Source organism: Drosophila sechellia, chromosome 3L, assembly GCF_004382195.2.
Source record: "Drosophila sechellia strain sech25 chromosome 3L, ASM438219v1, whole genome shotgun sequence".
In the NCBI taxonomy this organism is placed as follows: Eukaryota; Metazoa; Arthropoda; class Insecta; order Diptera; family Drosophilidae; genus Drosophila; species Drosophila sechellia.
In genome coordinates this window covers 17,467,573-17,753,740 of record NC_045951.1, presented here as the reverse complement: position 1 = coordinate 17,753,740, position 286,168 = coordinate 17,467,573, and the positions used below count along the sequence as shown (strand labels likewise).

Here is a 286,168-nt window from a genome sequence, read left to right as displayed (position 1 = left end):
GGCCACTTTAAAGTTGTTCCCGTTGGTGATTAGAGACGGTTCTCCGGCTCACCCCTCCGCCGTGGTCCACGGCACTCCACGGTACGAGTGCTTTCCATTATGGCCAAGTGTCAAATTAAGTGCTCACATGATTAATATTTGTGGCCAGCGGCATTGTTCCACAATGCATTCGAATTCGGCCAATTCCATTTGGCTTCTGTCGTGGCCCAGTGCAATTTTCTCGCTGATTAACCGTGTCGTTTGGCTATTAACTTTTAATTGTGAGTTTCATACCGAAACGCATAAGCGTCTATTCCTAGAGGTATTTCTAGCCATAAAGTCAATTGATGTATTTGGCATCTCCAATTTTTACGATGTCCTGGAACGGATCGGCAATGTCCAGCGGAAATTGACTGACATAGCTACGTGGTGAGTCAGTTTCTTAGAACCCATTACATTTGTGGCCACAGGACTTTGTGTATTATATATTATTGTAAAGTAATCTATTTAGATTAAGTCCTTAAATTGAATCTTTGTATATCATATTTGTAATTGACCTCTTAAATATAGTACAATTTTTAAAAAATACTATTTTTATGTGCAAACGAAATTCCCAAAAACAAAACATGTTTTCTACGTGCTTACTATAATTAACCAACGAATATCATATTTAAGAACGCAATCCTTTTAGCTTTTCTTTCAAATCCACATCCCACAAAATTACAAATATATAACTAAATTCCAATTTATAAATAAATGTAATAAAATTTATATTTTTTTATTTATTATTAACCAATACAAATGTTTTTAAATCAAAAAAAGGGATGTCATTTTTAAATCTCGTAGGATTGCAATTATCGTATTGTCAGCACTTTCGTTCGAATTCAAATTCCTGTTGCTGCTTATGAGTAATTTTTGTTGCAAAACTTTCGCTTTTCGGGTCAGTTAATTAATGTGATAATTAATCTTGCTGACTGTCCGACTGGGAATGACGTTCGACAGACTTTTATTGGTTGTTGGGCAGCTGACTTTAAATCAGCTAACTGAACTGTCAGAATTTTACAGTTGCTGCGTTTTTCGGGATTTCGCAAAAATTGGGTCAAAGCAAAAAACAAAACTGAAGTGGTGACAAAAGTGGGTCAGCTTTAATTTTATAAGGGACAAAACTGACAAGTCGTTTTAAAAATTAAAAAATATATGCTTAGTCAAAGGTTTAAACTTTCTTAAAAATTAAACAACGACTTTGTACAGATTTATTTATCTCGTGAAGCTTAACATATTTAAATAATAATAATAGCGGAATTGATAATTTATAGTTAACCCTCTCCATATACAGTACAATATAATTAGGTTTTTAATACTTTGCTTAAATACACATTGTGTATACTTAAAATCTAACTGACATCTTCCGTTCTTACACCTTTTTCTTAGTAATAACCAACTTCCCTTCATGGAGTCAATTAAAGTCTAGTTACACTTGTATAACAAAAATTTATCAATTAAATAAATAAAAATGGCTTCTAATGCATTTTTAGCGGATGTATAGAACGAGGGATTCAAACTACAGTGGGGCCGATGGAAAAACCTTTCTGTAACTTTGGGCGAGAACTGGTTTTTCGGTTTAAAACAATTCGAAACGTAAATTTATGATCCAGTGCGAGCTGTATCTGTATCGGAGTATCAGAGTATCTGAGTATCCGAGAGATGTCAAGATACACGGACCGAGTTCGCTACTGCGACTTGGACTTGATGCACACCTGCACCTCGCCGCCGTTGTTGTTTCTCTTTTTATTGTTGGTGTTAAAATTATGGGTTACGCCAGCCTGTTGGGGTGATGGCGATGGTGATCTGGGGTTGGCTGAGGTGTGGTTGACAGTCGGGCCGGGTGTGCGTGTGTATCTGTGTAAGACGGTAGCACTTCCCTAGGCCGGCAACCAGTACCCAAACTGAGCAGCCAACATCCAGTATCCAGGAACCAGTTCCTGTCCATCGGGTTGCGCGATTCGGACTCGGATTCTGGACCTCTGGCCTGTCGTCGTGTCTGAAAAACAGTTCTAAGGGCCATAAATTGTGCCTGCCGTGTTTGCTGTTCGGAGTTGAGTCAACCATGACCACAATGGATTCAACACTGGTAGTCAAATAATCTCGTTTAATACTTGGCTTTTGTCGATCTTATTAGGAAAGAGCTCACTCGAGGTGGAGCGCATTTATGTTAAGTAGGAAACGATTGTATGGTATCTTAAGCTATGATCTCTTAAGATCGCGGTCAAAAAGAGCATTGAAGTGTTCTCAAAATTTACTACTATAAAATTAGCCTACTAGTATACATTTATACAATTAAGAAATCTTTAAATATAGGGTATTTTATTAATGTTAGTAAAAAAAACCTTACTAAGTTGCATGCACTTTTAATATTGTTTCATTTCTTAACAAAATATCTTTTCAAACTCGTAGCTGATTGTGAACCTTTGTTGCCGACCGGATTCACCAGGCGCAACATCCTCTGACCAATCAATTACGGAAACCCCATTCCGACTCATTAGATGCAGTCGAGATCATGTCTCGTTTCTTCATAAGCAATTGCAGTTCATTACCGAGGATTGGAGCCTCATTAGGGGCACGGTTCCTTGCAATTTGCAGGCATGCCAAAAGGGTTTAATGTTTTGATTAAGACAATTCTAACCAGGTCCATTTTGAGAGCAGGTGTCGAGAGTAGTTGGCGTGCGGCTGGTAAATTTTAAATTTGCCATGACCAGAAGCATTACAAGAGTGAAAAGAAGTCTGGCTGGGGGAGCTCTAAGATTGTTAATCTCGCCATCTGCTAACTGTAATCTTGGATACAGCCAAATGCAGACGCAGTTGGGATTTGATGGCCTGTGGTTTCGTTGGTTCTGTTTTGAAATCGACAATAGAAGCCTTGACCGATTAGCGACAAGTTAAACCCTTTGTACACAGTCGTCTGACCTTAGGTCGTAAATTAATCAAGCTCCGAAGTGGGACCGAGTCGAAACAGAGTCATCAAACGGTGGCAGTGGCTCCATCCACTCCACTCCACTCCAATACAATCCAAACCATCGGCCAACACCTGAGCTCCAAAACACAGCCGTACACAAACAAGTTGATTTTCCAGCCCAAATGCCCCCAAAACCCAGCCCACTCCACCAAAACTCAGCATCGCTCCAATCCAAGCTCAACCCAAGCCCATTGTATGTCATTTTTCAAAACCAGAAATGAAAAGAAACCAAACCAAACGAAACGAATTAAAGCAAGTGGGCGCATTACATTATTCGACAACCTATTACCTATTACAAGCCATTAGTAGTGCTAAAATGGACCTTCGACTATTATTAAACTTAATCACTTAGTTAAGAAATACACATTTTTAAGAATAGCACATATTGAAGAATTATTTATTTTAATAGTGTATCAAGAAGCTATTATAATTGGATTATCAGATCATAGGTATACGTGTTACAACTTTGCAATGTTACTGTTTACAGAATGGGCTTACCCTTGTATTCTGCGAGTACTGGGTATCCCAAATTAGGCCTGCAGTGCGCTTTGGTCTCGGGGTTTTGCTGCTGCGCACGTGCCAAGGCGGCGCAGCTTTTGCGCAGGAGCAGACTCCTATTCCGAGTTGGACAAAAAGTCGGACTCGCAAGACAACGACGATGACGATGCCCAAAACAGTTGTGGAACAGTTGTACTTCGTTGTAACCGCTGGCCAGGCCTCTTGTTCGGAAAACGCCCAGACTCGAGCTTCTGAGCCAGGTTGGTTAGTCCATTTTCTAGTTGCCCTTTCAATAAAGTTAATAAACTTGATGTGGAAATTAATTAATAAGGAAACTGTGCAACCAAAAAATGAACCCTAATGTATTTATTGTACTTATATTGCTTAGTTTAAGTACATTACATAAGTCAAATCATACAAATATTATAAATCTGATTTTACTATACTAATGCATGCTTAATATCAAAAAAGATTCTAAATTGAAAAGCTTTTAAAAACCAAAAATTTATAGAGCATCTAGATTTCCCTAAACCATCACATATCATCTAACCCAAAGAATCAGGGTACAACTCGGGGCATGACTCGTCGATTGTGCGTTGAAGAAGCTTTTGGATCTCTAGGGTAAAAGTCATTTATTTTATTTAGGGTCTTCAGACAGATTTTGTGCGCAGCGTTTTTAATTAAAAAACAGCTAGAAACAAAATATAACAGCTACTTCGGCTCGTGCCCACGATTCCGAAGGTGCATAAAGTGGGCGTAGTCTTGTGAAGACGGTGAAAATGGGAGTTACAGCTTCTTCTCGGGCAGACATTGTAATTGTGGATCATGATTGTGTTGAAGATGATGATTCAGCTGATTTGGCTGTCTGGAATATTTATGGCTCGTGCCAACTGTCTACTGCTAGAGAAGCTTTAACCTGAACTTCAGTCTCGATTCTGTAGTATCTCGACAGCATCTGAAAACTGGGATTTATCACTGATGGCTGCTACTGGAAATTAGTAGCGTTGAATTCGATTTCCCTGGAAATTGGATACTTGGGAGCACAGCCAGCACGTGTTGCATGTTGTGGCTCACAGGTGTTCTTCCACACAATTTTCTTGGCCACGTTCTGATCTTTGACTTTCAGCAGCACCCACGCCAATAGATCCCCATGTCTTTGTCTTTGGCTTGTCTCGCTAACTGTGTCAGCAATTAGTTGCGGGCCTTATTTATGGTCCCCATTTGCCATTCGCCTGTTAAATTAATTAAACAAAGCAATAAGCGAACATTGTATCCATAAAGCAATTCGGTGTTTTGGAAACAAACACAAGGTCTATGCTTGTGTTGAATTTCGGATGTGGGTGAATGTTGTGGAAGGGATGCAGAAGGTTCACGAATATGGGTCTAAAGTCCTTATTCCCAGTATATAGTATAAAAAACACTGATTTGAATTAGTTTGGCTTATTTCCTTGAAAAATAAAGTCTCTTAAGTATATATACACTTATTTGCTAATTTGCTTCCCTTTTAAATTCCTAGTTAATTGTTCTGATTGCTTTCAAAATCGGAATCTGAAATAAAATCATCAGCTTAACCCCTTCCAAGACACACTGAGATGCCAATCCAAGTGTCAACGACCAGTTCAAAGTGTTTATAACTATCTTTTCAACAGCAACTCCACCATTTTGCGCAACAAAGAGATCGCCAGAGTGGAGCGAAAATTCATTACCAAAGGCCTGAGCCCCAACGATCGAACATTAGTCATCTGTGAGAGGCAGACAGACATAGCCAATCGACTACAATGAACTTATCGCGCCTATAAAATCAATCAACTTTTAATAAAAAATAAAAACATAAACGGGTAACAATAAAGTGCTGCTGCAAAAGGAGTTCAGTTTCCGCACATGTGGATCAGGTCGGCGGCTGTGACTCATCGAGTGGTCAAGTCAAGAACGCGCCGAACCCGAAACCCAAACCCATAAATAAGCTTAAATATAAATAATTTTTAGTTACTCCCTTCGCTTGCCGCCTCGTCGATTTCGACCGTCTTCCCGGCTGTTCGCTTATTTGCCCATTTGGCTTTGTTTATACAGTAAATCTACCTGAACAGGCCCTCTTCTCTGCAACATCTAATACAAAAAGAAAAGCTCTAACCGATTGGTCGCCAACTAAAGTACCCTAAATATTATAGAAAATTAATTGAGTCTCAAATAGCTGAGATAGATTTATATCTTATAACTATAGACTAGATATGATTTACTGGATACATATTTAAATTTATATTAATCCATAAATGAATAGATATTTAAACGTATTCAATTGTATTGTTTCTTCTCTTACAAAGCTGAACGACTCTTCTTAGTCAGGGTATTCGCAAAAAGATGGGCTACAACTGGGTCTAGTCTGGAGCAAAAGGCCAACTACCTGCAGTGGATGGGATGACTCATCCAAGCGAATCTTGCAGTTTGGCCCACAGTTAAATGATCAACAATTCGTGGCTGGATATGATTAGCAAGTCCCTCAAAGATCGCTGGCCACGTTCAGGTAGTTAGATCGCAAGTCTGTGTAGTCTGTCCCCGAAAGCTCCCAAGATGCTCAATCCATACAAAACCCAACTTTTTAGCGGATCGTGCCGAAAGTCTGGAGAGTCTATACTATACAGAGTATGATTCATCGCAGATCGCACCAGTTGAAAACACACATCCCATCCCTCAATCTCCTCTGGGCTTTTCTTACACGACCATGGATCTGGGATCTGGGATACTTCTTTCAGTTTAATGCGAAACTTGTGTTTCTGCTGGCTTCTTTTGTTGCGTTTGCGACTCAGCAGTGGCGATTTAGTCAGAAAAAACACAAATTATGAGAGCAATCAGGGTTGAAATGGGCTCAGAAGTTGCTAAATTTCTTAATTAAACTGGTGTGAAGCGAGAATTATAAGTCTATAAAGCCGTTTATATTATTAGCACGGAACCCTTGACACTTTTATGAGACTAAAATTGCTTCAGACAAACAGTTCGTATGTTAACTAGTCTCACTCTTAAAGTATCCTGCATTATAGTTTCATGAGGCTATGCATTTACACACCTTGTATAAAAGTTAAATAAAGCAAAATAGGGATGTAGTAAATAAATAAATCAGTTTTACCCACAGATACTAAGGGCATTGTTTGCAACGATATTTATCCCACTCAATTGATTTTTTTGGTTAATTTAAAGAATTATTTTTACAAAAGTGAATTCTTCAGTGTTATTAAACACTTATAACTTCCTAAATTAAAAAGCAGCTGATAAAATTGAAGGCACCTTCATGTGCTATTTCTGGCTATTTATTGCATTGATGCTGATAGATTCATGGGGCTATTGCGTTTTCTAAACACATCTGCTGGCTGTCAAATTAAATTTGCGCATTCGATGGATACTTTATTTTTAGCAATATTTTTCCAGTTCGTTTGTGCTGCAGCACATTTTATGCAAAACTCTCGTGTGGAATATTCCCTTTCAATGAATTGGAGGTGTGAAATGTTTGCCATGATGCAAATCACAACATTCAAAGAGGAGGCGTTTCCGTGCAGGCTGGGAAATATTGCAAAACCGCTTCCAAAAGGCAATTTGCTGCTATTTCGTATGTTTGTAGACTTTTATTAATTTTATACTAGTATAAAATTTTTTATGTTACGTCTGGACATGTATAAATATTCAATATAAAACGGTCCTTGTGATGGTTGAAATCATGAATTTAATTGAGTTTCACAACAATATTATTCACAAAATAAATTATGTAACATCATTAATTTCGTCTTGTTTTCTTTCTCGAAAAATAACAACAACAAATCTAAATACATCTGTACACTTTTTAATTTATACACCGCACTTAACTTAAGAAACCAAAATGAATTGATTTACTATTTGAGACCCAGAATATGATTATGTGATAGATTTTCCTCAGCAATTAGTGAAGCTGTCAATAAATTGTCAACCTTCAGTCTCACGAGAGTATCATGTACAATTCAAGGCGATAAACCCAAGAACCGTTCGATAAGCAGCCAACAAGTATTGGCCAATATGTTTTTAATTTGCAGCAGTTCAAGTTGGTCAAGCCTCCAAGCTGTAAATAAAATCGAATCCAAGGATGTCAACTTCTTGTAAAATCGCAGCTGAGGGTAAGTTGTTTATGTTGTGTGCATATTTATTTCTTTATGTTGTTTATATGTTGACAACAAAATTTTCAATTTACTTAAAAAAAAAAAAAACCACTATAATGTCTTCGCCAATGTAAACAAATTTGTTATGTTTTTATACTCATTTTCTACTCTTTTTATAGTTAGCTCACAAAATATCATATTATAAAACCAATGATGATCAATTACAACAATTATCACAGATCGGTTTGCACATAAAATCGGTACCAATTGCTTTTGGCGCAGAGCCTTCAATTGCTTTTTATTAGCATTTCGATTTGCCTTGATCTGTTATAATTTTTACAGCGGCCTGTGCTCTTCGGATTCTACAATTTATAGGTTTTGTGAACTTTCATTTTACTGCTAGATATTGTTTTTTTGTTATTAACTTCCCCCACAGAGAATGGCACCAGTGGGGAAAATTATTTTTATCATCTTTCATTGAGAGAGCTTCCATGCGCTATGATATTTGGCGTTTTGCCAACTGGCCACACCATAGATGAGCTAGTGCTCCTCTTGACTTTTTTGATAATTATTTGCCAGATGAACGGATGAACGCCTGTGCAAACACTTTTCAAGCAAATTGTGTTCAATTCGAATTTTAAATGGATTTTAATTAAAATACCTCAATATAGATACGTAGATATAGTGGGTTTTTAATGACATCAGTGCGTAAAGTGCGTACACTTTTTGTTTCCATATTTATGTGTCTGTTTCGTTATTGCACACTGAAAAGAAAGCGAATCTGTATCTTTGTCCCTTGTCCCCTGCCAACTTTTTACTGGCGATCTTTTAAGCGCTCTCCACTTTAAGCGATAGCGCTCAATGAATCGCTTTTTACTCAGAACAACTAAATTAATGTATATATATGTACATATGTGTATTATGACTAGATTACTTCATTATGGTTCAAGGTAGTTTGTTTATTGCAAAGATTTGTGTGTACAATCATAAATTCTAACACTTCGAAATTTCAATTCGATTATTCAGCATCTGCCCAGTTAAGAGTTAATTTCAAAACAAAAACATCCACAATCACCTACCCCAACAAGGTCATTAAAATGTGCCAACAGTGACCCACTTTCACTGCCCAGAGAATGTGAACAGCTGTCAGACATCGTGAAATATTGGACAACCCTTGAGACTGAGACTTGCCCACAAACGATAAACCACTGGGCAGAAGACAGAAGGCAGAGGCCTCCAACGCCTCCCATCGCTCATCCATCCGAGTGGGGCGAAACAAAAGACGGCAACCGGCAAACATGGGGAATACTTCCGATCCATTATCCCGATCTCGATGGGGACTGAAAGTCGGATCGCCCACACCTGAGGAATAAAACAAAAGATCGGCTTGCGAGGCGCTGATGAACTCGATTCGAATGAGACTATGTTCAGCACAAAAGTGCGTTTCATTTTGTTTATATTTCACAATAATAAGAAAACTGAACTTAAAACTTACATGATTTTGAAACATATACTAAATAAGAGTAATATGTATAAGTATCAGTGAAATGATTTGAACGTACATCCAATTTACATCTATCATATCTATATAAATTTAAAAGTACGTCATTGTTTCTGAAGCTTATGTTGATTAAATTACAATTTTTTAAAATATTAGCTCTACATTTTCTGTCGGTAAATCCACATATGTATAAGTCTCGCAAATAATCTCAGAAATAAACAACAACAAACAAGCTGCTTTGAACAACATGAGCCATTTCTTAGCAGACTTAAAATTTCTCTGAGCTTGAGCTTATCAAAAACCTAAATATTAGTAGTCACTGAAAAATTCATGAGCTTTTAGAAATGTTCCGAATGCAACATTACAAATATAAATTACTAAAATGTAAAGAGTATTAGTTGTTTTAATTCATGAGTTTCAAACATAACAAACGATCTTCATGTCCGCATGGTATAATAACTTTATGCTAAGTATATAGAATAATAATATTAAGTATGAGCAGTTGTGTCCAATGAATGAATATCCTAAAGGGTATGAACGACTTCGAGATGCGAGATAATAAGGTCTTGTCATATTGAAAGTGGATGGGCAACTTTTATCGTTGCAATCGTTGAACGGCTTCGTTTGCGTACAGGGCAATTTATTAATTATGCATAAATGGCAAAGACCCTGTTGAAGTTGAGCGAGGGATGCGGGGGAGTTGAAGGTTGGGAGCTGTGAGCTCGGCGGAAAGTTCAAAAAGCAATCAAGTTCTGAGTGCCGACAGTTCTCAGCCGATTGTATACAGTTATGCAAACAGAAGGACCGACTGGATCGGCAGACTTTATAGCCTGGCCAACTGAAGTTAAGCTGACAAAATGCACTTTAGCTGGAACCACCTTATATGGCAGACAACACACGTCTTTTGTCGTTGGTCCGGTCATTTTATGGTTTTATCCCTTAGTTGGCAAAAGTTTTCATCGGAAACCATTTGACTGGGCAAAGTTCTTTATTTGCTCCCCGGTTTAATTTGGGCGTAATAAATTATTATAGGGAAAAATAAGAGAATAAAAATTAGAAGCCATTACTAGGTCTTCTACCTGCTGCGGTTCGAGATCCTTCAACGCCGATTCCCCGCCATGTGTTCTCAAGTGTTTCGGTCCAATCTTATTCTGAACACCCCGACCCCATTTTTCTTTTCCACTTCTCGGATTCTTCGCTCCTTCGCAAAGTTTTAAATTTCTTGGAAATAAAAGCCTGGACATTAGTTTTCGTCCTTCCCCTTTCTATCGATCTACGCTCGGCTGCCCCTTTTTATTATTTCTATCTTTTTTTCTTTGGGTTTTCGGGACAGCCATAATTTTGCAGCTACCTAAGCCGAGAGCCTAGAATTAGGTTGGCTGGAGGAAGTGGGACAGACAATTGAGGGAGCGAGAGGGAAGCTCAAGAAAATCTAGGGCGCGTTACGGTTGCCTAGTCCTATAAATATGTATACTCTAGTGTTAAAGGTTCATCTATACGAATTTCAGTGCTGTTCATGAAACTGATTACTATTTAATAAAATCTAACTAAGAAAGTACAGGACAGCACTGAAATTCGTAGAGATGAACCCTTAACACTATAGTGTTAAGATCCTTCATTAAGATACAATATAAAAAATAGACCTGTGATTTGGTTACACTTTCTGTTTATTCGTAATACAACTAAGATATTTAAGAGAAAAAATAGTATAAGAGCTACAAATTTATTTTATTTTTTTTATTATTTATTATTCATTTGAATTTTTATTTGAACATTTTATACCCTTACTTTACTTCAATGTTAATATTGTTCTTCTGTTATAAATTAACCTATTTAATTGCTTTTATTCATAATGAAATAATTAAAGCATTTTCTAAAAAAACAATAGTGAAATTGCTATTAAATAATAATAATTAATGACTCTACGCACTCTGCTAGCATTTTTACCAGGCTACTTAACGGCCAAAAACAAGTGCATTATTTGTAGAGGGTATGTAAAACTCTATCAATTTCAAATCTTTCCACAGTTTGATCCACGTGTTATCTGTTCAGTCGCTTAGCCATCGACGCTCTGTTTCTTGGCCTCTGTCCGTGCGTTTATTTAATTTTTTATTCGAACTTCACTTGTCCCTCATACGCCGTGTGGTTGTTGTAGCTGCTGACTGGCTGCTATACGAAACCGTGCAGGTGTCCAATATTTTCTTTTATACCGCGTCATCGGTCCAAAGAAAGAGAAAAAATCGAAAAAAAATAAAATAAAAACTAGTTCTAGACACACAGCCATCCCCCTTCGACGCCCCTGCCTCATCAAACCTTATTTCGCCCATATTTTCGATTCGATTGCGTATAACAAGTTTAGCGGTCTCGCTGTCCCCGCCCCCTTCTTCAAACCGTTCTTCGACTTGATATAAAGTGCTTTGCATCCATGCAACGTCGCCTCCAAGCCCCAGGCCCCCAATGCCCCCGTTGGGTCCACCCCCCTCGCCCACACAAACCCTTTCCTCTTCACACAGACACACACATATTATGGTTCGCTTTTAATTTTTGTTTTGATTCTACGCTTTTGAAACTTCTGCACTGAGAAAAATGCAGGCCATATTCCTAAAATAGTTACTTAATTATTTTTAATCAGGAATGATATGAAAACCGTATTTATTAGGAAAATATTGAGATATAATTGTCCTGAGACTAAAAGCCTATTGGCATTTCATCCAAATGATATATTGTATAATTTTTACTTACTAATAAATATTACTTGAACGAATTCTCAGTGTAGTTTTGATTAATATTGTGTACATGTTGAATTTGAGGTTTTAAGACCCCATGTGGAGTGGCCCGTCTTCTTAATATTTCCTCCGTGCCTTGTAATTACCCAAATTTGGCGTCACTATCCGTTAAAGGGTTTATTTGTTAGACGTGGGATGGGGATAGACAGGAAAGCGGTAAAGTGGTATTGAGGTATATCTATATGGAGTTGCACTAACGACATCTTAAACGCTACTATGTGTGGCAGGAACTCCGTGAGAGTTTTTAAAGTAAAAAAAAACCGTAAAATAACTATTTGATATGCCTGTCATATTCATAAATTCAGAAAGTCTGTTTTTGGGCAGTACCTAATTCATAATATCTAATAGAATTAAATGTAATCTAAGCAAATGTTATGTTTTATTATTTGTTAACACTCTTTAAACTCGTTAATTAGATTTAGCATTTAAGAAACACATCTTAAGATTTGCCTAGTGATTCTCATGCAAGATATCCACATCCTTCCAGTACACATGATCTCCGAAGATTTCAGCAGCTAGGGCGTCGTCTTCCAGAAATCTTTCGAAGGGGTAACCCAAGGGCAGTTCATCCCATCGACTGACACCCTTGCTGAAGTCACAATTAAGTTCGTTTTCCTGCCGAGCCCTAAAATCATAGACAGTGGCCACGATCAGAATACGCAATTTAAGCGGGTTTCCCGAACCCCCGCGCGGTAAAATCAGACGTCTAGGGAATCCACAATTTGGAGTTGATATATTAAGGGGAAAGTCGAATTCCTCCCTTTCGGCCAGCTTAACAAAGTGATAGAGCTCAGTGTATGAGATGTGATCTCCAGCCAGGCCTTTAAACTCCTTAGATTCCCTGGTTATTCGGTTCAATCCAGGATATATCACAGTCAGAAACGAATCGAGTTGATAGAATGGCTCTCTTTGAATGTTTCCTCGCTCGGAAGTGGTTAGAAAAACCCGGAAAATGGTTGATTGTGTTTTGTTACTTGATATAAGCAGGTTGTATGAAAAATCCTTATGTTGCAGTCGAGATTGTCGATGTTGCAAGGTAAAAGGCCACACAAACTGGCCTACCAAGTAAAAATGTTTGGCGGACAGAATATTACTGATATCCACATCAACAGGTTGATCGTAGGTGATCAAAGGAGATATCTGCACATCATCTATGCGAAGATCACTGGGAATAAATGTTTTCTGGTTATTGGGTTGGAACACCTGACGATACCAGCGATAGGAATCCAATAATCGCTCAGCGTAGTAATAAAAGTCTTCGGATCTCACTATAGTTCGAATATCCAGTAAAATATTAGGTTGGACAGCTTTTTCCACAGCTAATTGTGTCCAATCATAGGGAAATAGTTCTTCAAGTCCGATAAGCCAATTGTTGTTCTCTTTCAGATTAATACGACTTCCATTAGTTAGCTGAATACTTCGGAAGGAAATGGCATCCCCAACTTTAGCCTCCAGTTCTGATATCTTTTTAATTATAAATTGGGCTTTCTGGTTTTGTGTCAGCCTCTTGTAAGCCAACTTTTGGCCATAACGTTCTAGTTTATAGCGAGCTAGTATTTGACTCAGCTGATAGTAACACCATTCGCGCAACTGATCCGAACTTTTGGCTGTTAAAACGACTCCCATGTTCACATTATACCAATAGGATTGCCAATCAATATCTTCTAACAAGTGTTCTAACTTATTTCTGCTTTTCTGTTGATTTATTCTTAGAATATTCACCTCAGCCATGGCCTGAAACCATTCAATGGTACCTCGCAGATCACCTTCCACATCGAAAGGTTCCAATTTTTGCGGATGAATTTCTTCTACATCGGTTACATTCACGTATCTTATCCAGTTGGCAAAATTGAAATTTCTCGCATTTCTCACTGTTACATCATCGTGATACGACTCTGGCCACAACTCATAGATCTTGGGCATAATCAAGGCCTGATAGTCCTCTCTTTTGAGGATCAATTGCGTCAGAGCTTGAACGAAAATAACCGGATGCACATGAACTCGGGCCCAGCTTATATTTTGCCATAAGGTATACCAATCCCTGGCGTTGTAGAAAAAATGATATAGTCCCAGCATCTGCCGATAATGATCGGCATAAATCGTATTGTATCGTACATTTCGATGTAAAAGTTTTCCCAAATTGAAGTCTTCATAAAAACGTGTCATGTGCTCGTTGTAGACCTGGGATTTGTTATATTTTTGAATTAATAATACAATTTAAATACATTAAAATAATACCGACCACATACTGTTCCTTATCTGTCACCAATTGTTTTCCTAGTAATCGCCACTGTTCGTTCATCAAAGGTTCGTGCACATGGTGTAGAATTTCCAACAAAAAGCGCTGCTTTTCCAAAAAGTAACGATTTGCTAAATGTTTATGTACTTTAAAGATTGAAATAAATTCAAAATATTCCACATAATTTACCGATGCCATTAGCAAGCACTTCCAAGTGAAGATTAAGTGCCAACAATGATAAGAAGACACACAGTCTCATCGCACTTGTTTACCACACACCACACCAAATCAAACTGATGGCATCGTGCAAATTGCATTGTGATTACACGCTATTAATAGCTTAGCTTACTTCCAAAAAAATGTAAGGTGGCTATTTTAAAATGAGATAATCAATTATGAATATAATAGAATATAGAATATAATTTCTTTAATATTTAATACATACAAAACAAATGAAATTCATTGACAAACTCAAATCATTCTCTTTAAATGAGATCAGTCGGTTTTTGTAAATACAGGTTTCTTTTCTCCCCTTAATTGGCTATTGTTGGTTAATGCATACTGGAATACTGTTAATAAGGTGGAAAATTGCCCCAGAAGTGAGTCTCATTTGCCCATTAGTCACCAAGAGTGGCACAATAATGCAAAACGCTTTTCGCCAACGATCACTTCCCGCTCCTGTTGCGAAAATGTGCGGACATTAAATTGCCAACTCAGTGGCTTCCTGGGGGTCTCGGATGTCTGATGTCTGATTTCTGATGGCTGCTGATGACTGGATGGCGGAAAAAAGGGCAAATTATAATGCGAGCAATTTTAATTACAGTCGGCGCGACTCGGATGTCTCGGTGTATCTGTATCTGGCCCATTGTTCGCCCAGAAATTGGCGCATTAATGTAAATCGGCAGCCAGGCATGACGGATTATAGGAACCCAGACCTAGACCAGATGCAGTCCGACCAGTAAATTATCGTCCAGTTACGCCAGCACCAGCATTATACACAAAGCTCTTTGTTTCCACTCGCGCGGTGACAAAACGTTGCGCCTGAAGAACCTAATGAGTTGGAACCGTCTCGAAAGGGAGCCACCAGTTACCACCACCCGGTAGCCACTGATTGATTCTTATTGATGGTGGTAAGAAGTTTTTGGGCCGATAAGCCTGTTAGGACCGTTACCGATCGCCCGTAGCTACACTGCTGCCTCATGAAAACTGATTACCACACTCTCTATGGCAAAAGAAACGTGACAATCTGCTGCTGAATATTGCATAATCATTGTCAATGTTACATTTCTCGTCAATGCACTGGAAAAACGAAAGTTTAGAAGTTAAGAATAAGCAATTCGATAATTTATGACTAATTTAAATATTTAATATATTTTCTATCTTGTATTTTTTGTTGGTACTAATATCTTTGAGGTACATTTTACTACCAATAGATTTAATCTATTTCTTTTAAGAGTATCTTTTATTATTGGTTGGTTGACTCATGAGGTAATGGAATACCTAAGTTTTTTTACTCCATTGAACTATATTTTACTACCAATAGTTTGTAATATAGATGTGCCGAATGGTGCATGCCAATTTCTCTCACTGTAACGAATAGATGCAACTATCCCTTCGCACGTGCACATTGGCACCCCGTGTTTTCCCAGCGTTTTCATTCTGCCTTCGATCCTGAGTGCTTTGCATAATATTAGCACATTAACTGAGATCGCGGATCGCATCGTTGCATCTTGGCGCAAGTTTTCAATGGGCTTGCCATCATCATCAAATTGCCATAAATCGTCACATCTGAGAACCCTTAGGGGCCGTGCTCCGCTCCTTTCCAATGTCATCATAGTCTTTCTGTATTTTTTTTTTTGTGGCGTTTCCGCGATCCTTGCCCCGGGAGGCTTATGAAATGCAAATTACATTTCAATAGCGCGATTTAATGGTACCCGGCTACTTTGTTCTTTGTCATCGGTCTGATGATTGCCCCTTTTTAGCGCATTGGAATCGTATTTAAAAAGTCATTATCGAGCGGATCCAGCCCCCCACCAATTTCAGCGCATCAATCACTGCGCCTTTTGTCAACCTTCTTTTTTTGTTGGCTCATAAAACGGTTGGAAGGTGGACATCTTAGGCACTATGTTGATGTGCCTAAGATGTCCACCTTCCAACCGTTTTATGAGCCAACAAAAAACTCGTTGGTAGGATAGATCGCATAATAAGCTAGAGAACAGATTTTCAAGTCACCGCTGGAGGTGACTTTCTTGAGCTCTAAGGGGTGTTATGGGCTCTATAGGAAATAAGGTTTTATGACATTCTACTATTATCTAGATGATCCTCTTAAAACAGAAGCCAAATAGGAAATTTATACATTAGGATGTTTTGACACTTAAAAAGGGTGGAAGATCCATGTGCTGTGTATCTACAAAATATGAAAGCTTACAACAATAAACATAAAAATAAATATTTATAGTATCGCTTAAGGATCTCAAGACAATAAATAACATGGCCAGAGCTTAGTGCTCGCAATGACTTCAATTACCATATTTCCGCCACCTTGAGGAGTTACCCAATCGCTTTTAGCTGCCACCTAACTATTTTCACTCACACTTAGGCTATCTGCGCCAAGCTCCGTAAGCTTCTTATTTATGACTTTTTTTGGTGTAAATACTCAGGGTCTGACGCATACGACGGGCTCTTTTGGAATGGCATGTGGACCTCGGGCAGAATGTGTAACCAAGCGCAAATGAATCATCGAAGTCGGGCCAAAAAGACCAGCCCAGACCGCAGGGCCACGATCGGTAGTCCGATGTTTTTAATAAGGCAAGGAGACAAACAACCAGGAATTGGGTCAGCCGAGATAAATGCGAGTAAGTGTTGCTTAAACATACACTCGGGGAATTATTTAAATAGGGTTTTAACTTTCTTTTTGCTAAAAATGCGACATTAACTACGGTCTATCCCATATATTAATAGAGTTTAATGGCATATTAATTTCAATCTACAAAAGAATACTTCATCTTTTTTATAATATTTTTAAATGTTTCTTTGATAAAGAGCTTAAATATTTGTCTTTTTCTGGAACTCTTTGATTATTTCCCTGTTTTTGCAGTGCACTTAAATGGAGCTGATTTCGGGAGTTATTCTTGTTCGAAATTTAATACACTGATGGACGCCAATGGGGACTGGGAAGGAGTTTCGAACAATGGCTGGGCTTTCATGCGAACTGTCAACTTGTCACGACAATTAAGCAAGTCGATGGCTATCTGGCTATCTATCGGCGGAACACCAGGAAACGCCCACGCATGCCAGTCGTCTTAAGCGTTAAACAAATTAAATATATCGAATATGTGGAGGGGGTGAAATTATTGAAATACGACACCGATCGCAGTGGATGCATCAGGCAGAGGCGATGACCCAATTCGCTCTGCACTTGCGCGACAATTTTGGTAAACACAGAACCCACGGGAGACCCCATGCCACCTTTAGAGACAGACCCCCGTATCCCCATTCTTTTTGTCAGCAGCTCCAATATTTGTTTACCATTTAGTTTATTATGCTGTGTGCGCATTGGTTCTGCCTTGTTTGATTGCCCTTATTGGACTTCGGTTCGTTCTCTTGGGCGGTGGTGATTTCCAATTCAAGTTATGATTATTATATGTTGGGAAAGTCAAATAACGGTCGCTATAAGTCGGGCCATATGCATTCAAAGTGCCACAATTGCCGGCGATAATTTCAATTTGATGAGTTTTCAATTGGGTTTTCCATTGCTTTTCCCAATGGCTTTTTTGATCTTTCCCCGAGGTGTTGGGAAGATTGTTAATATTCCAAATGCTTAACAAATATCGTACATTAGTTCACCTTTCTTGACATCGATGAGAAAGAAGTTTCAACAATAACTTAATTGATGCGATATGTGCATGGGAATGGAGCTTGCCTGCTCAGTAAAATGTTTTGGTTAGTAAGTAGGAAGGTAAAATTTGAATTTAATAATGCTTCTAATATTATTACATACTTTAAAAGATACAACTTTTCAGTTGCATTTAAAGGTATCTGTGCCAGAATGAGCTTCTGTTCTGTTAATTAAAAATGCATTTCCTGTCCTCAATTTGAAAACCCCGTGGCTTTATCAGCTGCAAAGTTAACCCAAAAGAGTTGAAAGCGCCAAATCATCGCGAGGATTAACACCAATCGACCGGAGTCACCGTTGATCTCTGCCCACCTGAAAAGTTCCCATCGTTTTACGTGATTTGTTCTGTGTCAGTTTCCTTTTCTGCCTGTGACAAATTTACGGGGAGTGACTTTTGTAAATTTCATTTTAATAATTTTCTGGAAATGCTTAATCACTTTTCAACTCAAAACGTACGTGGTATAAAAACGATCGCAAGGAGAAAATTGTAGAGGTTCGCCATTGCGTAGTATCTTTCAATTTCGGTTCGATTGTAGAGGGGCTTGTATCATGGAATTTTTCCCCCATTGCTTTCAGTGCGAAAAATCAGAAACAAGTCTCCCTGTTGTCTGCCACAGCAGATATCTAAAAATAACAAACAAGAAAAAAAAGATAAAATATTGTAAACAAAATTTTCATTCCCCCTTTGCGCAGAAAATTCTTTTCGTTTATAAATACAACTGCCGCGAGATTGTCAAAGTTGACAATTTATTTTTAATCAACAATACGCGCAGCAAAAACTCAACCACAGTCCGCATATCTCACAGATACTTATTTTTGCCACTTTAAACGCAAATGAAATTGAAGGGGGATAGAGATACCACATTAAAATAGCAGGGTAGATCACCTTCAAATGGAAATTTAGTATACGCATTTTTGATATTTTTAAATAAAGTACTTAGGTTTAATGTTTTTTTTTTCGCTCTTTTAGCTCTTATGATTTTTGAACTAAAGCTTAGTTAAAGTAAAAACATAAATTTACAGGGAAATATGTTTACTATAATTATTTTTAATAATTTTCTTATTTAACTACGAAAATGGAAACAAATTTTAAAATATCTTTGTATTTAAATTCATCTTTAAAAATTTAAATTTTATTTACTAATGCAGTACAACATTTTGTAATCTTAAAGGGTCTCCTATGAGCAGATTCTGCTAACCCACTTTGGAGGTGATCCCAGCGACCCAGAAGAGCCACCCAGCCAAGCGGATCGCTTGCTCCAGAGAACCACTGACCATCCAGACCAGATCGCATCCCTTGGGCGGCTCTTTGATCCCATTTACGGAGCGCGATGGGAAGTTTCGGACTTACTGGAGCATGGATGAGATTCGCTTTCGTTTGCGGATCGATTTCAGCGGAGGAAGGAGAATGATTACACAGCCTCGATCCAACCGAGGATCACAACACGTTTTTGGACTTTTGGGGCCCAGTGCTGGTGAGCAATTACAGTAATTCCAATTAATACGCGGCAGTTGATCAATTTCCTTCGGATCGTTTCGATGTGAGATCGCACAGATGTGGCGCGTGCTGCATGCCAGCCCAGCACCAAAATTGTACCCGTATTTGTATCTGTATCTGTATCTGAAGCTGTATCTTTTTCTGTGTATGGCCTACACTCGCCCATCGAGCCACACTTATTGTTGTCCATCTACTTGTCTTTGATCAATCTCTGCAGTTTCAGTTGCAGTGGCCAGTAGCTGAAAACTGAAAGCCTCGGACCAGCAATTATAAATGGCAGCCAGCCCGCAGAGTTGGCCACAATAATTGCCCCAAAGGGGAAATCGGCAGCAGTAACTACTCCAACTTTGTATCTGGCTGCAAACACGCTAACTACTCCGGTGTTTTCCTAGGCGGTCGAATGATATACGAGGAGTTCTATGACTTTTATCGCACAGTTCTAACTAACTGCAGGCGAGATGCTCGGATGAGGGTAATCCACGCAGATGTATCTGGACTGCTTTTCAGGGGACTCAAACTTATCAAACGATCTAACTGTTTCTCGTCCATAATTCAGGATCAAGGCAATTTAATTCAGCTAGAAGTCATCAAATAATTTACAGGAAAAGCCAATAAAGACGCTCATTGTGTTTTTTAAATCGAAATAAAAGTGCAATTACTAATAATGACAAATAAAGGATAGTTGCTGAGGTACAATTTTTTGGTACTAAAATAATGATAAAAACAAGCAAATACGTAGTTCTTGCTTGTGCATTTTATTTATTATAGCTAAAATACAAGGGCCCTTTAATATATCCCGAAAATCCTTAGTTAAACCCCAACCAAAATCAATGCACTTGGTCAAATCGATCGAGCCCATTTAAATGAGGGCTGTGCTCTTGGCCTCGAATTGCGATCGAATGGGCTCGAAGTCCCCATACGAAGTCCGGCCTTTCCCCACCTTTTCCTTCCACCAACTTGGCCAAGCTCAGGCATATAATTTCGTTGACGCGCAGAATAAATGATAAATGCAATCATTATAAGAAACACAGCCACAGCAGAGCAACGAAAACTTGGCGAACACATGATTAAAACTTTGGCAAAGATGGGATGAGAGGAGGGCTGGTGGATCCACGATGGGTTCGCATTCTGAAGCGTTGATGCGCAGCTCAAGATACTTTGTGCACTGTCAGAAATATTAACGTTTAGCTGTACTTTTAAGTGTGACCAAAGCCAAATGATTATCAACTTTTCAACTGGCTTAAAATATATAAATATATTTAGAATTGTGTTCTTATAATAAACAGCTAATAAGATAACTTAGAAGCGAGCTAAGTTTTCATTTTGGTACTTCATTTTGTGGCCAGTATTATTCTGATTTTTCGCCGAGTGTAGGTTCTGCGGTCCATCCGATGCGTGCGGCCGGTTTCACCCCATTCCCTTGGAGTTCGATCGTGATACGCTGACCGAGTGCAGCGCGAATGTTTTATGACCAGTCCCGACCGAGTCCGGCATAATTTGTTAGCCCGGCTGAGTGGTCCGTGGTCCGAGGATGCTGGATCTGGATCTCAATCTGAATCTGGGGGCCATGCCTCTGCGGTCCTTTCCTGTCCGCCCCCTTTGCACAGAAGCTGCTCCACTCCGGTCGATTGCGTATATTTTTGTTCGTTTCTGTTTCTTTTTTTTAATTGTATTTTTTTTTTATTTTGGGTTCGCTTCTTCATTGGCATCATTTGCCTGCGGGGCATAATTTTTGATGGGCTTTTGTCTGCTTCTTTGGAACCCAAAAGCCAGAAGAGATATTGTAGCGGATCGTGCGGTACCTGGTTAAAGTAAGGTAGTTGAGTTTAAGTTAAACAGTAATGTGTATATTTTCAATATAAGCTGAATATCACAAATATTGCAAATTATTCAAAATAAATGAATATCTTAATAGATATATACTTATTATAATCTTTTTTTTTTAATTTTGGTTAGCTTCTGAGCAATTACAGGGTATTCTCAGCCAGCGTAGTCGAATTGCTCCACCATCTGTGCGAATGCTAACAGCTCCTCCATGCGCATCAGTCTGAAACTCCTCCTCTCAATCGTTTTTGGTGGACAGTGCGCATTTGCTTATTGGCTTGCATATGATCAGGGAATATGCAACACATTTTCACTTTATGAAGCTCTCTCCCCGGAACCCTAAGCCCCCCCTCTTTCCTAGCCTGGGGCACCACAGGAGCAGCAGCGGTTGAAGCGACAGCGAACGGCCCTCGGGCCAAAAAAAAGTCGAACTCAGCATGAATATTTTATTTGCCGAAAAAAAGTGTGTGTGGATCCAGTGGGCTACACTGAAAGAAATATCATAATTTTTAGCATACAAATTATATTCTTTAATTTGAAAAACTTTATTTCTAATCAGTTTTATTTTCTTTTAAGTTTATGTATTAATGTATTTCAAGAATATCGAAACTGGATGAGCAGGGTGAATATTGTATTGGGGATGGCGAATGAGATTGGGGAATGGTATTGGGGCTGGTATTGGTGGTACTGGTCTTGTCTGTCATGGACACGGGGCGCTGATGAACGTCGATTCGTGTCTGGCATCTTAAGGTGCCTTTTTTTGTACCCTGCACTGCTCAAAAGGGTTAAGGTTTCTTAAAATTTCAAGATAAATTTTCTTTTAAGCTGGAAAATTGCAATTGGAGTAGTTTAATTCTAATCTCGACTTCATAAATTTGCTATTAGATCTCAGTGCCCAATTCCTACAACTTCTTCTCTTAAGTTAAAACGTTTTGAGGCACCTGTTGTTCGTCTATCAACTTTGTAATTCTGCATTTTCCTGGAAAATAAAACTATTAGAAAATTTCTCAATAAAATTCGCAATATTTGTAACTTCACTTGATCAGATTTAAGATACGAGATTGTGTGGTTTTTGAGATCTTCCCCTTTTTTTAACTTCTTTTTGTTTTTTTTTTGGCTTGCTGTGATTTGGTTTTTTTCCTGGCGATTCTTGGCTGCGCTGTATTTTATGCTCATTTAATCTCGCTGCGCGTTTTTAACACATTTAAGGAGTTCCTCGTGTTGAGAAGGGGGGATGGTGGGTGGGGGAAGGCACCAGCCACCACATCATCGATTATGTTGCTCTTTTTTTTCGAAGCGTTTCATTTCGCTGTCCATCTCCGACTCCCTTACTCTGCCCCGTCTCGCTCTTTCAACCGATTTTTTCTTTAACTGCGCACTTTTTGTGGACCCTTGGAGGTTGTGGGGCGGGGAGACGCGGGGGTAGGGGGACAGACAATGGCCGAGACGAGCAGTGACTCGCTACCTGTCTTACACAAAATAAACGCACCAGCTCTCTGCCCATACCCCTTCTCTACACCGAGAGAAATAAAGCCAAAATGCGTTTTCAATTATATATTTATAACCAATACACAATGGTTACAAACCAAAAATGTCTGATTTTCTATGTCAACAATAAACTTATTAGTTGAAATGTAAATTGTGTCGATCTCTCAAATATTTTATATTAGATTCTTATAAAAGCTGGGTATTGAAAAACCTTTTTCATTAAATTATATTATACTTGCTAATGATACAAAACAATATGTTTTTATACAAAGTTAAGCCGTCGAATAAAAAGAGAAATATAACATATTTTTTCTCAGTGCACCTTCCTCCTTAATGTTTAATGTTTTCTCTGTCTTTGTAACATAATTTTTTTCCGTCTCTCTCTGTTTGTTTCCAGTTTGGAAACCCTTTAGGCGCTCATTGTCAGCTCAGGTTCTTCGATTCGGTTTTTGTGTTTTTTTATTTTTTTAACGAAACCAGATAAAAAGCGAAAAAAGTGAAAAAACGAGAAGTGAACAAACTGCCAGAGATATATGATTTCTTATTGTAAATCATGACATTTTGTTTTTTTTTTTTTGCTTTTTGGCCCGGTAACTTGTCTTTTAGCTGGCTACCGTTTTGACGGTTACGCCGTGTTTGATTTGCGCCGGGTTAACGAACAGATGGTCGGGATGGGAGGATCGGGTGGATTGGTAACGAGATATTAGGATTAATCTGTTGGAACAAATACAAATATTCGTTTAACAGTTCAAATATTTAAATTAAATATTTAAATGTAAGTTGCAGTGGTAAAATAATTGTCTTTAATTAACAGTAATTGTTTGGCTATATCGGAGAAGGCCAATTGCACCTCGGCAGGTATCAAATTATCTTCGGACATCCGATAACACTTGCACGGCATGTAATCTCCAACGGATCGTAGTTTACCCTCATTATAGGGGATTACACATACTCAATCGGAGCCAAGGAAGAAGCCCCTTTTAAAATGGCCTCTTCTCAGTTTGATTCAGGCTATTTAAACTCTTTGAACCACTCAGCGGACCCTAATCCTTTCGCTGCACAAATTACCCCAATTCAGGTGCCACGGCTAACCCCTTTTTCTTTTCAGGGGGGAAACTGCAACAAAATGTAAATAAAATGGCCACAAAAGGGGTATACCGACGAAAAAAAAAAGATATTTTGCCCACGGCCAAGTTTCACTTTGACACCTAAAGTGTGCGCGCATACCACCGATATGAGGAAAACCCCCAATTCCACACCCTCAGCCCCCATTTAACAACAACAACAACCCCCCCCCCCCCCCTCATCAGCTGCCCTTGATGGGGCGCCCCTGTTCGTTTATTTTAATTTTTTGTTCGCCTGCGCTTTCGTTTTTCAGAGAGCGAAAAAAGAGGGATTTTCTGTTTTGGTTTTTCCTCCCGACAACAGGCAACATTTGCTTGGCACCCCCGACTTTTCCGCTTTTCCGCCGACTTTTTCCTCCGCCGGCCGCGCAGTTGGCTCAATGCTCAATAGGTCTTGCGCTTGATAGGTCAGTGACCCACTTGGATGCGTTGTTGTTATCCACCATCATCGTTATCATCGTGTTGCTAATAATAATGACGTTGGGAATACGGCTGCGGATGATGTTTCTGCAGAAGGGTTAACACTGACTATGTTGCGCTTTAAATCATTATATTTAGATGATTAATTTGTTTTAAGGTTTTTTTTTTAAGAATTTTAAAGAAATAGCAATGTAAGCCCTTGAAATATTCCTATATGTTTGTATATACATATATTTATTATTATATTCCTAATAATAATATTCTTATTATATAAATTGGATTTCTTAGAACTTCCTTAAAATACAAGCAAAATAGCTTTCATTTCATTATTATCAATCTGCATTTTTTACTTTAATTTAATTTAAATTTAATTTAAAAGAAGTAGAATAATTGGAATAAGAAAATATACATTTAGGCAACCTTTCCAATGCTTAAGTGGCACACTGTGTGCCCAGCCCCCTTTTGGGGCTGCGGTTGAGCCCCTTTGCTCCCTCCACCGCCCTCCCCCCCCCTCCTTTCAGCACTGCATCAAGTTCCCCACATCGTCATCATCGTGTTCTTTTCCCCCGATTTCTTCTCTCTTTTTTTTTTTTAATTTTTGCCTTTTCCACAAAGTCAACGTTCTTGGCGTTTTCGCAGCTGCTTCGCTTTTTGCCATTGCCCCTGAAAGGGGAAAGGAGATGGGCTGATGCGAGAGTGTGGGGTGGAAGAGGGACGGCCTATGCTGGGGACGTCTGTATGGGTGTGTTGTATCTGTGTGTGCTTGGAGCTGGCCAAGATTGCGGCACATGTGACGCTTTGGTCGCGTGCTGCCTTTCGCTCCTCATCGGCTCCTACTGGTTCTTCTTCTTTTTCACTTCCATCATCTGCAGGGACTACATTACACTGAACAAAAAGGGATAAAATAGATAAAAAGAATATATACCGATTACATATTGTGTACAATGTACACATCTATTCATCCATGTCATACATGCATTTCATTTATAGCAACAAAAGGGTAGCAAATTCCTGTCAGATACTAACTAAGATAACCGTGCAATAATTTTTTTGGTGCACGCAACTGCTGCTGCCGCTCGCTTCATTTGCAGCCACTGCAGTTGCGATTGCAATTGGCATGGGCGGTGTGAAAGGGGCACTGGGGGCTGGGAAGGGGGCGTGCTGCCTCCGCTCTTATCAAGAGCAGGTCATCGGGAGATGGCAGATGCTGATTGCAGGCGGGGAAGGCTGAGCAAAAGAAATGAGAAATGGGTGGCCATAGAAAGTGTAACTTCTTCAAGGGAATAATATTTATGCTGCTGGAAAAGCGAGTTCGAGGGGAAAACTGGAGCTCTAAATCAATAAATTGATAGGGGAGTGACATCCACATCCTGGAGACACGCCATCGCACATCTACGATGGGCCTGGGGCCAGATCCCAAGGGCCATGTGTACATACATACATATATTCCTCCAATTAAAATCACTATTAATAATTTATAAAGCCATAAGGCATATTAAAGAGAGTTTAAAGACATGTTGCAATTATTATATTATAGTACCAATTCAAAAAGAAAGAAATCTAAAGAAATCTGCACTATAAAACTATTTAAAATAATATAATAATGAATGAATAAAGTATTTACATAAGTATTTCTCAAGCAAATACGTAGATCTTACTCTTTCACTCCTTGACTCTCCCCGTCCCTGTCTGCGCGTTAACCGCTTAAGTGACGAACGCAAGCTCTTAATTTAACGGTAATTTGTGTAGAACAGTCTGCTGCTGCTCCATCGTCCGTCTCGCTTCCACTTCCTTCTGTCCCGCTCTTCTGGGGCCGCTGCGCAGGCGCACAATTTACTGTTGTTTAGCCTCCTAATTGATTGCCATTGTTGTTGTTGCTGCCGGCTGCTACTTATGGCAAATATGAATTATTATTTATATTTATTGAAGCGAACGGCGGCGTTTTCGTCACAATTTTTTGCGTAGCCAGCCAGAAATAATAGTAAACGCAAGCTGAGTGCGGAAATTTATTTGTTTTCATTGTTGTTGGGCTGCAGGAATTGTGTAATAAATAATTTACGCTCGCTTTTGCAGCGTGCCACATAATCATATTCAATAATAATAAAAGCAACAGCAAAATGGGCTGGGCCCCAGTTAAGGGGGTTGCCCACGAGAGCAAGCGAGACGGGCAGCGGGAGCGAGCGGGATGGCAGCGTGGAGCTTGTTTGGGTCGCTGACCCAGAAATGTCAAACAGGGAAGTCTTTTAATTTGTATTTCTCCATACTCCATTTGATTTGCCTCTATCGCGTGGAGAGCTGATTTGTGGGACTTCAGTTCTGATAGGACTGGATATTTTTAAGTGTTCTCGAACTGTTAATATTGCAATGGCAGTGGTAAAAATCGGACCCTATCATACATACGTCTCATCTTAATTTCTTTTTGTAGGTTAAAAATTCAATAAATTTAAGTTTTAATAAGTTGTTTAGATAAAAAAGTTTTTTACTCATTGTTTTTGGCATTTTTACTCTTAGTGGTTAAAATATATCAATTTCTTTTATTTAAAATTCATATATTTATGTTCGTATTTCAATTGAATATAAGTTGAATTTTGAACACAATCTAGGCTTTAAAATATGAAACTTCTTTGAAAAAGTATGGAAAATATTGCTACTGTCTTTGTGTATCCAGAAACTGCGTGTTATTAAACTAATAATACGCCAACGGGGTCTCAAGTTGATTTCATCACCCTCATTCAAAACACTGTTATCTGAAAACCCCTGCCCTTCCTAAAATAGCCTGTTCAATCGTGCATTTTTCAAAACAACACATTACTGTTTATTTAGCTTTTTCTGGACACTGACAGCCAATTCGACGACACAGTGCACTCATATTACGCTTAATCAGTTCCAAATATTTTGTATTTATTTTGCACTGCCTCGAGTAATTGGAGTTGAGAACGGGAAAGATATACAAATAATATAATAAAGGCGATCTAAAAACATAAGCAAAGCTGAGGGAAAACAAAAAATAAATCACAATAATCGAGCCCCTTTTTCTGATTAATCCCTGTTTGCTACTCCTCCTCCAACTTTTGTTCTTTTTGCTTTGGACTTCTTCGCTTGTTGCATGCTCGCACATGTTCATGTTTTTTATGCCGTTTTGTGCAAGAGTGTGCTTGAATTTCGTCATCTTGGGAAATCCTTGCATAATGTACATAAATATGTATGTACATCCATACATACAGTTGTCGTCGAGTCGTTAGCCTACGTTATCGCACTTTATCGGCATATTTTTGACCTCAATCTTAGTTTATTAAATAAAGAAAGTTTTTAATATGGATGAAAGCAAAAATTTTGTCGGTAGGGCTAAAAACATAATTTAAGGCCTCTTTTTTTTTAATATGAGCTATTAAACTAGTTCTAAGTCTAACCTGTTTTTAATTATATTGCGTACATTTTGAAACACAAAATTATTAAGAGAGCCACTACACACTACATATGTACATACATATTTATGTATGTATGTACATACATACATAGATACAAAGCTAATAAATGGATCTAAAGTAATGCCAGCTACGACAATTATTTGCCGTAAAATTTAAATTAAAAGCCAAGAATTGTTTTACGCGTATTTCGTAATTTTTTTCAAGCGTTTTCGCGCGCAAAGTTGGAAATGACAGAGAAGCCAATAGAGAGAGAAAAGGAGAGGAAAAAGCCTGTTTGTATAATGTGTGGGAGGGAGAGGGGAAGATGCAGAGGAAGACAAGAGTAAGAGCGAAAACAGGTTTTTCATGTTGCACAGTCAATTTTTGATATATGGTGAAATTGATTAAATATAGCCAACATCCAAATCGGAAATGTAATTAGCTAAACTCCTTATCATATATTCAAAATCACGTTTGAAATGTTTAGTGCGAATGAACTCCAAATTAATAATCTTTATTACATTGCTTGAATACACAAATAATAAATCAATTTAATTTATTTTGTTAAATACAATTTAGTAAATAATCATTGTTTGCATAAATGTACATATATATGTATGTAAATTCAGCCAATAAAAAGTGATCTAGGCAAATTGGATCATTTGTTTATTATTATGGTATTCTTTAAATTTATATTTAAAAAAAGTATTAAATAAGATAACATTGTGAACTTCCCTTCTCAAAATATTTTAAAATGTGAAAAAGTAATCAAACTTTGTCTAAAAACTCCTTTTTTCTACTACCTTTTTTACTCATTTAATCCGCTCATAGAATATACTCCCATTTATCATACTCTTTCTACTACGGTTTTATGGCCTCTTAAGAACGCTTGCTCTCCCTTCGCTCTCTTGTTTAAACAAATACAAATCAAAACCGAAAGCAAGAGCAAAGTGCAGTAACAAAAACCACAAGCAAAGAGTGTTGTACAATTTCAGTTTTTGTCTTGTCTTGGCGTTCGCTGGGCAGCGCAGTCGGATTCACTGCCTCTTCGCTCCTTCTGATGACTTCTTCTTCTTCTGAATTTACCTGCTCGACAAGATCTTTGTGTACCCACACATACACGCGCACACAGCCTGCCCACTCACTCTTAGTTGAAACGAGAAAGAACGTTTTGTAAGAGTACCAACTAAGACATACCCTTCACATTGTTTGTTCATCTATGAGTCATAATTGTTACTTTAGCTATTAGTGCGCTGGCACAACAATTCATTTTTTTCCAGTATGCGCAATCCAATCAATTAAATTTTTACAATATTAAAACCATAGATATGCTAACTGAGCTTCGGGATGGATATATGTAGTTGCATTTCATGATAGATCGAGTATACTCTTCCTCACTCAGCTATTATAGGGTAGGCAAAGAGCGGGATTTTTTAAAATATTTTTTTCTCTGGAGTGTTCCCGGCCCCCCTCCCCATCTAACAACTACCTGCATGCATGTGCATGTGCAGGAGCGGGAGCGAGAGAGATTGCGATTGCACTGGCTGCGCGCCTACGCTGCCGCTCTGTCGACGTCGCGGTAGAGGCTCTGTTGCCGTAGTTTGAGGCCCCAGTGCGAACAGTTCATTTTTAGCCGCGGAGCCAGTAAGACGTGTTTCCTGCCCTCTTTCTTTGAGTCTGCGACACGTTTTAAGTGCTCTTCCCCAATTGACAACAGCAAAAGCAAAGAATAAAAAAAAACCAAAAAGTAAAAAACGAAAACCATCGTGAACAGTTTTGTGTTTTTAAATCAGTTCTAAACACGAAAAGGGTTGATGAAAAACGCAGAAGAATCCGAAAAACTAACTAATCGAGCAAAAACTTGACTTGAGTGTTGTTTGACAAATCAAGAAAGATAAAAACAAATCATAACAAAAAACTGCACGAAAAATGAAAAAGTTTCTAATATTCAAAATCTTGCACAAGAAATACAAAATCAATTAAAGTGAACTCTAACCAAAAGTTTTACACAAAATAAAAAGCAAAACAAACCAGCGAAGAACAATCACAAGAAGAGCAAAGTGCCAACAAAGTACAGGAAGGAAGGAAGCGGATAAGGACAAAAAGGAAGCCAGCACACACACACACACACCCACACAATGGCCGTGCCCTTTTATTTGCCCGAGGGCGGCGCCGATGACGTAGCGTCGAGTTCATCGGGAGCCTCGGGCAACTCCTCCCCCCACAACCACCCACTTCCCTCGAGCGCATCCTCGTCCGTCTCCTCCTCTGGCGTGTCCTCGGCCTCCGCCTCCTCGGCCTCGTCTTCGTCCTCCGCATCGTCGGACGGCGCCAGCAGCGCCGCCTCGCAATCGCCGAACACCACCACCTCGTCGGCCACGCAGACGCCGATGCAGTCTCCATTGCCCACCGACCAAGTGCTATACGCCCTCTACGAGTGGGTCAGGATGTACCAGAGCCAGCAGAGCGGTAAGTCTACAAAGATCTCAATTCTCCATTCTTAAGAACTTTGAAATTGTGTTTTTAGTCAGGATATCCATGCAGTTTACCTCAAATACATTTGTAGATACTCATAAAAAGAAGTTTCGTTTCATATACGGTTAATAATTTCAAAATGTTTAAGAAGTTCGCACACATCTTCTTAATGTTTTAAAGTCCAAAATATCAAATTTGTAAAGAACAAAATGTGTAATTCTTCGCCACTATTCAAGACTGTCTCGAAATAGTTACCTTAAATTGCTATATTCCTTTCAAAAATAACTTAGCATTTTGTATTTTCAAACTAATAAATTTGATCTATAAAGAAAACATTTTTTTTTATAAAATCGATGTTAAATGTTTAAGATTTTGGATTACCGCTTTTAATATCGAATATGGCAGTGCTAAGTTTTTAAAAAAGTTTCTGGACAGCCGGAGGGTTTCCCTCATTTTTAAATGGGTCAGCAATTAGCCCAGTTGTGACGTTATTTGTTAACTGCTTCAGTTCCCCTTGTGCAAGTTTCACTTTTCAAGGTTGTTGACTCATCCAGTTTCGAGTAACTGCGTCAACTGCATCCAGGTTGTTTTTGTTTTCTTTTACACAGTTTTTTTTTTTTTATATTTTGTGTATCAGCACTTTGTCCAGCTTATCAGCGAAAAAAATGTAAAAGGCAGAGCGCAAGGCAAATTTCTCGGCCACATTCGAAAGGAAGCCGAAAAAAAAGCGGTAATTCAATAAAAATTAATCGAACAAGTTTAAAGAGGGGATAATTGAGAAGTAATTGAGAAGTTTCGATTGGGGGAGGGAGCTAACCCAATAAACGAAGTCACAAAACTGCAAAAAACACAAATATGGGGGAATTACTGTATCAAGTTCCAAAAGTGGGAATCTTACAAATTAAAAAATGTTTTACTGGAACAAAAATCGACTTTAATCGTAGTAACTAGCTCGAAAAATCCCATTAAGACCATAATCACCTAAACTAGGCTGTTAAATCTCCCGCCAACAACGACTTAAATCTTTTAGTGTGCAAAGCTCTAAGAAAGAAACACCGAGACAGATGCAAGACAACTGCCGAGTTGGCTGTCATGCGATATTGTTCGTATATCTGGGCAAAAAATTGGGCGTGTGCTGGACCAGCATGGAAATAAAGACCTGGCTAAAACCAGGGAAACATAACCAACCAACGGCAATAAAACAGAGCTGGGAGCACAGAGCTAAGCACGTTTAATTGGCACGCGCCAAACTCGAGTCGAATGTCTTACTTTTGAGACTTTTGAGTGAGTGTGTGTGCCTGTGTATCTGGGTATCTGCAAGATATCTATCTCGAGCGTACTGCTCGTATATCTTACCACTCGACAAACCCAAATTATTAAACGCCATTTGACCTTAGGCAACTAGTTTTCCGATTTTCCAAAGGGGGCCAAACGGGTTGAGGGTGTGGGCCATTTGCAAAGTGTTTGACTTAACGGTTGTTTAAGTAGCTTTTGTGCTCGGCCACGTTGAGTGCGGTCAGTTTTTATTGTTTTTCTTTTTTTTTTTTTTTTTCGCGCGCGCTTTTCATGTTTGCTTTGCGGTTTTTCATTCGCGTTCCTTAATTTTGTGTTGCCTTTGCATAATAGATTTTGTCGCTGTCGATGATTGCCAGCTGCGCTCTTTGGTTCCACCGAACAACCGAATTGTTACTTATATTATTTTGCTGTTTTATTTGGTTTGTTGTTACCTTTTTTTGCTGTCAGACGAAAAAAAGCGTTCCCTTCTCGGATTTACAGTGAGTCACTTTTGGGCGTTTCAATCTGTTTTCGTCTATAATATCATAATTTATTCAGAGACACCATTTATTTCGCCCAGTGAAAATTCGAATGCGCCGCATTTATTTTGAAAAACTTGCTAAAAAGACTCTAATCCACCTTATCTCATTTTCCCGAACCACATCTAAGCCCCTACTCAACGCATGCCGATCATGTACTTCAGTTAGCCACTCAAGAGGATAATTTATCTAATCGTGACACATCCCGTAACTAGTGAACAATGCTTGAAGCCCTTGAAACAAGAAAGGGATAAACTGTAGTTAACCAAGAAGCGAGAACCCTTTTTCCTGGTTCCCCCACATCTGCCTTGCATACATGCAAGGCAGAATCACGGAATACTTTTAGCCAGAAACGCGCTTAGTCATCAGCCAGCAGCTATCAACCCTAAAAGCCTAAAAATGCGAGGCGCAAACAACCCCGACAAAAATTCCTAAATACCAACACAGCTTTTCCCTACCAAAAGCAAAAAATGCGGCAGGGAGCCTTTTGTTTTGGGAGAGGATTATGCATACAGCATCCAGAGCCCACCCCGTAACCCATTCCCAATGGCGCCCAACAAAAGGTGCAATGACAGCAGCGGTTCCTTAATCAGTGATGGGAACAGGTACATTTTATTTGCTGGTTAATTGGATGGAGATTGGAAGATGTGTAAACCTAGCGTAACCTTCTAGCTTAATATGCAGGTTGGCGGACTATTACATTTTTGGTTCATCATTTAGTTTTTAACCTAGATTTTTGTTATCATAGATAATATTATGTACCTATGTAGGTACAGCACAGAGTACAAAAATGCTCCCCACCTTACTCAACTCCAATTTTTGGTCGCTCTGCTTTCGCTTGCAAATTCGCATCATTCGCTTGGCTGTTGCCAACAGCTGTTCTGCTGCTAGGCGTTGTTTTTCGCTGCCGGCGTCTCTGCCGCACTTGACATTTTCAACCATTTTGTTTTGCTCGGCAACTTCGTGTATGTGGACTTTAGTGGAAAAGAGGAGCCATAATGGCGGCAAAAATGGCGACTCCTGCCGCATCCTGCCTGGCAACAAAGCACAGCTGACTGCTGCGCAGATAGAGCGAGATGAAGCCTACGCCTGTAGAAAGAGAGGGAGCGCAGGGTCTCCGATTAACCGCAAGTTTTGAACTCCTCTTTTTTCTGTAAAGCATTCCGAAGGGGGTGGGAAAATAGGAGGAGGGTTGGATAGGAGGATTGCCGCCGCTTTTCATCGTCGTCATTTCCATCTCGATTTGCTTGGCCTGTTGCCAAGCTGATTTATACGTACAGGCGAGGTTTTATTTTTTACATATTTTGCATTGCTTTTTTCTGTTTCTCTCGTTATCAGCTTTATTTTTTCGCTTTTCGTTGGTATTCCGGCTTCGCCTTCACATTGACCGTGATTTTTGGTTTCCTTTTGGATTTGTTTTCGATTTTTTTATTTTTTTCTTGAAAATACATATGCAGATTTTTTATTGAGTTGCGTCGTCTGTAATTGTTACATTTCATTTAATTTGTATATTGTCTTACAACTCAGTTTTTTATGACTTTACTGCTTTCATAAATTTGGCATAAATGACGATCAGCCCGAAACAGCTGCGACAAATCGAATCGGAAGTCTTTACTCGAAAATGATTTGATCGTAAAAGTTGAGAGTGGGTTATGGTTATGAACAAAAAACTTGAAAACCAGCTGTCAAACACAATTTCCATCTGAGCCCAGAACTTTAGAAGGGACTGTTTCACAAAATATACACTTCTAAAAGGGTATAAAACTTATTTAATTAGTATTTTTCCACCCATTTATATATGTATGTTCAGCGTATTGAAACTTAGATAATCTGTCAGCTAGTAGTAAAAATAACATATCCAGTTTGTTTACATTTCACACCACTCAGCGCAATGAACTTTATACATTTTTCAAGTTTAAATGTCCGCCAGGCACTTTGCCTAATAAGCAAAAATATTACCTGAATGCGAATATAAACTTGACACTTTTGAGCCACTATAAGCGACGGGACACGGCTGAATCGGGCTCAGACGGTGGTAGTCAGCCAGGATGGCTAAGTTGGCTTTTGATTAAGTCTCCGCTGAGGCCGTGCTAAATTGTTTGCACTGAGGCGTTCGGGTTAAGTTCGTGGGACAGTGGGGGGTGTTGGGGATAGAACGTGCTCAAGTTTTTGTTATGAAATTGAGCCTAGACAAGCTAGGCAAACCCCCATCTGCGCTGACAACTCGACTCCTTTTCAGGAACTAAGGACAATGCAACTTGTGCGACACGCTCAAGGCAGAAGTGGAAAAGGATATGTATCAAAAGGCGGAAAACTAAGAACAGGATATACTCCTCGGCACAAAACAGACGGCAGGGCAGAGACATCATACCTGGCTACTTGTTATAATTGGCAAGCTGGCAAACGCTCCAGACACCAGTTAACTTTCAAATTTTCCTCGCGATGAGCTCTCAAAGGAACATTCGTTGAAGGTGTTCTCCGATTCCCAAAGGGAAAATGTTCCTTCGCGTTTTCCTTTCCTGCTTTTAAAGAGCGCTGGGCGAGATCCAGTTTAAAGGGGCTTAAATGAGGAAGGATAGTGGAATGGTAGCTGATTTATTTCACTGAGTTGAAAAACAAAAACACCATTTTGTATATTATTTTTACCATTTAATGTTCAACATTCAGTAAACTAGTGAAATATGAACTGGGCTTAGAACCCCCCTCCTATTTATCTACTGCTCGGGTGGAGTATCAATATCAACTTATTTGGTAAACAAATCAAATGCGCTTACGAAATGTGCAAACAAAGTGCCAAACGACAATTAAATCAACAAATAAGCTCGTGTAATTGTGTACGCCAAAGGCAGTCGGTGGGTGGGTGTTTTCTGTGGCTCGGTGGGTTGGTGGGTTGGTGGGGCACATTCGATCCACTGGATCGAGTATAGATAACCCTACGGGCACGCAAACTCCGAGTGGTGGTTAATTGGATGACGCAGCGAAGACAGCCAGTCTGGCCCAGTCGCAAATGCAATTCCCATTCATTTATTAATAACTTTTTGCCGCGGCTGTTGAGACGTGCAGTTTGCCGTTTTGCGGCTGCAGTTTTGCTTTTTTTCTCTCTTTTTAATTATTTTAATTGCGTTGCATCTGATCGAATGCTGGCGTACAGTTTTATTTATTATTTAATTGTAATTTTCGCATTTACGTTGTTAATTGCAGCGTGGTACTGGGCGGAGATTCGGTTTAATCAACTACTAAATGCTTTTGGCTCGTTGCAAAGATTTAAAATTTGGTTAAGTGGCTATGGCATTTATGGCCATATATTAGTGCGGAAGTTTGGAAAATGTATGTACATGCTTAGAAGTCAATTATTTAAAATTTTTGATTCTCAAAAATAAGAACTAATAAGCTTCAGTAATTATAATAATATATATATATATAACAAATAATTAATAGAAAAGTTTAGTTCATCTGTAATATTTTACTATACAATTTTTAAATTACAGTGTAGAACATTTTCTTTAAGACTTTTTTATATTTGTTTGAACCTTTTTACACGCTGATTCAGCCAGTTATATTTTACTGTCTTCCCAAACCATTTTCAAATGCTCCGCTTGCTCACAAAACACATGCTCGCCATTTTCCACTCTTCCGGAAAATCCTTTGGATCCCCGGAAAATATGCAAACAACTGCAAAGACCAAAGACTTGTGTTTCGCTCAGTTTCCTGTCAATCGATGTGCATCGTATAAGTTCCTTGGGAACGTCGTCTTATGCCTGATTTTCCTTTGGCTTTTTATAGCCTTTTAAGCTGTTTTCCTTTTGTTGTGTGTGGAGTGAAGAGAGGAAATTGAAAAATTGCATTTGTCTGTCGCTGATAAAATATTGAGCAGCTTGCTGCACATTCTCCCCGGTTTTAGCTGGGCTGTCGTGATAAGCGTTTGAGCTATTTCCAGAAAAAGCTCTCATGGAGATTGGCAAAGAATGAAAATGCGATGTGGGTGGGAGAATTTCGGAATTCCATTCAGCTGTCCCTCAAAAGGGTTTCCTCATTCTTTAAAGCCGTTTTCCAACGGCTCTTAATTCCTGAAATATTTAATTAAATTCTTTCATATTAGCTTTATGTGGGCTTTAATGGCTCGCGTGTTTGCTGGCCCCGTTTCGTTTATATTACGTATAACCTTGCTGCGAGAAGATTAAAATATTTTAAACGCATCACGATGCGAAAATAACTGAACTGGGTTAGATCATCAAAGCTTAAATTTAGAATTGCCGACGATATGGGCTTTAATATCTTCATACAATTGACCTTTGTCGAGAATTTCTGCTGACTGAGTGTATTGTTTGTATTCTTGGATTCCCACACGATTGATGCGTGAATTTGATTCAATCGGGATTTGCCAAATCATCAAACAAAGAAACTTTCTCCTTGCCATCGTGACATTACGCAAGTTAATTAAATTGCCATGGTAAGAATCATCTTTGTAACATCTGACGAGAACTTTCTCCTTCTGTTTACATGAATCATTTGACATTACCAAATTTGTCATTAGCTTCCGCATATTTTTCACCTCTCTCTTTTGGATATTTCCTTGATTCACAAACTTCTCGCATTCCACAAATGGCTAATTAGCGGCTTACCGAAATTGGCCACTAACAGCGGGATCTGATCTGTAGATTGCGACTCGTACATAGATCGACACCTGATTGACATGCAGTTCGAGACAAAAACTGATCGAATTGTGAAAAACCCCAAAAAAGGCATTTGTAAAACAGTCGTCTTTTGTCATATATAGAAACAGCCAGAACACAGAGATTCTTAATCAGGAGTCGGCGCATTGTTTTCGGAATTCTCTACCAATTTCCTGAAGATCAATTAATTAGTCACGTGCCTTGGCCATGAGCAATTTTACCGTTCGACTGTGCGGCGAAAACATCGGCAGCTGTTGTTGCCTAATTAAATCGAGGTGACAGACCGACCAGACGATCAAGTGAAACTCGAGTTGACCAACCAAATTAGTAATCTCGCATCGTGACAGACGACAAATCGCCTTAAATGAACGACTTCAAATGTAATTTTTGTGGGATTTTTATTTACTGTTTTTGGTTGTGGTTACAGCTCATACTGCTTCCTCTTCGTGTGTGGGCGTTATGTGGTAACTGTTAAATCAGTTTAAACACATTTCTTGTTGGCCAAGTTATTCGGCATTCCGACGAGGAGGGGCATATCATGTTGTAATCTTGGACTTTGCTTAACCCCAGTTTTGAGTTCTCGGTATGGAGTGTTTCTTTGTTCTGTCATCTTGAGCTTGTTTCGGTTCTGTTTTTTCATGTTTTCATTTTTAAATTAAATATTCATCAATAAATGTCAATGTCAAGTGAAGTTGCCGCTTGCTTTCGAGAGGTTTCGAGACTTTGGGCGAAGAGATTGCAATTTGCTGGAAGACTTGGATTTGTGATGGCATGAGATTATTCTGTGAATATATGAAGGATTTATACTTTACGTATGCTATAGATTGATTTTTGATTACAAAGAATTAGCTGATTTATTTTCTTAAAGTTTGTGAGTAATCTATGAGGTTATTATTAACAAAAACTCCGCTCCGCCGGTCAGGTTGTTAGCCACAACTACCTTCCCAGCTGGTCAATAGCTTCCTCACCCGATATCTGGCCGATTCATACGGCATTTCCCATTCCGTTCCACTGACCAAGTTATAGAACTCGCACTTTGCAAACTCGTTTAGCCCGCGATACCGATTGCGATCCCAAGTGCGACGCAATTGTTCGAGTTGGGCTGTTTGGAGATACGAGCACTCGAGCCCGTACTCGTATTTATTCATACTTACCCGTGCAGTGCGCGGTGGTGACTCTAGTATATTTTTATGTGTAGTTTTCTTGTGCATTTTTTCTTTTTTTTTTGCATTTAGTCAGCACTTCAAGGTTATAATGAGCAGCATATGCTGCGGGTACGCCAGCCAGCAAACTGCAACTGCAAATGCAATCAACTGCAAAGGCACAACTAAAAATGCATTTCAACGTTGCCGACGACAATTTGTTCTTTTGTGTGGCAACTAAAGCGAGGCATTTTTCACGTTTTTCCGCTGCCTCCGAGCTGTTCTTGAGCTTTTTCTAAGGCGTTCTGCTTAGTTAAACTTTTGCCTGATTGATGTTTGTCAGCTGCTGCCCAGCGGCCTTAGAAGCGGTTGCAACATCGCATAGAACCGATGGAGAATTAAAGTGAATTATACACATAATTGCATTTTTTTTTTCAGTCCCCGTTGTTTTGTCCAGATGCGACTGGCACTCGTAATTCAATTAAACATTTTGCCCATATTGTCGCCCGTGGAAATATAAGCGAATGCAGCAGTTCGAATAAAACAATACTGCTAACAATTGGTCACGTTTCGTCACCAGCAAATACAGTGCAACTACTGCATCGCCCGCATTGAGCTGTGATCATAAAAATCTTCCACCTTCCACCTTATAGAGATGGCCAGGAAAAGCCTCCTAAACTCGAAAATATATCATAAGAATCACAAAACAATATTAAAATGGAAGACTACTGACAAGAAAATAAATTTAAAGAAATTAACTCTTTTCTTTAAGGGTACACCCCTTGTACATGTACGAATTGATGTCAATATCTCATTATCACCTATTTATAGTGTAAATTATATAACGCATATAAGCCTAAGGTGCTATAATTAAGCGTTTAATAAATCAAGATAAATCAAACAAAAATTATTTTCTGCGATAAAAAGAAACGTACACTATTGTTAAGCCAATTGTTTTAATAGAGAAATTCAAGCACGCTCACCTAAACAAAGATTAAATACCTATAAAGATAGTTTGCTAATCTTATCGTAGATTAAATCGTAATCTATGGAAAAATGCGCTATCTATCTCAGCTAATTCAAAAATCAAATATATATATTTAATAACCATTACTCACTACAGTTACAGCTTGTAATGCTTTTGTTATGTCCATAGATTTAGAATTTCATCATAGATATTGTGTACGATGAGGAAAGCCTCTACAAATGTTCTTTATTAAGATAAACTCGGAAAGTTTATAATATATTTTAACAAATAGAAGCAAAGGAAGATGAGCACCATATGTACATACATATGTATGTAGATTAAATTAATATGAATATATAAGAAAACAATTATTCTTTCTCCACTCATGACTCGAAAAATTGTATCACCCAAGTGGGGTTGGTATTTTTCTGTGTGTACCAGCATCGACATTGCATGGCTAGTTATATAAGTTGGCCAGGCAGTAATGATCCCTGCCGTTGGCTTCGCTTCGTTTCTGAAGCTGATGCTGAAGCCGAGGCAAAAGCAGGCAGATTTTCAAGGTTAACAGCGACTTTGCGATGGCGCGCGGTGAGCGCACGTGAGTTGCCTCAGCTGCTGCTGGCCAGCAGCAAACTAGTTTCAAATGCCTGGCAGTTGTATCTTTCAGATACAGATGGTAAGGCTGCGGCAAGGAGTGGCTCTTAACTCGCTTCGTTTGCTTTGGTTCGGATCTTGGCCCGCAAATAAATACAGATTTTTTGCGCTCTTGCAACTGCAACTGCGAATGCAACAGCTGTGGGCTCGTTTCGACTCGATTCGAGTTCAAGGCTATTGGGTCAAATTGCAAATTAGTCGCCTGCAGGTTGACAGTGAGTGACATTATTGTGTATCTGCACACTGACCACCGACAAAGCGGCAGAAACACAGACCGACGGATGGATGGATGGATGTATCGGGTAGATTGTCGGGCATTCCCTGCGGTCAATTATCGTTCTTGCTTGCTGGCTGCTAATCGGTAAGATACACGTACTTCTGCCGCCGGCTGCTGTCGATTTGTATAAATTTTGCATTACAATCAATCATTTGTCGCTGGGCAATGGCTTTTTAAGTAAATAAACATTAAGAAATCATACAGATGAAAATGTACACCCAACTAATGGGGAGCTCACAATTTATGCGCATACCAAGTGGCCAGCTCGGCAGCGCATTTACCTATCAACGCTTTTGTTGTCGATTTGCATGAAATTGCAAGTAAAAAAAACAGGGAGGAGAATACAAAAATTGAAATACAACTGGAAGTAAAATCGCAGATACAGATACGCTTCTCGTTACATGCATAAATGATGCTAAGCTGGAAGATTTCGAAGACAGATACAGATACTTTTCAAGTTGGGCCACTCAAGTAGACCCTCTTGGCAATGTTTGCTAAAGATACAAAACAAAAAAAATGAAATACTTTGGAACAAGTGAGCACGAGAATTGCCAATGACGTGTAAACAACTTGGATACAAATGTATCTGCAGGCGGCTCATAAGATACTTAAGGCTGCGAATAAGTTGAATATTAGGGGCCATTGTTCATGGATATGTATCAGAAGTGCAATATGTCGATAAAGTGGTGTATTTGGGAAGTTTAATAGTATTTGTTGGATGCAATTTTAAGTGTTCCATATCCATTTATGATGAAAGCCTTAAATGGATAGTTGTTATATTGTTAAATAAGCCATATTACTTAATTAAGCAAAGGGAGCCGAAAGCCATTACAAATTGCAGCGTTCCACTTTTAGTGGTTTATTTACTTTTATCTTAAAAACAGCATTATGTGGCTTCCTGCTGCTCCGACCGAAGATATTATATTTTATTGTGCACTGAAGCCTGTAACTGGTAGGGGCTACCTGATCGTTTTATGGGTGGTTTTATGATCAGAGAGGACTTGCCATAATTGCGGCGGGTTTTACAGTCAGTCGGCTAAGTGGCAGTTGGCAAGACAATGGGATCGCCAGCGCCCCGACCTTAGACACTTCCCTACATTGTCACTGACTCAAGTTGACTTGATTTCAGACCCGGCCAATGCCGCCTTTGTTTACCTCATCCATTGTTGGGTGATCTTTATTACGGGCATAATAAGTAAGCGAACTGTACATCATCAAAATATTAAATATTTTAGACTTTTGCATAATAGTAAGTTCGTTTCGATTTCGATTTCCTTATTATGTGCCTACTGTATTTAAATTGTTATTCGCTTAACTTTCGTTCCAGCCCCGCAAATCTTCCAGTATCCGCCGCCAAGCCCCTCTTGCAATTTCACGGGCGGCGATGTGTTCTTTCCGCACGGCCACCCGAATCCGAACTCGAATCCCCATCCGCGCACCCCCCGAACCAGCGTGAGCTTCTCCTCCGGCGAGGAATACAACTTCTTCCGGCAGCAGCAGCCGCAGCCACATCCGTCGTATCCGGCGCCATCAACACCGCAGCCAATGCCACCGCAGTCAGCGCCGCCGATGCACTGCAGCCACAGCTACCCGCAGCAGTCGGCGCACATGATGCCACACCACTCCGCTCCCTACGGTATGGGCGGTAACTACTACGCCGGCTACACGCCGCCACCCACTCCGAACACGGCCAGTGCGGGCACCTCCAGCTCATCGGCGGCCTTCGGCTGGCACGGCCACCTCTACAGCCCCCTCACGTCGACCTCCACGCCGTTATCGGCGCCAGTGGCGCCCAAGATGCGCCTGCAGCGCAGTCAGTCGGATGCGGCCAGACGGTGAGTAGCCAGCGATGCAGGGTGCCAAAAGATACACTGCGTGGGTGGTGCAAATCCAATCAAACTGGAATTTAGATTCAGATCGATGAGCATACAGAATAAGAGGGAAAGTTTCAAACTATGACATGTATTAGACGAACGATAGGATGCCGTTCAGACCAACTAAAATATACAAAGCTATACAGTGTTATGCTTATATTCGAATCAGAGATAAATATAAACTAAGCTAGTCGCTGAATTTAGTTAAAGAATATTCCATAACGAACTTTTTATTTTATCTAAATTCATTTCCATTCATTTCATTCAATTAATTATCCCAATGAGGTATATATAGAGACATCTTCAAAAGAACAGAGACTGGAAATCATTACACACATGCTGTGAAATTGATTCGTACTGAAGTACCAAGCAAAATAGCTAGATTATTCATCGCAATCTCGACACCTTTCGCCCACCCGACCCCTTTTCCAATTCCCACGACACAACGCCAAGTTTTTAATTAATGAAATCGCAAAGTTGTCGCTGGATTATGTGCACACACAAGTGGCATATAGTGCTATACAAACCCGAACCCGAATCCGAACCGACTGATAATTGCTCATGACGTTCCCAAGTCAACCGTCTATATGTGCAGCGATATTCATAGTGCCCATTATGCGTCTCTTCCCACAGCAAGCGATTGACCTCGACGGGCGAGGATGAGCGCGAGTACCAGAGCGATCATGAGGCCACTTGGGACGAGTTTGGCGATCGCTACGACAACTTTACGGCCGGCCGGGAGCGTCTGCAGGAGTTCAATGGACGTATCCCGCCCCGGAAGAAGAAGAGCTCCAATAGCCACTCGACCAGCAGCAATAATCCAGTCTGCCATACCGACAGCCAGCCCGGTGGTACATCCCAAGCGGAGAGCGGTGCCATCCATGGCCACATCAGTCAGCAGCGACAGGTGGAGCGAGAGCGACAAAAGGCGAAGGCCGAGAAGAAGGTAAGAATTGGCCACCTATCCTAGAAAGCACTTCGCATGCTGAGGAAGGGTATTTTCATTTCGGATAATCAGCATAAGAGTTAGCCACGTCCGTTCTTCAGTACATTCCTTGCCAACTTAATCTTATGTTCAATATACTTGAGGTTTTAAAAAATGCCCAAGAAACTCAAAGGAAATATACAATCTTGCTGCAAATACATAGAAGTATATTTCTTTGCTTAAGTCGCCCAAAACTATCCAGCAATTAGAATAACAAGAGGATATGAGTTGGGGAGTTCATTAACTCGGGACTTCACACATCTGCTAGCAGTTCGTGCCACTAAGTCCGTGGCACGTGGCAAACATTTTTCAAAGGCTCAACTAGAGAGAAGTGCTAAAAATACGCGGCAAGGAATGACAAATTGCCGTACGCGTAAGGAGTCGCAGATTCGGATGCAGATACGAATGCGATACGCTCGCAAATGTATCTGCATCTGTATTTAGTGGAGTGCGGCCCGGGCATGTATAACACTTTTGCACATGCTAAATGTGCGATAAAAATTAATTGCGCAGTGCGGAGTGAAAGAGTCGCTCTTGTCACTTGTCTCCGCTTTATGTTAATCAAGGCAGGCGCCTCTATATAGCCACATGTGCACCCTCCCCCTCCCCCTGCCCCTGCCCCCCTAAGTCGGGCCTTTGTGTATCGGCCCTCATTGAGCTCACTTTTTTACGCGTCGCGTTTTTTAGTTTTAGTTTCTTGCGCGTTTGCCTGCGCAGTTGAAAGAAATGCAAACTTGAAGAAATTCAATCGCAATCGCATGACACACACATTGACTCAGACCTGATACCATTTGCAGTCCAGTTCAGTTCTACATTATGTTATTCCTATTCACTGCGATTTGTTTTTATTGTAATTCATATGGGCTCTGCCCTGGCCGTTCTTATCGCCCATCGTCGCATTGTGGGGGCTCATCCTTGGGGAAGCTGCCGACTGATCGGGAAGCTATATAGCGACTCCCTCGGCTCCCTCGGCTCGCTGGGATCTGACCTTATCCGAGACTCAGTCAGCTGCTAAATGAGAGCGTGAGAAATTCCGTAATCTGAAAAGCACGGGCATGCAAACTAGTGGTTCTGCAGATGTAAATGCATTTAAATTATTCTAATTAACTATAATACAGTCAAGGATTTGAGAGTGGAAAAATAGTAAGTAAGGAAAGGGAATGGAAGCTATACACATTAAGCTTAATTCCCAAACACAAATTTTAGCAAGTGACAAACTGTACCTACACATCTAAAATGTGTCACTTAATTCATAGATACTTATAGATACTAAAGCACATTTTATTCGCATAATGGTGTTTATTTCACCATAATTTATTCTCCTGCTCATGCCAAAAATCAAATCAAAATTTGGCCACATGTTCGATGGCCTTTCATACCATTAACCGCAAAGAAGAAGCCACAATAGTCCTATCAAAATATAGACTAAAATTCGAGCGAAAACAGCAGAAAAGCAAATTTGCATAATAAATGTGGGGTCAGTTGGATTTTTGGTGGTTGTAGTTCCACCACCACCTCATCATTCACACGTGCCGCACTGCAACCGTTGAAGCGTGGACTATTGGACAAATAAATGGTGTAAATTATAAAACCATTGATGCGGGTTGGGTGGAGTCAAGTGCGCTGTATAGAAAAATAATTACACCAGTGACCGGACAAAAGTTGACCGCCCATTTGGGTCAGGCCACATGAAGTTCATCCGCCGGACAGTCAATAGTTTCGCTTGATTTACGGTTCGAGAGAGGGGTGGTTCGGTCACGTGTGTGGTTTTAGATATTTTTTGCCGCACAGGGGAGCTATTGGTTGAAATGAGAGGTTCATTGCGTTGTATTAAAGCAACTTGTACTTTATGTTTAAGATTTGCCTTCACGTGCGCACCTGAACATAACTAAATGCTATTGTTTTATTCTCCTTTCAGAAACCACACAGCTTCACTTGGCCAACTGTTGTGACCGTTTTCGTTTTGGCCATGGGCTGTGGCTTCTTTGCGGCGCGATGAAAGCGCAGGAGACGTGTAATCGAATGATCTATAGTGAAATCAGCTAGCCCTTAAGATACATGCCGATCTAAACATAGTTGTAGTTAAACCGTACATAAGTGCAACGAATTTATTGAACTGCAGGAGCGAAAGCAGAAAGTCATTAATTCGTAAACGGATTGTTAGATACACAAACAGCCAACATACACGAAGAGTGTGGCTATGTGTATGCCTAAGATTAAGAAGGTTGACGGGACACAAGAACAATATATTCTATTTGTCTATGGTAACTGCATTTGTATTTCTAAACCGAAACGAAATATAACAATCTAAACTGCTCAAAGTAATGAAAACTCTTAGACTGGCAAGAGACTCAAATCACACTTATTTTTTTGCTGATGCATATTTTTGTACAACCTTTTGAGAGATATTTACAAATTATACTAGTACAAAAAAAGAGAGAGAGATAGCAAAAGAAAACTGCCACATTTGAGATACTTTTGATAATCTTTGATTTGCATTTAATCATTTCCACACTTGCATTTTCATAAGCAACAAACAAAATTACTTCTATTGTAGAACAAAGTAAACTGCAATTTCAATGTCTTCGCATTTGTAATTCCGAATTGCAAGAAAAACAAAAATATTTTAAATATGTTTAACTAGTAGAATTTTTTTAAACATAAGTCCACAAAAACATGCACACACCTAGCTTTAATTGTTGAAAGAAAAGCAGAAAAAACGCAACAAAAAAATGAATGAAAATCATTAAATTAATTTTGTATATAGTTTTTATGCCATTTTTGTGATGTTTTGTGTCTACGGTTTATGTCATGTTATTTTAGTTAAATTTCTTATGATTTATGTTTATTTGTAATATTTTTTGTCATTGTTTGTTCATCATCATATTCAAATTGGTCTCACAATATAATAGTTTTAAGCTCCACGCCCAGGAGGTTGATGGCAAAACGATTGAAACTTGGCCAGAAGAGAGATAGTTTTCCCATTCGTACACAGTCTTTTTTGGAATGCACATTAATGATCTCTCACCATGGAAATTAATGAAAATTGATCTCCGCAGCTAGCCAAAGTTAAAAAAGAAATGAAGAGGAAAACATATTTTATAGGCAATTTTCACTATGTGCTAGAATTTCCCGGGCGTTTCAATGCTAATCGAATACAGTGACATGAAAGCAAACATAGCGAAAATATTAAGAAAATCAATCAAAAAGAAAGAAAAACCAATTCCCAAAAATCGCATTGATCTCATGGATTTATACAATACAATTACATCAACCGTTTTTTACAATGAGAAATGTTATAAAAAGCAGAAAGTGAAACACAGAAACATAAACAAAAATTAACGAAAAGCTTAGAATTAAGTTCGCCAAGCGTTTTAGTTCTACTTTCTAGAATGTCTAAGTCGGTTTAGTGAGTTTATTACGCTGTCTTCGGACACAAGTTTACTTGTATATAAAGCAATATTATTTGTGTAGCCTAAGTGACAGTCCCAATCAAATCCAATCCAATCCAATATCACCCAGTCCCGGACATTTCCCAGCAAAACAATAGACTATTTTCGCGTTCACATGTATCAATCTTAATTTGAATTACCACAAAACAAAGAAATACTACAACCATACCCAAATGAAAAATTATTTTTGTAAATTGTTTGCATCAAGTGAGCAGGGGATTAAATTAGGGAACCATCCTTGCTTTATCCCCTGCTTATTGCTAATTAGTTTTCACGATGATCTCGGTAAAGTTTTGTGGCCTAGCGCCCAAAAGTCGTACAGATTTTTGGTTTGCCATAAAGACTCGAACAAAAAGTTAAAGAAAAACGAAGCAAATGGAAAAAAATCAGAATGAAACACAAGAAATTTATATTTTTGACCCAATGCTACTTAATCCGTTTTTTAATTTAAGTATCTTTACTCGACCTTGTATATAGCGCAGTTCGAATCACAGAATCAAATGCCATTTTGTATAGAATTTTGTTTGGTGCCAAAACAGTGACAGATAATTGTCTATGAACCCGTGTATTTCGCATATTATACATTTATACATATATCGTAACTTCAATGATAAATTTGATTCTGAAATTTTGTCAACTCAGTTTAAGAAACATTTCTGTTGTAGTTTAGTGATTGCTAGCAGAAAGCACTTTGTTTAATTGTACATTTTATATTATGCTGTAATATTTTAATATACATAAATATTATTACTGATCTCATGAATATGTTCATAAGACAACAAAAATTATATATATGAATACATCTATGTGTATGTGTAAATTAAATAAAAGCGCATAAATATTATGTAAGATTTACGGAACAAATGAAATAAAAGTGAAAAAAATATTTGAAAAAATTAAAAGTTTGTTTTTGATTTGAATGATGTATACGGTTAAAACTCTTCGAACGAAATTAAAACAAAATTATTATTTACTTAAGTTGAATAACCAAATAATAATAAAATAACCAATAAGTAAGTAAAAGTATTTGAAATATTTTACATCGCAACACATTTTACAAATTAATAAAGTTATAACATTTCATATACTTAATCCAAATTTTAGGAGACTTGAACATTATAATGTTTTAATTTAGCTGGACGGAAATAAGCGTAAGGAAATATATATATATTTGTATATTTAAAATATTATACATCGCAAGATATTTTACATGGATTATGGCAAGTTGATCACATGTAAAATATATTTTACAAGGTCTACTTTCAGGCAGGTATGAGAAAAGATCGCTGAAGCATTGCGTGTGAGAGAGTTTTCCTCATCCCCTTAATAACGAACCTTTTGTTAATTTTCAGGGTTGAAGTGTGCGTGAGGAAGTATTTTTGTTCGATATAAATGGCCACTTGGACGGCAAATAACCAGGCGAAAGGCTAAACCAATTTGTAGTTTCAATTCCTTTCGTGGCTGCGGATTAAGTGGCCATAATTGCTGCTCCTGCAGCCGCGCCACGCGACTTGGTAACGGGATACTAGGCCACGTTGCTCGTGTCACAAAAATGATGTGTTATTAGCGGCTTAAGCAGGCGATGGCGATTATAATGAAGCGCGGCACCAGGCTGGGCAATTATGTTAACCTGGCCACCGAAAAACCTCAGGCTCAGCGGTCATGACACCCGTTTCCGCCTTAAATCACGGACACATGCAAGTGTCAATCAAAACGGCATAATTAATTAGAAACTGATATTTTCATTGAATTCCGGCGCGTGTGCGAATCACTTGAACGGACATCAAATAGCGATTGCTAATCGGACAATGGAAATCTTACAAGTTTTCAATTAAATGTTAAACAAAACTAATCAATAGACGCACACTCAGCCCTTTATTTATGATAATTACTTTTCGGTTCGACACCTGCCAACATCATTAAACAAAAGGTTGCCAATGAATTGACAAAGTGTATGGAAAGGGACGAAACCTATCGAAAAATGTACCACAAACCAAATTGATTATTGAAATAACTTAAAGCCAAATTTGTGCTATACAATGTCAATTTGCCGCGAATTAAACATAATTGACTGGCTGCGGTTTTGAGGAAGAAATGCTGCAAAGTTCTGAATATTTACTTATTCGCTGTATTATAAATTAAGTACGGTGGTTAACTGATTTAAGTTACTTTTTTTATGTATGTGTATGATTTTTTTTTACCATCCGATAGCATTAACCCCTTCAAATTAGGTTTCTTTACCCTAGCATAATGTTTTCATACGTTTTAATTAAATTGTATCCTGCTTAACTATTTGCCACTTGAAAGCCACTTAAAAGTAATTCAATTATAAATAAAACTCATTGAGAGTGTAAGGCATCTGCTTATTTCACATTTTAGTGGAAGGAAGAAAAAGTTAATTTCATTAAGGGAGAAACTCTCCCAGACATCGAGTAGCTTAACCCACGTTGTGCGAAACATACGGCCAGCAAAAATGCATTAAAAATTCATACGTGGCGCACACGAAGGACAAATCCTTCCCCTTTTTTGCAAGGAGCTACAGGTTTGAATGTGGATAAGTGGCTCATGGAACATGCACACAAATGTAAGAAACTTGTCTCGTTTGTCTGCAATGTAATTCCCATGCCACTTTAACTTGCTGGAAACATGTGAATTCTACCACACATATTTTCACTTGATTCAAAGTTTAGCTTGGTATGGGTTTCGAGTATAAGTAAATGGGAAATAAATAATCAATATTTCATATTTTATCAATAATATGTTAAAATTAGGCCTAGGGCATATTTTCCAATTTGCCATATATTTTAGTTACACTTGTATGTTTTCCCTTTTCCATTAGCATTGATAATAAATATCTTATTAAAGTTTATCAAAAATCTCTGTTTAAGCCAGTAATGTACAAGTTTGCTTCAATTAAATAACATGAGACAGTTACTAGTTTCATATCTTACAAAATATCTTGTCATTTTAAGATGCCACAATTTGATTTGCATTCTAAAAAGGTCTGTTTACTTTGGTTGTTTTAGGCACTGTGATATTTGCTAAGTCGGAGCTAGACATGGAAAAGCAGAAAACGGAAGGAATAGTATCTCAAAGATGTGGAGGAAACATTTAAGAAGTATGGCGAATGGAAGCACATCATCATATGTATCTGGAAATTGGTATGAGCACAACCGGCCTTCAGGCCATCAGCTGGATAACTCATAAGAGCGGCAATATATGACGATCATAATCAACGTCTTTTGGCACTTTATTGACAAACTAATAAAAACCCAGGGAGCCAGGATATCCAAGCTAAAAGGATGTCAAACGAGAGACGAGTAGGTAGATGCTAGATGGTAGCAAACGATTTATTAAAATCCCTGTACATGGCATACATAATAAAAAGCAACCAGAACAGCAGACCCTTCCTTGCTGACCGTTGATGTGATGAGTAATTTGCTTTTGGCTTTTAATACTGACCCGTTACACTGTGGAAAAATATGCGTATTTCATTTGAGAATATAATTTTTAATGCCATATAAAATGGTGGAATAATTAAACTTTAAAATAGAGATTCCAATTTTTTTTTTGAAAGTTTAACATATTTGTTTTGAGTGCATGAACCCGACCAGACAACGAATAGTTGCAGGACACGGAAATTAGTGCGGAAACGCTTACTACGCTTAGCAATCTGTCAAAAAGCCAAAATGTAATAAATGAGAGACCCGCACGATGCTGGGCAGGGATGTGTGGGGCCATCAACATAATTCATACGACATGCCAGCGCAGGACAAAAGGCTGACCAGCCAAGGACAAAGGCGCCAACTGGGGCCGGCCCGTCTTTTATGGCAGCAGATGCACCATATTTCATTACACGTTGATAAGTGGTCATTTGTCTAGGACCCAGCACGGTGGGTATATGGCTCGAACTGCGCGCAAAGTTGGTTTCCTGCATGCCAACAGGCATTTCATAATAATTTCAACAACCTCTGTACACAAACCTGCAGCCAGGAGCCCTTTGATTAAATACAGAGGACCGACTTTCCATTTAAGTCGCTTTACCAAGCCGGGAAATATGCATGTATATAAGTTAGCTCACGTGAGATGATGGGTCAGTAAAACCTTTTTTCATACTATCACGATTATACGCACCCGTGCACTTCACAATTTGGCAAAAGTAAAATATTTGAAATTTGTAATATATTATTATTCATAGCGTGCTTGTGTTTTTGGTTTCTTTGACACATATTCAACATATTAATACACTTATTACATTTAGATTTATTTTTATTAGCCACTCATATCTTTTTAGGAACCTTTAATGAGACAAAAATGCATTAAACTAAAATGGTAATTTAATAATTATATTAAATATTTTTTGTACTTTATATAAAAACTTTTTAAATATTTAAACATTGTTCACGGAAAATTTCTGTTAGGCGGTCCCTAAAAAATGTTATTTCACAGAACTTTGTTGTTTGGTATTACTTAAACTTAAACAATATGAACTTACGAATAAAAATACGTACAAAAAATGTTTGCCTTAAAAAAGGTATGGTAACTCGATTGGACTTTTTACCGCTTTAATAAGCTTGTTATGAATAATTATAATTAATTATAATTCCTTATAATTTTTAAAAAACTTTTGATATCATCAATTACAAAGCTAACAACCTTTTTTCGGCATTTTTATTTTGACCAAGCTCGCACCTATGATTGACGTCTTGGGCTTTACCACAGTAACGTGAGTTGGAAACCAAATCGACGACTCATCGACGACCTTTCATGGTCGGGCAGCACACCCAGATACTCCCACAGGCGGATATAAAAATCCGCCGACTCCATTCATCAATCATGACCCGAAGAAGGCAGTTCGAGCTTTTTGCATAACTCGGCCGAAATGTAAACAAATTGCGAGACTGGCGAAAAACAAAAAAGCGAACCGGGTTGAATGACAGACATTGGCACAGATTGTGAGCCATTTGGGATTCAGTTCGGGGAACAGCCCACGATCTTTGGATGATATTTGGTTTTGCTTTCGTTTGACCGCCAAATCTGTCCCAATGAGAGCCCGTGGATGCTGGGTTACCTCAGCAGCGAAAAAAAACGTGTAAATTATTATTACCAACAGCTGGGATGGGAAAAGAAAGCCACTTTTGGGGGGACTAGAGCAGAAAATTACTCAACTCGAGTCAGTTTCGGTTTCAGTTGGGTTCAGTTTGGCTGTTGGGGCTTGCTAGCTGGTTTGCTGCCCCAACTTTCACTCAGACTGGCCGACAATTTGCTGGTCGCCTCCCGTCTTTTGGCCCATTATAATTAAGCCATTTGGCTGGCCAACTGCCTCGTTGGTCAATTATTTCTCACTCGAAAAGTGTAACAAATGCGCCAATTAAGCAGCGCACTGCAGATGTAATTGTAATTGATAACGCCGTGTGTAAGCGAGTTGAATGATCTGCTCAGAGTTTAGTACTGAGCAATCGGTTTGGTTAGTGTAATAGTTTAAGTAGTTCGTTAGCCATGTTGCAAGAATGTATTTACATATGGTTATAAAGGGTAAAAAGTTCTTATTCGATCCTCAAATATACTTTTAGATTACTTGTTATAAACTCAATAAGAGTAATAACAAAATTAAAAAACTTATATGTCGTAAAAACTCCTAATCTGATAATTGGAATTTCTTTACTGAGAAACACACCTGAAGCTTATATTTTAAATGTATATTTTGTTGGAAAAGCCCAAAACTTCGTTTAGCATTTTAACTTTAAACCATTGACCTTCAAAGAGACCCAACTGGTCGAGCTTCTCTGTACCCCCGTTAACGCTTATCCACCTGGCCAAGTCGAGTGGTAGTGGAGCTCTCTCTCCGCCAGGCCATAAGACTTCGGATATACATATCTGTAGAGAAATGGCTTAGTGGCTTTTCTGCGCCGGCGTCGCGTGTCAAACGATCGCCGAACTTAAAGCCGGAAAGACGTCGTCGTCGAATCGTCTGCGCGCTTGGCTTTTAGCTTTAGTTTTACAACGCTTACGTCCTCTGTTGCGTAGCTTTAGCTCAAAACTTAACCAGTTTCGAATCTCATTTCGCTTTCAGTTTCGTTTGAGACACGCGGAGAAAAAGAAGCGGCGCCGAACACAAAAGTGCAGTGAGTAAGTTTGGGAAAAAACCCACGGCGAAAATCGAAACCGAAAGTGTGCAAATCGAAATCAAAAGCCGGGCCCCTAAATAAACTACTCCTCAAATGAAGCAATTCAAAAACCAAACAAAGCATAGCATTTGTGTCTAGAAACGCACCTGGGCAATTTTCGAGTTCAGCCAGCCAGGAAGAGCGAAAAGAAAGTTGTGGATTGAGGTGGAAGCAGCGAAGAATTGCGCAAAAATGGCATTAAAAAAATCGGTGTCTCATTGGGTGCACAATAAAGTGGTTTAAATCAAAACAAAATTTCATAGCTAAAAATAAAAGTATTATTTAAAATAGTTGCATTTATTTGTAAAGTGAACCAAATGAAAATAAAATCAAATTAAACAGTAAATAATAATAAGATATTTTAAAACTTCAACTGTGTGTCGCTCTAAAAACTTCAATCTGTCCGAAGCTTCCAAAAATATTAACTTCCCCATTATGATTTAATTTTTTGTCTGTGCGAGTCCTTCAATAAGACTCAATTCGAACCTCAGCACGCCTTGGACATTAAAGCTAATTGGTGGGCGTTGGAGCAGGGAGGCGTGTTGAGTGGATTATGTAATTTGACAAGCAGGGGATACTTCCCCAAAGAATTCACAACACGTACGCCATATCCGCATCCGCATCCGTGTTCGTCTTTGCCCGCACAATTTGGAACGCATCTCGAGCGTAAAGTGTCCTTTCGTGTCGCCGCCTTCTCGTTTGGGTGTCGTTGTCGGTGTCCTTCCCCCACTTGGCCACTCCCCCCTCCCCCCCATCGATGTGCATTTTGTGATCCTTGCACCTGCTGCAGTCAGCCGCCCCTTCTAATATTAGCTGCCATTTCTTGTTGTAAACTTCCATTGCCGTCTGCTGTCTTTTGGTTTAGTGCAGCGCCCTCTGGCGCCAGCCAGCGGCAAATGCAGTTTTCTGGTACTTCCCCGAATATCCCCGCCGTATCTTTCCCCTCCGGATGGCATCATAAAATTTTTGGCTGCAATTACTGCTGGAAAAGTCTGTTGCCCGTCTCCGTTTGCAATTGCAAGGAATTTAAATTTTATATTCAACAAGACATTTGGCATAGGAGTTGTTTTTATATCGCACAAGCACAAACATAAATAATATATTTTTAACTCGGCACAGATGCTGCGAACACAGTAAGACTTTAACCACATATTTTCGAAATTTTCTGTGCGTCATCTTTAAAAAGTGCTTTACATTTCCGTTCACACACACAGAGTGTCTGGTAAAACAACCTTGACTCCCTTTAAATGCAAATGGAAATCGAAGAGCGCTAAATGACGCACTGAACAACGCGACAAACTGTGCATATTTTATGGTGAAATTTATGGTTTGCAGAAGACAAAAAGAGTTAAGAAACCCAAATCAATAAGTGTGTGCCAAAAACCAAAGAAATCAATAAGAAAGAGAAGATATTGAGAGAAGGTTTGCTCAAGAACATAAGGCACACTTTCACTGATTATTAAAATCTGATTTGTAAAAACGATATAACAATAAGAATGAAAGTCTATTAGGATAGTGATTAGTTTTTTTAAACTCGACTAGTAATAAGTAATTTATAAACATTTAGGCCCAGCTTTAACTAAATCATTTACATATATGGCTAATTTATTTACATGAATACAGTTGAATCCGAACTTTCCAAGTCTATAACTTATATTTTTATATGAACAAATATAAACGAACAAAGACCAATCATGGCAATGAGTATATTCCCAACCAGACTATTTAGAACTTGGCTATATGCACTCTAGAAACTTGTCCTAATAGAAGCCGAGTATAAAAAGAAACCAAATCGCCGTGGGCATTAAACTTTTAAAGCCTGTCAGCGTCCCGCCAAATAAAACTTGACAATAATCCGAATAATTTTGCATGGTTCGCCGGGACTGAAGATGATGGTATCCGATTATTTCTGGCGGTCGTGCGGTTGCATAAACACGGCGCAATCATAAAAAACCGAATTAAACAAATGTCGTCGGCAGGGAGAACTCCTTTCGGCGGATAGCACGTGAGAATTGCATTAATATGAATGCAAATGTGCATTCCCGTGGGGTAACAGTGGGTGGTAAATCTATAAATTTATGTGCAAATGTAGCAAGAAAATGTCGAGCACAAGTCGTCGGAAATAGTGCGAATTCTTTTGTAGTTTGAGTTTGACAGCAAGTTTTTATGATGTTTTTCACCATTCCATTTTCCCGGTTTAGGCGACGTGCAAAGACAGTTTGGCTTGAGCTTATGAATCGCTGACGTGAGCAGCGGGATTTTCCACATTTTCCTCAAACTCCACCCGCAAAATGCAATTGCTATGGGAGCCGCGAAGTGTGCAATGCAAAATTGCAATTCTAATTATCGCATTAGTCCTCGACGTGTCGTGCATAAGAAATGGCAACGGGTAAGTTGATTGAGCTCTCTTGATTATGCAAATATCCCTAAGCCTCTGTTGTAGAGATTTTTTGTGTCCTTACTTTGTATAACTAATTATTATAACAAGTAATCCTTATTCCAAAAACTATATAATTATAGAAAGCTTATGGTTTTAGATCATTAAGATAAATAAATAAATAATAAAAAATATTTATAGATTTATTTATATATCTTGGCTATATTTTTTTAGTTACACTACTATGATATATCAATTTAAATACTCATAACTTTTTTTCCCCAGTGAGGACGAACAGATATCCGTGAAACTGAAAAACTTCTTTCCCTCTGAAGAAGCTTCAGTTGGTCACAGTTTTCCCGAAACTTCAGCCAGAGTGACAACGGGCGGAGGATTTAGACCCTCTCAAATGCTGGACTTCACGCCCTCCGATGTGATGCCCCAGTCTGGTTACACCCGTTATCCTCCGAGCTATTTGGAACCGAACTACAAGCACGAACTTCCCAGTTCTCTGGGACAGCAGGTGGCATTGGACAAGCAGTTCTCCTTTCCCCAGGAGTCGCACTCGGTGTTTCAGAGCACACCGCTGCCCACAACGCCGGTAGTTAGCTACCTGGATCCGTACACCCAACAGAACTACCGCTACACACCCACTCCGCCTTCTATAATTCAATATCAACGTGAGCAGCCAGCCCAAGACGATCAGGCCTATACCGTGCAATCTTCCCTGCTGGTGGGAAGCCACCAGCAAAACCACCAGCAGCCGCATCCTGGCCACGTGGAGGATGTTTATCTAAAGCGACCTGGCTACGTCTTCGATGAAAGCCCCGCCCCCTCGTATCGACGCCCCACAAGGCCACCGCCCTCGCTTCCACCACCGCCCACCACAGCCGCGCACAAAATCTCCTATGATAGCCATGATTACCCACCGCCCAGCTATGCGGCCGAGCAAACTTCCAATTTCGTGCCCCAGCAGCCAAAGCAGCGACCGCTGTACCAACGCCAAGACATCAAGCCAAATCGTGGGGGAGCAGGGGGATCAGGAGGAGCAGGTGGAGCGCCACCTCCAGGCTCGTCTAATTATGCAAACAACTTCGATAATTATTCGAAGCGGCCAAACCCACAGCAGACACAAATACAGAACCCAAACCAGGTACACCAAGGAAAAATCATATATAAGAAAGATATTAAATGGAAAATAAGTATTTTTTACGTATTAATTCCGAATCAATACGATATTTATTTCCAAATGAATAACAATATATATTGGTTTAGTATTAGGGAAGTACATATGCAAAAATATTTTACAATATTAAATTTCCAAACCCACACCATTATTTTTCATTGTGCAGATTCAGACGCAGTTTGGAAACTATCAGTACAACCCCCAGAATGGAGGAGCAGGAGTTCCTGGGGCCGGACTACCCCAGCGGCCCAGGCCGGGACACAATTACTACGAGTACCAAATTGGAGAGATACCACCACCGCAGTCCCAGCACTTCCAGCAGCCGCAGCAGCAGTTCAACTATCGTCCTGCCACTCAGTCACCGGGTGTCGGTGGCTCCGGCGGCGGAGTGGGCGGCGGATTGGCCACCCTGGCCTCGCTGTACGCACCACAATTTACGAATCTCCTCCTGGGCGGCGGTGGCGCCCCCTCCGCGTCCACGCAGTCGTCCAGCCCATTAGGCAGTCTCCTCGGCGCTTTCGCCGGCGCACAAGGAGGAGCAGGACAGCAATCCGGGGGGCTGGGAGGAAGTCGACCGCCCAACACACAGCTCATTAGGGCACTGGAGAACATCGCTCGCAACGACGATTTGCAGTGCGTGCCCAAGGTGCTCTGCCAGATGATTGCCGGTCAAACGTTACGTGGCCAATTGCCCGGATTCGTTACATCCCCGGCCATAACCAAGTGAGTATATCAGGAGGGTGGGAGAATAGTCTGATTGCACTGAGAAAAATAAGCAATAATATAATATTAGTACTTAATATTTCAGTAATTCTAATTTACTTTTCATAAGAGACAAGTGTAATGTCCAAAATTAGTCCGTGAGCTTAAAGATTTTTATTTAAAAATAAATTTATAATTTTATATTAAAATGCTTAATATATATTTGGAACTTTTTTACTTGAATAGTTTGCTCTCTTATTAAAAGAAAATTTTTGCCTATAATATCAAATATAGTATAATTTTGTTATACCATTTTTTATCATTTAATGTTACACCTTTTTACCTTTTAATAATGGTAGAATTTGTTTTCAGTGGAATGGAATGGGCTGGTCCCCATTTTGCAGGGGCTTTAGTTGTGAGTAAATATTATTAAATTTGCATTTTGAGGCAGATGGGGGCATCTTGGTTCTGTGGTGCAGCGTTAAATGGGATTAGACTTCATTACTGCCTTGCAGACCATATTGATTGTTCCATTAAATGAGCTACGTCTGGTGGGGATTTTCTGCGGAGAATGGGAAATGGGATGGGGGTTGCGATAGTACCCATTGTAAATTGAAATTGTTTTGGCTTTGGCAAATTCTTGGCTTCGAGTCAATTAAGTTTTATAAGCGGCCTAGAGAGAGTCCAAAGGGCAGATGGAGTTGCATTACTTGTGTAACTTATAGGAGAAGCTTAAGGGGTGAAATTTTCATGCACATCGAACGATTCTAGGGTAGCCATCATTGTTAAATGGACACAGCTACTGAACATCTAACTAAGCTTTAAGATAATAATGGGAACATACATTTTCTGTCAGATTGTATTTAGTTACTTTTATACCCTTCCTACTGTTTGTAGAGTATGAATACATTGAAAATGTAAAGATATAATAACTAATTTCATTTACTTCTTAATGCAGTTTCCTTGCTGGATTTCCAGTGGCATCACCTGCTCTTATTTATGGAAGAGCTGCCCTTCTTGGATTGAGCGGTGGAGAGAAAAGTTGCATTCAGACCTACGTAAAGTGTCCCAAAAATGATGTGAGTAATTTTATATTGTATATTTTTACTTTGGATAACATTGTCGTTATTTTAATTCATGAAAATCTTCTTCATCAACAGATGGAAATCATTCATTATTTAAACAATCATCGCGGCGGATTTTTCAAGTTCTTCAGTGAGCCAGAGGAAAAGCCAGTGGCCTCCCAGCAAGCAGAAGGCGATTCCGGCTCCTTGCTTAGCATTTTCTCAGCTTTGACAGGAGGTGGTGGAGGTCAGAGTTACACCACACCACGACCCGCACCGCGACCCACTAAGCGTCCCTCCACGGATATAACCAGCGGAATCGGAAGCTTTTTCACCCAGGTGCTATCCGAATACCTAAATGGAGTCGAGTACCAGAGGAGGAGAAGGAGGAGGAGCATAGATTTGGATGAAGACTTCCATGACGAAGAGGACAACCTGGACACGCAAACGAGTCAGCTGGTAAAGTTCCAGGATGATGAAGAGGAGGAAGCTGCCAAGGCGCACACAGAACTAATTGGAGTCCTGCAGTTTCCCGAAGATGAAGGAGAAGGTCGGGTGGTTAACTTTAAGGACATTCAAAGCGAGGAACAAGTCGAAGAAGGATCTGTTCGATTTCCGGATGCCACGCCAGCGGATGTTATCCGGGAGTTTAACCGCGATGCCGCCCAACGAAAACTGAAATTTCCGGTAGATCGTGATGAACCATCTGAAAGTGTTCGGCGTGGCAAGGAATTATCGTTCATGGATGGATGGAAAGTTGTCCTTCCCAATGGCCTCTCCCAATCTGACTTGGGCGTGGATAAGCGCAGAGGAAAGAGGATTGTGTTTAGGGACACCAACGACCATCTGGACGAGCAGAGGCTGGAAGAGGAAAGGATAAGGGAGGAGGAACAGTTCAGAGAAGCTGAATTGAGAGAGGCCAGAATCCTAGAGGAGCAGATCCGGGAACTGCAAATCAAAGAAGAACTCTTCCGAGACGAGCAAATCAAGAAACAACAGTTCCGAGAGGAACAACTTCGAGAAGAGGAAGTTCGCAGGGAGCAACTTCGGGAAGAAGAAATCCGGAGGCAGCAGGCTCAGATCCTGCGCATTCGAGAGGCACTATATAACGAACAATCCTTTAAGGATGACAGCCCTGCCCCAAATGCAGTTTACGATGATGCAGCTCCTCCGCAGCGAGGAGCTCGTGTTATCTTCCCCGATCACTATGAACAGCACATTCGCAAGGGCAAGATCCTCAATCGCCCCACTTATGCTCCCACCTATGGGTACAATGAGATTGGAGAGCCCAAGGAGGATCGCTTAGTGGTCAGCGATGAGCATAGACCCCACAACCACTACCGATTGGAGGGTGGCTTCAATTCCCTGAACTACGGAGAATATATGCCAGGAAACAAGGTTCGCTTTGAAAATCCCACAAATGAACGACCGCATTACAACTACCCCAATGCAAACTACATCAGTGATAATCGTTATGGGAGCAATCAAAATCAAAAGCCCCACTACGAAGACGACAAAAATATCTATGTTACAAACTCGCAGGGTGTTAACGAGTACTATATACGTCCAGATGGCAGTAAGGTTTATCTTAAAACAGGTTAACATAGATTTAAAAACTTTAAAATGGGTCTAGAAGAAATAAATACATATTGTGAATTCTTTTAAAATTGTAAATAATTTTTCAAAAACGATGTCGTACTTTGATTGTTATAATTCTTAGTAGTTTAACTAGACCAGTTTTGATTTGTATTGCTTAAGTTTCCTATCTTTGCGTTTATAGAAACTATTATGGGTTAACAATTAAGACCCACACAGAGGCAGGCCACCACTTAGTCACATAAGTCTGTAAATATTTAACTCTTTAAACACTTATTTATTAATAAAACATAATTCAATCAACCGAGTGTATGCAAAAGGAACAACTTTCTTCATCGGCGACCATTGTTTCAACAAGTAGAACGAGCTGCCAGCGGAATTGCCGCATAAATCTAGCGGCAACAGGAATACGTTTGAAAAATTAAATGTGATAAACCGGGACAATAATGGAAACGCCAAAATGAAAAAAAAAACAATTTTTTCAAATAATTTAGATGAAATAGAAAATACCCTCGTTTTAATATCAAAAGCTTAAAGGACATACTAAAAGACATATTAACAGGAATACATTTATTCTTTTCTGAATTGATTTCTTATTTTTCATGTTTGTTTATTTATTTATATTTAAATCATTTATTTATTTTTATGTTAAAGCTGTTTATTAATAGAGGGTACAAACAAGAAGTCAGTAGGAATGCAGTTCTAGTTGAAGTCCCTAGGAGCGCCCAGAAATAAATTTATTCTTTTTTCCCCGACAGCATTTTCCCAAATGGTCGAGCGTTTGTCAGCAGGAAAATCACACAGAAAATTCAAAAGTGCACAAAAAGTGCAGCATACTTTTGTGCGGCCCAAGCGACCAGAGTTGTCAGGGTTGCCATGGAAAAGGGAAAGCCCCCGGCGACATTTGCTGCTGCAGTTGCTGTCGTCTTATTTTATTTACAGCACTCGGGACGCCGACAGCAGCCGCCGTTTGTATGCAAACCATATGCAAAGAGTTAATAAATGGGAAACACAGGCTTGGGGATTTAAAGTTGGGGTATGAGTTCAGAGACCCCCCTTGTTTTTTAGTCTGTTGTTCTATGGGGAAGGGCATAGTGGAGTACGAAAACTTCAAATCAAATAAAGTAAAGAAAACGACTTGGCCAAAATTGTGACTAAATTCAAAGGATGGATTCTGATTGTTGACGGACTCGAAATGGGGAACCTCAGATATTGCTGTTTAAAAATAGAATTTTTAAAAAATACTTTTCAAATTTAAATGATTTTCGTACATATTTGACTTAATAGATTGACAATAAATCTTTAGTTTAAGGAATTATCCTTCATGTATATGCAGATGCATCCATACAATTTTTAGGGTATTTGGAAGCCCATTCCCCTGCATCTTAATGCCCTGCGTCAACAAATTGCGAGTGGTGTTGCAGACGGGCCGAATTTTTTGCTGCACGCTCTTTGGGGTATCAATTTTCGCTTCTTTACTCGGCGAAAAAATGGGGAACGGGAAATGCATTGTCCGAGCAGAAAATTGAGGGACTCCAGACATGTCCCGGCATAGGAACACACAAATTTGGGTTGATTTTTTCCAACTGGTTTGTTTATTTATTTGCTTACTCATAAATCTAAGCGCCTACGTCTGTTGGCGGTCGTTCGTTTAAATTAAAACCCTTAAAATCAACTAAAAGTACAACGAAATGATGGGGTGTACAAGGACCGCACATGGCAGCTGGATGTGAGTGCCGAGAGATGGATGATTAACAAAGATGTCCGATGCGACTGACTAAGGGGACTCCATCCGGATGCCCATCCTCCCTCCTCGATACGAAATGCCCCTGAGGAGGCGGGTCCGACCAGATCTTCACCGTGGTTGCGGCGCCGGCAGAGGTCCGACTCCTGGACAGGGCATCCTTTTGGCCAGGTGCTTGCACAGCGGCACATCCCGCACAGCATCGCCGATGAACAGGGACAGCAGGTACCATTGCTTCATCCCACTGACGCCCGATTGCACTTTGTAGTTCCTGTTGGCCGTTGGATATCCGTGTTGCATGTTCCGGGCGGGGGGAATCGGAAAGCGGATTACAGAAATAATTACTCATAAGTAAGTGGGTAATATGCACACATAACAACAGAGGCTCCATCCCTGAACTAAAAACAAAAGCAATTTTCAACAGCAGCCCCAAAGGAAGAGTTTTCCTTCACAATGCAAAATGTGTTTGGTGGGGAGTGGGCTTCACTTGGGTTATTTGCATAATGGTCGGGATGTGGATGATGCTTATAAGGGGGTAATGAGTTGAGGCGGTATGTATCAAGCAGGGGAAAAAATTGCGGTTGATTAAAGCCACTATTCTTGCGGGCTTTACTTTCATTGATCGATTTTTTATGTATATATGAATACTTATAATTTATTTTGAAATCTAAATATAAATGCAATATATTTTTTAAATAAATGTGAAATTAAAAAATGTAAGTATTGAACTATAAATAGTTATTCACATGCATGCTTTGGGATAGGCAATATATACTAAATAATTTAACCTTCTTCTCCATTTAACTTATCTCTTGAAACTAACTAACTCAGTTATTTATAATGTAATGTATTCCCTTCTCTATTCAGAAGAAAATTGCATATGTAGCCTTTTTGGACAGGACCCTTCTGATTACTTTGTGATAACATCCCACTCTGCCGCATAACCCTTTGCTTCACACCTACGGACCCATGGACAGTTCAAATTTCACACGTCTGCAGTGGCATAATTTAATCAACTCGGTAACAAACACATCTGCAGCTGCCCTCCGGAAAATCGGTGTAGCAACAACAAAGAGACGTGGAAAACTGACCAAGAGCTGGAGGAAAGCCAGCATTGGCATGCCATTTCCCACCGGGCACTTTCATAAATTTAATCAAAAACTTTAATCATATTTTATTATTACAAAACACGTCGAGTTGCAGAGAACTTCTTCTAATGCCAATTACATTTGCAGCGCAACGAAAACTAAACAAAAACCAAAACCAGTCTCAGTTTTAGACTCAGGTCGGGTCAGGTCAGGAATGAAGGTGAGGGCTCAGACAGACGAACATTTCAAAAATAATTTTGAATATTTGCTCTTGACACGTTGGCCAAACAACTTTTGTCCATTTTGGGCGATGATGGGATGAAGGGTGAACATTTTTGCACATTAAGTGTGAAAGTGTCAGATGCATGTGGAAACCTTTTTGCGATATCGCAAAATATTAAATAGAATAAATGGAGAGTGGCCAAACAAGAAAATGTTACGCATACGACACGTCTGCCGAAGGGCCCTCCTAAGAAGCTTTTCTTTAAGCTGCCCTTTGTTCGTCCTGTACGCCTTAAATACGAGTATTTTTAAATGGAAAACTGGTGGAACAATAAAAATGTTTTACTACCACTGACCAGCCAAGCTTCCTTTCTTTTATTACGGAAAAGTCCCAATGAAAAAATCACGGAAGACGCTGCAGAGACAAGCGCATTAATTATGAATCACAGCAGTTAGCAGGGGTTATCTGGATACTTTTGACGGGTGAGAAGAATAACTTGATGTCTTCCAGCATTACCATGACAATGGCAAGCTGCGAGGGCAACCAACTCATCAGGAACTGGCAAGCCAAACTAAATTTATGTAAACTTACAAATTGAAATCCAAAGTCGGAGTCCAACTCGTGACACGCAGTTTTAAACTTGGGGAACCCTGGGATACATTAAATTATGCACAGATGAGTTAGCAATGCCAATGACAATGGGCAAACTGCGAACTCCAGGATGAGACAGCGACAACAAGGAGATATAAAAATTGATTGGAAAACATTTTGCTTTAGCTAAAAACAAGCCATTCATTTGCCAAATGACAACTGCAGCAGCGCCAAACTGCAAACGTGGCCATAAGAAATGCAATCGCAGAACAGAAAAGGAACCAAATCCAACTGAAGTTCAAGTTGTTACAGCCAGTTTGAGTTGAGTGAGTGAGCCATAAAGTCAGCAGGAATAGGGAAAAGTACTCGAAATCGCTGATTGCAGCCAGGACCCTCTTGGATTTCCTTAAGACAAGGGTATGATAAATTAAATGAGAATCACAATCACATCCTTAAAGAATTCAAGGTTACTAAATTGTATTGGCAAGCTTAAAGAACTTGAGATCTTGCCCTTTTTTTATGATTTTAAAAGAAAGAAAGAGATTCTAAAAAATTAAACAACCAAAAATACTAGAGCATTGAACTATTTCTATGTATATATTCATACAGAAAGCCATAAGGGTGTCAATTATTATATTTAAAAACAACCACCATAGCTGCATGCGTTTGATTAATAATAGTTCTTGTGTTAGTAGTAGCTAAGCCCTTTTTATTATATATAACCTACCTCAACACTTCCGACCAGGCAGCATGTGGCTTTGCTTTTCCGTCAGGGAATCGGCCATCAGAACTGCCTGAATATTTAGAGGCGTGGACACGGCACGGCTCCTCCAGGATGCAGGCATGGGGTCCGAACTCACCCAGGATCTGTTTCTGGGCCAGTTCGGCATCAAGAGCCAGAGGATGAGCGGTATCCCTTCTGGTGCGAGATCTATATGTACCTGTTCGAAATTGTAAAAAATTATCATTTAAAATATTATATTTAGCAGTCCCGAGTTCAAATATAGCAACATAATTTAAGACTTGGTTATACGATTTGATTAATAATAATTTGACCAAGATATTAAAAAGTAACGAAGCTCCAATTGGTATGCTTCCTACATTATCTACATTATCTAATATTTTAGCATAAAACTTTTAATAAAGCTTATAATGGAAATCAATGGCTATTGAACTACTAAACTACTAATGAAAACTAAACTACTAAACAAATTTCACTAGTCCATCTGTCTTCCGCTGAGCTTTAAAGTTATCCAAAAAGTGAAGATATTTATTGAAGTTTCGGGGTATTTCCCTGATTACTCATGCCTAAAGTGTATCGACTCAGCTGTCAACATATTTTACTGATATTTGGTTTCCGCCTCGGCGGAGTGGCAATTTATATGGCTGAAGCCCCTGGCTTGCAGACAGCCTTGACCCAATTTCACATTTAGTCGGCTAAGTGGACGACCACGATGGTTGGCAGCCGCTTTTGTCATCGCACTTGCAGATCAGGTTTTTACAGTCCAGAGCAATGAGCAACAAGTCACAAATATCAGCAATAGACACGCATTTACAAAATGGGTTGATGTGCCTAAACGGACAGTGTATTTGTATTTTGCATTATAAGTACCAAAGGGTACATAAATTATTACAATGTACATGCATACAATATTTATGAAGGGAGTATATTTCTTTATCAAATGTGAATTAATAAAAACCACTTTGAATGGTGTTTTCTAATCGCATTGCATTAGCAATCGATGAAAAAATAGGCTAGGAACTGGATAAACTTAAAAAAGTTGCTCCAGAAATTTACCAAGAAAAATATTGTATGATTATATTTTATTTATGAATTATTTAACATCAATAACATTAATACTTTTTAAGCCCAAAGCGAGCGAGCAAGTTTGATAGTTTTCCAGTCGAATTATAGATTTAATGTTGGGATATTAAAAATCATTTAAAAGATAATTGTGCATAGGAAATGTTGTTTAAATATAGTGTTATTTTGCCACACTTTATTGTTTTACCCATAATTACTTTCTCAATGTACTTCACTTCATTCAGTTATTTAAGATGCATTATTTAAAATGGGTAAAGCTTACTCGAGTGGAAAGGAGACGTACAATAATTTGACTGCTTAATTTGGGAAATTTCTCCACCGAATTCCTGCACTGATTTAAACAATGCAAAACACTTAATTTATGCACAAAATATTTTAACTTTCACTCGATTGGGCGAAGAAATTAAGAGCTTATTGCGATGGGCGACGAACTTACTGGGACTGAGGGAGTAGGCCAACTTCTTGGCGAACTGGGACAGGCGGACGGATAGCACGATTACGGGGAAGCCGACCAGCTGGACGGGAAGCTCGAAAAGGGGGTCGGAATTCTGGGCCAGACCCTCCTCCACGAATTCCAGCAGAAGCACCAGCAGCACGCAGAGCGTTGGCACGAGAGCCACAGTGCAGATATACCGCAGATTCATGGTCGCCGCCTGTTGTTGGGTAATATATCGTAACACCACTGTATGTATGTGTGGGCCTCCGAAAGTCTCGGCTTTTTGGAGTGGAGCGGCAGGCGACTTGGTGCGCTTAAAGTCTTGGACTGACTGAAGCGACCTGCTGCCGCTTTAAGCCGCAAAAGCGCCGCATAAAAAACAAGCATACGTTAACTTCAACTTAAACGTAAACAAAGAGCAGCGGAGACCGACAGTCGCTGGCCGAACCTCAAGTGTAGGCCCCAAGAAATCACTTGTTGTGTAAAGCTCACACTCCCCTGTGTGGGTTTTGGGCTCCAGAGGCGGTGGGGCAATTTGAAAAGGGGATGGAGAAAATTTAACATTCACGAAATTCTTTTTCTTAATCATGTTATGTGTGCCATAAAGATTAATTAATATCAGTTTATACTTAAGCATTATTTATCTCTTTTTTATTAATTTATCTATTATATCATACTATTTATTTTAGAATCCAAAGAATAGTCGAATTAAATTAATATTTCAGCATATTATTTGTTAAGGATTAGCATTTTTATTCCCACTCCCTTGTTTTGGCGCCCCTGGCTGTTTCGGTTTTTTTTGCGCGCCAAGTTTGTTTTGCATTTTGACCAAGTTTCGTGCGGAAGCCGAAGAAAGACCAGTAAGTGAAAGTGAGGCCCACCAAGCGGAGGGCGCAGCCTAGGCTCTACGCTCTCTCTCTTTCTCTCTCTTTTGAGTCCCCAAAGTCAACCAACTATATTCAGTCGGGCGTAAGTCTTTTCGCTCCTGCTTCTCTCGTCGTCTGGGCCATTATGAGAAGTTATGAAATCTTTGAGGCAAATGTCTGGGCATTTCGCACTTGGCTAGTCGGGATTTCCTTCCACGCTCTTTACTTCTGCGGTTTTATTTTGGTCTTGGCGCTTGGCTTGCATATCAATTACCTCATTTCCGTTAGATGAGGTGTTGCCGGGTGCCTCTGGTGAACAAATGGCCAGATTTCCTATATGGGCGAGCAAGTGATTTGAGCAATTGGATTCGCTTGGATTGGCATGGGTTGAGGGTCAAGGGGCTGAGCTGGTCGACCAACAACAGGTGAAAACGTGAGGTGTAACCAATCCAAGTTAGATGCAGTCGAAAGTTTAGTTCTGAGCGAATTTATTTAGCCAGATTATATATATTAGGTTTTAAAATTGGGAATTTAAATTAGGGATTAATGAACGAATTTGTTGTAGGTGCGGGGAAAAGTATAGGTTGATATTTGGTCCGTAATTATTTTAAATCTATTAATACTTAAGCTATTTTACTCAATAAAAAATTGAACTAGTTCCAATAATAATCGGGCACATCTAACACCGCTTAGCCAATGCCACCATTCACAATTTGAATTGTTGGCCCAGTTAATTATCAGCATTGAAGTTAGCTGAATGCCTATGCTCGTGTTTGCAAATTCGGTTATCAATCGGTGGCATGGAGCACGTGCCTTTGACCAGGTTAACAAACCAGAGAAAAGTGAAGTAAGGAAATCAAATCAGCATCGAGGAAATCCACATTGAATAACTGTGCAAATGCAAAGAGGCCTCCAGGAATAAGAATAATTTACTGGAGGCAATCGTCCAGCGAAGAGTGGTTCAATCAGTCAGTTGGCCAAGTAGCCGGGACCCGTTTGAAAGCACTACTGCCAGATCACGTAGCCGTCGCCGGAGTTACGCAATCGTAACCCAATCCACAGTAAACACTCGCAAGCGGCACTTGGATTGTAAACGCTCCAACTACCGCTACGGAAAATGTGATTTTCCCTCGTAACAGATGCAAAGTTTGCCTTACATTTGTGCACATCTAACGTACATTTGATTTTCTACGCGGTTATGATATTTCTTGATGTGCAGCAGGAAAGTAGGTTGGGAAATGCAACTTTTGTAGTTGGAAGTGTTCGAGTTTTTCCAGTTTTGCCGAAATGGTGAATCGACACTCTTTCTTTGCACATCTTAGTACCAATGGCAACCAAAGATATTTCTATGTAAAAAAAGTGAAATATTAAAAATAATTATTATTTATTAAATAGGTATAGGAAAAACGTTAAATCCTGCAATTTGCGTATCCTTTATTTTCTTAAATTTTTATTTGTATTACAAATAGTATTTACTTTTTGTATTATATGTGTATTAAAATGCATATTTTCTAAAAGATTATTTTACGATTTTATATTGGATGTACCATAGAGTATTAAAACTTCGTTTGTGAACAGCTAGTGCCAAAAGTTTGCTTTCATTTTCGGTGCGCCAAGTATGCGGAAATTATGAAAAGAAAGAAATAAACCAGCCGCTGACAGAAGTCTGGGACAATGCAATTGCACCTGGTGCACCAGCTCCTCCCATAATCCAAGCCACCCCTCTGATGGATTGCATAAGCCAAACAACTTGTCAAACGTCGGGCCAAAAGCAGAAATAGAGCCGGGTTCAAGCCAAACATGAAATTTGGGCCAAGCCAAACAATGAAAGTTGCGCACTGAAACACGCAACTAGCGTAACAACAAAAATGTTGAAACAGTTAAACAAATCTGACCTAATTTCTGTTTGATATTACGAATTTGTTGACTCTTATTGTTTTACTCCTTGTGCAATTTCTGACCAAATTTGTTGCCAAAATGAGCGCGTATGTAATTGGAATTTCAATTAGGAATCGATTTTCAATTCGTTTTTTCACTCCCACCGTGGTTTCGTTTATTTATTGCCTCGTGTCACTGACTGATTTATGAATAATCGAAAAATCTAAAAATAATTTCTTGTTTTTGTTTACTTTCTAGAGTTTTTTTAATTCAGCCATCAATATGTTTGTCATAATTCGCCAATTTCACCGGAATGGTCCACATTCGTTTTTTTTCTGGAATTTTGTGCTGTGAATAAATAATTGGTCAGAGAAACAATTGTAAACAAAGCGAAATATATTCTAATTTTTTTGCACAATGCCATTTAGGTAATCGAATTTGCATATAAAGTGTGCACTTAAATGTTCAGCTTTGTTTTAAGCTTATATTTCGTTCAAGGTGTGTGGTAAACATTTATAGCTGCGCCTGAAAGTATGCGCTAAAAACCTTAGTTTTAAAAGTAATCAACCCAAAAGTTAATTATTTTGAACTATCTACAAATAATAATGTGTAACTATTGACTGATTTTTACTTACCTTATAGATTTAGGCAATAAACCATCTTAAAACCAATATCTAACTAAAACTTCAGCTTGGGATAAATAAATGCATTTCGAAATGCAGTTTTATGACAAACTGGATGTAATAGTAATCGTATCACCCAAAAATTCATTGAATAGGTTTTTAATCAGCTTACTTTATTTTTATTTCTGCCATACTTATTGCAAAAAATGCACGCAGTTATATTAATCAACATATTTCTAAACATGGATTTCCCATCTGATTTGGCATGCGAAGTACCGCTTTAAGTCACAATATGCTAGGCCAATTAAACTCCACCCAGTCAAACGAGAAATCTCCAATAGTAGATGGCCACATTTGATGACGGAGGCAACCTTCCATTGCATAACAATTTCTAAAAATAAGATTTCATTGCCAGCAAGTTGATATCGCTTCCTAGCAATTACGACGAATCTCGCACACCTATGAACTTGGTAGCCCGAATAAAAAGTGTTAGCTTTTATCGAAGTCATTTCACAAATTAAGATGGATGAAGGCAGACAATTGGGGAGTTTGGACACCAGAGTGTAATTTATTAACAATTACAGGAGCATCCAACTAACGACTAGGCGTAACGCTAAATCGGATCGTGACTAGTCACATGTACTATGTGTAATTACAAGCTACATAGGTCTTGTAGCCCAGAAGATACAGATACAAGAGGTTACAGTTCTACAGTCACTTCAGTCAAGTCGGGACTTAGGTCTAATTTACAAGATAATTTACAAGGTAAGCTTATCGAACGGTGAAGACATATGGTACAAAAGATAAGGGGGCCTCCTACATTCTAATACTTAAGGTGCGGATCCAGTGGCTAGACCCTCACTTTGTAGCTGAGCTTCATCAGCTTCTTGGAGCTGATCGGGCAATTTGGCCAGAGATTGGCGCATCCCATCGGTCCGCTGAGATTGTCGCCAGTGTGACGCATGAGTTCGCCCATGTGGGCCGCGAAATACCATTTGCTGGGCGGCATGTTCATAATCCAGGGCATTGTTGGAGATCTGCAAATAATGGGCACATTAGACGGAAGTTTCTCTGCAGCCGAGACACAACTGAGCAAATGTTAAATATTATAATAAGCCATTATCATTTCACGCTTCGCTTGACGGTGCGCTCGAAGTTTGTTCAAGTTTCGCTTTCAGTAGTTTTTCGTACATCTAGATTCTAGAATGCCTCAGCCATTCACCTTGCTGTTGACTTAGTCGACTCTACATACATAGCTACGCTGGCCTGACTTTTACATTAGCTTCGCCTCACCTTCGTCTCAAGTGCGAGGTTACAGCTGAAGTTGAGGTAGGTTACGACTGCTGATCCATGGGCTTAGCCGGGCTCAAATATTTGCCGCATTTAGCTAACCCAATTGGCGCTTTTGTTTCCCTAAGTGCTGCACTTTGCTCGTGTACTGAGTCACCCGCCGTATAAATAATTGTGCTGTGCAGCAGCGTTAATAGAAATTTAATGGATTGCATTCGTAGAATACTAAACTCAAACCCTTTCAAACCAGTTTGGAAACTTTCGTAATCGCTTAGCATGCAAATGTTTGGTAGATCAGCTCGAACTGGTTCTACTTGTTGCACTTAACGGACAATTAATTAAAATAATATATACATGGATAGGCATAGAATCTACAGATATTATTGGTATTTCAAAGAAACAATCTTTAAGTAGAAGAATACCACCACAGGCCTGGCTTAAATAAATATATAGATATATTTAAACGATCTAATTTTAATTTATATATCTGGAAAGCTCCAAAAAAGTGCTGCCACCTTTAACTTCTTAAACCTTTCTAAACAAGCTGCAGTATTTATTAAAACTAATATTATTTTATGCTAATGCTTTTATATACTTTGTGCAAGTCATCACAAACCAGTTTCAATAACATCTTAAAACATCCATAAATTCATGTGTTTGCTGACATTTCAGTTTGTTGTGTTTGCTTATTTATTTGCTGGCTTAGAAACAGTTAATCAACTTAAAAAATGCATATAAACGCGTTTAATACTGGGAAAGCCATTTAAGTATTACCAGAAAATTAGCAAACTCATCAACTTCCCTTTTTCACAATTCCTGCCAAATTGAATATTTAAACTTTACTTTATGTACCATATCTTTGTTTTATTCATTACTTGCTCACATTTTTTCCAATTAAATATAAAGCTTTTTGAGATTTCCCTCAGTGTGTTTCCACTCACCTGATCAGTCTTAGCAGTTCCCGCTCCTTTTCGCTGAGCTGGTAATCCGGCTTGGAGGCCAGTTCGCAGAGCATCTTGGGCAGACATGATTCCTTGATGGTGTCCGTGAGTTGGGACTTGGTCTTCAGACTAGCCCCAGTAACCACTGCCATTCCAGGCTTGAGGGATTGAGCTGCTGCTGAGAGTTCATTGAAATCGTGCTCTACAAAATAAAAAAAAAAAATAAAAACAATTAAGTCAGGTATTTAGGTGTATTAATCAGGGGGCTGGCCCCATCCGATTTGGCATTTGGGTTTTTGTTTTACTCGCTGGCGCTCATTTGCATAGCAAACTGCTTTCAAATTAAGATTTGAGATTTCGGGAACTGCGCACAACATCGTTAGGAAATATACTGGGGCCAGATCGGAGACCCCAACTCCAAGGTCGCCAAATCTGAGGCTAAAACCAAACAATGACTAATAGATGGCTTAAGACTGTAGCTTAGAACATTTTGTCAACAAAAGGTAAGAAATTGTGAACAATTGAGCAAATATGCAGGTGGGCAAATATGTATGGGTAGAAATTGAGAGTGTGGAAAGCGTACAAACAAAGCGAGTATCTGTTTTATTTTTTTTTATCGAGTGCACAGCGGTGAGTAAGCCAAATATTTATTTGGCTATATGGAGTCGGTCATCTGTTGAGAATACATCTCCAACACTTTATAAACGATTCCTATGCCCCGAACAAGGCCAAGTCAATGCGTTGAACTTTACTTTGCATATTTGTTTAGTCATTCAACGCTCAGTTTTATTAATTATGGTCTTCAGTCGAATAGTCATTATGCTGCTACCAACTAAGGTTTTGTCGGATTTGAACTTTGAATGCGGAACCGATGCAAGCCCTATTGAGGTGTAAAAATTAAAATTCAATCTGTTTCGTATTAAAAACGTGTTAGTGAAAATTTGGCTTCGAAAAAATGCAGTCAGACATAAATTAGCTGGATAAATAGATATATTTCTTATAATAATAAATTCTCTTTTTAATGTTTTTGAATGAAAACATATTTACTTTACAGGTTTAAAGTCATATGTTATTTTCAAGAACATAAAATGCATATTTTAAACTACTGATTATTAAATACTTTGGAATTCTTGTAGTCCGTTAAACTACGATCTTTTAAAATGCTACAAATTCAGATTATTCAGCGCTACCACAGATATATAAAGTCAATTAAGGTGTCTCTTCGGTGGAATCGATTTGCTTTCCAAGTGCACGTAATTGAATGGAAATAAATGCGAATTGAAGTGCTAGCTCGACATGTTTATCACGCACTGCATTCATCAGCTAAAGGTTGCAGCAAAGTGTTTTTCATTCTTTTTTATATTTTGTTTGTGGCCAAGAGCGTAGAAAGACGTGGAAAGAAACCAAATTGTCAATTCAGATAATTTCCACCGGCTATGGCTCGTGATACATCTTGAATAGCATTTACAAGCGATTAACGTTCAAACACTTAAAGATCATAGATATGAACTCACTCTCCGTTTCCGCTGAACTCAACTACTAGCTCAAACAACTTCTTCAGTTGGAATGGATTACGTCTGGAAGCGGAACCGGTTGTGATCGGACATATGGCAGAATATTTCCCAAGCCCATGCCAGCGATTTGGCTTAGTTCGATAAATTAAATGTCACAAACAAGTCAAGTTTTCATCACTTCCTGTTCGAGTGAGCAAGCTAGAATACTGAACTTAGCGTAGAAATATTCACTTTGTCTAGACACCGACTATGAAACTGGAATATTGAGAGAAAACCCTATTCTTAGGCCAACTTTTGGACTTGGCCCACGCTAATGAACTGCTGCTCTCTGGGAAAGTTGCGATGCAATTTAATGCCCTCTTTCGACATGCAAAGCGAAAACTCGTTGCTCGCTTGGAGTTTTATTACGTCAAGTTTAATTGCCTGGCATTTTTCCACTTTCACTGCAAGAAACACAAAAGAAATGCCAACTTCCAATGAACTGTGAAGTGGTTTGGCTTAATTAGTATATTATACTATACAAATTTGGAAAATGGAATCAACTTCACTTAAACCAGAGGTCTCAACTTGAAGCCACCTTGAATTTACAGCTTAAGCTTTCTATACCATGTGTTATAGAACGTATACCAATATATATTATCAGAAAACAGACCTTGAAACCTTTAATCCATATTTGTTTAAACGAACGAAAGCTAATGTATTTTAATGCAGTGTCAATTTAAATGTCTAGTCAATCCATCATAATGTGAAGTTCATATACACTGAACCCTGGACTTTCCTTTGATTTCATTAAAGTTTTATTGTTTCTACACACATTCGTTTGAGTATCTTTTCCGGTTTCTTTTGTTTGACTTTGGTTGTGCAATGCCCAAATGTTATGTCATACGGATAGGGCTCGATATTGTGTATGCAAATCAACGAGAAAGTGTCGGGCCGATTCGAATATTCGATTCACCTTTGAGAGCTCTTTAACGATCGGTTTGAACATGAACTTCGGCTGTGATGAATAGTTTGAATAATTTTCAGACTTTTGTGCAAAAATGTAATATGCCCAGTTTTAGCTAAATTTAATCCTAAAGCCAGGCATATTACATTTATTTAAGCAGCAAATACTGTTCATGTTTTCAGCAATTCAAATGAAGTGCTGAAGTAATGAAGTCACTTTCCTTAAAAGCTAGGTCATAAAAATCGTAATGACTTTTTTGTAGTTTGTGGAAACTATTTTGCCGTCTGGTGTATCTGTTTATTATGCTATACAGTTTTAAGCTATAGGAAATGTTTGGGCACTTAAATTGTCAAACCATTTTCTAGAAAAGTTTTGTTCAATATACCAAGAAATGTGTTCTATTCTCATCATATTAACCGCATCATTAGAAGTTAATGTAGTTCTCTTTAACAAAGTGCGCACCGCAAAGTACAAATTTCTTTTGTGTTCAAAACGTAATTAAGGAATGTATTCTAAATGCTAGATATATTTAATTTGTTCATGAACGCATTAAGCCTCTAATGTATTTTTTAATCGACTTCAATAACTTTTCAGAGCTCAGCTTCGCGTGTGTAATAAACAATCGTACATTAGTCTCCCCTCGCTCAGTTCCGGTTTTCACCTACCAGGCCTCCAACAAAAAGCGTTATTAAACATTTAAGCCCGAATCGAGGCTTACACGTGCCACCAGCATTGTATAAGTAAGCCATTATTTATAAAGCGAAATTAACCTTGATAAGCCCACATATTTACATTCGACAAGTGTGCGAGATATAAGCTCTAAAAATATTTTTCGTTTAATATAACACTTTTAAGTAATTTGTTTAATATACAGAGTAATGAATATGAAGCATCCAACTATTCTAGTAGGTAAAATTTAACAATGTAATTGCAAGTGTAAAGATATATTACATTTCAAATATTTAACGTGACATTTTTTTATATTTGTAAAGTATGTATAAATGTGATTTTTCCGAGTTGGAATAAAAGTTACATTTTATAAGTATATACATAAATCTATTGAATTTTTAAATTTTACGTTTTAAGTATTTACTATTTGGGCCCCGAAAAAAAGAATTAAACGTGTTTTTTGGATCCCAAAATAATTTGGCAATGGCAACACAAGCGAGTAAAACATTTCGTCATTGTAATATGGCAAAATAAAAAAACACCAAAAACAAGACGGGATGGTTGGCAAAACTAACCTTCAGTTATGTCGATTTCGGCATTTTTGGTCTGGAACTTGCTGGCCGCTGCAGCCGCCGGACCCGTTGGGGCACCTCCCGGCACCGCTCCGCCCGCCGATGGCACCGAGTGCGGATTGGGGTGGTTGGACTTCATGCCGCCGCCGTATCCAAAAAGATCGCCCACAAGAAGCAGCGAGACGATAAAGAAGATCATGAGGCGACAACGCCAGGCGGTGTCAATGAGAGCCATAATATAAAACTGTATCAATTCACACGCGTTTCACAACTTTAAACTTTCGTGATTTTTTTCTTTCAAATGTATGATCTCTGCTTTGGTTTGTTAGCACCTGGGTTTTGAAACTATTTTCAATGGCAAGCCGACGAGCAAGAAAATGGAAAGTTGGGGGGGAAAACGAAAGTAGTTTCCTAATCGCTTCACGAAAACGTTTTCAAATTGTTGCTGACGAACATGCAAAGAGCGGCAATTAAATTTGGCATTCAAGCGCACATAACTCGTTAGTAACTGTAAAACCAAAATACAGATACTGGTAACACACGCGAAAGCCACAGGTCCTAAGATAAAGCGACGATATGAAGCGTTACGTCCGATTCGGCCAAAAGTTGCGATGCCACTGAACTGAAGCGGGTCCAAGATATAGCACTAAAGCTGGGCCCAAACGATCAGCTGGTCGGGAGAGGGAGCGCAAAGATCCGGAGAGCCGGATCAAGCAATGCTTAGGCTCAGGTACAGCTGTTACTCAGAGAGGCTCTCGAAAATGCTCAGAGAAATGGAAACATATCGGAGAGGAGTACCTGCCTGTTCGCAGATGTTTAGCACCCACTGTACCGTATTCGCTCGTGTTAATTGTCTACGGGCAGTCGCAACCACAGCTGTCCATCATTTGCTGAAAAAAAGGTTTGATTAAGCGCACAAGTCACTTACTTGCTCACGTACTAACATAGTTACATATACTAAGGTGGGCTCACAGGTTCGATTACCCGACCGTGCTAATGACCCCAGATGGGGAATTATGGCCAACTTAGTTTGGCGAACTGGGTAATGAAATTCCTCGAGTTGCTGGAGGGAAAATACCGAAAGATACAATCCTCCACGTGCGGGTTTTGTAAATTGAAAAAAGTTAAAAAGTTACCCATATAACAAAAGAGGATATGTCGCTTTTATTTTAAAAAAATTTAAAAGATTTTCATAAGATCTGTTTTATTACCATAATTCTGAAAAATAGTGTCCTTTAAATAATTTTATTTATTTTAAATTTAAGTTCACTTTAAACATATATAGTTAATATTATTTTTGGCCGTGAAAAAGCGTTTTCTTACTTGAAACATTTGCTGATACCTCTCATATTTCCATACAAAAGTATGCACAGCATGTTTTCATTTATAATTAGACGACTATGACTCTTTTATATTTTTGGGGATTGTCAAGTACTTTAGGTACATTCAAAAATTGTATGTGCATATGTTTTTCGAAGAAATATAATAATCAAGAATTTGGTGGGCATAATAGGCAGTCGAAAATCCCACGAATAACCAACCATAAAAGCCAAATTCTTTACTAATGGACTGGTAAAGTCAGTCGCGTGCCCGTCACGTAGGCCACTTAGTGGACCTGTAAAAATTTCGGGGCTTCCTCTGATTTTATTGATTTGCAACGCCCAGGACAGCTGCAAATTGAGTGCTTATCGAACAGGTAGAAATGTCATCGGGTGGCTGACAGATTTATGATTGCGCTCACGATGCAACGCAGTAAACACATTACATATAATATGTAAAAAAAAAGCCCAACTGACCCTGCCGACTTTCAGTATATGTCAGGCAGCCAAATGTTGCAATGGCCAAAAAAAGGAGCCGCCGAATGGAAAGAGACTTTTTGGCCAAGAAACTTAAGCAACCGGACTGCAAGTTGAATGCGATAAATGTGCAATCGGAACGTGACTTAGCCGTGGCCAACAATCACCCAAAAAAACACGATAAAAACCAACACCGAAACGTACTCAAATTAAAGGTAACAACAAGAACAGCGACAACTTTTTCCCCAGCTTAACTTGGCCAAATTGCAGTCAAGCGCAGTGCAACCGTCGAGAAGTCGAGGCAACTGCCACTGCTAACTGCAAATCTTGAGGTTGACCAACTACCCAAAACTAATTGCCAAGTGAGAACGAAAGAGGGCCCACTGACCAAAATTATTTTATGTATATATAACCAAAAAGTTATCACATTAATTACACAAAAGCAATACTTTGAAAAATAAAAATATTATTTTAAAAAAAATTATAAAATATTAAAAAATTAAAATGAAAAATTATGGTAAAAGACGATTACAAAAAGATTGTAACTTAATAACACTACTCTTTAGAGATTTCAGGCCCAGTTTGTTCCTAGTGCAACACCAAAAAATGGAGCTACCAAGTCGAGGCTTCAAGTAAGGGGTATTTGAGAGTTTTCTGTGCCACTGGGAACTCCGCTCAGAACAGCTGCAAAAAGTATTCACCCCGCTCTGACTTCGGCTCCCAGAATTCATTTGTTTTGCTTGCCTTCAAATTGCAGTTGCCGCTGTCCTTCAGTTGCAACGACGCCCTGTCCAAAAAACAACACAATTAAATGAAATGCGGTTGGTAGACTATTGTATACCCTAATAACGTTAACGCAAAGTAAAGTGAAAGCTTAATAAAATAACATAAAAAATTAATTTATGCTTAAAAACCTTAAAAACTATTCAGAAAATAGTGTTATAAAGTAATATAATGCAATTTGCGTATTTCTTCGTAGACAACAACGATTCTTACAAGTCATCAGCTTTACTATCAAGAAGAGTATGTGGAACGAAATACGTACATAAGTAAGTACTCGTTTATAAAAAACAGTTTGCACCTCGAAGGTTAAACATCGAAAACCCCATACAAGACCGACGTGGAGAGAGAGAAAAAAAGACTTCATCACTGGCGGGGCAGCCAAGCATGGGGCTTAAAAAAAGGTAATTTAAAATTATTATTTTACTTCATTAATGCCGCCAAACACCTTTGGGTCTGATGGGCCGATTAAGTTTAAGGTTTCTTTGGCCAAATGCGAAATGTTGGCACATCATTTTGATCGGGATAAAAGTCAAGATTGAATTGTTCGAGCCTTAGTACCGTATGTGAATTTAGTCGAGCTAAACGGGTTTTGAGAATGGTTTGTGCAACTTAAAACTTCAAAATTATTGCGTAGTTTTGGTTATTTTATTTTAATAAAACGAGTTGGGGATTACACGCATATTCTGAGTTCTTTTTCTTTCGATTATTCTAAGATTGACATATTTTCACCTAGTTAAACCAAACAGATATTTATGAATAGGAACATATAGAGACTAGTTCTTATTAGAGCGCAACTCAAATCTGGTTCACTGCTGTACTGACAATGAAGATACAACAATAGCTTTTATGAAAGTTGATTGAATCGATCAGCTTATGGTTTGGAGACTTCAATTTCGTATTTATTTATAACTTCGTCATCCTAGGAATTGTTTAAAGAATAATAGCCATTGAAAAATAATAAATATAAATGCAAGTAGATAAATATAAAACTTATTGATTACCAAAGAAAACAATGTGCTTTCAAGGCTTATGTATTGTTATATATGTATACTATTTTATTGACTTTGAAGAGCCAGAGTGATTTAATTGAATCAACATTCGCTAATGAAAGACATTTAATTCCCCGAGCTTAATGAAGCCTTAGATTGGGCTGTCAATTAAATTAAGTTGAAGCAATAAATACGCACGTAACACCAACCGATTGAAGATCCCAACCCTGTCAGAGAAACGGAAACGGAAGCAGCCGTCGAGTCTCGTTTTTAACTTCCTCAGGATGGGCGGTCTCGGCTGAAGCCGCCTCAAACGCCTCGAAAAAATGAACGCAGACCGCAGGAGCAGGAGCGGAAGTGAAAGACACCGCCCGCGGCTTCCATTTACAGCCCGCCTAATTTATGCTAAACGCGTCGCGTCTTTGCATTTAATTGTGAAATTAAATTTGATGCGATTAATGTTGACACAACATGCGATTAGTGCGCGAATTCTACACTGTAAAATACAATTAATTTTGGTGGCATTTTGCAAGGAAATTAAACGAATCATATCTGTTTATCTTATATAATACATATAAATTATTATTCGTTTATATGTATAATTATATTTAGTTGTAGTACTATTCCCTGTGCTTAAATACATTTCGCAAAATACTTTTCTTACATATTAACAAAGCTTAACATTTTTTAAGGTGTAATCCTTCGCCAACTTGCGGTTGCCCTTTGGGCTTTGCTCGGCTCACCTTTGCTGAGAGATGGAGATACTGGCAGATATCTATTAGCCAATCGCCTCGCATTTGGCAAATTATCGTTGTTTATAATATGACAATATTGGATGGCAGCGACAGCGACATGGACAAGCCTTACATAAACAATAATTAAATGTAGCCAAATTAAATTTTACACAAAAGCAGAACACAAAGTGACAGCTGGGCGGTCCATTCCACGGCCTCCTGGCCCATCCAGCGCTCCCTCGTCCTCGACTTGGAAATGTCTGCATAATTATGTGGTGCACGTGGGTGGGTGGGAATGCCTCAGTTGAGAGTGGTCGAGGGCATGTGTGAGTGTCGTGGCTGATAATTTGCAGTTTAATTACAGAACACCGATGCCAACGAACAACAAGGATGAGGGGACGATCGAGTTCCCCAGCACTCTATAGTCAAATACTCTAGCCGCAAGTCTCTTATAAATAATAAAAAATATTTAAAATAGAATAAGCCAAGTGGATTCTGCATTTCCTATTTAAGTATGATAAGATTCGTGTTTTGAAGTACAAAATGTTATGAGGCTTGTGACCATATATAGTATATAGTATATACGAAAGCAAAGAGTACTCAACGCATGGCCAACACTTTGCTGCATAAATTCAAATTAGTTTGTACAGCCGCCCTATCCTAACTTCAAACCGACGAAACCCCTTTCTCGACTCACCTCCTTTCGTGGCCACGCATCACTTTTAATTTCGATGTGAGACAATGTTCTTGGTCCTGTCAGGTGCATAACTGCATTATGTCCTCATATGTGTGCACAGGCGTCCTGTTCGCGTGCGGAGGGGGATCCCTGTTTATTGGCGTCCATTAGATAAGGAATTTACGGGAACGCAATTGTTGGGCTTCGCCTCGACTTCAAAGGGTTATTGTCGTGCTTTGTCCAGTTAGTTCCGATTAGTGGCATTGAGTGGCATCCGCGATTATGCGGAGGCATTGAATTGAATTTGTATAGGCGCAAGGGGCATGAAATATATGAATGACATAGCACTATGTTTTTGAAATTTTAAAGTATTTATGTCAGTACTAGAATTTTAAGCTAATTTCAATTCTTATTATAACATCAACACAACTGCGTTAATGAACCTAAAGGTATGCTGCACATTTTTTTCTTTTCTTATGAGAACTAAAATACTTGCAACATACTAATGCTGCACAGCTCTAAACTAAATAGTAAATAAATACCGTTTATTTAATATTCGGAACTCAAGTAGTTGCTTAGTTCAATGCTAAGTATTTATTTCTTTAGTGAAACTAAGTTTAACGTACTTTTTATTAATAAGTTTGTAGTAAATAAACAATGGATAAAAGTTTGTTTACTCATTTGTTATACACACTTTCGTGATTACAGAAAGCTGAGCCTACTAAAATAATTTTAATTAAAATCATACGCATGTCATTCAATGTCCTCTTATTTAAATAAAAATTTCTGAAACGCCGGAAGAGAAGGGAACTGAAACATACAGATATGTATGTACACGAGTAGCGAAGTGAAGGATGAATTATTTTTGTATAAAATGTTGACCAGCGAATATTAATTGCACCCCAGGCCCATCCGCTTTAATTATAATTACTCTTGTTCTTTTATTGTGTATTTTGTCGGCTGATAACTTTTTTCGTGTTAATTAGTGTAAGCGTGGAGCAGGGGACCTACCTTAGTTATTGTACCTGTCACTATTTGTATATTTGAATTGAATGGCAGTTGGTCGAGAGGAAAACCAACAACACAAACTCCTGAAGAGTGTATTAAATGACAATCACAATAGAGTTCTCATAACTGTAGAGCGAATTTTAATGAATGTGTATTCTATGCGTAATAATGAAAATAAAACAGATATTATATAATTGACAAATATGACACACTGTTTATCCATTAATTGAAGGGAGTTAAAGCCAGTTAATCGTACAGTTTTATTTGTTCTTAGCTGATGACTCAGATAATTGTAATTTTTTTCAATTCAAAACTTTCATTCAATAAATATTCACTTCATGTTCGTTAACTGTATTTGTTGTGATATTTTTTATTGGCATATTTCCAAGTATTTATCTTTATTACCATTTTTGTGGTAGGAAACTGTTCAATATCCTGGTCCGCCTACTTCGTTATTCCCAGAAAAAGTTATTTCAGTAAGATAAATTCTTTTATATTTGTTTATACCATTTTAGGAAATTGAAATCACAATTTCTCACCACGTATACACATAACTGGGTGGGCTCAATAATTCGTCAAGTTTTATGAGCTTTATAAAATTAGTATGCAACTGACAAAAGTACAATCGAAATTATAATTCAGCAAATTAAACGAAAAGGTAATAGCCCGCAGCATCGATGAAATTGAAGTGTATTTGCTTGCGAATTTTAGCACGACGAATCTTGAGTTCAGAGATGTTACTACTTAGTTAGATGTAAAAAAAAACTCTAAAAGTTCAACTTTTACAATGGAAACAAGAGTCAATATATTCGTATTTTTGTTTTCTTGAAGTTTTGTTATACAATTGGTGACCGTGAAATATATACTAAAATGGTTTAGCTGCAATTTCCAATTACTTGATTATATGATCTTCATATTTAATCTAGTGATATTCTTAGTGGCTTATTAGTGGCTTATACTAAAACTTTAATGTTAAAAGTAGCAAATGCGTAATAGAAATTTCAAAATAATAGCGAAGATTTGAAGAACTTAACACTGCTTTCCTAGAGCATTGCGAATCCGACTTAGAAATCTACGATTACGATTCACAACGTATTGTTTACATCTACGATGCCCGATGTTAAGTACTTAAGCGACTGGGGGCGAGCAAAAAGAGTCACTTCAATTTCGCTTCCACATCGATTTGAATACGCTTATAATATACATATTGGGGTGTAAGAAATTCGTATAAATAAATATGCGCAGTGTTAATAACGCAGTCGACCCGTCAGTTGCTCTTAATCGCGGCGCTTTTGCACAATACTAAGCCAGTGCAGAATATTTAAGATCGTTTAGTTTGTGCACTCAAAAAAAAAGATGTTAATGTAAAAAGCAGGAAAAATAAATACAAATCAAATAAATCGACTTTACTACTGTAAATGACTGATATTATAAGAGTCAAATGATTTTATTCTATTACTATTCACCTTTTGACAGGTGTGTTCATGAATTGAAATAGAATGGTGTTAAAATAAAATACATAAAAAGCAAATCGAGTGCTAATTTTATTTGGCACTTTTATGTGATAATTAATCATGTAGACCGCACATAATATCAAATATAAAAAACAAATTAATAATCACATTTCACAGTAAATGACAGCTTGTGTGAAATATGTCGCTGTACACTATTTTTTAAATTAATACACTGTGCACCGATTCGGGTTTTTTTTTTCTTGTGTAAATTCGCTTGTTACCCAACTTTTATGACCCTTGGGTCCGGTGACCCTTTAGTAACCGTCTGATCTCTGCGTCTGTGTTCCGCTTAAAACGATTGATGCGACGCTGCAACGAGGCAGTTGCTCTTTAGAACGTCCGTCGCAATGTTCTGGCTCGGATTCGGATTGCTGTTGGTCGCGTTGTCCCTATACCTGCTATATGTCTTCGAGCGGCAGAGCAGGATCGACCGGCTCACCCACAATTGGCCAGCCCCACCGGCGCTGCCATTCATTGGCCATCTGCACATCCTAGCCAAATTGGTGGGCCCGCATCCACTTCGACGTGCCACCGAAATGATCGATCAACATCTGCACGATCACCGCGGAAAACTGTGGATGGGCACCAAGCTCTACCTCGTGGACTGCAATCCCAAGGATATACAGGCTCTGTGCAGTGCCCAGCAGCTGTTGCAGAAGACCAACGACTATCGGGTCTTCGAGAACTGGCTCTGCGAGGGCCTCTTCACCAGTGGATTCGAGAAGTGGTCCCATCGCCGGAAGATCGTAATGCCGGCCTTCAACTACACCATGATCAAACAGTTTGTGGCCGTCTTTGAGAAACAGTCGAGGATTCTTCTGACGAATGTCGCTAAATTTGCCGAGTCCGGGGATCAAATTGACTTCCTGCAACTGATCAGCTGCTTCACTTTGGACACTATTTGTGAAACGGCCCTCGGAGTCTCTGTGGGATCCCAGTCGAGCGCCAATTCGGACTACCTAGATGCTGTTAAATCGTAAGTAAACTACACGTGTAACATCTAACGTCCCTTGGAGACAACTTAGTTCGTTTTAAATCAGCAACTATGATGTGATGAATCATAAAATTTTCGCACATTAATTAAACAAAACAAACACTTGAGAAGATAAAAAAGACTCATCTAACACGCTTGTTCAATAAAAATTTCGTAACCCATGATAGATAGGTTTATTGTTTATTAGTCAGAGCTTTTTTATTAACTTACTTGGAAGCCGTAGAAAAATTGCAAGTTATAAGTTACATTATATAGGTTTTAAAATTGATATTATATATCTTCGTTTGCTTACAGAATCCTTGTGATCATCGATAAGCGACTGAAGAACATCTTCTACCGCAACTCGTTTATTTTCAAACGCACATCGCATTACAAGCGAGAGCAGGAGCTGATAAAAACGCTTCACGGATTCACAGAGGGCATTATCCAGAAACGTATTGATGAAATCAGCCAGGATGCGGAGAATCGCAACTACCAGAGTAATGATGCGGAATTGGACGGAGTGAAGCGGACCCTTTGCTTTCTGGACACCTTGCTATTGTCCAAGGGTCCCGATGGCAAACCTTTGACAGTCAAGGATATACGCGAGGAAGTGGACACCATCATATTTGGGGGCTTCGATCTCACGGCCACCACCCTCAACTTTTTCATGTATAACATGACTCTTCATCCGGAGCACCAGCAGCGATGCCGCGAGGAGGTGTGGTCGGTATGCGGCAAGGACAAAAGTGAACCCATCACCATAGAGCAGCTGCGCGAAATGGAGTTCCTGGAGGCGTGTATAAAGGAAACACTGCGGATGTATCCTTCAGGTCCACTCACTGCCAGAAAAGCCACAGCCAACTGCACAATCAGTAAGCACACATTATTTGTTCATAGTTATATACAAATATTTTAAACTTTCTAGATGACTTCTTCATACCGAAGGGTAGCGATGTAATCATTTCACCAATTTACATGGGGCGCTGCAAGGACTTCTTTCCGGAACCCATGGTCTTCAAGCCAGATCGCTGGGCGATTGGAGCGGAGCCCAAAATTGAGGCCACCACTTTTATACCCTTTATGGCGGGGGCGCGGAGTTGCATGGGCCAGCGGTATGCAATGGTCATGCTCAAAATGGTGCTAGCCCACCTGCTGAGGAACTTCCTCTTCGAGCCCCTTGGCGAGCGACAGGCGAAGTTGAAGCTCAACTTTGTGATCACCCTGCATACCGTTGAACCCTATCTATGTAGAGCTAAAGCTTTAGATTGAGGCTAGCCAACAGTTTTTCTCTTAGCCAATACGTTTGTCAATAAAGTTAGGTATTATTGTAGGTACATTCCGCTTTTTCTAGTCTCTTGTGTATTTTTTTTTGAATGGAATGCTGAACTCAGTTAAGCTGCTTCTGTACTGGCCAAAAGAGTACAGGTATTTCTATCTGTAAAGTATGCCTCATTTAATAATTCAATCAAACAGATAGCTAACTCTAATTTTATCAGGAATATCTTAAGAAAGTTTAATTTACGAATTATTTTCAAGAATAGACCGCTATCAATTCGTTTCACTTGGATCCTTTCAACGCGTTTAGTTTCATTGCGACGCACAACATTTCCGTTTTTAATGATATACTCGTATAAAAAAAAGAATTCTATACGATTTGAAGTATTTTTTGCTCATTGCCTGCTCATTTTTATGCGATTTAAGCAGGGCGCGTTCGTCTAGAAAATAATTTCTGGCTGGCGTGGATTTTTATTGTGGCAACCGAGCAGCGGAAAATCAACAAACATTTCCTGGCGCTGTAATAAATAAAAATGCATAAAGCAGCCACCAAACCGTCGCCAGTCAGTCACTCGGTCTGCCCGATCCTGCCACATCCTGCCTTATCCTGGGGAAAGTACACACACTCCCACTCCCGAATCCCCATTATCCGCCAGCATCATCATCGAATTCCGGTGCAAATTATGAGCGTTGCCTGCTTATTATTGCGGCAGCCACGGGGGCGCAGGATAAGGCGGAATATAAAATGCAATTTATTTAAATAAAAATCAAGTTTAATTCGCAGTGTCGTAAATTTTTCTTTTATTTTTTTATACTCTTCAGCTCGTCCCGGGCATTGAATTTCACGCTTTTGTTAACAAGCGCATAAAAGTTTGTTCTATCTGCCAACTGATACGATTCTGGCATTAAAGCCAGCAGAAGGGGTTTGATGACTGTTGAACTCAGTGGCTGATTGGTGGTGCGATTTTGGGGTGGGTTGATTCTCATATCATGGCCGACTGGTACATGGAAACGGAAACGATTTCAGCCAATTTCCCAGCATTCCAAATCGATTTCAATCAATGATAAAGAAATACATACTTATAGTTAGTAGAAGGTAGAAAACATACTGTAATTAAAAAATATTTTTAAAATGCCAAGTAAATTTTATTTCTAAATATACAACATACAATGCATTTAAATGTCCAAGTGCTTATCTGGTTAAATATAAATTGTCTTAAGTTAAATAATCAATATGCCAAATAAATGTCAAAGCACGACAAAATAAAAAGGTGAAAAAATTTTTATTTTTTACATAATTTAAATAATTTTCCCGCTAAACCGGATCTTAATTTTTGAAACCGGTAACTTTCGTTTTAAAATATATGTAAATAAAATAAAAAATGCTCGCTGACGTCAAAACCGAATAAATTTGTAAGTCAAAAAAATGAGTGCATTTGATGGTGCTCGCTTAATAACGTCCAGTTGAAATTTTATGACCACCCCCACCAGCTTAGCCCCGTTTAAAATCCATCTTGAAATTAAAATATGCGCCTAAGGAACATGTTCCCAAAACTTTGAGTGCTTGGCCAACATTTTACGATCGTTTTATTGGGCTTGCAATCGCGGGGAGGCTTTAACCCTTCTGTTGGCACCCGCCATAACTTAATTATCCGTATGAATCCTTGCAGGCTTTTATGGCGACCCAGCCCCGCGGCATTAATTATGATGAGTACTTGGTGTCTCTCCTTTTTAGTGTCAGCTGTCATATTTTTATCTATCTTAATTCGCAGATCTTCACGGTGGCTTTCTCGGGGTGTCGCCGCCCATTAAGGCGATATGGAATCCCAGGTCCGAATCCTAATCCCGGTCCAGACTTGACGCAATGTTTTATTGCTGCTGACTGGGCGCAGTTTTCATTTACACAATTTTTATGCCCAGCATCTGTACATCGGGCATAAGTTTATGATGGAGCATAATTCACGGCGTGGGCATCGTCAATGTTTAATGATCAAAAAGGCCCAAGGCGAAGGTTCTTAATTATAATAAATTCGGAAAGTATGGGGGTGTTTTGCATTACATATTTTATTTTTGACTGACTTGGAAATGTACTTCGCAAATTCCAGCCATTTCGATTTGGTATTATCTAATAGAAATAAATTTATTTATTATATTTGTATAAATAAGTGGAAAAATATATTGATTTTATTGATTTACTTAACTTTTGAGGGTCAAGGCTACTGTTAAGTACTGTTAAATTCATTTGTCGTCGTCAAGTCGAAAGTGGCTTTTACGACCAAATGTGGTTTTGCTTGCCGCTTTCCGGTTAATTCACAATTCTCATTGTTTCAAGTTAAGTAAACCAGTCGCCCCAAAATGTGAAAACAAATTAAACCCTCCGAATTGTGGTCGTTTGAGGTGAGCTATGGCCAAGTGATATGTGATGGGGCTTGGGGTTTGGGCTTTTGGGGTTTCATGCGTTGGGATGTGGTTTCCGATAAGATGGGTGGGATGGCGACTTTGAAGTAATCGGCCCCGGTGACATTGCCCTACGGCTAAGCCTCATTTGTGGTTAAATTGTGTCGCCGGTCGGCAGCTGAAAGTCGATTATGTCAATATTGTCCTAGGTTTACGACGGCCCCACGGCTAATGGCTAATGGATGGTGCCCATTTGCTTCTGGATCGCATCCGGGGTTTGAGAATGCATATTTGCGATAAGCTGCAAGTTTGCGGCCAACTTGGCCGCAGCTCATATGCTAATTAGTGTGGCATACTTTAAGGCGGCCCACCGATACGCATTAAATCGGAAAACTTTACGACGTGAAAAGGGGGCGGCTCCCAAACGCCCATATGCGAACAATACCGCTATAAACTTACTGTGGAAATGCATAAAAATGCGTTGGAATACATTTACGAATCGAATTACAAGCGAGTTGCGAAAAAAAGGGAAAGAAATAAAAGGAGTAGCTGTGCTACACATTAAAAACGCATAAAAATCGGCCAAATAAAACACTACAGCGGCCAAAATCGAATGGAAAAGCTATACATAAAGTGGCTATGAACATAAAAATCTGGATGGCGTTGCAGTTGGGCGGGGATGAGGAGATGGAGGCTTCAGCACAGAAACCAATTGAAGCAATCAATTAAAATTGATCAACGAAATTGAATCACGTGTTACAATTTTCCGCATCCACTTACATCGAGCATGTGAAAATGTAATAAAGTTACAATAAAATTCGAGACCATTAAATTGTCTTAAGCTGGAGATTTTGTACTTTAAAGTGCGTTTTTTTTCAAAATATCTTTCACTGCTAAACAAATCTATTTTGAATCTTGCTACATTTTTGATGTTTTTGTATGGTCCCTTAAAGTTTATAAACAATACTAAAGGAAGTTTTACCTTTCCATTATGACATCAGCAAATTCCGAAAGGGAATTCGCCAAATGCAAAGCAGAATCGCAACCGTTTTGCTAATGTAATTAACCAGTCTGCAAGTAAATGGACAAAGCAAGAAATTAGTAAGGAAATTGGGTAGAGAAAGAATGGTAATGGCTCGCCCAGAAAGGGGTAAGAAAATTACAAACTGTTGGTCCAAAATGTCAACTTAAACTTTTTATGCACCGCCGGGAAAAGAAAAAAAAGCTGAAAAACACAGCTGTCTTGGTCAGAAGGTGGCTAATTACACTGCACAGCAAACAACGAAATGAAGCAGAAAAAATGCGACTGCAAAGGAAAAATTAAATGCAGTCCCTTAGGGGGCGGAATTTGTTTTGGTGAAGACATTAAACAGAAGCCAAGCCAAGCCAACAGTGGGGAATTCCCGGCACGTAGGAGTCACAAAAAATAGTGATACAGAATTAATTAAAACAAAAATTGCTTAAGGAAATTGTATTTTATCTATATTATTGCAGATCCCGAGACAGGGGAAATTACGCAGCTTGTCAGCAGCACATGATGCGAAAACTCAAACCAGCCACAGAACAATAACAGAAAACAGAGAACACAACCCGGCAAACAGTTCGCCCATATTCAGTAAAGTTTTGTGTGTTTTGCATAAAGTTTTGTGGATCTGCAAGCCAAACATTTATACATGGCAGCCACTTGAATGTAACAAGCCAAAGTTCAAAGCTCAAACTTTTGCCCGCACTTCAAACACCGAAGTAGCAACAATGTTGAGCCCCATATCACGTTTCCACGGATGCATGTGGTGCATTGAGTGTGGTCAGGGTGGTTCAAGTTGGACAAACGAAAAGTTGTGTCCACATAAAAGCAAAGGTGCCAGTTCAGTTCCCAGAATGACAGGGAATGTTTTTCTCCATCGAGAAGTTGGAACCTATTAAATAACAATGCTGAGTAAACGATTGTCTATTTGAAACATACTTTAAGATAGGAAGTATTTGCATTACTTAATTTGTAATTTATATTGAGTGAACTTATCAGTTCAGTTGATATAGCCTAGGTAATGGAATCAAAAATATTAGGCCATATTTTGTAGAGCTACATTATAGAACTCAACATATGTCATCGATACCACTTATAAGAACAAGGCTTATATTTAATTTGTCTGCAAAAAGGGTGGATACCCCAAAAGAGTATTATTCAAATGGTAAATTACTAAAGAGTTGTCTAACAGACCGAAATTAATTTAATAGTGTCCAAATGTATACCACTTGGTAACCCTTTTATACAACCGCTAAGTGTTTCAGTTTTTAAGCCTATTAGACCTCTAATAAACCCTCGTTTGAAGATGAATAACATTTAAAAGTGAAATGTTAAAGAGTTGCCATTTTAATTACTCGCAGGGAAACGTACACAATTGCATAGAAAAGCCATTAGGGCTGAAAATATACCCCACTCTCAGTGGCAACAAATAAAGATACAAATAAAAATGCCAGACTCTGTCAGCCAGATTTCAAGCTCAACTAATGAGTGACCATGCATAAACAAAAAAATAGGAAACGAGGGGGAAAATGGGAATTCGGACTTAAGTTCATTGCCATGGACGAGCACCTTGAACTGGGAGACGCTTGAATGTCTCAAGTCAAGCGGCTCCCTCGGCCAACACTTATTTTAATGAGAAATTCTAATTTCACCAATAACACAAAAGACATCCTGCAAAAATGCACAAACAAAAAGGTAAATAAAGAAATGCGGCGAAAGATATTTCTGCCTGCTCTGCTTTTCCTGGCAAGGAGCTGTCCTGATTGCTTTTCGCCACTCGCCCGTGACGAAAACAAAAGAGGCCGCTGCTGTCTTTTCCCCTATCGAAATGGCGGAAAAGCCCCGAACGGAAAAAATACGAATTGCCTGCATAAAAATATCTTGAGTATTTGCTAGTCTGCAATTAAATGAGGGCCCGCTTCTCCGTTTCCCGAGCTTAGCAATAATAATTACAGTTTGGATGAGTTCGGGGTATATTGCTGAAGTGTTGCGGGGGCTAAAGTTCTTCTGATTCCGCTGAGGATGGGTGGTGATATGGGGGTTTTAGTAAGGAGATATCAAGTCAGCACTCTGAACTGCCAGTACGAAGAACATAAAGACCGTATTAAATTGACAAAAATGCAAAAAAGAAAATAAGTTATCAGCTTGTAAAAATCGCTTGAATAAATAAGGAAAAATATGAAATAGAAAGGTGTTAGGCCTTAAATTATAGAGAAAACACTCTACTCCACAATGTAATTTATTTTTAACAATCTTTTTAAATAGAGAAAACAGTCTACTGCAAAATGTGATTTATTTTTAACAATCCTTTTAAATATATAAAACACTCAACTGCAAAATGTGAGTTATTTTAAACATTCTTTTTAAACTTTTTAACTGAAAGAGTCGAAGGAAGTTTAATGATATAAATTTAACTTATACACCATACACCACAACGGAAGCAACATACATCGCAATGCAATGTGACCCCCGAAAAGGGTGAGATTTGGGTAGCCAACACACCCCCTCTCGAAATGTTCCGCAATAATGGAGCAGGATTTGGCCAAGTCGAATTACAGTTACAGTTAAGGTAACGGCAACGCATGGCAATGTACATAAAATGACACTGAGTGTCAGTTTCAATTAAACATGTTGACAGCTGTAAGGACACGGCCTGAACTCAGAGCCAAGACCAAATATTCACTCCCCCCATCTCGCAGAGATATGTTTGTCTATGTCTGGGGTGGATTCCTGGCCCTTGGCCATTTCGATTTTAATACAAGAAATTCCTGGCATTGTCGCCTCGCCATAAAGAAGTCGATGGGAATATATGACAACTTTATCGGGCCGAAAGAAGAATATTTGCTGAGATTTTCAGTTGGTTTTTAGACGATGGCGTTGTCTTATGGCTCTTTTAACACTACCCTAAGAAGTCGTCTGGTCACATCTGTGAACCTATTTACTATTCCCTTTTCTTGATCTTTAAAAAAAAATTGGAAAATATTATAGAAAGTGCATTAAAACCTATGATAAATATGTTGGTTATAATATTTAAATTTCTAAAAACTCTTAAGAATGAAGTTAAATCTCGTAATTTGTAAATAAAGTGCCTTGCCATATCGACCTTTTATATTTTAGGCATTTGCACGGAAATGGCTATCATTTTGTGACAGGAGCCAAAGAAACTCAATGCAGTTTTAAGTAATTTTATGTGTATTTGTTTTAATTTACATTCAAAATGAACGATAAGATTTTCTGGCCAATTTTCTGCCTTGTCCTCTGCATCTTGATGCATTGACAACTTGTCAAACATTCTAATATCCTGTACAGCTTGTGTTGTCCATGGTGTCGTGATGTGAGCATTATGGGGGAATTCGGTTTAATTAAACTGCGTTCATACATGTGCAAATACATCGATTTTGCTGTTTGCATATTAATTCCAGTAATTCTAATTGAAGACGGCAGAAATTACGAAAATTTCTCAGGTAATCTCAGAAGGGTGATGAACAAATGTCTATTAGAAATGGAAATGGTTGGACTGATAAAGAGGATTATTATATTGTTTCTGAGAAACTAAGAGGTTTTCATTTTATATTCATCATATTTTGTTTGATCTACTTTTTTCGTTTAAAGTTTTAAATATATTGTACTACTTTAATTTCAAAGGTGTAAGTGGACTCTTTAACCATTCCGAGCCCTCAAAAGCTTTTGAACGATTGATTTTAATTATTCAGATTTTAGTATTCCTTTCTCTACCCTCCCCAAAGTCATTTATTTTCTGAATCTTGAGGGTGGAAAGTTAAACCACTCGATGTCATTTTGACGCCAGTGAGCCAGTGACTTTTTCCAGTATTTGCCCAAAATATTAGCGTAATGCCTTTGACAAATCAATCGGCAAGCGATTGACTTGGCAGACAGAAGGCTGAGTGTCATTAACCACACCCTCAATGGGCGTTGGTCACACCTCGTGCCAAAATTATTTGCCCAGGATGCTCCAAGAATTCGAATAAAAGACCTTGTTGACGGTGCGCATCAAACGCGAACCAAGCTGTGACAAAGAGATCTTGAAAAGCGTTCTGATTGACTTAGCAATCGTTGAAGTAAGAGATCAAGTAGAAAATGTACGTTAATTTTCAAAAACATAAATTGCCTATGGTTACACAAATACGTACATGAGCAGAAGCTAAAATGAATTTATTATCACCGATTACAGAAATTAAATATGAAGTTAAATTTCTTGCGATTCAATTCCAAGCTGAAGCAAATTTTGTATCTGCGAAAACACATATTACAACCCCAAGCAAAGACAAAGCTTTTTATGAATAATTTGCATAATTCATGTAAAAAGGATATTTTTAAACAGATGACACGAATTGGCAACAGGTGCTTTTGGCGGTTAAATGTTGGGAGCTTTCATGTATCGGTGTATCACGCATATCGTATTATAAAGCATATATAAATATACATAATAAATATAGAAGCTCCTCAACTAACAGATGCCCTTTACGCAGTTAGTGGTGCTAATTACAATATTTTCCATATCAAATGTGTGAATGTGAAAATTTTAATCAGTTTGTGGCAATTTTTTGAAACAAACTGCATCTTTAATTTAAACTTTCCAGCTTTAATAAATAGTTCACATAATCTCGGCTTTTATACGCGAGGCCAGAGTGACACAGCCATAAGTATATACATAGATATAGACAAGTTTAGCAATCCTGTATAATGTATAGAGCGGAAAACGTTTCGTTTCACCTGACAGGATACCTTTCACCAAATCTAGTACTCTACGAGTGATAAGTATAAAAAACAAAATATAATCTAGTATTCGATATTTTACTGTCGTTGCATTCGTATCCAAGTTTTTGTAATTTGTATATCTTCTCAGTACTAAAAGTCTTAAAAACTCAAAAAATATGGCTACAAGCGCGAGCCCTGTTAAAGTTTCTGGAGCCGATGCGGAGCTAAACGAAGCTAAACTCATCTCCATCTGGGAGGGAATAACTGAGCTGATCCTGTGGCGCAACTGGATAAAGTCGATGCTTGCATTCGTAATCCTACAGACCATAATGTATGATATGCTTTCTGAACCATTTGTGTTCGTGGTGAGCGTATGGGCTTTGATAATCATGGTCATATCAATGGGGTACCGTTTTTTGGTTCAGTACACTAGTACCCATATCCAGAACAACAGCTATCCGAAATATTTTGACAAAGACTTAAGAATCTCTCAGGATCTATCTAAGCAACTGGGCGTTCTAGTTTCAAGCCAAGTTGTTGGGTTTCTCAATAATATACGAGAGATATTACTAGTAAAGAGCTTTTCGAAATCATTCAAGTGGCTTGGGATTCTCCTACTAATTAGCAAATTTGGAAAGGAGATTAACATTCTTATTGTTGGCCAATTAGGTAAGTCTATCTTTAATAAATAAAAAACAACATTACAAAATTCATTCAACTATCAGGGCTGTTTCTACTCTTCACAATTCCCAAAATGTGTGAAATGAATAGACGTTTATCAAAAATTGTAGAACTTCCAAAATTTAATAAACAATGTCAAATTACCAAAGTAAACGCTTCGACCGAGACCCAGAATGCAATGGACATGGAATCCCTAAAAGAGTGCAACGGGGACACCATAAAGCTAATTGAAAAGCAACCAGAAGGTATGGATCTCTCACCCGGCTGTGATACAACCAAGGAGTCCCAGGGTGCTGGCGATGATCATAAAACCTTTAAAGTAAAGGCGGAAATAGACAGTGATGATTTTGAGCGACTTGCCGATTCCTGGTCCGACGAAGATACACTTACTGAACAAAAAAATTAATACAAGACAATTCCAACAATTTATGTTTATATATTGTGAAGCGTTTGGATAAATAAAACTCATAGGGGCACTGTGCGGAACAACAGCTAAATAAATTACTTATTCTAATAGGGAGATACCTTAACCTAACCCGAACTACTGCTTTCGTCGTCATCGTTCACAAATTCAAAGGCCCTTCTGGACTGGAAAGCGCGATAGGGTCCTTGCTTCGGCTGTCCTGCTTGAAATTCACTCCTAATCCTTGACACCACTGCATCGTTTTGCGGTGAATAGTTTGCCTTGAAGATCTTTAGGAATGACGGAATGGGGGGCACAATACCATCCGTATGAAACTGGACAATCCCCTGAATGTGTTGAGGTCGCAAGAGGCTGCATAGCTGCCGAAGATGCATCCTGGTCGGAGTCGGTGTCCACTTAAGTTCCTTTAGATCCAAGGAAACTACCTTTTGATAGTAATTAAAGTCCGTTGGGCAACCGCTGACGAAAACCCTTGGTACATAATTTTCTTCCAGAAAACGCTCCAGATCAATGCTAAGGCACTCATAGCTTTTTGCAATATGGTCGCCCAAATGAATATGCCCGCGAAGACTTGTGTGTGCCAATCTCCATAACATTTCCTCGTAGCCAAATTTTGGCACTTTCAGGTGCACCACACTCTGGTCATTCTCTGCTCCGAGATCCTCGATGAAATGAGCCATCTCATCAAAATCAACATGATCAAATGGCAAATTTACAGAGGAGAGATTCAGATACAGCTGCTCGGTTCCCTGGGCTATCCAATAGTTGAAGACAGAGTTGCCCAGTAGACGACCAAGATTATCCAGCCTCATAGCCGAGTAGCAGTACAGCAATCTGTTACCCTGCTGCCGCCGGATAAGCAGAATGAGGCTGTGCCCCAGATGACTTCCAGAGCTTAGCATCCCCTCTAGCCGTTTTCCGTCCTTAAGAAGCAGTGCGAAGGGCTGGCCCTCCTCCACCACGAAGAAGTCCTGTTCCGAAACGTTCGCTTTGCGGGTTTGCAGATACTGAAGCAGCTGGATGGCCAGTGGACGAGTGGTGTACATCCGACAGAATCGGCGTGGCAATGGTTTGAGTTGCTCATCCACATCGCACAAGCTTGTTAGAAACACCTTGGAATGGGCATCGTAGAGCTTGGGAATCACGTCGAAGTGCAGATCGGGATGATCCTTGGGCCGCATGTTGATGAGGACAATTCAAAAATACACTGCAAGTAAAGTAGATTATTAAATTAGAAACAATACTTAACATTCAGTGAAATTGATAAATGAATTTATTAATATTTTTGCATTGTTCTATATACAATTAATATTTTTATGCAAAAGTAGGTTAGGTGTAATACTTGTTTGTATAGGTATATTTTGAGAATATCTGTAAAAGAAATATATTCGAGTAGTAAACTTGTTGTTTTTCGCGCAGTAACTTTCTTGTAACAAATTTTTAGGAACTTTGCGAGATCCACACTACTTATATTACCAAGACATGACGAAGTGAATCGAGGTTGAGGGATATGGGCAACTGCACTATGAATAATTTTTGTTACCCATTTTGAGAGACGACGCTGCACTTTTATGGACCAACAAATTTTCCGCCTTAACTCGCTCAGACTGAAAGTGTCATAAAACCTTTCTCGGATGGAAAGAGACCATTTTATCGATTGCCGTATTCAAATCCTATGCAAAATGACATTAAAAATTATATTGAAAGTGCCGAAACCACACCGACCATAAAAGTTTTCTCAGCTCCCCTGTAAAAACTCCGTTCGAGGTAATTAGTTTTTGGCCCATGTCTGTGTTGAACCCATAAAAGTTAGCTGCCATCGACCGCTTAACAGAAAATGTCATTAGGATTTTATCTAAAATAGCGCAGGATTTCTTTATTTCTATACCAAAAACGTCATAAAGAAGAGAGTTTTGACAAATTTCAAAAGCTTTTCACAGTAAAATCAAGTCAATAAAATGTTATAATGAAACGAAAGACTTTTACTTGTCAAATACAGTGATGAATGAATTTATGAATTAGTTAAGCTATTCTGGTTATACGGTTTGCAAAAAATTAAAATTATACACATGCAAGCACAACGGAATTTTCAATTCCCTTTCAAAAATGTTTCTTCAAAATTTTGAAAAGCCTCAGGCAATCAAAGTAATGATGGCCAATAAATAATTTGCCACACACAATGGACCAAAAAGACTGAAAGTACTTAGTTGCAAGACTAGAAACAGGACCTGTCACACCCTGCCACAAAGAATTTACATATGAATACTTGGGTATCTGATGGATTTAATCACACATAATCCCACCCCTTCTGGCATGGAATGTGAAAAATTGTGGAGGACACATGTGATTACGGGGCTGGTGGGGTTGGCCAATGACTAATGATGCTTTCATTTATCTTTAGACAGTTGCCGTGAAAGTGTTAATGCGTAGAGTCTCCACATAACCTTCTCTGGATGCCATGTGGGCACATAATTACTTGGATAGCTGGAAAAGCTTTTGTCATCACTTTGAAATTATTTAAATTTGGCTCCGAAATGACTAACTGACTAATCGCAATCTCGCAGACATCGTTGATAAATGAGCCACTGATGAGTGGCGTGGATGAAAAGCCCCAACTAAATGAAAAATTATCGCAATTTAAATGTTTGCTTTTAGCTGTTTTGGTTGCAAATAGGGGATGTGGTCCAAAGATTCTAGCTGGTAATTATAAGAGATTTGCATATGTACTTTTCCGCTCTCTAGGACTGAAACTACCAAGTCATGTAATCTTAATATGCAGGTGGAGCACTCTTCGATTTTACAGATTCCCATTGGTTTAAGTTAAAAAAAATATTTTCTGCGGCAATAATATCCTAGTCCAGTAGATCCTTTAATGTGTCTAATTGATACTGCCAACCATAAAGCCGAGTAAATCCAAAAAATAATAGTTGGGGGAGCAACACGAATTGTGAATGGAAAGGTCCAACAGAGATTTGCCAAATGAAAGATTTATGGTGTGCCAAGGAAAACATTTGTGTTTATACTTCAGTGTTGGTTTTCCACTCCCCTCCAAAATAAGGGCTATGTGGAGTTTGCGGCGGAGGATGTGCCAAAGTTCATTAATTATGATTGGAGACAGTTGTACAATTAATAAACGAAGCGAAGCGACTATTTCCCCGGATTGCGGTGAACTTCCTTGGATTGGAACTTTTTGGAAAAAGGCGGGGAAAATTCGGGCGGAAGCGAGAGCTTCGGTTTTGGGTTTTTCTCTCTATTTGCTTGGGCTGAGATTATGATCGGACTTTGATTTATGGTTGCCTGTGCAAATTTATTGCTTTTAATTGTTTGCCCCACAGGACTCGGACTTGAACCGTAATTTCGCAAACATGAGCCTTACGCTGAGTATTTGGCAGCTAATTGATAAAAGTTTCTTGAGTTATTCAGATAGGAAATGGTGCGGGACTACAATAAAAGGAAAGTGTAGAGGGTGGCAAGGGTTCGAAGATTAAAGAACCTTAAAGTTTTGGGACAGTCCTATTGTTTTCCTAAGTTAAGATTTCTAAGGCTCTAGTTATGTATTAATTAGTTTGTAAAAAGTCGAATGGATATACACAAGATTCGTCCAAAAATCAATATCTCACTCACTTCCTCGAACTTCCTGTGTTATTTTTGAGCACCCCCAAAGAATCTTAATTTGCACATCGTTTTTTCTGTGCATTTCGGTTTCGAATGCAACTTCTCGTCTGCAGACGTCCGTGGTTGGGTGGATTGGCCTCCCAGGGCCTCAAGGCATTAATTGCATTCTGCAGCATCGCATTGCACTTTCAATTAGTTGCAAATGCCTTGCCCGAAAGTCGCAGACTCTGTATCAAAACCCCTTCCGCAGCCCAGGGTAACAGGAAACGGAAGTTAAGTGCTGAGGCGAGGCGTTAAGTAAATGCAACCCCAGATGAAAGCAAAGGAAGCAACTTCTACCATGACACTGGAGAAACACACATTAATTGATAGGTGACGAAGGGGGCTAGGATTTCGTTCTTGGGGGTTGACTCTGCTGCAACTTTTGGCCACTGACCAGCTCCAGAAAGTTGACCCCTTCGAGTTGCTGAAATTCTGCAGTCACTTGCTCGAAGCCATTTCCTTGACAAAATTGGGGAATGGGCAGATGCGGCGGCAAGTTACCTGTCTCCAATGCATTTCAAAATTGATTTATGAGTTTCTTTCGACTGGTTGGCAGCCTTAGACAGATTCCTGTTTGCTTTTGGGCCTACGTGTTTGTTTTCCATGTTAATTAAGCTTTACATTTTAGCCATGGTAAAAAGTGGGGGTAAATGGTAATTGACCGACAGTTGAAATGATTATTGTAATTCAAAGGATAATCCATTGCATTATAGGTCTAAAAATTAAAGAAAACTATTATCAAGCATTTATATAGAATTTGCAAAGATATGGGTTTTTTCAAAAACACTTGTGCTTGTAATACTTTGCCCCGATAAATAAATTCCTCCAAAGGTTTCCCTTTTCAAAGTCTAGCTTATAAAGGCTTTAGTTGACTGCTTTCGAACAATAGCAATAAATTGCTTTTTAAACACTTGAAAGAAGGACATGAGTTTTCTAAGTAACATTGGCGTCAAATGCACTCTGGCCACCACGATATTCCTCCTCGATTTTGGTCCTGTATGCTCCCCGATGCGCTTCGCTTGGCTTCAATTGGAGCTGAGTTGGCTTACACTTGGCAGCTGACAACTTTCTAAGAATAACTGCAAGCGATTTGCATATTTAGCTTCAAGGAGGTGGATCGAAATGGAGGTGAGAACTTTATCGCTCTTAGTGCAGCCAGCCGAGGCACATGCATCACACACTCACACTCGTAAATCTTGGCCAGAAACTTTGGCAGACAACAAATTTATTTATAAAGAGCAACACTCCGAGTTTGGTTTCCTCCCTTTAACAAAAAGTTGGTTGTAAATGGAGAGGGACGGAGGTTAATGAAACAATAATATAGAAATTTAAATGAAAGAAAAAATAAGTTTTATTCGAAAATCGTTTACAAACAACTGTACACCTCTTAATTGAATAAAGTAAGAAATTAATTTGTTTACTTATTAGTATTTGTAGGTTAATATTGCTCATTTACACTGTTGATATTAAAAAAATGGAGGAACTCGCACCACAAAAAATACTGACAGGACAAACTAAGCACTTTATAAAACGACAAAATGGTTTTTTTAGGGGGTTTCTAATATACCCTCACTATCCAACATAAGCAGAGTGGACTTTATGGTTTGACGCACTCGTTCGTTGGCGAATAGTTGGTGTCGCTTCTTTAACATAGCATCCGTATCTACGAAGGTGTGAACCCCGAAATCCACACTTGCCTCAGGAGAAGAACAACATATGGGAAGTTCACAGACTACGGTGTAATATCCATAAAACAAACACCGTTTCATCTCATCCTTTAACTGGCCAAAAGTGGGCAGTGTGTCTTTATAGCCACACTGCCGCAAGGTTTCCAGAAGATTGTCGAAATAGTGATTCAGAATCTCATCTTGACTATTTAGCAGTAATTCAGGCTTGAGGCTGGTGTAAAAAAGAAAGTAGAGGTCTATGGCCGGGCTACCCCAGTAACAGTTCTGGAAGTCCACCTAAAAATGGTGACAACAATGTTAAAAACATTTTTTAAGCCTATTTCCGATTATTTGTACTCACGAGAGTTGCCTTCTTATTAACTGAATCATACATTATGTTATTTAACCAGGGATCGCCATGAATAACTGCATTCAATGACGACTTGTTGGGGTCGACGACATCTCGCATTCTTTTCGTATATGTGTCTGGAATTTGAGCCTTCATTTTCTTTGATATTTCCGGAAGTTCTTCGGCAAACGCTTCTGTGGCATACTCGGTGCCCTCCAAGACGAGAGCCTGGGCGAAGCGATCGTTCAGTCCATTGGCATAGTGAGAAGGTGAAAGCCTTTGAATCAATTCCGGTTTCTTCTCGAACAGAACCTTGGAGGCGCCGTGGAACTGCGCCAGTTTCCTAACGCAAATCTTGGCTTCTTCCAGATTTAAGCCTTGACGGCGATCAAAGGATCCGTATCCCAGGGCGCCCAGATCCTCCATGATGTAGAGCTCTTTTCCAGCAGATATCTCGACTAGCAAGCAACTTAAATAAAGAGAGTACATGTCAATTGGATTCTCCCAAGATACCCAGAGTTTTGGGAAAGCTGACGAACTTACTTTGGGCTCAGCTTGCGCTCGCCAATCTCTTTTGGAGCTTCTTCGAGAATGGCTTGCATGGCAGGCAGGAGTAGCTCGAACATATCCTTCTCGTTGGTGCCCAGTGCAGCGACGGCGGGCAGCAGATCCTTGAGAATATATTTTCCTGATTCGAGAGCGCCACCGGGGGACCTGCGAAAGTCCAACGCCACCCGGTAGATGGCGCTGCAAAAGTTCTCGCCCTTCTGGCTCACCGCCTCGATGTGAAAGTTCTCAACGCGAAGCATTTCACAACCATAAGCTCTCGCCAAAGCTCTCTCGAAATATTCGGCACTGTAGTTTTCCCGCTCCATAGTTATACGACTTTTCAGGTGAGACATCGCCAACCGACTGAGCCCATGTATGGTGCACTAGTTACGAAATTATCTCGGGGTTCCCTCTGAATTACAACTAGTATATCTGGAAGCTTTGTGGTTATCACTGCATGCATGATCAGCACAGAAAACAATTCACTTTTCACTTCAGATTCTTCACATCTTGTACATTTCAACATTGGCGAAATGGTTTCATTCACTTATTTAATAGTCACTTGTAATACATAGTGGCTAAAAGTAGATTATAAGCTTTAAATATGCTTAGGTTTTTCGATATAAAACGTAATTTAAGCCCTTTGTAAAGAAAATAGAGACCGTTTTGGATGTTGTAAAATAAATTCTTCGATTTTTTTCTTTGAATAAAGAAACTTTTCTGTGTGTAGATGTAGAGAGCATCGTTTTGCGGAATTAAATAATAAAACGTGTTTTGGTAAGCACACCCCAAACAAAGCGCAATTGTCGGTGGCTTAACTGAACCACTTGATAAAATTATAATTTATAAAAATTAGTAAAGGGTGGAGCCCTTGGCCATCGGTTAAGGTTGTCAAAATTAAACTTTGCACATGGGGACATGTTTTGGACTTTGTTAAGCTACGTGGAAAATTCTCATAGATATGTTAATCGAAAAGTGTTGATATTCTTGAGTTGGAGATGATAAAGATAAGATTGTCTCACGGAAATATTTTGAGGATCACATTTCAGGCTTAGCATTTTCCGCTGTTCTACAAATTAATTCTTTGATAATATAGTGAGCCTTACGCAGTCTTTAGATGAAATTCTGAAGTAAAGATGATGAAAAGAAAATAACGAGAAGGAAAGAAATATCATTTAAGCTCAACAAATGAGTAATAAGCTTTTTCGTTTTTGATCTATTTAAAAACCAAAAAATTTCAAAAATCGATTTCAGAAATTTAGTTTTGGCATTGTTCAGATCTTGAGTGTGTATAAAATGTTATATACAATTTAAAATCCACAATTGTCAAAAATATGATATACACTAAAATCAGAGTTTAGCTTAATAAATGATTAACGGGTAAACGGAGAGGTATTTAATATTCTGTATATGCGAATAAGTTCTAATATTATGGATACATGATTTATATTACATTGGAGAAGGATCATGTTACATACGTACATACATATTTATATCATTTATACATACATATACATATGTATACACAATTGCATGTTTAAAAACATATAACATATCTTTGATGTTTTGTTCTATGCTCATTTTACAATTTTAATATCTTATTATTATGAGAGGAAGTATTTGTTTATTTGCACGTACCTTTGCGATTGTTATTAAGTTAACAAATATAAGCATTTGCATTGAATCAGGTTTATTGCAGTAAGTACCATAAGTGCACGTGAACTTTTAATCAGAAAACTTTGTTTTATGCACTATAAACACAGGTTTGAAATGTAAGAATTGAAAAACAACTAAATATTTACAAAATTAAGATAAGCAACGCGCTTACAAACTAGTTCCGTGCAAACTGAACTAGTTCAATTGAGCAGTATCAGCTGTTTTATCCAGTTTCTTCGGAACGACAAGCTGAACCACTGACAAATATTCTTTTATCGATTAATAAATTGACATCGGAATGCAAAATCGATTGTTTAGCGGTTTATTTAAACGCTGCTCAGTTTGGTAAGCATTACACATTTGTATTTTGGAATGCGTAATTTAAACTCCACATTCGCGCAGTAAGGCTTTTCAATTTTTTAACATATTTTTTAAGACTTCACAATAAATTACCACCACACCTATAAGTAAGTTTAAGTCTATTACTATAACGTTTAAACTAACTATGATTACTCAAAAGTATTCTCCTTCCGTTTAAGGGCACTAAAGAAGTCGGTGTCGAGTAATTTACTGGGATCAACTGTCACAGCCGACTTCACAGTCCTTTGGTCATCCGCATTCTTGACAATGCGTTTCCATTCGGAGAGGTCGTTGACTGGATTATTGGGCTTGGCCTCTAGATGAAGGGGTTTCAGCATGAAATGGGCTTTAACCAGTTGGTTTAACAAACGCACTAAATGTTAGGAAAATATTAAAGAAGTTAGGAACGGAAAATATAGAGTTTTGTTAGTTCATTTACAATGTATTGGCTGAAAACCAAGCAGGTCCGCATGCTCGCTCCACCAGTTGCATATAAGGCTGAGGTAGTGTTTGGTCGTCTCCTCGGAGTCGCGAAACAGACAGGTGAGGTAATACTCGTGAAAGACAAGGGAGAGAAGGTGGACTGCGATGCGGGAGATCTCGCCAACTTCTTCGGTGCCTAAAAAGGGAGTATGGATATTGATTAGCATTATTCTTCATATTGATGAAATGAAAATGTTTTTTTTATCTCAAACGCACCTGCTCTCCTGTTGTGCAGCATCCATTGGTGCATCACCTGGAAGACAATTGTTACCGCACTGAGGCACAACTTTACATAGCACTCGCAGCCTTTTCCTCGGTGCGTTGTACTCGAATTTGAATTTTGATTCAGGTTCGAAACAGATGCTGATGTCGATCCGTTGGAGACCGATCCCTGCACAGCTCCTGTGGAGTTGCAGCTCAGACTGGTGCCTGTTTTCATCAGAGTACCGTCGCTGGAGTCCTCGTCGCCATCATCCGCAAAGTACGGCAGCATTTCAAGTATGAAATCCGGTGGGTTCTTGAAGCACTCGAAAGCGAATCGCACATGATTTCCTCCGATCTTAAGCAGCAACTGAAAGTAGTCCTGCCGCAGTGGAGTTTCACTAAAGAAGCATAGCTCGAGTAAGCCCGCATAGACCTGAAGTAAACAGGAGTCGGGACCAAATCGATACACGGAGCGAACGCGATCCGATACGAAGCAGTCCTTGGGACTGTTCACACACATTTTATCCATAAGTTGCGGATGTCGAAGGCAGCTTAAAAGGCAGGAGCTAAGCTCAGCAAAAACCCAAGGACTGGGACGAGTAAAAACTAACTGCTTAAGCAGATCAAAGAGTAAATCCTCGTTATGTTGAAGAAGGCCATTTCCCTGTAGGAGGCTATTTAGGAGGGAAGTCAAGGCTTCCATCAATCCAAAGTGTTGGGCCACCTCATAGGAAAATCCCAGTTTTGTAATAGCTTCAATAGCCATATCCAGCAGTCCCAGATCATTTTCTTTCCACTCCGTGAGACCTCTACAAATCCTTTCCTCTTGCCGGCAAATCAAAGCCAAGGTAGCTATGAAGCGACGCAGCGGAACAGCCTTTTCGTTATCATACAAACAGCTCTGATGGGTCAGGGAAATGCGATGGACTTCCTCCTCTAGGTTGTGGGGATTGTAGGGATATAACATGCAGTTGTGTGGAAAGTCCAAACTTTGAGCATACGAAGCAAACTCCGTGAATACCTTGCCGACCGACGAGAGTATTCTTGGCAGGAGGTTATCCACAGATTCCGGCTTCGCCTGCAGCCGAGCGTAATGAAGCAGCAGTTGCTTTAATTCGAGTTCAAAATTATTTCTCCGTTTCTTAGTCTGTTCCTCATTTTCGCTGTATTCGAACACACTGCCATTATCGGGTTTCACTCCGGGCACAGATCTGTGTATGTTAAGCCTATTCAAGCGAAGTGATAACCGTTTCTCCAAAGGATCGGGAGCAGCTTGCAAAATGCTCATGCTGGAATTCATACTTCGTTCATGGGCTTTTTGCTGTGTCCTCAACTTTGAGAACTCGGCATTCTTAATCTTCAACTCGATGTCCTTGGCCGCAATTTGTTTGGCCGCTTCCGCCACTTTTTTGTTGCAATCCCGATTCGTTTCGTCGGCCAGAGCCAGCTTTTCCATTTTGCTAGCCTGGAGCTGCTGGCGCAAGTGCTTCAGCTCATCACGAAGTAAGGAAACCTAGGAAAATAAATATAAATTTATTAGTTTCTGTAAGGTCTAGAATCGGTGTTATAGTTGTCCACCTACTTCACCAGACTTGATCTCATTGCGTTCCTTACTGTCGCCCAAATTCTTTTCCAGCTGCGCGTTTTCCCGCTTAAGGGCTTCAATCCTATCCATGAGAAACTTTAGCTGATGCTCCTGCTGCCGGGATTGCGTGGCATTGATGGAAGTCGTGGTCGTGGTTTTCTGCTGAACACTGATGCTGGTGGTTGTGATCCTACTTGTGCTGGGCTTCGGCTCCGGCATCTTTTCCGGCTCGCTGTCCATGAGGGTAACGGCCAGAAAATCAAAATCATCATCATCCGCGAAAATGGCATCCATATCCAGGGAAGTAGGCTTCTTTTGTGGCGGCGGTGGGGGCGGAAACAATTGCTGTGTACTGGTGGAGCCCTGAAAAGTGGGTGCAAATTCGCTGAAGGTGACCTCGCTGTTGCCGATGTCCAACTCTGTTCCGCCCTTCTTTTTTCGCTCCTCTGCCTCGATTTCAGCCTCCGCCAGCTGGGTGGCCATCAGGATGACGTCGTCATCGTCGTCCCAGAGAATCCCATCGAAATTGTTCCTTGGTGGACTGGGTCGTGCTGATCCGCGGGTAACGCTAACATCCAGGCGCGGTTTCTTGCACCGCGCGAAGTCCTTCATGGCGGAAAAGCGCTTGGAGGCCATGGTTCCTCCAGTTTCCTCTATATTTCGTTACTTTTTGGCCATGGAAAGTCGTAGATTGTTTTGCCGGTTTGCTTTGTTTATAAAATGCAGAGCTCAACTAGCGTTGCCAGATGGAGTTGATCGCACCGATTGCCCAACCAAAATAGAGATTATGTATCGTATCAATGTTGCATTCAAAAAGACTACATTAGAGTTTACTGCAACAATATGTTAGTTTTGCCATATCGCTCTTTGTTATTATGCTGTCTATGTGTATGTGTTTCCTTGAATGGAAGTATTATGATTCGTTTTTTTAAGCGACGATAGAACCCTGCTGCAATCGCAGTTTCAAAATCCGATAAGTATTGAGCAAAATCAAAGTCATCTGGCAACACTCCAGACTATCGACTGCGGTGTATCGGCATGTGGTGTATCGACTCAGCTTTCCCATTAACCTCAAAGGAAAATCAAAGAATTCTGAGGAAATTCTAGTGCAAAATCCACGGACTTACAGGGAAACCAGAGCCCAGCGACTTCGGTCGAATTTTTGAGGGGACGGGCGGCGCGAATGGAACGCCATGCCAGCAAAGCGGATGACGGTCACCACAGCAGCAGCTTCGTCCATCAGTGGAGCCAGTGGGTCCACCACGAATAATGGTCAGTCTGGGGGCGGCGCACGCCCACTGGAGACACTAAACGGAATGACCAGGCTGACCCCCGCCCGCGACTTGACCCTTGGTGGGCGCGGCGCTGGGACAGCCAGCAAAAAGGTCTTTGCTCCCAATTTGAATGCTGTGCGCAATAAGAATGCGTGAGTTGTGGAATGGCCCAAGCGGAGTCTTTCTTTTCATCATGTCATTTGATTCACAGCAATGTCAAGACATCCAAGGACACCACGCAGCCAAGGAGCGGCCGCAGGGGTGGACGTGGCAACGGCACTGGAACAACACGTGGTCGAGGTGGAAATTCCGCTGGCGGGGGCAACTCCACGCTCATCCAAACCCAGGGACTCTTCTCCGAAGGAGCAGGCGATGTTCATATTCGAAGGTCGACAGGAAATGGAACGGCATATGCACGGGGCGGTGAGGAGGTGGCCGTGACCAGGAAACGGGTGGATCGCAAGGACGACAAGAGCCAGGCCGAGCGAATCAAGGAGCTCTTGGGCGAGTCGGAGGCCAGTGGCGGTGAGCTCAGCGAAGAGGAGGCTAACAAGACTGAGATGGCACTCAGGCCGATCCTGCTAAAGGAGGGTACGTTTTACAACCACTTTGTGATGCACACAGGCAGAAGAAATACTTTATTTTATAAACTTTAGGACTCTGGGTCACCCAGAAGACACCGATTGCGAAGAAAGAAGACCCAAGTTCAACCTCAAAACTAAAAGGTAAGACACTTAGCTTTAAAAATGGCATAATCTAATTCGATTTCGCTCCTAGACACTTTGGCAGTGGCCCAGCATTTGCAGCAGATGCATTTGGCTGCCCAGACAGCCAGTTTAGAGGAACCTCCACTGCAGTACGGTCGCTACCCACGCACCATTGGTAACTTTCTGGACTCCAGCGAAGCGCAGATCTTTCTCATGCAACTGCCAGATGTGTTGCCATGTGTGGGCGACGATTCCGAAGATCCGGAACCCTCTAAGGGAGATCATCATCAGGCCACCAGTGAATCGGAACCCGCCAGTCCTGCAGACAAATGCTCCAACGGACCCAAGGGTAGTGTACTACGGCAGCTGGAAGAAGGACAGATCGGCAAGATTCTGAGGTACAAATCCGGTCGCGTCAAGCTCCAACTGGGGGACACGCGCTTTGACTTGGACATGGGTCTCGATCCGGGTTTTCTGCAGGAACTCATGTCTGTAACCGCCAATCGCGAGCAACGCAGTGGAAACATGATAAACTTGGGACCCATTCAAGCCAAACTGAAGGCCACTCCGGATTGGGTGCACCTTTTCCAGCAGCAGGATGCGGCATCCAAGCGAACGAATCCAGTAACGGGCACGTAGCATCCACTACCCCATGGTAGATAGTAATATAGTAAATAGGCTGCGCCTAAGCTTAAGTTATTCCTATTGTAAATGCCGTATATAAAAGTTAAATATAGAAATTTTTGTAATACGTATGCTTTTTAAAAGGTTATTGACAATTGTACTCGAATATGGATCGATTTCGAGTCGCGAAAGATGGTTTTGGAGCTTGGGGATATGTAACGTAAATTACAATAATACTTAATGCAATTAATTTTATTAGTTAATGGATTGCTGATATATTCTATGTTCAAATGAAGTGATTATTATAATTTCCCATACGGTCTTAAAATTTGAACAGTATTCTAGTTCTACCAAATCGCTTTACCAAAGCTAGGTTATCCAATTCTTATTTCTTTTACTGTTTATTGTGCAGAAAAATAAAAAAACATACGGACTTTTAACTTTGGTTAGAAACCTATAAAAAGCATTTTAATGTAACAACAAACTAAGACACTTGATTAATTACTCAAAACTTCCTGGTGGGGTTCGGGAGTGGCGTTTGGGAGCTGAGAGGTGCTTCGTCCCTGGTAAAGATTACCGGCCATATCGATGGCGAAGTTGTGGTCCACGGGATTGGCCAACGCAGTCTCAATGGCTGCATCCAAGTTCTCCCTAGTGATATAGTTCTTGGAACGCTCAATCTCGAGCAGAACCCGCTGGTTGGCCTGCTCCTTGCGCTCCTCCTCGCGCAGCTGTCTTAGCTCCAGTCGCTCCTGAACATAGGCCACCTTTTTCTCGCGCTCCTTCGCCAGTCGCTGATCTCGCTCCTTGGCTATCGCAGCGTTCCAGGCATCATTGGCATCCAGGCACTTCTGGAACTCGGCCTCCTCCTGCTCGGGAGTCAGCACGATGTGATCTGCTGTGGAGGTTTCCTCGTGGCGGACGACTTCCTCCCTTAGAAACTGGCGCACTGAGCGAAGCTGCGTTCTGAAATCAAGGCGAAGATTGTTTTAAATAACGTCTTTTGAAACCGATTTAAATTATCTCAGACGAGAGACAGAATCTGCACCAGCTGGTGCACCTACTTGTACTGGTTGTGGAGCCTCATGAGCTCCGTGCGCTCCTCCTCCGACTGCTTCTTGCGTTCAGGCACGCGGAACATCTTGCTCTTGGCCACCGGCAGCCAACGCGGTTTCCTGCGCCAGCGGACGAACTCGAGGGCGAAACTATTTCCGACCGTCTTTCCGGTGGGCAGGGTGGACTGGGTCAGCAGCTGGCATCCCGCTCGCAGCATTTTAAAAGCAGTTTAATTAACAAAAGTAAATTTTATTCGCCGCTGCTGAACTGTTGTGCAACTCTGTTGTCAATGAACTGGTTCAATTGCTGGTTCCGTCAGTGATGAGCAATATGAAAAATCGATGAATAAAGGAACAAATCAATCTAATCAAATCAAATTCAAATAGAAAGGCAACAAAGAAATTTATTGACGTATATAGTAATATTAAAATGTAATTAAGTAAATTATATACTCAGGTACACAGATATATTTTTAAGCAGTAGCTTAATTTTGCGTTGCCTACAAGTTTTTGTAACTGAATTGCGCAGGTTATGAATGTTATTATTTGTCCCAAGATCCAAGTTTTGAAATCCCGACAGATTTCATGTGAAAATAGTCCAACGCACTAGTGCGTTACTCACAATTGCGCTGCGCTCAGCTCGGGCTTAAAAGCTTTTGGCCAGGTGAACTTGACGGGAAGGTACGAAAAGTAACTGCTCACTCAGTCGCCGATATATCGCCGCGCTGGCCGCATTAAAATCCGAGCTACGGAACTTCGCTGTTTCGCCTCTTGTACGTGGGCTAACTTAAAACAAAAGTGGCTTGCGCAGCCGGCGCGCCTTGAAAGTGTGTTTCTGCGTGTTTAAAAAAATAGTGTTCGTTATTGGAAAGCTAAGTCAAGTTAGAAGCAGTGTGGAAAGTGCATATTGTGTCTCTTGCCAAGGATAAAAGTGTTAAAAGTTAACTCCCAGAAATGCACACACGCATACCGATGCAAGCGAAAAGTTAAAGCGACGATCATTCATTACTGCCTCTTCTTCTTATTCATCTGCTCTTTACGACGTGTTTCGCTTACCTGTCCAAAACGCGCGTGTATTGGTGGGCTCCATCGCTCCATAGCCCCTTCTCTCTCGCTCTCTTTCGATTTGCACATGCAAAAAGGCAGCAGCAGCAACAAAAACAACAACAAAAACTCCGTCTGAGAGCTTTAAAGCCGAAGTTCTCGACGCAGGCGTCGGCGACAGCAGAGCGGCAGCAGCGCAGCGGCAGCGAACAACTCGTACAGGTTTGTTGGCATTTTTTTCACATTGGCTTTTGATTTTTGTTTACCTCTGATTGGAATGGCAATTCGCACTGGTTGGACTGTAAATATTGTCTCATATGTGTGTCTCATGTATCCCAACCGCTTACCACGCACAGAATCGAATTGGATCGCTTCGTAGCTGGAAATTCTTAAAAAGCGATCAATTTTGCATGTCGAATTTGTGCAATTGCTTGAACTGCACAAAAAAAGCAGGTCTTCAATTGTCTTCTGTTAAATAAATAAATAAAGTGTGTAATATAAACTTTCCATTTGATAACTGAGGGCCTTAAAATTAAATATTGGGCATTAATTGAATTATAGAATATCACATAATAGAATATCTAGCGTGCCTTAACTGTAAAAGTTAAAAGTTTACTGCTCAAATCGTTGGAATGTTCATCTTATACAATTTTTTCAATCTGTTTACTTTCACATTCTTCAGCATGTGGGATAAGATTTCGTATCTAAAAACGTGATACAAACAAGATTAATACAGAAAGAATGCAAAGTTGTTGGATGATAACATATAGACAGTATATTTATCCATTGAATCCCTTTATTTTAATATAAATACTTAATATTCCAAACTATCTATGTTAGCTTCTTTGATAGTTTGGAATTACCTTTCAAATTATGAGTTTAACTTGTTTAAGTAAATTTTCCCACCAACCTCGTTTGTCTTATCAACAACGCTCATTAAAAATTCCGAAAAAGAGTTGCAACCTCGGGGCACTGCACTACGCGGCGCAGAAGTCAAAAGTCTTGCCTTGAACGCCTGAGCAAGTGCAAAATCTGCTTGCTAATTTATTTGCCCAGCTCCAACTGAGGTCTTTGAAAAGCTAAACACAAAAATGTGTTGGAAAATAATTATGCCAGCAGCAGCAACAACATCAGCAAGTAAAAAAGTTTAAATGACTTTCAGTCACGGCAGCTCAGCAGGTGTTGGCTAAAAGGGGAAATCCGGGGAATGGGCGCTGACTTCAACTTAAATATGCAAACTTTTTCCGCGCTTGGCGAACATTCGCAAATTCTGATAAGAGTTCCCCCCAACTGTAAAACCTAATTAGCAAATGTTGTGAGGCAATTAAACCAAATTACAGTTCTCCTTCTTGCCCGTGTTGCAAGTTGAAAGGCAAGTTGCAAAGCAAAAACAACAACAAATTTGTCACAAACTGTCGCAGTGCGGTTTTGCACTTAATTAAGAGAAAAACAAAAGCGAAACGTGAATTTCAAAATAAAACTTATAAACCTAGCGCAAAAAAAAATTTGTTTAGAAGTAATTAAATATATGCAACGCCTGATATCTTTGCAAATTTTAATAATGGTTAAGAGTTTAGGTCAATAACTCCATGTAACCACTAACACAAACAAACCAGTAATGGCCCAAAAAACCCTTTTCTGAATTCTAAAAAACTAAGAAAATTGCAGCACTTAAGCTAAATCCCTTAACTTGAAGTATATTTCCTGGTCATGACATGAGTGTTTTTTTTTAACAATCTTAGCCTGCCATCAGAGCGACCAGCCAAGCGAAAGATTGACAAACTATATTTACGACTCCCTGCTGATGATCTCAGGCAAATGATGACAATCTGACACGCAAGGGAATCCATTACATTTCGTTCTCGCAGATAAGAGCTTCTGGCGAACTCGACAACAAAGGCAGGGACCTGTCACATTTAGATACTCGTCTGCTGACGACTGACCTCAAACTTAATTACCAACTTAGCCTTTTTGGCCAACCGAAAAGTGGGTGCAGCCCTCTGTGACCTAATCCTGACCGAGTTGACCTATTAAGCTGATGGAAAAGTCAAGTCAGGTAAGGGAAATGAGGACATTCGAGGTGGGATATGCTTACGTAAAATTAGCTGTAGCCCCAAAGTAAGCGAAAGTATTGGCCTGCTCAATGAACGCTTAATTCTTAGCCAAGCGTTTTACGTGCTCATAAAACTGGGATAATAAAAAGTTTCCGAGGCACGACAGAGTTGTGCCATTGAGTCTATTTTGGGGACACCGTTTTATGTATTGCGCCCCCAAGAGCAAATCAAAGAATAAACAAACGAATTTGGCAATGTGCAAGGAATACGAAATGGTTGGTTAAACTTACAACATGAATCTTGTTAACCTACGAAAACTATGATTTAGGAATATCTCTAGAGATACGAATAGAGATACAAAAAGGAAGATATTTCCTTGGCCTTTTGCATACCAATAAAATGTGTATTCCAAAGTATGAAACAGGTTTATGAAATATTGCCAAACATAAACAAATTTATATTTTATTTATCTCATTTCATTCTAAAGGGTTTTCCTTACAAGCAAGCTCAGAGGTGACAACTATGGCCAACTGTATCTATACATATTCTAAAAAATTTTGTTTCGAAGTTTATTACAAGTCTTGACTTTTCTTAGCCTTGGCACGCGTTTTCTACCAATGATCTTCCAATGTTTTCATATGGTTTCATCTTTCTTTTATGTACGATTGGAGGTGGTCACGTTTGGTCGTCTTATCTCTCAAGTTACTTATCAAGTTTTGAGGAGTGGTTCGGGTAAATGGTTTTAATATGCAAATTGTGTTTCTATGAAACGGGTTATAGTTGATGTCGAAGAAAAATATCGTTATTATTTAATGCTTTCTAGCCATTTTGATGGTTTTGGAAAGCTTTTTTTTATAACATAATACATGCATTTATTTAATGAAGTCTATATATATATAAATATATAAATATACTTTTTTATTGTATTCATGAGTGTATTAAATTAAACTGAAGTTCAAACCTGTGGCTCATTCCCCATCGGCATGAAAACTCGGTCAAAACTCCACAGGCCAAACATTTCTCCTCTCAATTTCTTCTAACTGAATTACAAAATAAATTTCGTTTTCAATGCTCAAAATTTTGAAGAAAACAACAAATAAAACCGGTTTTAACGGTTAGAGGAGCAAATACGCACACACACGCATATGAGAAAAGGTATTTCATCTACCAAAAAACCAAAATCCAAAGTGAAAAGTAGGTGACGTCAAGCACCGTTAGGTCTTAAAAACTGAAAACTGGTCGTTGGTATTGTTCTTCTTCTTATTGTCTTTGCTGCACAGAGAACAAAAATGTACGAACAAGATTTTTTATTATTTTCTTTACAATAAAAAATAAGAAAGAAATTTAAGCAGAGTGCAAGCGCGTTGAATTTATTTTTAGATTTTAATTTCCCCTATAAGATATTTATAAATACTAATTTTAGGTAAACTACTAATGCACTTAGCTTGCTAGATTTATAAATGTAAATGATTAATTTTAGTTTGTCCCAAACTGCTGTTTATTTGCTGTTTTTTTGTTTTATCTAAATAAACAGAACAAATATGTAAACATTTCCAAGTTGTATGCGTGTTAAAGAATTTTCGTTTGTTGTTTGGCGACCACGCCTATCGGATATTTCAACTTTACATAATGTGGGCAGGTCGACGGCACTGCGTCGAATGGGGCGGGGGCGTGGCAGTGGGAAATGGGGAGCTGTGGTTGAGTGGCCAAATAACGTTGGACATGAAAGCAACAACTGCGCAGACGCAGCAGCAGCCGCAGCAGCAGCCGCAACAACAACAACTGGCGACGTCACACTTGCGTGGTCAGCTTTTTGTGCATTGTCAAGAGCGAGAGAGGAAATGGGTTAGAAAGAGAAAGGGAGAAAGAAAGGGTTTATTACACAGTGGGTTGGTTATTAAACAGTGGGTCAAACCAGTTACATAAATCATTTCAATTGGTTCTTTTGTTAATTTTAAGTACAACATGTTCATAGTTTCTTTATATATATTTTAAATAATAAGTTTTAAGTTGTATTAAGTAGTAAATATTCTTTAGTGATAGTTCCAGCTTTCTGATAATGAAATTATTGTAAAAAAAAATTATGTTGCAAATAAAAAACTTACAATAGCAGTTCCACTGTAAAACCGCATTGTCTGTGCATTCGACTTCACGGTCAATCCAAACTTTTGCTTGTCTTATGCAAATTTACTTATTGCATTCCCCATTACAAGTGTGCGCTATGCCTGTCCCTTTCTAGCTTTCTTGCTCTCACATTCGCACACTTTGACTGCGTAATTAAGTGTTCTTTTAATTGAGTTTGGAATGGATTGCTTCATCTTTCAAAGGGCCCATACCCTACGAATTAGCGTTTTAAGTCTAGTTGTTATTTTTCTTATTTCGCTGCATTTTAATTGAAATTTATGCAGCTATTTAAGTGCACTGCTCTCGTTTTTTTTTGGACGGAGGATGTGGTTCAGCGAGTCTATTGTTAAAGTTTTGCGTAAACTTTGATTACATGAATCCATTTTCTGTTCTATATGATGTTCGAGTCCATGAAGTGGGCAGAACCCACAGCATTGATTCGAAATTGAAACTGCTTTTGGCGTTGTCGAACAGGAAATTAGTTGGAAAGTGAGCTGCGCCAGTCGGAAGCTTTTGGTTCCAATTAATCGGGGTGAGGCTTCCAGCGAAAGTGCAGCACTCAACTTTTTTCCAATCATTGTTAACTCAACTAAATAGGCTGTCAAAACATTGGATTTCTGCTTGGAAACATTTGAATAATGCTTAAATATCTATGCATATCTAATTTTAAAAATGAAAATTGAATTCTCATTCGATTCTGGTTGTATATTTACTTTTGCTTAAAATGCTTATTTTAAATATTTATTATTAAAGTTCATAAAAAAAACAAAAGAACATAACAACACTGTTACAAATTAGAAACCCTAATTTATAGTGTTCACTTCCGCTTTCCGTTTTAGCCTCACATGTAGATCAGAAGTAAGTTTTCTATGTCATTTAGGTAATTGTGATTTAATTTTAATGTTTCCCTTTTAATTTCAAGACATGCGACGTTGAGAACGATAAGAATAATGTACATACGCCTATTTCATTTTTAATTTTCATTAATTTAATTTTGTACAGATTTAATGTTTTAAATGATTTGATTAGAATTTAATGCCTTTTATTGAACATGTTCATAAATCTTTCGCTGCATCTACAAGACAATCAATTTTCATTGAATCTATGAAGCTTTCATTACGAAATTCTCTTTTTCCCAAAATTGATCGACATTGTTTGAATTCTTTTTTGGGTGGTTTCCAATTGCTCAATCAAAAATGCTTCCAGAGGTCAAGACTAAATGCTTCAACTTGCATAACGCAAAACTCACAGAAAGAGACCACAAAAAACGACAACAATTTGCTCGCCTAGTTTTCAGCTTTTGTTTGGGGGGGTCAATTATAATTCATGTAAACTGCAAGTCTCTAATTAAAGTGTTTTTTTTTTGTTTGGTGCCCAGCCCAAAGGAAAAGACGCACGAGGAAATTAGAAAGCCATCAACGAAGCTATTTCGAATTGTTTGGATACCCGTCAACTTTCGGTTAGGTTTTTAAGTACTTTTGATTGCGTTTCACCCATTGTCACGCCGCTGACTAACGTGATTCACGCAATTTTTGAGACAGGGGCGGCGAGGCGGACAATTGCGAGGGGGTTCCATTAACCACTGTCACTGCTGCGCAACTGGCATACAAATTTTGTTGAAATTTTCTTGCTCGACTCTCCGGGTCTCTGGGGTAATTGTCATGCAATTTTAACTCAGCGATTCAAGGCACGATGGTCGGATCCCCTTCCACGTTTTTGATAAGAGTCTAAGTAATTGTTGCTGTACTTGATGCAATGGTTGTTAGTGAAGTTGCGTTTTAAGCTTATCTTTTAATTAGAGGAAGTGATTAACTTCAGTCGATTGTAGCCGCAATTGCTAATATTCGGTGTTATTTTGTAATTGATTTAAAGTCGTTTCCATAGGTAATTTCCCTAGTAGCCAGTTTAAAAGGGGTTAGTTGAAAAGTAAAGTAAACCCACTGGCAAATACTACTGACTCATTGATTTTAAATATTGCCAACAACTTATTCCAATCTCGTATTTGTTTTTGTTGCACCTTTCAGATAGGGAAATTCCTTGACTCATGGATTATAGCAGAAGGAAAATAAGAGCTTACCTAATTGAAATGGATTCATAAAATAAGTTAAAAGTAAGTTAAAAAGTTTATATTTATAATATGACACCGTTATCAGCCACATTTGCACGCTTTTCTTAAAAATATTAAGCTGTTCAAAACAAATTTAGCGTTTTCTTTACCGAGAATACGAAATATTTGCCGAGTAAGCTCTCATTCCACTCCAACAAAAGTCAAATAAAAGAAGGTTCCTCACTCTTCAGCTTCATAAAAATTCGCGGTCAAGGTTGTTAACCTTAACCGCGCCCGCCTCTGTCTTATATTTTTCAATTCTCATTCTTTTTAATTTGAACGGATTTTTATGCACAAGGGACGCATGAAATGAAACTGGTATTGCAACATAATAAAGTTATAAAATTGTGTATACGCCACGTGGGCCTTATTCAAAATAAGAATTAATTAAAAAAGAATGCTGAATATATATAAATGATTTGGGATTTATTTTCAAGCTTAAAAACAAAGAACCTTTTCCGCCTGGCGTTTCGAGATCACCATTTAAGTTTAACAAATTGCATAATGTAAATTATCATTATTGACACAATACACCCTTGATCTCTGCGAGTGCTGAACAAAACAATCATAAATAAATGAATGAATGAGCGAGGGGCGATGGGGAAAGACAACTGCAGCCGGTTCAATAACTGCCAACTGGAATGAGGCAGAAATTAAATTACATTAAAATGGCAGCGGCCAAAAGACGATCGGCGATACTCGCATGACTCAACCGAAAGATACATTTTAAATATGCCCATTTAATCGAGCTAGAAATTGTCAAGTTACGATTGAAGTATTTTCGGCGGCCTCATTAGAGGCTTTTCTTTTCGCTAACCTTTGGCTGCCCCTTCATTACAGACAATGAAAACTTGTTTTTCAACAATATCTACGTCTGATTAGCATTATGTTAATTCCATTTTGATGTGGGAGTTCGCAGAGATATAAATGTATTTGCACATGAGGGAAACTTGTCTAGTAGTCAATTGTTGACTGGGATGATGCCGGGCGAAATATGAAATATTTCTATAACTTTTACACGCTCAGTTATGCGTCTCTCAACCTTGGCTTTATATGCGACATAACTTTCTTTAATTATGTTAGAAAGCGCTCCCTTAAGTCACCTAAAAAGTTTATTGCCCTCCCCCTACTTAATGCCAACTGCTTCTACGGAAGTAGTCTTTGACGTGCTTTTGATTGTTAATTAGATGGCCAAAACACTTGCCTATTTAATTAGTCGACCAAAAAGTCTGAGCCATGGCAACAGCTCCTTTTCATTTTGCATTGCCACGGCTGACACAATCGCAATCCCAATCGCCTTTTGAGATGAGCAGCGCACGTGATTTATCGACTGCATCGCTTGGCACTTTTCCCCTGAAAAGCCAAACCTAAAACCAAATCCAGACACACTTGAGTGCCAGTTGGCCATCCACTCATCCATTTGAGCAGTTTATGGAGCCTCTGGGAGACAATGGTACCAGGCGCTTCAGATCGGTTCTGTTCTGTTTATTTATTTATTGGTGAGAAGTTGCAAGTGTCGAATTAATCTGATAAAGCTGAAAAAGTTATTTAAGTAAATTGAAGCGAATAAATAAAGATAAGGGGTGTTTAGTGAACTGATATTTAACATCACACACATATAATAAAAATATATTAATAATAAAAAACATAAAAAATAGGTAGGCTTTTAATAGGTAGCTTATGCTATAAATCATTTCCAATATTACTTTGTATGCATTGCTGTTAATCCAGTATTCATGCACAAAAGAGATATTTTAAATGAAAATGCTAATTTTAATTAGTAAAGTTATTTATTGAAAAAAAAGTACCTTCCTTTCTTTCCCATTTATATAGGGTTTTAATATTGTAATAAGTTTAATGTTCTTTGATCATTGCATTTTGGTAATACAAATATATTTTGGTATTTTGGGGCTCAATGATCTTTTCAAGTATGAGGAAAGCCACTAAATAATACTTTCGGCTTGTTCAATTTTAGCCAGTGGCTTAGCTTTAGGCCGAATTAAGCAAAATAAATGGCAATTACTTCTTGGAAACCTCCTCCTTTTAAAAATCCACATAAATCCCAAAGCTTCCGCCTTTTCTGGGGCTATAAATCGCCTTCCAGCCAGATAACGGACCATCTTTGGGAGTTGGCTAGTTAGTTAGTTAGTTGGCAACGCCTTGGGGCGTGTGAGCGGCACGCAGAATTATTAACTGACAGCGGCAGCCATTAACAATGCGCACACACATGCACACGAGTCGTTCTTGCAACATCAGCAGCAAGAACAGAGTGAGTTGCGGCAACATCGCACTGAGAAAAATAGGTTGGGCTGTTTGAATTATATCAATTATAGAATTATTATTTAAAACTGTAATAAATATATTTTAAAAGACTCCCAGTAAATACTATTTCGCAACTAATAGCTATTGGTGATCAAAGGAATCAAATCATCTGATTTATTATGTTATTATGTTTCTATGAAGTTTTTCAGTGTGCATTGATACATCTAGAAAAAATATAATCTTTGATCAGATGTTCGGGAATGAAGAGGTACATTAATATTTTTCATATCACTTAAAATCAGCGTGGCTTTTTTTTTTAAGTGCAGCAGCAGCATCTGCCGCTGGCTCGTTGCACTTTCCATTTGCCAATTCAGTGAGCCGCAAGCCGCTTCATTCTACTATCATCTTGGACCGGCGAACGTCCCCGATGCATTGGCTACTTTAGCTAATGACTTTATTGAATCGACCGAGGCATATCCCCGGTCCAATCCCCAATCCCCAGCCCCTGGACCTCTGCTCCTCAATCTGTTCGGTTCTGTTGACTCTGCGTGTGACTTTTGCCGTATCATGCGAGAAATTAGCACAAGCAAATTAAATGAATAGACGACAATGGCCCATCATCATTATACAGAACGTGCTTGTATCGCCTTGGGTGGTTTCTAAGCAGATCAAATTGTGCTACCATGGAAGTAAAGAGTTTCAAATGGGAGTGGAATGGCGTAATTGGTCTTTATAATGTTTTTTTAGTTTAATAAATATATATTAAAATATTATTTATAGCACTATATGTGTTAATATGACATTTTAAGATAAGCAACTTTTAAAAAATTGCAAGGCAAGTAAGAGTAGACTTATATTTATTTATTCTTGTGATAAGGACACACCTTAAAATCCTTGACTAGGTAGTATAAAATGATAAGAAATACTTGAATATGCATAAAATTTGTTTGTTTTAAGCCCTGTTTACAACGTAACTCATTTGACTCAAGTTAATGCGTAAAACGTTGGAACATGTTTGTTTCGACAATGAACATTCGAGCTTACCCAGAACTGAGACTTAAACCTAAGTCTTAACTAAACATGCCCCAAGCAATGCCCCTTTGTCGCCTCCCCTCTGCCCAACACTCCTTGTTGCCTGCCTCACAGCAATTATGCTTAATTGTTTGACACGGCCAAGAAAGATGGTTAACCGTTTCATGTAAAATGCAGCACATGTATGTAAATAACGGTTTTACCTATGCAGCAACATAACAACGAAGACATATGTGGTGGTGGTGGGGGGCTCTAGAATACGATGGGGGTTGCGATGATGGAAACGATGGAACGTAGGCGCAAAGTGGGACACCAACAGCTGGCCACAGAGCAAATTGTTCTCAGTGTTGGCACCAGAGACGCTTTCCCACTTTTCCTTCCCGCTGCCTAATGACAATGCCTGACACACATATGAAAAGCGGTTGGGAACGGGTGGATTTTGTGGGATGGATACACAGGACTAAAATTCATTTGCTACAATATTATGTAATTATGTGGGGTAAGTTGTTTATATCGTATTTATACGGAAACGAGCATCGTAAGCGATAATATTTCGCGAAATAAATAGGATACTATTTGTTTTTTTATTGCAACGAATGGTTACTGATCCAAAAGACGAGTAATTTTTCAGTGTAAGGGATGGCTAGCAACTTTTTGAGGGCGTTGGCAGTTTGATTGTTGTTTGCACAACTTGTCGCACTTGCAACATGCTGCACGCTTGTCATAACGATAGATAAATACTAACTGAAAAGTATAGAAAAAGAAGGAGAAAAACGCTGACAGTTTACTGAACTACTTATGCCTGAGTGCGACCGAAAGAGATCGCACCACATAGATAGCGTATAGGGCTTTTGTTAGACAAAAACTTTCACCCAAAAAAAAAAAAAAAAATTAAGAGTTTAAAGAAGCGGCAACAAAGTAAAAGTTTTTCACAATTCACCGAAACGTGAAAATCTTCCACAACCGACTGGGAAATAGGGATCGCCAGATGGAGACAGCAAACGGGAGCTTCCGTTGGTAGCCCGAAGTCAGATGTGTTAACCACAAATCAAACAAGAACGGCAATTATAAAGCCAGCAGGAACGATGACAACAGAGATGAAAACAGCTTGAACTAACATATTTTCATTTTTTTAAACAAGTGTGACCCATTTACAAGACCATCCGTACTACTTTATTTTTCTTTTTTCGAAAAGTTATGAATGGGGTTCGCTGGAGTCTGGGAATCAGTATTCTCTCCAGCTTTTTAAATAGCTTTTAGATCTTCTGATCAACCGGAAGTTCACTATTTGCTTTCTTTTTCGCTTCAGCTGGCATATTTCTTGACTATACTAAAATTACCATTGGAATTTGAAAATATTCTCAAAATAGTAATCAAAACAAACTGGTATCTTAAAACACACAAAATATAATTAATAAAAAGTACAGCAGAAAATACCGAAACACATACATTTCCCATTTCCCAAAATTAAATTTAGCCAACCCCAATTTAATTTACCAAAATAGCCCCAAAATTTCGTTAGCTGCCTGCTCCGTCACTCAATTAAGACAAGTTCTAACCTCACTTGACTTTGGCTTGCCAAGTGTATTTACTACCCCCAAAAAGAGGAGCCGCTGGCCAAATTAAATTTCCACTGTGCCCAATTTTACACAGTTTTCCAAGGCAACGGCACAAACTTTTCCTCAGCTGTTGTGGCCTGTTTTGCACTTTGCCATGGCAACAAGTGCGCCCAAACATAAACAAAGCAAAGAAAATTCAGCACGGAAAACTCCTCACTCGCGTTGCCAACTAACTACGATTTAGAACGCTGTAACTGATTTACAGACTTTCGAATATCCCTTTTTAAAAATATACATATTAATTTGCCAGTTGTATTGATTTGCTAATACTCTTTTTTAAAATTAGAAGGTAGTTTGATGAATATTTTTGGCTGCTCAGCAATTGCTAGAATCAGTAAACACAGCTTTATTCTTAGATCGAATGGTAGTACCCACCTATTACAGGGTATTAAAACCAAACAATATTTCCACAGCGATTCGCTGGGGAAAATCAATAGCAGAAAGGTGGGGAATGCAGGTGAGGAAATGTGAGTCGAGGGGTGGAAAGGTGAGAGGCACCATTAGAGAGTCCGCGACACGTTTTTCCATTTGATTTGCAGACCTGCGAGTCGATCCCCGTCCAGCTGGGCCGACAAATTGAAGTAAATTTCCTGTCTGGGTTCCTTGTCCGGCTGACTCGCTCCCACCGGTGACCCAATTTCCGCGGAAAAGCGACTTTTCATTAGCCTAAGTTCCCTTTTATTTGGGTTGCGCTAGGTTGGCCCTAAGTCTGGAAAAATTTGCACTTTTGTTGATTAACTGAGTGAGGCTAATGGGTCTGGAGTGGATTGGTTGTGTCTGGACAGTTTTCAGAAGGTTATTGGCCTTTCTTTTCCTCGGTGATCTCCGTTAAATTGCTTCATTTGGCTGGATTTCCTTTCCCAATTTAATAGATTTTACTCGGTTGAGATGCTAATGGAGGTACGGAGTGAACTTTAGGTTTGGAGTTGTGTCAGAGACAAGTCGAAACGAGGTGACTAAGTCGCGATTAATGGCTTTTAAGCACGACAATTGTCGGTGCTGTATTCGTGTTAAATCAAAATGCTTTAAGGGTCGATGCAAAAAACAGTAGCATGGATACATGCAATATATGAATATATAAATAGGAACAAGGCTTTCTATGAATAATATTACTGCTATGTTGTTTATATTAAAATTTCTAAATAAAATGTTGCCTTTTTTTAGTTAGATAAACATAATCTTCCAGCTTTTTATCTACTTATCTGACCAAGAAATTTTCGCAATTGGAGTTTTGATTCATGGTTATTGCTCTATGCCTAAAGATCGACAACCTGGGCAACCCACTCAAAGTGGCAGCCTCAGTGGCAGTGGATATGCCAGGTTGGCATATGACTTGGCTTGGATGCCCGCTGACAATTAATGGCTTGTTGAATTTTTTCATTTACCAGTTGTGCTTGCCACTTGATGGAAATCAAGCTAGAGTTCTAAACTAAAAACAATAAAAACATTTATTTGAGAATTATAATTATAAAGTTACATTTTTAAACTCTACTATTTAATTAAAAATTTGCTCCTTGGGACTTCCCACTATCCTTACACTATACGCTTATGTAAAAATCATTGTAAGATATTTTCGTAAAGGCTTACAAACAAAAATTATTTTTTAGTTTTGAAAAACACTGTACATTTTCTACTGACACCAACGCACGGCGTGTAAATCATATAAACATATGCACATCACCTCTGAATCACGCTCTTAGCTGGGCACTCAAAATGGCCCAGAGCTTTATGGCTCACTACCCGGTTTCAAAACCTCGCTTTGGGCCTTTTCTCCACCTTTTCGACCACCTACACACGATCACCGATGTGATGGCCACAAAACGAGGATGAAGCTAAAATAAAAGAAGCCACGCGACGAGTCTTGTGGGCGATCGGGAGGGAAATGGATAGGATTATACCAACGGGAAATTTATGCAAGTTGAAGATCGTGACACAATTGAGAAAAGTTCATTCCATTGACTTTGACTTGGCCTGGCTTTGCCTTTTGATTTGTCTTTTAGATGAGCTTCGGCTGAAGATTGCATCTAGAGGTTAGTTGCCATTTGTTAGTCCCACAACAAAGTTGCAGAATGAACTAGGAGGATTAGATAGAATAACTAGAGCCTGTAGAAACACCGAAAACACCGGATATTTGATTTGTAGGTAGGTGGTAATAGCTAATACTATTTGATAGTTAATTGAAGTGAAAACATATACATTTTCTAATATTTTCCTTCAAATTGTTGTGTGCATAATTACCCTACCTTACAATAGAGTAAAATAAAGATATTATTGCATGCGATATCCCAAATTCCCTAGCTGCGAAGAACCATTCTTTGCGGCTTTTCGAAATCTTCGTTCCGATTCGGCGAACAAAGTCAAGCCTTCCTCTTGGCCAACTTTCGAGCCAAGAAGCAGAACCACCATTCGCGGCATTCGTTGGGGTAATTTAAGACGGGCGGCACACATTCCCCTCCCTCAGATTCGCCTTTCTGCATTTACCGCTAAGAGCAACAAACAGCGTTTGGCAAACATCGTCAAAATCAGAGTCTCTACTCCAATTCAGTTGCCCAGTTGGCTAGGTGAGGCAACCTCATCTCGGATTCATTTGGATTTCTTGGGCAGAGGGTGTCTCCAGTTTCTATTTCTACTTATATTTTCTGGCATTTCAATGCTCGCTGCGATCTGTTGTCGTCATTGAGGACTCTAGACTTACTTGCAAGTGATACTATTTATGCGATTACGAGGGGAGTGGGGAGTTTGAGTGGCTCATTGAGAAGGTTGCTAAGTTTATTAGCATGAAGGTAGAAGACATTCACCGTCAAGATCTTCAGTAGATGCTTGGAAAAGATTCCAAATGACAAATGATGATTGTAAAGGAGGCTGTAAACGTTAAGTGTGGTATTGCAAGACAAAGAACTTTAGATTTTTATAAGAATAAATTGATTTATTAAATAACGTGTGCGTTCTTATTGTATTGTATATTCTTTTTTTATTTAATTTAGCTGAATTTTTAACCAATCATTTAAAGTGTTCCTTTACCACATAAACTTCATTCTGCGTTATTTCCTACAAAATCAAATTATCTGAATTGAACGTTTATTTACTTGATAAGTAAATGCCCTGTTTATATCATTAGACCAATTTTCATTTAAATGCTATTTTTGCACGCGGTCTTTAATAGCTCATCAATTAGCTGAAAGCTGTCAAAAAATAACTGACATTCCTCGTGTTAAGCATGTCTTTGGGGCAGCTATAGATACTCGAGAAATATTTTATAAAAGCATTTTAATTGCATGTAAGAGGAATTCAGCTTACTGCTGAAATCCGCTTACAGAACGCAAGCGAACTGAGAAAAACTCAATCGAGAGCTTGTGTGTATCTTTTGGATACAGATACGAGTGCGACCTACACAAAGATAGATATTTCTCTGCGTAAGCATTATTTTTTTCTTGGCCTTTTTTATGCAATCTCAAGGTCAGCGGCAAGTAGCTCTTTATGTATGAATGGGATCTAATTGTTCGTGAGGAGACAAAGTGCTCGGATGGGTGGGATATGACATGTGGGTGGGTGGTTCCTCCATAAGTACATTTGCTAATGCATGTAAGGAGATTTTCGGGGAAGAGCTAAGCTATTTTATCGGCGTGTTCGCATTTCAAATGCGCTTGACAATGACATTTTTTTTCCTTTTGATTTGCAAATGTGGCTCAAAGTCAATAGACATTTGACACAATTTGGCAGAACGATTATTTAAACAAGTGTCTGTAATAGAATGCTAACGTCTGTTCTTTTTTTCAGCTCGTTGGATCTCATTGTTATCGTTATGCTGTACAGTAAAACATGGCAAAGTCGACACTTTATGCTGCTGGGGTGACCTGTCTGGGCTTTATTTGCTTCGCCTTGGCATCTGTGGCCATTGGCATACCCATTTGGGGTTACTACGATAGTCCATCGGGTGAGTGCCCAGTGTATTTTTACACTTTAATTTGATTAATCTAATTCCATTTCCAAATTAACAGGCGGCTATGACTTCGATCGAGGTTATTTCGGACCGTTTAAGGTCTGCAAGCAATTGACTTATAATCGCGAGAAATGCGGCAACGACGTGTCCAAGTTTAGATTAAGCAGTAAGTATTCTAAGTCGCTTAGACTGCTGTCAGATGGGCATCGAACATATTTTAAAATTATTCGAGGAGTAGTAGACTTTACCATTAGTCTTTGCATTAATTGTATTAAATAATTTTATTTATTATAGATGCGGTTTTTGTCAGTGGACTCTTGGCCATTGGCAGCTCAGCTGTGCTGGGCATCTTCTGCATTCTGTCGGTCATTCAACACGCGATGATCTCATCCAGGGAGAAGGTGGTTATGCCCTACACAACTCTAGTGATAGTGAAGTTAATGTTGGCATTGCTGGGAGGTGTGTGCAGAGGGGTTTGGCTATGAACGATAAAGAAATGTTATTTAATTTATATATATTTCCAGGTGTACTGGCCATCATAGCGACGGTTTTGTTTGCTCTGCAAATTGATGAGCAGGAGCGCTATGGCTTCAAAGTATCGCGGGGCATTTCCTTCTATATACAGGTGATTAATAGTCAATTACTCACCTAGTTGGTGGAACAGTGATCAGGCGAACTTAGATACTTTAATGCACGAATTCAGTTTAATACGTTAGCCTAGTTTGGGATAACAACAAATGTTACCAAACATATTTATTATCTTAAATTTTTGGTAAAGATACAAAAATCGTGTGCTAAAAGTAGGAATTCGCTGTTTCATATTACTACATCTACTATTAGCCATACAATAACAATTATCATTTAATTTTACAGATTGTGGCTATTGTTTTGACAATTGCTCTGTTCGTAGCCGCCCTGTACGATGTGATCTACTCGCGCAGTCCAGGCGGAGATCCCACAATGGCGCTGGATGTGTCATCTCCGGGCAGTGCCACTACGTTCAATAATCCGGGTTTCAAGGAGCCGCGCAGTCGCAACGGCGTTTCGGTGACGGACGCATCCGGAAAGCCCTACAGCGGAATCCGGAATGGAGCGGGAACGGCGGGCAGCGTGGCCTCCATGAGCACCACCGTGACCAGCGTGTCCAATGGTTCCACCTTCGACTCGGTGACGCGTTCACCGCTGCGGTCGAGTCTGAAGAAGCCGAGACCCCGGCCGGATCCAACGTTAGGCATTCAAAATCCCGGCTATTCTGGATCCGGAAGCTCGCCACCCATGCGGCGCAATGGAAGCGTGAAGAAGGTCCGAATTCAGACGCACAGCACCGAGGTGTAAGATGGTTTCAACCAACTAGAATTAAGCCCTTCAACAAGCAGCAAACGACAAAAAACAAAACAAAAAAATATACAAAGACTGTGTACAGTAGCAAAAAAAAACAAAGAAATGTTAAGATGAGAAAGATGTAGGTGTCCCTCATTAATTAATTGATAGTTTCCAACTGAAAATTGAAAATTCTTTTTCATTTGTCTTCCAACAAGGATGCATTAAATTCAATCGGCCGAGGCCAAAAGTTCTGTTTCGTAAGCAACAGTTTCCGTCCACGGGCAAGGCAAGAGTATTTAATTCAAATTGAAAGTCCCGAAAAGTATTTGAGTTTCCATATACCTCCCAAGTGCCCTTAAGACCCGCCCCAGTCCCGTGCACTTTGGAAAAGCGAATTATCCGCAAAAACAGTGGAATACCAACCTACAAATATAAATAATTTGCAATATTCTTATTTAACAGAAAAAAATAAACGTAAGCATTATAAAGCTACATTTGTAAAATACATTAAAATAAAAATTACACAAATTGTTATTTATAATTAAGTTTAAGTCAAGGCACATTGATTGCCTTTCAATTAAATTTGATAATTGTATGTTATTGTTAGCAATACTTTAAATTAAACGCGTTAATTAACCTAACTGAATAATAATTGTTGCTCTAAGATTTCACTATAAAAGACACTTAGATTTTTTGCTAAGCTTGTTTGTTTAGTTTTTTGTAATTTAAATGAAAAATGTGTTTCATATTTTTCTCCGTAAGGTAAGAAAATACTGAATAAAAAGACATAATAAATATTTGTTGACAACTTTATTAGATGTGTGAAATATTTGCATGTTTTAAACTTTAATGTTATAAAAATAAATAAATGCAGGATTGGCATGATTTTTCATTTCCGTTTGAACTGGATTTGAACTGCTTGGCATGAGTTTCTCGTGCAACAAGCAGTCCACACGAAAACTTCGCACCAACAAAGCAGTAAACGACTTCATGCAAGCAGTTGGATAAGCAGTGAACTGTTATAGTTATGTTAGCAACAACTGTTCAGCTTAACAGTCACATATTTTAAATTTGAACAAAAGAATTAAAGAAATATGCCAAAGGTGAAAATATACAGCAAATTAATTATACCCGTTACTCGTAGAGTAAAAGCACGACACTAGAATTGTTAATAGAATTGTTTTTATTAGTCTTGTAAATTTCTATCGATTTTAAAAGCAAAATTTTTTATAGCATTTATATATTTATATGTATATATTTATAAAGCATTCTTTTTTGTTTTTTTTTTATGAATATACAAAATAATATTTTTTCTTTAAACCCCTTTTCATTGCCTGTATTCCCTGACCAGCAAATTTAAATAATTTTTACGTTTAAGCATTTATTGGACTTTTTAAAATCATTTTTCTACTCTGGTTAATTCATTGATAATGCCATAACGGCCACTACAGAGATTTTTCGTTTGTTCTAAGGGAGATTATATTCGATAATCAGTTCTAGATTCTCAACCGATCGATGCTACAGCGCTCAGCTTTGTTTACAAATAGATTTTGTTCATTCAGGAAAAATTGATAAGTAGACTCTCTGTATACCAGGTAGATAGAGCCGCAGAACAGAGAGGTCGGGAAGAACGCCAATAATCCCGAGTTGCTCAGCCGATCAAACAGTTTAAGCTCAGACTGCTCGGAGTGAGGACGTCGTCGTCATCGAAAGATAATTTAGAACTGCTGCATCTAGTATAGGAAGCCAGACAACAACAGTATTTGTTTATATTTCCACATAGACCGCATATAAATAAATTATGAAATCAGAGGCGTTGCACAAGTTTCTGGCGTTGTATTCGCTGCTGATTGCCTGCGCGTGGAGCACACCATGTAAGTTGAGCTTTGTAATCTCTGTGTCATTTCAGAGTAGGCTTGTGTTTTACCCAAAAGATCTCCTTTTTAAGTAATTGGTAATAGTTATCAAAATACTTTCATCAGAAAGAGATAAACTTAAGCAGTACCACAATAATTGCATATTTTTCAGTGAATCCGTCTCAACAACAAGCAACGTATCAACAAATGCCTGCAGTTCAACAGCCGGTTATCTTAGTTAAACATAATATAGGAACGGAAAATGCCGAGAATTACCGGATTACATTACCGTCAAAGGATCTGAAAGCAGGGGAGCCCTGTCTTACGATCACTTGGAAGACCAATCCAGATGGAACTGGTCCCGATGAACCACAGATCTACATGGGTGATGGATACTTCAGAATATTACAAGTAGCCCGAGGACAGAATAACCAATAAACAGAAAACTATATTGTATTTAATTTAACACTTTTACTGGGCACTTCCATTTTGAAAACATGTATGTACCATTTGTTGCAGTATGGCTAAAATTGTAAAGTTTTGACTCGAAAGGTATAAATCAGTAGGCCTCTCATCAAATTAAATATAGAAAAAGAGTGAGTGGTAGTGGTTAAAACATTGTATAGACAGTATTTTTAAAGTATTTTATTAAAAAAAATACGTGTTGAAAAACGTTTATTGAAAAATCCATTGGTAAAAACAAGCTCAGTAATAAATTAAATTTTGGTAACCCACTCCAATCTTTATCGCCTATAACTCCCACCGCAACCTACTCTCTGCTGATTTTTTATTTGACAAAATAATTGTACACTGACCCATTGCGCTTCGGGGGAGAAGTTGGATATTTTGCTCGTATTTTCAGGGCCCGGTTTTCGCAACACCCAGTCTGGACTCCGGAATATCGGTTGGTTGTCATGACAACTCTGCGCGTGGAGTTTGAAGCCGAGTTTTTGGGTTTGGGGCAGGTAGTCGCCCAGACAGTAGAATCCCAAACTACGAAACAACTCCCCAAAAACTGAACAGAGCTCCCTTTGCAGTTCCCAAACTCCCACTGTCTGTGTCTGCAAGTGACAGAGATGGAGCGACTAGGATGGAGTGGAAGTGGAGAGAAAGCGGCGGACCAGTCAGAGTCCTGGCAGAGAAAGAGAGACGGAGAGAGAGAGAGTCATCCTGGTTGGATGACTCCAATTCTGCAGGGCTGCACTTTTCGGGACGACTGCAAAAAATTTCGCTTTTTTCCATGCCCAGACTTTCGCTGCAGTTTTCATTTCAGAGCGCAACTCGAGAAGCAACATCAAAATCAACAAGAACAACAACTGCATGTCGCAGATAACGAAAAAAATGTGGCGTGGGAGTGTGTTAGTAATGCTAATTGACTTACATTCCTCCAGGGTCCACGGGTGGTATGATGAATATTCGAAATCGGCACTTACTAGTCGTATATGAGTATCTATTACCCCAACCGCGAAATGTTACCAACAATAAACTTATGAATGTGCAGTTATTTTGATATTAACAAAAAATACGCTAAATAATTTTTTTGTTTTCATTACTGTTATGAGAACAATTTGCTTTTAATGCTTTTTTTGTTGATACTGATCACTTTTTGTATACATCATTAATACCGCAACATATTAAAGCGTCTTCTAAATAAGAAGAATTGTAATATTTCAAAATAATTTAGCAAAGAATATAATTTGCATATAGTATACTAATAATAGCAAAGTAATAAATCTCCTTTTCTTAGGAAGTTAAAATAGAATACCCCATCTTAAATATATTCACTGTAGACATCGATATCGATTACTACCTATCAAATGTCAGAATAATAATGGAAATCAAAACCACTGGCTTGCTTTTAAATATAAATCAAAATTCTTAAGTTTTGTTTCAAATGTATCACCAGAAAGCAGAAGTGATTAAAAAATCACCGTGAAGTCAATTTAATGAAAATTGCATAGTCTTTATAAAGATGTTGTTCATACTCTTAGTGGCCTGCATTTACATCGCCTTCGGATTTCTTATTGTATATTTGATATGCATAATTTTAGTAATATGCTTGTCTATTTTCTTTGACTTCGATCCGATAAACAGTTTATGCTTTATATTATAGAAAAAAACATGTTTGGGGTAAGTGGAACTGTTTTCGAATAAAGCAACATACTGTTTAAACTGAGCCAATTATCCCTTTCTAATCCTTGACTTTCTCCTGTTCCAGATTGCGAAAATCAGAGAAATCATAAGGCGCGGCAAGTCAAGTGCGTTCCGAGAAATATCATTAATTTCCCGTTTTGCCGGCAACAACCCCGAAAAGCTCTCAGACAGGAGGTAAGTTCCACGATAAACCCCCAACAAAAGTTGACAAAAACTTTTGTGCATTACCTTTGTCTACATTTTGGTCAGTTCGCTGGGGGGAAAACGTGGGGACTTCGGTGGTGTTTAAGGACCGTGGCCAAGACAACTGGCAATAGATTGTGTGTTTGTTGTGGGGTTGTTGCTAATATGAATATGTTTGTTGTTATTTTATTTAACGCTACAATGCACTCGACTGCGACCCCTTTTTAAATTTCGAAGCAATGACAAACTCTGTCTGTCTGGCAACTGGGCTGGATGTTGGCCAGGATAGTTGTTTCCCCCCTTTTTGCTCAATTTTTAATCAGCCTTTTGGCCCGTGGCTTCCTCGATTTGATTGAATGGAATAAAATATTCGAGCTTCACTCTCGCTCCACATTTTTCGCTCTTCCTGTTTGCTGATGTTCTAGAAAATTTAGAAAGTTCCATTGCGGCTGCATCCACCCCTAGAGCGCCACCCCCACCGCTGACCCCATCAGGACTCCACAGCTTACCACTCACTACCCACATTTCGCCCCCGTTCCCATCAAACCTTCTTCACTGCGTCACGTTCGCCGCATGCTGTCTGCCATTTTGGCTTTTCCTGCAGGAAGCTTGCATATTTCACGTTCGCCATGTTGTTTTTTCCTCGCTGTGTCAGTGTGTGTATGCAGTGCGTTGCTGTTTGTGTGTGTGTGTGTGCGGTGTCTGTGTGAGCTGGTGCCCCAACTCTTCACTTTTATCGATTGAATTGTGTCTCCGGCTGTGAAATGCAGGTCATTGATCTGTTCGTGCCAGCTAAAAACGACGAAATGCTTTTTCGGTTTTTTCGCTCTCTCTCCTTTATATCCCTTTCTCTTTTCCTCTCGTTCCTCTCCTGAAGAAGTGGGAGCTGGGCAGGACAGCAGCTGCGGACTGCAATTCATCGTCTGGTGTTTTTATTTTTGGGGTTTTTTGGATAGTCAGCATATGAACCGTGCTCTTAGTTTCCAGTAGGCAGCATCATAAATCAGATTTATCTTTGATAAACCAATTACGTGTCAGGGTATTTAGATGAATGTCATTATAGGTGAAAGAGAATATAAAACCCTTATGTATAACTATAATGGTTTATTTGAAATAAGGAAATTACTTAGAATAAACGTAATTATTTACATATCTACAAGTTCATAAGCCATCTGTCAGCTCAAAAGTAGGCAGCAAATAATTTTGAACTCCAGATGGCGCCACTAGTCTATAAAATTAGAGGAAATTTTGCTTTAGAGCTGGAAAAACTTTCCACAGAAGTTCCATAGCCGATCACATTTTGTTTTTCTACCATCACCAACATAACGACTGTGAAATATATTTCCTATTCCAAGCTTTGGAGTAGTGGAGCATCAGCAAACTCTGTCTGGAGTTATTCGAGTACGAGGTCTGGGCTTGGAGTTAAAAATCAGAGCCAGACTGCCAGCAGAAATATATCCAGCAAAGGGGCAAACTGTACCATGGCAGTGGAAATACAGAGGACAGACAGTGGCAGAAAGGGAAATCTACTACGACTTATAGCACAAGGATATGTATTTTCGGCATTGGAGCTTCCGCCTCCGGTTGTTGGGGGTTAAATAAAAAGTACTTGTCCGGCTGGCGGTTCATTGACCATCCAGCCGACCGGCGACGATGCTATCTGGGCAAAGTATATTGCCATCGACCATCCAATGCTCCTTACCACATTTACTAATGGGGCTTGTTTTACCTATCGCTGGAAAAACAAAAATAAACAAAACGTAATGTGCAGAACGAGTTGCAAGGTCGACGAACGTTGAATGCGGTTCCCAAGCCCAGTTCTAAGTCCCGAGTTCCCGGATTCCGGGCCCAGGTCTGTGCAGTTGACTTAATGCCCGGCTCTGTGAGCCAAACACGTTTTTCGCTATATTTGTGGGTAAGTTTTCAATCATCGAGCTTAAGGGAATCGCATCGGTTTCCCTTCTTCTTTTGCTCCACCAATCATTTTGGAATGCAATGTCGACTTTCACATCAGACTAATGCCTTTGACATTGCTTGGTCACTCTCTCTGTGTCCCAGTACCTCACCAAATTTTTTGGTGGGGTAATCTTTCAGTTCAGGTCCATCAGGGATTTAATAGTAATAGTACTTGTTCTATAGAAGAAAGCATTCGTAGTAGTGCAGATTTTATTTATTTTAGATCAATATTTTAATTGCAAATGTAAATAAACAGATGGACACAAGCTTATAATATAATCTAATGAGTGAAATAAAATAACTCTGAATTTACTTATTTTATCGCCATTTTCATTCACTTTCTTGTTGCAAAATCTTACCCATAATTTGAAGCCAAGATAGCGCATCTCGGAAACTCCACGGTCATTGGAATTGCACAGCACTAAAGACTCTCAACCAAATGCAGAACGTTAAGCGCAGGCGTCGTCACTAGAGAAAAGCAGAGATTTTGATATGTGGCAATTGAGAAAGAGTTACCGTAGAGTTCTCTCTGGCTGGGAATCTTCTCCCCTTAAACTCCCAAAGCCAGGGGCCTAACGCTCGGGCTAATGGCCTCTCGAGTCGCCAGCCGATGCTATAATCGTCGGATTCGTGCCTCTAGCTTTTGTTGCATTCCACAGCGCCGAGGTGGTTTCTCTCCGCTCCTCCGATTCTCGGATCTCGTGTTCACCAGCTCCCTGGTTCTACCATTCTCTAGTTCTCTGGTTCCCCTCCCACACTCTCACCCAGTTTCAGTTCAGGTCAGGTCTGCTGGCATTGACACTGACACTGCGCCTCGATGGCATTGGCCATGGCATTCTGGGTGCTTCTCGAAGCGGCTTCCTGCACCGTCACCTTGGAGCCCCTTCTCCGATACTCCCCACGTTGTTCTCCTGATCCGAACTGGTCTGGCATTCATCAACCTCGTTTTCAAGGAGGGGTGGCGGTACCTGGCACTCTGTGTACAGAGGGAGCCTAGGAAGTTGCTGTGGCCTGGGAATATTGCTTTTATATTCAAATATTTATATTCATAGTATTTAAACTAATTTTAAAAATAATAATAATATAATATAATGAAAAATATCTTGAATCATTAAAATCTTCAAATGTTTGTTTTAATAATTTTGAAGCTCTATTATTGTTAGTATTGTTAGAATACTCCATTAAAATAGATTTTTTAACGTTATTCGTTTATCGTTAAAATTGCCTATAGGTCCAAAGAACGCATAAACTGACTGCCAACTTGAAAATCCATATTTGATTACGTTATGCATTGACAGGCTTCTATTGTGTAACCAAGACCTATTCGTGGCCTTTCTGTTTGCAGACCAAAACCATCAGAATGCCCAGCTCCATGATGTCCGTGAGCCTGAGCTGGATTTTTAATTGGCCTAGTCCATTGAGTGCTCCATTTGCCGGTTTCCCATCTGTGTACTCATCAGATATCTGCTGGCCAAGGTGCCAGTGGGGTGAATTGCAGGACAGATGCCCAACGATAATGGACAGCTGAGATTTGCACTCGGATAGCAGTAACTGTGAAAACAAGTTTGAATTGCAAATGAGTGAATTGCGAATGAACTGGGAATTTTCCAATTGCTCTTTGAAGAACTAAATGGGCTTTACGCAGAAAAGGCAATGTAGATATCTTGGCGACGAAACCAGAATCGATGAATTCACATTGGAAAGAAAATTAAGCTTTTATATCTCTATTGAAAGTAAACTTAAATAAAATGTTTTAAATTTAAGTCAGTTGTGTAGTTTGAGTGAAAAGTACTGAAACATCATTAGATCATAGAATATATTATATTAATAAATCACTCATCATAATTGAAGTCAGACATCCATATGTTAACATTTTGTCTTTTGAGGGTATTTGTTTATATGCATGTTGTATAACATTCTGTAATTCTTATAATCTTCACCAGCTCCAAAAGGCTACTTAAACAATACTCTTTTATCATGTACACGGTCCTTAATTTGTCACCGAGTAATCCCATCTCCAGGATTTCAGTTCAGCGCTTTTCCCCAACTAAACCATGTGACAGTTTAACTACTCATCAGTTGCAATCAAAAGAAAAAGGGACATCATAATTAAAATGAAAATCAACGAAAAGCGAAAACTTGTTGTCATACATATTCTGTACTTTCCTATATATGCGGAGATACATATATAAACAAGCGCACACGGACAAATTGTAGTCCTCACAGACAGAACAATAACAGACTAACCTATTGTAAAGTGGGGGAAATACAAAGCTCAACGGCAAATATGTATGTTTACATAAATATATGTACATCCCTTTTGGCCATGTGTCTGTGTGTTTATGCACTTGTATGCACTTGCGACAAATTTTCCAAAATGGCGTCGACAATGACTAACCGTCCGACGTGAACTCCCTCCCTCCTTCCCCATTTTTCCACCCACAACGAAATGTGTAGGGGTGTTCTTTTTGTCTGCCTGCGAAACTCCAGAACTCCAGGTCAATGATACCAAAAGTTAAACACCCAGCCAGCCCACGAAGTCCGTGCCAAGCCCCCCCTGCCTTCCCCCATGTCTGCGTCGCACTTGAGCAATTTTCACAAAAAAAAGCGAAAAAAAAATGAAAATAAACATAACAAACTGCAGAAAAAAAGAGGCAAGACTCGATTGAAAGAAGAGAAGGAAAACAAAAAGCGACGGGCCGCACCCTGGGGCTAAAGGAGTGGGAAAAATGGAGCGGGCGGGTGGAGTGCATTCGACGTCAGTGTCAAGTTTACGCTAGGTTCACCACCTTCACCCCCCAGACGCCGATCCTCCCATCAGCCCACGAGTCGCCTTTTTCCAAACACAACTCCATTTTCAATGGCAGCACAAAAGCACTTTTATCTTTGTACGTTTAATTTGTGCAGTGGAAAGCGAGCAGGAAAAGCGGCAGATCGGATTGTGAGGCTAGTGGGTGCACTGAGAAAATATGCTAGTTAGTTCGAGAGCTTAAAAAATGAATTACTCTATCCCTTATTCATTTATTTATCATAATAAAATAATACATAAATTTAATACATTTAATTTAATACATAATACATAAATTTATGTAGGTACACACATTTATTAAGTTTAAACTTTGTATTTATGCTTTCAGATTAATATTAGAAAATATATATTTCAATCAATAATTTCAGTTCTGTTCAGTCTAATGATATGATATATTTGCTCTTAAGTCAATGGATTTGTTACATTCGCCTGTAGTTGGGATCCATATATAACCTAAAGTTATAATCTTATGCAATGTTTATATATCTTTAAAACTAATAACGTTTTTTTATGTGCTTTTAGGGGCTGGGGGTGCATAAGCGAACGCGTCACCTAGCGGCTAGGGCACGAAGCTGCCGCCACCACCGCCCCCTTTTCTAACAAGCAAAACAATCCGCAACCATCTGCACTCATGCATCATTCGTTGTGCCTTCCTCTCTCTATCGCTCTCTGTATCTGCAGCTGCTTTTCCTGTCTGTGTGAGCACACATATACATATATATCCATATGTGTAAAAGTGTGTGTGCATGGAGCAGCGACAGCAACAACAACCACGACAACTTGAACAACGCGGTGAAGGTCATTGCTACCAAAATTGTGTCTCCCTTTTGTCCTACTCTACTCTCGACTCGATTCGCTTCGTCTCACACGCACACTCGCACAGAAGCGCACTCACACTGAGGCACACGCTCACACAGACAGGAAAAGCCCAGTATCTGTGTGTGCTATCCATCCATCCTAGTGGTATACTCCACATCCAGAAAACATACTACATAAAACTCGAACGGGGAGTTGGGAGCTCGGTTCTGGAAATTGAGACAGCTATGGAAATGGGAAAAAGAGAGAGAAAGGGATCTGGAGAACTGCAGTGCTTGTTTGGGGGTTTTTCTTTTTCGTTTGGCTTTTTTGTTTTCTATGTGCACGCTTTTCGCCAGTCTTCCCCTTTCGTCAGCTTTTTGATAAGGCATGGGTAAGGAAGTTGCCAGATGTTGAATCCGATTATCCTTATAATAAATAATAAAGGGGATTTATGTATAAGGGATTTATCTATATCTCTGATAAGATTACTTAATAATGAAAATGTACACTCTTGTGTAAATTGAAGATTAAACTTAAACTAACCAAAGGAATTCCTTATCCGATCTCATGCTATCTAATACAAAAAACGTAGCATACTTTGCACCAATTATTCGATCACCACAACTATTTGCTAACTTAAGATCTGGATTTTATTTTTAATGTTATAATATATTCTTTGGAAATATAGTGGTTTTGTGCTAGAATTGGAACAGTGTGGCAGCGCTGTAACGACACTTGGCTTACGATTACAAAATCGCAACAGTGCCTCCAACTCCGCAACTGAAAACTTGTTCGTTCCAACTTCTCCAATACCTACGAGTATGTCCTCCCTTTCGCACAGACATTCGTCTCGCTCTGGCCGCAAACTGTGTCTGTGTCACTCAACCCACTAAACTAGCGCACAATGCGAATTGCGAAATGCGACGATGACGTTAGGCAACGACCGACGTTATTCAGTTCCCCCAGTTCTTTGTATACACTTATAAAAAGTGTTTCAGTTTGGCCGATCTGTATATTTTATATTCATGCTAAATAGGATATAATTAAATCTATACAAAAACATCATTTTTCGAATTTATGAGTCCCTAAAAAGGTTTTGAATTAAATCAAATAAAATTATTTTATTAAAGAACGTTGTCCAATGCTTGCATTGACAATATACAAGTAGGCCAACCTATCTGTCTTCAATAAACACTTAAAAAACTAAGATTTTATACCTTTCAATTGTTTTTAGGGTATTCCGAGAATCGGTCTGCATGGTGCCAATGTTGTGTTCTCTTTCGCCCGCCATGGCAGACAGTGCACTGCTATTTCGCCGTCTGTCTCTCTCTCTCTCTCTCTCTTAACTCTCTGTCTCTGTTGGGCATTGTGCTCCATTCACGTGCTGCACGCTTTTCGCGTGTGTGCCTTCCAACGCCTGCGATCCCCCATCGCCCTACGCCCATCGCTCTTTCTGTTTCTCTCTTGGCTCTCAACGGAAGTTGGAGTGCGCAACTGTGTGTGTGAGTGCTGGGTTCAATGTCTGGTGGTTGACCTACCCATACCACTAGGTTTTCCCAGGAGTCTCGCTTCTCGGCTCCTGCTGCACTTCGCTCCTGCTTCCTTCTCGGTCCTTTTCGCGCTTTTGACTCATTTGAACGGCTTGTTCTGCCCCAGCTTGGGTATTAGAAAGTGCCGCACCCAGAAACAAAAAGAAAAATAAAATAAAAAACTGCAACTCGCACTCCCGTCTCTTCTGTGTGACAAGTGAAAACTAGAAAATTCTGCTGCTCACCACTCACTAAAGTAAAAGTTGTCTTATCAATGCGCCGGAGCTTTTAGCAGTGGGTGGTGGTGTTTCGGTGACGACAGCTCATTTGGCGTCATTGCGTCGAGACAAGGGCCTCATAAAGATGTTAACCAGAGATTGCATAGTTTAATACTGATTTCCAAGCTGGTCTGGCATCAACTACTTGGGAATTGACCCAGGACATGGTTAATATCGTCGAAAACAAGCTCAGCCAATTTTAACCCGTACAAGTTAGTTTTATTTATGATCTCAAAAACGGAGCTGCGTTACTGAAAGCTACACACTTATATTGCATTTCCGAATTTGAATTCAAGGCAGCAAGAAAGCAGGTTACAAACCAAGATGTATTTTAAAAAAATCGCATTTTTTTTAAAGTTTACCAATACTATTTTCTTACCACTTATATTTACAAAATATATATTTTTTTTGAATATATTGCATTATTGCATTGCACAAAATATTTGCAGCATTCTTTTAGCTTTAGTTGGTGGAAAACTTCTAGTTAGTCTTCCTATGCCATTAACTGGTTTTCCACTTGCCGCAGATTCAAGGCTAACTCCGTTGGGTCATTGCCATTGCGAGTTTTTCCCCAGTGCTGGAAAAACTAGTTGCATTCACCTGGGCTCGCAATATTTGTTAGACAGATTATCCAAGAACCTGCTGGGCAAGTTTTCTTCAGCCCGACTTCGCCACAGGGAAAGTTCTGGAGGGAGAGTGTGCGCTAATACCGGAGAAATGGAGAAAGTTGCAAGTGGCAAAAGACACTTCAGTCAGCCCATCTCGCACTTCCACTCCATTTCCACAGTGGAAAGTAGGTGAGGTGAGTCACAGTTGCCAGTGGCAAATATGCATACAACATCCCCTATTACTTACTGCAATTCCTAAAATAATAAAGGTGGGTGGTTCGGTTGGCTTCGCTCTCAAATGAAAAATTATCATGCAGAACCAGTCTGCGGAACTTCCCATTGGCAAGTGAGCGGCTCCTCTTTGTTTTGTTCACAATTCATTTGGAGAATATTGTTTAAAGGATCTTCTCTTCAATAAAAATAAACTTTAGAATGTTTAATCTAATTTAAGTCACCAGTCTGTTGGATTATTAAGAATTGTTTATCATTTCAGATTGAATATATGTAGGTCTTTTATTTATTTTACGTATTTAACATTTATCTTATTAATAAAATTTTAAAAAACATTTATCTTTTTACATATAATTCAATAAATATGTTTTAATCATACAACGGTATTTAAAAATGCTTAGTTTACTTACAGCTAAAAAAAAGTAAGTACTATCCCCAGTAAAAGCTTGCAACCCTTTTTCTCATGAATTTTTACGCCGTTCCCTCATTCTTTGGATGGTTTATTGACCTCCATGCTGCACTGCATTGCGTCAGCAGCTCATCTGGTAGCCTCTTATCACGCAACTGGCATCAAAAGTGTCAGCCATAGCCCTACACTGCTAAAAAAAGAAAACAATAATAAAAAAAATGCGAAATCGATAATTTTAAGCATAACCACTTCAATTAATAAAGCAAGGAAAATGCTATAGTCAAGTTCTCCGACTATAAGATAGCCGTTACTCAGCTAGAGTGAATGTGAACGCGAAATTTCATCATTGTTCTGGCATATCGGTATTGGGGAATAAAATGAGATATGTTTGCTGATCAAGAATATATATACTCTATATCTATATATATAGACGCTTCCTTTTACTCCTTTTTCTCCTTTACTCTTTTACTCTACAAGTAACTGCTATAATAATAAATAGAATAAAAACTGCTTTACTTTTTCATTGCGCCCCTTGTAAACTTGCTTGACTGTTGCAACAGTACATGTTATCGAAAGTTTTGGGTGAAGAAGGGGGGTTGAGAGTAGGGTTGTCACCAAGGGTTGGTGCATTACGACATTATAATTAGTGTAATCTATACCGATTTGCAGAATAAGCTTGATGTTTTTGCCCAAGCAAGTGCTCATGAGGTGCAGGCAGCTTTGAGGGTAACCGCAGTGGGACTTGCCTTTCAATGAGAATTTAAGTGGAGACATTTAATTGTTATATCAAACTGACCTCAACATGTAGATATATATAAAATACGTGCCACTATAGTTACTATATTACTACTATATTTCTATTACTATTGTATATCTGCTGTTAGTAATAACGAATTGGGGGTGATCGGATCAAAATTTCGACTTTGAATAATTAAGAAGTCATAAAATTAACTTACAATAAATCATTATTAAAGATAATTTGTGGATTAAATTAATTACTTCAGTTATTGATCTATTATATATTTTATTTCTAGATGCAATATTGTAATTGGAGCCCATAATAAAGCAGTGAACCCAGAGTGGGACAATCTCTTGTATATTTACTCTCATGCTCAATAGCGTTGTATTTCAAGAAAAAAGTTTTGTTTGCATCAGCTTGCTCTGCATATTTATACAAACATTAGCTTTAACAATAAATAAGATATGATAAGTGCAACATCATTATCATAATTAATCCTTTTAGGACAAGCTATTGTATTGCACGTGAAAAGACTGCAAAAGATTCTCTCTTCTCTCTTTTTCTCTCTTCGATTTTACAGTTCCACTCTGCTCTTTTCTCAGAGAGCTGTGACACAGTTCTCAGTTCGCTTTTCGCTCTGATGCCAGAAGCTCGTAATGGATTTCCAACGGAGAATATACGATGTGCCATTCGAAATCCTCGATCTGATATTTGAAAAACTTGATAGTTTACAATATAAAGTTAACTTAGCTTTGGCGCACGAAAAGCTTGCAAAAGCTTTCTCCTTTCACAGCCGCAAAAAATTCAGGAAACTTACGCTCGACGGACGGCTAACACTTGATTCCTGGAACTTTTTAATACGGGAATGTGGACCCAGGATTGAAGAATTTGTCTACGGTGTATGTGGTAGAAATGGGAAGAGTCTTTTACTCAAGGTGGTTGAGAAACATTGTCCCAATTTAAAATCCGTTCAGTTCTATTTGTCTGATCGGAAAAACATTCCGTCTTTCTTAGAAAATATGAAAAGCTCTCTGACATCGGTTAAAATAAACCAACAAAGTTACTTTCCGGCTACCATCCTGATCGCGGTGAGTGGAATAACGCAACTAAAGGAATTTTCCTTCAGGGGATACGTAGACGAAAATGGTGAGCTTCATAAATTTATTAATAATTATCTTTAACTGGGGCCTTGTTCTCAGTTCGCCACTTAGATAAATTGGTTGCCCTGGAGAAGTTAAGCATCACAGATATTAAACCTTTCAGTACGCCTCCTGTGGACTTACTACCAATTTGTGCATCACTGAAGAAGCTGCGCAATTTAACTGTGGTTGAAGTTAAAATATTGCCTTATGATGAGCCTTATTCTACATTTTGGTCCAGCTTGGAATTTTTGCACTTGGAGTATTGCGAATTCTCCATCGAATTGCCAGACTGCCCAAACCTCAAATATTTGGATATGCATTACCCAAAATGTGCCATCGAAGGCTATGTTTTGAAATTTATTCTTAAGAATGGAAAAAATCTGACAGAACTGCGCGAAAGATCCGTTCCGCCAATCAATGGCAATGGTTTTCTCGACCTGCTTCGCGGCTGCCCCAAATTGCGGCGTCTACGCACTACAATGGAATTCATAAAACTCCACGCGGGGTTTGTGTGTTCTATTTTGGAAATTTTAAAGGAAAATGGAGTTACGCCGGAGAACCCATTAGAACTAATTATATGTAGGCGGATAAAATGGAAGTGGTTTCGACGACTAGTAAGTGCAAGAAAGCAATAAGTTATGAGGTTTAAACCAATGAATATTTGCAGCACCGTCGGTCTCCCAATGCTGAGTTAATTGATTTGTACGAGGGTACTTGATAGTTTAAAATAAAACAAAGCATAATTATTACTCGTTGATTATATTTATTTATTATACATAGCTTTTATCGAGCTCCAATCAAAAGCTTTTCTTCCACGAAAATGCATTTCTCTTGAAAAAAAAACTTGTTTTAGACCTGATATTAAATAATATTTTATATAATTCGTTTAACCGTGCTGCAAAGTGGATATCCCATAATTTGTACGTATGTATAAGCAGTAATAGTAATGTCAGTGAACTCTAATCAGAAAGTACAAAAGCTATTCTTGTGCTTGTCTCTTCGTTCGCGAATGCATCTCTCTCTTTAGTAAATGCAGTTTGCCAAATGCCTCAGTTCGCATTTCGCTCTCGACGAAAAAGCTTGTGATGGATAACCCGCGGAGTATAACCGATTTGCCGATCGAAGTCCTCGATCTGATATTTAAGCATCTTATTTATATGAATTACAAAGTGGAGCTGGCTAAGGTCCACAAAAAGCTCACAAAAGCTTTTGGCTATCACAGCAAAAATGAATTTAGGACGCTTAAGGTAACAAGGTGGTTTTCAGATGAATCGTTTTTGTTGATAATACAAGAATGTGGGCACACAACTGAGGAATTAGTTTTCGATAGAAGTTGTGACTTCTGGAACGATATTCTAATCGAAGCGGTTACCAAATACTGTACCAATCTGAAATCGTTTAAAGCAGTTTTATATAGATCGGACAGTGACCAAATATTTACCTTTTTGGAAAAAACAAAGAAAATATTATTATCAGTTTCATTGGAACAACGTGAGCAATTTCCATTAGAAATATTAAAAGTTGTTGGTGAAATGACGCAATTAAAGGAACTTTCTGTAAAAGGATACATTGACGAGAACGGTAAGTTTTAATAGCACAATATAACTGTATTTAAAATTACCTTCTGTAGGGTATAAAGCATCGGAAAAGAAACCATTTCATGTTTTTTCTTGTAATCTAGTTCGTGTTTGATTTCTAAAAGCGTTTCATTCAGTTTACGAAATTCAGAAATTGGTCGCCCTGGAGAAGCTGAACATCGAACACCATTATTATCTAGAAAAGCCTGATGTCAACATACTGAGAATCTGTTCGTCACTAAACAAACTGCGAGAATTGACTATAAATAATGTTCATATAATGTCATGTGAAGAGCCCCATTCAAAAATATGGGCCGATCTGGAGACCTTAAAACTTATTATATGCGCGTTAACACCCGAGATACCAGACTGTCCTAATCTAAAAGTTTTGGATACTCATTACCTCCGAAAATCCAACGAAGGCTACATTTTAAAATTTATTCTTAAAAATGGAAGAACTCTAACAACTTTATATGAAAGATGTCATCCACCGATCGATGCCAACGGTTTTCTCCAACTGCTTCGAGGCTGCCCCAATTTACGATATCTTTACACTCCTCTGGAATATATTAAACTCTATGCGGCCTATGTGTCTACTATTGTGGACATTTTGAGGGAAAATGACGTGACGCCGGAGAACCCATTTGAACTGGTTGTGTGTAGACGAATTAAGTGGAAATGGTTTCGAAGATTGGTAAGTGCAATAAGTTATGATGTCTTAAATGTTGGCTCATTTGAACCTTTAGCTCCGTCGGACACCAAATGCTGAATTGATAAGTCTTTATTTAGCTGAAGAATAAGGAAAAAATAATATAACAATAATAATAAAATCCAATAGTGATTTTATTTTATGTATAAAAAATATGTTATGATTTTATAAAAATATATATATAAAAAATATCAAATCTAAAGATTATAAATTATAAATTAATTTAAGTTGTTTACTGCAAAATAGTGTTTAGGTAAGAAAAGATATATTAAATTAAATAAAAAAATAAAATGTATTATTTAGTTTTCTTTATATTTGCATATTCATATTTTTGTGAATTCTACAGAAATGAACTATTATTTTTATATCGGTGAAAAAGTTGAAATGCTTAAAGTCGGTAGATACAACCTTCCAAATGTATCACAGCTTGCGGGAATTTACGGTTAGTTCTCCTCTCTCAATTGGAGGTCGCTAAAATTCCCATCCCTATCAGTTTTGCATTAGTCTTGCGTTTGGCCTTCGCTCTCGAGGGTATGGGTACCTGCAATGAGCAATCAACGGACTATAACCGATTTACCACTCGAAGTGCTCGATATCATATTTAGTAACTTACGAAATCTAAGGGACAAACTTCGACTGGCGCAGGTTGATGATTATCTGGGAAAAGCGTTTTCCTACCACAGCCGCAGTGATTTCAAGAAGTTCTCACCAAAAATACATTTTCCCGTTCGACTTTATCGAGTTCTGCTGGCGAACTGTGGCCCTTCTATTGTGGAATTTACCTGTGGATCGGACACCTGGAGCGATGTGTTGGCCAAATCGATTGCGAAGTACTGTCCCAACCTGGAGACGGTGAACATCAGTGCTTCATTAAGGAATAGTCACAGTCTTCAGTTTTTTCTGTTGAACTTGGCGAACTCTTTAATATCGGTCGAACTGAAGCTCAACGATAGTTGCCAATCGCCGAGGATTCTTAATGCCGTGGCCGAGCTGAAACACTTGAAAAAATTCTTGTATGAAGGATACATAGATTGGGGAGGTAAGTCATTTAAGAAAATAAATCGAATTTCCAATAGTGTTATATTCTCATTTCATTCCGGCGTTAATGGGTTAAAGAGTATAGTTAAAAGAGTATCGAAGTAAATATAATACGATAAGCGGCTGTTTATATTCAGACTCGGCCAATATCAAACGGTAAATTTTTTTCCGTTTGACGATTATCAGATTTCTGTCTGTCTTCCTTTTGTTTTGACTCCCGTTCGGATAATTCAACATTGCAAATTATAATGTTTTCTTTCGTTTGCAAACTTATTTACTTAGTACTTGCATATGTTTGCCTCTCTCGTATTGGGTATGAAATAGTAAACTTGTTATTTTGTTGTCCACATTTTTCAGTTAATCAGCTGTGCAAACTGGTTGATCTGGAGGAGCTGCAACTCATCTATCAAGGTAGAGGATACAGATGCAGAGCAGTTAATCTGCTTCAAATTTGCGGAAATATGACAAATCTCCGGCGTTTGACTGTGAGCAATATATCTATATCTCAACCAGACAGCTTCCATCCCATGATATGGCCAAATTTAAAAGATTTGAAAATGCAGAATTGCGAAATCTCCACAGTGATACCCGATTGTCCCAAGCTGAAAAGCTTATATATCAAATTCTGCAAATGTAGAATCAAAGGATACGTATGCAGTTTTATTTTGAAAAACGGCAATAATATCGAGGAAATCGATGAAAGCTGTGAACCGGCACCATTTGATGGGCAGAGTTTCCTTCAAGTTATTCGCAGCTGTCCAAAATTGCGAGTGTTGTCCACTCAAATGGGTGGTATCAAGATCTACCAAGCTTTTGTTACATCCGTAGTGGATATTCTCAAGGAGACCGCATCAACGCGAAAGGAACCCTTCGAACTGATATTGTACTGCCGGGACAAGCTTAGATGGTTTCGACGATTTGTGAGTGGAATCTACCATATGTTTACTTTGCATACACTTTTCGTTGTTAATTTTCGTCTTTCAGTTACAACGGACTTCTAATCCTGAAGTGATTCATACGCTTTACCTGTACAAGTTTTAAGGACTGGCCAATGGTATATCAGAAAACTCAAAACAATTAATTATAAATCTATTTTAATTATTATTTAACCTGTATAGAACGATTGTACAATTTGTAAAACTTAGAAAGTAGTTGCTTTTTATTTTTTAAATTGTAACGAATTCGAACTGAATAATAACAATTGCAAATATCTAATATCGCTAAAAAATGTATAAATTTATTTAAAATACATTAAACTTACAATATTTACAAATAATTTCACAACATTATGTTGTAATGTCACTAAACTGAGAGCTGGAGAGTGGAATGCGTTCCCGGATTCGGTTTCTCTCATTTAACTTTTCGCTCTCCCTCTCAATTGGATTTTTAGCTAGCTGATGCTCTTGCTGTAGTTTTCAGTTCGCATTTCGCTCTCGGGCGAAAAGCTTTGCGATGGAGAACGAGCGGACTATATCCGATTTGCCGATCGAAGTCCTCGATCTCATATTCGAGGAACTGCAGAGTATTGTAGATAAACTGCAACTGGCACAGGTGCATGAAAAGCTGGGCAAAGCGTTTGCCTATCACAGTCGAAGTGCCTTTAAGAAGCTCAGACCCTTCTTTGGAGTAACTCAAGAATTGTGGGTGGTTCTTGTGAGCCTATGTGGATCGACTGTTGAGGAATTTTCCAGCAGACAAATTTGGAACACCCCATGGAGTGATATACTGGTTGAGTCGATTGAGCAGCATTGTCCCAATTTGAAGTCGGCGAGAATTGACGTGTACGACAAAAATTGTGACAGCGTGCGGTCTCTTTTGTTGAAAATGAGTAAACTATTGGTATCAGTTGAACTTACTATATTCACAAAAAAAAATTCGAAAAAGATTTTCGATTCGCTCGCAGAAATGACCAATGTGACACAATTAGCATTGAGGGGTAATATTACCGAAGATGGTAAGTTGAATATATTAGTGATAGCCCAATTTAAATACAAAAGTATAATCAATATTTTCAATAATTTTTTGCATAACCGATACATCGAATTTTTTTAGTCTGCCAGATTCAAAACTTGATTGCTTTGGAGGAATTAGGGATCGATTATATTAAAAGCTTCAATCCCTATTCACCTTTAAATCTTCTCGAGATTTGTACACCACTTTCGAATCTCCGCTCCTTGACATTACGCAAAGTAACAATAATGCCCTCAGAACAGCCGCATTCTTTGATTTGGCCAGAGCTGGAGGATCTAAAAATTAACAACTGTGAAATTTTTACGGAATTGCCCCATTGTCCGAAGCTAAAGACTTTAGACATGATAAACTCCAACTGCCACATTGAAGGCCTTCTGTTTCGGTTTATTCTGCAAAACGGAGTGAATATTGAAAAGCTGAATGAAAATTGCAATCCGCCTCCATTCGATGGTGACAACTTTCTCCAAGTTCTTCGATCATGTCCAAAGTTACGTGCATTCTATACACCAATGAAGGCTATTAAAATTTACCAAGCTTTTGTGTCGTCCATTGTTGAAGTTCTCAAGGATAACGGGGTCGAGAAGGAGGAACCTTTTCAACTTATTATTTACGCTCGCATAAAGTCAGAATGGATTCGCCGATTAGTAAGTGGAAATAAATAAGAAATAGTGGGAAGCATTATTTATTTTCTTTTTTAGATTCCATGGACCTCAAATCCCGAATTGATAGATTTAGATTATTTGTATGATTTTGCATTTTAAATATCAACTCGGACTCCATGGCCATATGTTATATGTTACTAATAGATTGGCCTAAAATGATCAACATTAAGCTGAAGATAATGTTAATATATTACAAAAATATATATTTATTTTCCAAAAATGCAAATTTGATGTTGTTTTTTATAATTTTGGATAAGTATATCAATGTGAGTATATATACGACGCTTTAAATATATAAAACATTCAATAAGAGATATCATCAAATATTTAAAGCAAAGCGTGCACATGGAACAATTTAAACAATATGACTAATGCCCGACAAATCCAAGCCCCACGTGAACTTTGAACTTGCGCCTCTGAACTTGCGCGCCATACCCATCCATTTCAATCTTGTCCTTTCCATCCAGGAGTGCGTGTCAGGTGCAATGGACACGGTTCCCGAGGAAGTTCAACAACATTGGCCGCAAATTCCGTGGCTTACTCATCAGGTGGTTGGGCGCTAGGAGCACAAAGTGGGAGTTTTTGGAACAATGATTCACCTTCGCTGACTGCAGGTTGGAATAATACAATGGGATACGCAGCAATAGGAGCATTTTGTTTCGAACAGGTGAACAATCTAAACTTGTTATCTTCAAGCATAATAACCATTATTTAAATATACTTTCAAAAGGTGGAAGACTGTACAAATATTAATAAATTGAATATTTTAAACAAAAATCCTTAGATTATCGATTAGCATCGTTGTAGGTATTTTTGTGTAGCTACAATGCCGAAAATTCCCATATTTTCAACATGAGGGTGACAAGGGGATAAACTTTTGCTAAACCCAAATATTGCCACTGAGTCACCGACCCGACACGCCTGCTCCTCTGCCATAAAAACTCCGGAGCTCCTTGTCTCCTGCTCTGCGGGTCCCCATGAAAATTAGTCTCAATGAACCCTCTGGAGGCGAGTGACTTATAGCACACATTTGGCCACTTTACGCTTTGACTTGGCCGAATCAGTTCAATGCACGCACATTGACCCAATAATTGGCTTAGGCCCGATATTGAATTTTGTTTAGTTTGGGGCTAAGTAAATTCGGTAAATTCGTTTTATTCGCTCTGGTCAACAGTTTTCCAATTGGTGTAGACAATGTTTTTGTATGTTTATTTGCGTACTACTTTTTATTACAGAATGTGTCTGCTAGAAAATGTATAATATAAACCTTTAATATTGATATGAACCTCATTACATATAATGATTATTATTCCCAATAATTATTATTCAAGAACAGTAGCTACAGTAGTTATTCTTTGTGAGTTGCTTTAAAAATTGAATCCTCATATAAAAGATGTATCAATTATTTTAAATAAAAGTTCAATTTACATATTTTGAAATAATATCTCGATAACATTAAAGCGTGCCAAACATTTCAACATTTTAGTTCGGATCTGGACAAGGACTTGTTTGTGCTGACCTTTTAATGACCATCGTTGCAATGTCGAATTTTAGCGACCGCGTGAGTGTTGGAGACACGTGTGTGCCATATATCCTTGCACTGCATCGGTTGCATTCAGTTCACAATTTGTCAAGGAAATGCAAAAGAACTGCAGTGTGCAGCCCTGAAATTAATCTGCTCCTCCCCCGTACCTCCCCCTATATATTTGTTTTCACCCATGTCATTTGCAGGAGTTTGACGCCTGCATCATCGAACTGTACAGTAAAATGTAAGAATGTCTGATACTTTTATAAAATGAGGGATAAATAAGCAATTCACTTAAAAAATTTAAATATTTAAGCGTTGGATGGAAAAAATCTAACTTATAAACATATAAAAGGCCTGTCTATCACACAATTTTAATAGCTAATATTAAGCAATTTGAACTAGTTGTTTAATTATATAAGTGTTTGGTTTAGTTTGGTTCAGACTCGCATCATAAGGTAATACAGGAACTTTTATCAGTCTATAGTGGGCATCACTGCCTTCCCCACGCCTGGGACCTTGGCAATGAGGCACTTCTAGCCAAGGATCCGAATACGAAACCGAACCAGAGCCAAGGACCCGACTTCGGATGCGGAAATGCGCATGCCTGCGTGTCCTTGCCCTTGGTCCTTGGGCCTTGTTCCTCGCCCGGTGGAGCAGTAGTAAGTCTCGTAGTGCCCCTGAAAACTCTTTTAACCTTCGTGCAGCCGTGTGGCAAGTGCATCGTTGCAGCTCCCAAACATGCGCTTTTGCACATCCGCTCTCTGCAGAGAGAGAAACGTTTTTAGCTGGAATCAGATTGGGTTGACACGGGGGCATCCTCTTAAAAGGGCCAAGGGTGGTGTCTGGTTGCCCCTGCCACGTGTCGCCAGTTGCAAATTTCACGACGCTGTCATTGACCATGGTATTTGGCCACTATTATATTAGGGCTGCCACGGCCAGTGTCTCAATGCAACGCCCTCGTTGCATTTGGAGGTCCTCAAGGGGACAGATTCGGTTCCAAAATGCCCCAGAAGACTGAACCTCAATTGACAAAGGTTATTAGCAAGGTTAAATTAGATTAGCTATAAGTTATTTCTCCAGACATTAAAATTTAAAAAACTGAACTTAAAACTTAAGATAATAAGCCCCGGTATTCCATAAAATAAAATAGTAAATATGCAATTTCAGAGTTTCTATTAAAAATTATAATAGTGTAGTGACGGGGGGTATGAAATGCTGTCCGGAACAGTGATGATAAGTTCTTGAAAGTTAATCCCGTCTTGTCAACAACAATGGCAAATAAGAAAATCAAGGTTACAAGATGTTGTTCCCTTAAAACTTATCCCACAGCGTGAAAGACAATGGAAGCCAGCTCCATTAGAGTCCAACCCCCGATGCTGGCCAAAATCGAAGCTCGTGGAGGAAGTATCTCTGCTTGGGACCGACCTTACCAAACATCCCATCGAGCCCATCGAGTGTCTAGGAAACCGCTTGTCCTCTTACTCCTTTCTCGCCTTTTCTGCCTCACGGCCCTTTGATTCCCACTCGCTTTCCACACCCCAAGTCCGAGAGTCTGAAGTTTGCTTTCATTTCGTTGCCCGAGGGGTTGCAACTCCAGACAGACAGGGACCGAGAACCAGGATCAGACAACCCGAGAAATCCACCCACTCGCCGCCTTTTTGCAATTATTTTTAATTTCTGTGCTACGACAACTCCCGGAATGCCAAAACTTTGCCACCCCAAAAGAAGCACGCAAAAGGGGCAAGTCACTCCAGGCGGGAACCACGATATGTACTGTACACGTCAGAAACATGGAAATAAGCTTGGAAAGCGCGGTACAGGACAACTTGAAATGTTGCAATGGCGAGATCATTAATTTGGGCTGTTTAGTTGGTTAATGATTCATTTTCAGAATTTATCATATCACTAGTAATTCATAATTTAATGAGTTCCTAATAATTTGAATATAGGTTAGTAATGCGGCTTTTACATTTTTGAAAGATAGAAGTAAAGTATATTTGGCCTTTCCATAAGTTAATCATCCTTATAATATGCATCGGCAATTTTCTTAAAAATGCTTTCTAATTTAGAGATGAATTCTAACCGGCAAAAGCAAAAAACAATTTTTTTTCTACGTAAGGCTCTGAAGAGCTTGCGTTTGTCCTGTAATATTTTTGATTTTTGTTTAAGTTTTACAGATTTTTTAAACTGAAAAATTAGCACAATTTTAATTTCCTTCTAGCGGGCATCCACTGTGGCGACGTACACGTCCGCGCCTGAGTTCCATGTTCGGCGTCCATTGCACCCCCAATCTGCTTTGTACATTGACTTCTCTGCTCCGCTTTGTTCTCTGCATTCGCTGCAGGTTCTGGCTCTGTCGACCTTCCGCTCTGCTCTTTCCCTCTATCACTCTCTGTAATGGTGATGGTGCTCTCCCTTTCCTCTCTCTGTAGCCACTGTGCATTCCCATACCACGACCTACCTTACCCACACCCACAGTGCGCTGCCGCTGCACAACTCCCGCCCAGGCAGCGCAGTCGGCGTCGACGGCGACAGCGCAGTTCGTTTTCATATTGAAAGTAGAATTTTTCACTTTTGCGAAAATTTGCAGTCCAGTCTCGGTCTGGTCTCAGTCATTTTGAATACGTCATGTGGAACGCACCGTCACCGTCGCGTTCCGTCCTCTGTCGTGCTTTTCCTCTTCTGCGCAATCGTCTTACCAATCGGCTGTTAACTTTCGTTTGTTAGCACCAGAATTCGATCGGGACAAATAGCAATCTTCTGGATGCAGATACAAAAAGTATCTGCGTGATGTGTCCGAATAAGTGGACTCTTTGTACGTGGATATTGGATTAAGGCAGTGTTGTGTGAGCTTTCTGTGCCAATTCGATGCTATATAAATATCACAATTAACAAGGGAAGCACAAGGATAGTCTTTTCAATCACAATGAGAATAGTGCAAACAATTGGTGAAGTTTAAAATATTAGGTTGTGACAATATTAAATACAATATTAAATATATATAAACAAATATGTTGTAACATATTTTTGTGTGCAAGTCAACATTCATTTGAATCATCATTGAAAATATTTCAAGTAACGGAAATCTTTGTAAACAGGATTTTTGAAATGCGTGTAAGAAACAGAATATGGACATATTCTTTAGATAGCAAACTTGTGTTTAAACTCATGAACCATTCAACGAAATTCACTTAACTGCGCATAACTGAATGATATTAAGCATATATGTACGTACAATGTACATTTGTATGAGCATTAGGTGACTCATGAAAGCATAAAAAATGTTTAAATAGTAGACGAAGCAAAAAGTAAAAATATAAAATGTGAAATAGTTGAAGAAATGTATGCGAAGTATTTAAAAGTTTATACAATCGAAAGCCTAAAAGTTAAAAGTAAATTAAAATAGCCTATAGAAGCAGGTTGTTAAACTAAACAGCACAATGCAAAAATCGACAAAAATGAGAGAGAAAAGTGATCATTTTAAATTTAATAAAACCATGTATAAGAGTCGCATGACCTTTAACTCTCGGATATCAGGCGTAACTAAGTCCTCAATTAGATGGTTAAATTTATTGACCATTTAAAAAAAACGAACTCGAAAGCACTTATCCTTCCTGCTGAATAAGCTCCTTTTTGGACCCATTCCCCGGCTGTCTGACTCATTCCACTTGGATGAAACTCCGTCTGGAGTTGCAACCCTCATTAGAGGCGAGCCACACCCCCTGCAAACAGAGCGCAGCCCCACCACCCAACGCCCCCTGGCAACTCCGCCGAAATGCAGAGACCCCAAGAAAACAGAGAAGCTAACAGGGGATCTGCAGCCCGATAACAGAGCGCTGCTTGCTCAACTGTAGACGCCCTGTTAGACTCGCCTTGGTGTGGGTGAACTTGAACCCACATACACTCACGTGCTCTTTTTCTCTCGGCGCTCTCTTTTTATTTGCACTGCTCTCTTGCTCGATTTATTCTATTTCAAGTACTTATTTTGCAATGCAAGTGTGTGCGATGTCTTTCAGTGTTAAGGTCAATACATTGCCGCCTCGTGCTCTAGTGTGCGTTTTTGATTGCTGTCTGTGTGTGGGCTTGCACTTGAAGAAAATTTGTGATCACAGTATAATTTATATTTAACCGTAACGTAGATTTTCATTTAAATTTACTGTGGTTAACAACGTAGTTTTAATTAATATTAATAACATATTTTTTTAAATATCATGTCTAGTAAGAATTTTGAAATCGATGAACTACAACACTGTGATTGCAAAATATTCCAAAAAGAGCATAACATTGCATAGATAATTTTATTAAAATAAATTTCTCTATTTAAAAAGGCTGTTCAACATATTCACTCTGTCGAATTCCACATGGTTGCAGCTCGTGAGGTTGCATTTTGTTTGTTGATTACGCTGCTATTGAATGCTGCCATGCACACGCGAGTGCCCACACACGCACACCGAATGTCATCGCCTTTGCTCGTTTGTATATAGCGGTTTATTCGGCGCCTAGCGTTTGTATCTCCGTACATTTTTGTGGAGGTCTCCCCCACTGACGTTTGCGGAAGCTTCCGCTATATGGCCGCCATCGAATAGACAGGGAATTGTGGGGCATGAGGCATCATCTCATGGCGCTTGGAAAAAATATGCATTTGTTTCGCCATTGCCAGATGATTGCTCTGATTTCGTGTTATAGACAGGTGAAAGTAAGCGATGTAGATAGAATTTCTTATTAAGTATTAAACTTCTGATGCTAAGTAATATTGAAAACGATAATTTTATTAATTTAGATTTATCTCTAACAGGACTAAAGTAGCACAGCCTTTGTTTTTATAAATTTATGTACAGATTACTATAACAAATAATCAATTTAAAATATTTGTACTCGCTTTTAAAAGGATGAACATTCAAAAACTTTCAAACAATACAAACCCCAAACAAAACTAATTTAATTTTATGCGCAATATTTCCTTTTGGGCAACACAGCTCCATTCATCAATTACGAGCAGACCCCGAACCTACCTCAATGCGTAACCCTGCCCTAACCCAGTGTAGCCCAGACCAACCGAAAAGCGCAACCCCACGAAAATCTCTCCGCACGCACATTACTCATACGCACCGAAACACGGAAGTTGAGTCCCGTTAAGTGAAACCCCAAATGGGTAGCGAGCAACCCCCGAATAATCAACCCTTAGCCACAAAAAACTCCAAAAACTCCCCCTTGAAACTGCCCCAGTCCAAATTTTGTTAACCCCCATCGCAAAAAAAAAAGTTTAGAAAAATCAGTGTGCGTTCTTCTCTTTTGGCTGGCTCATTCGCGTTTATTTTTGTTTATTTATGTTTTGCTTTTCGTATTCTTCGCCTCAGCTTCCTCGTACGCAGTCGCTCTCTCTCCGAGCCTCTCGCTTTCGACTTCTTCCCATCTTTGCAGCCGGATTCTCTCATTTTTCATACGGTTTTCACTTTCATTGTGCAGCTTTTTGCGCGAGAACCGACTCGCTTTTTTGTCGCTCTTTTCTGGTTCTGTTCTGGCTTTCAGAGCTTTTGCTGTTTCAGTCAGAGAAAGTACGGCCAACGCAACGGTTGCGAATACATTCCAACCTGCCGCGATTCTAGCAAATAAACAAAGCCCCACTGGCCGAGCAGAGAGTGAATAAGTTCTCAACAAATTTCCAAAGGAATATATTGAAAAATATTATAATAAATACACATATAGTGTCAATAAATCGGGGAAATGTGCAATAATTATGGGAGCTCTCCAAGGTCCCTTATATAAGCGAGAGCCCATTGTCAAGGGCGCCAAGTGTTTGCCACATTGAGCCGTGGCCGTGGCCGTAACCGTGTCCGTGTATCGTGCTCGTATCGTATCCGTACCGCCTCGTGAGCGTCCTTGTCCTTGTGCAGGCCGAACAGCTGCTTGGGTCCTGTCCTGTCCTGTTCCGCCCCCTTCGGCCGCGACCTCGTCCTTGTCCTTGTTCTTGAACCGTAGTCCCCCAAAAATATCCGCTGCTACAGCTACTCCGCCCTGAAAACGACCTTCCCGTGCGCCCAGCTGTTGCTACCGACCACCCACTCGAATTCGACCCTCAGCTGTTGGCCAAACAATATACGAAAAAGAGGAGAGAGAAGCTTGCTAGCATTAATGTCAGAAAATCGGAGATATAGCTAAAACAGCTGTGCGATTTCTACGAAATCATTATATTCGTCACCCCTTCGCAATGTGCTTCAATAAGTTGTTCCTAATAAACAAATTCACCCTGCGATTGCCTAACACAAAGGTCAAAAGCCAAAAGACACAGGTGTAAGAGCCCAAAACCACAAAAAAAAAAAACAAACCAAGTAAATCAAATTGAAATCAAAGTGAAAATTCCCAATGAATGAGCTTAAAGCAGTTAAACATACAAAATTTAATAAAAGGTGGCCCTTAAGCATCCTTCAAAGCTCACACAACACCACTAAACAAACACAAACCAATATACAAAAAATCAACTAATTATATTTTTCTAGAGGTGTTTAAAAAAAACAACTACTACATGGAAGTATAAACACGGAAATCTAATTAAAAACAAAGTGAAAGAAGTTAATGCTCAGGTTTAAAAGTTTATAACAAAAAAGGCAACAAAAGCGTTGTGTTTCATGTGCAAAATCTTAAGAAATATCTATACAAATAAACATATATATTTTTGGAATAAAATTACTAATACTAATCATAATAATAAATCTTGTGAATCGTGTAACTTGTTTAAAATATAAAGTAGTGTAAGCAGTGAATATATTACAATTCAATTCATTTATAAACAAACAAAGATTAAACCTTATACACAACTAAATACGATCATTAAATATATATATTCTTATACACGATACGATTTTAATCAATCAATACATCAATCAATTCAGCAAACAATCGAGCGATATACTTCAATTTGCAAAAAAGTAAGTGATAAAGATATCTTAATCAATTAAAGATAGTATAATCCTTTTTATTTTCAAAGTAATCACATTATCAAAGAGCTAAACAAAATACGTGATTTTCGACGTAATTTTAATAGGCTTTATCCCTTTCAGCTACTTCAAAGAAATACCTACAAACATACTCAGACGCTGCTGTGGATCAGGCGAAGCATAAATCAGCAAACAATAAGCCATCAAGTATTATTAGCAACTAAAACGAACTCAGACTCGGAATCAGCCTCAGAAATCTCAGCTCGAGATCATCCAACTTAACTCAACTTAACGCAACTCAGTCGAACTCATCTCATCGTCAACAGAAGTAGCCTCAACCAGAATACAACAGATACAAGTATATATTTAGACATATGGTAATGATCAAGCAACTGTGGGCAGGTATAGGAACAACGCTAAGCTAAACGTAAGGACTAAGGACAACAACAAATTCTCTAGATTACAATAGAATACAGAAGAAGCGGACAACTTTTTCATGCAACTTTGAAGGCTGACAAAACAAATTTTTGATAATCCAAAAGCAGAAGCGAACAAATTACTAAAAACCACAAACAGCAACAAAACACGCGTTAAGAAGAAGAGACTGATTTTAAAATAAAAGAGCTAGGCAGCGGAAAGGATAAAAGGCAGCAGAAGTGAGGCAAAAGTGATTAAGGATCAAATCCAATTAAAAAGAAAACAAAACGCAACTTTCCATACAACATTTTTAGAATATATATCTAAGACAGATTGATATTTTTGAGCGACTATCCCTACTTTGATATATCATGTTGAAGAAACTCAAGTGCATGGAGGCGGTCCAGGCAGCAGCGGCTGCAACATCATCCGGAGGATCCTCCGGCAGTGGTCCTGCTTCCGGTTCCGGATCTGCCTCGAAGCTAATCAAGACCGAGCCGATCGACTTTGAGATGCTGCATCTGGAGGAGAACGAACGGCAGCAGGATATAGAGCGGGAGCCGAGCAGCAGTAATAGCAACAGCAACAGCAACAGCTTGACCCCCCAGCGATACACCCACGTGCAGGTGCAGACCGTGCCACCACGCCAACCCACAGGTCTGACCACGCCCGGTGGCACCCAGAAGGTCATCCTGACACCTCGCGTCGAGTACGTGCAACAGCGAGCAACCAGTTCCACAGGTGGTGGTGGAATGAAACATGTATACAGCCAACAGCAGGGCACTGCTGCAGCGCGATCCGCTCCACCCGAGGCCACGGCCCTACTGACCACCACTTCGGGCACTCCACAGATCATCATCACCCGAACCCTACCCTCCAATCAGCACCTGTCGCGCCGTCATTCGGCCAGTCCCTCCGCGCTGCACCACTACCAGCAGCAGCAGCAGCCGCAGCGTCAGCAATCGCCGCCACCGCTGCACCACCAACAGCAGCAGCAACAGCATGTCCGCGTGATCCGCGATGGCCGGCTGTACGATGAAGCCACGGTGGTGGTGGCTGCCCGTCGGCATTCGGTGTCGCCGCCACCACTGCACCACCACTCCAGATCGGCGCCCGTGTCTCCGGTGATCGCCAGGCGCGTTGGTGCTGCCGCCTATATGGATCAGCAATATCAACAACGGCAGACGCCACCGCTGGCACCACCGCCGCCGCCTCCACCGCCGCCACCACCACCACCGCCACCCCAACAGCAGCAGCAGTACATCTCCACTGGTGTTGCACCACCCACGGCAGCGGCTCGCAAGTTTGTGGTTAGCACCAGCACGCGACACGTTAATGTGATCGCCTCCAATCACTTTCAACAACAGCAGCAGCAGCATCAAGCGCAGCAGCAGCATCAATCGCATCAGCAGCATCAGCAGCATGTGATCGCCAGCGTTAGTTCTAGCAGCAGCTCATCGGCCGTTGGATCGGGCGGATCTTCTTCTTCGCACATCTTTCGCACGCCCGTGGTTTCCAGCAGCAGCAGCAGCAATATGCACCACCAGCAGCAACAGCAACAGCAGCAATCGGTGATGCGGCCACCTCCGCCGCCGCCTCCGCCCAAGGTCAAGCACGCCTCCAGCTCCAGCAGCGGCAGCTCGAGCAGCAGCAACACCAACAGCAGCAGCAGCAGCAACGGCGAGGAGCCGTCTAGCTCGATTCCTGATCTAGGTAAGTCGCCTCCGCCCCAAGAAAAGTCACTCGGGCTGTTAAACTAGACACCCGTTGACCCTGACGGCACTTGTCGATCGCTTTATGGTCGGATAAAACGGACGGCAGGTTCCTGCAGTGCGAAAAAGCACAAATACAGGGACACTGAACTACACGAATATTTTTTTTTAAGATCAATCGAAGTTGCAATAGTAAATGAGATAAAATAGCTTTTATCTAGTGTCAGATTAAGGTTTTAGTCTATCATTAGTACTCACGTTTTGCTACCGCTAAATTGAATTCAATAGGAACTATCAGTTACGACATAATTAATATCTCTAACATCTGTAGCTTAGTGTAAAAGTGGGACGGACAAGCTTAGCATGTAGGAAATTAAAATGTGATCGCTTGTGAGTCAGAACCCAGTTAATATAGCTTTATTTCTACAGTTAGTCGCTGGACATGTTACCTTATACTTATACTTATACATATTTACGGTATATATAGTACTAACGGTATTGCTGATACCATCAAAAGGTCAAAACAAATATGAGTAATTTTACTTTCTACAACGAGCAAAAGCGTCTAGAATAGAATAATGGAGCACGTTTCAAAAGCGGAATGCAATATGGTATTATTGGGTCAATAGTGTTTTCTGGGGGGAATACGTATGATAACGCTAATTCAACTTTAATGGATGTGAAAGTCTGCTGAGGAATTCTTTTTAGCGTACAAGCGTATTGTGATTACACATGTCAGTTTCAAATTCACAAACTCATTGGATTACTTCATAATTCAGGATTGTTTTTTCGGAATGATATATTCGTGTATACATATAACAAACAAACCAATCCAATCCAATCCAGTGCTGCGCCTCAAATCGGAATTTTTATTTAAATTTAATTATCAATTTAAATTGAAATCGATTTCGGAGGTTGGTCAATAATCCCACCCGCCCCCTGCCATTCTCGACACACTTTTGAGCATTGCCAAGGTTGCGAGATATATGCTATATATTCCTATACATATCTGTGTTAATTTTTGTGTGTATTCAGCAATTGCCTCTCTCACTCTCTCTCACCTTGAACTTCAACTGGAATAAACTTGCCGCTCTGTCTGCCTCTGCCTTCCTCTGACGCGATGTCTGAGTTTTGTTGGTATCGTATCTGAATCTGAATTGGCACTATATCTATATCTACACATATATAGATATGGGTGAAATTGCGTATAAATGGGAGATATGCAAAATCTGCATTGTTTGATTTCGTTTGCTTTTATGAATTACTCGGCATCTTAGCAATTTCCAATTCGAATTTTACTTAACCGCTTCCGTTTTTCAGGTTTTTGCAGTCTAGACAAGATATTCACAATTAATTGCCTAAAATACAAAGGCTTAATTACGTTGTATTCAAATTGGTAATGCTTAATTTACAAACCAAACATTTCTCCAAATAAGCCATTTGTTAGTCCTTTTATTTAAGCTCTTGCATTGTATAAACTATTTACTAATGTTTGAATGGCATTTGTATGCAAATTAAACTTTAAATTAATATCTGTGATTGTCACCTTATTATGGTTCATTAGAATTTTCGTTTTTTTTAAACTTCCCCAACTTGTATGGATTTCTTGAAGCAGTATTCGTTTTTTGATATTAATGAGAGTGCTGGGGTGCGATTGCTTCATAAGTTATTCACTTTGTTTTGTTTTGTTTTGCTTCCCCCAAAGCTTTAATTAATCAATTTGTTTATTTTTCCACATAAACGATGAAGCGTAGTGCGATTATGTGGCCAGCGCTTTTTTGGTCAGGTTAAATCATATGTTTGAATCGGGATTTCCAGCTAAGCGAGGAACCTGTTCTTCGAATGCGAAAAAAATATACGGATGAAAGTGACAGTTGAGACTGATTTTCGGGCTGAGAGCTCTTGGTATTCTAATGATTTCATTTGGCTGAGCTGTGATTTGTGTTTTTTTCTTATTTTTTTTGCACATGTCCCAAGATACGCTTAGTTATACAATATATACGAGCGTGTGTGTGCTTATATGAAGAGTCGGGCGAGCTGATTTCTTGGACTACGGCTTGTTGTTCTTGCCGTTGCTTGGCTAATAAATAAACGAGTCGGCGAGCTGAGCAAATAAAAGTCAAGGCCAACCAGGGCGACTTGATAGATTTGTTTGCCTTTTTCCACGCCGAGCCATCGGTTTTGAAAATGATTGCCGAGTTACCGATTTACTACTTCCCCATTTGCTGGTCGTGTCGGGTATGCTCGATTGTAGGGCACTTCAGTTTTCAATGTCAATGCCAAAACCAATCGGAGACCTTAAGCTCAACGCATCATCACAGATATCAGCAATGGGTCAACACTGCGGCCTTGTGAGTGTGTGTGTGTGTGTATGTAGAACACTCATAAACGTCCATATCCCTCATGGAATGTATTTTTATTCCATTGTTATCATTTTGCGCAAGTGACAGCCGCAATTGCCGCACATAAACCACTCATGGGAAAGCGAAACTCTAAGAGAGGAGAGTGGGGGGAATATCTGCGAATACGCGTGGAAAAATAAGATTTATTACCTTTATATAATATATTGCATTTATTTTTTTTAATATTTAATATTTATTAAGTGAAGAATTCCGTACATCATAATATTGTATTTTAACATCACAGAGTGAAGTAGAAATATATTGCATTAAAAAAATAATATACTTCAATGTAATTTAAACAGTTAATGAAAAAAGGTATTTATTTAAATATTCATTAAAAATAACACGAATATTCCAATGAATTTCTAATTTTTTTTTTTTGCTCCTAAATGTGAGTTTGTTGTGTTGCACAACCATTTTCGTATTAAACGCTCAACAAATAGTTTTAATTTCCCAGGTCGAGGGATTACCGATCGTATTCAAATGTAGCAAAGATTACAAAACACATTAAACAGCGCGATTAAGGGCGAATATGAACTGCTTACTTATTTACATTTTCAACCCGAACAGATCACTTGAAAAAGCATCCCTTGGTAGTGGGAAATAACTGCAAGCGTTGAAGTTAGCCAACTGTTGTGTAAACGGTTTTATAAACTAGTATATAGTGTTATGCAAACAGTTGTCCAAAGTGCCAGTTCAAACATTGCGGTAAACCACCTACTGACAACAAGTTCTATAGCAACTTTTGAATAACTGCAGTTGCTTGGCTAATGAATTTGGTTTGGCAAATGAATCTGATGTTTTTCTAACTATCGAAAATATTGCTTCGATCTAGTTTTCTGTCTTCGCTGTTTCCATAACCCATTGAAACAGCTTATAAATATATACTAGCAGCTGTGATTTGATTATCAGTCATAATGTTTGGCCTATATTATACTGAAGAGCAAACGCATTGGCCTATTTTGGGTTCTAGCCAACTTTCAATTGAGTCATTAGCAGTGTTTTTGACTTATTTTTCCGGTTTGCCTGGGCAAGTCTCTCAGTCATCCGACGGCCTTGCCAGTGAAATTGCGCTCTACGTTACATAACACCCATAAAGAGCAAAACTAAATGTTGATTTTTGCTCGGAACCAGCATTTATATTATTTAATAGAATAAAAGGCAAACGCGTAATTTTTTAAGGTTTAGTTGAACAATGTTCCATTGAATAAATAAATAGATTATGGCCTATATTAACGGATCAATGATCGCCGAAGATAATCGGGAGGCATTGCGAATGGGGGAGGCCTTCGACCTTGAGGTTATACAAACTAATAATAAATCTACGTACTTGTTACTAATTTCCCTTCAATGCATAGTGTGTAATGTGCAATCTGTTCCATAACTGAATTGAACATTGATTGGAAGTAAGTGTAATGATCAATTACAACCACAATGTAATGAAAAATGCGCGTTGATTAAGGTATTATGCCATTAGGCAATTAAAATATTAAAGATCTTTAATTAGTTATTGGATTTTATTTTAAATTCTAGTCTATTATTAATATCGTATATTATATTTAGTAAAATTTAATAATTATTCATAAGTAATTGTTTTCCAATTATTTACGAAACTAATAAGTACTTTAGTACTTATTATTAATCCTTAATAGCCACATTCCCCTATTCCGAATGAAATTCCTTTTCAATGGCCCTGAATTACGATCAGTGATTTTCGCATAATTATTCCAGCACTGATTGATTTATAACTGTTGTACTAACTGAACTATGCTTAGTTCAACTGTAATTCAATTGTAAATCAACAAAACATTGACACAAAGTCACGCCAAGTCCAGTCTGGTTATGGCAATTTTTCAGTTACTTAACCAAACACAGATAAACGGGCTGCGACGAAAAAAGAAACAGTTAACAAAAGTATCTGGCGGATAAAAATGCCTCACGAAGCACAACAGAACCTGTTCTAATAGCAACAAAAAATCGAAACAAAACAACATTAACGAAATCCAAATGCAAATAAAAGCAAATATAATATATAATGTGCAATTGTATAAAAATGCGAATTACAAGTGGGCGAGCGTAATAAAAATGTTAGAAAAAAGCACAAGGTCATTGAGAAGCGGAAGAGAAAAACAAAAGGCAAAAAGCAAAGGCAATAGCAATAGAAACAAAACCCAAGCGAAAAAAAACACAACAAATGTGACACACTAAAAGCGAGAACACAATAATTATACAAACAAATATTTATGTATGTATGTATGGGTTGGTTTGTCGGGGTTTCTAGGCGGCGGGGAGGGTGGGGATGCCTTGGCCAGTGCAGGCGTAACGTGAATCTAAAACATTTCCTGAACGAGCGAGACGGCGGCAACAATTAGCGAAAAGTGAATTTGATTACAGTTGCAACGGGGCGTATGAGTGACGTACTTGAGTGCCGCCTGCGATCGAGCTATCGCCGTCTCCCTTCCGCGCCCTTGCCCACACCGTTACAATCTGAGGCTGCGTAAGGGTATCGCACTAGGCCAAGTTGCAAGGTCTCGTCGGTAATCCCACACCCAAGCGGTATGTCCTCACAGCGAGTTTTCCATGATTGCCAACTGGCATTGCATTCTCCCATTCGAGTAATATTATTTATTAAAAACTAACAGATGTGAAGTGCATTCTCGTTCCATAACAACACGGCTGGGAAACCCTTTTATTTATATTAAGATAATTTATATTTCACTTGGTACGGACAAGTGTTTTAAATTTGTTTACTGATAAATTTCGAATTGCATTGCAAATTTTAGTCCATTCGTCACTTCGAATTTTCACGTTTTCCATATACTGCTGACTAGTTTTACAAAGTACAACTGAATCGAGAAATCAAGAAAACAGAAATTAGAACAAGAAGTACAGTAGTATACCAATGAATCGACTATCAGATACCCGTTACTCTTTTTAATTAATTTTGGTTTTTCTTTTTTTTCGTTTGGTAACGGGTATGAGTAGTGCGAAAAAACTATTATGAACTTACATGATGTAAACGGAATGATCGCAGACAATATGATATTTCTTTTCTAAGGCCCAAAAAAATTTTTATTAAGATTTATAGTGCAGTCAACGTAGATCACGACACGTATTCCTTTTCCGTGCAGCATAATATTACCGCGTATATCTAATCAAGAAATAAAAATTATTTAAAAATATAAAATCTTCAAATGGTATTTTGAATGGTATTTAAGGACTTACATGCTGTGTTCTTAATTGTAGTGCGGACTCTTTCAAAATTGTATAAAAGAAGTATTACCCTTGTTGTGCACAGCGAATGTGGATCAAACACATAAAATAAGCGTAAAGTACGGCAAGCAATAGCTTAAGGCTTTTCCAAAATTTTAGAATATATTTCAATAATCCTGCAGTCAATTTTAATCCTTTCCAGTCCCCTACGCTTGCTTATATCCAATTCATTTAATTAAAGTTCTCTTTATGATATCTGCACAATTTCACTGTGGCGGCAATGTGCACAACTAAGTCGAGAAATATTAGTAATGCAGTTGAAGTGGTGCATATGAATTTAACACTTACTTAAAGGAAATATATAAAGCACGTTATAGATTGGAAAGAAATAGCTTATGATCTTGCCAGCAAAGAAAACCCCCTTTAGGTTCTGATATAAAAAAAAGTTATTCAGGTTATAAGATGGCCAAATGCGAAGTCACAGGAGCTTTGCTTACCTGGCGGATTCCAACAGCTAGTAAAGTTCCAGCAATGACGTACGTAAAGGCAAAAACCAAATCCACCGAGTAAAGGATGTCCGCAGTTGAGGGAGACATTTCAGCACCATGCATATGCAAATAAAAATCCAGGATTGTAATTGAGCTTTTCAAAAGTATTATATTGTGAATCGAAAAAATGACCATGAAAAGACCGCATGAAATGCAGAAAGTGGCATAGAAAATTGAGCAGCACCGAACTGGCTGTTCGTCACACGATTTACACATTGTTAAATTTTAAAATATATTTTATAAATATTCGAGCAATAACACGGTGAATTTTTTGTAAGGAAACAAAATTTTGAGCGACCGACTTGTGTTAGTACAAAAACTGTAATGAAATAATATCCGTAGACGACTGCGACATTCGAATTATTTGCGGAAGCCTACTTTGTTTATGATGTAACACAGTAGATCACCCAAAAGTAAAAGACTACAATATTCTAATTAAAAGTTAAAGTCTTTAGATCAATTTGTTTAAAAGAATAAATTACTCACTTAGCATATAGCTATGTCGTTTGGAAAGTTCATTAATTTTATCAACGGAAGCTTGTAATTTTGACTTAATGAATATTTCTTTAAATGTGCACCAACTAATTATTTAAGTTTTTGGCATAGGTATTTTCTGCAGAAAAGTGATTGGTGGAAAGTGAGATATGTAGCCGAACGTGTATTAATTTTTCCACACAACATTTGGTATCTTCACAAAATTTGGTTCTGTTTTTAAAACATTTTTCCTCCATTCAAAATATTCACCTCTAATTTTTACCAATACCTCTTGATTCGTTTTTTACTCACTCAAACCGCAATATCACAAGAGATTCTTATTTAGCCATGTTTACGATAGGCGACCAAATGTAAATCAACATCACTGGGCACGTTCATAACAATTATTGTCGGTTTTTTTCTACGTGTACCTATTATCCCAAACTTGCTGAAAATACTACATTCCTTTCAAATAAACCCATCTTTACGCCATTCACTTCAGCAAATGTATGTAACGTCGGTAAAACAGATGGACAAAAAAAACTTCCTATATCTCTTGCTCGCTTTTTATTAAATTTAAAGCGAAATTATAAATCATCCTGAATTAGTGTATACTGTTATTTAAAATCACGAAAAAAATTTTTTCCGTTTTTTCTGAGCCATGTAAAATAATGTTAAGACTTGCATTACACAAACATTTTTGAGATAGTTTCGTGCAGATACACTTGACAAAGAATAATTATACTTCATATGGTCACAATTCTCTCCTTTACAGTGCTGCAAGCTTCTTACTGAAATTAATGCACAATTATATAAAAGAATTAAACTCGACACGAGCTTGAAATCGTGGTAATGCGAAGAGTTCTTTGAAAATATTTATTTTAATACAGTTTTCACTTATTTTGGTATATAATTTCACAAAAAATTTCCCGCGGAATTATATTGGTTTGCTTGTTAAATTACAAATTTTGAATTGCATTGCAAATTTCAGTCCATCCGATTCGTAGCAACTTTGAATTTTCACGATTTCCTTATATAACTAAGTATTTTTACAACGTAAAACTGAAAAGAGAAAAAAAAATTAAAACATTTAAAAAAAAACTATAGTCGAATAAATCGAATCTTATTCTCGTTACTGGCATTTTTATATTTAAGTTCTTTTTGATCAAGAATATTTATACTTGCAGCGTCGAAATCGCAGCAAAAGATAGTGTAATTAGCCATGTAACGGGTAAAAGTATTAAACACTTACATGCCGTAGACAAATGATTACAGTATTATATGGTAATAGGATATATCTATTACAACACTCAAAAGCAAAGTCAATTTTGATCATCGGTCGGTATTGGCTGTGCATTTTTACCACGTATAACTAAATTGGGAGAGAACAAATTTATAAATGATATGCAGTAATATATTTATGCACTTACATTCTGTTAACTATTGTTATGTATATACATATATATAAATCCTTTGTTGCATCCTTGTGTCATTCAATTTTGATATCGTCCAATTTATTAGGTTTGCCAATATCCCACTACTACTAATCAAAGTTTTCCTTTAGATATCTGCATAATTTTAACACACAGCCAATATGTATAACTATATAAAAACAAAAACAAGAAAGGAACATTTTTAAATATGTATTAGTATAGCTTACTCAAGCAAGGTCATGCAGATTTTTAGTCAAATGTAGAAATAAGGTATAGACTTACCTAAGGGAAATACATAAACAATGTTATATATTGGAAAGAAATAGCTTAAGATCTTCCCGGCCTTGATACATGCCTTTGTTTGCTTGAAAAAAAAAATGATGATTACTAAATAGTTCAAATATGAATTGGCTGAACGGATGCTTACCCTTTTGATTCCCAACGCTAGCAAAACTCCTGCGGCCACATACGTAAAGGCAAAAATTAAATCCAAACCATATAATATCGTAAGCTGATTATCCGTCAAGTCAGTACCATGTATGTGCAAAAACCAATCCATAATGGTAATAGATTCTTCTGATATAATTACATTGTGCAGCGAGAAGCTAAACATAAAGAATCCTGCTCCCATGCAGAAAAATGCATAGAAAATCGAGCAGCATGATGCTGGTTGTTCTTCGCATGACTTACAACACATCGTGAAGCTGGTTAAAATATTTCTTAAAATTTTTTTGGGGAAAAAAAACTGAAAATTTTTGTTTTTGTGAACACGAATTTTGAACGACCGATTTGTTGAACAACTGTAAGAATAATAATATGTATTGAACAAAATTTCGTAGACAACTGTGATCTGAGAAATTCGTAAGCATTACACGTTGTACAAATAAATTAATTAAATCAAATAATCATTAGTTAATTTCGATCCTCTAAGTTGTTGCTAATATACAATGTATTCCATTGCTTTTCATTTATTTCAAATACTTCAAGCGTAGTTAAAATTTAATTTAATGATTTCCGAAAGCATCCTTTCAGATTCAGATAGTTTTGTGGCCGAGTGTGAATGCATTGTTTCTATATACAATAAAACAAAAACAGATTTTGTGAACTTGAATATTGCTCATTAATGGCATTCGAAAAAATTCGAAAGAATCCAGTTATTTTAAGGCCAAGTTTGTCTTATAAATCGGCATAATTTTACTGCACAGATGCAATGTACAACTATATACAGAAAATGATAAGGTGAAAACGATTAAGATAATTTTAACATATTTTTTCAGTCAGTTTCTGGATAATATATTTATTAAAATTGCTTTATAGGAAAAACAAACTTACCTGTTGTTAACACAAACATCCAGGTGTATAGGGCAAAGAAGTAGCTTAAAACTTTTCCAAATTTAAACACTCTCTTGGAATTCTACATTAAGGTCACGTTAGAGGTTTAAAAAAAAGTTGTTGAACTTAATTTACCGTTCTTATGCCCAGCAGCATAAATATCCCAGCCAAAATATACATAATGGAAAAAAGCATAATAAAGGAAATATGAACCCAGGCATAGACTAATACTCTCTTATACTTTAAGCTATTCGAAGAATAAATGAAGGTAGCTAAGTGCAAAACAATTTTGATATATTTGTCTATATCAATTATAAAATACAGCGAGTATCCAATTCCCAAGGTACCTATTAGTATGCACCATATAGAATAGAACTTCGCCCAGCTCGATGTTTGTATTTTTGCGCCGAATAGACACATGAGAAAATCATCAATATATTTTTGAGAGAAATATATCCTTAAACTTTTTATCTACTCTGAGATAATAGTCGTAGTCAATTTGATTGATTTTTTTATTATTATGAACTATTATTTAGACAACACTTTACCTCTGAAATGTAATAGAGTTGAGACATACAGTCGAGTTGAGCTTTGAATAGTTCTATATCAGGTATTTTTACAACTTGCTTAACCTTGTTAATAATGGTTTCACTTTTACCGTTCAACTAATGGCCTCTCTATATTATTACATTGTCACGTGCCCCTTTCGTTGTGAATACTTCAGAGTCTGAGTCAGTTGGCCAGTTGGTGGAAAGCTTTCAATTTCCGATAACAGAATTTGATCTGAATCATCTTTGCGTGGTTAGAAGACAGTTTTTCAGACGTTAATCGGAGCGGAGTTTGAGGTCAATTTTGTTTGGGCTTCCCAGAAATCACTATTAGCGTGAATCATTATCATCGTATCTCAAAAAAAAACTTTTTCTGTTGTAAAAAAAACTTTTTTTCCGGTAATCAAAAACATTATGTAAAAGATTGATTACACTAAAAAGATTTTTAGTGTTTATTAGTAATTAAAAAAATGTTATCAAGGTACATCTTTTGGGTAAGTTTTGGTTCCCCTCTGGGCCTTTTCAGACGCAATGATTAGCCATCTTCAATATTTATGCAAATATCAAAAACCAGCCCATTAAAACCAAAACCAAATCCCTGGGGCAACCAAGCAGTTGCCCTGAATTGCACATTTAGGTCATGAACCGGAAACGTCTTAATTACATGAAATAAGTGAAGCTCAAAGTCAATTTAAATGCAACACAAAAGTAAAAAAATCGCAGAGTGAACAAAAAAACAAAAGTGCAAAAAAGGGGCGAAAAAAGGCGCAGACATTGCATACATAAAAAACTCGAATCAAGTTAAATAATTAAGCTGGCCAGTAAAGCAGAACAACAGGAAGGGAATGAGGGAGATAGCTAGACGAGTGACAGAGAGAGAGAAAATCGTCTGACAAAGGAACGAAATCCCAGCAAGCGAAAAGACTTACATTTTGTACTATAATTTTTAGGAGTTTTTTAAAATTAAAAATTCCATATTATTTAAATAGTTCTTTTAAAGTAGTTGATGTATGTAGGTTTGTTTTTATAACAACCCTTAAGCCCTTATAACAACTTCCTTAAGGCTTGAAGAAAACTTTATCGAATAACTCATATCCCCACTTTTTAAAGTAGAGGTATCTCGAGAACAAGAACTGAGGCAGAAACGATAAATCGAAGACCTTGAACTTTGGTAACAACAAAGGCATGCAGAATAGTCCGAACAAGAAGAAATGAGCCTGGAAAGATCAAAATCGAGATGGCGAAGGGGCAACATTACCAGCATTAAATCAAGCAGACCAAACCAAAGGTCCAATGTAGGGCAGACAGAGAAGGACGGCAACAGAAAAACAAGAGGGGAACAGCGAGGGACTCGTCTGGTTATTAGCAGGATCGGCAAAGTATAAAACTGGTTGCAGAGGGAGCCCATGAAGAAGTTTCTCAGGCAAGTGCCATTGACCTACAAGCAAAAGTCGTTGGCTTCTTGTGGATCGCGAAGAACGCAAGCCAGAGGGAAAGAGAAAGGGATACCGAGTGTAGAAAGAGCCAGCCCATGAGTCAGGAAAGGGAAAGAGGAAGTGCACAGAGAAACTTGTCATGGAAATCTAAAATTATTCTAACTAAATATTGGAAATTGTGTCGGACTTGGTATGAAAGATCTAAACAGGGTTGTATTTATAGTCGTACTAATAACTTATATTGATAGTCATAAAGTTCAAAACCAACAATTTAGGATTTGTTTTTTATTTAGCATTTAGCATTATATAATAACTCTGTTTATTTGTTTGTGCCTTTCGATTAATAGTTAATTATACAAAATCCTTTTCTCACTGTGCAAAGGAACTTAGGTTTGGTAGGTGGGCTGGCCTTGATATTGTCAACGACATGACTTCACCCAAACAACAAAAACAACAACATCACCGACTGCAAAAATTTTAAAATAAAATACTAAAGGAGAGGGTTGGCCCGAAGGGAAAGGGAAAGAGAGGGATATATAGCGTCACGCTTGGGACTTGGGGGCGCTATTTATACATTTTCCCTCCTGTGATCTGCTTTTTGTTTATACGCGCGCCTAAAAACGTTCTCAGATTCTGCTTAGCCCCCTCGATCACTTCTGTTGCCCCAAAACTTCCAACAACAACTAGCAGCGATTCGAATCGCGGCTGTACTCGAATCTGCAATCTGCATTCCCTTCAATATGCTATTGCCATCCCGCTCCGGCCTGGGAGATATAGCTCAAGTGCAGTGCCCTTGACTTAGGTCAATAACACGATTTGTTGTCGTTCTTCGGGTCTTTGGCTAGCTCTTAGCTCTGACATTATTGGTATGATGCACAATCTATAGGGTCTAACTGGGTTAAAAACAACATATGATTTATTGAAGTAAATTACATATTCACATGACGGGCACAGATTCCTTCAGTTATGAAAAAATAACTATTCACAAAACGAAAAGTTTCTTAATTCTGTTGGATCTATTGATTTGTACTAATTTTTAATTCGTCACCAATTAGTTCTTATAATCTAGTGTCTAATCAATCAAACATGCTTAACATTTTTGTAGTAGCCTTATTGTCAATTCTGTTACAGCGTTGCATTCAATTTAGTTAGCAAAGCTAGTTAGTAAGGGCTACTGGCATTTAAAACTATATAAATTTAGTTAAAAGCCCAGTCACCAGTTTAAATCGATTGTTTTTCGATGCAGACCTCTCTCGAAACCCGCTGATATCCGGGCAGCTAGAACCTTATTAACCCAAACAAATACCGAAAGTACCCGCACACGTCGCTGCTTAAATGGCTCATCCTTGGACATGCCATTGCCACTTGACAGTGACCTTACAACAGTCGAACGAGGCACCACCCAGTGGCCATTACCACCCCCCATTTGACACCCTGTGCCCACCCAAATGACACCCCCCGTGCGCCCTCCGTTGGACTGCAAATGCTGCTGCATAACCTTTGCCTTGCATTTGGAGGCGATGCGCATGAACCTGACATTGAACGTGATGGCAATGAAATTTTCCGAACTACTTCCGAGAGCGAAAGAGAGAGCAAGTGCAGCGCAGAAAGAGAGGACGAATAGGGGGCTTACCGGCAGAAAGGGAACTTAAAACATGCCCATCCCACCGCATTTCCCAGGTGAATGGGGGCTGGCATTTTTGATGGCTTTCTACTATACATTGTTGCGTTGCTTTGCCGGTTTCTCGATTCTGAATAGTTAGGGGCTGGGCTATAGGGGTTATAGCGTGGGCAACCGACGTTGTGGCGGAGGTCAGGTCAGGGCCAAAGCACTTGACATTTCTCCCCCTGCCACGAGATCATAAATATTACAGTTCCCTAGACTTTCCCCACATATATGGGTTAGTGTGTCACGCAAAACTTGGATTGGATATTTCTTATAAACAACATCGGATCGGTTGAATCCGAAACCAAACAGGTGTCATTGAACCATATGTGAAAGCGAATCATACGCAAAATGGAAGTAAATTGTACTGAATTGATTAAAGCTCGATTTCTGATGAATATTGAAATTCTTTTTCAGTTTTAATGTGTTCTTTGTTTGTCTGGGATTTAATAAGAAATAGTATTATATTCCTATAAACAATTGATTTGCCATACAAACCTTTATTATCCTTTTAGTTTTTGCTATCATTTCGCATTTCCGCTCCATCTTTGGAAGCCTAATTGATAGATAATCGATTAGTTTAAGAATTTTCCTACTTAACTTAAAATCAAAATATGTAAACTGACACCAAAACTTTTGTTTTTCCTATGCAATTTTCCTGAACTCACTTTTGGGGAAGTGAAGACTTCGGAAAGTAAACAAAAAACTAAATTACGACTCTCACTCTCATCCTTTTCGCTTCTCAGAAAAATCTTTTTTAAAGTATTTTCTTGTTTACTAAATTTAAAAATCTTTTTTTAATAGGTTAAAACCTTCCTGGAAAAGTATTCAAATATATTTTTTAATTACAAAAGAAAATGATTTTTTTAATTATAATATAACATAACACTAGTATTAAATACTGGCTAATAGCTTATTTGTTAGGTGTTGTTAAATGTTGTTAAAAAAGTTATATTCCATGCGGTAAAAACGTTTGGTCTTCCTATATTTTCGTGTATATTGTTTTTGGGGCTACTGAAATTGACAAGTCCTTGTTTGTGGTCAAGGCCGTGTTGTGGGTTGTGTATGTGCGTTTGTGTGTGCGTGGTGGGGGTTCAATTACTTGTGTGTGTGTGTGTAGACTGCAAGATGGCAATGAAATGTGCATGCGTTGACAGCTACAAAAACAGCAACAACGGTCTGTGCGCGTGCTCTTCGGATTGTATAATGAACGCACAAGGACAAGGATAAGGACAAAGGCGACAGGCTTCCACTCCTTGCATTCCACCAGTCTCCTTTCGCTCATTGGGTGCGTGTTTTTTGTGTGATAAGCAATGTCAATGTCAACTTATAATTGCCATTTTCCTTCAATTACAACCACTTGAAGTAATAAACATTGATTTTTCCTCCGTGCATCCTGTGGATTACCTCCTAGTATACTAACCCAATTTTCTCCGGCTTTTGACATTCAATCGGTCTCCGTTTGTTTGAATCTATATTTGGCTGTTTCATAATTTCTCCTTCTATCGTCGTATTTATTATGGCGAATTTTGGCTTGGGGGAAATATTCGATGAGAAGCCTTGGCTCACTTCCGTGCCTTGAGTAATTTCCTTGGCATGTTGCCCACTGTGCTGCCAGAGTTGCCACCGCAAACTCACTCACTCAATCATCAATTGTGCTCTGACGTAGCTCATAGGTTTGTATTGACCTCACCCACATTACTCTATTTCATATGTATACATAGACTTCCCCACTCGTCTGCTCTGTGACATTGAAAATAAATATTTTTGTGTCTGGGCACGGGGCATATCGAACGATTCGATGTCGGTTAGGTGACCGCCAGTTTCCGCACTACGTATTCTAATATAATAGAGAGACTTTGGCGCAGGTGGGCAGGTGGGATTACAGGTGCACGCTTAGGGGAAGCAAAATCTAAATAGAATCAAGTGCGAATTAAATATAAATAATTTATTGACAGCAGATTTATCATGAGAATTGCTTTCTAATGGGGAAGTGAAACGTGATGTTTTTATTCTCTGGTATCTAAAAGTTATCTAAATTTCAAAAGTGAACACAGCTCAATGTATTTTTTAAAGTAAATTTTTGTAGTTCAAATTGGTAAGCCCAACAAAATATATTGAGTTCAGAAAGTAATTCTATAAGTTTTAAATTAAATGCAAAATATTTCGATAGAAACTTTCCCACATCAATCTTTCGACTCATTTGAAATGTTAGTACTTGTAAGTACTTCATAGTGACTTCTAAACTTGATTTTTAAAAACCAACCAATTTGGCTTGATGATACTGCCAACCATCGTGACTTAGAGGCATCATCAGAAATTATAATAATAACAAAACAGCCACAAAAAGGGGCTGGAAGAGCGAAAGATAGGGAACTAAGGGGTGGGCAGTGGGAGGAGGAAGGCTGGCCTTGCCTGAGGTCTTGTGTAAGCGACTAAATGGGGACCTACGTAATGTGTGTCACTTGCTCCACACTCTCACTCACACACACGCCGGAGAGAGAGGGAGGCAAAAAGTAAAATGAAAATAAATTGTGATGGTCAAGGTCGTTGGCATGTGCGCTTTGCGCAATAAAAACACAAAAACCGGGCGCAGAAATGAGGAAAAATGTGCAAAACAAGCGGATAAAAGTTGGAGAACTCTCGACGCGATGTCTGCAAATCTTAGAGGACCGAATCGAAGACAACCCACTGATGCCCCATAAACTGACCCTCATTTAATATTTACCATTAATCTTGTATTCTCTCTCCTTTCCTTGCAGGTATGTACCAAAACGCCTTATGATGTCAAGTCCAATTAAATGTAAGTCCTTCTCGGATGTCGGTTAATGCCACTCAAAGTCAATTAACTGGCAATTAAGGCAGGACCTACCTTTGCCGTGGGGCCCCCAGCCAATTACCCCTGGGCAAGGACCTGCTGCCCATGTCCTGGCAGCCCCTTGGCAATTTTACTTTTCCACACTTTTCAGTTTGCATTCCGAGGGCAAAAGCTCTCGCCTGCGCTGAAGGTTACTTGCGATCAAGGGCAGCCCAATGTCGGATCCTTGGTGAAGGATGGGGTTGCACTGCACGTGTAGCACATACAAGGGCAATCTGACACTGAAACCATATTCTTTATATGCATTATTTGAATATAAACATTGTCATATCATTTTCTTAAATCTATAATACTTCAATCTGATTTTCCGTTTCGTAATAACATAATTTTAAAATATAGATTTTAAAATGTTTGCTCCATCCTCTATTATTGGTCTCTATACTTTCTTTTACTACTAAAACAGCTGTTTGTTCAATGTTGCCGCATCTGTTGCACTTCCTGGCGGCAACTTGTGGCTCTTCACCTGCAGAGAAGTGCAGAAAGCTCTCTCCTCTCGGTCTAAATCTCTTTGACTGTCATCTCTCACTAATTGCAGGGTTGCCTTTACTTGGCAACATTTCATTTTAATAGTTGAAACTACGTATTTCAAGAAGCTTTCGTGCGCGAACTTTAGCTGCGAATGCAACCCAAGCGCATCAGCAAAGCTTCAGGTGCAGTTTCGGACTTTTACGATTTTCTGTGGAAAAACTTTTTTCTAATGCAACTGGAAAATTGTATGACAAAGCTTTTCCTCGTTGCATTTTTCGCAGTTGTTGCGGTTCCACCATCTGGCAATAGATGGCAGCAGGCATGCAGCTGTGAAAAATACTTGCTAGATCGGTTGGGTTTAAAGCAAATTGTATTCTATTTTATAGCTTGAAAATACATTCCTTGTTATCTAAAAGATTAGAGAAAATGGTTACTTATGAAATATTCATAACACGACGTTTTTCTTAATGATTCCTTTTTATCTATTTTTTCCTTAGCATCTTTTAGAATTCAGGATGGAATGTTAACCTCATTTACTTTGTTGTTAATCCAACATAATCCCAAACAAATAGCGCCCCATTCAAATGGATTCCCAGCCACAATCGTTAAATAGCAAAAGCGACCTTAACCTTGGGCAAGTTACACCATTAGTTGTTGTTTATATTCGGCTTGGTTCGTAAACTTTTTTTACGTATTTGCGGGTAGCAACACATTTAATTAACCGTTTACCAGGCCGAAACAAAAATTGAAATATTTCTCGTAAACTCGTAATGCTCGTTTTTCCTCGGGCTTTTCCGTTTACTTTTGGCTCCGAATGTTTCCTTACAGCCATTAGGTTCGGTTTTGGGTGTTGGCAGGCGTGGTGGGCTGTTAGCCGAGTTGATTGCTACCAACTCCATAGTAGGAGGCCTATAAATTTGGCACATAACTCTCACACGCATTAGCACTTTGTCAATGTGGCAGCTTGCCCTGTCCCTGTCGCTCTTTCAGCGCCTTTCTCTTTCCTGGCTTTCTGCGCTTTCCTTTCGCTTTTGTTGCTCTTCGACCGGGCATGTGTCGAATTTCGTTGGTGGCCTTGACTTTTAGTAACCTTTCGGTTAATTCTAGTGTTATTAATGGAGCAATTCGTGGAAATTGCTTGCTGTGTGCGCTCTCTCTCTCTCTCTCTCTCTCTGCTCTAAATGGTTTTCTCTTTCATTATTGGAGCTCACTTTTCTTGACTTAATTGAATTTGTTATTTGCATTGACAAGACTTTGAGCTGTTTGCTTACTTTAAAATTATGATAAATGATTTTATGCGGAAAACATTGTCGAGCGACAGGATACACAAATTTTCCGTTGGCCCACGGCCAAAGTAATACCACCAACATTTACACTGTTAATAATAATGTCCATTTACTTATTTAAATGTTTTTTACTTGAGATGTATGGTATAATTTTTATATAACACCTACGCGCATTGTCTTCAAATAATTCTCAATTTCATGCCACTCTTACTGCTGCTGAAAGCAAGTTCATGGTCAATGTGTCAAATCCCCTCAAGCGAAGTCGAAACCCCCTGCATGAGCCGCTTTGTTTCCGTGGGCTGTCCACCCAAACCATCCACCAAAATCTCACCCACTCACAGCCTCAAGTTTGAGCCCATTGGGCTAGGCCTTTTCTCTTGGCTTGTGCTAAAAATAACCCATACGCCCCTTTGGCCCACAGAGACCTTTTTTCTCTCACTTGTATTACTTTCCTCTCCTCCTCTCTCAAATAAAAGCATTTTGCTCTTCTTAGGAAATATTTGTAGGACTCATATTAATTTGGCTCTGATGGAAAAGTTGGTTCCATGCTATGAATTCCATGCTATGAATTTGGCTGTTGATTTGTTTAGAGCATAGCTTTGATTGATATTAGATCTTGGTATCCTGTAGCGATATTTCCTGATTAAATTTAATGCCGCTCTCAACTTTCCAGTTTTTGTAAACATCCCATCTCGCTCGCACAGTTGTGACCTAATGACCTAGCTGTGTACAAGCTTTTGTCGGCCTACTTTGCAAATGGAAGATACATAAGCTGCCCCCCTGTCGTCTTTAGCCACCCCCAAGTTTCCACCCAACGAGCACGTTACACTTAAATTTTAAGGTGCCACATATGTTTTAGCTTATTGAAAACCAACAATATGACGCCCTTTTTTCGCCTAAAGCCCCTGTGTTTATTAACTTCTTAAGTGTATTGGTATTTGCAAGGAATTTGTTTATTTTTCGCTGGCTCACCTAATGCGCATTAACTGCCGAAAAATACACACGAAAATAAGGAATATCATATTCGTGTGTGTGCAAATGTTTGTGGACTGCCTCAATACTCCCTCGCAAAGCTTTTCCGCATAATTTTCCCGCTTCCTTTTTGGAGAGCTTTCCCAATAAACACGGCAACAAATGTCGCACGCGCTGCGGCAACAACAAAAGCAACCACACTCGTGGAAACTGCTGATTAAATATACACATAATGTGAGAACACTGGCGTTAAAAATGTGCACACACCGTTATACATAAAGCAAACCAAAATATTTACAGTAGATGCCCTAGAACATTAACAATACTTTTATTTTGTAGAAGAATTAACATGGCAACCTTCATTTCAAATTAATGCAAAAATTTAAAGATCTTTAAAGGCTATGCATTTTTAAAAAAAATTATTAATAAAGTCAAAGTTTTGAAAACTTTTCCAATTTAAAGTAAATGTCATTCATTTCTTAAAACGTATTTGATACACATCTGTCCTGCAATTCTTCGATTTTTAAATCATATCGAATTTTTTTCTAGGCATTCACTGTATATACCAGAATATTTATTAATTTACATATAAAAGAAACGGACGCAGAGAAATACAGCCAAAAAGCCCACCCGCAGTCGACGTCGACGTCAGCGTCGCTGTTGTATGTGTTGCTTTTGTTGTGTGCCGAGTAAATAGGTGAACGACCGTCGATAATACGCGACCTTCAAAATAATCTGGGCCAAGTGCTGTCCCAGTGCGCGGTGGTATGTGTGCCTGTGTGTATCTGTGTGTGCGTTTGTATCTGAGAGTGCCGTACACTCACGCACTCTCTCTCACACTCTCGCCCACAGCCACCCCCTTAGCTCATATCCATTGCTCTTTCTCTCTTTGTGTTTGCGAGTGTGAACAACTTTTGTCGCCCGCTTTTGTTGTCTGCTGTTTGGAGAATATTTATGCGTTTCCTATCAGAGTTATTACTATGAATAGTATCCTATATATTAACTTAAATCACAGTTATTTTTACTATGTGCATGTATTGTGTAATTCAACTCTTATCGTTGGTGGGGATTTGAGTTATGGATTCTATTTTAAAGAGCGCTAAATCTATAAAAATATAATTGGCAAATGGTATAAAAAATTAATTAAATATATATTTCACAATTCTTATTCTTCTTATTATTATTTTATAAGCCCTATCTTAGCATATATAGTATATTATTGATTTTATTGCAATATATCAAAAATCCCGATAAACAAAGAAACAGTTAGCTTTATAGTCACCTAAAAGCTTTTTTGAGCTTTTCACGCATTTTCGTGACGTTTTGAAGGGCCAAAGTCGTTGCACTTTATCCAGGACAATGACATGACACACACACACACAAGCGAAGCGGCACTAAATCCTTACACACATTTTGAAAGCACCGTCGGCTGGCCATTTGAATTGCATTGCAGTTATTTTCGGTTTTAATTAAAATTTTAAAATTGTCTCTCCTTAGTTTTTTGTCTTTGACATCGTTTAGTGGGTGCCGAGGGCCGGAATAGGGGGTTTTCGGTGATAAAACGGTGGGTCACCATTTATCGGCGCCTTCTGTCCCATTTGCATGAAGTCGAATTGCTTTTGGGGTGAGCACAGTTCATGTCCTTGGACGAATTTCCCCGAGAGTTGAATAGACACTGAATAGACACGCTCTATAAATGTATATGCATGACTAAGTGAGTTTCGTGAGAAGTTGAATGCATGGGAAACTACGTCAGCGGATCAAGAGACTTATGTGTGGTTGCGGTTAAATTTTTGAGTCCGCACAGGGAAAAGTTCTGAAGGAAGGCAATTATCCTGTCCTCAATTCAATGTATGATTCTGCACTCTTAAAATCATATCATTTACATGTTGCGTCTCCTAAACTAATTTGGCAAGCCTAAACTTTTATATTTAATTAAAAGTTCCAATTTTCCTGCTTTGCGTTGCACAGCTTGCAACCTTCCATTCTCTAAGAAAAGTGTGTTTCTCCATTAAGTTGAGCCCCTTCTCCTTTCAATTCTCAGTTCTCAACGGTGTTGGCCTAATCGAATCAGCAGCGAATTACTGGTGGGTTAAGTGCTTTTTATTTTCACACCGTTTGGCGCCTAACACGTTTAATGGAGCACTAGCGGGAGCCAATTTACACAGATACAAATTTATATAGTTTAAGCAATGCCTGCCTTTTCAAAACCAAAAATATACAATTCATATTTTTGAATTGTTTTTCAACTTATTGATGAGTAATAATAGCAATAATCTGAGGCCTTTGTATATCAAGAGTATGGAATACTTCACAAAATATTTATAGCATACTTTTGGCATACTTATTTTAATTGTTTCCAAAACACCAGATAATTCTACTAAACTGGATTGTTTGAAAATCTCCGAAGCAACTTCTGTTAATTTAAAACTATGTGTTAATTTAAAATACTTCACAATATAACATTGATTAAAACGTGAAAATATGTTTTGATAATTCTAATGAATTAATGCAATATGGTACCAAGCATTAGCGCAAAGTTTTCGCCAGCTTGAGACGATTGTAGATAAATTTAACCGGTTACCTTCAAATATTTTTCTCAGTGCGCAGCAGCCCAAGTGGTTCAACCCACACCCAGATTCTGCTGCTGGGCGCTGAGTGCAACGCGAAGTGACCCTGAACCCGTGCAACGACACAGAATCGCTGGCTGCGGCTGCTGGCCGGGATTGTGCAACATGGCAGCCGAATCCGAATTGAGGGCAGACCCAGAGGCACGGCCTCAGTGGGCGGATATAATGGCCCCCGTTCGCTCCCTCGACTTACGTGGGGTTGCAATGAAAAGTTCAAATGCGTTCGCTGACATTTTGCTACAGTTCCCAATGCCACTCTTCGGTGGCTGGAAAGACCAAGGCAGCATGGGGATTGCGGAAAACGGAGGTGGCTTAGCTGCTGGCTAGGACAATCCCTATGTAGCTCAAGGATTCGGTCGCATTCGCGTTGCACAAGCCACAGACATTTACTTACCTAACCCAAACATCAAGTCTCTGGTCTTCCATTTGTCTTAAATGCAGCTTATGTTGCTAGTGTGCCTCATATATTTATTACTTTCTATTGCTGATCGGTCTTGGTAAGCAATTTTAATCGAAGCTCTTACTTTTTATGTCATTATATTGTCGCTTTTTTCAATAAGAGTTCAAATAACAATTAAATGCATCCCGAGCCATTACGCTTTTTATCAGATTGTAAGGAGTATTTATTTATTGCTACTGCAATAATAAATTATAATGAACATATCTACATAGAATTCGGTCTATGAATTTGATTAAAAGTTTTATTTTTGTTTGTTTTCTGACAAAAGCATAATTAAAGTTTTATTTTTAATTGGGGTCCCTTTGAAGGCGCAAGTTTGGTTTCAGGCATTTGTGCTGCGGCTCTCAGGAAACTTTTTTAGTGGTTTCTGCTGTAGCCCTAGTTGCCTTTGTTGCCATTGTTGCTGGTATTGGTGTTATTGCTATTGCTACTGGCCAACGCCGAAGCCTTTCTCACGCCTCGTTTTTGGCTCGTATCGCTGTTCGTCAGCCCGGCCTTGAATAATTCTTCTGTCATTGGCATTTTCACAGTTCATTTAACTTTGGCCCGCTCTGCTTTTGCTGCTGCTTCTGCTTTTTGGGCCTTCGTAAGGCAGGACTAGGTTTTTGGTGCTTCTGTTGCCAACCGGAGCGGTAATCGGACTTCGGCCGAGGATTTTATCCGCTGCATTCCCCAAATCGGTTGTTGGTTTTGGCGGCCACAATCTGATAGTTTCGCATTTGGTTAAATGTTCGTCATTAGCCTGAGCCAATCACTTTTGTCTGGGCCGGCATATGGGGTTCAGCTGAAATGGTTAGGTTATTTCATTTTATTGGAGCTGAAATATACACAAACTTATGCAAAGGAAGATATAACTCTTTGACTTGATTAAACTACTGATAATGTTTAAACTAAATTGTTTAAATACAATAATCTATACAAAACAGGTAGAAGCGAATTTCACTCAAACTAGTAAATAACTACAAATCAAAATTTCTAAAAGCCAAAATAATGAAGAAAAATACACAGAAAATGTACTAATTTCCTGTACTTACGCTGTTTACAACGTGTATCAAGTTCGATTTTACTTTCTTTACTTAAAGTGACGAACTAAAGCCACTGAGATTCAAATCCACGCGCCAAAGCTTTACCATCACATCTTGCAAGCAGTGCAAAGCTCCATGAAAGCAGTGCGACAAACTGTAGCCACATGGCCGGCCCCGAAAAAAGCAAAAAACAAACCGAACAGCTGACTGAAACTTGCGATTTTCTGCTTCTGCATTTCGGCTTTGGCGCCCCGCGTTTGTTGTTTTGCTTATTATTCTGCGTTCTTCGCTCGCTGCGCGAATACCGAAATTCTGAACACTGAGACTGTGCCCGGCGCTCAAAAATCTTTCCCAAACTTTTCGGCATTTCCACGTGAATTCGTACGGCCAAAGCACAAATCAAAAATATATTTTTTTGAGAATTCCCCGAGTGTCATAAAGAGAGAGTGATAAGTCTTTCTAAATGTTAAATAGTTAGAGAATGCATAAACAAATGGTGGCATTTATTAGATGAAAATGCATAAAGACTTGGCCAAAAATAAAACACGTAAAAAATCCTACATCATCACTGCTCTGGTTGCTACCTTGTGATAAATCTGTGCACACAATTATTCCATAGGAAATTTAATCAAAGTTTTTTAAAGTTAAAGTTAAAAACAAGTTGATAGCCAAAACTAGACTAGTTAGCTAAACGAATTGAACACTCACAAAGGTGCCATAAAAAGCCTTAAATATATTAACAAGAAATAAAATAACTAGTACAAACCCTAGCAAATTTATAGATCAATCAAACAATTCCAATTAAACATATTTAAATCAAACTAATTTGAGAGACTTGGTAATACCACATCTGAATAATTAAATACATCGAGCCAAGCCCCTTTTCAACGGTAATCAAACATAATGACAGTGGGCAGTCGGGAGGATCTCTTTGCCCAGGCAAAACACATAGACGATACCGAGCGTCTGATTGGACGAGTCTTAGCTGGTGAGTGAATGATTCAGCCTAAAATATAGAAATTGTATCTGTATATTGATATATATTCAATCAAGTGTAGTCGATTTTCATAGGTTTATGTAGATAATGGGTCCTTTGTTTTCCAAATTAGTTCGCAAATTTTAATTTTTTGGAGAAAAGATGTTCGATCTTATATAAATTTTGAATATCAAATATATCTGTCATTATAGATTAAATATGTATATGTATCTTTTAAGCCATTCTTATGGGTATAAGAAATATAAGTTAAGCTTAATTTACATAAAAGCTAAGTTTATTTAATTAGAATGTCATAAAAAGCGACCTCTTGTATGTCTAAAATCTCTTCCCACATCCACAAGCGGCAGCGAATTTCCCAGTCTCGAAAAAAATGATTTCACTTTCTGTCTATCTTTCTATTGGCTCCATGTACTGCGAGTATTTTTGGCGCTTCCTCGGCGTTCGTTGAACTCATTAACCTAAATTTTCCTTTTGTGCAAAAACAAAAACCAAACGCAACAATCTGAGTGAGGGGGATAAGAGGCAGGTCCGTCGTGACGATAGCAAATCGCATTTGCTGGCTGCCTTTTTATTATCTTTGCCGAGGGGATATTTCTGCAGGCTTTGGGCAATAAGAATTTTATTGGCATATTGGCTGGCCGCAACATGAGCTGATTATTTTATGCATTTTCAAATTATGATTAATACTTGCCGCATAATTAAATTACATATTCATGTTTGGCCTCAAAATGCGTAGCAGAGAATCTTGATGAATGAATTAGCGTTTATGCGATGCTTAGATTATCGTAATATTTTGATAGGAAAATACGTAAATAATTTTGAAAACCCTAGAAAATATGAACTATTAAGAAATTTAAAAGAAAAAAAAGCTATATTATGTTTAAATTTGCCAAAACAAGAAAACAATAAATAGTTCTCGTTTTTCAATAATACACAAAAAATAAATGTTCAAAATGCTATATCCAAAAAATATATATTTATATATCTTCATTAATTTTATAAAGGAGCTGACGGAATTAAGTATGGATTTATATATTGAACTCAGCTGTAAATACTCAGATCATTCATATAGCTTATATTGTATTTGCAAAACTTTTGCGCATTACCCTTGAAATCTCTTTATTATACCCTTAAAAGTAGGCTACATTTTGTATATAACTGCGATTGGATGGTATCGTAACGCCGCATCAGAATGTTTTCTTAATAGTTAATCTTTTCTTAAAATTTTATTTTTTCCCTAAGTTTTCGAATTACTTAGTTCCATTTTGGAGCTGTTTCTATTATCGCAAATTCCAAAGCATGAACGCTATACGTGAGGCAACCTATTCCATGAGCACCAATCAAACTCAAGCCGAAAGCAGCGCAAAAACCCGAACGAGTCCGATGTTGAACGAAAGTAAAAGCACACTAGCTATATCAGCAATGTCTGTTGCTGTCGTTGATGTTGGAAAATCTAGGCCAGGGACTCGTGCGGTCGTTGAACTTGGCCAAATGTGGGGGCACATTGCGCTGAGGGAGGGGAGGAACCTGGAGCCATGAAAGTGAATTTCCTTTTCAATTGATAGCGCTCATGGAAAGCACAAAGATTGCGTCTGGCACTTAGTTTTGAACCTCTTGAATGTTGCTTATTTTGTTTGCAACTAACTGGTGCAAGTGAATGGCTACGGTGTCTTACACAGGCACATGCACGTGCCACAAGTATTTGGGGCATTTGTTGACATTTTGTGGCATTTATTCTGTTGAATTCATATTTTTTTCCGTTCCTTTTTTTTTGTCGGTTGCCAGTTGGAGATTTATGACTGACAATATTAGGTTTTTGCGTTTGAACAAAACGCTTGGGTGACAATTTTTTTGTGAATAAATGGGATTGTCTTGTGACTTCTGATATTTGTAAATATGTTGGAAGCACTCGAAAGATTTTTGAGAATTTTACTACTACTTTAATTGGTTTCTTATATTTAAAACTGAACAACATTTAAACACAGTATATATCAGTTACAAGTTAATCTGTTCAAACTATCTATGGCAATAACCTTCCTCATATCTCAGAGTATTGTTTGATTATTAAAGTCTAGGCTTTTCCGTTCTTGAAACTAGAGTTTAACATTTTTTATTTATTTTTTGCAATTTGTCTAAGTTTTAACTGGAGATTAGATAAGCGGACCGACAGCCGGCATAATAAAAGAACGTGTGATAGCAACGCAGTTTATTCGCCCTCTTTTTAAAACTGGCTCCGCTCTCCAAACGATTCTAAGCATTGGGATAACTACATTTTCTTAATAAGTTTAATGCCTATTTTTGGCTAGTTTTTAATACATGGTCTAATCAACTAATGTGGGGAAAACCCATAGGCATTTTCCTTCTTTCCTCTCCGCTTCACTCCGTACTTGCTCTCTCATTTCCTCCATGCCTCTCTCCGTTTTCGCTCTTATCGCACTCCCTCTCTATTTTTTCGGTCTGGGGTTCTAGGCATTGTGGCTTTGGCCTTGGAACTGCCATCGCGTTCATTGACCTGCCTCAGCTCGGGTTTGTTTTTTCATTGCTGCCCCTCTCTGTAACTATGTTTTGTGTGTGTGTGTGAGTGTGTGATTGCGGTGCGCGTGTGTGTTTAGTTCTATTATCGCTACAGCCGATGTACGCGGCGATATGATGCCAGCCAAATGACCTAATAATTTTTTTTGTTTTGCTTTATTTTTTACTCAGCTAACATTTGCGTTTGCTGGGGGGATCACAGGGATGGTGGGGAGTGGTAGGTATGTCAAGGGCGTATGGCGGGTCCAATTTCTTTTTTTGGGGCACGCTTCAGTATGGTTTCATATGAGTTCGTTCGTAAACACTGCGTATACTTGATGGTATTTTCATAAATTCTACGATTGTCGCAAAATTGTAAAATACTTTAAACTATTGTTTTCATAAAAATGTCTGTTCCACATCCTTTTGAAATGCATGTGAATATTTTCTGAGAAATCACATTTGCTTGTCAGCTGCAGCAGATAGAAGAACATTTGATGCTGACAGCTATGAGAGAGTGGGATAAAAACTCGCATTACTCATACGCAACGTGGACTATACTAAAAGAGAGAGAGAGCGAGAGTGTAAGCACCTCAATTCTCGCTCTCCGGCAGCAGTTTTCTGGGGTAAATGCATTGGTCGCATTGGGCCAATGTCCGGCCTTCAAATTGGCCCGGTTCTGGCGCCCAGTTGGGGCTCCACCGCAGCTTTGATGCTGCCACCGCTGCACCTTGATCCGCTCCTGTTCGAACTGCAGTCGTTGCTGCTGTGCTCCCATTGTGCCAGTGTACAAATGCCCCTGAATGAAAATTTGCTGAACTGTTTTCATTGCTGGCCAAGAGTGAGCGGATGGCTTAAATGTTTTCAGCTTGCCGTAGCGAAGGCTAAGCGTGTTGGGAAATGCTTGATTTATGAGGCGGTTGCATTGAAGATCAAAGATTAATTGAATTGGAAAAGTTTAAAAATAAGTAAATGTACTTAGGGTGCTAGCGATATCATGAGAGTTATTAAAGAACTCATTTTAAATTAAGTCTTTACCGAGGATTTTGAATTATAATTTATAAATATGCAAAGAGCCCTTGAAATACTTAAATAATTTCCAATTACTTATCAAATATTTATTCTACTTTCAGGTAAGTCAACTGCGATCGATCAATCACGCTTCTAATCCCTTGATTCCTGCCGCGTATGTATGTAAGTTGTAACAAATTAGCTAAGCGAAAACGAGTCCCAGCTCACAGTATCAATCTCTCGATCGAATCGAATGTCATCAGGGGTTCTTCACCTGTCCCCAGTGTTTCTAGTGGGCCACAACCTTGCCACCGCTGAAACTGAGTCAAATAACTCATAAAAATAAATGCGCGCGGCTGCGGAATACGGTGTCATGTCCGATGTGTTATGTATGTACATTGGAGCCTCAGACCCACACGATTTGCATTTTGCAATTGAATCGAGAGAGAGGCAAGCGCTGCGCCCTATGCAATAAATAAATTCAACATAATTTTTCTTAATGTTGTGCTCTCTGCCCCTTTTGCTTTGTCCGAGCTGAGCACCGAGTTGAATGCACCAGCAGCATTGTGAAGCAATAGCCTCGATCTAAATTCACACACAGATACACACGCACACTCAAGCAGCGAACTGCAGCTACGGATAGATATGCGAGTGTGTGTGCGTCTGTGTGTTGAACTTGCACTCAATTTGTGTGTCGCTCACACACACACTCTCAAGAGAGAAAAGCTTAGAGCGAGAAGCTTTTCTGGCGATGGCGAACGGAAATGGCAGCGAAAGAGCGAGCAAGAGGTATGCCTCTCTCTCTCTCTTTGTTACACCTAAACCTGAAAGATTAAAGCAGCCAGATCCCTTGATCCAAATTCACTAACCCTATATCAACGAAATATTTTTAAAATAATTGAATACTCTATTTTAATATACAAACGAATTATTTTCAATGTTATATTTGCGAGACTAGGAGCTTCTCTATTAACAAAATACTGGCAAATACTGTTATTTAAAATCTGACTCAAATTGAACTATTAATATGCTATGGACTTTTAAAAAATTCTATGAAAAAATATTTTATAACATTATTATTATACATATGTATTTCTAAATTTAAAAGAAATCTTTATCTATCTATATTCTCATTAAAATTACTTTTTATCGATATGTGAATAACATATTATTTTTAAAAATTACATTTAATTTGTTGGCAAAGCGAATCAGATGTATGAAATCAATAGCATAATTCAATTAAAAAGTTTCCATTTTTCAATACGCCCTAATCATAATCCATAAATACTTTTAATTATTACAAACTAAACTCAGCTAACAAAAGCCAACCGCCCACACAAGCTGACCGTATTTTTCAATAGAATCTGAAAAATAATAGACAAAAAGTCGCACAAATACGCAGAGAGCATTTTTAGAGGTTACTTCGAAGCGGGTCAGTTCAGTTCATTCGCCCTGTCTCACAATTAGGTGGCAAGAGGGGATGGCGTGGGGGCTGGGGTGTTTTTCGGTGGGCCAGAGAGGGGGTGCAACCTTGCAGTGCATTTTCATAGAGCCGCTCGCTATCGCGTCGTTAGGTTGTGAGTGTAGAGCGCCATATTGCCAAGCCAACTGCACGTGACCTCGTTGCATGTGGCGACTGTTACCCCTCTCTTTCCCTCCCCCACCATGTGCATATTATATATATTTTTTTTTTCACCCAGCCTAGCACACAAATTGAAGTCGACAAACGTTCATGAACTCAATTTCGGGTTTCCTTCAAATCTGCAGTGACGTCAAAGAGCAACTGTAAATATTTTTTCTCAAGCTTCTTAGCTGAATGAACAACAGGCCTGACAATGTTGCTGCTATTATTTTTCTGTTAATCAAACAAACATATTTATATTCGAAAATCCAAATCGAAGTCCAAGTTATATGGTAAAACGAATTTCTATATTAATACAACGAATGTGGATGTTTAGCGTGGGGCGCCATCTGGCGGTGGTTGGCGCATACTTGCCTTCTTCAGAAAGCTCTAAGTTGCTGATACCGTCCACTGGGGGCGCCAGCACTGATTTCAGAAAGCTTTTTCTAATATTCGTTAATTAGATTTCGTACATTAATGCATTTTAAATAAAAATAATTTGTTGGATATAAAAAAATTTACGAAGGGCTAATTAATATCTCACTAAATATAAAACAATATAAAACAAATACCGTAAATTATAAATTCTTGGTAAATTTGTATGATTATATAGCTACGTTTGATTTTTTATAAGGTACAAAAACTTTTATTAACTTCTACTACCGATAACTACCGAAATAATTTTGTTTTTTTAATGGTTTGAAAATAGTTTAGGTTTCCTTTTAGATCTCTAGATACCTGTTGAACTCCACAATCTCTTTAAGATATGCTAGAGTTTTCTATTCAATTGCGTAGCGATCCGTCAAAGTGATCTCAAATTCTAATTGCCTCGATCGAAGGCGATGCATAAACCCTTTACTTGGATGGGATTTTTAAAATTTTTCTAGGGTTGGCTGGGAACTTTATGCGCATTGCAAATTCAGTTTGGGCCCTTACACTTAAGTGATTCTCAATGCGATACGCTCCTTCCGCCCTCTTTTCCCCCCGCGGATATATTTTTTCGAGTGGCAGCTTTTCTCCTTTGGCTTCTTTCAAGGTTGTTCGGACATTGACATTTTCATTATTTGGTGAGTTCTCTTTTTATGCCAAAAAAGTTTGGTTTTCGGTTTTGCAGTGTCTTCTTCTTGTTCGCTTTTTGGTGCGTATTCTTCTCCCTATGCTTTTTCTTGTGGTTCTTTGTGTTTTTTTGTATATTTTTTTTTTATTTTGTTAATGTTGCCCGCATAAAATTTTGAGTTGATCCAAAGCAGTTTGCTCAGTAGTCTTTCATTTCTCATTGGTTTTTTTCTCTGAGCTTCCTACAAAATGGCGAACAACGTGCCACGAGCCACGTAACTCCCCCAAAAGCCCCCTACCTGATTTCTAGGGCACTATTTCGTTGGTTACCTATTCACGCAGGGTATTTTAGCATTTTGGACACGTTCGCCCCTTAGCCCTTGACGTTGAAATCGAGTTGGGTTGGGTTCTGCTTGGGTTTTGGGTTTAGAGTTTATGTTCTCGGTTTCGCTAGGTAGATAATTCGTAGATATTTCGGGCCGACTTCCTCCTTCTTTTGTGCTGAAGTTCAAGTTCGTTCTACGCATTTTAAATGCTGCCTGCGTTCGCGCCGTGTATAATCATTTAAATTCTCCGATCTTTTTTTGTTTGCGCCCCTGAGGCAATTGTATTTGACACTTGAATATGCCAAACGCACAGCTGAGCGTGAAAGAGGGGTGGCGGGGCCGCTTTTGGCCCCTTGGCAACTGAGCCATGACACGGCCAAAACTAAGCACCAAGCAAAAGTTACTTGAACTCGACTAATTACGCGAATTACGATTGTCTAACTTCGACCGAACCGAGCCTCAAAAATGACTCTGCGAAAATTCTCATAATTTTTAATAGGCTTTTGGCAGTTGGAACCTTTTAACTCCAAAGCGGTTGGCGAAATGACATCACCAGTCATCAGTTCAGACTCTCCTAATCGTATTAATCATGGAAAAGCACACGCACTCGCATAATTAGCAATAAAACATCTAACAACTATCATTAGAACTGAAAGCCTAACAAATTCTAAACAAGATCCGCCAGCATTTTACCTACATTTTGAAAGGAACTTTGATGAAGGGGGTTCACTTGAGCCATGTTCGATCCCATACTTCTTGTAGAACACTCTACACTCTAAGAGCTGAATACGTATCCCAAATAAATGCCCACGGAATGCACTTGAAAACATACTTTCCCATCTTACTTCCCTCAAAAACCAAAACAAACAATCCCAGTGAAATGCCAATGCCCATTAACCTATTTCACTTGCCCAAGACGCTGGGCAAATAAAGAAAGCAGGCCATGGCCACGTTACATAACTGAATGAAAGACGAAGAAAGTAGCAAAGAGAAAGAACAAAGATAGCAACAGCTGGAGAAAGAAAGAAAGGAGGATATGAGCTCTTACTGTGATCTCAACTTTTGATTTCAGCATCACCTAAGAAGAACGCATAGTGTATTCGGTTTGTTATTTATGTAGTTTTCAAGTGTTACTTCTAATTTTCTGGAGAGCAGAGATGCTATCAGTAATGGATGAAGTAACCGAACTGAAAAAAGAAAAAGTCGTTAAACAACTTTCCGTTTTTTTGTGCCAGTAAACATTAAACATACATAACAATAATTCAAATTGGAATTGGAAAAGAATGCGAAAGAGATCGTGATAGGAAATGATTCCAGCCAGCATTTAAATCTGACCTTCCCAGCGAGTTTTGACCCTTGTCGTTGCCAAATTATTATTTGGCCTTTGCCTCTACTCTTCGATCATCGACAGAAGTTTTGTTTGAACAAGTTTCCAGCAGATTATTTCGTTAATTAACGAGTGTCGAAACTGGTTCTTCGCGCATAAGATCATCGGAGATAATTTCGGGCCTCAAACAAATCAAGTTGATATCGTTTTTAACACCCGCACAAGTTTCAAATCGTTTCCAACTATTTCCTATGCTCAAGTGATCGCAATACTCTTGCCGAGGCCTATCAGCTTAGGTGCCATGCTTGTAAAGGATACACAGGACACGAAAAGGATAAATGGAGCCCAATAAAATACTAGAGCGAATTTAATGTTAAATTCTGTCCATTTTATTTATTTAAATAAGAAACAATAATGGGTATTTCGAGAATATTTAACGCTCCAATTTCTATTATACAATTTTTATGAAAGGGCGATGAAGTTTCGTACTTAGATACATTCAACAAATATCTTTTTTTGGGATGTGGAGCTTGGGTTTCTTACCTTCCTTTCCATTTGACTCTCGGTCTCTTTCGCTCTCTGTCTTCCTTTCCATTTCCATCTCGCTTCCTCGGAGCAGCTCATTCGAAAATCGTTCTAGTTTCATTAAACCGCAAAGAGAGCGATCGAGAGCGCCATTTGCGTGTGTTAGTGAGGAGAGAGATAATTTGGCGATTGTATTAGTGTTCGGGTGCTGCCAGCACTTCGTGTTTTTCGTTTCATTTTATTTCGTTTCGTTTCCCATTGTGCGTGTGCGTAGCAAGTTTACTGACCTTGAACTTCGAAATAATTTTCTGTGTATGTACACCGAAAATGAGACCATCACGCATGCATACATATGCACAGAAAAATACCCGCACACGCATTTTAAAATAGAGAGCTACATAAATGTTATTTGGGCTGCCCGAAACAATTGTTGTACTCGCACTTGGAAGCAGAACTTTGTCCGTCTCAACATTTTCATTGTTTTTCTAGTGGAGTGAACTCGGCAAACGCACAAACGCAATTTGTATCTGAGTGACTAAAAATTAGGAATTGTATCTCATGGACACACGATTAGCCATTTGCCCCCGCAGCGCCATCTGTCGGAGTCAATTCGATATAACCTTCGATGCTGGCGATTTGTCCTCCTGTCGGAAACGTGTCCATTTGGGGCACCAACACTTTGGACAAGATATCCATTTAACTATTCTAGCTAATTATAATAATATATACTCTATTTTTTTAAAATCAGAGGTTTTAATTTCATCAGATAAAACACATAATTCACGACACAATCTTATAAATTGTACAAATCTTATATGTAAATATACACTTTTATTATTGAAGTACATTTTAAAGTAATTTTCAACTAAAGTATTATTAATCTCAATTTCAACAGTATGGTAAGCTATTTACGACTTACCCACCCATGTTCCCAAATACTACCCGATATTAACCCCTATGCAAACGATTATATTTATCTATTTCGTTCACGTGTATTTCAATGATAAGATAAGTTTAGTTATATTTTACCTGTTCTACATATGTATATGTACTAAATAAAAACATACATATGGAGCTGGGCTCGCTGAACTCTAGCGAGGGCTTTTTGCGCACTTGGCAATATTATTTTGCCCCTGGAGCGGTCATACGCCTATACCGAATCAGAAGTAACAAATATGTACGTATATATCTATGTACATATGTACATCCAGTCATACAAACAACGCGGAAATGATCTAAAATCGGAAGTGGGGGTTAGCCCTTGGAATAAGTTTGATAAGAGCGTGTATTTGATTACCCTTCCATTGTATTATTAGAGATTTGTTGACTAATTTGGCTGATCATACATTCTCCGCTTCTTCCCTTTCCAGGTGAGTGATACGAACCCCGAAACTAAGTGCTAACCTTTAGTGGTAAATCGAGGAACTCATTTGGTATGCCAACGAATCCAAGGAGTGGTCGGTGGAATCATTAATTTCTTTTGCCACAGGTGCCTGTGGGCCAGGTACCGTTCTATTCTGATTGGAAGTTTCTGGGATCTGTGCGAGCATGTTTTTCTGAGTGCGCTATGTTATGGTTGCCCAATTCTCTGGGTCTTGAGGCAGGTAGAAGACAGTAGGCGTAGCCCTCAAAAGGTTCTTTGTGAGCTTGGTTGATGAATGAACTGTCAGTCGATAGCAGTGCCGTAATTTACCCCGCTTTCTACGTTTATATTTTTATTGGTACCTGTTGTTTGATTGAAGCAAGTCTTATTGCTTTAACACATTATACAGAGAGTTTGTAGTTGAATTTGGTTTGAAATAGAGTTGGATCAGTCTTTCATTGTCATCTACTTTGAGAATATGAAATACAAATTAAATTATTGGTAGATATTAGCATAATTTGACAAGCACACAATTCACTAGCATGATTTTTGCCTATATAGAGATCTTCAACACTTAAATAATCCATTCCATGGGAAGTATAAAATAAAAAGAAAAAATCAAAGTAGAAAATGAAGAACATTTTGGCGTTGGTGAAAATGCAAAACGCAAAAAAACGGATAGAATCGACCAGAAAAATAAAAGGCGAACCGAAGAAAAACAACCATTATGGAGGGAAAAGGTAGAAATTATATGACCAAGTGACTCGCAATTGGACTCGGACTCGGACTTGGTGGCGGTCGATGCCACGGATCTAGGTTATTACGCCGAAAATAATTAAAAATACAATAAACCTCGAGCGGAGAAAAAAGAACGAAAAGGGGCCGAAAGAGACTCCCTGAAATTTCGTAAATCATGCAAAATTGTTACAAAAGACGTTCTTCCCCCTGCGACTCTCCGCGACTTTTGGGCCCACTCTTCTCCTTGACTGCTTCGTTTCTTTGTCTTGGCCAAAATTATTCATACCTCTTACACGTGTTTCAAGTTCATTGCCAAATTTCGGCACGACCACAACCGTCCAGAAAGAGACGGTCACAATGTGAAGTATAGAGAGGGATGTATAGCACTTGGTACAGACTTTTCTGTTGGCGGTTTCTTTTCTGCCCGGTTTTCGCTTTTCTGGTTTTGGCTTATGATTCCGCCGAGCTGAGTTGGCCAAAAGCATTATTTTCTGCTCCCTGGGACTGAGTGACTGACTGACCGAACTAGCAAACTGCTGATCTGGCCAGAAGATATCCATATTTGTCTTTCAAAATCAGTTGGCTTATGTAGATTTGGAAGTCTAAGAAGTGGTCGCAACTCCAAGCCAAAAGCGATTGAGTTAGGCAATAATATTTGTAAGTCGAATATTTAGTTACGAGAAGCAAGTTCAAATTCTCATTTTAGCCAGAAAGTATTATAAATGTTATAAAAGTGGAAGTCTCTTCTATTTCGAAGTTTGTTAAGCTTAGTGTGACAGTAATATAGTAAGAATTCATATATATGTACACGTACTATAAATTGATTTCGAATATCTCACCCTTTCACCCTTTCCACTAAAGACTAGCCATTTCCTTTCTCCTTCCAACCTTTTTGAATTGCCTGCGGCGATCTCCTTTTCCCATATTTGACTATTTAAAGGCTTGTCTGACTGTAAAAACACACAGAATCCCACGCCACGAGTGACGCATTTTATATCCCCCCCTCACTTCTTTTTTGTTGGTTTGTTTGTTTGATTGTCCCACCAACGTCATCGCCACTGCCCACTGAATCCGGCATTCACTTTGGAGCACCCCTGAGACCCCCAGATGGCCGCCTCCACTTGGCAAAGCCACTCGATCTGCAGCCTCGTTGCGATCATTGCACTTTGCGTCTGCGGTCGTCGTGTTGCAAATTGTGTGTTGACTGCGAAAGAACCAGTTTCTCTGCAGCTCCGAACTCGCCAAACTGGAAACGATCGCGGCGCTGACTTCGTGTTGCAAGTTGCAGCGCAGCGGATCGGCATCGTCTGTCTTTCTCCGGTCGGTCAATGGTTCTCTGGTTCATTGCCATTGCGCTGGGGGTAACTAACCCAGCAAACGAGGCATACCACACTACACCGTACCATACAATATCGTTGAAAAAATAAAAAGCACGACGACAACAAGTTTTGCAGCGTCATTTTGCCAACAACGTTGTCGTTGTCGTTGTCGCTCGGCTCGGCTGGCATGTTGTTAACTGAAGCAAGGACGTTGTCTTCGGTGAAAATGTATGGGTGTTGTGTGGAAATGTATGGCTCTTACAGATGATCTTCGTGTGCCGCACTGTAGTAGTATGCCGCTGGGCCATTCACTCGCACAATCGCCCATGTGCGAAAAGAAAATCAAATAAAATGAGATGACTAAACGATAGATAAATACTTTTGCTGTTGGAGTTGTTCGAGTTGTTGTTATAGCCTATCCTCTTGGTTCGTTGACTTACAAATGGCTGTCCGTTCCAACGAGTTGCTGTTGTTGTTGTTGTGGCTTGTGAGCTGTTGATTGCAGTTAGCTGTTTGTGTTTTTGTTCGCCGTAGAGAAAACACAGTTTGAGCCTCAAGGGAAATTTGGAAAATTGGAAAAGCGAAGAGGAAAATCCAAATTGGATTTGGTTTTTAATTTGGATGTTTATTATTTTCTATATGCTAATATCCTGGATGGACTAACAATTTCACAAGGATTTATAAAAAGCATTCTTATTAACAAATTCAACGTTTGAAATGGGTTGATTTTTCGTAAGGAAAATCATTTCAGTTGTTTATATAATTCTATTCATGCATATTGCACTTAAATTTAAAAATACACGTACTCATCTCCGGCAGTCACTTTCAGTTAAAACAGAACTCCAACAATGTCAACAACCTGACTTCCCATTGTGACTCAGTCGAGATCGAGATCGGTTTGTGAACTTCTCCAGACATTAACTGTGTCGATCGATTCATTTTGTTCCCTTATGTTGTCACTGAACTCTCCACACATTTCATAAGATTATTTCCAGAAATCGAAATGCGAATTCAATTCAATCGGCGTGGGGCAGGGATATTAATCAGAGCGAAATATCCCCCACAATCGTAATAATTATCGCATTGGCTTACATTCGTTCTCGATGCGAATTGTGGCCCGTCACGATTGTACAATCAGCGATATGTCATTACCCACTACTATATGTCTGAATTTGGATCGGCATTCGTCAGCAGTTCCAGCCGCCAACTGCCGAATGAAATTCCGTGAGTTACCCAAGAGGCAATTGACCCGGGCCGGGAAAATATACAATCACAATCCCGATGACATTCACCCCGTTTACGAATCCGCAACATGTGCAAAGCAGGCGAAAGAGAGCAGTGCTAAAAAGCAAACAACAAATGCCGAGTGCAACGCGAAAACAAACAGAGAAAGTGCATAGGCGACGATTTTTGGAGGGGTTGCATCCTGAAAACAATTATTTTGATGGCAACTGGTGAGCTTCCCCGAAAAATTATATAAGTATTATAAATAAAAACTCTTTTAGAGACCCCTTTTTCAAACGAACGAGAGAAGATTGCATATTCCTGACTCTTACGGTTTATCTGGTGTATTCGTCACTTTTTCTGCGGTGACGTTTTGCAACACAAATTTTTTCGGTTACTTAAACGCTTTCCGTGTTGTTCTGAATGCAAAAAGCGAGCAGTAGAGAGATACAAAATAAGTATCCGAAAAAAGAAACAAACGATTCTTTTGAACTTGTTGCGTTGCCTTTGGAGATCATTGTTATTGCGTTTTTTTTTCGCGTTGATGATAATGATATATAAAGCATATAAAGGAAGCAATATTTTGGGAGTTAGCTTGGGCTTTTTGTTTGTTTGTTACTCCTGGCCTCGTTTGTTTTTAAAGAAGCTTCTTTTTCTGGGGAGGGGCACACACGCGTACTTAATTGGGTTGCCAAAAGCGGTGTCCCGGCGATAAGATCGAAATTGCATCCGCTTATATATTTTATCCAGAAACTGCAGCTGTCCCTCTAAACCTCATACCTTTCAGACCGTGTACACTAATCTTAAAGTATTACAACTTTTCAGATTAAAAAAGAGTTTCTTAATTATTTTTAAATCAATCCTACGACTTTACATCATATTTAAATAGCTTACTGGTTGTCATTCTGGCCCTAAGATGTAATTCTATAAAATATGCACTCATTTAAAACCATTATAAGCAGGACTACTTTTACGTGTGAGTTGAACACCTAGCTGTTTCGCTATATTCATTCTCCACTTTGAATTGAACACCCTGACATAATTTGCAGGTAAACTATACATATATCTTAATTGGACACCTGAGGCTAAAATTTCCCTCTAAATATTTTGCGCAGTTTTTAAAGTCTCTCTAGCTAAATACCGTTACTAGACAATTTCTTTTCATACTTCCCTTTTCTGGCCAAATTTTGTTTACGAAAAAATCGAGTGTGGAACGAAAACACAGTCAACAGTCAGAAGAACCAACAGGCATAGTAATTCCAAAATGCCGAAGACAGCGGCCGTCAAAACAACAATAAAAGAATAGACCATTACATAAGCCCCATTCCCAAACTATTCCCAAAAAAAGAAGAAAGTCATTAAGTAAGCAAAGTGCCGCGAAAAGAGAAACAGAAACCGGAAAAAAGAAAGAACGAAAAAATCAAAAGTTGTAAACAAATATGAGCGTAAAGGAAAACGAAAATCGGGACGGGAGATGATGTAAAAGGGGTACTGCACCCCGCCCATCTTCCCGGCCCCCTGTCTTCTAAATTCTTCTGGATTCTTCTGGCCGACAGTGAACTTGTCCCAAATAAACAAAATTCCAAACGGTCCAAACTCGGTTGGGCAACCATGTTTCTCTCTTTTTACCCACCTTTCTTCCCCTTTCCACCTCTTACCGCTCTGTATCAACCTTTCTCCGCTCCCCCGTATTCGTATTGCGTAGTTCTCATTTCTTTGTTATTCACGTTGTTTTCTACGCCAAAAAGGTGTCGATGTCAATGGGAATGGCTTAAAAGTGAGGGGTAGTGGTGTGCTTTTGGGGGTCTTTGGAGACCAAGTTTATGCTATTGTCATATGATTTTTCCTGGAATCTTGTAGTTCAGAAAGTTCTTTGACCAGATTGAGTCACTTGACCAGAGAACGCTCATAATGTGAAGTACCCAATAAAATATAACCCGCATTAAGTGATCGTGAAAATGTTGGAAAAAGGGACAGACAAACTTCATAGTTCAAATTCTTCCAAAGATTGTCATAAATGTTACAATGTACAAAGGCAGGGCCTAATAGCCTAATAATATAATATATGTATTTTCTGGATATCTTAATATTACTATCAAATACAAACAAGTTGTTAATAACTAGACCAATTTGAAAAATCTGCAATCCTCTCTCGATATTTTATCAATTTTTTTGTAAATTTGATTTAACCCCACTTGTACCTAAAATATGCAAACATCCCTGTTTATCTGGGAGTTCAGATCTCGCTTTCATTTCCACAGCCACTCGGAAACCACCTACATGGAATTCCGCCCATTTCCTCTCCCTTTTAGGATACCACCCGGCTCTACTCTTTCCATCTGCCCACAAGTCAGTCAACCCATCAATTCCTTTCCAGCGTTAGCCGACTTTCACTGCCACCCACGGCATTTAAATGACCTCCAAAAGAAGAAAAACGCAATAGAGTGCCGCAGATTTTCCTGCGCCCCCATGAATTTCCAGTCAATGCACTCGGTCCATAAAGTTAATAAACTATAAATTACTATCAAAAAACCATCGAAGAAAATGCCGAAAAAAAACTTTCACAAAAAATGCAGCTGAGCCAATTTTGCGCCGATGTTCGTGCAACACGTGGAAAATGCACCTCTCCTCCTTTTCCCAATAGTTTCAACTTCGACTCCGAGCAACATTTTCACTTTGTTTGGGTTGCTGTGGGTTAAAGTCCTGCCATCGAGGTGTCAGTCAACTTTCATGGCAGTCGTTGCATGCTGCATGTTGTTAGTTGCTAGTCGCCCGTTGCAAGTTGCAAGTTGCCAGTTCCCAGTTCCAATTTGCTGCTGTGTATCACTAGCATAGTTGCCCACCAAACACACTCGAATGCTCCAATGAATTTTAGTTCACTGAAAACATAACAAAACACGTTTAGACGTTTTAGTTTAACAAGTGCATAGACCATAGTTGAAATGTGAAATAAATTCTTGCGCACTAACTATGAACTTTCCATGGGCTAGGCAATAAGTAGTGCTTAAATATATCAAAAATATTTTTGCACAGTGTAGGGCAGAACGAGAGGGGTATGTTATATCGAAGTGAGAGAGGAAGGGAGTGCAGCGACCTGCGATCGTCGACCGAGTCAACAACACTCACCGCATACTGAATGAATACATGGATGGGAATTGCCAAAGGGGGTGCAGGTGGGGGGATCGTGGACGGGGGTTTCTCTTTGACTTGGCAACGTCATCAGCTGACGTCTACCCCTCGTGTGCCCCCTTCTTCCAACAAATTGCAGTTGCATACCAGTTTTTTCGCGCTATTTTGCATGCGATCGCTGGATGAAAAGGGGAAACCGACTCGTGGTAAACGGGGCAGGGAGGGCCCCATGTGGTAGAAAGCGCCAATGCACTGCCGACTGCCATGCCATAGTATAACGAACTCTCTGAACAATCTCGACACTGGTCGTCGGGGTGTTTGACTTCTGTGCCTGGCACCGCACCACCGATCGAAAGTCCAGGGGAACATGGGCCACCGGGGAATGCGACCTGGGCACTAACCAGGTAATTGGGGAAAGATCACCCGTTCATGCAAACAGTTAGTGGATAGAAGATATAATAGGGCAACAACATGGACGGTTCAAGTGTTCATATATTGCTGGGTAAATTGAAGAGATCGCCTTGCATTTGTGATTCAGTAGATCCATTTCAGTTAGTTTTAGCAGATTAACGACACTTTAACGTGAGTATAATTACTTAAACTTTTCCTGATTTATTTTAGACCATTTTGAGTAGAATTTTTCCAATGCCCCTCAACCAATCTAGTTTTGCGTACCGGATGAAGCATCAAGTTTTCTAGAGCATTCTTCTGGCCAAGCAAAATATGCCGTCAGTTGGCATTTTTCACACTGCTGATCTAAACCCACTGCCTCACTAATCGCCTGATGAGCAACTTGTCACCCTTCTCCTTTAGCGATCAGCGAACCCCCTGAACTGCCTTGACTGCTTGTGATAATCGTCAGATTTCCAACCACTCGACCTCAAAAGCCCCAAGGGTCTCTCGACCTCTCGACTCTTCCTGCTTGGCTATAATCTAATCAGAAACCAGAAGCGCTAGGCGATCGATTTGCCACCCGATTCTATTCACGGCTCCACGGCAATACCTTTCAGGCGTGTTCTATGACCGCCAGATAGTACATTAAACTCCACTTCCTTGTGTTTACGAGGGAAGGGGGCACTGGCGCTCATCGCTTCGCATTCATAAATTATCAGTCAGCAGGCGCAGTAAAAAACGATTCGAAAAAATTATGCTAAACACGTTTGAGGCGTATGTGCTTGGCTCAAACAGGTTTCAAATTCCCCGACGAACCGCAGACCAATTTCGGGTCTTATGCGTACTCTCTTCCAGGCCCCAGTTTCTTTTTATATATTCTTTTTGTCTCACTAATTATTATGCTGTGGCCAAAAAGACAGCCAAAAGGGTTGCGAATTTTCGAAAGAAACGAGAAGTGAGAAGACGCGGCGGCGAAGAACGCACAATTCTACAGAAGACAAGACTTCGGTTAATGGAGGTCATTCACTTTCGCACGAATTGTTTCTCCACTGGAGTCAAGTCCAAGTCCAAGTTTCATCTTACCCGCCATATATATCGCATAATCTTATTACGTTCCCAAATATACATCGGTTTATATACATTCTGTGCCTGACTTTTGATTTTCGTTGTTCTCGGGTTTGTTTTCTTTTCGCTTTTTTTTTTTTGTTTGTATATTATTTTTATGGCTTTTCTGCACTTATTACCGACTGAGATATCAATCTGTGTGTGCTGTTTTTATGCCATGGTCTGCGGCAGCTGCCAGCCTATTGACCAAAAAGTGGTTTGATCAAATAATGTGGTTTGATCGGTTTCCTTTCGTCTCGTTGGCTCCCCACGATTCGATTTGGTCAAGTGGGGAAGGCTAAGCGCCCAAAGAAAAGAGAATTGTTACAGAAAAAGGGGAGAGACTAGTATGGTTCCTAAGTCGAGATCTTTCTTTCTGGGTTCTAAAGTTCACATTAAGAACTGGTGCCAGAAATATAAAGTCTTTTTTCAGCACAGACCAAGATAAATTAATTTACTATATTCTATCTTTCAATCTAACTTCTATCAATTAAACTAATTAGTGTTGCATTTTAATGTATGTATAAATTAATTTGTATGAATTAAATTATTTTTTATTTTATTTACTTCTCCCGGCCAATCGTAGACTATTTTTCTTTCTTTAGATAATATATAAACTGCTTAGCTGTTCTGCAACCATATTTAGTTCCCAGTCATTCATAAATCATCGCTTAACTCATATTCTTCGCCATAATTTATCCCTCCGATGGGCCATTAGGCATCTGTGTGTCTCTGTTACTAAGTGTCCAAGTATCTATTCCAATCAACTACCGTTCGAATCTATCTATCTATCGAATGCAAAGCCATAATTCAAGGCCCGTTCAAGTGCTTATTACCAACCCGACCAAGTGCAAATTGCCAATTAAACATGAGTACTGGAAAATGCGAATATATGGAGAGATCGAGATTGATGGGGAAAAAGAAAGATAGCCCGGGTTAAGGTTTTCTGTCTCTGGCGTAATCCTAGAAAGCACGTGCGGCAATTACCAATTTTCGCACAACATGGCCAAAAGTGCATTCAACTTGGCCAACTGCGCGCATGCGTGGCCCGCGTTAGAGTGAGAGGCCACGAGACAAGTCAATAAACTGCGCAGCTTATCAGACAAACTAAGCACGATCGGAGGAGGGGAGTGGGGCAGAACTAAAACTGCAGCTGCGGGGTGCGAACTCTGAGTTGTTAGCCTGGCTATTTTCCCACCAAAACGGGGCTTGAAGCTTGATAAAAGGCGCTTTGATGGTTAGCAAGATTAGCTAAATTTATCTAAAAATTTTAAGCACGGTTGTCGCACCGAGATCTTAAGATATAGTAACGAATTTATTGATAGAAACTTTCAAAAATATACTTCAAAATATGAATATTAAAATTTACAAATTGTTGTAAATAAATTAGAAACGTAGGGATGATTATTACGAAAATTACATATCATTATCTAAAAGCGGTAAACTTAACCACATAAATTCGAATATTAAAGATGGAAACAACCAAATGCCATTAAAAGCTTTAATATATAATTTTTAAATATGTCTAATATTCGAATGTGCAACTCTATAGTTTGGCATTACTGGAGTGCGAGCAACCCTCAATAACCGTTACAAAACTGTAAGCAGTCGTAAAACCATTCCCCCACCTACCCCGCTGCAGTTGGTTGTGTGCGTGTAGAGTCAATGCACGCAACTAGGCATAGATACGAATGCGAATCCGAAAGCCACGGCGACCAGAGAAGAATGTGCAAGAAAAAATTGCACACAAGACGAACGGTCGGAAAAGAGATAGGGGATAGGAGAGCAAGACGGTCGGAGGGAGAGTGCATTGCACTGCCCGAAGGGTTAAAGACCCTCAATGAGCGATCCGGTGCGAGTGGAAAAATCCGAGGATCCACACACACCAGCGAAAATCTGTGCAGCGGGAAAGCAAAAGTGCAGCCTCCCCATGGCAAGACATTAAAAGAGGAAAGAAGAAAAACAATACCAAACCGAAACGAACCTACATCAACATCGCTGGAAAGTGGAAAGCATGGGGGGAGGGGGCAGGGGATCGTAGCAATCTCAGCCTCAGTGCAGTGGCTTTGAACTTCACACAGATTCAGCTCTCTCTTTCGCTCGGCGCACGCTCTATCTCTTTCCATGGCTCTCTTTTTCTACGCCAATGCCTGTTATACCCTATACATATGGAGTAATATTGTTTTTCCTTTTGGCTTGTGCCATTTTAAGTAGAACATTGCACATTATGTTGTCTATTTAAGGGAAAAATATGTACTTTTTAAATTAAATTGTGTTGGTTAAAAGTTAATTACAAATTTCGAAAGACGTGCAAACTATTTTGATCCTAATCCCACATAAATACACTTTTATTCCGTTCAAGAATGCAAAATGTTACCATAATATTAACAAGCTGATGTTAAATATACATTCAATATTGAGTCAATTTGTATAACATCTTAGAGGGTAGTTCAAATGTCCATCCTTGTGGAGCAATTTTCCTGTCATGATGGTGGGTCTATGTAACAATCGATGTGGCCTGCTTTGTGTGTGTGTGTGTCGGTTTTTTATTTTTTTTCAATGTCGAGTTCACTTTTTAAGCGGGGCATGAGCGTTGCTATTGGGATAGATCATTGAACGTTCAATGCGCCTTGATTGAAGCGAGTCGAGGTTTGAGTTTGAGTTGAGTAATCATCGCATCGCGTCGGATCGGATCGCTCAAGTGGAGGCGTCTGCTCCAAGGCACTTTTGATTAATTCCCACTGCACCCCGCCCAGCGCCGATAAGGCAATGCGTTTCCTGCCCTTGCATGTCAGCAGATAATAACAATGGGAAGTGGAAAATGGGAAAGCTGGGGCCAGGCGAGGCGGCAATAGAAAAACCACCGAAAAGAACCGACTCGAATCGCTCACGAAGCAGATAAACCACAAGAAGCAGCAGAAGACGAGGTCTAGAAACGAGTTCAAGTACAATCCCAGAACCAGAAAAGATCCAAGAGGGAGTGAAAAATGTATACAGGATTTAATGGGGAAATGGAAAATGCTGTGGAGCATCAGGCCGTGGAGCATTTTCTGGAAATTTCCTTGAAGCGGCAACCAGGAAACCCACAGATCAGGCTAAATGGAAAATTCGAGTTAGTGCTGGTTGATGTGTACCAAAAACACACGATTTAATTTCATTTATTTTTGGCTTAAAGAAATTTTTAAAGACTGTTTAATGAATTGTATAAACTAAAACACTTGAACTCTCGACCTTCTCCTTAGCCTTTGTGAACTCTTCATAGTCCATGAAAATTTTTGCAAGTCTAAACACATATCGGTTCTTTGATAATTTTTGGCACTTGGCTCTAATTGTTTATGCAGCAAACAAAATCTAATAACTATTGCTGGGCTCGTGCAAACAAAAGGAAGTGGTCGCGAAATGGAGGAAAGCAGTTCAACAAACTGAGACCAGGCCATGGTCAAGATGTGGCTATATTATTTAGAATTTTTGCAGTTCCTAACAGGCGATAAAAACAACACCACACACGCATGAGCAAAAATTCTGCCGACCTTGGCTAATAAAAAGCGTGGGCAGGGAAAGCTTTGCATAGATTATGTAACTGTACCCGAACTATCAGCTGTCGTGGACCTTGAAAACCCTTATCGAATCTTAACCTCTTGCAAAAACTACGAAAATACAGCGAGTCCGGAATAAATAGAAATCAACTGCTGATAAGCACACCTGTGCACCCGCTGCCCCTTTTCCGCCCACACACTGTGACTTGTTCTATTAGCTATTTTTATCAGAAACAAGAGGAGCAACAAATGTGGCACTGAGAGAAAAGCATTTCTAATATGAAATATACCCTTAAATAGTTGTTAATAAGAATATTTATTTTCATAGGCTCGAAATCAATTTAAATTAATTTTTAGTAAAATTACTAAAGCTATGCTTTTTGTTAGAATCGAAGTAGGATTAAGTTAAATATTAAATATTTAAGACAAACAAAAATTCTTTATAATTTAGAAAACAACCATATATGTATAAGTTGGTACCCTCCTTATAAAGGGTATTCGAAAAGGTGACGCGGTGGAACAAAGCGCACAGAGGGAGACGGAGATAGACAGTGGGAAAGAGACGGGCATATAGGAACAAAGATAAGAGAACTCTGGGCCGAGGAATTTGTGCTGCTGACCTTCATTTCGGTTTCGACGCTGATAACAGACTCACCGATAAGAGACTAACTGTCACTGCTTCCCCATTAGTGTGTGTGAGGGTTTATTATTATTATTATTATTTAAGTTTGCTGGCTGGTTACGTCGATAAGGCGCATGTTGTTCCACTGTACTGTTTAACTGACAAATCTAATCTGAATTATTAAGATACTCTTACTAAAGTATGTAGAGTTCACATAATTTATCGAATCTGAGATTTTTGCCAGCCTAATTTTCCCGCCGATTTCAACCGCGATAGGGTCCCTTGTCTACACTGGGGGCAACCTTCAGAATACATATCATGCATATGTACATTCGGATCGTTCTTGTACCCATCGCCCCTTCGCCATGACATCATGAACGGGTCCAAAAATTATGCGTAATCAACGACACAATCCTACCAGAACAACAGTGCCCGAAAAAAGAAGCCACGCAAAAAAATTAAATTGCTCGAGTACGAAAAATCACTAAAAAAAAACTGGCACAGCTAAAACGAAAAAAAAGACAGAAAAACAACACAGGCGGAATACACACATTTTCAATGCGTAAGCCGCAAAATGGTTGGCCTTCAAATTGACCGAGTTCATGAACGCGGACGGACGGATAGTCCGGCGGGCTCACGCACCTTCTCATTGTGCGTTAATTATATAGATACAGATACTCAAACACATAGATAAACCAAAGAGCGATAGACGAATAGAGACAGACAGAATGGGGAGTTACGCAATGCGAAACTGGTTTCGGAGTTCTGAAATCTACTTGCCCAAATTGTTAACAACTAACCGGGATTTTTTTTTTTTTTTTATTTTTTCTTATCGCATTTACCTTACCCCCGCGATGGTCAGCTCGATTTTTTTGGCAAATTATATCTCCAGCGACAAAATTCACAAGGAAAAATTTATAAAAGAGTCGTTCAACTTGATCAGGAGAGTTCGTATCAGAGTAGCACGGAAGCCTTCAACCGCTCGCCAACCGATTAACAATAAAATAAGTAAAATAATATAAATTTCATGCTACACACTGATCCATTTCTCTGGCATGTGCGTGCGGCCCTCATTCTCAATTTATCGGTCAATTGTACGCCGTACGCCTTTCGCCGTAGAGTTGAAGGCGAGTTTTGCGTCAGGGACACTTCTTTATCGGAGTACTTTGATCCAGCTGTCGTGACTAAGTGACTAAGTAACAGCCAGCCAGCCTCATATACCATACTGATAAACGGACTGAAATTCGCAACATAAAACGGGAGAGCGACGAGATACAACTTGGGTTGTGGATGGGGGGATGTGGATGGTTGGGATGTGGATGGGATGGGTTGGGGGAGAAAGCCAATGACATTTCCAAGGAGTTCACTCGCCCCATGATCGCGAACAGTGATCGCGGGCCAGATCATGACATGGCGAAACTCATTGGGAATTGGCAGAAAAAATGTAGTCATTAGAAACGTGGTCAGGTCTAAATGGTGGTGTATCATTTAAAAAGCCCAGTACTACCATAGATACATTGATAATAGATGGAATTTTCCAACACACATAAACTATGACTATTCATTTAAGACTCTTTAAAACGTCATATTTCAATAAGTGAGGGCCTGTCCCTTTTGCCTTTAGACGAAAATGATAAGAAAATATATATGTATATACATACAACGTAGACATATGTACTTCAGAGTCCCTTGAAGACTAATAAAAGTGAATACCATCTCCCGAATATTGATAATAATACATTTTTTATTTTTTGAAGAGTTCACCCTCATTGAACTTGACCCCCACTTGAAGCCCTGGATGGGGATCTGATCTCCTCGGAGGTTCCACTTTCGTTTTGTCTGCTCGTTTATACGTATGCATTCTCCAGACTCGAACTCGCCGCTCCGGGGACTTGACTCTTGAGCTGCCTTGGACTGTTCTCATTATTGAAATTGCATTAATAAGGAAGTTCAATGTTTATTTTTGTTTGGGTCTGGCGGCTGAAGGAAAATGTGCTTTTGTTGTTATTATGCCGCTCGAGTCTCTGATTACGGAGTCCGGTGGCCGATCAACGTCAGCAATTCGATGTGAAAGTGATCGAAGAGCAGAGGAATAAAGGTAATTAGAGATTTGATTCAAGGGTACCGGAGTTGGGTGGTAATCTGAAAAGAGTGATCCGTATTTGTAGCTCATGTATCGGATATGAAGGCAATAGAATAGGTTTAAGCAAACTGTTCTCAAACAATATTCTTATTATCAAGATGGCAATTGAAGAGAGCTAAAGATCGTCTTAATATTACTTCCTCCCCTATGTGTGTTAGACGCATTGTCATATTCATTCAATAAACAGTAGTATTAACAGCTAATTTATCCTAAACAGCTTCCACATTCCCACAAAAATACCCCCATAAAGACTAAGAAAAAAAGAATATCTTTCGGTATTTGTTTGGAGAAAAACATGTCGTATTCCAAAAAGAAAAACAAAAACCCTCCCGCCTGCCGAGGAAAATGTGTTAAATTTTCCCCCGCCGACAAATGTGCCGAAAAGTAGAAAAATGGAAACAAGGAAAACTCAGTCAAAGATTATTTTTGGAACGGACGAGTGAGACGGCGAGTGTCTAGCCTTGAATGGGTCAAATGTGGGGGGAAGGTTTTGGGCAGGGAGGGGTTATCGGGGGCCTCCTAATTCAGCCACACGTGGCTCAACGATCCAGGAAATAAATTTAGCATTGACCTAGGCGAAGTTTTTTCAGCACTCAGTGGAGTTTATTGCCTTTTGGCCGTGTAAATATTTGATTTACATGTTTTCCGCCCAGTGTCAACGACTGAGAGTCAACGATCCTATCCGCGGATCTGAAGTCTTCATTACTGTGAGTGATATAATTTTTAATTGCATGTAATTTCATAAATTTTCACTCCTTCGAAGTTTTATTGAACTCCATCGAGGGGGAGGGGGTGGATTGGCCTCTCTCTGGAGCGACATGTGTTTCTCTCACAGCTGTTTTTCACCCTCACTGGCTCTTACCACTGCTGATTGTGCGCTTATGCGGGGCCCGTTTGGTGAAATCAATTCATGAAGTGTCTGAAATTGCTTGTTCCTAAACACCACACTCTATATAAAATCTCTCACTTACTAGTGAGTACCCCGCTATTAAACAATTTGCCAAGAAAAATCCCAATGAAATTAGCACCTATGTTAAATAAATCGGTGAGAATGTAACCGTTGAAGTACGCTTACGAAGCACGAAGCAAGTTCATGAACTGATTTCGTGAGCAGGTCTCTCCATAATCGCCGTATCTGTGGGATCGCGCGCTCCTTCTCGCACTCGCTGGGTGGATGGCAGCACATGTTCGAAGTCCGAGAGAGTGCGAAGCGGAGAGCGCCGACGTCGACGCCGAAAAAACTGAACAAGATCCGCCGCGAATGTTGATTTTCCTTTCATTGACTAACTGCCACTCGCAGCGCGCAGATCGTCGGCTCCGCTTGTTCCGTTCCGTTCGTTTCGTTTCGTTCGATCTACTTCGAATCGCGAGTTTTTAGCAGTGTAGTGAGTGCACCTTGAAAAGGATAACCCAAAGAGTGATTTCTACTATTTTCCAATAGTTTTTATCAGTGTGAATAAAACATGTAAACTTGGCTCAAAAAGGGCTTTAAAAGATACAAAGTTTCAATGCAAAGGATAAAATAATATCGCACCAGTGCTTCAAAAACCAAAACTATGCCTAAGGCTGGAAATTTAAATTAAAAATTTTTAAAATAAATATTCAAAAAATATTGCCCCTGAAAAGTGTTGATAAAACCTCAACCAAGCAAAATGTTAATGTCCGCGGACAGTTCAGATAGCGCCAAGACTTCTGTGATCTGCAGCACGGTGAGTGCCAGCATGCTAGCACCACCAGCTCCAGAACAGCCCAGCACCACAGCACCGCCCATTTTGGGGATAACAGGTCGATCTCACCTGGAAAATGCCCTGAAACTACCGCCAAACACAAGTGTTTCGGCTTACTACCAGCACAACAGCAAGCTGGGCATGGGCCAGAATTACAATCCGGAATTCAGGAGCCTGGTAGCACCTGTCACAGATCTGGATACTGTGCCACCCACAGGTGTGACCATGGCGAGTTCTTCGAATTCTTCCAACTCCTCCGTCAAGCTGCCGCACAGCGGCGTGATCTTTGTCAGCAAATCGAGTGCCGTCAGCACCACCGATGGTCCCACTGTAGTGGTGCAACAGCAGCAGCCACAGCAGCAAATGCCCCAGCATTTCGAGTCCCTGCCCCACCACCACCCACAGCAGGAACACCAGCCACAGCAACAGCAGCAACAACATCACCTTCAGCACCACCCACATCCACATGTGATGTATCCGCACGGATATCCGCAGGCAAATCTGCACCACCCGGGTGGTATTGCGGTGGTTCCGGCGGATTCGCGTCCCCAGACTCCCGAGTACATCAAGTCCTACCCAGTTATGGATACAACTGTGGCTAGTTCGGTAAAGGGGGAACCAGAACTCAACATAGGTGAGTTGTGTGAGAAAGGAAATTACGGAAATACTAAATATATGAGGAGAAATGGGATATAGATAAGTTAGGGAGAAATACATAAATCAATGCGTGACATTTCTTGAACGCATTTAAACGTATCTAAATCCGAATCCAATAAGAAACCCGTATCGATCTCATAAAATAAAGCACTCTTATGCTTGTGTTCCGTTTTGACAGAATGAGAAACCTTGAAAACCAAAAGTATGCAAACCATAAAACGCCGGCATAGTGTGTATCTGAAAAATAAAGTATATATGACCGGATTGTGAGAGAAAATCTGATCTCGTGTTTGCCGATCTGATTCGATTTCGACCTTCCCCCGCCAATTAGCATTTTGAATATTGGCCTGGCAAAGGCGGAAATTTTGCGAGGTGGCGCCCGATCAAATTACTGTGACGTCACACGTCCAGCAATCGTGTGACCATCATTATGAACGTAATTATCTATATCAGTACGCGATGATCGCCGTTTAGTCAGTCAGTCAGTTAGTTCAGTCATCAAGGTCGTTCCGCATCCGAAATCATTTTCTGTTTAAGCACCGAGTTCAAGTAAGTTCAATTAACTTGAGCGCTCGCCATCGGGTTTTCTCGTTTTATTTATTTATTATATCTTGTTCCACCGATATTATAACAGTACCAATGTCAGGCTTTTGTTTTATGACTAAAGGAAGTTAATGCACTTATGAGCAACCGGTTCAAGTTCGCATAAAGATCGAATCGGTTAGGGGCAATTGCAGTTCAAGCGATGAGTCAAGGTAGTTCTTTCTAAAGAGGGGAACTGATTGATTGTCGTTTAAGCTTTTTGCATGGATTCCAACTAAACTAGACGGGGGGATTATTTGAGGTCTTGGGGCTAGGGGATCCCAAGGTGTTTATGGTAATGAATGAAATGGGGAACTATGACAAATTTCACATGCTGCCTAATTGTATTTATAAAAATTTAAATATGTTGGGATCTTGAAGTTCAAACATATAGATAGACCAATAGATACAGTTGATACATATCCACGTACTAAACCGAAACACGCCTCAAATAAATTGAAGTTCGCACTTACTAGCATGACAGTCGAGCCGAAAGTGAAAACCGAAACAATATTTATATGTGTGTCTCGATTATGTCTCCAATTTCCAATCCCCCACCATTTCTCACCCACTCCCGTTGCCATTATTTGCTTTACTTAGCAAAAGTGTGTGTTTTCCCCATGCCTCCGATATTTATTTATGCGTTTGTGTGTTGGCATTGCATTTCACTAAGTGAAAAACTGGGCGAAAGAGATGGCGCGATGACAAAGTCGGTTTCCAAGTTCATTGCTACCCTGTGTATCGCGGATCGCTGGATCGGTGGATTTCTTTTCGCATTCGCCAATGGATTTCTTGCTGTTTTTGCTCGGTTTCGGCCGGGTCGATGTGCATCCGCTTGCCAAGTTTCGCGTTTCAATTGCAGCCAAACGAAAGTGAAAAGCCAACTGCAGCTTGACTTGGCCAAAGCCAGAGCCAAATTCACTTTTCACCGAGGCGACTGAGCATGCGCGGCCAATTTACGGGCAAACAGAAAGAAAAAATAAATACAAAACCGGGTCTAAGCCTCTTTGACATTTTTACATAGCAGCAGCGGGTTAATGACTCCTCGGTGCCACCCCTCTGCACCCCTTTCAAATGTCGGTGAAAGTCAAGCTGCAACGCTACAATTGTCCAAAAGAAAAGTTCGCCTTGCCACCATTGCTCTCCGCAAATTATTTGTCTTTTGCTTTATTTTTTTTTCTTCGCTTTTCGCAGGCGCTTTTCAAATATCGTAGGCGGCTCTTGAACTTTTGCTCACTTGGAAAGTTTACTCTATTCGATTTTTATTTCATTTTCATTTTATTTGATTTTCGTCCGATCGTGTTTATTTTTATTGGCACAATTATTTGTGCATTTTAGAAATTTATTAAGCGGCCAAAGACCTGAAAGTGAAAACCATCGACAAATCGAAAGTAACGAATTTTGTGTTTCTTATTGCAATTTATTTGTGGGCTAAAGATTTGTTTGTCCATTTTTGGGCACTTTTACTTTTGGCTAATTGGTTCGAACAGGTGGAGATGGAAGTGTTTTTGAAGGTTTATAAGAATTTTTAATGTCCCAACACATACTCTTATTTGGCAATAAGCAACGTTCCCACGCCAGCGATCAGTAACCCCAAAAAGTTCAATAAATTAATGAATTCCTCAAAAAACACAAGGCACTCGAAAGGAAACAAGCCCGAAGATCAATGCACTTTGCGCATTTTTCAAAAAATTCTGTTTCATTGAGGGTCATTAATTCCCATTCCCACCAAAAACAAAATATATCCCATTGCATAATCGGAATTTTAGGCGGCAGTTGTTAATTCAATGAGCTCCCAGCAAAGGTGACTAAAAACGCGCCCACTTTACAAGGTGTATTCCTCATTTCGAGCTGACCTCAGTTGCGTTTTTTGAACTTGACGAAAATGTTGAATAAAATTTTTTATTCTTGACTTGATTAAACGATACATTGAACTGGCGCTAAAATAAAGCAACTGAAAAAAAACCTGTCCGAACATTTCCGCATTAAAGTTTGTGGGCAGAGCGAGAACGCTTCTCTCGCCCCCTCTCTTTTCCCCCTGCACGCGCATAACTTTTATTGATTGAGCGGGAAAGAGAGCGAATGAGAGCGGCAAAAATTTCAATGTCAAATTTTAATTTAGTAGTTTTTTTTTTACCCACACAGAAACAGAACATTGGCAATATCTCTCTCTCTCTCTATAGCCACCGATCCTCCCTCTCGCTCTCGCTTATATTAATAAATATTTTGAGTAATCGAAAATTTGACTGTGAGTGTGTGTGCTTTTTTCTGGGGTGTGTTTTTGTGAGGGGAGCTGCCATTTGTTTGGCTTATTTCTAGTATTTCTCTGATAGTGCCCGTTCCACCTCTTCGCAGACACCCCCAAACCCCCGCCCCTTGCCGCATCTGTGTGCGTGTGGAGTGAATGAAACTTTCAAGGTCGCCTGTGCGCACTAGTGTGCGTGTGAGCAGTGCGTATTAGATAATTCCCATGGATTTGGCAGTCTGATTATTCAGTTCGCTAGAATTTCACAGGCCGGATCGGAAAAACATTTGTATTCAATTTATCACAATACCAAAGAATTATAAAATAATATAATATTTCAAATTTAAATAATTATATAAAATTCTTATCCGCCTGAGTCACACAGTTCAGCTTGATGGAAAAATAAAAAATCCTATGAGACAGTAAAGAACTTACAAGAAGCTATTTATAAGATCATTTAAAAACTACATTTTTCTGACTCACTTCGTAGAAAACCTGGACCACAGTACCTTAATCATAGGAAACAATTCCCAATTCCCTTCCTTATATGGGCTAATATTACACCGAAAAAACAGAATAATATTTATCAGGCATTACACGTGTCGCCGATTAGCGAATGCCAACCACTCACTCAAAGTTCCCAAGGCAATGAGACAGCGATAGAGGAGGAGAAAGAGAGGGCCGGAGGGGCGAGAAAAGAGACAGAGATCCGTGAGCAAATCCATTACAAATGCAAGTTTTTCCCAAAAAAAAAAACAAATTTATATAAATCACAATGTGCCAATGACGTAAGCCACGCGATTCTGATTTCAAATGGGTTCCGAATTAGGAAAAAAACAGAAACACAGACAGAGTCCGAGGGAGATAGGAATAGTACGTGGCATTCTTTATTCTCTTAACGCCCGCAATGAATTATTTTTAAATGTGTGCCACGAAATCCCCCCAAAAAAAAGTACAAAAAAAATCTTCACAAAGGAAGTCCGAAAACATCCACAATATTATATTTAATAAAGACAAAATGTGGGATGGTTTTTTTTCAAGTTCAAATAAACATGCCAGCTGTGATTGTTTTTCACTTTTTTTAGCTTTCTTCTCTGATAAGAACTTCAATTGCGGCTGCTTGTCTTATAGATAGTTTTGTATGTTTATCTATAAGGAAAACACGCGCTTATGAATGAGATGTTTTGGTGTTTTGCTTCCTATCTGAGACCCTAGCAGTATCGACGGATTGACTAACGATCTTTAAAAATAAATGCTTAAAATCAAAACCAATTCGGTATTATAATTATCTTGGTTTAACAATGGATCTCATTTGATCACAGAATTCGTATGGTGTAATTTACAGACCTTATCATTTGCAGGTTAATTAGTTGGCAAACATAAATGTAGACCACCACGCATCTGCGCTCTTTGTTGAACGCAAATGTATCAGCATGCAGCGATCTTTCAGTCTGGAAACTTGAAGCGAATTCAGTCAGTGGCGTGCCTGAGATCAGTGCAACACGCAACCCCTTTCCTCCTCGCAGCCTGTTTTTTGTTGTGGCTGCCCGATGCAAAAGTGCAACGATCTGCAGAGCGAAATGTCAGTGAACTTGTCGGCATTGCAGCCGTATAGATGCTGCTTGTGTGTGAGTCTGGCACAGAAATAGCAAAACGCAGATACAGATACAAGTTGCTCATGATCGTGATCGTGATGATGATGGCCATGGCAGCGTGAAGATCATGAACATTGTTTGCCATTTACAATTGTTTACAAAGCGTGGCGCGTCTGATTGCTAGAGAAAAAGAGGAAGTACTGAAGATGCCAGAGAGATATGAAGAGACAGAGAGGGAGTTATCCTACTGACGAGAGAAAGACTTTCTTTGGAGCTTCCTCAACATGAAGAACAAAACAAACGAAACCTGTTTAAAGAAAGTCTTTCTCTCGACTGCAAGAACTTGTTTCCGCCCAAAAGAAAGTCTTTCTCCGGCGCTCTTTCTCTGGTTCTTGTGCTCTCTCTTGTTTACTTTCTTCTGGTTCGATCGCCTGTTTTTCTTTCTTGTTTACCTGGCGTGCCGGTGAAAGTTACGTAACATTTCTTTGGCCAAGAACGAGCTCAAGTTCAGCAACAAGTTTTTGTTGTCTCGCCCATTTCGTTTTGCTGCTTTCTTCGCCTTGGCAGTGGCATTGCGTCTCTTTATTTGAAGAAAGTATTACGTCCACTTTGCGGGGACTTTCTTCTGGTTGTTTAAGGTGTGCGATAATGAAATGGAAGTGACAATGAAAGTTGTTGAATGTTTGCCTCCCAGTTTTGTATAAATTTATAGTGTGTGGCATAACTTAATTTGTTGCGAGTCTTTTAGATACAGATTCAGTCATTCCTTTTTTTATGTTTTCAATATTGTGAAATAAATTTTCCACCACAAAGTACTATTCCGTCAATCTAAATCACCCCATCATTACTCCACAATTTCATCAGTATCTTTAATGCTATTTTCTGGTTATTAATCGCAAATTGCCATCTTTTCTTTGCAGAATTCGATGGCACCACAGTGCTGTGCCGCGTTTGCGGGGATAAGGCCTCCGGTTTCCATTACGGCGTGCATTCCTGCGAGGGTTGCAAGGTAAGTTCGTGCACAACACAGACTTAGATGTAGGAACAGCGGGGTGGTCGGTACCGCGGGGGTGGCAATTCAAAAGTGTGCTCGCCACGTGCAACTTGATGCCCAACCACCAAACTACGGGTCTGACATTGAACTCGGTTGACCTCCTTGGCAGGGAAAAAAGGGATCAGGAATTACGTTGGCAGGGTTGTTTTTCTGCCAGCAACAGGCCCTTGCCCTTCACAAAAACCTGCGTCGTCTGGCGAATTGTCCTTGCATTAAATTGCGTCGCAATAAAATAAATCAAAATGTACAACAACGCGGTCCTGGGCACAACAAATGAGACACAGAAAGTATAAAAAATAAAATAAAGCAACCACCAAACCAGAACGAAACCTTCAAATCTGCTTTTGTGAGCGATTCTTTTCATTCTGCACTGGAAAATCAAATTAGCGATCAATGCAATACGATGATTATTGAGTTTTGAGGATCAGGCTTTCTTTCAATTCTTTCAAAATTGGATTTAGATTTAGTTAAGAATGCTAAGGCCGTTTTGACATTTGTTAATTTTTTTTTATTTCAAATGCGAAATAGCTAAGCAGTAAAGTCCTACTAGAATCCCAATTGAAGAATAGGGGAATATTTTAAAATATTTGTAATATTTTGTGCAGTGTTTTCCTTGGGCTCCTGCTGCTTTTAAAGCCTGCGTTGCCGCCCTTTGTCGTCTGTGACATTGAAAATGCCGGCAAGTTCATTCGCCCAAAGAGCTGAGCCTCTGCCTCTGGACAGAGTCCAGCGATCGTTCCAGTGATTGTTCCCTGCCCAGAGATGAGTGTCTCGCATGAAAGAATCTTAATCGGGCCGAGCTGCTCCCGGGGATCGTGTCACGCGATCATCACTATATCCACTCTGCACAACCTTGGCAAAGTAGTTTGCCCTATTCCCTTATATTCGCCGGCACTCGGGGTTCGGCAAGCGAGTCGCGTTTAATGTCTCAATGACGTCCTTGAATTGGGTTAACAGCCAGCCGAGGTTCGTTCTCGTTCTCGCTCTCTCATTCATTTGCCATCCCTTTCTTTACGTCTGGCCCTTGGCGGTCCTTGTATTTGTTTTTGCCTCTAAAGTTTAAACTGTCTGCGCGTCTGAAATTTCAAACGTCGCTAAAATACTCGCACAGTGATCCCTCCGAAATTGACACGTTTAGAAAGAAGTCAAAACTGGTAGGAAAATTGTGGAAACTAGATCAATGTTGTAGGAAAAACACTCTTAAGCTCGGTGTTATTTTATTTTTAAGGAACAAAATTTGTATTTCTACCTGAAACTCTACTAAGAAATGTACTTAAGTTTAAGCTTTATTTTATAATAACCCCTGTATGTATGTCCACCTCGAGTTGTTCTGCAAAGGAAGCTGCAGAAGTTCGTTGACTTTGGACCAGTTTTTTCGGCCTTTCAAATTTCTTGGAACTTCTTTTGTTGTGTGCTAATTTATATGTTTATTATGTGAATGTAAATATATGTTTAACTGAATAGGTAGGCCTACGAATTTGTGTTTCCCTCGCGCATTTTTGAAGTTCAAGGTTAGCCAAAAAGAAGCCCTCTCGCTCCCTCCGGCTCACACGTTTGTTCCCGTCTCGCTCGCTACCTTTGAGGAAGCCAGTTTTGCGTATTGCTCATACGCCGCGTGGTGCTGATATTTCCGCACCGTCCATTTGTGGCTGCGATTTCTGACTTGTGTGCCTACCTGATCTGCTCGGTGGACCTTCGTCTTGTCTATTGACCTCTATTTCAGAGACAGATTCTTGGATTTCATGTTTTATTTTTTGTTTTAGATCTTTTTTGCGTTTTGAGCTTGACGAATGACTTCATTCGTTGCCAACTGACTCATTTTGAGACCTGGCAACTAACACTCTATTTGGAACTCGTTTGTTCTTGGTTGTATTTTATAGTTTTAGAGCCGCTTAAGGGTTCTACGCGCTGATTAATTATTGCGGAAAAGGTTTGACAAAAAGCGTGTTGTATATTTATAGATTTCGTAGGCCTTTGCTATTTTCGCCTTCAAGGTGAGGTGATTTCATAATATGCATATCTAACATCATTTTTACCTTGTGAACTATGATCGAAATGTTCCATATCATAACTCAAATTAAAAGGCATCGGTTGATAGTTAACCATATGTATCTGTAGCTTGACATTTTGGGCAGCTAGGCAAAAAAATATATTTACCTCTTCTAGGCAAGAACCGAAAATTGGTACCGTGACTCACATCTTTTTTCCCACTCCATTATCCTTGGCCCAACTAGTTTCACACATTTGTTGCCTGCTGCCTTAATGACCCAATTCCCGATTTCGTAACTTCATAAAAAAATAGTAGAGGGCAGGTGATATTATTTATATATTTTTTGTGAGGGACCACGACGAAGCAGCGTGCGAAGAGGAATAGTCAAATGGATGTTAATTTTCAATAAAATGCCGGGGGACTTTTCGTGGTGGTCAGCTTTCTTTATTTCTGATTCTGGGCCTATTATCTAACTTGTTTGTTATTCCTTCCACATTATTTAGCATATTTATTTATTTACCCACACTCAGGCATACAATTTTGTGTTTTCTTTTTTCTTTTTTGCTGCCGCTGGTTGGGCTCTCGTTTTATTTTTCTGTTTCCTTTTCGCTTCGGCAGTTGTTGTGTATGCTTCGTGTAGTTTTTCGTGCTTGGATATCTGTGTGTATCTGTGTGAGTGGCGCTGCAGTTGTGTGCGTGCAGCAAATGTGAATGAACTCGTTCAATGTCAAAGCAGAAACAGAAGCAGCGTACGCAGCATAGGGCACGAGAAAGCAGCGGAGAGAGAGGCGGAGAAAGAAGAGAGCACTACTCTCTCGCTCTTTTGTATTGCTTTTTGGTTTTGGTTTTTCATTGCATTTAATCAAGAGAGAACTAATCAGTATATGTGTTGGATATAGCAATAGTATTATTGCTCTGTTTAAACTATTTAAATGCGAAAGGCTTATAAGCCATTGCCAAGTCTCCTTCTCCACCCCCTTTCTTTTCCCACTCTACCTATCTTTCTAATTTTTCATAGACCCTAACCTGCACCAATTTCAGAGCACTCATCAGATAATATTTGTTATATGAACAAAAACCAAATGCACTTTATAATCTCGAAGAAAGAAAAGCAAAGAAAATGAGAAGAAAATAAACTCCCAAAACAAACAGAAGACATTTAATTTTGATGGTCTTATCAGGGGGGCAAGATACTATATACCCATATTTTCGCCATTCCCTTGATTTTATCACGGAGACCTCAATTCTCATTTGGCTTTGGAGGTTTTCCACTTGCCTGCACTTCAAATTGGAAAACCAAAAGGAAAAGCCAGGGAAAACGAAAGAGAGAGAGAGAGAGAGAAGAGAGCGGTGATTCCGATTCTGATTGTTGGGCTAGGACTCACAGCACTCACACAGAGACACAAAGGTTAATGCTCTGAAATGCACTTGAACGACTGACTGCAGTCGCAGTCGTTGTCGGCAGAGACGCCGACAGCGACGCAGCGTTGCATGAAATTGTCTAGGCGTGAGTTTGTGTGCATGTGTGTGAGTGAGCACGAGGTGTGGCGAGGGTGAAAAACTAAAAAGAGAGGATGGGGAGTAGGAGGAGGAGTTGGGGTGGGAGGCGCTATTTATTCGTATTTAGGTTGTGCCTCTCCAGGGAAAATTCTAGAAAATGCATTTCCTTTTCGAATGGGTCTTAGATGTGATACAGCAACACAAAAATGTTTCTTTTTTTCGAATTTTTAAAAGTCTTTAACTTACCAAGTGCGTGAAAAGAGTAACATTGTATTTAATTGGAATTAAAAAACATTTCATTAAACCTCTAAAATTAACCCTTGTGTTATTGTTTAGAAACAATAACTTTAGTTTGCACACTAACAATATTATTTATTTAATGAACATGCATTGATAGAGGGTATATGAACAATTTCTTCAGTCATTTAGTTTACGTTTCAACCGCATAACTGTGCTAATACGAAGCTCTATTTCCACTTTACAACTATTCAAACCAACACTCGCACAAAATTAACGATGCAAAAACACTCTCTTTTTCGTTCTCTTTCGGCTTACGCATCGCTAGTGACGTTTTGTGCTCCGCATTTCTGCTCACAAACAGTTCAATGCACCTTGCAAAAATTGGGTCAACAACCTCAGCCTATTTGGGTTACAGTCCAGCACAACGACAACAATTCCGTGTGCTAGATAGAACGATATGTGCGTGCATACATCTTTAATCATCTTAGCGAACAATAATCATGGCCTATTTAATTGCTGGCAAAAACTTTAAAATAACACTCTTTTTAGAGAACATGGGAAATATCATAGTCTAGACTTGAAATTTAAAGAATTTTTGTATTGCACGAAAATCAATTTCTTTGTCATAATAAATAGGATTCGTTTGGATTACCATTAAATTTGCGCAGCCAGATCACACGATTATTTTACATTGTGCACGTATGTAATTCTACATCTGTATCTACATAACATACTGGCGCCATCTAGCGTTAGGTGTCTACCTTACGATCGAGTTGTACGCTTTTCAAGCTCGAAAGTATGCAACAAAATATTTAAGATTGGTTGACTTGTAGCAGCTAGCTTTCGAGAGTGCGATTTTGAACGCAACAAAGCGAACATATTTTGGCTAAAATGACAAGTTAAAATACAAAAATTCTATTAGTAACAAATTCTAATTAGGAGTATATAGTAAGCAAAAATAACAACAGCGAAAGGATCTAGGTCAGCTAAAAGTATTACAAAGCTATTTCAAAGATTTTTATGCATGGTTGTGCAAATAGCTATTTTAAAGATTTTAGTGCAAGGTTTTGCACAGTTTTAAAAACAAACAAGCATACAACATTTCCTTCCGAATATATTGTGCAATGCAAAACAGCCATAAAGCTCCCAAGAACACAGAGGCGCACTTAAAACAGCCATTAAAATGCAAATGACTAATTATTCGACTAGTAAATATGCTTTGCCGCTCAGCCAAGGCCAAATCGAATTCGTTTACTTGCTCCAGCGAATGAGTAATTAGTGCTGAAAGCAGAATCAAATGGCGAGCAAATTAATGCCGCTGCCACGCCCACTAATGCGGCCTTTGGGTTTTGGCCTTATCTGTAGGCAAAGAGAACGTGCAACTGCAACAGCAGCTGCAACTGCAACTGCAGCAGCAACTCTACTACGAGCTGTGCTAAATGCAATTTTTTTCCTTTCTGTTACGAGCGATAGTAAAATGTGAAACGAGTGTGTGTGAGTGTTTGGTTGAGTGGCTGAGCAAACACAGATATATGTGGATGGATATATATACATACATATATGTACCACATATACCTGAACCACCCCCGAAGCTGAGGGCAGCAGCCACTTTTGCTGACCCAGTTAAAAGTCGTTCGCCCCGACTTTGGTGCCACGTGCCACGTTTTTCACCCGCCTTGAGTTCTTGGCTCCAGCTCGCACAAGACTTTGCTTTCATTCGAGGTTACTTACCCCTTTTTCGGGGGTGGTGTTTGGCTTGCGGCTTAGCTTGTTTCACTTTTCCACAGCTGCTGCTGCTGCTTCTACTGTTGCTGCTGAGGCCAAAAATATTGTGTTTGTTTAGACTGGCATTTGTGGGGCCAAAGGAGGAACTTGTGTAAAGGGTTGCTTTCAATATTCAAGGGTTGTCTCATTTTACGACTAATTGAAAAGATGAAATATTAGGCTGAAATATTTGGCAAATTATAACTTTTGCAAACAAATGTAACCCAGATGAATTATGTCACGTTCTTGTCACTACAGATTTCAGGCAATAAATATCATAAGATTTGTGCTGCTCTTCAGTTTTTAAATAAAATATTTAAAGTTAAATATTAAATATATTTTACTCCTTTAAACATATGCTTTACGATTATCCCGCACTCTGTGAAGGAATGAACTTCTGTTGCGTAATCTCTTCCCATTTGATGTCACATTTGGCCAGCCTTTTGTTTGGGTTCTCCCCAGCCCGCTCTACATGTTGCACATGCACTAGCTGTTGCTTTCTCTTTCTCCGCTGCAATCTAGCTGGAAATTTCCCAGTTGGTTGGCAACATTCTAAAACTCTCGCACAGCCAGAGGGGCAGAAAAACAGAACGTCAACGAACTTGCAACAAACGCAACGAGTTTTTCTGCAGCATTGCTTTATTTTTGCTAGCTGTGTGAGCAATGAAAGTACCGCAACTCACAGAGCGAGCGAGATGGATGGCCGGTGAGAAGAGAGAGGGAGAAAGGCTGAATAGTTGCAACGAAGTGCATTGACTCTGCTTTCTTTGCCAAGCCAAAACGTTGACGTCAGCCCGGGTTGAATGCACTTTTCGCGCGGAAAAACCCGAGCCAGCCGAGACGCGAACCCCACGGCTGGCCCGATCACATGTTGCAAGTGGCAAGTGGCAGGTCTAGATGTTGCTACTGCAACTGCAACATCGGCGGCTAGAGGGTTCAATGCGCTGGCGATGTTTGCCGGCTGCACCTTGGCTATAATTGTCTTATGTCATAAGTCAAAAATCCATCTGACATTTTGCCGTTGACAGTTTTATGTCGTTTCTGCGCGCTCCGTTTTCGCCTTGACTTGGCCAATAATTAAGAGCGAATTATTTATGTGGCCTGTGTGTGTCGGGGCGTGCCATCTTGGCCAGGATTTTCGGTGGTCGGCGGATAGCTTGGCGTGGGAATGGCTCACGATTCGTTAATTGCCTGCCAAGGGAATCGTTCTTTGGGCCGCAATTAAGTTTAAGGGAGCTAAGATTGTTGGTACGAGTTAATTTGCTTGTTTAATTGAACTTTTGGCATGGGAAATTCGGCTGAAAATGATTGGTATTTAAGTTTTAGGGTTGGGCTTAATAGGGCTGAGCCTTTCTTATGTTAGCCGTGTATGTCAGGTGTTGCTAATTAACTATATAGAATACTCCTAATCATATTGATAAATGAAAAATGTATAACTCCCAAGATAGTTACCTTAAACAGTAGCATTATTTAAGTAGCCTACCAAGCGGTTAAACCTTTTTCCTAACGAATTTCCTCTTTCCATTGCAGGTAAGCTTTTGATTTTGATTCGCTCCGCTCAATTCCCTAGCCCACCCGCCAATTTTCATTGTAAGTACCGCCCTGAACAGGCCTTCAATTATCCCTAAAACAAAATGTGCGCCCTTCCTCCCGGACTAATTGATTTATGTGGCCGGCGCATTTTGCGCGATAAGCAGCACGATGTATGCCCCAGAGCCAAAAGCCAACCTCCAGTCAAGCAGTCCAATCCAATTCAATCCGAACCCGAATCGGAATCCGCGGTAGTAACAATGCAAGTTTGTTGAGCACGCGAAGCGAATGAGGAATGAAGTTCGGAACGGTTTGGTAGTCGAAAAAGAACCGCAAAGAAAAACCTTGCAACTGGCCGGCAGGCGTTTAGCTTTAACTGATTTCGCTGCTGCCTCTTTTTTCTTTTCTGGTTTTTATTTTATTTCATGCCGCCGCTTGTGTACTAACCTCGGACAAGCAGCCAAACGTTGCGGCGCAGCTCGTAATCCTTCTTGCTACCTAACGGTTACTGGCCGCGGTCAAAGACCGCTCCAACTGCCTCCCAGTAGCGCAGCTGCTGCCCTGGGTTTCCCCACCTTTTCCCCCCGTGAAGTGCCCCTTCCCACTCACTGTTTTGGCCAGGTTTTGATAGCAATGGTCATGCCACGCACGTTTCGCTGTTAGTTTCCAGTTGCCAGGCAGCAAGGGCCCACGGGCAGACCACAAAGTAGCCTGGGAATGCAAGGGGGAGCACGAAATGGGCAATCAGTTAAGGAGATGGAGGGCGGATCGAGGAGTTATCGTGTGCTGAAGTACTTATGTAATAATATTTCCAATAATTAAGCTATGATCAAGCTATGCATAAAGAAAAAAATGACTAAAATAAATAGGTAAATTTAGAATTAAATATCAGAATGCTGAGAGGACTAAATTCAAATATTTTTGTATTTTTGTATTTGTTCTTTGAAGTTCTTACGTACTCCTTGAGTTATTTGTACATCCTCGTCCCTTTTTAACAGCTTTCTTTAAAAAATATTCCAATATGTGATATTTTCATAATAAATATTTGATTTATATACCCATTATATCGACTACACATCTGCTCAATAATATATTTGACATATTCTCTGATTTATGAGCCGATTTCACTACCCAAAATGGTTTTTATTACGCTTCACTTCCACAACCTAAGCCCGCTTGAATATCATTGAAAACTCTTGACTCCAACCCGTGGAAAATTGTGCGTAAAGTGCGTGACTAAGCCTATCGCCGAGCCCCGTTCCCGTTTTCCCGGTGGAAAAGTGGGGGCACTGAGGCCAAAACCCTCTCAGGCGCTAAACAACGTTTTGTTTTGGCCACAAATCTCAGACACTCCATGCCGACTGCCGCATGTTGCATGATAATTATGCAACCCGGCTGTGCGCTGCAGGCCAAAAAAGATCAGCAACGGGCCAGCAGAGTGGCCCCGCCTCCTCGAACCACCCCGAACCATTCCCTCCTCCCCTCATCACCCTCTGCATCTGATTTTCGTAGTCGTTGCACGCGCTTTCATTGCATGCGTGTGCACCCCTATTCCCCCGCCCCTTCAACCCCCTCTCGTGGTTGGGGGCATGCCAACAGGCACTAACTCATTTCCGTCACAAATTCTATGAATGTGTAGCTGGCCCGCCCCTCGGTTGCCACTATTTTTATGGCAATTAATGTGGAACAGGCAGTTTTGGCCTGGTCAACGCTGCGTATGAGTAATCTAATATTTGCCCTGCCCCGTATAGAATTTTAGCTTTTGCCGTTTCTGCACTCTCGCATTGCTCATAATGCGGCTTTCGTTGGCTCTACGGATGCCTCCATATGGGCGTGTCAAGCGGAGGCGGGCCGTGCTAACGCACACAGTGCGTATGGGTAATATTGTAGATAGAGGCACATAATTGGGTTCCGAATGAAGTGGAGCGGGCCAGCAGTATCAAATAGGCATGGAATTACACATTATTTATTGCTTTTCAATAATTATTGTTAGCTGCAAATAATATTTGTCGTAGCTTTGTTGCATTTATTAACTACAGCATAACAGTTGTTGTTAGTTAACTCGAGAGATTTACCCGAAAATCCATCCTTTGTTTTGGAAAGTTCGTGCTGTTGCCCAATCATTAAAAAGCCATATTTTGGGCCATTATTTTTAAAGAGGCCCTATTGTCCTTACACACGATTATGTCATTGAGCGACGTTTGGCATTTTTTCCTGATTGTCTCACCAGTCCGTTAAATAGCTCCTAACATGGAGACCCTTAAGGCCCGATCTGAAAACAACACCTTGCCTCATTTAATGGTGTCGTGCCGTGTCGTGTCGAATCGAATCGAATTGAAGTCGCCTCATGTCAGTCAGGGCCTGTTGTCATAACCTCAAACATGCAACAGACGTCTGAAGACAACAAAAAATCCTAGCGAAAATGTCAAGCCGAGTGGAGTTTTGCAGTTTTCAGCAGAATAAGATCAAGCCGCTGGTAATTTATGTTGACTCTGAAAAAAATCGAATGTAAGACAATTTGAGATAGATTTTTTTCGGTACTCCGCGTTGTGCGAAACTCGTTCGTTAGCCTTCAGAAATCCGCAGCACGTACCTTGTTAGCCAGCCCGTACAATCACCTCAACAGAGTTGTCCAAAAGCCCCCCACACACAGCCCCCGTGGAAATGGGAAAACGTGACTCGATGGCGGACCCCAGTCAAGTAGATGGAATTGCATTTAATGGGCCCAAGCCTAACCGAACTGAACCGAACCGAGCCGCGCCGATTTTGCCCAGGCATTAAGATCTCGCTGTTCTCCGCTCTTTACAATTCAAATTCAAAATCGCAATTGATTTCGCTGGGGCTTCGTCTGTTACGTTTGATATTTGAATTTCGAGCCGACACCAATCCATAGGCATTAGGTCCAATAAAATTTGTATTTTTCGACAACAAATTGAAAAATCAAGCGGCGCTCTCAAGTGGGTGACACATGCAACGAGTCATTCAACTTGAGCGCAATTAATTCATTGAAATCGATGCAGAAACAACATATCAAAGCACTTCAATTATTTGATTGACTCTAGCAACTCGGCTTCTAGTTGAGTTACCAAGGTGTTTTAGCTATTGAATGGGCGCATGAAACCCCTTTAGTCCGTTTTGTTTGTTTTTTAACATTTGAGTGCCTAATTGTTCTTAAGAATCGCCAATAAACTGAAGTTAATTTCAATTTATGTTCTTAGACATGACATGATCTCATATTTGTGGGTTCATAAAAACAATACGACGCTATAAAATTTCAAAAATTCCTAATCCCTAATTTTCCTCAGACAGTCGCATAACAATCAATTTGCCGGCTAACCCATTTTTTTTTAAAGGCGCACAGAAATACTCCGCCAAAAAAGTTTTTTCTGCTTTTCCCTAGTTTTCCAACATGAATTTCGACTAAGAATAAAATTGTTCGAGTGCGAGTGCGGCGACAAATCGTTTTTCAAATGCCTAAAATTCGTGTTTCCGTCAGAGAGCTGTCAGAATAAGTCCCAAAAAATTAAAAATAAAAGAGCAGAACGACGCGACGTTGTCAGGAATTCACTTGAGAGGCGAAGACTATTTTTAATTGCTTTTAATTAACAGAACCTACAAAATTTTAAGTGACAAGCATAATAATTCTAGCTGCAAGTGTGCGTGCACGAGTGTGCTTGGCTGTGAGTGTGTGTGTGTGTCATTAATGCAATTATTTCGACAGCACAAATGTGACAGAAAAAACGCCGAAAAAAGAGGTAAGACGAGCAAAATGCAAAGAAGTCTTTTTTCGGCAAAGGCATTTTCGCCTGTGTTGTGGGTCACACAGAACATCCGAAGTAGATAAGAAAACGGCTGCCAAGCAAAAGGCAGTCGCAAGAAAAGCAAAGGAAAACTCGGCGAGAGAGAGAGACGAATGCAAAATATGCCGCTATACCAAGTGCAATGAACTTTGGGTGGGCGCCGCTGCCAGCGGAAAACTCTGCTGCCGCTCAAAAGCGACGACAAAACAGCGATGGAAAAACGACAGAACAGCACAGCACAGAACTCAACTGAAAAGCCAAGCAAATCAAAAGCACAGCAAAAGCAAAAGCAACGAAGTCAAGCAAGTTCTAGTTGAGGCAGGCCACCAAAAGACCGAAGAACTGCGGAGAACTCGGGCCCAGACCAAAAACAGAGCATGCATGTCATTATAAAAGTCTAGAAATATCGTTTGGACACTGGAAAAAATATATTAAACTTAAATATATACAGAGGCAACGGAATCCTTTGGAAATTATACCATATAAATTGTATAAATTTATAAATGCAAAAGCCTATTGATATGCATTAAACAAATCAAATGCTGATAAACGGAATATTATTAGCTGAACTAACTAAACTTTTATATGACCATGAACAGTTGCTTTACAAAGCTTCCACAACTTGAACCCACGATTCTTTCGGTGCATTTCTATTTGTATGCCCACTGATTAGGCTTGAAGATTTACAGCTAATCTATATTTTAGAATTGTATTCGTGAAGGGGGTGTTGGCCGCGGGGAGTACCCTAATCCAAGAACCATGCCCCTCTGCTAGCAAACCTCTTCCCAAGCAAACCCGTTGCGCCCCGCCCCTCAGGCTGCCTCCTCGTTTGCGGTTGGGTTTATTGAACTCGCCGAATTGGGTTAGCGTAGGTTAGCTTGGGTTAGGTTAGTTACTCGCCGCCTGCTGCGTTTTTGTATCTGTGTGCGAGTGCGCGCGTATCTGTGAGCGAGTGTGCTTGTTCTAAAATTGTGAAATGCGATAACGACTAACGCTGACTAACACCATACGAACGAGGGTAGTACATATGAAGTTGCTGCCGCAGTTCTTGTTGCTTTTGTGGGCTTTGATTTGGTTTAATTGCCCAAGGAATCGCGGGGTGGGGTAGGAGGCAAGCAGGCAAGCAGTTCGGGTTGCAAATGGGCAGGTGAAGTGGAGCCAGCCTGTCGAGAGGGTTCCCAGTGCTGCTCGGAATCAAAGTTCTATGGCTATGCACTTATGCAGGGTTCCGTGCGGAGTTCCAGTGGCTTCTCGCTTTTGATGGGAGTTCTGATAAGTGGCGGGGTCTCTATGATTGAGTACCTCAAATGGTGGAAATGGCTCGAGATGGCGCGGATAAGATTGCCCGCTGTTAATTGGGCTCTGTGTTTTCTGTGGTTTTTTATTTCTAAAGATCCTAACTAGGCTAGTTGCATATGAAGTCAGTTTAGCTGACGATGGGCTGGGATTGCTTGAGTTGGATTTATTTGTATTCAGTTTCATTTAATTGGTGAAGACACGGTATTTCTTTTTGGGTATTCTGGTTGTTTCTAGGGGCTTTGGACTTAGAGAGCGAGAGCACGTAGAATATTGACGAATTAAAAATGTAAATTTTATTTCCAATAATATTTTAAATCTTTTAATTTTTTAAGTTAATCGATTGAATCTAATTTTGTGCTCTCCTCTTGTATTTTCAGGTATGTTCTTCACTCCCTTTTTAAATAGGCATTTGTCCACCTGAGTAAGTCATTGAAATGGGATTGCGTAGAACGCATTCTTGGGATACCACCCCCGCAGATACGAATTCCCCCAAATTTCACCCGATAGCAATTACCACGCCACGCACAAGCGAGCGACCAAAAAACAGACGAACGGACTCGACCGATTAGTGTTCCTTCGAGAGTGTGCGTGCGTATCTGTGTGTTGGCAAGCGCCTCGAGTGCGCCTGTGTGCGTGTGCCACACTCTGTTCTATGGGGCACTATAGTGAGCTATGTGTAGAGTTGTTGCCATGCTCGTTGACTTCGTTGGCTGCAATTGCAATTGCGTAGAGAGGCTCTCCGCAGACACTCGAGGTTATTGAACGGCAGCGACCTCACTTTGCATCGCACTCACATCGAGACACATGTCCACACACACACATGCAAGCACCGCAACACACATTAGATTGCTGGGCAATTTTCTTGTTGCTCTTGTCGGGCAAACGCAATTTATAAATTAATCAAATAAATTATTGCCATTGGACAAGCACTGTCCGCGCTTGTGATAATCTTGTTGGCCACAAAGCATTTCGGTTCACTTCGATAATGTGGCGCAACGTTCTCGAAATTTTTGGAAAACTTTGCCATTTCGCCCACATGTAACGCGATTATGAGCGGTTTTGAGTTTGGGCCGAAAAGTAGACTGGTTAAGGGGCACTTACAAGTATTTGGTTAAAAATAAGCAACATATTATTGCTTAATACATTGGAAAAATGTACAGGCGCCGTCTGGACGCTCCAAATGGTTTGACCAAAATAATTTTGGACATGTAAATTTTCCATTAAAGTAATCATAAAATGTAATATTGCTTAAATATTATATTCATCTTATGTGACCAAAAAATATTGCAATATTTCCATTGTTTCTCAACCGAAATTTTTGGTGGACCGACCGAATTCGATTAATTTCATATAATTTGCTCAGACACCGAAATCTTGTCGGTAAAGATCGAATCTCGATGAACGGCTATGCAGCTAAAATTACTATATTCCCAACTGCCTAGAACTCTGAACTCAATATTTCAATTATAGACCGTAATCAACTCAAGCCACGCCCACTTCCTGCAGTGAGAATTTGCTTTTTGCATCGGCAGCGGCAGTCTCTCACATATATGACTCAATATTGAAAATAATTTGCAATGACTTTTGTCATAAATTGTTCAAAGCTGTTGCATAATCCAAGTCAGAGCTGCAGCTGTGCGCTCGTACACCTGGAGAAAACTATAAGGACTTTTTTATAAGTGACCTTATTAAATGAAAGTAACCATAACTACGATTTAAAGTGTTCCTATAGGAACATTTTAATGAATTAAAAAATATTATCAGTTGAAATTCAATATTAACGTAATTTATGATCTACTATACATTTTAAGTTCTAAAATTAAATAAATTAAATTTGTAGTTGTCCTCTTAATTTCTTTATACATTAAGTGGTAATCAAAAGTTTTTTGTATATGCTATCAACGAAAAATAGAATTTTAGTTGTATTTTTCTCCAAGTGTAAGCATTTAAAGCGCCCACTTAGCCGAGTAAGATGGCGATAGTGATCTCAATGCGTTGCAACTGAAACAAAATCAAATCACACTCGAAAAAATCACAAAAAAGCGACGCACGCCCAAATACAGCACGTGAGCTTACATTTTGGCTGGTTTTGATCATTTTTGGAATCCTGGATTTCGGGTGAGTCATTAAAAGAGCCGCCAACAGCAATGAAGAATTTATATGACAGCAAAGACAGCCGAAAAAGGCGAAAACAATGATTGAAATTACATTAATACCGGCCATTAAAGAAACCAGAATGAGACGGGGCGTGAGTGGGAGTGGGACGAAAGAGTGGGAGACAGGGACGGGTAGAATCAGGGGCTTCGGCTCCGACTTCGACTTCGTTCAGAGTTCAGTGCACTTTTGGTCAGCTTGAGGCCGTCATCACCTGATATCCCCATCTCTCTCAGCCAGCCTAGCCCCGTCTCTTTCGCGCTCTGCCAAATGGCAACGACCTGCGCAGAACTGCAGTTAGATTCGCACTGCTGCTGCTGCTGCTGTTGCAGTCGCACGCAAAAGACCTTGCCTCTCTCTTTTTTTTCGTGGGTCTCCAAAACGGGTTTCATGCCCCATGTGCGAGTGTTTGGTCAACTGTTTTAATATTTGCCGCAATTGCCTGACTTGTCTTGGATTAGATTTGAGCTGTTTGGCATTATTGTTTCTCTATTTTTGTGTATATATGATTACCTTTGTTTGCCTGCTCTGCTACCAGACCCAAATAACAATCGCGCAATAATGCTAGATAATTGTTTTGAGCGCCGAAAAGTGTTTCCACTTGCGTCAATTGCGAACGGGTTGGCCAAAAATAGGGTAATGAGGGAGTTTTGATGGGGTAGCTTTAAATTCATTTTGCTAAACAAAATGCCTAATAATGCTGTCGTTCAGAAGTAATCAAAGTAATCATCACAGCTACTAATTCTTTTCAATGACTGACTTCTAAAAGAATTTAGTAAACCATTTCATTTCCGTCTCTCTTCGGTATTTTTAAAAACTACGATGATAAAAAGTTACATAATAATGAATAAATTCATTCAATGTGAAAATTGATGTTAATCTACAAAGGTAAATCGCCACCTCAGAAATACATCAGCAGCCATGGTATTCCAAATTCGACACCTCCCCCGACAAAATTGAATTCAAGCTTAACCAGGCGTGTTCTAATGCTTAGAGCTTAGCTATCGATAGATCGGATCAAAGGCCAAACCACACAAAAGTAATTGCAAAATAATTGCGGCGAGTTCATTGAACTACTCGCCACTCGCCGTCTCTTTCGCACGCCGTGACGCACGTCTGAAGGGGAACAGGCAAATAGATGGGAGACAAGTACCGAAAAAAATAACAAGTAGCGAGAAAAAACACAGAACTAGCCGCGGGAGAAGCGGGAAATGTGTGGTTATAAATATTCGGATATAAATATGAGAAGCACCGTATGTGGAGCACCGATGCCCGAAACTTATTTAACAAAAGATGGAGAGATGAACAGGGGACACTTCCTGTCCTGCCACTCGTGCTTTCTTCCTCTGCGGAATTTATCCTTCAACTTTGGCCAGCTGCGGTCATTGCTCCAGCTCTGGAGTCCGGAGGCCCCAGAGCTACCGGAGCAGCCGAGAAACGGAGTCACATGACCACCTTCGGCTAGAAAGACGGGTTGGGTGGGAGGCAAACACTTTCGTTGCACCCAGAGCGTAACCCCTAAAAATTTTCGTGTATTTCCACAATCAACCCCCGAACCCGTGCATCCGGTTCGGTTTTTTGCTCGGTTCTCGCTTCGATTCTTGGCCCCAGCTACGAGAGTTGAACGCACTGAAAGTGGGTCAAAGCAAAACCGAGACACCGCTGAAATCACCCGTACGCCCAACCACCCACCACCCCCGAAAACACGGGAAAAGTGAAAAGTGGGCTGGGTCTGTGGGCAGCATTCTGTCTTCTGACAGGGCACAGGTGTCTTCCATTTCATTCCATACCATCCCATTTCATTCCACAACAGCAGTCCGCATTTCCCTCTGCGGAGAGCCAATTTTTCGCCTTGAGTTCATTGGCCTGGTTAAAGGACAGAGCTCCACTTCTTCCTCTTCACTATCGCAACGAAAGTGTTTGAGTGGAAAACTAATCACTGCAAATTGCAAAAACGGGAAGAGTACGCGTGGGCTAGGGGCTGCATTCCCTTTGAGTTGTAATGGGAGTCCTTTGACGAGATTTTAATCAGTGAGTCGCAGGATCAGGTGGTTTGGCCAGATTTTTGGTTTTAAGAGGTTAAAGTCTTACCTTAAATATTTACATTTATGTAAAAAAAATGATGGACTCTTTCGTGCTAGAACATACATATATGGTTATCATAACCCCAGGAAAATGTTCTGACTCATCTTGCTTTTGGCCAATTTCTATGGCAACCAGGTGGTCGCATAAGCACCTGGCCATTTTGACCAATTAAATGCAATGCATTTCCTTCCTGAGGTCACTTCCTCTCCGCTTCTTCTTCGCAGAGCGCTCTTCTCAGCGGGCAACTGTTCCTAGGCACACAAATAGAAACCCCCTCCCCCACATAGATTGCTTATGCAAAAAAGAACCATTTTGCTGAGCGCCAAGTCAGGAGAGCGCTCTCTTTCTCCGATTCCCCACCTCTCTCGCTCTCTGGCGCTCTGTTGATACCATTTTCTTTAAGGTTATTGCAGTGCAATGTCCTCAATTGTCGGTCGCCTTGGTGTTTTGCTTTTCTCATTGCCTTTTTCGGGAGCTCAGATGCTGTCGCAATGTCCCTTGCACTCGTTCTTTCCCCGTCTCTTTCTGCTCCTCTATGTGCCTCTCTTTCGGCGGCAGTTGCCCTTCGCTGGCACAAAATGTGAAATGTGAAAGGTATTTCCGTTTTATTGTCGTGGCTCCGATTCCGGAGTTCAATATTGGTTTATTTTGTTGACTTCTGATTTGTCATCATTTGTGGTTTATTTGCCAGTGTGGGAACACATTAAATATGGTTAGCTGGAAAGCAAAGGTAATCTGGATTACTTTTGGTCACACGAAATGCCTTAAATATGTTGATTTACGCGCAGGGATTACGACCTAATGAGAATTTATTGATCTTATAGCATGTCATATGTTATTCGAAGGGAAAACTTTAAAAATAATTACACGTATGCCGTGTAGTATTGCCATATTATGATTAAAGTTAAATCGTCATATTGTATGTCTTTCTGGCATTTATAATGTTCCCCTGTTAGTTCAATAAATCAGCACATGTATTTGATTGGCTATGGTTGTTCTAGAATTAACTAAACATGTTCCTGACCACGCAACCCCACCCCCAAAGACTGCCGCCCCAGCCACCCCTACATACCGCCCCAAATACAAGAACAAATACAAACACAAAGACAGGCAGCAAAAGCAGCAGCAACAGCAACGTGCTCCACAATAACAACTATTGCAAGGCGACCATGAAGGCAGCGGGTTGAACGAACTGAGCGCCAGCAGCGCAGCAGCAGAGCCAGCGACTGCAGAAGTGACGTCAATGAGCGCGAGGCCACATTGCCACAGTGTGCGTGTGTTGGTGTGTTCTGTGGGGGAGGATTGCAAGTGCAAGCGAGAGGGTGAGAGTACTCCCTTTTTGCCTACGTGCGGCTGACCTCGTGTTGCTTTTACTACTAGAACATAAGGATAACGCGAGGAAGAGAGGCACAGTGAGAGGCGGCATTATCCTTGGTGGCTGGGAGCGTTGACCTCTGACCTGAATGGTTGGCCAGGCGCAGGTCGCACAGTTGTAATTCGAACATAATTTAGGAAAATATTCTAAGAATATAGATTAAATCGCTTGATTTTGGAATTTTTAGTAATACTTAATAGTAACACTTGAATTGACCATGAAAATTCTATTGATATTTGGCTTTTGTACAGCTAATACTTCTGTCCACTCTCAAAGCTGAAATGCCCCCTCGAATTCTCCAAATAGTTCGCATTAACAATGTTTGCCTGTTAATCTTTCTTTGAATTATGAGCCACTGTCGACTAAACTTCAAGACGAGCTTGACGAACGAGCGTTGAATGAACTGCAAAGCGCCATAAAGTTCCGGATCGGATTTGAAGTGCCAGTCTGAAGTCTGAAGACCCAGGCACGTGCTAATTGCTGACGCATCGCATGAGCTCCCAAAAGGGAGGAAGCAAAGGGGTGGGGGCGGAAGAAACAGGCTGGGAGAAAAGCGGTCGACGAAGTTCTGAAAGCCCAACAAACGATCGACGTTATGACAGGAGATTAGGTATTGTCTGTTTATGTGGCAGTGTGAGTTGTTTTTTAATATGTGTGGGGGCGGCTGACGCAGCTCAGAACATAAAAATGGGGAAGAAAGAACAGGGGAAGTGGAGATCGGTCGGGAAGTTTCCAAATGGTTTCGGGGAAGTTTGTGGAATGTCTTGTTTATGTTTCAGATATTCAGATATTGATTAGGGAAACCTATTTTGGTAGAGATCAGCTTGGAATTGAGGCGATAATTTAAATTTTCCTATGAAACACTTTAGATCCCTTGATCATTCAATCACCACATAGATACGAAAGTATCTTGAGCTAATTTCGACACCCATTCAGCCACGTTATTGTTCCATTTTCCTTCGTTTTCTCCTGGCAACCATTAAATTGCCAAACATTTTTGGACCTGCTCAACAGCTCTTCTGGGGCGATCGATCGATCGAATTGATGTCAAGTTCCGACGGTAGCACCCTCCCCAAAGAGAAGAAATACACCCCAAGCAAAACAAAGAACCGAAACAGAACAGAAATCTTGGTCAAGCAGTTTTTGAGGCGGCGATCGTGCCAACAGGTAGGCGGTTTCAGCAAAAAACACTGCCAGCAAAATAAACAAAAACGGCAAGAATCCCCCCGCGGCATAGAACCATTCATGAAATCAACTCGAGCCCACCGAAAAAAAATTAAAAACAAAAATTAACAACAAATTACAGCCGAAAATATGTGCGAAAGCAGAGCCGAATAGAAATTATTTAACAAACAAACTAAGAGTGAATTATAAAGTGACGTTACGGATCAAAAAAAGGGGGAGGCCAGAAAGAGATGGTGCGACGGGACGGGGAGCACGACAGAGAGCACAGTGGGAAGAGAGAGGCTATGGGTATGGCTATGTGTGCTTGTCGAAGTGCTCTCACTTTCTTTTGAAACTTGTTATTCGCTTTGCGAGCAGAGTTCATTCACATTTGGCCACGCCATGAGAGAGAGAGGAAAGCAGAGGGAGTTGGAGTGGCCGAAAGAGAGGGGAAATGGCACGGCACAGCTGTTCTCGAAAGTTCCCCAGTAGCCGCGTTCGAAAATGAGCGCAAATCTCTTAGCACCCCCAACCAAGGTGCAATGACCCCCGATTTGGCAGCTTATATTGCAGGCTCTGTTCAGAAATTTGCGAAAAATGTGTGCAAATTTTTAATTGCCAAAGATTTCCTTGAAAGCATTTCGACAGTTTTATATGCATTTGTGCATACTGAACAAGCTCCCCACACCCTCCCCCTTAAAGCCAGGCCCACCTGAGGTTTCTGTGTCGTTGACCGACCGCCAGAGCTCAAAAATCGCACAAATATACATATAAACATATACCCAAATACATACGTATATATATCTGCCTGAACTGCAGCGAATTTGCATGCAAAATGCATTGAGAGCACAGCTCGCTCTTTACTTCGATTCGAGTTCGTTCGGTTTCGGCCTCTCCGTTCGGCTCTCTCGCCATCCCGCTCCCGCACACATTGGCCTCTCTCTCGCAGCTCCACATTCGAAGGTGGCTGACCGAAATCTGGGTCACGACAATGGCGGGGTTCGTTGAACTGAACCACCGCCGCAGTCGCTGTCGCAGTCGCTGCCGTGCTCGCTGCTCTGCCTCTGCTGACGTCGTTAACGTTTTGGGGCTTTCGGTTACGTAGCTCGTGTGCGAGCGAGAGAGGCTACTAGAGGGACTGCGACACACAAAGTTGTGTGCATTTTTTGGCCCCAAAAAATCACAATGGACACAAAATATTATTTAATACATCACATAATTGTTTAATCATCTGGCTGGAAAGTGTCGAGTTCATCGAACTGCCAGCGATTGACAAATTGCGATTTTCAATGCGGCAAAAATATTTACTCAAGCAAATTGTTTGCACTTCGTTAATTAGGCGGGGAGTGCCGCCCAAATTGGGTCATATTTGCAAAGTATCTAAGAAGTTGGAGAAACAGCTGCTCAGACATTTATTTTGTACAAAACAATAGTAAATGTTTACCCTTATTTTAATTACCAAATTTCTAAATAATCAGTAAATATATTGGAACACTTTCCTTTGCCAGACGTTTGTAGTCGCCATCTAAAATTATAACAAGCTTACTGCATTATAACTCTTTGCACATTTCGAAAATTGGGAGCTTAGCTACCATGCTATAACGTCTAAAGAGTCTGAAAACTATCGCACAACTTTATCTCATATATTTCGAACTGTTCTGGAAACACACCCCACCCCATCCCCTCGGGTTTAGCTGACCCCAAAAAGCGTTCGGGAACATCGTTCCACATCTGAGATCCTCTTAGGCCTGTCATACTCGCTTTGATAGCTCAGCCAGCCCCCATATCAATTAATCTTATTTGTCACTCATTTATCAAAACATGAGCAAACACAATACGCGCGCTCGGAATCTATGGGGCACAATCGAACAGCCCGCCTGTTCTGTTTTGTTATCAAACAAAGCTGATCAGTCAGGTGGCAGTGGCAGCACAACTACCTGAGATACCTGAGCTACCTGAGAAATCAGAGTGTCGCGTGGGTGTTCGAAGAATTGTTTACCAGGCGCCCCCACAGCAACAGCAGCAACAACAGCAGCAGCAGCAACAGCAGCGACAATCCCCGCAGCAACATCTATTGTTAGACGCTGGCGTCGCTGTCGACGCTTTGGAGTGAACGTCCTCAGTTGGCACACAAAACAAAAACACAAAACGACAGCAGCAACATCAGTGGGGAGTAGGAGCGGGACGGGGCAGTGGGGCACTGGGGGAGTGGAGGCCGAGAGAGCGAGAGAGCGACCCGAAGCAACACAACACCAGCACGAGGCCCAAAAAGTCACTTCGGCTGGCTTCAGCTTGTGTTGCTCTGGGTCGTTTTGTGTTGCTGGTGGACGCTGCTTTCATTCGCAAATTGCTCGTCGTTGGCAGCGGTTGTGCAGAGCAAGAAAAGCGCGCGAAAAACCAAGCAAAAAATTAAAACAGCTGGATCAAGCGAAAGAGATAGAGAGCAGAGCCAACAGCAACAAATGTTCAATAGCAAATGATATCGCATATTTTTGTTGGTGCCAGTGAAGTGAGATCAAAGTGAAGTGTGCAATGTTCCTTATTAGCAAATCGTAGAGCAACCAACAATCGAGAGTTCAAGTGTCATTTCGAAGCCAAAAAGCAAAATCTCTAATTCAAATATGGTTTGTGCAATGCAAGAGGTTGCTGCCGTGCAGCAGCAGCAGCAGCAACAGCAACTCCAGTTGCCCCAGCAGCAACAGCAGCAGCAGCAGACACAGCAGCAACATGCAACAACGATAGTGCTGCTGACAGGCAATGGCGGCGGTAATCTGCACATTGTCGCCACACCGCAGCAGCATCAGCCGATGCATCAGCTCCACCAGCAGCATCAGCACCAGCACCAGCAGCAGGCCAAGAGCCAACAGCTGAAGCAACAACACTCGGCGCTGGTCAAGTTGCTGGAGTCGGCGCCAATCAAGCAGCAACAGCAGACGCCCAAGCAAATTGTTTACCTGCAGCAGCAGCAGCAGCAACCGCAACGCAAAAGACTGAAAAACGAAGCAGCAATCGTACAACAGCAACAACAAACACCTGCAACACTAGTAAAGACAACAACCACCAGCAACAGCAACAACAACACCCAGACAACAAATAGTATTAGTCAGCAGCAACAGCAGCAGCAGCATCAGATTGTGTTGCAGCACCAGCAGCCAGCCGCAGCAGCAACACCAAAGCCATGTGCCGATCTGAGCGCCAAAAATGACAGCGAGTCGGGCATCGACGAGGACTGCCCCAACAGCGATGAGGATTGCCCCAATGCCAACCCGGCGGGCACATCGCTCGAGGACAGCAGCTACGAGCAGTATCAGTGCCCCTGGAAGAAGATACGCTATGCGCGTGAGCTCAAGCAGCGCGAGTTGGAGCAGCAGCAGACCACCGGAGGCAGCAACGCGCAGCAGCAAGTCGAGGCGAAGCCAGCTGCAATACCCACGAGCAACATAAAGCAGCTGCACTGTGATAGTCCCTTTTCGGCGCAGACCCACAAGGAAATCGCCAATCTCCTGCGCCAACAGTCCCAGCAACAACAGGTTGTGGCCACGCAGCAGCAGCAGCAACAGCAGCAGCAGCACCAGCAACAACGAAGGGATAGCTCCGACAGCAACTGCTCGCTGATGAGCAACTCGAGCAACTCCAGTGCGGGCAATTGTTGCACCTGCAACGCTGGCGACGACCAGCAGCTGGAGGAGATGGACGAGGCCCAGGACTCGGGCTGCGACGATGAACTGTGCGAGCAGCATCACCAGCGACTGGACTCCTCCCAGCTGAACTACCTGTGCCAGAAGTTCGATGAGAAACTGGACACGGCGCTGAGCAACAGCAGTGCCAACACGGGGAGGAACACGCCAGCAGTAACAGCCAACGAAGATGCCGATGTAGGTTTAGAGCGTGGGGAATATAGCTTAGCTTGGCTTACTTTTAGACATCTAATACCCTGAAAGATATATCCTCTCATTTACCCTTGTTTACCAACCATTGATGATTATAAGTGGCTAATTTGTTCCATATTTTATTATCGTTACAGGGATTCTTCCGCCGCTCCATCCAGCAAAAGATCCAGTATCGCCCGTGCACCAAGAATCAGCAGTGCAGCATTCTGCGCATCAATCGCAATCGTTGTCAATACTGCCGCCTGAAAAAGTGCATTGCCGTGGGCATGAGTCGCGATGGTGAGTACCTTGGGTTCTTTTCTATGCAAATATCAAATAAGGGAGTGCGACTGATAGAACGGGCCAAATTAAATCAAGCTCAAACCAATGCTAGCAGCCACATTTGCACGAGGGCAGCCGACTGGCATACGAAGTGCCTTCGGCTGCTCGGAGTTCAATGACCAGCCGTGAACGAAATGAGTGTGAGTGTGAGTGTGAGTCGGGGTATGAATGTGGCTGTATTGCAACATTTCGCTTGGCGCGATTTCATGGCGAAGTAAAAGTTGTCTATTTTGTTTAAACAATTTCCCCGAGCAACAACAAAAACCACCCGCATGATAAATTGAGAGCAGGTTGTCGGCGAGAAGTGTGCGCCATTTCGAAATGGTGTTAAAAGTTGAATGAACGCACTTAACCCAAATCCATAATGGAGACAGCAGAGCGAGGCCATCGTGTCTCTCGCGCTATCGCCATCTCTTTCCTTCTGGGCTCTCCTCGCTCTTTCGCTCTTTTCGTTACGCTGACTGCATTTGTTATTATTGAGTTTTGTAATAATTTGTTTAAATTAAGATCACAGCCCGGAAAATATTTACAGGAAATAGCCAGCGATTATGAAAGCACATCACACACACACGACACACACACACACTTAAACTCTCTCGCACTCTCTTTTCCACGTTCATTGACTTCTCGCTGGGCGGCCATGTTTGCTGTTTGCAGTGAAAACGAAAACGAAAGTGGTTCATGCGTGTGTGTGTGTGTGAGGGAGAAAGATGGGGCTAGAGCGGCAAAGGGAGACGGGGATACGCTGTTTTGTAGGCAGCACGCAGACGCTTTGTGTAAAATATGTAGTATTTGTTGTTGCCTTCGATGTTGTAATTGATGGATTAGATTTTGATATTTTTCGAATGTGGAGCGCGCGTGTGAGGCAATGGGAAAGTAAAAAATAGGCAGACACAAAATAATAAGCTATTTACATCATTGTGCTTAGTATATGTATGTTTGTCAGGTTGTATTAATCAGCAGAGCTTATTGTCTATAAGGAGCTACAACGCCTGCTTATAAAGAAATCATGTCCATATTTTAGCCAAATCATCCCCCCATTAATTTTGACTACTAGTTTTATGCTTTTGTTTACCACCACCAAACATTAATGGGATCTCTATGCTGTCACCATTTAAATGCCATCGTTAATTAGCCACTAACCTAGAGCAGAACGCAATAATTTTTTAGCAAATCCTTGAACTAGTTCTGCGCCTAGAGCAACCCAAAGCTGCTGCCAAAAATACGCCATGTGAACCGAGCAAATATTCGACCGTCAACCAAATAAACAGCAAACTCGAACTCGGCAACAGCAATGAAATGAAATGAAATCGAAAAAATGAAAGAAAAACAAAGAGAAAAGGCAAAGCAACAAATTTCGAATTGTTTATAATAAAAATGACCGTGTGCTATTTAAGCGACTGCGCTGCCGGTTGCCTTATCTTTCAAGGAAAATTAAAATAAAACGCACACACCAAAAACCCAAAACAAAAAAAAAAAAAACACAAAAAAACATCGAGGGCCGCTGATTAACAATTTACAGTTATAAAACAAGAGCGAGTAACCTAGAAAACGCCACGAAACAATAATTTATTTTTTGTTTATTAAAAATCACGAAGAAGACGTTGCATACTTTCACTTTTTGGAAAAAACCAAACCAAAAAAAAGAAATGGAATATAATTGGTGGCCATTTCGAAACACTTTCTTTTTCATTTCGCCTGCTTTCATAATTTCTTCGCCAGTAATAGGCGCCATTTTGTTGGTGTTGCTGTTGTTTTCTGTTTTTCTTTTTTGTATTGCAAAGACACGAAAATAACGCAAGAAATGAAAACGAAACCGAAATTTAGCGCACACAAGCGCCCCCCTCGAAAAAGTCAAATAAAATACGTCCCAACTCAGCTCAGTTCATTGACCGCCGCTGACGTGCAGCGAAACTGGGTCACCATTGGCAGCGCAGCGGCAGCGCAGTCGCCGCGCTCGGCAGTGAAGGTAGTTGCGTCTGTGTGAGTGACTCGCATCTGTGTGAGCGGCGATAGTAAACAGCGAACAATGTGCACAACACAACACTCGTCGTCGCTCAATTTCGCCGCTCATTTTGCATTTGATTTGGCGGATTTGCATCGAAATTTATTAGTTCGCCGTGGGCTGGCCAAAAAAAAAAAAGTGGAAACAATAAATCCTTGGATTTTTCTCGCCATATTCCATACATATTTATTTGTGGTCGCCGTGCTTTTCCTTACTAGCAGAGCCACATGCACATGCACACATGCTGGCTTTTAATTGAAATGAACTTAAATTAGCGCGAGGTTAGGCAAATTGAAAGTGAATATGCGACACGAACGAGAATCGCGATAAAGCCCGCGAAAAAAAGAGGGGTGGAGGTCGATCGAAATATGCTTGGAGATTAGCCGAATTGGGAGTCGTTCGAATAGCAAATATAACTAACTAGCTAAGCTACTGCATTATATATCTTGGTTTATATCCCGATCAAATCGCTGCCTGGCAACTAAGCGTGAGGCACATAGACAACCGCACCTACCAGCTACCAACATGCACAGCAGCAATTAGAAGTCCCAAAGGCACATAAAATAATCAAACAATTGTCAATTATCGAAGGCATAGCATTTTTTCCATATAGACACATAAATATAAATATATATAAACGAGCAACTACGACACGCTCGTTGTTGCTGTTGTTGTCGCAATCATTATTATTTTGAGGCTACACACACACACACAGCAGCAATGGCAACAGCATGCATGTAGATTTCGCCTTGCCTCGCCGCTGCGAGTGTTTTGAACTTTATTCAGGTCAATTACAAATACATTAAAGTGCCAGTGCTACACACAGATACTCATGGCAAGCTGTTGACTAAAATAATATTGGAGGCTACACAAAATTTACAATAACAACGAGAACAAGGCGGACAAGGAGACCAGAGACCAGAGACCAGATACTAGAGACCATGGAACGAACGGCAAGCGTTTGGGGCTTTTGGGGTTGGGCATTTGGTAGGAGTTGAATACTTGGAGCAGTTCAAGGAGCCTTCGACTCGGCTCATGAGAGTGGGCGCGTGAGTGGGCGGCGCTGGAAACAGCTCACAGCTTCAAGTACAAAATGCTAATGATGACGATGTGGGTGGGGTTCTACGTTGAGGTGGTGGGGTCGGGTCCTTTGACTGCACTATTAAGGCGGTGAAGGTTTATGTGAGGCAATTGAAAAGGTTGATCAGACTGGGCAAAGCTTAAGAACTATGCCGAAATAGAGGATCATCCAAAAGCGTAATGTATTTGGTATGTTTTTAATCAAGCCAGTACTTTCTGGTACTTTCTTTGGGTCCAATTACTACACTGCTTATACAATTACTATCCATAAGTAAAATCATTTCACGCGTGTCATCCATCGCCGAAAAAAGGGAGGATACAAGCGGCAGAAAGAGAACAGCGAGCGAAATGCTTCAGCAACGGCAGCTGCTTGACAACTTGCGTTTTGGCCGCCTGCTGGCGCTTCTTTTGCTTGCTTTTTTCTTGGCTTTGGTTACATAAAGTCGTTGCCTGCCTGCCTGTCTGCCTACCTGCCTTCACCTGCCTCACAAAAGGCAGCCACAAAAAGTGGTTAACGGTGAAATTGCGAAGAAAAGAGCGCCAAAAGCAACGAATCGAAGAAAGAAACGAAACGCAACGAAACGCTGAGAAAACAAGGCAAGAGCCAAAAGAGTTGGCTGCCAACGGCGAACGTAACAAACTTGTTTTACACGAGACGCTGGCGTCGCCTACTACGCAAGCTGAACCTTCAAAAGGTTCATTTACCTCTCGCCACGAAGAGCGTTCGTCTGGCGAACGAGCCGAGCTTTGTGCATGCACGCATCTATGTATCTGCATCTGTATTATATATTTTTTCCCGGGGAGGAGCGGGCGAAATAAAAAATGTACTTTCGCTTTTTTCAATGCCTCGGCGCCAAAAACTAGTTTGCCAGCTCTCAAATCCGGAGAGTTGCTCCGAGAGAGCAGCGTTGCAGCAATATTGCTGCTGCTGCAGTTGCTGCTGTTGCAGTTGCTGCTGCTGCTGCTCTTGGTGTTGCTGCCGCTGCTGCCGCTGCTGCTGCTGCTGCTGCTGTTGCTGGTTTTGGGCCACAGTTAAGCGAGCGACCGAGCCGCAGAGTTCAACGACTCTTGTAAAATTTCTCGAAGGTTTCGCATTGCAACATCCAGCGGCGAGCAGTCGCAACTTGTTCGAAGTCGGAGCTGCATTTGCATGCCGTCTCTCTCTCTGCCAGCATACGAGTATGGCCCTCTCTTTCGCATGTGCGCTGAATGCTGTTCATTGCACTCGGCCTCGTTTCGTTTCGTTCGGCTGCAATTTTTGCACGACGTCAGAGGCTGAGCGAAACGCGAATGTTTCAAACTGTCGCTGCTTGGGGCACCGGGCAGGGGGCTTGCAGCTTGTCGCCGAGTGCAGCGACTTCTATTTGGGTCAGGCACGGTCATTCGCCTCTGCCGCAGCGACGACTGCGACGGCATTGGCGCGCATTTATTCGAAAATGATTAGACACGAAATGGAATTATTTTTGCGTATGCGTTTGAAGTCCGTTCGCTTGAAATGCGCGTAGATGCAGATCAGCTTGACCCAATTTCAATTACGCGCGCGGGGGGAGGGGTATTTTTTCTGAACTTGTAAACAAGTTGTCTGTGTTTACTGGGCGTTTTTCGGGGCGAAATTGTAAAGGTCAGGGGAATGGAAAGGAAAGGTATTTTGTATTGGAAAATATTATAATCATTTTACCTTTTTTTATATTTTTTTAATATATTTTTAATATATTTTATAAGGAATAAGTAGCCTCATAATGCAAAAAAAAAAAACATTTAAATGCGCCTGCCTTTGTATGCCTTTTGTTTGATTTTCGCCTGCTGTTCGCGCGGCGCGTCATCGATGAGAAATGAAACCAGGCACGACCTTTTCATGTAAAATTAATAATATGGCACAGGGTCTACTCTACCCTGAGCAATCCGAGCGATGTCAAGTGCTATGCGCCATATGCTATGCGCTATAGGCGGCGACCTCCCCGGCGATTTTCATTGAGGCATTTTTCATGACCCACAAAAAGCGACGACGACAACGAAGGCTCCAAACCGAAAATAAAACTAAAATGCTTGCTTATGCGGGGGCTGTCTTTGTCTTGAGAAATTTCAAGAAACTTCAAAACAAACGCATGATGGCTTCGTTATTATTATTAATTTTATTATTTGGGGTTCACTTCGGCCCCTTTCCTTGGCATATAATTTCTTTTGTGAGTGCCCCCCTTTGTTTGTCCGTGCGGCTCTTTCCACACGCTTCGATCGCGTTGTAAACAACTTACGCAAGCAAACCAAAAGCCAAGAAACCAAAGCAACAACAATTGTGTCGCTTATGTGACTTTACGTAAAGCCATCCAGAGGTGTCTGTGAATCACCTTCTTCCCCATTCCCATTCCCCTGCCCCTTGCCCCACACATCCAACAGCCCCCAACCGAAAGTAGGCCTAACCCTCCGCACTCTTTTCGTCTTTCTCCGCTCGGTGGGTGCAATGAACTCGAGTGTCTCGTAAACAACAAGTTTGGTTTTCGGCTTTCGTTTATTATTTCCCCGTAATTCAGGAAGTCAGCCGCGCAAATGCCCAAACAGTAACAAGAAAGCATAAACAACTCGAGTTTAGAAAGCAACTTGATACACGGCACTTGGGATGGCACGGCGCTAAATGGGGCTGACGTCGCGACTTGTCGCAGTGAAAGTGAAACTTGTTAATTGGCTTTTAATTGCCGACATTATTGTGAATGTCAATTATGACCACAGCGACGCTATCGAACTGGTTTCAGTTCGAGACGCAGAAGACTCTTATATAAGTTTTGCATTGTAAATGAAAGATGAGAAATTAAGAAATTTAGATTCCCGTTGAGCTTACTATATTCCTATCTACACAAATTATGTTTCAAACAGCAAAGTCCCAGTTTGAGCATGGCGAAACATTGGATGTAATTATAAATAAGCCCATTAAATTACCAGTCTGTTATCACATCGCAATCGTTTCGTTTTTTGGGCCACCTTCGCCCCAGTGGAATCCAGTTGTTTCTCCGCCCTTCCGCCTTCTGTTCGGTGCTTAGCCCCAATCTTCGGGGCGTTATGCAACCATTATAGGCCTACCTAAAAGTGTTGACCAATCCAGTTGCTTGCATTTCCACGGCACGCACGAAAATTTCTACCCGAAAAAGAGCCAAACAACTTTCACTTTTACTTTCGTCGCATCGCCGGAATGATTATTAAATGTTGCTCGTTGTTCGTTACGTTTTTGTGGCCTCATTCGGGCCGCTAAGTTCATTGACCAGTGTGCTGGGGTAAACCGAACCGACTCGATGACAAAGCCAGAGTTTGAATAAACAAACAATCTGGAACACTCACGTCAGTTGGCGATGATCGCCCAATGAGTCAGCTATGAAAGCAGACAAAATATCTGCATTTAAATGCAAACTCAATGCTTAACCCTCAGCTAGCCGACGGGGCCAGTGGCGTCGTAAATTATCCACTCAGGCGCTATGTCATCAAGCTTGATTTAACAATCTCATTACTGGCCTCAGCCTCCATCCTCGATTTTCCACCTGCCAACGAGACGTATGCGCAATGTTCCACTCACATCACTCATACGCAGTGTGTATGATGACAGTGTGCAAAATATTCAAATTACAAGTGCGAAAAAAGCTTGCCGAAAGCTTGCATATGCTCCCGCGTGGTGAAAAGCTTTGTGAAGCTTAAGAGCTGTAAAGAGAGTCAGTGTTGCTCTTAAATTTTCTCTCCGAGTTTATTGAACTTTCCTGCCGCAGCAAAAGAGATATATGCGCCGATAAAAAACATGAAGAAGAGCTGTTGGGGCAAGCTTATCACATAAAGCTTATCAGCGCTTGAACTTGCTTTGTGTGTGGGGTGGGTCATTGTTTCTATATATTAAAGAGCAATTAGGAAATGTGCATATAAAAAAATAAGAATTGAGAAAGTCATATTGTATTACAACAATTGTTTTTAATTTAAACGTTGAGCAAAACAGATGTGACATAAATAAGTACAAAAAAATATATATTAAAACAATGTACGTTATTTTAAAGAATTTATTGCTATAAATTTAAAATTAACTTTAGATATTTCAAGAACTTCACATCTTATCAACAGCAAAAAACACAAAGACTGACAAAGAGCTTTTTCCACTCTTAAGTCCTCTCTTCGGCTCTCTTTTGAGTGCTCCGTTGGTCGTTGCCTCTGCGGCTTTTGTGTTTTGTGCGGCGTTTTCAGTTTTCCGTTTCTGTTTTGAGACCGAAGCTCAGTCGCCGTCGCAGTCGCCGCAGTTGAGGTTCGCTCTCCTCGATTTCGGGCAATCCGATACCATATAGCATAGCGTACCGCACTCTGGGTATATTCGTAACGCGCTTTGGCTTTTACAGTTAGTCGCGTTCGAGACCTTGTCGAGTTTTGTCATGTTAGCCAGCGATCCGCGGGATCCGAAATAAGCCAAGAATCACAACGCGAGTGCGGCAGTTGCCAGCAGTAACTACACCAATATTTATATTAATTAAAATAAATTAAATGAAACAACAGCTGATTAATGCCAATGAATGTTAAATGCAATTGTTAATGTGAAGAAAAGTCGACCAAGTCTCCCCAAAAAACAAAACTTATTCAACATCCACTACACACTCGTCTTTCTGGATTACGCGCCCAAAACAAAAATTAAAAATTTAACCAAACCAACAACTAATTTATTTGCTAAATATTCCAAAAATTCAATCAATGTGAAAAGCAAGCAAACAAAGTTCCTCTCACAACAAAACAGCAGTTAATTAAAATATTTAACCGAGATAAAGTGCAAAAAAGATAACAAGTTTCTCAAGCAAACATCCATATGTACCTGAGTACCAACCAAAAAGCTGTGTGTGTGCCAAAAACCCAAGAGGAATTATCCAAAAATATTTAATGAGCAAGCTCAACTGAGTGGTTGATGTGCCCCCCAAGGGAAAAGTGACCAAGTCAAGATATTTTGTCAAATCAAACACAGAAAACACAAAAATGGGCGAAGAACTCCCGATATTGAAGGGCATACTTAAAGGCAACGTCAACTATCACAATGCGCGTAAGTTATCCGATCCGAAAGTCGCACAAAAGTTGAAGTTAGAAAGTGAAAGAGCCAAACAGCAATTTCCCTAAGCCAACTGACACAGATTTGGCCAGAAAAAGAGTTGAACAAGATTAAAATAACACCCAGCTTTCGGTTTTCAAAAAAATCAAGTCGAACAAACTCGCAGAGAAATGCAGGCGTTCTGAGATTCTCCACTTTTGATTCGCTTTTTGTTTACCTTTTTTTTTTCTTGTCCGATGCCTCCAAACAAATAGCATCAACCAAAAAGCGAGCGCCATTGAAGTGTTGACCTCGTTTAAAAACATACAATAATTTTTTCTTTGCCGCGGAAGAGCTTTAAACTTGAATCGAAACAGCGGCGAAGGCAGCGTTGCGTTGCTATTTTCTAAACGAAAAAAATAGGAAAAAACAACAAGCAAAAGAGCCGAAAGAGCGGAGCAACAATATCGCATGTTTGACCAACTTTTTCAGTCTCTCCGCATGGGAAAGTTGGACGTTGCGGCGCGTCGCTCTAATTTCTACGCGCAGTTCGTCGCTGCGCCTGCGCAGACTTCATTTTCCATTTCGTTTGACCTGGATTTCGCTGCACGGCAAGTGGGTCACACTCTCTCGCTGGCTGCTGGAAAAAGCGGTGAAAAATCAGTTAAAAAGCCGCTGTTTCACTTTTGCGACCGAGCCGGAGTGAAACTGTGCGAGTAGAAATTTCTTTTGACATTGAAAAGTTGGCCAAACATTTGTCAGATTTTGTTTGGTGCTGGTGCTTCCAAAATGGCCAGCGGCTAAAGTGGCACTCCAGGAAATTAATGTAGTAGAAGTGTTCTAAATGGGCTTATAAATGAATATATCATAAGTTAAGTAGGTCTTAGTCTCCCTCGATCGACTGCAAACCCAATTAGCCAGCCCACAGATCGGCCGACTTTATCGATGCCTGTCATCTGCACTCCCCTTTGATTTATTCCTAGTGCGAAAAACGTGACCGCAAATGTGCCTGGTTTTTTTCAGCTCTCATTGGTGAAATGTGAAAGTTCACCCACATACAAATTTTTCGGTTGCAGCCAAAGGCAGAAATTAAAAATCTAAAAAAAGAGAAAGTGTAACAGGGGAGAGAAGACTGACGACCGAGCAGACTGAAGACTGAACACCGAAGACTGACAGACTGAAGAAGCACAGAAACGCAGAGGCAGCTGAGGCATTGACCCACTTCGAAGGGCTGTAAATGGCAGGGGAAGACGGGGCACTTCCTGCGTGACAACAGGACAACAGCTGTCCGTTGCACCTGCTCCGCAATGCAGTGAAGTGTGTAATTGATGGGGCCCATAATTTTATGCTCACGTTTAGGTTTAAGCACCGCTTACAAGGCCGAAAACTAACCGAATGTGTCCTCTTTCCAATTGCAGCTGTGCGTTTTGGACGCGTGCCGAAGCGCGAAAAGGCGCGTATCCTGGCGGCCATGCAACAGAGCACCCAGAATCGCGGCCAGCAGCGAGCCCTCGCCACCGAGCTGGATGACCAGCCACGCCTCCTCGCCGCCGTGCTGCGCGCCCACCTCGAGACCTGCGAGTTCACCAAGGAGAAGGTCTCGGCGATGCGGCAGCGGGCGCGGGATTGCCCCTCCTACTCCATGCCCACACTACTGGTAAGTCTCACCCTAAGATAGAAACTATAATAGGATATTGCCAGATATTTAGCGTGAGCAGCAAGTCAAGCAAATCATTACAATATGGTTTATGGTTTTTTTTTGTAATTTATTACCATCCGGCCAAGTGGAACAAACAAGCATATATTGTGGAGATTTTACAACTCCATTTACAGAGACAATCATAAATAACTATTGGCCATAAAATTATGAAAATGTCTAGCAGCTCTGCCCTATGTAGACTATCAGTACGCTTATTAATTGACCGCCAAAGGTTACGGCGTAGGCGAAGTCACATTTCCGGGCCGCCGACTTCTGTTGACATGCATAGATCAGCATGTCAACATACTAGCTAGCTAGTAACAGCTTTTTGCCTTTTGCTCACTGGCAAATGGCAACTGGCAACTGGCAACTGGCAACTTGGCTTACTGGTTACTGCCTACTGCCGGCGTTAGTCATGCGCCAAGGTGAACCTGTTTGCACGATTCTAAACCAGGAAATCGCGCGCCACACGTAGACGCGTCTATGAGACACTCTTTTCAGAGTCTTCGCTCTTCGGCGATTCTTGCGGGGCCTCCAAACGTGGCCATTGAAGTGGCAAGTTTGGGGTCAAGTTCTTGACGAAAAGCTTGTCAATGTCAGATTTATGACGTTTCCCCTGACAGCTGAATGATGAATGCTATGAATGCTAGCTATCGTTTATTTGCGTGATTACTTTGTAAATTCCACAGAATGTTTATTTTACAATCGACGTCACTTGGTTTTTTTGGGGGCAAATAGATCGAGGTGGAGAATAGAGGAAGTACAGATTCGGCGCTGTAAATAATAGCCCGAAAAAATCATTTCACATACCATAACCAAAAGCGATAAAGAAAAGTGCTATATAAAAAAACGTGTCCCGGCTCTCGGCAACAACAAAGTACACAAACAAAGTTCTAAAGCTCAAGGTCAAGCGTAGCGTCATTATTAATGAAAGCACACACACAAACAGGGGCTGCTATCACGGCGGGAAAGAGAGGGCTAGCACAGGATTAGAGGGAGACGGCGAGAGCGGGCCAGACACATGCGTTTAAAAGCGACACGAGCACAACGAAAAATGCGAAAAACATAGTCAGAGTCAAGTGCAAGGCTAAAAAAGTTAAAATTTTATTTGGTGTTTGGGGAAGAAAGGAAAGAAATCAAATGCGATCGACAGTTTAAGAAGTACTGTGTGTAGTATAGAACAGCGACCTTGGAGCAAGTTATTTTTCAACCTTGGAGTGAACGAAATGAGCGGATCCGCTTCCCTCTCTTTCTCTGTTTGCAGTTCATATTTTCCACTATATATGAGTAAACAATAATGGCACAAAAAATATGCATAAAATGTCATGAGTATGAGGAAGCGAATGCCAGACAAACGGCGTCACAAAACTGCAATACACATATGTATGTATGCATGCACAGATACAGATACAGATACAGTGAGAGCAATCTGTAAAATTGTCAGGTGGTTCATTAGACAGCGTCGTAATATGCAAAATGTCAGCAATTCAGTTTATGACGGAAGGCGGAAGATTCGCCGGCGGTGCAAGGTGAGGCTAAGGCGCTACGATCTCGGCGAAATTGGGAATTCGGAACCGAAATAGAAATTCCTCTAGCGAAACGATTAGCCCTAGAGATTATTCAATCTGGCAGTCCATATCAGTCGGTACAAGAGTTCTGCGAATTATTTTTGGCAAAAACTCAAGGCCACACACTAACGCCATTTGAAGGTCGAGTCGAATCGGATGGGATGTTATGGGATCTTGTGATATGTCAGAAAAGGAAATTCGGGTAGCGGGAGTCGAGTCATAAATAGCCCCCCACACATGCTCATTAGTATTTTTCGCAAACTATTTCCGCTTTTGCGCAGATGAGAAATATTTTCGTGGCGGAAAATCAAATGATACGACGACGTCAAGCGCCGGCAAAAAGAAAATGTGGCGAAAATCGGCTTGCCGGTTGCCGGCTGCTATTTTCCCTCTCTCTTTCGAGCCCGTTTCTATGGCATTCTTTTTTATATGGTTCTGCGCGAAGAAAACACATTTTCAAGGTTAATCAAACGAAAATCGAATCAGAAAAGAGATTCGGCGGCAGACAGCACAACGTGTGCTTATTGAAACAGAACGTAGCAAATAAAAAGGCGAGAGGCACACATGAAATCAAACGTAAATTAAAATCCAAGTCGCTGAAAACAATGGTGGGCAGATGATGATGGCTGGCACGTGGGGTGGTTGGGCGTGGGGTGGCACGTTCGCTGTCTGGGGCACTTGGCGCATGTTCGTGTAACTCAAAACCCGGAAAGCCAAATGGCGAAATAACATGAACATTCGCTCGGCTTAGACGCTGAGCAATTCCCACCCCCCTCCCCATTTTTTTCCTCCTCACTCCGCTGGCGAAATACAAAAACACGCGCCGAAAGCAGGAAAAAGAAAAACAACCATAGAGTAACAGCACACAATGCGGAACCTTGAACTCTAGTTCGTCGACCTTGGCTGCTAATGTCAGCGGCAAAAGCTCTCGACTATGAGGGGGATGTAGCCTACGGTTGGGGTGGGGTGGGAAAAGCGAGAGAGCAGCCCCTAGAAACTAAAACCACAAAAACTAACCCGGCCAGCTGACGTAGGCGAAGCTTTCCCTCTACTTGTATTTTCTATTTTCTTTTTGCGCACACTATGTCGAAAGCTTCCAGCGGCGTTTAAGGAAATGCGACATTCGCAGAGAGAGAGAGAGAGACGGCAGATAGCTGGCGTGGTGGGCGTGCGGAAGTACAAATAGTTATTATTATTGATTTAAATGAGTGGGCGGGAGGGGAGGTTCGCTGACCTTCGCGTGTGAAATAAGCGATGACGTGATGGGGTGCGGGGAAAAGTACACGGCCAAGCAACAGTTGCAGGAAAAGTTGAACAGTTAGGTCGAACTATAAACAACTTATAAGACAGTTACTGCAGTTCTTTTTGATACTTTAAATCAATTTATCAACAGTCAGGTATTAGTTTTAAGCACTCTACTATCTTGGCACATCTCTTTAACATATAACCTTTTTTTTTCCTATTTTTCAGGCTTGTCCGCTGAACCCCGCCCCTGAACTGCAATCGGAGCAGGAGTTCTCGCAGCGTTTCGCCCACGTAATTCGCGGAGTGATCGACTTTGCCGGCATGATTCCCGGCTTCCAGCTGCTCACCCAGGACGACAAGTTCACGCTCCTGAAGGCGGGACTCTTCGACGCCCTGTTTGTGCGCCTGATCTGCATGTTTGACTCGTCGATAAACTCAATCATCTGTCTGAATGGCCAGGTGATGCGACGGGATGCGATCCAGAACGGAGCCAATGCCCGCTTTCTGGTGGACTCCACCTTCAATTTCGCGGAGCGCATGAACTCGATGAACCTGACAGATGCCGAGATTGGCCTGTTCTGCGCCATCGTTCTGATCACGCCGGATCGCCCCGGTCTGCGCAACCTGGAGCTGATCGAGAAGATGTACTCGCGGCTCAAGGGCTGCCTGCAGTACATTGTGGCCCAGAATAGGCCCGATCAGCCCGAGTTCCTGGCCAAGTTGCTGGAGACGATGCCCGATCTGCGCACCCTGAGCACCCTGCACACCGAGAAACTGGTCGTTTTCCGTACCGAGCACAAGGAGCTGCTGCGTCAGCAGATGTGGTCCATGGAGGATGGCAACAACAGCGATGGCCAGCAGAACAAGTCGCCCTCGGGCAGCTGGGCGGATGCCATGGACGTGGAGGCGGCCAAGAGTCCGCTGGGCTCGGTATCAAGCACTGAGTCCGCCGACCTGGACTACGGCAGTCCGAGCAGTTCGCAGCCACAGGGCGTGTCCCTGCCCTCGCCGCCGCAGCAACAACCCTCGGCTCTGGCCAGCTCGGCTCCTCTGCTGGCGGCCACCCTCTCCGGAGGATGTCCTCTGCGCAACCGGGCCAATTCCGGCTCCAGCGGCGATTCCGGAGCAGCTGAGATGGACATCGTTGGCTCGCATGCACATCTCACCCAGAACGGGCTGACAATCACGCCGATTGTGCGACACCAGCAGCAGCAACAACAGCAGCAGCAGATCGGTGAGTAATCTTTTATTGGAATATAGTTATAGTATTTTAGGCACGTCATAATTGAAAAGTTTTGCAATCGGTAGTGGAGATACGATTTCGCAGTATTTAATCAAAAGCATACACTCTTATTATTCCCCTCATAATTTGAAATTATTTTTCTTTTTTGCAGGAATACTCAATAATGCGCATTCCCGCAACTTGAATGGGGGACACGCGATGTGCCAGCAACAGCAGCAGCACCCACAACTGCACCACCACTTGACAGCCGGAGCTGCCCGCTACAGGAAGCTAGATTCGCCCACGGATTCGGGCATCGAGTCGGGCAACGAGAAGAACGAGTGCAAGGCGGTGAGTTCGGGGGGCAGTTCCTCGTGCTCCAGTCCGCGTTCCAGTGTGGATGATGCGCTGGACTGCAGCGATGCCGCCGCCAATCACAACCAGGTGGTGCAGCATCCGCAGCTGAGTGTGGTGGCCGTGTCACCAGTTCGCTCGCCCCAGCCCTCCACCAGCAGCCATCTGAAGCGACAGATTGTGGAGGACATGCCCGTGCTGAAGCGCGTCCTGCAGGCTCCCCCTCTGTACGACACCAACTCGCTGATGGACGAGGCCTACAAGCCGCACAAGAAATTCCGGGCCCTGCGGCATCGCGAGTTCGAGACCGCCGAGGCGGATGCCAGCAGTTCCACTTCCGGCTCGAACAGCCTGAGTGCCGGCAGTCCGCGGCAGAGCCCAGTCCCGAACAGTGTGGCCACGCCCCCTCCATCGGCGGCCAGCGCCGCCGCAGGTAATCCCGCCCAGAGCCAGCTGCACATGCACCTGACCCGCAGCAGCCCCAAGGCCTCGATGGCCAGCTCGCACTCGGTGCTGGCCAAGTCTCTCATGGCCGAGCCGCGCATGACGCCCGAGCAGATGAAGCGCAGCGACATTATCCAAAACTACTTGAAGCGCGAGAACAGCACTGCAGCCAGCAGCACCACCAACGGCGTGGGCAACCGCAGTCCCAGCAGCAGCTCCACACCGCCGCCGTCGGCGTCCCAGAATCAGCAGCGTTGGGGCAGCAGCTCGGTGATCACCACCACCTGCCAGCAGCGCCAGCAGTCCGTGTCGCCGCACAGCAACGGCTCCAGCTCCAGTTCGAGCTCTAGCTCCAGCTCCAGTTCGTCCTCCTCCTCCACATCCTCCAACTGCAGCTCCAGCTCGGCCAGCAGCTGCCAGTATTTCCAGTCGCCGCACTCCACCAGCAACGGCACCAGTGCACCGGCGAGCTCCAGTTCGGGATCGAACAGCGCCACGCCCCTGCTGGAACTGCAGGTGGACATTGCTGACTCGGCGCAGCCGCTCAATTTGTCCAAGAAATCGCCCACGCCGCCGCCCAGCAAGCTGCACGCTCTGGTGGCCGCCGCCAATGCCGTTCAACGGTATCCCACGTTGTCCGCCGACGTCACAGTGACAGCCTCCAATGGCGGTCCTCCGTCGGCGGCGGCGAGTCCGGCGCCCAGCAGCAGTCCGCCGGCGAGTGTGGGCTCCCCCAATCCGGGCCTGAGCGCCGCCGTGCACAAGGTAATGCTGGAGGCGTAAGAGCGGTAGGAGGTAGGTGGTTTTACGCGGAGAAGTTGGAGAGACAGAGACTGGGAGTGGCAGTTCAGCGAAGCAGGAAGCAGGATCACTTGGATCGGCAGGAGTTGAATTAAATTATTTTACCTTTTAATTGAGCCGTGTACAAAGTTTGAAAGCAAAACCAACATGCATGCAATTTAAAACTAATATTTAAAGCAACAACAAACAAAACAACTACAAGTTATTAATTTAAAAAACAAACAAACAAACAACAAAAAACCCAAGCTTGAATGGTATTACAAAAGAAAAAGAAAAACAGAAAAAATATAAATATATTTTAGCAGTTAAACTTTAACGTAGCAAGAAACCAACAAACCCAAGGCAGCGCTCTGATTTCGCATTAACTTTTCTTCAGCTGCTACCGAAAACGCCCCCCTCCCCCCCTCTCAGACCTACCCGTCTTTCGACCCCTGATTGTTTTATAAGTTTTAAGCTCTTGTTGTACATATTAATTACGTTTATTGGTAACTATGTTTAGCGCTTTAGTTGTAGTTGGAGCAAAACTACTTTGCTTTTTTGGATGTTTTTTGAAAAAACTGCAAATTATTATTATTAAATTTTTAAATACCTAAAAACAAAACAATGTGTGTGAAATTTTTTATTGTGCGATCTCCAAGCAGAATTGAAGTGCAGTTTGCAACAAATTTTAACTACGATTAAGTTGATAACGATTCATTTTTTATGAATTTAACTAATTTTATGAATTTGTTATAGTTTTCCACCCTTCTATCGATCTTTCTATCTGACCATCTAGCTACCCGTATTCCTGATTTCTCCTTTGGCACAAAGCTCTTCTCTATGCTAAAGAATCAAGTGGAATAAATATTGTTTTCTAATTTTAAAACTACCACAAAAATACGATTAAAATATACACGAAGTAATTGAAAATCAAACAAAATGCTTAAAGTTTTAGCAGCAAGCAGTAAAACGACGATGAAGAAGAGAAACCCAACGTTAAATATATCTGTTGTGTACATAGTTAAATGTTAAATTAAACACAAAAACATATTTAAAGTACATATAAATACACATAATTATTAATGAAGAAACCTATGCTTAAAAGATTCAATGTTTGATTGGCATCTTAGAAAACCAAGCGAAAAATACAAAAAAAAAAAACAACAAACAAAAATTATGATATATTATTTAAAAGTAAAGTATACATTTATATTACAGAAAAACAAATGAGAAAACTTGCGGTAGCAACAAAACTATTATATTAATTACATTTTAATTATGCTGTACTATTATAATTATTAATTATTATGATTAATTAATTACGATTTTTATGCTTAGACACACCAACAAAAAACAAAGATGCAAAAACCATTAAAAAAAACAAAAAACAAGCAAAAAATTACACAGGCGCAGAAATTTGTATTGTCAAATCAATAAAAAATTTGTTTAAAAATTTCAAAAGAAAGCCTCTTAAGTTTTTTCATTTCCATTTCCTTTTCAGTTGAACACTTTTTCTTAAAATGTTCAGTTTTACGTTACTTTGCATTGGAATGGTAAGATTTTGGGTTTCACTTGATTTCATTTTCGTTTTGACTATCGTGCTGTAAAAATATTTACTAAATTATATCGAAAGTATTTATATCATAATTAAATAAACAACAATTTTATGTGTATAAATGAGCCACAAGGAAAATGTGTAAAAACAAAAACCGTTAGCGGTGGCAAAAAAAATGCAAAGAGAAGGGGAAATCTACAAGAAATATTATATTCTTTTAAAATTTATGCAGCGTAAGGAAGCGATGGTTCCACCAAAACCACGAAATTAACAAAGATATCACACTTCAATAATTGACTCTATATATACACGCCAGCATATGTACGTAGATGAAACGATTTTGGTGTCTGAGTGTATGTATGTAGGTGTATGTAACATTGTCCGTAACTTTTAGCCAGAAAAACGACAGCAGAAAATTGTAATTGTGTAACTAAAAGTGAATATTTTATGTAAAAACTATCTCAGCATTGGGCGATGATGCAGATGGGTGTTTATGGTGGTCAAGATGATGATAATGGTGATGGATTCTGATAGGGAAATCCAACCGAACGACGGCAGCGACAACTGAAACAATGAAATTGCGACAATTAAGCGTAACGTAACGTAAAGTATATGTAAAACGTATCCGTAAACAGCCGTAAGAGTTTAAAGTAAAGTAATAGAAACTAAAACATTGAAAGGAATAATGCAACTTTGAGGCAACTCCAGCTGAGGCATATGAAATACCGTATGAATAATATCTATTAATATATATATACACATGAATATATTTTCAAGGACAGTCACAAATCAAATTGCGGCAAAAAAGAGTTTTTAAACATGAGAATTTGGCAAAAATCGAAAAAAAAAAATATGTGAAGAATGAGACGGGAGGAAAAGGAAATGTTCCGAAAATTGATTGAATCTCCATAAAAATAAAATTTAACAGAAAATTTGTATTTGTGAAATAACATAATATTACAGTTTGTTTTAAATGGAAACACAATGAAAACCCCCCAGAATGGAATATGTGAATAAAAATATTGAAAATAAGTATTTAAAATATATCAACAAAAATTATGAAAAACCAATCGTCTGTGTTCTTATTTGATTTTGGTAATGCTTTTCAGAAGCGTAAGTTGGAAATAAATACCTTGGATCCTTTAAATGTCATTTATTTTGAAAAATGAACGCAACTTGTGGTGCTGTTTAATGCTATATCACCTAGGGCTAAGTACAATGTCAGCCATTCTTAATAACCCTTGGAAACACTCATCGCTTGGTGCCCTCCCCTTCAGCGATCGTTCATTACTATATCTATAGGCGCCAATAGCTTATCACGCACACAGGCACTTTTTTTGCGGTTGCCGAGAATAGCGATTATTTTCAATGTCGCGGCTGTCTGTCCTAGGCTTTTGTTGGCGTGTTTTGGAATTTTGCCCGTGACCTTGGCGATAAGAGTCGCGAAATGAATTTGCCGAAATAATCAAATCAGCGCTGTTGTAGCCAAAGGGGTTGGCAGGGTGGGGTTCTAGCTGGTTAAGGCGTCTGGGCAGCGTGAGTGCCGCGTGTGGTCGATGCCAGCGATAGGCAGACACCCAAACCCACACGCCCCCCACCGCCCACCACCACAAAACGCCGATAAGAGCAACTAAAAAGTATGAGTGTAGTCTAATTTTAAGCGTGTGAGAGAGAGCCACTTGTGCACACACACACAGGCACACGGTTCGTTATCTTCAAAGTCAATGTCAAAGCCAACCGTGGGGAGGCAGGGAAGGGGGAGCCAGCGGGCGGAATTGGATTCAGAAAAGAAGAAGAACAAGAAACTGAAAGAGAACAACAAATTTACTTAGTGTGGGTCCGGTGGCGTATGAGTAACGAGTGACAGACGACAAGTGACAAGCAGGAAACACTGCAATGCACTGCATTTCGGGGGGTTAAAAGCGGAAGTGAGGTTTCTGGGGGTGTGTGTGACACCAGAGGGTCAATCAATAGATCCTCCTTTTCTTCTCTTATTTGAAAATTAGCTCGAGTATCAATCTCTTTTGCAGATTTCAATTAAAACATACAAAAAAACATACACAAAAAAACATACAGCATACAAAATAAGGATTTTTAAGGCACATCCATATATTTAATAAACTAAAACTAATTATTTAGGTACTTATTGAAAATATACATAAATAAAAAATATTTTAGCTCTGTACCAAATTAGGTATAATTTTAAATCATGCTACATCCTTAAAATGCATACAAAAGTTATAGGGTGTATTGTGTTCGTTGAAGTTCAATAAGACCCATCCACCTTTTGCCTGATATTTTTGGCCATTTCCTTTCTATATATTGTTCGGCAATTTTTATTTGCGCATATTTCACCTTGAAATAAAACAAGCCTCAAATAAATTAAGGCACAAACAACAGCGGCCATAACAACTCGCGCGTAGAAGAAGCAGCGCCAGAGAGCAAATTCCAACAAAGGCAAAGCAGAAAGAGCAAAAAAATAAAAGAATAAAACGAGAATAAATACACCCGAGGGATCGACGGGGGGACAAAACAAATATTCAAGGTTAGCTGATTAGACGAAATTAGCAAAGTTCTAGCAGATGATTGAATGGGCAAGGGGATGACGGCTTTGCAGGGGGCGGCGGAGGGGGGCACCGCTTGATGAGAGCACGCGCTGAAATAAAAAACTCACGCAACGCGTTTCCGCCCCCTCTAGTCACTCCCACACGCAGCCCCTTCCCCTACGAACTGCACGCGTGCGTACGCATGTGATTGCTGGCCCCTCTCGCTCACACCACCCGCAGCTCTCTCTCACACACTCTCTCTGTCTCACTCCCTATAGCACTCCATATAACCATTGTCGTCAGCGTAGGCCTTTGGTTTTAGGCATTTTTCCCAAGTATTCTATATTTTCGGGTATATACAATCTGAATGAATTACAAATACATTTTAAATCGATCTCTAAGTGTTCGATTATTATATTTTTTTAATTAAATAACTAAAAAATAAGTTTTTTTTTAACTTATTCGATTCTAGTTAGCAGTCCTAACTTTTTTAAAAATTTTGAACACACAGGAATTAAACATTCATTTCATTTTGGATTGCATTAAATAAAGAGCTTTCTTCAAAAATTTTTTTTTCGGTAAGGTATTTTTATTTTATACTTATTGTTTCAAGTAGAACATTTCCTTAAAAATTTTGAAAATAAATAAGTAAAGCTGTGGTGAAAAATGTAGAGGTAGTACTTTGTTCATTGACCATCAAAAATGTAAAGTATTAAGTAAGCATACAGGGTATTATAGGTTTTAGTTGGTAAAGCTTAGTCTACGCACTCTTATTGGATTTTCGCCTATTTTTTTTTTTTTTTTTTTTTTTTGGTGCTAAGCCTTTGCTGATATATTCCCGTGGGGGCATTTGGGAGCAGCGTGCGTGAGACAGAGACGGCGACACACTCGCACCAAATAAATAGACTAAATAGCAAATAGCAAAAACAACAAGAGCCGTGAATAGAAGGCAGCGAAAATTCGATGGCAAATGTATAGAACATTTTTGCGCAGCATATAATAAATTTCATTTATGTGCCGCGTGCTCAGCACCAACCACTCCCCCTACCCCCATACAGCACCACACCACAGATCGCCCTAATGGTTATACATTTTATTTGGAATTATGCGCGAGTTGTCCTTGAGGGGCCAGCCTGTGAACTTGCCAGGGGACTTCTGCTCGTGCCCGATTCTACTGGGTTCTGGGTCCGTAAATATGGCGATTTATGTATTCCCCAGCCTGGCGACAGTACTTTTTTTACGCTGCGAAAGGTTCCATAGATTACGGTGCGTGGAATCGATCCGGGAAGTGGGGTAATTTAATAGTTCCGTAGCCACGCGTGAAACCACAACTAATGCTATTAGCAGTTTAAGTTACAGAGTTCATTCACTTTTTACAGTTCGTTGGATGTTCATATCATAGTATCTACTTGATCTTCACACCCTAATAGTTTATAACTTTACATCCAGCAAACAGTAATACAGATTGGAGCTAGATAAACCAACCTTTAAAACTAGTATCTAACAAAAACATTTCTATTCAGTATTGCAAAAATATTTGTTGTGGCCAATAAATGTACTGTTAGCAGTAACTAACTAAATTGGACAACCTAAATCTAGTAAACTACCAACAATGGTAAAATATAGAGGAAAAAATAAACAAAAATATAAGTTTATAGAGCGAGTACAACAACACGGATGGAAATGCGAAGGCAAATATAAACACAACGCGAAATGCGCTTGACATTGAACTTGAACTGCAGTCGACGGCCTGCAGTCGACGTCGCAGTCGGCCGAGCTGATAGCAGTCGGCTACCAATGGGTGGGAGGGAGACAGACGGCGTGAGAGGGGCGGAACGGGCGCCAATGCCAAATGCAGCTGGCGAACGAACTCGGGCGTATACTTAATATTATGAGATGAGGAGGGTTGGAGAGCAGCGTCACCGACGGCCGCAACAACAATGCCACCCGTGAAAACCATAATGGAAATTACAAATACAAATTACCAGGAAAGCGGGACAGATGGCCGAACAGAGCGAGAGGCAGAGAGAGTGAGGAGCGCAGCGATAAAGCAGCGATATCGGTGGCGTATGAGTAATTTGCTTTCTTTATAAACTGATTCACAGGGACTGAATTAAAAGTATGAAATATATTCAGTTGACCTTAGATGTGATGTGATTTTTTAAAGCGAACTAATATATGACAGGAAGAGATAGACGAGCGATTTAGTTTATGGGAAATTGTGATTATTTTAATATTATATTATTGCATTTATGGCAGAAAGATTTGGTTTTCAACAAAGCCTTTACGCCTAAAAGAAAATCTTGACAAATTTGTTAAAATTTTTTTGTTTAATATTTTACTGAAAAACCAATTCTTTTAAACTTTTTTTTAATTTAAAGACATGTGACTACACAAAAGTAGGCAATATGTATAATGGAGAAAACCATAAGGGCCTTTATTCACCTTGAGTACCACTGCTGTATTTTAAAACAACGTTACAGGTTGCTTTGAAAAACCTCTGGACCACTTGATCCCAAATCCTGCCTGCCATCGACAGCAGGCCATGTTAACCCTTTGTTGCCCGCATAGGCATTTGATGGGCTCCGTTGGGGATGGTTGTAAAATCAAGGGGTTGGAGGGGTGGAGGCACTGCAAACACAATAAATGTGCCAAAAACTTTGGAGTACCTTAAAATATGCTAAGCGCGCAAATTACACACAACAGGATCACGGTGGTCGGAGCACGAGTGGAGCCCGAATGGCATTGACAGCTGCCAAGGTCACGCTGACAAGTGTTGCACGCGCCTGCCCACGGGTTCAAAGGTCCTCCCTCCCTGGGCCGAGTTTTCCATTTACTTTTGATGCCCCGGTCCCTCATTTCCATCCCCAGTTTTTCATCTTATTCTGCTTCGCACTTGATTACCGACACGCGCTCCTTTTTATATGCCCCCCATATATCCGTTGGGTGGCGTGTGTGGTGGCTAAGTGATTTCTGATTCTAAGCAAATTTATTTTGAGACACTTCCCTCGATTTGTTTGGTTTGCTTGCTGAGTAGTGTAAACAGAATTAGGAATCCTCCCGATGTTCCTTGGCTTTTTAAAAATGTTTGCGCCTCTGTGTCAACCGAATAGCAATATTCACTGAATCGAAACGTGTTGTGGACCAGATTCCCAAATTCCTTATTTACAGCTAAATTCCCATTCCAAAAGAATGCAATATATATTAGTAAGCATCACTGATAAAATTTAAAGCAAAAAAGTAGAATTACTTTTATTTAATGTTAGCTATTTACTTAATTTTTATTCCAATCAAATCATATATTGGAGATTTGGTTCTACGATTTATAAATGAAACAGCCACAATTTAAAACTGAATTCGTTCAAAAGTTTTTCAAGTTCTAGATGTTAAGTTTCTATTTCCAGAGATTAGCCCAATTTATCCCCGGTGGATATTCCATTCATTCTTGTGCAATCAGCAGAGCAGCCACATCGAGTGCTCTGGAAATCTCCTTCAGAAAGGTCAAAGGCAATGCCGCAGCATCCTGGGAGAGCAGAAGCGAGGAGCAAAGGACGCCCAAAGCTTAGCAAACAAATTGAGTGGAGGACTTTCGGGGTTCGACGACAGCGACGACGAGATACGTCGCGTGGTTTGTATTTAAATGTCCTTGGCAATAACATTGCATGCCTGGTGGTTTCAGCTGGGACCCTCTGGCAGACCCCAGACCGGGATTCGAGCCCGGACCCATTCACACCCCTCTCCTGCCCATCCCCATTTCCGTTCCTGTCCCGTTATCTGCCACGTGGCACGTGGGCGCAGGATAGGTGGGCGGTGGTGCTCGACTTGCTTGATTGCTTATTTACACGTGGCGCTCGTTCGGGAATTCGAGACACCAACTCGGCCCCTTCCGCTTTCTGGGTTCTTGGGTTTTCGGTGGGTGCGACTCCTACGCTCATTCAACAATACCCGTCCTGGAGTTTTAAAGCGTGGACAATGGCGCAGTGAATAGCTCGGTTGTAAAAAGAAGCAAGTAGTTATGTGATTGGGCTTAACTTAATAAGATAGTATATATTCAACTGAATATAAAACTGCAATCGGTTGATAATGGTGAATAAATAAAGAACAAGAGGAGTTTAAATTTAAATATTCAAGCCACGCAACTAATTGTATTGAAGTACCTGTTCGAATGTCAACAATTATTCTAACTAATTGTTAAATGGATTTCTTAGATCAAGTATTATGCATCAGTGCTGGAAACACTGCATGGAGTCAACTCAAATTGACGAGCGATTGTTGGCCAAGACCCACATGAAGTTTCCTTCATCCCAGCTGCCTGCCGGAGGAGTCCACTTAATAAGAATTCCACACAAAGTGGCCAGTCCTGTCGGAGGCCCCTTGCGGCGGTTCCAGTTAATTTTACAAATATTAAGCAAACATGGGCGCCGCGCGCAAACATCCAAATACCCAGCTCCGCCCCCTTTGAGGCCATGCTCCGCCTGCCTTTCGGTTTGTTGTGGGGTCGGCTGCCAAGGCAAATAACCGCATGGAAAAGCAACAAAACACACGCGCTCCAGCCCCACGGAAACCCACACAAGCCAATAACCCAGAGCGTTTTGCTATTTACACAATTACAGCAACGAAGTGTTCCGCCGTTTGCCCTCTCCTCCACCATAGATATAAAATTGCGTCGGGAATTCTGTGGAAGAAATTTTACGAGAGTCGCATTTTGACGAGGAATCCCGGTCGGGGCGAATCCATCGCTCCGTTTTTATTAGAGGACCCAAGGTCAAAGTTGAGAACTGGCCATAAAAACAAAGGCGGCTGATGAAACTACGAAGTCCTTAACCAAAGAGCAGCAAAGTAACTACTAGCTACCTAAAATCTTTTAAATTATACCAAGCATTATAAAAATTTTACCAATATTTTTGTTACTTAATTTTTAATTTGAGAAACTTGAAAGATTTATAGCCTGGACTTATGGAATCTCTTTACATCCTAGAGAGTATCACTTATGTCAAAATAACGAAACAGAGCAGAATCTGCTGACGTTTTACTTCAAAGTACTTATTAGGAAATAAAATTAGGACATCAGGGCTATTCAAAAAATGAAAAACCCATAAAAGCTGTATCACTTTCAGGAAATGGGTATTTCAGGCACTTGAAAAGGCACTCAACACAATTTGAAAATGGGCTCTTTGAAAATTAAAAAACAATAGAAAGTCGACAACAGATGTAAAAAGGGACACATTTAATGATAAGGGTTACCAAGGATAAAGTGACATTGCCAGAAGAAGATATGAGAAAATTTATTTGTAAAATTTTAAGAACTCACTACATCATCTGCATGTAATATGGCATTGGAGGCAGAAATCAGATCAGGCCTTTCCCATGCAAAATGTGTTTTAAAATGTATTTTTGTAACTTCCAGTGCGAGACCTTCGATGCAACTTATGCAACGCGAAGGCCACTTATGTCTCGGGTTTGAACTGGCACATGGCAAAATGCGAAATTATAGTTCTATATTCCGGCTATGTAAAATAAATCAAATTACGCATAAAATCTCAGTTCATGAGCGGACAAACAAAGTACCGAGTGGTGGGGGATCAGATACATTTCATCTGACTGTGCGCTGGGATAAATATTTAAATTCACTGCTCGGACACTCAGTCTCTTATTACGTCCGATACTTTGATGGCAATCATTGATTCGTTCCGAAGGTGGGGGATTTTGTTTGCTTTTGTTGCCTTGATAAATGAAGACACTTTATGATCGTCTGACGACGTGAGTTATATGCCAAGTTGCCTTCCACCTTGTGCGTATGAACAATTATATGGGAAAATCAGGTAACAGTAACTGATAAACCAAATGGGAAATCTGTTCTGGAGGAAATATACAAATCTCTCAGGTGACTAGCTTTCATTCTAGAGAATTTAGGAAAAGTGTTTGTTTAATCACTTTTCTGTTCTACCTAAAATTAGTAAACAAGTCTATGTGGTGAATTGGGTAAAGATTTCGTCAGAAGAAAACTTATTAATTGTATACATTTTCATCGGACCTAGGACAATTGCCTCAGGTCCTTCATAAAATCGAATATTTTACTTTCAGCTTCATTCAATCAATTGCAAATCAGTCCTCGGCTGTACAATAAATTCCACATTATTCCGCACTGCCCTGTTGACGGGGGGTATAAATTAAACTCTATTATACGTAGCTGTTTTTTTTTTATTTATTTCATTGACTGTTTCCTGTCGCACTCGATCTTCGAATGCATTAAACACTTCTGGGGGATCAAGTGATCGCTATATTCATTTTATTCAATGTTGCTGCGATGGATTATGGATGGAGGGGGCGGTACAAGCTGACGTTGGCATATTGAACAGCACTTCCTGAATTGTTAAGACATGGAAGACCCATGACATTGAAAATGTTTGCCGTAGCTTTGCATTGCTAATAGAAGCGTTGGGCCAAACACCCACCTACTTACTATATTTCTCCCCTATTTTTTCCATTCTTTCCACTCAAGCCTCTTTTCCCTTTCGATTTTTATATTTGATGCCTCAGTCTGTCAAATAGTATGCGCATTTTTTATTGCTCCGATGTCCTTGGCAAGTAGAGCAGTTCGGAGACAGGCGGCGCCGTATCCGTATGCCCACCTCCAAACCTCTTCCTTATCTGTCCCGCCCCCCTCACCACCAAAAAACAGCCCCTAGTGTCGTCTGTCGCCAGTCATTTATCGCTGGCAACAGTTGGTTGGTTGCCATCCTCTATTCTCTAATGCCTCTCTAAAAAGAGCGGAGGGAAAGAAGAGGGAGCAGTCATAAAAGAGGGCGGCGCCCTAAGCTCTCGAACCTCAAGGACGACTGCCAATGCGTTTATTTATAAGGCCATAACCCGTCAGAGGAGTTCACTGGGGTCTGACATCCTTCAGATTTCCTTTGCCTGTATGGTTTGGGCAAATTATTACCTGTACATAACCAAAATAAACATGAAAGGAGTTGATCTTGATAATAGGGAGGAAAGTTCATTAATTAGTTCAATTAATAATCGATATGAAGTCAACAAATACCATTGTTGTGAAGAAAATGACTTTTCCTGTCAGTGTATTTGAGAATAAGGATCATAAAGATCAGGGTCTAAGCTGCCATTTAGAACGAAACAGAGCATAATCTATTATTTAAACAAGTAATAAACCAAAGTATATAAAGCAAACTGAGAGCACGTTGTTCGTCGTCTCATGGAAAGTGAAAATTGCATTGCTTGTCAACATTTTCAAGTGTGTCGCCGGCATCTTCCCTTGACGGGGCGTGGCCAGCCCAGCCCATTTCGCCTTAAAAATGCATCAGACGCAGAAGTGGCAATTGGCGTACAGGAATTTTAATGGGGCCTCCATTATGAAAAGAACCGAACAGAAACTGAAACACCCACAACAATATGATGGCGCCGTAAACATTATAAACGTCTACGCTAGATAATTACAGACTATCAGCTAGTCGAAAAGTACACAGAGAGAAAATATAAAAATTTAATGACCATTCAGCCACATAGTAAACCATTTAAATAAAATTAAAAAAATAAAAAAATTAGCACAAATCATAACATAAGTTTTTGAGGGACTCGCAAGTACATAAATTGTTTGTTGATGGCCTCCACAATGTGAATATTAATATGTATGTGCCAGTAGAATGTATTTATATGTATTTATGCAAAATACAACCTTTTTTTGTGTGTGGACAAATGTGAAAGAGCGAGTGGTGGTGGAAAATTGACCCAAGCCGAATTGAAGCACTCTGGAATACGACGCATTTAGGGAAAGGCAATGGGCCCAGCCCAACTAATTTTCAGGGTAATGAGGATACCGACGACCTTGAACTGCCAACGAGTGGGGAGAAAGAGTCAGACAGACAATGGATAGATGTGGGTGGGTGAGTTCTGGGTAGCCACAAAATTGATTGATGGGTTGGTGGCTGGTCCCACCGAAATATTAACCTTTCTTTACCTGATATTAGGCTGCATATTTTAGCCCACGCGAACATAAGCAATGGGCGGGGTTCTTGGAAGGGCAACGCCCAAACCACCCAACATAAGAAGGCCTCAGTCCCATCAACTGCTGAAATTGCGCATCGGGCAACTCCAGTGTCCCTCCGGCTCCTTCCACAAAGCGCTCTTTATGTTATTAGGCCCTGTAACCTTCGGTTTATTTTGTTTAACTCGAATACACCCACCTCGCATCGGCCAAAATGCCCTCGTTTAAATACATAATTGCTGGCATACGCGGCGTATACGTGACAATGTCTTCAACACTCCCCATCCTTGGCACCATTTTGTCCGAGTGAAACCACCCCCGATGATGTGAGCCTGCCGCAAATACATTCTTTTGGGGTCCTGAACAAAGCTCGGCGTTTTTATATCCCCATTTTGGAGCCCGGCGAGCTTATAAGCTTTTCCTATTTACATTTGATTGCAGATTTTTTGCGTGAATTGAGGTCGCCTTCTGGGGCGGGTGGAGTCGAAACCCGACCCGGATTTTGGCAGTAAATGGTAGCCATCGCTCATCGCATAAAGCTTACAATTTATCAAGCACGAGTGCATCGAGATATGCCTGTACTTGTCATCATAAAATAACAAAAAAAAGGTTCGAACAAATATAAAAGAATTCGTCTTAAGTTTGACAGAGGTGAGAAAATGAATCCATAAGCTACATAAATCGTAAAGCTAATAATGTTGTAACTTCCAAGTTGTAACTTCCAAGATAAAGTAAAGTTCTGAAAGTTGAAACAAATCTTCAACTGGATCTTTTTTAAATAAAATGTATTTATTTTTTAAATTCATTTAACAACTGATCAGCTTAGCCTACTTATCATCTCAAAAGAGAAAACATATCAATTGATCTCCTGCACAACATAAACAAATCAACATCATACAACCAACTTTTCTGATTATCAGGGGGAGGGGTCATCAAATTTGGCTATTAACTATCGCGGGCAGGCCAATAAATACACGAAAAAGCGTACAGTAACTTAAGCGCAAATGCATGAATATCAAATTGAACGATCATAAATAAGATAATTTCACTTTTTGCTGTGCCACGACCAACACACCGGCAACAAACACACTGCAAAACAAAAAGCAAAGACCAAAAATAACCGACATTAACCGGATCTAAGCGCCGTCAATTTGTTACACCAATAAAAAGGGGTAGCAACCAGGTTGGTACGACCCAATTTCTGTGTGCAGACCGCAACACTGAAATTCACTTTCTTTGCATTCGAGCCGGAGTTTCTCTCGCCCAGAGTTCACTCAACTCCAACTCCCTTTCCTCTAGCGATAATTTAAATGTCCAAATATCAAATAATTGACATTCGCTTCCATTTCCCCCACAAAAACACTTTCCACGCCACTCGAGCGCACAAAAAAAGACTCTTCGCTGACCCAGAAAGAGCAAAACCCGTTTGCGCCAAAAGCAACAAAAACAAGGCAACTTTAAAATAAATGGAGTACACTTTCGCTTATGAAAACGAAAGTCAACGGACTTTGCAAGCAAACTGAAGTAAAATGATGGAGAAATTTGTCAGCCCTGAAAATCGCTCGCATTTTTAGCGCCCCTGAAAAACGCACTGAGCACGCGACTTTTTGCAACTGACCCCATTTCCATATCGCAAACATTGAAAGCGAAATAAAAAAAAAAATAAAAAAAAATAAAAAAAAATTGCGAGCCAGCCGGCCATAAATATTTTGGAGGTTTCCCACATAAAATCTGCCATGTTTAGTCGCAGTTTATGTAAAAATCGAAGCGTACAAAACGCAACTGAAATCGCGACCAAAACTGTAAATGATTTTTGCTTTGTTAACCTTAAATCAAGGCGAAAACTATTTCAGTTAACTGCAAAGCAATTTGTGAATTAGTTGTGGCGACATTTGTTTTTCGAGCGGTTCGCGAGGGGGGGCTCAAAGTATTTGGGAAGTCATCGATGACAGAAGTTCAGGGCGATCAGTTATTGCACAGCAAAAAATTAGGTATTTCTAGTCACAGATTTGGTGGGAACTATTTGATAGTAGCAGTAGTTAATCAATCCCCTCGTTTGTTGGAAATTTAAAAAGCTTAATACAGTTGTTAATTCAAATTAGCTGTACTTTTGGAACATTTTGCTCTGCTTGCAGATTTATTGAAACTATCTTGACGAACTTTATAGATAATAAGATATAGATACTACTAAATAGATAGTAAGATATACGTAAACATATTTCTTCGATCAAAAATTTGTTTTAAGCTGTCCCAAGACTTTTTGGTAATCTTTTTTGCCGTGCACTCATCCTCGGCTCGCTCTGTTGGCCTCCAATGGACTCGGTGCTTTAGGCCGTTTTTCGGCCGGTTAATGAACAGCAATTATAAATGTTTGGATTTTTAATTCGCAGCCTCACGTGAGGCTACTTGGGGAAGTCAATAACCTGCGCTGCTTAGCCCTAAAAGTTTCTCTTGGCTGCGAAACTCTGAAACTAAATGCCCCAACATAAGCCAGCGGCTGCGTCTGCGCCTGCGCAACGGTCGACAGCGAAAGTGAAACTCTTTGGGGGTTTTTGAACTTCGCGAGGCAAGAGAAGGCGAGGGCCCCAAGATCCACACGATCCACGATCCACTTATGGGCCTAAGTAGCCCCTGCGCGTAACTGGAGCGGAACCAAAATTTTACTTTCTTTTCACATGCTGCACTCGAAAAGCTGCATGCCGAAATATGTATGTATATGTATATGTATATTCGAAGGGGGGCGAAAATGTCAATGAACGCTGGAAACGAAAGCGCCGTCTGCTAACCCAATTGAGGGTACAACTTTTGGTTTCAGTTTCTTTCGGCTTCTTTAGTTTGTTAATTTTTGCGTACGTGTATTTCCTTTTAGTTTCGCTGATTTGGCAGCGATTTTTTATGCGCTCGGCGTGCCTTGCCACTGAAAAAAAAAGCCAAAAAAGGTCAGACACAATTAGCAAGTGTCGTTCGAGGCGGGCAAACACCCACTCCTCCAGTCCCCCACTCCGCCGGCTGCTCCTCCGGGCCAAGTCGTCGCCATTGGCCATTGGCCATGTCCCATGAGCCAAGCTCAATGCTCGGCGAGCGCGACAAACCAACAACGACAAGCCGGCGATCTGTGTGTGCTTGAATAACCTCATAATTGCCGCCGAGGGTCTTTGCAATGAATTATGCGAATTAACCTCAAATGCACGCGTACTGAAAAGCGTTTGCTGTTCATGAACATGAAACAATTTGCTGTGCCGCGCTAGCCTTTCGGCAAGTTCAGACTAAAGGTCTCGGTTAAAGCGCCTAGCTTCCCAAGATTGACAAAATAGATCGCTTGCTGGCCTAGAAAAAAGTTATATTAAGTTATGTTTAGTTATTTTAATTTCAATTTATTAAATTCTGTCACTTCATTCAATAAAATACAAAACTTTCTGGATTTATATATGTCTTTATTGATATTAAGTACTACCATAAAGTGAAATATATAAAATTGATTTTAAAAATCGGAAATAATTTGGTTTCAATTGGACTGCGCTGTTCTTATACTTTCAAGTTATTAGTTCTAATTTAATTCAATTTGAATTAAAATTCATTTTAATTATTCTGATGGTTGGTTCTTAATAGTTAGTAGTTATAATATAACTACTACTACTACCAGTTCAATGACCCATCTTGCTCAATCTGCTCTTAATTAACGTTTATTACATATGCCAAGTGGCAAAGAAAGAAGTTAAGGGAAAAATAGCATTTCAGACCGATCGGATATTAAATAGATACATAATAAATACAGTTGTATATTTATGCATCTTGCTGTAAGAAACTCGTGCCGCGCATTAAGTTGCTGCGCATGCGCGACAGGCAATCAGAGCGGGAAAGAGATAGAGCTGTGGAAAGAGAAAGAGATGGTGGAGCCGCCGTTTGAAATGAAATTGAAAGCAAAAGCGAAAGTGTATTTCTTTCTTTTTCTTTTATTATTTTTGTCTTTTTTCTTTGCCTCACTTAACCGGCCACAATTCTTCAAATTTCTTTCGTTTTGTCAACGGTTTTCACTTTTAACCATATTGAATGCTTTTTTTCAGCCCGGGCAGAGAAGTCTGATTATTAATAATGACAATTTGTTAGACAACAATTGATGAAAGCCATAGACAGCTCAATAATGAGAGTGAAATTTCCATTTCCAGTGATTGGTGTTGACCTCGTTTTTGGCAGCTCCAAAAGTTCAAAAGTTTAACGGCAATGTGAGTTTCTTACATTCGAATTAAAAATCAGCGTTTTGGAGCCAAGGAAAGTGGTGCAGAATTCTTGAAAAGGAAGAGGGAGAAGAAAATAAGAGTTTCTTTTCAGCCGACTTTTGGCTTTGCCATTAATTGAGTTAATTATGCCAGAAGTGGTTGCTTGGAATGGTGTTACATGGGGGGAGTTATTTTCATTTCGCTTTTGTTTCTCTTTTTGTGAGCGGAGTAAGCAGACCAAGAATTTGTAATTCGCCTGGTAAAAGTGTACTTCATTTTGCCCTTTCCCTGGGTTAATTAATACTCTGGGGAATGGGCTTGCAAAGAGCCGAGTACAAAATGCTAATTTGGAGAAATTATTGTAAGAACCGTACCAGCGGGATCCTTTATATATTGCGTTGAATTGGATACACGAAGTATTCCAAGTGGCATAAGTTAACATTTCAAGGAAATACAAATTTGCATCTTACAACTTAAGCTGGTAATTTTTACTTATTATAGTTTTGTATAATTGAATCAATCTAAAACTTGTATATATTTAAAATTAATTATTATTTACCAATAACTTGTATTGGACTTTTAAGTATTCATTTTAATTTATTATTTAAAATATTAGCTTATATCCTTATATATTTATTTACTCATTTCTTCGCCATTTAATCTCTTAAATGTTGGACATATTTTCCCAGCCCCTCTCTCCTTTCACTAGCTATGCAAAACATTGCACCTTGTGGATTGCAGTGACTTTCACTCGTTGCTGACCCAGAAACTGCAGTGACACGTTGCTTAACTTGGCCAATAAGCAAGCATTCAGGCAAGACGCAAATAAAGAAGGCATTTATGCAAGCGCATAAAAACTGCAACTGCTGTTGGCCCAAAAGGACGGCCATAAAAACCGAGAAAACGATACGGAAATGAAGATGTCTCGACATCCTGTTCCCCGCTTAGCGCCCCTGAGTTCCACCATCAGAGATGCCCGATCTGCATTATCCCAGAGCAGCCGGCAACTTTCTTAATGACCCTCGCGGTCATCGATGAGAGGCAGTAAAAGTTCACTGGCTCCGACACACAGGTAGACACTAAAGGCATTTAAAACGACATTATGTTTTTAGATCGCGTTCTGGCAGCTGTCCAGGCCAACACTTATCCAATGCCGATTAACAGTCCAATCAGCTGTCGAAGGCAATTTTCATCGCTTTCATTTTCCACGCCATGCCGCGCTGCCCAAATAGAAAATAGCCGAATGCCAAATCTTTGCATCTCGCCATTAAAAGCAATTTAATGTTTGCTACAATAAGCACGAACCAAATAAACGAAGCCGAACTCGACAAGAAATTGAGACATAGCCAACGAAAGTTCAACACTTTCTTTTCCTTTCTTTGGGGCGGGGACGTTGGGGGCATTGTCAAACAGTGGCAAGTTCAAACTCTCGTTTTGGGTAGGTGGCTGCCAGCAATTACACGTTCCAAAAAGAGAAACAAATCAGAAAACTATAACATGTCGATCCAACATCTTATATAGCTGAGACAAAGAATAAATCATCGAATGAAAGGTACTCTATATATGTTTATTATATCTATTCTATTCAAAATAAAATATTAAAAAGTTTAATCTTCCAAAGTTTTACTGATTAAACGTTAAAAACCAAATAATACTTGGTAATGCAAACTACACCATATGCATTAAAGCAACAGAATAACATTTTGTTAGGATATGTGGCCAAAATAGGTGATTGTCGTCTTTGTTGGCTTTGCAATACCCTGCCAAAGAAAGGCATTCAAATGGCGATCGCCGAAAAGAAAGTGAAAAATGTTGCAACAACGGCAACAGCTCTATAAGACAATCTCCCCTCAAAGGCGAAAGGGAGGAAGAGGGAGAGGGACAGCGAGATGTTTGGTCGACAGGGATGGACATATGCACGTAAAAGAAAGTGAGGTTGAGTGCGGATTGTAGGGCCCGGCGAGGTGTCATTGCTCCGGATTGAGTTCAATGGGGTTTGTTGAACTGCCCCGACTCATGGACATACATATATTCCGAATTTGAATGATTTTCACCGACAGCAGCGAGCGGCAAAAAGTGAGAGTTGGGCCGCGGAGGCAAAGCGAGAGATTTGAATGCCAATTGGGGTCACCCAGTCACCAGTCTCCATTCCGGAGTTGGGGCCCAACTCCGTGTTTCCAGACTAATGAAGATCTTTATCGGCCGCCGATCATGATGTATAATTTTTCTATGAAACACTCTTCACAGTTTCTTGGCACTCATGCTGCTTCTGTTGCCGCTTGTTTTCTGTTTGGTCAGTGACGCATTTTCGGGCTAAAAACTTTCTTCGGATCTCCGGTCTCTCAGTGAACGTTTGCCGGAGAAAATTTCAAAAGCAGGGTGAAAAGGGCATGGTCGGATAACAAGCCAATTGAGACCACAATGGAGGCAACAGATGCCCGAAAAATAAAGGTGCAGGAGTTATGCTCCAAATTGGGATTAGTCTTGCGTTTTTTGAGACCAAAAAGTATCTGATTACTAACTTCGACATGGCCATGAACTTTCAGAACAAACGTGGGGATGATTCCTTGATATAATATTGGTAAGAATGTTATGCTTAACGCACATTAAACAATTGAAAAATTGTAAAGTATTAATCAATCTGTTTTAAAGTCTAACTCTTCATAATTGTTTCTCGTGTAAAATTATCAAAAGAGACTTTGAATTTATCTATTCAATCCTTGTACGATGTATGAATTTTGTTTTAAAGTCATGTAACTCTTTTTTAAAAGTCTTGTATCTACATACAAGATGTGTGCACAACGGTTGCCTCTCATTCATAAACTGTTGTTTTACCTGTTTCACTTTCAGTGGAATTCCATCTGCCGTGGATAAGGAAGTCATATTCGTTTGGATACCCCGTCCCTACTTCACTCCTTATCTAACTCGATCGCCTAGCGACACTGGCGAGTTCTAATGAAACTGAATTTGACCCACATTTCAATTCATTCCGGACTACGGACTACGAATGGCTTCCAGATTTCCCACGCTGCACATGGGGCAATGGACTGACCAAGTGTTAAGTTCGTAATATTCCCTGGAATCGGGAACCACACAGCGAGCACATGACCAGAACCCGGCGAAAATGTTTACTTCACAGTTTCGTTGTCTGTTTCTGTAAGCTGCTCCACTTGAGTGTTTTTAATTCAGCTAAATTAAGCACAGCTTGCTTTTCATAATAAAGTTTTATGTAATTCGCGCTCGGTTTGCCTGCGCCGATTTTTCAAGGTTTCAGCAATTATCCAAATGTGGCAGAGTCAACGGGACTGGTTTCCTGGAAGTTATGTTATATGGGGAACATTTAAAGTAAACAAACACCAGCTTGAAATAAAAATTTTATACAAATTATTGAAATAACCATTTTGTAACACCCTTAAATGAAAAGTGATCTACATTTTCTAAAATACATCAACCAATACTGTATGTATTATCTATATCTATAAATGTATATATATGGAAATCTAGCTTCCTAGTGTAATAACTCGTAATAACTACTAGATATGTTCATATTTAGAAATATTAATATAGATTTAAATTTCCTGAAAGCATTATTTATAAATATTTTCCAAAATTTGTATATTTCCAATTTAAATTGTATTTTTTTCTTGTACATATGTATATATTTCTGAAATGATAGCAAAACTGTAATACCTTCTGAAAGCGTAGTTCTTCAGCCAAATATTGAGCTATGTATATTATTGTATCGAATCCAATGCACGCCTTCAATGCATGACGGCGTTTCAAGTTCAGCGAAAATAGCTGACAAGGCGTCCATTACCCGGTGGCTATATAGACACATTATGCGGGCACTTGCAGGGCGGGATCGAGTGGGGTTTTGGGAAGGTTCTGGGTGGGGGCAGAGCAATGACCATTGACCGGCGGCCGATGTCCGCCCAAGTTGCGACTGAGACAATTGCTGCGCTAATGATGACGCACCCAGAACTGCTAAATATGCCGAGCGGTGCTCACGGGTCAGGCAAATGACCCAAAACAATTTCGAGGGGACGGAGAACAATTGAGTCGCAATTAGCTGTGGGCAGGGAAAAATTGTAGGGCTGTGTCCCATGTGGTCATTGATTGTGCGGTTTGATTTCAGCTCTTTTTTGAAAACACTCAGCGCTACTTTGTTTCGATTTCCATATGCGATTCTATTTCCATTTGCTCACCCTGACCTTTCTGCTAGAATCGGTCAGTAATGGCTACACAATTCTAGTTTTGACATTGAAATTTCACTGCCATGGAACACACCTCTCATTATTTTCTGTACTTCTTTCAGTTTGTAATGGTCCGAAATATTCCTTATATCCTTATTATTATTATGGTATTGGATATTTATTATAATTAACATAAGTTTATTTGTATTTACATAATTACTTCTAAATCTAACATATATTTTAATTTGTAAATGTTCAATAAGATCATATTCGCTGCCTCATAAATCTTATCAGCCCCCATATGTTAATAACCTGTCACCCCAAAGGTCAAAACATAACCAAATGTAACCCACGAGCAGTTCCAAGAACTTGTCTAGAGTTCAACAATTTGCATGAATACTAGCCCACAAATTTACATAGAAATAACACAGATAGCTCCAACTTCCGAGATAATGTTAATGGAAAAGGACTTGAGTGAGTGGTGTTGGTAGGGGCTTTCGAAAGCTTTTGGCCAATATGTAAACGCTAATTCATCTATTTAATGGCAGAGAAATGAGGACGGGAACAGCACGCCAGAAAGTAATCATCAGTGGAAAAGTGAAGTGAAATAGGGAGTAGGAAATGGAAAAAAAGGAGGAGCTGGTGGAGAGAAACAGGACATGTATGGAAGGCAACGACCCAGCAGTCGTTGACCCAGCAGGATGTCCCATCCGCTGGGCAAAAACGACCGCAGCGCGAGTTGAACGAACTCAAGGAAGCAGGAAAACAGGAAAAACAGTAGGCGTTGTTGGAGCTGGAACCAAGGAGTGGATTACATAATGCCGCTGTCAGGACAATGTGGCGCCCGCACAAGCCCAGGAAAATTGGGCAAGTTGAGGACCGAAAGTTAACCTTGAAGTTGAGCGGGCGGTGAAAGCCAACCACCCTCCCACACAAAAAAGCGGGGGCAACAACAAACTGCGCAGCATCCGAGAATCCGAGCCCAGTCCCGTTCCCGATCCGTTGCCAGCTCCTTGCTCCATTCCATGCCCCACCACCAAAAAAGCAGGATACGGAAGCGCCAAACCAGGACACGTGTTGGAACGAGAGAAGGAAGCTGTAAAATGGGGTGACTTCGGTGGCAAGGAATCCGTATCTGAACCCACTCAAGTGCGCCAGAAGTTCATGGCAAACACTTGACATTGAATCGATAATAAGTTCAAATTTCCAAAAATAATACATGCCAAATGCGGCGAACTTTTCGCCCAAGAGCGGAAAAGCGGGAAATGCGGAAAGCTAATGCCACACCGCACTGTCTTATGTAAATGTTTGTCTTACTGCTTTGGTAATGATTCCTTTGCGAGCTGTTTTCTATCTGAAGAGTCAGCACAGGAAGGCAGATTTATGTTCTTCAAAGCGCTCATTGGCATATTGCTTATGAAAGCGGATCTAATTACATTCCGATAAATATTCTGGACTTTAATAACACTAAATTCTTTTACCAAATTGTATCATAAATCATTATTAATTAATATCGAACAATTAGTACCTTAGGATAAATATAATAAATACTTTGAAAACTTAATGCCGACTGTTTAACCAATGATTGACTAAATATCATATTCGTTTGAAGAATTCAATTTTTTGCTCAATTAACATATAGTATTAATAAAGCAAATCAGAAAATTCCATTATAATCTTCCCCAAAAATATGCCTGAAAGCATTTACTTGCCTGATAATATCATAAGAATTTCCCACCCCATGCAAGATACTATACAAAACTAGTTCGAGGCAGTTGGATCTCACCCCCTACAACACCACCAAAAACTTAGCCAACCCCCAAGGTTATGCGTGGTCAAGGTTGAGCTTCTCCATTCGCGTGACAAGAATTTTGTGGTTTGGCTTTCGTAATAATTAGAAACTTCCAGCAGGGCCAGTAAACAAGTTGACAAGTGCAAATAAAAACGAGCTGGGGGGAAAGATAACGAACAGGGGAGTTGGGCTAAAGGACTATAAATAGCCCAGTCTGACTTTTGGTCCCTGCCCGGAAGTTTTCTTTCTCCGGAGTCCGGTTTGCCACCACTTTCGCCCTTAAACTTCCAGTCACTGACTTGCCCAACAAATTTTCCAGCTTTTCCCAAGTTCATTCACAAAACAGCCCATCGCGGAGTCGTAAAAATCGGTTAGCTTGGCTTGAAGACTTAGGCAAGCTTCCGTAACCCCGAACAAAATTGTGTGAAGGTAGATTAAAACCGTGTTAAAACGCTGGTTAGTAGGCTATAGTTACAATGGGTTTCCATTTCTACAGAAGTTGGCCCCAACAATTTATTTCGAAATGCAAATTGAATTTGCGCGTGTCACTTTTGGGAGAAAGGGGCCGAGGTAAATGGCAAACTTTGGAAATGCGCAACAGAGAACGGAGCTTTACCAGACACCACCCACAACACCCACATTAGCCACACAGCCACCCACGGGAAATGGCAACAAACTTGCCGCTCGGCCTTCGCAGAGTACAAAAGAGAGCCAGTAACCCCTCAGAAAGAGAGCCTTGGTGAGGTAAAAGTTCAAAAGCGTGCAATGCCAAGGCAAAAGCTACCCAATGCCAGCGAGGTACAGTCAACCCAAGCGAAGCTTTACCCAGAAGCCACTCCCCTTAAGGGAGAACTCTCTCTTTTCGAGAGCTTAACTGGGGTGGCTTCTACCCCCTCCCTATAAGAGGCAAAAAATTTCCACTCACATTACACTACGTTCAAGGACTTTTCATCGCAAGGTTAGCGTAAAAGCTTGAATAGCGAGAGGGAGACGTCAGAAAGCTCTGCCTTGGCAACGGTGAAGTTCAAGGTTAAAGGCTGTTGTCTCTTTCGCGCCTTGCCTTTGACATTGCCAATGCCACCCACACACTCACCCACTCACACACGCACACCTATGCCTCAAGCCTCGATATCTTTGCATACTTTGCGACGCGTGGAGATGCTTATTGTTGAAGGCAGATGGACCTTTCTTACGCACCTGCTGCCATCCTGACATTTGACCTTGTGCTGCTGCCCATCTCTGTCGCACTCCATCGCTGCTCCCCTCTTGCTCGCACACCTCCTGGCCGCTGATTACATTGCGGCGCGTGACTTTGATTTGATTTTTAAATGATTCTTTTAGCAGCTCGACTCTCTTTTGCGCATCTAGCCCAGGTTTTGGCATCGTTAAAGGTCAACAAAAGGACGACGCTTTGGCTGCTTTTTATCACCGTCAGCGGGGGAGGAGAAGGCCGATGAATCTGGTGTGGAAAATGCCATCAAAGTTATATTCCTTTAATGCAATTAAGACACGTGTCGTCGTCAAAGTTTGTTTTATTAACTTGTCTTCTTGGAAATAAGTGCCAAGAATTGGGGACCAAGGTGGAAAGGTGGTAGTGAGCGAAAATCCAAAATGCTCTCGACTTTATTGCGTAAGTGTCGGTCTTAGTTGAAGCTTGTTAGGAAATGGTTTACCAATGCTATTATAATGATACCTTCACCAGATTTAATTTCGTTTCATAGTTATGATGATACAATTCCTGTAAAGCAAGTTTTCATTTAAATATATTATTTAATTGTTTTTAAATTATATATTCAACATCTTATAAGAACATTGATCTTTCGTGCGTATACATTTTCATTTGTCTTCCTGCTTTTCCCATTAAATGTGCAGCATTTCCCCTAAAATAATTAATCAAGTATACGCCACGTTCCGAAAATCATAAGCAATTTGTCACGCCCACAAGCCTTCGCACCCAACTCCTCTGAAACAACTCAAACCATTTAATCAACAGGGCTTTCCAGAACAGTCCGTTGGGTTTCAATTAAAATCAAATAAATTGCCCAAGTTGGCCAAGTGACGTTGATAACCGCTGTTCTCTGAGTGGAGGTGGTAAATGGGCAGGGGAAATGCTTAAAAATAGTTCCAAGCCGGTCGCGGTGACCATGAGAAAGTTTTCCGAAAGCGGCCGGCCGGCCTAGGATTCCATTAGAAAATGGTGCTGGGGATGATTCAAGAGGTGTTGGATGGGCAGGACAGCTTATAATCAGTGATTCCACTATAGCTCTTCTCAAGCCAAATCTGAGTTAATATTTAATTGCTTTTTATAACGATTTTTCATAAGTTGCATGCGCGTGCTTTATCATTCTAAAATTATTTTCATACAGAGTTAATACTTTCATAAAACGCTTTCGATCTGCTCGGAACTTATCATATTAATATAATAAAATATTAATCATATTATTGGAGAACCCTCAATGATATATATAGAGAAATATAAACATTTCAAGATATCGAAGATTTTTATAAGCTCGATACATTTTACGCTTTACTTTATTAAGCCTTCGATATTAATATTTTAGTAAAAGTATATCGATAATCAATGTCTATTAATTAAAAGTACTAAGTATCTTTACAATTATAACCAAAACGCTAGCTGTAGCTATATTTTCGTGGCTTTAGTTGGCAGCACAGCTCACAGCTATGATGACCGTGGCCATGGCCGTGACCGTGGCCGGTACGTCAATGCAGCGAGGTGTGCGGCAAGGTCACAGCTCGCCGAGTGGGTGGGTAGAGGGGGTGGTGAGTGCGCGGTGCAAGAGTCCTTGCACTTGAACCTGCGCACGCGGCCGCTGCATGTGCCCCCCATTTCAACGGAATGAAAGTGGGGAGGGTTGCCATCCACAGCCGGGTGCGTTTTTTGACCTTCAGCCGGTGAGCTTTTCCAACGAGCTTATTTTTAGTAACAGGTTCAGTTGGGTAAAAACCCCAGAAAGGGACAGCAAGTGCGCGCTGCATTGAAAGGTCATTCGTTTGGCTCTGGATGTTCAAGGTCATTGCTGCAGCCGGCAATCGTCGCAATCGTTGCTCCACAACGGTAATTGCCCACCCAAGCCGCCCATCGGTGCACAGGGGGTGGGTGAATAGGGTGTTGGGCGTTGACATTGACGCAAATTGCCGAGGGTCAATTGCAGTCGAGAGCTGACTGCGTAATAAGAATGAATCAAATTAGTTAAGCGCCACTTCTGGGGGCACCACTTGGGAACACACTGGTATGCCTATAGGGTTTTTATGTGGCAGCTTGTGATTTCCCTTTGCTAAGCAAATTAAACGAAAGGAAAATCAGTTGAATATCGATGAACTGCTAGGGCAAATCGAAGATGGTAGTAATTGGAAAATATAGATATACAAGTATAATATAACAATAAGCTTTTTAACAACTTGAACCATTATTCAGTGATTTTTCTTAGCTTCCTGATTTCAATTGACTTTCTAGCGCATTTCTCCGGAATTTACGGCCTTTAGAACATTTGAAGCAAAATCAAATTGTTACCAAATATTTTATGATTTCATTAAGCCGACATTCTATTCAATTTATAATTTGACATCCAATTCATGCAATCTTATAGAAGAATTAGGTTGGAACAAAGTGATGTCTCAATTTATTCAAATTGCTTTGCCTTTTCAAAGTCTTCACATAACCATGAATGGAAGATAAGGGCGTGAGTCATTCATTCCACCTCCTGGAAAAACCTCAACACATCTGGTTGTCCTAAGCAGCAAAGCTTCTTAAAAACCTTCGTAGACCGCTTATGAATAAGCGCAATGAGCAAAGTTTGCGCATACGTGGAAGTTTAATCATCGAGCTATAATCAGGGGCAAAAAAAATGCCCGAGGAATCACTGTTTGAGTTCTTTGTACCTCATATGTACATATGTACACTCATATATGTACGCAGGGGCTTATATTTAATATCAAATGATATGCAGAGCACAATTAAAAATGTTGACGCTCGTGTCAGGTCATAGACCGATGGAAAGACCATCGAGATGCCGATCGTTTCGGCCATTGTCCTCTATAAAGCAAGCCGAGGGATCTACAGAGGAAGCTGGCACTCGCGATCATGACGGAACAAAGTACTCACTCGCCCTAATTAAGCGGTCAATGGGCAGTTCAAGGGTGCGGATCTGGGAACATCCCCGGGGACCTACAGTTCCAGTAATGGATAAGGGGTATTCGAGATGCCCTTCGGCTTGACGATAATAACAAAAAACTTATATTTAATTTACATAAGAAAACTAATTTTGATTCATTTGAATTTCGTTACTTGTATTTAAAAGATGTTGAAAGTCATAAGTTTTTAGATATTTTAAATAGATTGATACTTCTTCCTATTTCCTTGTAATATAACCAGATCCAAAAACAAAATCCAAGTCACGACTATCTCACATTCCTGATAATGTATACAATCATTGATTCCCCCGCTGATTTCAAGACAGAATAAATTCAAGTCCGTGATCCGAAGCAAACTTTCAAGTGCATCGGCGACAAAGAATAAAGGGAATCTGGTAAAGAAATATGGGGAATTGCAATGCCAACGTCAGCGACAAAGTTCATGGTCTGCCAGCTGCTCTTCTCCTCTGATTTTCCAAGATCTTTCTTTTGTTTGCGGTTCTTTTTTTTTGGATTTTTTTTTTCCTTTTTTGCGCTGGTGCAGAGGAAGCAGCTAATAAGTGCAGCGAAAAGACAAAAGTCGGCCGGAAATACGTTGGCGACTCAATCAAGTTGTCCTTGGCTGCCCCAAAATGCGTAGGCTACATGTGGTCAGATTTGGGTATTGAACCATATAACATCTTTGTTGCGGATACATACTGATGTCTCCAAAAATAATCAAAATGTTCCTTACATACATTGAAACACAATCCAAATTGTCTTATGTTTTAATTATTTTAAATAGCAAATAAGTTCAAAGTACATTAGCTGGTAATACTTGTAAAAAGAATATGTTTGGAAGTAGTAGTTTAGTATTGTTATAAATATATTTTGTACTACTTAATGATGGCTCTAAATCGCCTTTCATGAAGTTATTCAAATATTTAGTATAGGTAATCAGAAATCAGAAGAAATGGTTCTCCTGCACTTCAGTCAGAAATCTCGGCGATGAGACATGAGACATTTGGCCTTGGCACGAATCGGTGAGGATATCATATCATCCCATCTTGGCGAATCCTCTTCTTTGGTACTCCGCATTTGTGGTCCTCCGGGGGGGTCCCTCCTTTTTTTCTTTGTGGCGTGATTTACGGCGGCTTTGCGATGAGTTATGAAAACAACTCAGCACTTCAGCAGTTGAGCATGTTGCGTTTGGGTTGAGTAAGTTGCGAATGCATATCACGTCTTCTTTCCAGCGCAGAGATGAGAATTATTCGGGCAATTACAGGGACAGACAGTTGGGATATGGGACCTGGAATCTGCATTCTGGTCTCCCCATCCTGCCGCATAATTCCTCGATCTTATGCAGATTTCAGCCGTTCCCCTCAAGCTGAAAATATAAGCAGGCAATGAACCCGTTCCTTCAGCTGCCATAAATAGAAAATGACTACTAGTGATTATATTTTCTTTGTGCCCGCCGAGAAGCTAATTCCTCTCGGTTTGGTCCATTGACTCCCCGGGGAGATGGAGCACCCTTTGTTTACTATTGGTTAGCCCGCTGGTTTCTGTTTACTGCACATTTTTATTTTGCCATTTCATCGGCCCCTTATCGGCCACTTGCCGGCAATTATAAAATAATAATAATAAACACGTTAGCCCTCGGCTGCCGGTCGGAGTTGTCATCTCTTGTTTACGGCAGCTGGGTGGAATGATCGCCATCGGTTTGTTGATCTCAGCCGATCGAATCGGATCACTCTGGCTGGAGAGCCCAAGCTGAGATAGCAATTCCTGGACAGAGGAAAGGAAATGAGCTGAAATCTGATCCATTGTTTAACGAAATGGATATCTATCCATTATCCAGTACCCTCAGGAAATTTACTTAAGGGCGGACAGTTGTTTATCTTTCAGATCGCAAAGACATCATTTTCCATTCTAGAAAATGCCAATTAAAATTGTATTAAGATATTAATGGAATTAAAATTTAAGTTTTTAAAGTTTTTAAATTTATTTAAGAAGTTTAGAAAATTGCTTTGAATTGTAAAAGTAAAACTCAAGTAGTCGAAATTCTTCTCTTAAATTTTAGATTTCCATGCAAATCGGAATAAAAAATAACTTTTATATGTATATGATTTACTGAGGAAATATATTTAATTATTTATATTATAAGTCACCATAAAGTGACTTTTTATATTTTAAGATAGATGGCTTAGTTTGCATATGGTACAGATTGTGTTTTTCAAACTCAGGTGAAAAATTACAAATGAAATCCACGTGAAACCCCTCCCGATCCCGACTTGGCAATATGCTCCGTCTGGTGGACCGATCCAGACTTGGGTCAGGGTCACATATTTAAGGCACTTAAATCCGCACAATGAAGAGCGCTGCGGAATTGGGTCAAGTTTGGTGGGTCCACGAGTTCGGCAGAAGAAAACGAACTGCCACAAACAACAACTACAACAACAACGATACTTGCAGCAACAACTTTGCCAACAACCAAGAGCAACCAACGGCAAACAACGGCGCACCGAAAATTGAAGTCAAGGTGTCGTCGAAGGTTTTTCCGCACTGCGAGGGCTCTGCGGGTATTTAGAGCGTCAATATTTGGATCTGGGCGTTGCTAAACTGCCGCAGCAATTTCGGCTTCATTCCGACTGACCTTAGGTCTGTCCCTCGGTCTTTATGTCCATCTATCTGGCCAACTAGCCAACTAACCGAATGCGATTGCTTTCGGCGCCTCCAACGGATTTGGGTTGGGCGCTTGAACTTGAGACGAGCGAGATCGGCTCAAAAGGCTGGCCGAGATTGGAAAAACGAGCTCAGAAGCTTTGGAGAGTCGCCCGCATAAGCGAATCACGGCCGACCCCCGGATCCAATCCGATCCGATCTGATCGGAACCAGTTTCCCTTCGCATATCTCAATGATTCGTTTTTCGATTGGCGGGCCATTCATTCATATGGATATGCACCGTACACCGTTATACACCACTTCCGATTTCGAGTCGCTTATTTGCTTATCAGCGCGATTTACGATTCCGATTTCGATTCCAATAGCGATTCCGATCTCGGTTTCATTTTTCCTCGGCCCCCAATGACAAGTGACAGCCTTAGTTTCAGACGCTGGGGACAGCCCATCTATCGTGGCCAACTTCCTCAACAGCTCCACCACCAATTAATCACAGCCGAATCAGCGAAATTATTTATTTATTAGCCCCCGAAAAGCGCCAACATAATTTGAAAAAAGCGCTAAGTGATTTAGTGTCGCTGATTCGATTTGCCAAATTCGTTGCAGATAACCCCTTAATTCGTTAATTTGCAAAGATTGTATTGAATTAAACAGAGTTTTTGGTTTTTTAATATAATGGATTAGTAAATCATACTCTCATGTGTATAACCAAATAAAAAGTATTTAAAGGAAAAAGATTTACAATTAGCTAAATAAATACAGATATTGATTCAATATTGAGCATTGAAGTGAATAAACATTATTTTTTATATTATTTGTTTACAGGTAAAACCCACATGTTCAATACGTTATCTCCTTGTTGTTAAATTGAAAATGTTTTTTATTTTCTTTATATATGACGAAATAATTAGCAAAAATTAAATCAGCTCAGTTTACAAATATACTAAATACTTGTTTATTATTTTTGTTAGAAAGCTAAAACCTTTAATTAAAGAGATTTACAATAAAAACCCTCTTTAAAGACTTTATAAGTTTTCATTCTAGGTTTAATACGATAATTAACAGATAACAATTGATCTGTTTAAAAAAAGCTAAAATGCATAATGCAGCATTTGAATATATTAGACTTTGCTTATTAAATTAATTTTCAAAAATAATTTGGGATTATATATATAGAATTAAATAAATTGCATATAATACTAAATATCCGATTGGGCCTCGCATAATTATTTCCCAAGGTAAATTTAAAGAGTCTTAATCTTAGAATCTAGCACAAATGAGGCCATCATCGAGCAGCGGCCACTTATAATTATTACTTCAGTCTGAGCCAGTTTTTACTTCAGAAGCTTTTTGCAGGTTCGCAAATTTATCGACGTTCTGTCTGGCACGGCAACCACTGCGCACACAGATACTCACACCCACAGACGCACAATTAGACTCGCAGGCACACACACACGCACACACATCTATCGACAAACGTCCGTCTCACAAAAAAAAAGGAATGAAAAAACGTAACCTTGATCTTGGCAATGTGATAACCTAACCTTGAACAGTGTATTTGATTTTTGTTGTCTCTGGCTTTGCTTTGTGTTTGCTTTTTGTTCACTTTTTGCTTTTTCTTTTTCTTTTGTATACATTTTAATGCCTTCTTACTGTGTCAGTCTGCTGGATTTTATTTTAGAATCTGCTCTTTACCCAGCGCTGTCTGCACTTTCAATTAAGCCCCCCTAGAATACGCCACCAAGAAGCCAAAGAGCGAGAAGGGGCAGGAGAAAAGATCAGCTCAGCAGCTACAGCGATTAACGATAAGCGACAGCTGCTGGCCAAGCGTTTTCGGCTTCCGCTTTGCAACGACTTTGGAAAAATAAATAAAACAAAGCCCGGCTCGGAGCAGATACAAAAACTACTCACCGCCATCCAAGTTCAGCTCATTAATTAAAAGCACGAGCGAGCCCCCAGCGCTGATTATTCAGATCTTTTATTTTATGAGTCGTTGTGATTGGAAACGACCCTCTCACTCCGACGCCATATCGCTGTCTCTATCTGCCGCACGTTGGCGCCGTGATGGAGAAGATCCACGGCCTAATCTGCGGATTCTGCGATCTTGTGGCATCTGATCTGGAAAATGTCAAGTTCGCATCTCGAAAAGTATGAGCAATGCCCGTGAGTCGTGACCAAATGGAGGCGTTTCAAATATTGCAGTCATATAAGAATGAATATTGAATATTAAAATCATTATTATTAAATAATTTATATAATGTTACACAAACCAATAAATAATATGAAATAATAATAATAATTATAAATAATAAATAATAATTGCTATTACATTTAACAAGCTTTAACCCAAGTATTTTATATCTTATCATGTGTATCATTATGCTTGATCATGATAAGAACTCAATGACAAGAAGTAAGCTTGGAATGTCAAAATATTTGTTTCACTTTGCGATCTTAAAATTTTGAAGTGCAGTGCATTACTTCTCCTCCAAAATGCTCCCCACATTTTGCTTTCTTTCAGCTTTCATTGCCCCCACTTATCGTTCGCTTTCGACATTCTGTCAGACTGGCTCATAATCAGTTTGATTTTATTTCAGTTCAGTTCGCTTATTCATTGTACTCAGGCTGGCTTATTTTTCTGATTGTCATGGGGCGTCCTTGACCTTGGCCATAAACCCGAATTTTGAGCTTCACTTTGTTCCCTATTTGCTTCTTTCTTTTCAAAGCTGTTTTCGAGGCGGTTTTGTACGCGAGTTTCTGTTTGGGGACTGCTGTTTGCTAAATTATCGCTTATTATTCAGTGTGGCATTTGTTGATTTTAATTTTGTTAATTAGATAAATAGAAATGTGTTGTTTGGTACCGGGCCGGGGGACTTTCCATGCTGACCTTCACCTTGCTGTTATTTGCTAATATTTTGCCAAATAAATCAGTTTGCCCATAAAATTCTAAGTAAATAAGCTACGAGGCAAAAACAAACGACGCCAAGTAATTCAGTAAGTGAAAATAAAATTGGAAAATAAACACACAGATGCACAACGCAGCTGAATTCATAGTTCGAGTACATTTGATGGAAAAAATTATATTAAAAATTCCGTCTGACTCTGATTTCAATGCACTTTTTTTTACTTTTTATTTTTTGTATATTTATATATATATTACTTTGTGATTTTATAAGGTACCGAGTTACTCCAGACAATAACAAAACAAAGCGGGGCGTCCTTGAAAACGCAACAGGCCGCTAAACTCAAAAACGCCAGCGGCGACGCAAATAACTCAAAATGCACAGGGCAAAAGCAGTAGGGACATTGCCCAGAAAGAGACAGCAGGATTGGAGCAATAGAGACGGGTAGACGTCAACGGAGCGAGAGCGGTAGATCTGACGTAGCTTGCATATGATTTAGCTGGAATGCAGAAAGCGCACATATTAATATGCAGTTCCATTTCCAGTAATTATATGGAATACAATGCAAATTTATTAACCATCTATAGGAACCCTTTTTTGCACCCATTTCATTGACAATGCCTTCGAATGCCATGCAAATCGCGGCCGTGTAACCCTTGAATTTGAACTAATTGCATATTGCACCAGTCGCACTCATACCCCTTAGCCCTTAACCAAAGGCTTGAGATTTATAGACTAAAGAGAAAGCTAAGCCTAACAAAAATTTATTTTAAATTTTATTATCGAAAAGAAAATGTAAAAGACCTTTACATTTCATTTAAAAAATTATTATTTCTTGGTACTTGAATAAGTTTTATTTGAAAAAAGTTTAAGATACTGAAAATATTTGTAATGAAAAGTGTAATCTCTAACTGAATTACACGGTATTTCAGAGACCTTCCCGTAATTGTTGCTTTCGTTCCATTTCATTTCATTTTATTTACATATTAAGTTCGTTGCGATAAAATTGTGCTTGCGGTGGGTTTAAGGATTTTCCGCTCAAACGCTAGAAATCGTTGATCAGCACTGAAAGCTCCAATTAATCGATTTAATATCGAGCATATATGGATGTACATATCATACATACATAATGTACAATCAGATTTACCACAGGGCAGCTTGTGTTTTTATTTCAACATTAATTAGACCACTCACACAAACAATACGACACGTGTGCACCTTAAATTGATTAAAACAACAAATAGATTTTAATTCAAAAAGTTCTTATGATGAACGACTTTTGACGCGCGCGTAAAATCGAACATGGAAAATAGAACAAGTGGACGAGAAACAGGAACGAAGCGATTCCGACAAAAAGTCATAAAAACCGTATAGCAACCGGCAACCGTATTAATAAGCAATAATTGCTCAAGGTCGACATGAGCATTCTGCCGTAGAATAACACAAAAAAAAAAAAAACAAGCTTCGAAGGGGAAAGAGTTTTACTAGCAGGTGGATATCTAGATATACGTATTATGACACGAAATGAGCTTGCATTCTGCAAGTGTGAAATTCACAATAAATACAAATACAGCGAAAATGCCATTAAAACAGTTAATGGGAAATTGTGCTTAGGTAATTTGCCAGCGTTCTACTGCAATGGGATTCACAGGGCTGAAATGCGTAATCCATTCTGACTAAAGCTTAGGTCGCAAATGGGATAATCGGGGAAGTAATCAGTACTGTACAAGTGTATACAATGTAGAACGCACATGTTTAAAAAGCAAAAGCTAACACACAATATACCTAAATACAATGGTAACAGAGAAATTTTATCCATTAGGCCAGTGAATGGTTCAAATTCGTTCCTAAGAATTCCGAACAAATTTGTCACAATCACTGTGTACAAGTATGTATACATTACAGTCCCCAGTTTTATCTGCAAATTATACATTTTATAAACGTCACATGTTATTTTCATAGCGTCCAAGATAAAATTTTTGATTCTATGCGACTATTAATTTCATACTTCCCCAACCGTGCTTCGCTCATCATTTTGCTGATGCTCAAATATTTTCCTGCAGTCAGCCCCTTTTAGCCAATTGCGCATTAAGCCCGTGGTGTTTCTATTTCAACGGTCTCATCCCGAGAACAAAAACTATTTTCAAAGATCTCCTCTGTCACTCAAGTCGCTACAATATTGTTATCCGTTCAGCGATTGTGGTTCTGGGCAATGGATGTGGATGTCCAAGTATGATCAAATTTTGGCTCTGCCTTTTTTGCTTGGCAGTCGTTATTTGATCGCAACCAGAAACGAGTAGCCGCTGCGAGTGTGAGTGGGCGGGGCGGTGAGAAGGTGGTTTTAGGAGGCGGTGGAGGGGAGGCTGCTCAAGGTCGCCGCGTCTTCGAGCTGCTCGCGCTGAATAATTAAGTGCGAAATAAATTAATTTCGGTAGAACTTTTTAGCATGCGTTGTGTGGCATTTTAGTCACAGGCAGCACACAGCGAAAAATGAAAATTTATCAAGCAGTTTAGCAGTCTCGAATGGCAAACAAGAAATTATAGCTCCTAATAGACGGGCAAGGTCAAATCAAAGCATGACTCAAGGCCAAATGTGCGTGGGCAGTCGATTGAGTTAGCTGAATGGTATGTTGTTATGAGTTTTCCGATGGATTGAAGGGTACATAAAAAGCACATAGTCTAGTGTATCGACTATCAGATACCCATTACTTTGCTAGACGGAGGAACAAGGAATTTTTTTTAATTCTTTTGAAATCTATTTAGAAGTTGATAAATACGACCCAACATTTAGTTTCCAAGATCTTAAGGTTTATACAGACAGACAGTGATTCTGAAATATATATTTCCCTCAGAATAAATTACTTATTTGATCATTTTCTAACAAAATCAATAACTAATAACTTCTAATAGCCGAAAATTGACTTTTTCCAAACACTCTTGTGCCACTTTCAACACAAAAGATAACTAAACTGCAAAGTGCAGCAGTTAAAAATGCAATTATTTACATTAAGGGAAAGCTACAACGAAATGGGAAACGCTGGAATGCAGTAAATAATTTCTTCGTCAAAACCTAATTGGGCATTTAACAAATTTTATGAGTATTTAAAAAGTAAAAATTTTAATAAATTTAGCACAAACTATTGACCCCAAAGCCAGCCTTTTGAGACCGCCTTTGGGCAAAAGGGGCACTCGGCGAATGGGGCACACAGTTTCGTGAAAGTTGCGGCGCGAAAGTGAAAACTGATTTGAGGCTGAAAATGTTGCGCCGGCGCCGGAGACATGGAAACCCACTGACATCGATTCCGCGGATGAATGAAACGAGGGGGGAGAAAATCAGAGAATAAAGCTGGCGCACAAATCGAGTAGCCAAATGTTTGAGCAACTGGGGCTGGCTTTTATGTCACAGCAATTAAATTATTTCAGGCGAGCGCTGGGCAACAAGTAAAAATGAACGCTTAAACAAATTATATTTATTTGCATTTATTTGCCATAACAAAGGCACACAAATACACGTCTGAAAAAAAAGGAAAATACGAATATATTGAAACAAAACCCGAACGACCTTGAATGGCTGGGCTGCAAGCAAAACAGGCAAATATAAACATTAAAAAGTCTAAAACAAAATAAGAAAATATAAATTAACCGCAATGCAATTAAGCCCACCAAAACAGATATAAATAAATATAAATAGAGATGGAGACAGCGAACAAATGTTTTGAGCTT

General features: G+C 40.0%; 22 protein-coding genes across 32 annotated transcripts; 13 read left to right on the top strand and 9 right to left on the bottom strand.

Annotated features, from left to right (window-relative positions):
• Positions 1-12,252: 12,252 nt before the first annotated feature.
• Positions 12,253-14,421, bottom strand: LOC6618297 (larval serum protein 1 alpha chain). The gene is made up of 3 exons (XM_032719297.1): positions 14,324-14,421; positions 14,138-14,265; positions 12,253-14,076 (listed from the first exon to the last, which is right to left on the bottom strand). Exons 1-3 carry the CDS (start codon positions 14,391-14,393, stop codon positions 12,346-12,348), a joined length of 1,929 nt encoding a protein of 642 aa, XP_032575188.1. The 5' UTR covers positions 14,394-14,421; the 3' UTR covers positions 12,253-12,345.
• Positions 14,422-16,800: 2,379 nt separating this feature from the next.
• LOC116801257 lies at positions 16,801-20,196 on the top strand. Of its 3 annotated transcripts, XR_004361891.1 has the most exons (4): positions 16,801-16,989; positions 19,202-19,504; positions 19,745-19,859; positions 19,920-20,196. XR_004361891.1 is itself a non-coding variant. In XM_032719591.1 (2 exons), exons 1-2 carry the CDS (start codon positions 16,830-16,832, stop codon positions 17,438-17,440), a joined length of 369 nt encoding a protein of 122 aa, XP_032575482.1. In that variant the 5' UTR covers positions 16,801-16,829; the 3' UTR covers positions 17,441-17,601. The 3 variants fall into 3 exon arrangements, 1 of the variants encoding a protein (XP_032575482.1); XR_004361890.1 differs by having other exon boundaries at positions 19,745-20,196; XM_032719591.1 differs by lacking the exons at positions 19,202-19,504; positions 19,745-19,859; positions 19,920-20,196 and adding an exon at positions 17,232-17,601.
• A 9,210-nt stretch (positions 20,197-29,406) lies between these two features.
• Positions 29,407-46,250, top strand: LOC6618296 (cell death protein hid). Its single transcript, XM_002042533.2, has 4 exons — positions 29,407-30,259; positions 41,120-41,627; positions 42,300-42,612; positions 44,570-46,250. The coding sequence occupies exons 1-4, from the start codon at positions 29,929-29,931 to the stop codon at positions 44,648-44,650; spliced, it is 1,233 nt and encodes a 410-aa protein (XP_002042569.1). The 5' UTR covers positions 29,407-29,928; the 3' UTR covers positions 44,651-46,250.
• A 5,831-nt stretch (positions 46,251-52,081) lies between these two features.
• On the top strand, positions 52,082-59,493 carry LOC6618295. Of its 2 annotated transcripts, none has more exons than XM_032719296.1 (6): positions 52,082-52,228; positions 54,472-54,659; positions 54,933-55,800; positions 56,000-56,556; positions 57,494-57,614; positions 57,696-59,493. In XM_032719296.1, exons 2-6 carry the CDS (start codon positions 54,562-54,564, stop codon positions 59,199-59,201), a joined length of 3,150 nt encoding a protein of 1,049 aa, XP_032575187.1. In that variant the 5' UTR covers positions 52,082-52,228; positions 54,472-54,561; the 3' UTR covers positions 59,202-59,493. The 2 variants fall into 2 exon arrangements, with proteins under 2 accessions (XP_032575187.1, XP_002042568.2); XM_002042532.2 differs by having other exon boundaries at positions 52,082-52,232.
• Positions 59,494-60,767: 1,274 nt separating this feature from the next.
• LOC6618293 lies at positions 60,768-65,416 on the bottom strand. The gene is made up of 3 exons (XM_002042530.2): positions 65,103-65,416; positions 63,569-63,782; positions 60,768-61,210 (listed from the first exon to the last, which is right to left on the bottom strand). Exons 1-3 carry the CDS (start codon positions 65,308-65,310, stop codon positions 61,051-61,053), a joined length of 582 nt encoding a protein of 193 aa, XP_002042566.1. The 5' UTR covers positions 65,311-65,416; the 3' UTR covers positions 60,768-61,050.
• A 3,593-nt stretch (positions 65,417-69,009) lies between these two features.
• LOC6618292 lies at positions 69,010-75,025 on the bottom strand. The gene is made up of 3 exons (XM_002042529.2): positions 74,405-75,025; positions 70,701-70,902; positions 69,010-69,506 (listed from the first exon to the last, which is right to left on the bottom strand). Exons 1-3 carry the CDS (start codon positions 74,634-74,636, stop codon positions 69,320-69,322), a joined length of 621 nt encoding a protein of 206 aa, XP_002042565.2. The 5' UTR covers positions 74,637-75,025; the 3' UTR covers positions 69,010-69,319.
• Positions 75,026-81,631: 6,606 nt separating this feature from the next.
• On the top strand, positions 81,632-84,453 carry LOC6618291 (probable cytochrome P450 312a1). Its single transcript, XM_002042528.2, has 3 exons — positions 81,632-82,877; positions 83,190-83,749; positions 83,803-84,453. The coding sequence occupies exons 1-3, from the start codon at positions 82,249-82,251 to the stop codon at positions 84,144-84,146; spliced, it is 1,533 nt and encodes a 510-aa protein (XP_002042564.1). The 5' UTR covers positions 81,632-82,248; the 3' UTR covers positions 84,147-84,453.
• A 7,921-nt stretch (positions 84,454-92,374) lies between these two features.
• LOC116801146 lies at positions 92,375-93,424 on the top strand. The gene is made up of 2 exons (XM_032718991.1): positions 92,375-92,961; positions 93,018-93,424. The coding sequence occupies exons 1-2, from the start codon at positions 92,469-92,471 to the stop codon at positions 93,377-93,379; spliced, it is 855 nt and encodes a 284-aa protein (XP_032574882.1). The 5' UTR covers positions 92,375-92,468; the 3' UTR covers positions 93,380-93,424.
• On the bottom strand, positions 93,390-101,451 carry LOC6618290. Its single transcript, XM_002042527.2, has 2 exons — positions 101,258-101,451; positions 93,390-94,604 (listed from the first exon to the last, which is right to left on the bottom strand). The coding sequence occupies exon 2, from the start codon at positions 94,576-94,578 to the stop codon at positions 93,505-93,507; it is 1,074 nt and encodes a 357-aa protein (XP_002042563.1). The 5' UTR covers positions 94,579-94,604; positions 101,258-101,451; the 3' UTR covers positions 93,390-93,504.
• Positions 98,382-100,000, bottom strand: LOC6618289. The gene is made up of 3 exons (XM_032718990.1): positions 99,614-100,000; positions 99,083-99,539; positions 98,382-99,018 (listed from the first exon to the last, which is right to left on the bottom strand). The coding sequence occupies exons 1-3, from the start codon at positions 99,970-99,972 to the stop codon at positions 98,602-98,604; spliced, it is 1,233 nt and encodes a 410-aa protein (XP_032574881.1). The 5' UTR covers positions 99,973-100,000; the 3' UTR covers positions 98,382-98,601.
• A 132-nt stretch (positions 101,452-101,583) lies between the features above and the next one.
• Positions 101,584-104,648, bottom strand: LOC6618288 (ATR-interacting protein mus304). Its single transcript, XM_002042525.2, has 4 exons — positions 103,905-104,648; positions 102,335-103,835; positions 102,075-102,254; positions 101,584-102,008 (listed from the first exon to the last, which is right to left on the bottom strand). The coding sequence occupies exons 1-4, from the start codon at positions 104,541-104,543 to the stop codon at positions 101,785-101,787; spliced, it is 2,544 nt and encodes an 847-aa protein (XP_002042561.1). The 5' UTR covers positions 104,544-104,648; the 3' UTR covers positions 101,584-101,784.
• Positions 104,649-104,926: 278 nt separating this feature from the next.
• On the top strand, positions 104,927-106,643 carry LOC6618287 (DNA-directed RNA polymerase III subunit RPC4). The gene is made up of 4 exons (XM_002042524.2): positions 104,927-105,333; positions 105,393-105,772; positions 105,838-105,906; positions 105,959-106,643. The coding sequence occupies exons 1-4, from the start codon at positions 105,101-105,103 to the stop codon at positions 106,525-106,527; spliced, it is 1,251 nt and encodes a 416-aa protein (XP_002042560.1). The 5' UTR covers positions 104,927-105,100; the 3' UTR covers positions 106,528-106,643.
• Positions 106,644-106,946: 303 nt separating this feature from the next.
• Positions 106,947-107,867, bottom strand: LOC6618286 (probable 28S ribosomal protein S26, mitochondrial). The gene is made up of 2 exons (XM_002042523.2): positions 107,577-107,867; positions 106,947-107,478 (listed from the first exon to the last, which is right to left on the bottom strand). The coding sequence occupies exons 1-2, from the start codon at positions 107,783-107,785 to the stop codon at positions 107,010-107,012; spliced, it is 678 nt and encodes a 225-aa protein (XP_002042559.1). The 5' UTR covers positions 107,786-107,867; the 3' UTR covers positions 106,947-107,009.
• Positions 107,868-108,268: 401 nt separating this feature from the next.
• Positions 108,269-125,718, top strand: LOC6618285. Of its 3 annotated transcripts, XM_032718427.1 has the most exons (8): positions 108,269-108,833; positions 110,354-110,667; positions 114,814-114,899; positions 123,587-123,743; positions 123,808-123,915; positions 124,044-124,208; positions 124,274-124,374; positions 124,623-125,718. In XM_032718427.1, the coding sequence occupies exons 4-8, from the start codon at positions 123,629-123,631 to the stop codon at positions 125,082-125,084; spliced, it is 951 nt and encodes a 316-aa protein (XP_032574318.1). In that variant the 5' UTR covers positions 108,269-108,833; positions 110,354-110,667; positions 114,814-114,899; positions 123,587-123,628; the 3' UTR covers positions 125,085-125,718. The 3 variants fall into 3 exon arrangements, with proteins under 3 accessions (XP_032574318.1, XP_032574317.1, XP_002042558.1); XM_032718426.1 differs by lacking the exon at positions 110,354-110,667; XM_002042522.2 differs by lacking the exons at positions 110,354-110,667; positions 114,814-114,899.
• A 1,024-nt stretch (positions 125,719-126,742) lies between these two features.
• LOC6618283 lies at positions 126,743-127,389 on the top strand. The gene is made up of 2 exons (XM_032718425.1): positions 126,743-126,946; positions 127,101-127,389. Exons 1-2 carry the CDS (start codon positions 126,874-126,876, stop codon positions 127,364-127,366), a joined length of 339 nt encoding a protein of 112 aa, XP_032574316.1. The 5' UTR covers positions 126,743-126,873; the 3' UTR covers positions 127,367-127,389.
• Positions 127,390-139,272: 11,883 nt separating this feature from the next.
• LOC116801105 lies at positions 139,273-140,501 on the top strand. The gene is made up of 3 exons (XM_032718754.1): positions 139,273-139,768; positions 139,822-140,378; positions 140,432-140,501. The coding sequence occupies exons 1-3, from the start codon at positions 139,279-139,281 to the stop codon at positions 140,480-140,482; spliced, it is 1,098 nt and encodes a 365-aa protein (XP_032574645.1). The 5' UTR covers positions 139,273-139,278; the 3' UTR covers positions 140,483-140,501.
• Positions 140,502-140,692: 191 nt separating this feature from the next.
• LOC116801043 lies at positions 140,693-142,169 on the top strand. 2 transcript variants are annotated; one of them, XM_032718414.1, is made up of 3 exons: positions 140,693-141,345; positions 141,479-142,035; positions 142,088-142,169. In XM_032718414.1, the coding sequence occupies exons 1-3, from the start codon at positions 140,850-140,852 to the stop codon at positions 142,139-142,141; spliced, it is 1,107 nt and encodes a 368-aa protein (XP_032574305.1). In that variant the 5' UTR covers positions 140,693-140,849; the 3' UTR covers positions 142,142-142,169. The 2 variants fall into 2 exon arrangements, with proteins under 2 accessions (XP_032574305.1, XP_032574304.1); XM_032718413.1 differs by having other exon boundaries at positions 140,694-141,345; positions 141,479-142,159.
• A 412-nt stretch (positions 142,170-142,581) lies between these two features.
• Positions 142,582-144,196, top strand: LOC6618280. The gene is made up of 3 exons (XM_002042518.2): positions 142,582-143,089; positions 143,446-144,008; positions 144,073-144,196. Exons 1-3 carry the CDS (start codon positions 142,597-142,599, stop codon positions 144,127-144,129), a joined length of 1,113 nt encoding a protein of 370 aa, XP_002042554.1. The 5' UTR covers positions 142,582-142,596; the 3' UTR covers positions 144,130-144,196.
• Positions 144,197-144,524: 328 nt separating this feature from the next.
• Positions 144,525-145,947, top strand: LOC116801229. Its single transcript, XM_032719447.1, has 3 exons — positions 144,525-145,042; positions 145,141-145,703; positions 145,758-145,947. Exons 1-3 carry the CDS (start codon positions 144,541-144,543, stop codon positions 145,818-145,820), a joined length of 1,128 nt encoding a protein of 375 aa, XP_032575338.1. The 5' UTR covers positions 144,525-144,540; the 3' UTR covers positions 145,821-145,947.
• Positions 145,948-153,992: 8,045 nt separating this feature from the next.
• Positions 153,993-250,528, top strand: LOC6620533 (ecdysone-induced protein 75B, isoforms C/D). Of its 5 annotated transcripts, XM_032719451.1 has the most exons (7): positions 153,993-154,175; positions 154,308-156,314; positions 211,756-211,844; positions 234,815-234,959; positions 244,534-244,772; positions 247,853-248,861; positions 249,022-250,528. In XM_032719451.1, exons 2-7 carry the CDS (start codon positions 154,973-154,975, stop codon positions 250,428-250,430), a joined length of 4,233 nt encoding a protein of 1,410 aa, XP_032575342.1. In that variant the 5' UTR covers positions 153,993-154,175; positions 154,308-154,972; the 3' UTR covers positions 250,431-250,528. The 5 variants fall into 5 exon arrangements, with proteins under 5 accessions (XP_032575342.1, XP_032575344.1, XP_032575343.1 ...); XM_032719453.1 differs by lacking the exons at positions 153,993-154,175; positions 154,308-156,314 and adding an exon at positions 179,419-180,072; XM_032719452.1 differs by lacking the exons at positions 153,993-154,175; positions 154,308-156,314 and adding an exon at positions 205,339-206,390.
• On the bottom strand, positions 161,361-162,808 carry LOC6618284. The gene is made up of 5 exons (XM_002042516.2): positions 162,426-162,808; positions 162,277-162,358; positions 161,941-162,218; positions 161,726-161,866; positions 161,361-161,561 (listed from the first exon to the last, which is right to left on the bottom strand). Exons 1-3 carry the CDS (start codon positions 162,690-162,692, stop codon positions 162,160-162,162), a joined length of 408 nt encoding a protein of 135 aa, XP_002042552.1. The 5' UTR covers positions 162,693-162,808; the 3' UTR covers positions 161,361-161,561; positions 161,726-161,866; positions 161,941-162,159.
• Positions 163,873-165,207, bottom strand: LOC6618417. Its single transcript, XM_002042515.2, has 5 exons — positions 164,811-165,207; positions 164,666-164,747; positions 164,381-164,552; positions 164,203-164,322; positions 163,873-164,012 (listed from the first exon to the last, which is right to left on the bottom strand). The coding sequence occupies exons 1-3, from the start codon at positions 165,078-165,080 to the stop codon at positions 164,494-164,496; spliced, it is 411 nt and encodes a 136-aa protein (XP_002042551.1). The 5' UTR covers positions 165,081-165,207; the 3' UTR covers positions 163,873-164,012; positions 164,203-164,322; positions 164,381-164,493.
• Positions 250,529-286,168: the final 35,640 nt, after the last annotated feature.

Coding starts and splice junctions, on each gene's coding strand:
- LOC6618280 (XM_002042518.2), top strand. CDS start 142,597: ATGAGCAATCAACGGACTATAACCGATTTACCACTCGAAGTGCTCGAT. Junction 143,090..143,445: donor AGGATACATAGATTGGGGAG/GTAAGTCATTTA, acceptor CACATTTTTCAG/TTAATCAGCTGTGCAAACTG. Junction 144,009..144,072: donor TTAGATGGTTTCGACGATTT/GTGAGTGGAATC, acceptor TTCGTCTTTCAG/TTACAACGGACTTCTAATCC.
- LOC6618297 (XM_032719297.1), bottom strand. CDS start 14,393: ATGAGACTGTGTGTCTTCTTATCATTGTTGGCACTTAATCTTCACTTG. Junction 14,266..14,323: donor AGTGCTTGCTAATGGCATCG/GTAAATTATGTG, acceptor ATAAACATTTAG/CAAATCGTTACTTTTTGGAA. Junction 14,077..14,137: donor CAGATAAGGAACAGTATGTG/GTCGGTATTATT, acceptor AACAAATCCCAG/GTCTACAACGAGCACATGAC.
- LOC6618283 (XM_032718425.1), top strand. CDS start 126,874: ATGAAATCAGAGGCGTTGCACAAGTTTCTGGCGTTGTATTCGCTGCTG. Junction 126,947..127,100: donor CTGCGCGTGGAGCACACCAT/GTAAGTTGAGCT, acceptor CATATTTTTCAG/TGAATCCGTCTCAACAACAA.
- LOC6620533 (XM_032719451.1), top strand. CDS start 154,973: ATGTTGAAGAAACTCAAGTGCATGGAGGCGGTCCAGGCAGCAGCGGCT. Junction 244,773..247,852: donor ACTCCATGCCCACACTACTG/GTAAGTCTCACC, acceptor CCTATTTTTCAG/GCTTGTCCGCTGAACCCCGC. Junction 248,862..249,021: donor ACAACAGCAGCAGCAGATCG/GTGAGTAATCTT, acceptor TCTTTTTTGCAG/GAATACTCAATAATGCGCAT.
- LOC6618295 (XM_032719296.1), top strand. CDS start 54,562: ATGCAATTGCTATGGGAGCCGCGAAGTGTGCAATGCAAAATTGCAATT. Junction 55,801..55,999: donor AAATACAGAACCCAAACCAG/GTACACCAAGGA, acceptor TTCATTGTGCAG/ATTCAGACGCAGTTTGGAAA. Junction 56,557..57,493: donor ACATCCCCGGCCATAACCAA/GTGAGTATATCA, acceptor TTCTTAATGCAG/TTTCCTTGCTGGATTTCCAG.
- LOC116801229 (XM_032719447.1), top strand. CDS start 144,541: ATGGAGAACGAGCGGACTATATCCGATTTGCCGATCGAAGTCCTCGAT. Junction 145,043..145,140: donor GGGTAATATTACCGAAGATG/GTAAGTTGAATA, acceptor GAATTTTTTTAG/TCTGCCAGATTCAAAACTTG. Junction 145,704..145,757: donor CAGAATGGATTCGCCGATTA/GTAAGTGGAAAT, acceptor TTTCTTTTTTAG/ATTCCATGGACCTCAAATCC.
- LOC6618296 (XM_002042533.2), top strand. CDS start 29,929: ATGGCCGTGCCCTTTTATTTGCCCGAGGGCGGCGCCGATGACGTAGCG. Junction 41,628..42,299: donor CAGTCGGATGCGGCCAGACG/GTGAGTAGCCAG, acceptor CTCTTCCCACAG/CAAGCGATTGACCTCGACGG. Junction 42,613..44,569: donor AGGCGAAGGCCGAGAAGAAG/GTAAGAATTGGC, acceptor TTCTCCTTTCAG/AAACCACACAGCTTCACTTG.
- LOC116801146 (XM_032718991.1), top strand. CDS start 92,469: ATGGCTACAAGCGCGAGCCCTGTTAAAGTTTCTGGAGCCGATGCGGAG. Junction 92,962..93,017: donor TCTTATTGTTGGCCAATTAG/GTAAGTCTATCT, acceptor TTCAACTATCAG/GGCTGTTTCTACTCTTCACA.
- LOC6618292 (XM_002042529.2), bottom strand. CDS start 74,636: ATGGCTCTCATTGACACCGCCTGGCGTTGTCGCCTCATGATCTTCTTT. Junction 70,903..74,404: donor CGAAATCGACATAACTGAAG/GTTAGTTTTGCC, acceptor TTTATTTTGTAG/AGCACGATTTCAATGAACTC. Junction 69,507..70,700: donor GAACTGCTAAGACTGATCAG/GTGAGTGGAAAC, acceptor CATTATTTGCAG/ATCTCCAACAATGCCCTGGA.
- LOC6618293 (XM_002042530.2), bottom strand. CDS start 65,310: ATGAATCTGCGGTATATCTGCACTGTGGCTCTCGTGCCAACGCTCTGC. Junction 63,783..65,102: donor GGCCTACTCCCTCAGTCCCA/GTAAGTTCGTCG, acceptor AATTTCGAACAG/GTACATATAGATCTCGCACC. Junction 61,211..63,568: donor GCCTGGTCGGAAGTGTTGAG/GTAGGTTATATA, acceptor AACGGCCAACAG/GAACTACAAAGTGCAATCGG.
- LOC116801043 (XM_032718413.1), top strand. CDS start 140,850: ATGGATAACCCGCGGAGTATAACCGATTTGCCGATCGAAGTCCTCGAT. Junction 141,346..141,478: donor AGGATACATTGACGAGAACG/GTAAGTTTTAAT, acceptor CGTTTCATTCAG/TTTACGAAATTCAGAAATTG.
- LOC6618286 (XM_002042523.2), bottom strand. CDS start 107,785: ATGCTGCGAGCGGGATGCCAGCTGCTGACCCAGTCCACCCTGCCCACC. Junction 107,479..107,576: donor AGGCTCCACAACCAGTACAA/GTAGGTGCACCA, acceptor CCTTGATTTCAG/AACGCAGCTTCGCTCAGTGC.
- LOC6618417 (XM_002042515.2), bottom strand. CDS start 165,080: ATGTGTTGTAAGTCATGCGAAGAACAACCAGCATCATGCTGCTCGATT. Junction 164,748..164,810: donor TAGCGTTGGGAATCAAAAGG/GTAAGCATCCGT, acceptor TTTTTTTTCAAG/CAAACAAAGGCATGTATCAA. Junction 164,553..164,665: donor TGTTTATGTATTTCCCTTAG/GTAAGTCTATAC, acceptor GTTTTTATATAG/TTATACATATTGGCTGTGTG.
- LOC6618289 (XM_032718990.1), bottom strand. CDS start 99,972: ATGTCTCACCTGAAAAGTCGTATAACTATGGAGCGGGAAAACTACAGT. Junction 99,540..99,613: donor GAGCGCAAGCTGAGCCCAAA/GTAAGTTCGTCA, acceptor TCTTTATTTAAG/TTGCTTGCTAGTCGAGATAT. Junction 99,019..99,082: donor TTAATAAGAAGGCAACTCTC/GTGAGTACAAAT, acceptor CACCATTTTTAG/GTGGACTTCCAGAACTGTTA.
- LOC116801105 (XM_032718754.1), top strand. CDS start 139,279: ATGGATTTCCAACGGAGAATATACGATGTGCCATTCGAAATCCTCGAT. Junction 139,769..139,821: donor GGGATACGTAGACGAAAATG/GTGAGCTTCATA, acceptor CCTTGTTCTCAG/TTCGCCACTTAGATAAATTG. Junction 140,379..140,431: donor GGAAGTGGTTTCGACGACTA/GTAAGTGCAAGA, acceptor GAATATTTGCAG/CACCGTCGGTCTCCCAATGC.
- LOC116801257 (XM_032719591.1), top strand. CDS start 16,830: ATGTGGACCTCGGGCAGAATGTGTAACCAAGCGCAAATGAATCATCGA. Junction 16,990..17,231: donor GTCAGCCGAGATAAATGCGA/GTAAGTGTTGCT, acceptor CTGTTTTTGCAG/TGCACTTAAATGGAGCTGAT.
- LOC6618291 (XM_002042528.2), top strand. CDS start 82,249: ATGTTCTGGCTCGGATTCGGATTGCTGTTGGTCGCGTTGTCCCTATAC. Junction 82,878..83,189: donor TACCTAGATGCTGTTAAATC/GTAAGTAAACTA, acceptor GTTTGCTTACAG/AATCCTTGTGATCATCGATA. Junction 83,750..83,802: donor CACAGCCAACTGCACAATCA/GTAAGCACACAT, acceptor TAAACTTTCTAG/ATGACTTCTTCATACCGAAG.
- LOC6618288 (XM_002042525.2), bottom strand. CDS start 104,543: ATGGCCTCCAAGCGCTTTTCCGCCATGAAGGACTTCGCGCGGTGCAAG. Junction 103,836..103,904: donor ATGAGATCAAGTCTGGTGAA/GTAGGTGGACAA, acceptor TTATTTTCCTAG/GTTTCCTTACTTCGTGATGA. Junction 102,255..102,334: donor GCTGCACAACAGGAGAGCAG/GTGCGTTTGAGA, acceptor CTCCCTTTTTAG/GCACCGAAGAAGTTGGCGAG.
- LOC6618290 (XM_002042527.2), bottom strand. CDS start 94,578: ATGCGGCCCAAGGATCATCCCGATCTGCACTTCGACGTGATTCCCAAG.
- LOC6618285 (XM_002042522.2), top strand. CDS start 123,629: ATGGCAAAGTCGACACTTTATGCTGCTGGGGTGACCTGTCTGGGCTTT. Junction 123,916..124,043: donor GTCCAAGTTTAGATTAAGCA/GTAAGTATTCTA, acceptor TATTTATTATAG/ATGCGGTTTTTGTCAGTGGA. Junction 124,375..124,622: donor GCATTTCCTTCTATATACAG/GTGATTAATAGT, acceptor TTAATTTTACAG/ATTGTGGCTATTGTTTTGAC.
- LOC6618287 (XM_002042524.2), top strand. CDS start 105,101: ATGCCAGCAAAGCGGATGACGGTCACCACAGCAGCAGCTTCGTCCATC. Junction 105,334..105,392: donor GCTGTGCGCAATAAGAATGC/GTGAGTTGTGGA, acceptor TTTGATTCACAG/CAATGTCAAGACATCCAAGG. Junction 105,773..105,837: donor GCCGATCCTGCTAAAGGAGG/GTACGTTTTACA, acceptor TATAAACTTTAG/GACTCTGGGTCACCCAGAAG.
- LOC6618284 (XM_002042516.2), bottom strand. CDS start 162,692: ATGTGTAAATCGTGTGACGAACAGCCAGTTCGGTGCTGCTCAATTTTC. Junction 162,359..162,425: donor TAGCTGTTGGAATCCGCCAG/GTAAGCAAAGCT, acceptor TTTTTATATCAG/AACCTAAAGGGGGTTTTCTT. Junction 162,219..162,276: donor GCTTTATATATTTCCTTTAA/GTAAGTGTTAAA, acceptor TTCTCGACTTAG/TTGTGCACATTGCCGCCACA.